The following is a 288358-nucleotide window of genomic DNA, read 5'->3' on the forward strand; positions in this document are numbered from 1 at the left end:
TCTCATCTTTGTTGCAGTTTTAGAAGACCGTGGTTATGATGTGATATTTAGCAAAGGAAAAGCATTCCTGAGACACATAGCCATGAGACAAGTGAAGCAAATCGGGGTTCGTGTGAAGAACATGTATAAGCTAGATGTGTAAGATTCTTTTGCATTAAACACTAAGGTGGAGAAAGTGCAAGGTCGTGGTGTCGGTGAACTTTGCCACAAAATACTTGGCCATTTGCATCATGTTACCTTGAAGATTATGTAACAAATAACCATTGGCCTCCCCAAAGGAGCACTTGAGCAGCAAGATGTATGCAAAGGATGTACCTTGGGGAAGTACACGAAATCCACATTCCATAACCAGGACAACAAAGCGCATGCAGTCTTGGAAAGGATCCACTGTTATGTCTGTGGACCTTTCTCGATAACCTCCACTTCTAGACACAAATATTTTGTTATTTTTATTGATGACTTCTCAAGGAAGTGTTGGATCTTCTTCATGTGAAAGAAAGATGAGACATTCTCCAAGTTCGTAGAATTTAAGGCACTGGCTGAGAAAGAAACTGATAAGAAGGTGAAGGCTCTCAAGAGTGATAATGGAGGTGATTACGTGTTGAATGAATTCAAAAATTTCTATGTGAAAGAAGGAATTCGACAAGAGTTGACATCACCCCACATCCCACAACAGAATGGGGTGGCTGAAAGAAAGAACAGTAACATTGTGGGAGTAGCGAGGGCGATGTTGCATGACCAAGGCCTACCTTTGCATTTGTGGGTTGAGGGATGCAACACAACATTCTATTTGCAGAACTGGAGTCCTCATCGGATTTTGGGCATGATTACATCGGAGTGTTGAAGTTTCTAAGTTTACTTAGTTTAGAAACCCTTCATGCACTTTTTCTGATTTATTCCTACCTACTTGTTATTTTTCTTTAACAAGTTATTTACAAAGTAAATACTGAAAATAAACACCAGTGCATGCTCAACATATTATAGATCAACAACTAAAAGAAACAAGAACAAACACACCACATGACACCATTATTTTTGGACCAATGTCCCCGGAAAACCCAATGCCAGAAAACCGGTGCAATTATCTGAGGGTTTTCTTATTAAGCAATATCAGAGTACAATCTGGGTGCCAAAGCTGGCCTACCCAACAGAGAATTTCCTTAGCTGCTATACCTCACATTTTGAGAGAAATCTTCTGGCTGAAACCTCGGAAAAATCCTTCCGGCAGCTCCTCAACACAAAACTGCTCTGTAACTCCAATGTTTGCCCAATCTAGACTGCGTCAGCCCCTCTCTGTATCACGCTGGCCCTGTGTCAGCTTTCTGGACCTTTGCGTCAAACACGCTGGCCTCTTTGGTGCTTTGTGCAACACTTGGCTGCGTCTGCGTGGCCATGCGTGAGCCCTTGCTAGTTCTGTGTCACTCTCCTTGGCTGCCGTGCTGCTCTCCTGGAACAATCTCTGCCTTCTCTGTTTCTCCGCACTCAATGCCCCTCAGCTGCTCTCCCGATCACTGAATCTACCTCTCTTAGAAAACCCCGCTCTAGAGAATAGAATGACTGATCACTCTGTTTTGTTCTCCAAGTGACCCTCAAGCCTCCTCTTATACTTTTCCTGTTGACATCTCAACGGTCGAGATTAAGTCCCTAATCAACGGCTAAGATTAGATTTGGCTTGATCCATGTCTTTTGGACCATTGTAACACAGATTCATATTAATACACATTAATATTTTATTTTCCCTATGTTTAGACTTAGGGAATCCATTAAAAATAATAATTATTTTAATATCTCATCATCTGTTTAGAATCTGCCCAAACCCTTTCTGGGTATTGGAGATCTCATGTGCCCCAACCTCTCCACCAAATTTTGTGGCTAGAGCACATCCGATGCTACCCCAAATCAACACGGAGGAGGATTTCTCGGGGAGAAAGTCGGATGTGTCGCACTTCAAGATTTTTGGAGCCTCTATTTACTACAATGTCTCCAAAGAATCAAGGAAGAAGTTTGAGCTTACAACAAAGTTGGGGGTATTTGTGGGTTACAGAGAAACTCCCCACAACTACCGTGTGTACTTACCATCCCTCAAAATGACAATTATGTGAAGAGATGTAAAATTTGATGAGAAGAAAGCCATGCAGTGCTCTCTTGAGAGGGAGCTTCAGATCCCAGCAGAAGAGGAGCTTTTAGCTCCAAAGGAGGAGCATTAGGAAGTTGTGGAGTAGCCACAAAGTGAGGAGTAGAGGGTGAAGACATCCACTCAAGCATAACCATCCAAAAAAGACAAAAAAAGAACCAGGGAAGCTGAGAGACTTGTGCAGGATGTAAGAGAGAATGTCGGTGCTCCTTCAAATTTGCACAGGTATAGAAGGTCAGCTGAACTGTTAGGTCCCTATAATACTAGTGTTAGGTCCCTATAATACTAGTGTATTCCCTTATTATTATTGTTGTGCCCATGTCGTCCCCATATTGTTATTATTGTGCCCCATAGAAGCCCACTATTGTTATTGTTGTGCCTTGACATTATTATTGTTATGTCGGCTCTGATTATATTTTGACCCCTTAGACCCCTATATATAGAAGAAGGTCTTGTCATTTGTATCATCCAAGAATTATTCATTTTATGTAATGTGAAGGAGGTTGCCCCCTCGAAGAGGCTATTTTTGAAGTCATTGATCTATCTCTTTCTTCTATTTTGTGAGCTGGTTGCATAACAAATGGACTAATTTTTCATGCTTGAAAAAAAGAAAAGATTTGCTAATATTTTTATTTTATTTTTAAATGATTCACCCATTATTTGTAGGATAAAATTATTTTACCTTAAAAATCAACAAAATTTTATAGAGACTATATAACATAATTAGAAATTTGAATATTCACAATTATATCGCCAAACATTTTACGGTTTACATTTTAGGAAATACTAAGATTTGCCGAGGTTTCTACACTTTAAAAAATATTCCATCTTTAAAATTTCCTTGCATGCTACTTAGAAAACTAGGTAGAGGAAGTACATTAAAATACTCATATCACCATTTCCCTAGTAGAATATAAGTAAACTTGCTTTAGTTGTTTGACTACAATTTATTTAATTTCAACTATTAGGTAGAAGTTAATGAGTGCAAAGTAGTACAACTTACTTACCTTAAATATAAGTACAATATAAATACAAGAGATAGTCTAACGAGTCCTATAAAAGAGATTTATCTAGGCAGTCCACAATTTCTCTCGAATGACCATTTTCATTCAAAATCAGGATTTTTTTTTCTTTGTTACAAAAAATCTAAAACTCGGAACGTTTGAAATGTTTTTTAAAGATGGAAATGAATTTAGCACCCTCAAAAACATCTCAAAGAATTATGAAAAATTTGCCAAAAAAACCAATTTTTTTTAGGGAAATCAACGCCCATTTAAACTACCTCTAAACTTGAGAAATGTAACCTGGATTTCCATTAAATTTCTCAAAATTGTGCCAAAAAACCATTCTTTTTTTTTAGCGAAATCAACACCGATTTAAACTACCCTCTATATATTTTTATGTATTCTATATGTATATTTTTGGGATGTCATCATTCTTTTTTCTTTTTTTTAGCGAAATCAACACCGATTTAAACTACCCTCTATATATTTTTATGTATTCTATATGTATATTTTTGGGATGTCATCTTTTCATGTTAGTGGCTTTTGTTCTTAGAATGTGAAAACTACGGACTGCGCAGCAGCACTTTATGTGAATTGCCATACGAAAGACAGACCTCGTCCCCAAGCAGGAAAAGTTTCTCATTTTGCCAGCGGGCGCGGTGCGCAGGTGGTGGATGATAGATATTGACGGTCGTACATGAAATGGACAGAAGGAAGAGAAGAATCGACTTACTCTTGTCTGAACGCCTGGACGAAGCCCATTCTCAGAGGTTGGCCAATGGCAAGTACGCCTGCCTCATATGCCCAAGTCGCCCGGTTGTGGACACACTGCCCATGCTCACGGTAATTTTTGCTCTGCCCCTTACATCCATCTCCCTCCAGAAATTCGTGGTTAAGATTTCAGAAATTTCTGTGCATGACATAGGTATAATGCTTTAAATACGTAGGTTCTGTTAAATGCATATTTTATTCTGTTCAATTTGTCTTTATGAGATTGAAACATGGCAAACGGGTGCTCTGGTAAATGAATATGAAGTATTGAACTAAAGCTCTACTTATTTTTTAGCAACCCTTTTTCCCGCAAAGTGGCGCTGGATGTTTGTGCGTTTCGATCTCCTATGAAATTTCAGCTGCTTTTGTGAGTGCTATGTTGTGGGTCTGATATTTGCATTGTAAAACAACCAGATGACTTGATGCTTCCCCATATCCGAAAGCAATCTCTTTAGGGACACCAATTCTTTGATTGCCTCTTCTCTTAGCTAGACATTTAGCTTTTGCAGCCCCTCTTTGTATTACTGTGGATTACTGATACAGTACTCTTTTAGTCCCATAGATTTTCTTTTGCAGTCATTTGTTGTACATTAGTAAAATTATCTTATCTTGTCATAGGTACTGCCCCTCCGAACCAGACAAGGCCATAAGTGGCTGCCTTTTTGTATTCCATGAATACTCTGTTGCCAAGCAGGAAGTAGCGACTTGCTGTAAACCTCCTATTATCAACATTGCCAGCCCAAGCTGCATTGCATTATCCTGTGAGTTTTACCAGTTCTTTTGTATTTGTGGTCCCACTGAAGTTGATACCATAGTCTACGTACCCTTTAGATATTGCAGAATCTGCTTCACTACCTGCTAACGCTGTGGACTTGGATCTGCCATAATGCAAATGCAAATATCTGGCCTAATGCTCACCATCCCACGCATAAGATTCCCAATCGCACTGTGTTGTGGTACCTCTAGCATATCTCCTTTTTTATATCTGTTGGAGGGCACTCATCATTAGTAAGTTCGAGATCTACTCCCATGGGAGTAGTCAATGGTTTACATTTCCAAATTTCTTGAATACACCTCTAAGTTACTTTACATTAATATATTATCCATTTTGCTTTGTTTTTAAATATTCGAATTCGAAGTCATCAATATTGAATATATACGTTTTACTCTAATGTATTATCCCTTTAGTTTTATCTTTGAAAAAATGAATGCGAAGTCACCAATATCACCATAGTCAACCATTTCAAATTCAACATACAATTTGTCTATTGCCTGTATGAATAACATGTGTGTAGTGCTAACCAGCATCGAAGTTATTAGAAATACGATTGAACTAAGAAACATGGAGTGTAGGGTTTTGGGATTTTGGTCCCATGGTATAGGGTTTCAAGTTACCTAGGGCCCAAAGTAGGGTATATATGCAAAAATAATTAAATTTTAATTATAATTGTAGAAGAAAAAATGGCAAATCATTCAAATTTTTACAGCCTATATCATATTTATTATGGAAATTTGGAAATAATGAAAACTTGCAACGATGCAAAACATTCAGATCATAAACTTTAAAATGTATAAATAGTAAATACATCAATTCCACTATGAATGGTCAGTAACCATTTTTCTATCATCAAGTGGACTGTGGCAAATCAACAAATTTTACAGATGCACTAATAGTCATCCATGTCTTCTATTGGTTCCTTTGGAGTGAAAGTTGAGCAAACCCCAAAGCCACTGCTTTGACCGAGTTTAGTATTCTTTTGACTAGGCCTTCTAGTACATATTCCTCGTTCTCCTGCAGAACCCCGAAAGGCAACACATCCAAGTGGAAATTTCAAGAATCCCTTGCTTAATGCAAATTCAAAAATTTCATCTCAAACTTGAGATTCCCTGGATCTATTTCACGTGAACTTTTATCCTTAGGGCTGAATCTGAAATATAAATTATGGTGGCATATATTTCATTTCATTCTTTTGCTTAAATTTTTAACATTACCATGAATTGACTCAGGATGTTTGAGAGTGGTTCTGACGTCATTGGATTTCATATGGAGAAAGTAGAAATTTAGACCCCACTCAAAATCCAGCATACTTAACAGTTTTCAAGATTCTAGGATTGGGGGATTGCAATGTTTTCGTTGGATTCTATCATGTATGAGGGTCTGGAACTTTCATTTAATCAAAAGCACCAAGCCCTCTATGTACCTCAAAGTTGGTGGCATTGATTATTGGACTCCACTATCATGACCCTACTAAAAATGTATCTATCACTCAAACAAATTCTTGACTTGACATGTTAAACTTTTTATATCTTATTTTAATGCTTAAAGGGTGATATTGATGATGAAGATCCCAATATATGGAATGATTTTGATGGTATGTAGGTATTTGTTGTAGCATGAATTTTTTGGACTATAGAGGCCATATAGAGCCTATTTGCTGATGTATTTCTGGTTCAAATATGGATTGCAATTGGTACTATATTGGTTATATGCACCCTTGTTGTATATGTCAAAAACTTTGCATATTTGTGTATAATAGTTTGGATTCATATGGTTAATGGCACGACAGTTGGGTACATGCCCCACACACACTATTGAATTTTCCTTAGGCCCTAGATCTAGTCTGAGGCTAATCACGCACACAGACACACTAGGAACCCTCAACTTCTTAGCATTTTGCACAACAAAATCTTAAACAGTGAAATCAATTTAGTACACAGATATATGAGCCCAAAGCTCAATTATTTTATTAATTCGTTAACAAAAGAATCAGGGGGTTCCTATAGAGGGATCATGGCCCTTTATCACTAATACAACTAATATACATAGTATATACTATACAAACTAGGGCTTGCAGTCTGCAACATCAAATCTGCAATCTACCCAATGAGAAATAGACAAGCACAAACACATAACTTACTTGCTGAACTAGCCCATCTAGATCAACCCTTTCTGCACTTGTTGTCCTTGACACCTGGCATGTTTTTTTGCCTCCTTTAGATCAGCTGCTCACAAGTGTATTTGCTGCTCCAAAATACACTGTATATTCATCCCTAATAGATCTGCTTCTCACTGTGATCTTGCCCACCAAATCACTGTATAATCAACTCCATATAAGATCAACAACTCACAGTGAATTAGTCCTCTAATTCACTGTATATCAGTCCTTTAACAATCAACTTAGTCATAGTCATTAGGTCCACCATCATGATTGTACATTAGCCCTTAAATGCGCGTTGTTCATAGCTCCTAAATCTCGACCTTCTTTTCTTTCAGTGATAAGATACACGGTTAGTCCTTCTTGGATCTCTGTCCAAGTCTACTAGACCCACGAAAGCCTTCATCTAGACCATTGCTGCCCTGTTTCCACGTCTGATCTGGTACAACACTTTGTTCAGACCTTAAGCGCTCTAGATCTATCCTTCAACACCCTTGATCTGACCCATGGAACCTCAAATCCGATCCTTTGTTTACTAGATCTAACCCTCGAACGTCCAGATCTGAAGCTTGACACCATTGTCTTAGCAGTGTCAGGCCATACTAGGCCTTAACCACCTTGCAGCATTCTCTAACCCACACCAGGCTACTAATTTGTGCCTTGACCTTCATCTCAAGGCCTCGACCCTCCAAAATTTGCCCTTTACAGGCCTGTGACCAACTGAACTAGCTTGCGACTCTTCTCTCTCGTTTGCGTATAATCTTGAGGAGTATCGACCTCTTTCTAGCTGGGTCTCGAACTTCCATGACCTTGCCTTAGCAAACTTGGGTTGCTTGCATTAACTTTCCACCTTCATTAGCGTTTGCGGCCTCATGAACAGAACTCGATCCATCCTATGGCACGGTTAGCACCATAGGGCTACATCCCTCTTGCACTCGAATATGTTTTATGACCTCACCTTAGGCTCGTTAAATACTTTTCCTTGTGTCAATTGGGAAACCTTCTAGATCTAGGGTTTTAGCCTCTTTGACCCTTATAATATTTAATTATCTCTCTTTTGGGCCTAAACCCATTGCTTGGGTCCAAAACCCCATTTTGGGTAAATTGCCCAAAAAACAACTTATTGCTGGGTTGTCCTCTCTCGGAAATACCTTCTGAGCTACCCAAATCCTAACACTCTCTCTTAGTGAGGAAGGTATTTCCTTCACGCTTCTAGTTCCATGACTTTCCTTGCATGCTCAAGACTGTCATCGAATGAATCATGACTTTCCTTGTGTAGCCATATTTGTCCTTGTATGAGACACGACTTCTTTGGACTAGGCCTAGCTTCGTCTTGCATGATGCATGAATGTCCTCGCATGCAACATGACTTTTCTCATGTGATCCTTGCCTGTCGTTGCAGGATCTACTAATTTCCTTGCACCACCATGAATGATCTGGCATGGTTTGTGACTGTACTTGCATGTGATGAAAACTTCTAGATCTCATTAGAACTGGAGATTTGAACTTCCATAGGGCAGCTGACAATCCTTTGCAGTCTTCCTCTGAGGCTAAACTCCCTTTAAGTCTACACAACCTTCACTGGAACACTATACTTCCTACGCACACTCTTGATCCACATGCCTTCAAATTATCTCTGAAACCATCAGCTCTGATCCCATGTTGAATTTTCCTTATGCCCTAGATCTAGTCTAAGGCTAATCACAACACAAACACACTAGGAACCCTCAACTTCTTAGCACTTTGCACAACGGAAATCTTTAGCAGTGAAACCAATATAGTACATAGAGATATGAGCCCAAAGCTTGATTATTTTATTAATTCATTAACAAAAGAATCATAGGGCTCTTGGACCAAGGATCACGACCCTCGATCACCAGTACAACTAGTATACATAGTATACAAACTAGGGCTTACAGTCTGCAACATCAGATCTGCAAATTGCCTGATGAGAAATAAACAAGAACAAACTGTTAATTTTAGGTATGTTCTATGCTTAGAACAATTTATTTCAAGTTTCACAGTTAGCTCAAAATCTTTTACAGATTAGCAATCACATCAGCATTAAAGTAAATTGCAGATAGAACATAAACATAAATTGCAGAAGACAAGCCAAGACAAGAGGACACAAGATGTGGCACTAGCTAGGGACAAACCCCAATGTGAGGAAACCCTTGATCAATTCTTCTTATATGTTCTTCAATAGTTCAGCAGAGAGAGAGAGAGTACATGTACAACAGAAGTCAACACTTTGACTTATCTAGATAAGAGCATAGATCATCTCTAAGAAGATGATACATGAGATCAGTTGAAGACATGTTGCTTCAACTGATTCTCCAAGGTGACTCTTTCACCTATCATTGTGTTGCATCTTGTCATCATGCTGCACCTCACCGTGTTGCACCATGCTGCACCCATCATCACAATGTTGGACCTCATGACCATGTTGTACACATCATACTGCTGCACCTTATGCTGCACTGTTGTCCCATGTGTCATAACCATGTTGTCATCCAACATGTCTCATGTGCTTGCAGCACCATGCTTGCCGTTGCTATCTGACCATGCTGTCCATGCTTCACCATGCTTGCTGCTGTCCATGTGCCTTTGCTGCCATGTCACAACTGTCCCGTGTATCTATATAGTGATATGTATCTTGCTGTCCTATGCATCTTGGCAACACCATGTAGCCCAGCTGTCCTATAGCCCAACTGTCCCATATATTAGCACTCTTGCACTAGTTGCCTTGTTGTACCATGCATGTTAGCAACACACTGTCACCTTGTTGCCCCATGCATCATAGCTCCACCAAGCTCCTAGTTGTTTCATTTACTAGCACTGCTGTCCACAACACCGCTGTTCCAATGCTGCCCTCACTGCTGCTTATATGGTGACTGGTTAGGGCATCTGGCAGCCCTTACACACCCAACTATCAGTCCACAAATAGCAGCGTATTGCTCCTATTCTCCTTGGCTTGGCCGCTGCCTTTCCTGCTCTTAATCATGACTAGAAACAACCCTAAACTAACCCTTAATAGATCCGTTGTCACCTATAGCAGGTGCTCTTATCACAACCCTCCACGCTGTCCCTTTTGGCTTTGTTTGATTGTGGCTAGGCCCACGCTGTCCCTATAGCCCCTTTACGCTGTCTAGGGCAACCTCCACGCTGTTCCTTTGACCCCTTATATTGTGGCTATGACTCCGCTATCCACACACTTGTTCCTCGGCCTAATCTGCGCAACATTATGCACTTGGAACAACCCTTACTTACCATGCTGTCACCTATAGCAAGCCCTCACTGTGGCCCATAAATTTGACTGCATTAGGGCTGAATTAGATCAGCATTTAGGGCTGGATTAGAACAACATTTAGGGTAGCCTTTAGGTTTGCGTTAGGGCAACCTTTAGCCTTTGTCTAGGGCTGCCTTCCATTTGCGTCTAGGGCAACCTCTTTTCCTTCAACGTCTAGGGCTTCCACTCCTAGATTTCTCTTCCACTAAAACCCAAGACAAGTGGAGAGAAATCAAGATAGAAGTGTGTGTGTGTGTGCCTTGTCAAAGGGGGATCTGTACTAAAGGAAAGGAAGGAATTCACTTTTGATTCCCGCGCCCGCTGCAAAGCTATGACTTATGCCATTCCTTACCGCCTTACGTTCGATGGATGGATTTAGTGACCATTGGATAGAGATGGTGAAAGAGAGAGCTACGTACCGCACAGAACCTCGATGTGAAATGACTCTCAAGTCATCTCCTTTTATACTAAAATGTTGAGCACATGTGGGGTTTATTTGGTTGCTGGCCGACCTTGACGAATTGTCTTATAACACAAATAAATTCATAACTCCATGAATACTTATCGAAATCGGATGATCTTTAGATCAATCCTACACCTCTTGATGAGAGGGATCCGAAAAATATCAGCTGCCATAAATAAGATGACCCACATGGAGTTTGGCCCTAGTTGCCAATTTTAACACTCCCTCTCAACTAGGGAGAACATCCGCTGATCCATCTGCTAGACTGTACTATCTCTGCCATTAGTGCCCTGCACTACTCTGCTGAACCATGAAGAAGAAGAATTGATCGAGAATGTCTCATACCATTCTCTAGTGACCCGAAGTCAGTTCCATATGAAGAGTGTGTATCATACCACTCTTACTGATCCCAGATTAGTTCCAAGAGAGTGAGTCATATCACTCTTACTGACCCGAAGTCAGTTTCATTGTTCCTAGATCAATGGAGGTCATCCTAGCATAGGGACTACGGTAGATACAACGATGCGTCCATCGATAGTACTACTATGGTCCCTAATCCCATTTCCCTGCCCATTGGCCAGATGAGAGGTACTTCCCACGAGTCCTAGATTGCATGGGTAGGATGCCTCGACAGGAGAACCATTCATCCTGTCCCTAAGTCGCCTCGGGGTATCATAGGGGAAAGTTGAGCCATTCACCCTGTACACAGCGCACCATTAGGGGAGGGTGAGTCACCCTATGGTCACTTGTTGCTCCAAGAAGTACCCCAAGCCCCCCGGAGCTCCCAGAGCTCAATGCATGCATCATGCAGGACCCTCATAAGAGGGTCTCTCAATGACTCCAAGTCGTTCGGGAAAGTCACAAATTTGACCTTTCCCCGGGGCTTCGACAGAATGTCTGCGACCTGTACATCAGTCTCAATGCAATGGAGCCTCCTCGCTCATCGACGTACCATATCCCAGATAAGGTAGTATCTGATGTCTATATACTGGAGCAATCATAGAATACAGGATTCTTCAACAATCGAATCCCCCCTGGTTGACACAGGAGATCACAGTGCTATCCATCATGTGTACAAACAGCTCACTGAAGAGCTTCCACAACCAGGCAGCTTCACACGAGATCAGACTCGTAGCTATGTATTCGGTCTCAGCAGTGCTCAAAGCAACCTTCTTCTGCTTCCTGCCCATCCAGGATATTGGAGCAGAACCCAAAGAGAACCAACACTCAGAAGCGTTCTTGAGATCCTCCACATTGCCTGCCCAGTCAACATTCGAATAATCATGCAGCTTCATATTTCCGGCAGTGTATCTCAATCCATGAGGGATTGTGCCTCAAAGATATTTGAGAAGATTCTTGTCACCAATCTAGTGAGGCTCAACCAAAATGTGAGCCCAACATGCGAACTGTAAAGCATGTATCCGGATGGGAAGTTCACCAAGATCATCAATGTGAACTAGTTTATGAAACTCTGAGGCAATTCCCAAATCTGTTCCGGCATTACTACCATATAACTTCTGAAAGTTAAGATCCTCGAGGTATTCACGGGTTTGCAGTTTACCATTCCACATCCGGAATCTAACTCTCTTACTTCTGCAAATGAGAGGGTCTGCACCTGTCATAAATAGGTCGTCCTTAGAAGGTGCCGGTATGAGAAGTCTATCATCCACAACCTTTGAGCAATGGTTTGGATTGGCTTCACTCCTCATGAATCTTAGCTTCATCAGACAGCTGTCAATCCTCTCATACTAAGCCCGGGGTATTTTGCTTCAAGCCATAGAGGGCTTTCTTCCACCTGCACACATGAGATTCCCGATCATGAATCTCAAACCCCTCGGGTTGTTCCAAACCTGTGGACCTGCTACATGAGGGGAATGGTCCCCTTGTAAGATTTTCCTTCGGTACATCTCGGACATGTACCTTCATGCTCTTCTTGAATTCAGGCATCCCTGTCACCATCTGACTCACATTGGGTAGGGCCCCATAATAAGTAGACCTCTAGTGCTATAGATGAGATGTGACAACTGACATGGTCCCCAATGGACCATCTTGCAACTTGATACAAATTTCCAACCCTAAACCCATGAGTAAAAGCATCTTTGCAAATTCTATTTTCAAACACCTACCTTTCCATCAATGAATGCCACCCTGAAACCTTTGACTTCCATTGCCGAAATGGAAACCAGGTTCTTCCTGCGATCAGGTACATAAAAGAGATTTTGTAAATGAATCGAGTTAACCTCATTCAATTGAGGGGTAATATTCCCTACACCTTTTCTGGGATAGGTGGCATCGACTCCAAGTATAATCCCACGATTGTTTCCATCTCTACTAAATTAGAGAGATCACCGTTCTATCCGATGAAGTGCCTTGAAGCATTGGGGTTCCTTGCTTTCTCTGAAGAGTTAGCGATTTCCTTGATGACCTGCATTACCTATCATTCCTTTGATCATTGAAGATGCCCCTGGAACGATTGTTATCATCATCAAGTGATGTGTCTGTGCCATTTGGACACTCCTTCGCATAATGGCCGAACTTATTGCAACCAAGGCATCTGCCTTTCCTTCCACCCTTAGATCCAGACTTCCCAATGAAGTGATCTTTAGGTAGGCCATTAGAAGCTTTTGCTGCGCCATTCTGATAATATTCTTTGCTTCGATTTCACCCTTGGTGAATTTGAAGAAGGATGAGGAGTCCATTGATCCTTTTGTCCTTTCCCAATTGTCTTCGGTGATTTCTATTTCACTCTAGCTTGGGCTTTGTCTTCACCTCAACTTTGATACCATGTTAATTTTAGGTATGTTCTATGCTTAGAGCAATTTATTTCAATTTTCACAGTTAGCTCAATATCTTTTCCAGATCAATCACATCAGCATTAAAGTAAACTGTAGATAGAACATAAACATAAATCACAGAAGGCAAGCCAAGACAAGAGGACACAAGATGTGGCGCTAGCCAGGGACAAACCCCAATGTGGGGAAACCCTTGATCAATTCTTATATGTTCTTCAATAGTTCAGAAGAGAGATAGAGAGAGTACACTTACAACAGAAGTCAACACTTTGACTTATCTAGATAAGAGCATAGATCATCTCTAAGAAGATGATAAGTGAGATCAGTTGAAGTTGCTTCAACTGATTCTCCAAGGTGACTCCTTCACCTATCATTGTGCTGCACCTATCACTGTGTTGCATCTCGTCATCATGTTGCACCTCACCGTGCTGCATCATGCTGCACCCATCATCACAATGCTGGACCTCATGACCATGCTATACACAACATACTGCTGCACCTTATGCTGCACTGCTGTCCCATGTGTCATAACCATGTTGTCATCTAGCATGTCTCATGTGCTTGCAACACCATGCTTGCCACTGCTATCTGACCATGCTTGCCATGCTATCCATGCTTGCCATGCTGTCCATGCTTCACCATGCTTGCCGCTATCCATGCTTCACCATGCTTGCTGCTGTCCATGTGCCTTTGCTGCCATGTCACAACTGTCCCATGTATCTATACAACGATATGTACCTTGCTGTCCTATGCATCTTGGCAGCACCATGTAGCCCAACTGTCCTATAGCCCAGCGGTCCCATATATTAGCACTTTTGTACTAGTTGCCTTGCTGTCCCATGCATGTTAGCAGTTGCTGCCCCATGCATCTTAGCTCCACCAAGCTCCAAGCTGTTTCATTTACTAGCACTGCTGTCCACAACACTGCTGTTCCAATGCTGCCCTCTCTGCTGCTTATATGGTGACTGGTTAGGCCATCTGGCAGCCCTTACACATCTAGCTATCAGTCCACAAATAGCAGCTTATTGCTCCTATTCTCCTCAGCCTGGCTGCTGCCTTCCCTGCTCTTAATCATGACTAGAAACAACCCTAAACTAGCCCTTAATAGATCCGCATTCACCTACAATAGGTGCTCCTATCATAGCCCTCCACACTGTCTCCTTACGCTGTCCCTTTTGGCTTTGTTTGACTGTGGCTAGGGCCACGTTGTCCCTATAGCCCCTTTACGCTATCTAGGGCAGCCTCCACGCTGTTCCCTTGACCCCTTATATTGCTGCTATGACTCTGCTGTCCACACACCTGTTCCTCGGCCTAATCTGCCCAACATTATGCACTTGGAATAACCCTTACTCACCACGCTGTCACCTACATCAAACCCTCATTGTGGCCCATAAACTTGACTGCGTTAGGGCTGAATTAGATCAACGTTTAGGGCTAGATTAGACCAACGTTTAGGGCAGCCTTTAGGTCTGCGTTAGGGCAACCTTTAGTCTTCGTCTAGGGTTGCCTTCCAGCTGCATCTAGGGCAACCTCTTTTCCTTCAATGTCTAAGGCTTCCACTCCTAGATTTCTCTTCCACTAAAACCCAAGACAATTGGAGAGGAATCAAGATAGAAGTGTGTGTGTGTGTGAAATGACTCTCAAGTCATCTCCTTTTATACCAAAACGTTGAGCACATGTGGGGTTTATTTGGTTGCTGGCCGACCTTGATGAATTGTCCTATAACACAAATAAATAAATAAGTCCATGAATACTTATCGGAATCGGATGATATTTAGATCAATCCTACCTCTCGATGAGAGGGATCCAAGAAAAATATCAGCTGCCATAAATAAGATGACCCACATGGAGTTTGGCCCTAGTTGCCAATTTTAACACAAACACATAACTTGTTGAATGTTAAAATTATGATGTTCTATGTTGTAACATTTACTTATTCCAAAACTTCTTTTTGTTGCAATATTAGTTAAGAAATTGTATATAGAACATAAACCAAATGTACAATTGAAGACAACCAAGAACAAGATAGGACAGAGAATTTAGGTCCAATGACCAAGGCAAAACCCAACCAGATTCTTATTCTATTAGATATCAATTGTTCAATAGAGATACAAAGTACAATGAGAGATCAAGAGAATGAGTAAGTTCACCCAAATCTGAACAAGCTGTAGCATGAAGATCAATGGTAGCAGCGATTGATGTAAACACTGAATCAACCTTCAAGCTCTACTCTTACTTTCCAAGTTTCGCTATCTCACAATCTTCTTCAAGTAACTCCAACTCTCTCTCCCAAGTTCAAATCCTTCTTTCACAATGCACAAGTCGTGGGAATGAGATGATATGAGATACATATATAGGAGGAGCAACAAAATCTGGTCTTAAAAGAGCAATACACATGCCTTGAGGAGGAGTTACATATGCCATTTAGGGAGGTACACAGGCCTTTGTAACTCATGCCATTAAGGAGGTACACGTGCCTCTGTAACTCATGCCATTAAGGAGGTGTAAGAGGAATATTTTATGACATGCTTTTATTGTGAGTAAGAGGAATATGCCATGTCTTAATGAGTGTGTAAGAGAGAGAGTAACGTTTGCATTAATGAAAGCATAAGAGAATTTTTTATGACAAGACTTTAATGAGAGAGAAATGTATCCATTAAGAGAGAGAGAGGGAGTTACGATGTGCTACGTGAGACACAATGTACAAAGTGATTAAGTGATGAAGGTAAGGTGACTTGAAATTCCTTTTAATAATAATAATAATGTCATAGTATCACAAGGATAATAATAACAATAATGATAATATTGATGATTAAGTAAAAAATTGGACTTTTAAGATTGATTAATGATAAGTTAAGTGATTTTCCAACATCTATACTTGATTACTAATTGATGCAAGGTGATTTACTATTTTTGGAAAGTCATGCTTGAGATGTTAGACATGACATTCTAATTTTAGAAAGTCACTCCAGAATTGTTTGAAATGAAATTTTATCTAAGGAAATTCATCCCTGAGCTGCCAATTTTCAACATTGAAGTAGCCCATGATGGTTTTGTTCTTTCATTCGGCCAAAACATTTTGTTATGGGTTATATGGTATGGTGGTCTCTTTCTTGATTCCAGCTTCTTTGCAGAAGTCAATGAAATCATTTGAAGTGAACTCTTTTCCGTTGTCAGATCTGAAGATTTTGATTTGCTTTCCAGTTTGTTTTTCTACTAGAGCTTTAAAGTCTTTGAACATGTTAAATGCTTGATTTTTGTTTAAAAAAAAAAATCCGTTTTGCGAGAAAAATCACCCACAAAGATTATATAATACAAGTAGCCACCAAGAGAAGTTACATGCGTAGGTCCACATAAATGAGAATGTACAAGATGAAGTACCTAACTGGTTTTGCTTTTGCTTGAAGGGAATGGTCCCTTTACATGATTTCCACTTGCACACCCTTGGCAAACTCCATCACGATCCAATCTAATCTCCGACATTCTAGAAATGATCTTTCTCACGTGGGGCAATGCTTTATAGTGTAGATGAGCAAACCTTCGGTGCCAAAGTTCACATTGATTTTTATAGAGACCTTCAAACCTCGATCCCAAAGTGAAGGCATCTCTCATGCTAGATCTCATTGGCTAAGTGAGAACTTTTCCATTTATGAAAACAACTTTCATTCCTTTATCTTCTAAAGCAGATATAGATACAATATTCTTTTTCAGACCAGGTACATACAAAACTTCTTTAAGAGAAATAGTTTTACCTTCATCCAGATGAAAAGAAACAAAACTAGATCCCTTTATAGAATATGTAGGGTTTTCTCCAAGTATGATTTCCAGATCCATCTCCCTCTCAACGAGATTTGAGAGAACTTCTTTATAACCAGTAAAGTGCTTTGAAGCACCACTATCAATCAACCAACTATCACAAGGATCTGTAGGAGAGGAACTAGAAAGATCAGAAACAAGAAAGTACTCTAACTGTGCCTCAATTGCATTATTATCATACCTTGGGTTCGTTGAAGCCTTAGAAGAATGACGACTTTCTTTACGAACAACATGAGCTTCTCTACTTCTTCTATAATAAGATCTGAAGTTGTTGCTATGATTGTTGAAGTTGGATCTTGGTGCTCTTCTGTTTTCAGGACAGTCATGGGCATAGTGGCCATGCTTATGGCAGTTGTAGCATTGAACTTTTGATAAGTCCCTGTTCCATTTATAGGAACTATTGGATCTGGGAGTAGGCTTTCTTGAAAAATGATGACCTCTTCTTCCTTTTTGCTTCTTGTCTTGGACAACAAAGGCAGTAGGTTCTCCCTCTTCATGCTTGGGAATTCTTCCTTTGGAAATCATTCTGGCCTCTTCTTGACTGCACTTTCCCAGGAGCTCATCAAATGTGGGAAACTTATCATTGTTGCTGATGGTAGTAATAAAAGTCTCCCAAGTAGGAGAAAGACCTCCAAGTGTAATTAGCATTGACTCTTTATCATATACAATTTCATCAACAATTGACAATTGATCCTTGATTTTTGATATCCTCGTGAAGTATGCTTGAATGCTCTCTCCTTTGTTAATCTTAATATCATTGAGTTGATTCTTCAAAGCAAGGATTTGACTCAAGTTGTTTATCGGATATATTCCGATCAACTTGTCATACATTTTCTTAGATTTCTTCAAGTTTGAGAAATAGGTGATGAGATGGTCTTCAAGAGAATCAAGGATAATCTTTTTAGCCTTGACTTCTCCTTTCTTGTATCTAGCCTTGATAGCAACAATCAAATATTTTGGTGGTTTTGCTACCTCACCTTCAACATATTCCAGTACATCATGTTCCTCAAGAGTAATATCTAATCTTGCCTTCTGTTGAGCCTACCGTCTACACCTATCTACAATTAGTGAGAAAAGCCTTTAACCCCACAAGGTGTGGTTAGTGGAAAGGAAATAAGAGAAGGGGCTGTCACCTATTCCCAACTCTCTCCATTTAAGCTATCTCCTAGGCTAGCTATGGGGGGTGGTCCCTAAAAGAAAACTAAGTTAAAGATGTGAGGTTTCTAGGAGAATGTTAAAGTGAAGTGGATTACCTTTTAAAGATTACAAGCAAATATGATGTGAGCAATATGAAATGAAATAACCATTAACAATCATCAACACATGAGATAAGCATAAGCATATGAAAGACAAGTGCTTTTTAAAGTATTGCTCAAAAATGAAAGATATTTTCTTAATATAAATGAAAATTCTTTCAAATAAAAGCACAAGTAATCCTGAAAGTGAAACAAGAAAATGTTAGCACAATACAATAATCAATACAAGATATAAGGATGCTTTCAAATATATATGATCAATTGCTAAATCAAAACACACCAGGATATCTTGCAAAAGGAAAACAATTAGTATTCTACTTGCAAAAAATAAATAAAATAATGTTTGCCAAAACGAAATATTCCACTCAATAATGACAAGTAAAATGACTAATTGCAAGTAAACCATGAGATGCATTAGAATGAAATGCACCTATACTAGAATTGAATGCAATTATCTTGGTTATTTTTAATCTAAAAAGCCTAATCTAGGTGGGAAGTCTTCCTCTTGAGCTCTTACCAAAGGGTAAAAATTGAGGCACACGTTGGCTCATAAGACTCAGGGGACAGGTATCGTTAATGACACCTCTGTGCCCTCGCCCCCTTTTTGTTATAGGAAAAGTGGGTTTTGAGGGTCTAGAACACATTTTTAACCCCTCAAAGTGTGTCATAGTAGAAAGTTGAGGGTGAGAGGCGCAATTTTTATTACTCATACCCCATACAACTTCTTTAGACATCACTTATTACATTTCATATACAATTTTTATTCCAATTTTTGTCCTGCGAGAAATTTTTAAAAATTAAAAAATGACCCTCTACACCTAACCAAATTCCACAATTTTTTTTGTGTGATCTAGTATTGTAATATACATTGACCCTAGACACTAGGACTCACTGAAGGCCTCACCATCAAGCCGTACTCCGGCTTTGGGGTATATTTGCAGGAAAAACCTCAATTTATTATTAAGTCCTTGCAATTAAATAAATTGAGAAAAACAAATATCTGCACATGCTAAATGATGCAGAAATGAGGTGGAGAATCATGGAGGAGTTAAAGTGAAGTCCCAAGGTGATGTGGACTCCTAAAATATAGAAATCTAGCTATTTTGCTTAAGGATACTCTGCTGGATTGTAGACTCTTTGCAAATTAATACAAAACACTTTGGGGTTACATTTGAGGTGTTCTTCTCCTTGTGTATAGTAGCTTCTTGATATTCTTGCTCTTATATTTCTACTTGCTTCATTATGTTGTTATTTCCATGATGTTTTTTCAAGTTATGTTGATATGCAACTATCTCATATTAGCATAAGGATTATTTACTTGCTCTAGATTGAGAAATGTTTTAGTAGATGTCAAATATATCTCTAGAATTTTCTCTTCATTGCATTTGATTAAGCCCATGTGGATCTAATCTGTTCATGTGAAGTTGTGTAGAAAATTTTTCTTTTATCAAGCTTCAAGCGTGAGGGGAAGTTCTCAAGCGAACCGACTCACTCTTGAAAGTACTCAAGGAGAACTCGCATTTGTCAATTTCCAAAGTCTTATCATTTGTCTTGCAGGGATTTCTTTTGAGTTTTGGTCTCATATCTTTTGCTTCATAATTCAATATTTATTTTTCAAATGTTGTGCTTCGTTTGTTAATATATTGCTATTTTATAGCTAAATCATAGCTAGGCAAATAAGAGAGTTTACTCATACTCTTTAGCTTAGCCTTTGTAGATTATATTGTACACATACATTTGTAATATTATTGAGTAATTTTATAACTAACACTTGGTTTGTATTACAACCCTCTCTAACTTGTTTCTTGTGACAACTTGCGGGATTTATCATCTAAGACTATTAACAAGTTGTGTGTAGGACCTTGGGCTCTCAATACAAGAATAACTTTTCTCTTGGCCATGGGCATTTGAGACTCTCTTTGGGAAGACTGAGTTCCATTTTTGGGGTTGCATTTTTCTTTCTTGGCTGTGGGCTTGAGGAGGCTTAGCCTCTCTCATTTTGGATGCAAATTTCTCTTTTTCTTGAGTCTAATTTTTGTATCTAAAGGGGCCCTTCCAAATTTCAGATTTTAAAGTCTCATTTGCAGCAGTAGCTCATCAAGGAAAAGTCTATGGTCTAAGGTTTCATTGTAAAAGATTTTTCCTTGAGTTTGGAGGAGGCTTTCATGAGCCCTTGCCTCTTGTAATTTAATTAATAAAATTTCTGATTTTTGGGAGTGTGGGTTTTACCCATTGGCATCCCTATCTCTCCACTTTGGGAGAGAACTTGTGGTTGGTTTGATTTGTTGATTCTAGCTTCTCTTCTCACTTACATGCATGCTTCAATTTGCTAATTAACACAACCATGCATCTCACTTAATTTGCTAAAGTTCACTACAATTTGCTTGCCATTTACATTAATTGCTACAAGTCACAAGTTACATTTTATTTCATAGCAATTCATTTTTATGCAAGCATCTCTTTAACTTGATACATTTAGCTTGGGTATTGTCTAAAGTTCACTTATGCTTCATTATTTTGCAACAATTTCACATCTTGAGTTTTGATGCATTGTGTATTTGGGCAATTTCACTTTCCAAAGCAATCATTTATTTTATGTCAAGCTAATCTCTCAAGTTAAAATTTCTTTCTTTTGCAAAGCTATTTTGAGTACAATCTTGAGTTTATTTTTCACAAGCATTGCCATTTATTTTACATGCAAATCAATTGCTCATAAGTTTCAAGTTTGCTTTTGGTGGATCATTAATTTATCATAAGTCAAAGAAAATACTTTCACTTCACAATTTTACATGTTATAAAGCTTATGCAATCTTGTGTTTAAAACATCTCTATCTTAGTACTTGCAAATTTACTTGCATATCATAGTAGGCATATTAACTTAGTTGCACATTTAAAATCAACCTCCAAGCATAAGCTTGGTTGATAGAAATCATAGGAAAAAAGACTTTCTTGGAAAGTTCTTCCATTTGGTACGAAGTAAGGTAAAAGCGTTGTGACCCTGCAATTATGAAGGTGGCTTGTCCCCTTTTAGGAATGAAGGCACACACTGACTCGTAAAACTCAAGGAATGGGTATTGTTAATGACACCATCGTGTCCTCGCCCCCTTTTCAGAAAGAACGTAGGAGCTCCCTTCAGGTAGGAGTCGATAAACAAGTTCAGGGGGTTGGAGCTCCCTTCTAGTAGGCGCTGGAGAACGAGAGAAGGTTGTAGCCTTCTGTAGGTGGGTGCTTGCGTATTGGTTAGAGTTTGCGCCAGTACAAGGTTGTAAGAAGTTTTCCTTTATAATAAAAGAAGAAGATAGAGACGATGACAATGGTGGTTTTCTCCCACATTGAGTTTCTATCTAAAATCTTGGTGTTTATGTGTGTCGATATGTTTCTTGTGTGTTGATGATCTATTAGCTCTTTACTGTTGCTTAATGAATAATGAAGTAATGATGCACTAGTTGAAGATGAGCAATGTAACGACCAAAAGTCGTATATGCAAAGCAAATATTAAAATACTTCGTAGACAAATACATCCATTGTAGGATAGTAAATGTAAATTGTATATTATATAAAAAATTGATGTAGGATGAGTACAAATGAGAATGAGGGTCTTGTATATATAGCCAGGTAAGTACCCTTTCACAAACAGGCATGTCTCTAAGACATGCCTTTTCATTATTAACTAACTAATCATTAGTTAATTTACTTTTATTTATTATTATATTTATATTTATATGATTATTTATTATCTATTTTTATTTATTTTTACATAATTTATGTTCATAACATTGCCTTCTCCTTCAAAAAGCTTTGTCCTCAAAGCTTACTGATGAAGAATCAAATCTCTTCTATTGTTCAGAATATCTTCTTGTTTTGAGTTTTTATTTTTGTTGATGCAAGACGATATGATGTTCTGAGTGATAGACAGAATTGTCGTATTGAAAACGGATCAGACCATCCTAGATTAATCTTCCGGGGAATCTGTTGATCCTTGGAGATGTGTGGTGAATAGTTATCGTATGATCGGATTGAGCTCACTTCAATATTCTTCGAAACATAAGTTTGTTTATGTTCTGTGTGATATGGATTTGTAGATTGATTAAGGTGTCTACTCTTGTGATTCGGATGTAGATAAGGAATTTTTCTTGTTTGAATTTCCTTAAACATTTTTATGGCAGTTTCCTGATTTCCATCAGGCATTGTTGTTGTTGACTTAACTATTGAATCTTTATTTGGTGTCTCCTCTATTTGAATGACAACCTCTGATTACGTTTTTACTTAAATAGGGTTTGGATTTGCCTGAACTATGAGATTAGTGGTATTGATGTTTGTTTCTTTAGTTTGGACTGTTACATCTGAAGATTTTGATGCTTCCTTTGCAACAAGTTCTTTGAACCTATTTGTCAATGATTTCTTTTCGTCCTTAAGTTTTTTAATCTGTTTGAGCAGATTTTGATTATGATTTTTGAGACGTAAGCATTCCTCATTCTCTGAGTCAACTTTATTTTGGCCTTCACGCTTCTCGTCTTTTAAACACTTGATTTGTTCTACTAATGTTTGGTTAAGGTTCTTTAAACATAAATTTTCTTCTTCTTGTTCTAATAAACGCTCCTTGAGTTCCTTCTTTGATGTTTGAGCTTTCTTGACTTGTTCAAGTAGTTTTTCTTGGTGAACTCTGAGGCGCGAAATTTCTTTGTCTTTGCTGCAAATGACTTCTTCAAGCTCTTTTTGTTTCTTTGATATCGTTTTTTTGTTATCTTGAAACATCAAGTCTGAGATATCCTTAAGGTTTTCTAATGAAGATTTTATTGATTTTGATTTACTTGTTATATCTCGAAACATGACCATCTTCCCTTTACAAGGAAACGTCAAAACTTGTTTCTTTAAGTTTAACAAGAATGTACCCAAATCCTCAAACTAGGGTTGACCGAGTATGATGTCAGTGTTTTTATCCGTCCTTACAACATGAAATTGAGATATGTAGTCATAATGACCTATTGTCACTTGTAGTTGTAGATCACTAATTTTATACTTGTTTTGGTCAAAAATATTTTTCTTTACACCAATGCCTAGCTCTGGAATTAATAGTTGATTTTCCAAGTTGATGTTGATATAATTTTTATCATTGCTTGGGTTGATGGCGACATTAACTTCTCTTCCTTGGATATTTCCTTTTAATGTAATTATTCTACGCTCTGTAACTGAAAGACCATTATAGGAAAACCTTTCTTCCTTCATCATTTTAGAATTGAACTCCATCATTTTTTTTTCAATGATTGATCCCATTTGTTTTGTCGTGATGACTTAAGGTATTATATTTAAAGTTCCTTTGGACTTTGTACTTCAAGCCTCCTTTAAAAGTGCCTTTTTAATATATATATATAAATTTTCAAAACTCTTTTAATCCAATTTCCTATTATCCTTAATATTTCAAAACTCTTTTGTATTCTTTTTATATAATTCTACTTACACTTTTGTTTCCTTTTGTACTTTAAAAAGAATATTTAAAGTTTCAATTGGCTTCTTTTAAATGTCTTATTGTCTTTTAAATTTCGTGTAACTCTTTAAACTTTAATTCAATTTCACTTTAACGTAAACTCTTAACTGATATTTTCTCCTTACGTAACCTTTGATAATAATACCCGTTTTGTACTTGTATATATTTTCAATAATTTTATGACTTGAATTTTTCTTTAAATACCCCTTTATAATATAATACTTCTCTTTATAATTGACTTGGTTAATGTTCTCCACGTAAAAAGTAAAACTTACCATTCACATAAAGAAACTTTGTTCCCTTTGTTTTTCTTTTACCTTTTAAATACCATGGGCAATTACCATGGGTTGGTTTCTAAAAGCTCCGTTAACGTTTTCCACATAAAAAGTAAAAATTACCACTCACATAAAGAGATTTTGTATTCCTTTTGTTTTTCTTTTACTTTTAAAATACCATGGGCAATTACCATGGGTTGGTTTCTAAAACCTCTGTTAATGTTTTCCACATAAAAAGTAAAACATACCATTCACATAAAGAGATTTTGTTTTTCTTTTAATTTTAGCATACCATGGGTTTCTAAAACCACGGGCTTGTAAACCACTTAATGAAGAATCAAGATAATATTATTCCTTCTCTTACGTAAGTTTTAAATATATTTGGAAATATTCTCTCTTAACTTTATCATGCACTTTTTATCAATAATGTATAACCTTTTTTATTTATTTATTTTTTTAAATCTTTTTTTTTGTAATCTTTATATGTACTTATTTTATTTTATTTTTTTCTTTTTCTTTTTTTTTTGAATTTGATTTTTTTTCTTTATTTCTTTTTAATCTTTGTTTTTTGACTTTTTATTTTCTCTCCATATATATATTAATTTTATTATTATTATTATTATTGAATGGGCAAATGCTTGATAGCGAAATGCAGAAACTCCAAATTCTTGTAGCGAAACACTTCAACAAAAACAATGTTGATGAATTTGATGATCAAAGACCTGGATCAGAGAACAAGAATCTGTGTAGCGGTTGAGCAACTAGAGGATCAAACAGCTCTGATACCAATGTAACAACCAAAAGTCGTATACACAACGTAAATATTAAAATACTTCGTCGACAAATACATCCATTGTAGAACAGTAAATGTAAATTGTATATTATATAAAAAATTGATGTAGGATGAGTACAAATGAGAATGAGGGTCCTATATATATAACCAGGTAAGTATCCTTTCACAAACAGGCATGTCTCTAAGACATGCCTTTTCATTATTAACTTTCATTATTAACTAATTAATCATTAGGTAATTTACTTTTATTTATTGTTATATTTATATTATTTATTATCTATTTTTATTTATTTTTACATAATATATGTTCATAACAAGCAGTTAATGAAATTAATGATAAATTAGTTATCTGGATGTATGCGGGTTGCTTTAATCATAGTCGCGTACATACGTTAGTTTCCTTAATGACAGTAGATTTACCTTCCCCTAGTATTTTGTTGGTGGTGGTCATTGATGTCAACCCATGGAGTTGACTAGGTTTGACTTTGACCCAAAACACCAGTCATTGATGTCAAATGGTTAATGAACGCTTCTTAGTAATTGTCGGATTAGATCAAGATAATAACTATACTGTTGGATGGTTGAAAACCCAAGTCCTATGGTTTGGGTTCCCTGGACTGAGGATGTACCCCGACTTTGTTGAGGATTTTTGGTAGGTCAAATCATTGAGTTTGGGTTGGAGATCTATGTCATTAGATTTTCCTCGAAAAGATTTTTCTGTTGATATGTGTTACGCCCCGAGAGGCCTCATGGTTTGAGAGATATTCACAATTGAAGTTGGCGACTCGAGTTGGTGGGCTAAAACCCCAAAGGATAGTGTCTTGGCACACATTCATTGGTCAATAATCATTAATATCTAACTTTAGGGTTACTATGAGTAAGTTAGTGAGTGTTAGTGAAAGATTATCCTAAGAAAAGTATTAAATTAGTATCGTTCCTATTTTGAGGGTTAATATTTCTTCTCCACAAGGCTCACAACCTTCCTTATTTAGCACACATGACATAAATTAACCAATCTCTAATGTTTTAATTTATTATGGAGCCCCTTCTAATTTCCGACATTCATTTCAATAGAGCCCCTCTTAGCCCACACATATGCCTATAAGAAGAGACACATTACCTTATCTCAAAACACATCAAAATTCAACAACTCTCTCATTATTTTAGGTCTGAAATTCTCGCTAACCTAAGGAAGCAACAAAGAGATCATTAGAAGGTTTGAGTCTCATTTGAACTTCGACCCTGAGGTAATTAAGTGTGCTGTGCAATTTTGGCTGGTCTTTTCTTAGGAATTTGCTTATGTTTTCTCAAGATTTCATTATATTTAGGGATTTGTTTGCTTTATTTTTGCCTTAAAGTTCTGGGTTAGCTTGGTTTTGTTTTCTTGTAAATGAATAAAAGTCTTCTTTTAGTATTTGGTGATACGTTTGATGCTTTGAATTCGCTCAAGCAAAATGATATTGCAACTCCTCTTCTAGGGCACAAAAATGACAGACCAGAACTAAAATTCATTAAGGCACAAGTCAATAAATCTATCTTTGCACTTTAGGAAATTGACAAAGACCAGAACTAAAGCTCATTAGGGCACAAGTCTTGGCATTAAATTAATTGATAAGTTTTCAGGAGATAGACCGAAATCCCTAAAGATCTGTTCCATGAACAAATTAATAATGTATCTGTGAGAAGAGACCACTGTCTAATTGTACATACTTGTGTAAAGCTAAGCCTTAGCAATTGTTTATTTTACTCGTCTTATGCTAAGATTGTTGGGCAACTTCCTTGATATCAAGGTAAGTCATATTTTTGTATTGTCTGAAATAGTAACGAAGCTTTTAAGTCTGTGTAGTGTCAAGTCTTAGGGGCTAATGTTTAGGGTTGTTGCAGGTCTGTTCTAGGTCCTTTTTAGGGCTGGTTGAGAGCCACATCTAAGTCTACTTAGGGCTCACTGTAAGGTGTATATTAGGGCATAATTGTTTTGTTTCTTGGTCTGCCTATCAATATATGACATGGAATTTCACCTTAAGACAATGACCATAATCTCATTGTGTATAAGTTGAATAAATTCAAGAACTAAAGGTAGTAAACCGATCATTGACTTTGAATTTTACTTTGAGCATCTTGTTGAAAAATCTCTCATTACAATTCTGAACCAAAACTAGTGACATAACTCTTGTGTGATATGATGCCTGGACTCCAACTTGACTTAATATGACAAGGGTAGTTGAATAAGGTTTACTGTATATGGCATAGATGAATAATGACAGGATTCCTGTTGTGAACTATGTTAAGTAATTGGTTCAACTGTAATATATATCGTAGCATTAGTATTGACTTGACAAGTTGTAAACTGTTTGAGCTATGACATGTAACGTGATTGGGTAGCAAGTGACATAGACCTTGACTTGACTTGCCATAACTAGGCAGTGAGACATGGACAACAAGGTAGTAGTGAACAAGTATTCTTTCTCCTTTTGATATGACTATGATTTCTTATACAGAGAGGAGATAAGCTACAGTAAGACCTTGACAATAGTTGCTTGCTTTGACTGTGACTTTAACCTATAATGGACAACAAGTGAAATTGACTAACAATGATTGACTTAGTGAGCATTCTATGATGTTTAAACTTGACTATTTGTGACATGATAAAAATACCTTGACATAACCTTAAGTTGACATCTTAACCTTGACATAATTGCTTGAATAAGACTTAACTTTGACATATGGTTTGGGACAATGAGTTTACATCTAGTTGGCAAGTCTTTGACTATACTTGACCAAGATACTATATAACAATGTTGTAGTACTATTGAAGACATTGAAATAGAGTTCACACCTTAACTTTGGTATGACTGATTGACTTGACCTATAGATTGAAGCACATAGACATGTGACAATATTGATCTAAAATTTGTCTCATAGTATGACGTAGGGATTTGTGCGCAGTGACATAATTGTAATCATGCAAGGCAACAAGTGTTGAAGGCATTTTTCATCCAGTTGTACAACGTATTGAAGTAAGAATGGATAGCAGGGCTTGACCAGCTAAGCAGCGGTGATAGGTAGCTCTCTGGGGACAAAACTTGAGAACATTGATTGCAGGGCACCAGGATGACCTGAGACACCTTGGGTTATGCCATCATTTGATAGCAGTGCCAGATGGTTGCAACATCGTGTGCAACTTGATGATAACAGTGGTTGAGCATTGATGACTATTCATTCGTGAAGTGACATTCAGTGGTAGCCAACAATTATGAAGTGATTTGCAGTGACAATGATTTGCAGTAACAGTAATGAAAATTGTGCAGTGACAGTGATATGCAATGTGTAGTGATAGTGATGTGTAGTTGATAGCTTGATGTGTAGCATCGTGCAACGACCAATTTGTGGGCACAATGATCAACGACTACCAAGATTCGATATCTATTCTACATTTTCCTTACAACTATTCTACATTGATTTAGAGTACAGGGGATCCAGTTTGAAAATTGTGAAACGTGGTCTTCTAGCTCGTCAGGGTGGCAAGGTAGTGCAAGACAGGTGATTGGAGTCACCTTCAAGTTGTGGCTTGAGAACATTTCAGGGTGGTAGGGTGGTGCTAGGGCAAGTTGTGGCTTGCACGGGGCGTTGTGGCGTCCATTTAGTTGTGGCTTATAAACTAACAAGGCAGTGAAGCATCCTTTCCGACAGCTGCTGGTAAATAGTGTATTGGGGCACTCATCAGGTTGTGGCCTAATCTATACGGTGTTGGGGCGTCCTTCTGGTTGCAATAGGATATTAGGGTCTAGTAGCGTTCTACAAGTTGTAGCATGTGAATTAGGGGGTTGACACCTCCCTCAGTTGTAGCTGAAATCTTGATGTAATCAATTTTCTTTTAACAGGGAGAAGACAATTACTAAAGAAGTGTTCGGTGGTTTTTGACTTGGAGGGGGTTTTCCACCTAAAAATCTCTGTGTCCTCTGTTTTATTTTTTTGCATTGTTGTATGGTGATGTCTACTGTTGATTATTGTTTATGATCATCTGAAGAAGAACAATAACAATAACTGAAGATTAACTAATGCTTTGAAAATGATTAAAAAGTGCTAATTGCTAAGAAACACTGATTCACCCCACTCTCAGTGTTTCCAACATATTTTTCCTAACATGTTCTTGAGAATTCCATTTCTAAAGGAATAATACCTTTAGTAAAGATTTTCAATAGATATGATTTGTGCAAGAAAGAACAGGTAGTTGTTCAATCCCAAGAGAAAATAGAAATTAATATTGGATCATAATCAAATTCTCAAATAATTAAGGTTGAAAAGAATACTATCATTGAGGAAAGAAAATAACTCAAGCATTTGTTTCATGAATATAAAGAAGATTTTGCTTGTTCTTATCAAGATTGTGATTCAAGATACTACCCTTTGAAGGGGGATGTTAATCCAATTAGACAAAAACTTTGACATATGAACCCTACACTAGTCTTTCTTGTCCAAAAGGAGTTACATAAGATGTTTGATGCTAATTATCGCTCCTATTAGGCATTCTTCTTGGTTATTTAACCTTGTGGTGGTTCAAGAGAAGACTGGTGATATTATATTGTATTTCAATTTCAGGGATTTCAACCAAGCTTACCTCAAAGATAACTATCCCCTTCCCAACATGGAACTCTGTTACAAGGCCGAAATGTTATCAATGTTAGATGGTTTCTTAGGTTAAAATCAAGGTTTGGTTAAAGAGGAAGATCAATTGAAAGCTACCTTTGCTACCCCATGCAAAACTTACTAATATTTGCGAATGCCTTTTGGTCTTTTGAATGATGGGTCTGCTTTTCAAAGAACTATGGACTTTGCCTTTAAAAATGTGATTGGAAAAATAATTGAAATATACCATGATGACCTGACCATAGTCCCTAAAGAGAGAGATGCCCACATACAACACTTATGGAAGATTTTTGATCGATGTAAGAAATATGGGATGTCACTTAATTCTAAGAAATTTATTTTCGGGCTAGATTAAGGAAAACTATTAGGGCATATTGTATCCAAGGATGGTATTTGTATAGTTCCTGAAAGAATTGAGTCTATCAAAACAAGTCGTCTCGTAAAGGATAAGAAAGCCCTTAGAACTTTCTTTGGTAAGATGAATTTCATATGAAGGTCCATCCCAAATTTTGTCGAAATTGTCAACGCATGTATGCATCATTGAAAAAGGATGTTTCTTTTGTATGGGATGAAAAGAGTAGGAAATCCTTCGAAGACATTAAGGACAAAATTGTAGCCGCACTTGTTCTAGTCGGTCCATATTATTATGAGGATTTCATTATTTACTCTTTTTCTTCTGAAGAAACAATTGTTGTAATCCTTTTGCATAATGATGATGATGACGAAAATGAGAAGCCTACTGCATTCATGAATAGACCCCTTCGAGATGCAAAATTAAAGTACACAATCATGGAAAAACAAGCTCACACTCTTGTAAAATCCATAAGACACTATCATAGTCTACGTTCCTTATCCCATTGTAAAAGATGCATTAACCCAACAAGATTGCTTAGGGATAAGGTGAAAATGAGTTTAAAAAATTCAAGAATATGACTTTGACATTAGACCAAAGAAAATTGTTAAAGGGAGAGGATTGGTAGAAATGTTATGTGGGGGAATGAGACGACCTTTGAGTTAGGGCAAAAGAATCAAATTTGTGCTGTTTTGAGTGAACTAGAAAATGATGATTGGTATCTGGATATCATTTATTATCTAAAGAACTTGTCTACTCCTCATTTAGTTGATCACGAAAGAAGAGCCTTGAGATTGAAAACTATGAAGCTTTGTTTAACTCAAGATTTGCTTGGTTGGAAAAATCCCGATGGAGTTATACTTAGATGTGAATAAAAAAGAAGTTGAAAAGTTGATGCTAGAATTCCATTCATGATATCATGGAGGATATTTTGCAGCACGAACTGCTACACACAAGATCTTGAGGGAAGGATATTATTGGCCTACAATGTTCACTGATACCCATAAACATGTTAGGTCTTGTTAGCCCTCATTTGCCATCACTCGGTTCCTTGAGCACATAATGCTCCATCTATAAAAGGAACCCTTGACTTGGGCCAACCTCTTTGAGCGATAGACTAGCTCATCACTAAAGAGTATTAAATGCTAAATCTCAAAAATCAAGATTGGGCTTCTGAGCTATGTACTCAAATCAAAGCAAATCATATAGAAGTAAAAGGTACACTAGAGGGGTTGAAAAAGCAGGCTAAGGAAAGGGGTAATCATGCCTATATGATTGCTTCCTCCTTACATCTATGCACTCAGGATGTCAGACCACCATTAGTTGGTCACTTGGCTGTGGCAGCTTGTCCTGAAGTCATTCCCACTCTGTTGCCACCATTTTCACATACATCTATGGATTGATGAGCTAACTTGGGACCTATCAATTTCCGTTGGGGTTTGGAAACACCTAATAGGGTTATCCATCTTACCATCCCTAACATAAGGAGGTAACTTGTTTGCTGGACACAATTTAGTTAGATATTTGAAGGTGAGATTTTTGTGAAGTATTATTGTGCCCTCAACATTAAGTATGGTCCACTATGATGCATCTATGGTTATTGTACCTAACGATTGTTGATGTTCGTTTGATCTTGAGAAGGTTTTGTTAGGAGGTTACATCATAGTTGCATAGGCATCTTGAGATGGTTGCCCTACGTTCTAAGCAACATTGTAAAGGCCCTTGTACCCATTCCATAGAGAGTATGACCTTGTTGATGCAACATTGCTTATCCAAAGTAGAGCATTGGGATACTTGATGACCCCACATGATGCTTGACACTCCGAGGTATCCCTAGATGTTGAACGCTGAGCCCATGAAGCTTGGTGTTGGAGATATTGATGATGTGCCCAGTGGACCTAGGATGCCCCAGGCTAGCCTTGACATTATTTGATGCACATCAGTTGTTTCAGAGCTCAGATGATGATGGTCATCCTTGAGATGATAGGGGAGGGCTTGCACATCACATTGTAGCCCCAATGCTTGAGTGAGGGAGTGCCACTTCACCCCTCTTACCCTTTAAAGGGTGACGTCTTGGTATGGAGGCACTTTGGAGGCATGCCCATGATCTAGGAGCTACATCTTGGAGTATGGAGCACTCGTTAGCCAAAATGACACCTATTTGTGGCATTTAGAGCTCATTTGCAGGATGACATCATGCTTGTCCTTGAGATGATAGGGGATGGCTTGCACATCACTTTGGAGCTTCGACGCTTGAGTGAGAGAGTGCCATTTGGAGCATGATGTCTTGGTATGGAGGCATTTTGGAGGCATGCCCATGATCTAGGAGCTACATCTTGGAGTATGGAGCACTCATTAGCCCACATGACACCTATTTGTGGCATTTAGAGCTCATTTGGAGGATGACATCATGCTTGAGGAGGATTTTCTCCCACATGTGTGGGCATTTATGGCATTTTTTTTATGTTTTTGAGCTATGAGGTTGGATTGTAACCTCTCTTGTGGAACACTTCAAGTAAACTTGTCAATAGGGCTTCTTTAGTTGTATTATTGTAAAAATGAGTTGGATAGGTCTCATATAAATAAAGATTCCCCTCATTTCATTTGGTCATCATCACACATTGAATTCTTTTCCTCTCAAAGGGAGTGTGGGCTAGTCTAATTTTCTACTACTATGCGCAAGATGTGATCTTTATTGGTGCAACTTTTTGTGGATGTGATTTTTGCATGGAGACATTGTTTTGGGATTGAAAGAAGTACCTTCTTGTTGAGAGTTTTGTAAGTTTATTATTCTATCATTGATATTTTGCATATTGAATGTTTAAAGTAGGGTTTCTATTATGCCATGACTAAACGCTCAATCATTGCTGAAGTCTTGCTTCATTGTTGCATGTAAGATTGTAGGTAAATTCTTAATATGTAGACCCTATATTTTCTTTCTCCCCTCACAAGAGCAATAGCTAGGGTTTTAAAAGTGGATGCCCTAGGCTTCCCCCCTTAATCTATCAATCTCCTTCCCTTGAATTTTTTCCCCAAACACTCCATTAAACCCTAGTAGGATAAGACACTGATCTTGAGTGTGTTGATCATCCATAAAATCAATTAAAATTTATCTCCTTTCTCTCTCTTAGACAACTAGTGTAGCCGCTAGGGTTTCTATAACAGATTATGCATAAAAGTAAAGTTTGAGTGGGTGTTTGTGGCTCATAATTTAGGAAATGCATCTATAAATTGTTTAAAGCAAAAGCCTAGCATAGTGCATGGTATATTCCTCTGAAATAGGGACGATGTCACGCTCTTTATTGCTGTTTATGCATACCTAACAACCATAGAAATAATTCCCTAGTCTTACTCTAGTCTTTACTAGAAGATCTTGATCCTTTGTTGTTGAGTATCATTTTAAGATCTTTCCTTGGGCTGCTATATGACATTGAATGCCTCAATCATTGCAGATCTTCCATAGTTTTAAAAACTGGTTTAGTCGAACCGAAATCGATCTAACCTACCGTTTAACTCCTTGAGATATCAAATCTTACCAACAAATCTAATTCGTTAATTGGTCAGGACCGCTTGGGTACCAAACCAATTGGTTTTGGTACCAAATCGACTGGTTTGGTACCTAACTGGTCTTTATCGATTGATTTTGTAAAAAACCCTTCGGTTAGGAAGCCAAATGGTTGGGCATGTTGATGTCACTGAAAGGTGGTTCTTAACAAACCATGGTAGGTTCCCTCCTAAATTTGGCCCCAACGCTTATAAAATGATGCCTAAGCTCGTATTTTCCCCACACCTTGGATTTCTAGTGTTTGTGAACATATGAGAGCTTCAACAGTTTCACAACAACATTGAATTTTGGAGCAACAACAAGAAGTTTGGAGTTTCTTTGTCATCTTGGAGCTGTCTTGTGGCGTTGGGGGTGTTGATCCCAATGCAAATCTGGTAGTTGAAGGAAGTGAATCACCAAAACCAAGCATGGCACATGGTGATTTGTGAGGGAAGCAATAGTCATGCAACTCGACGAACTCGTGCTTCTAGTTCTGCTAAGCCTAGTGTTGTTGCTCATGCTATTACTAGTACTGCTATTGAGGTTGGAGAGGAGTTTGAGGAGTCCTCAAACTTTGAGTTACATGATGTTTATGTAGCTCCTCATGATGATCCCATGTGTAGTGGTGGTGATGAGTGATCATGTTGATCAGTGATTTGTAGTAGGCTAATGGCCTAGTAGCTTGAGTTGTAGCATTGTTTTTGGACTCTGAAGGCCACTTAGAGCCTCATTGTAGCATTGTTTTTGGACTCTAGAGGCCATTTAGAGCCTCATTGGTTATGTATTTTGTCAATGATATCATTGATATGTATTGTACTTGGTGCCATTTTGATATATGTGCCTTTACATGGTATATAGATGAGAAGACTTTCCATATTTTGTCTCTAATGGTTGGGAATCATTGTTTGTAATCTTAAAAATAAGATTTTTTCATTAAAATTAATTATTTTATGTATTTTTCCAATTTTGGTTTATTGAATCTAGTTTGATTCGGTTTATTCCAGTTCTGGTTCGATTCATGGTTAGATATGCTGCTGGTTCAAAACCCGGTTCCGATTTTTAAAACTATGATGTCTTCCAAACCCTAACTTATAGCAACCTATTTCTTAGTTTAGGCATACAGAGTTTGAACCCTAGCATAAAACACCTAGGCCATCTTAGGCCTTATCAATACTCTATGCAACAATATACCTTCTGTTCATCACCTTGAACCATAGCATTAGAACATCTTTCTTGGTGATTTAGGGAAGTCTCTCTTATGGTTTAAATCCACTAAAGAGCACGAGAATGGTTGTTGAGGTGACCGTGGCAACCCATTCTTTTATTTCCATAGGGTTTGGCCTTGCCTAGTGAGGCTTTGCATTGGTCCTGCTAGATTTTGCAGCAACATGGCCTAGAGTTTATTGGGGAATTCAAAGATAACTCCAACACTGGATATCACTGGATTTTGAATGCTATCAACTACTTCACGAAATGGATAGAGGCTATACCAACCAAAAAGGCAAATGAGGAACTTGTAATCAATATCCTAGAGGATAGGTTAAGCACAAGATTCAAAACCCTACCCAAATTAATAATAGATAATGCTAAGGATTTTAGTTCAAATGCCCTAGACTACATTTAAATACAAAATCATATTAACACACTCCTCTAATTACTACTCTAAAGGAAATGGATTGGCTAAATCCATCAATAAGAATATTATGAATATTATTAAGAAAATTGTAGGAGAAAATAAGAAGAATTGGGATAGTAAAATCAAATAGTCATTGTGGGTAGATCGTAAAATCAAATAGTCATTGTAGGTAGATCGTACCACTGTTAACTTCCACTAGAAAAAGTCCTTTCGAGTTTAGTATATGGAGTTGAAGCCAAGTTGTCCATCCACCTTCAACTCCCAGTCCTTCAATGCATATAGTAGATCACTAATGAGAAAGATGTGGTACAAGTAAGGATGGATCAACTTATAGAACTAGATGAATCAAGTCGTCTTGCTTATGATCAAGTGGTTAAGAACCAAGAAAGGGTCAAAATGACATTCAGTCATAGAGCAAGAAAAAGTTTGAGGAAGTGTGGTTTTGTTATGGGATAAAAGAAAAGAAATGCCAGGTATGCATAAGAAAATTGATAGTTTTTGGTGTGGACCATATAATATTCAACAAAAGGTAGAAATAAATTCATATAATTTGATTTGTCTTGAGGGGGAACGTCTACCATTACCAGCGAATGGACAACTTTTGAAGAATTACTTCCCATATGATGATTGATTGACCATAGTTAGTTTAGACTAGGTAGGATTGTGTCATGCATCTTGATTTTGCATACTTATTTGTTGTATTTCATTTTGATTTTATTGCATAGTTTAGTTGTTTTTGAAAAATAGTATTTTGACTTTTATATTTTAGTGTTATTATTTTCCAATTCCACGGTGATGTTATCACCCTATTACTATTGTGCTAATAGTTACTTGTAGAATCTAACAAATGTTAGAGTGATGCACGTAACATGTTTGTGAGCACTAGGGATTGTTGGGATTCTCATGCTCTCTTTGTTCAAGCACATGGATTGTGTGCTCTAGGTGAGCACATGTCCTCAAGTTGGAGTCAAATGCTACCCAACCACATGTCTGGGTAACCCTAGGAGAATTTTTTTCTCATATGATGTAGTTTACCAGTCAATAGCCTTGCCATGATCCATAGAGAAGTAACCTTAGATGCCTCTCATCCACTCTTTGGTTAGTGCATTCATTCTTCTAGCTTGCTCATCCAATGAAGGTGGGTTGTCAATTATGAGGTACATTAACCATTTTTGTATTCAAGTGCTTTCATTTAATGTTTAAAGACATTCTAGTATGGATCACAGGTTGAATTGGATGATAGACTGCTATTGGTTGTATACTTGTTCCCTTACTTCACCTTGGTGGTGATCACTTGGCTCTAGCCTAGTGCGACCTTCCTTAGGGTCTTTTTTTCACTGTCTAGGAGGGGCACAAATAGGAGGCTTTGATGATGGTGGAATTCCATGTTATCCATAGTTAACATTTTTCACCATTTCCCTCTTCGTTGTCTTCTCTTTTGATTCGTTGTTGTCAATTGCTTGTGCTGGTTCACTGTTGACCTTGTCCTATGAGAAGAATGGGTTGTAAATACTCGAGGTTGATGTAACTATAAGAAAAGAAGAGCATGAGCCAAAATGTTAATATGCAAAAGAATGACTAGGGATGTAAAGCAAGAAAAAGCCAAAATATAGCTTGAGTTGTACCCACTCTTATATAGCCACTTGTCCCCGAAAGTATCCTTGCATATCATGCCTATCAAAGTAAAAGGAACTCTCTAAAGTGACTTGAAGAAAAGAAAAGGGAAAGTATGGGTGCTTAGAAAAACAAAGGTGAAGAAGGTAATTTAGGCAAGCTAAGCGATCCCTCTATAAAGGCGTTCATGGACAATGGTTTGATATAACATAGCATAAGACTATGGCTCCATTCATGAAGTACACCCTGACCCATAACATCCATCACATACACCTATCTTTTAAAAGGGTCAGCCTAGGAACTGTTCCTCTCCTTAGGGTTGCAAACCTCTGGTACCTAAGCATGGCAACTTGCGTACAAATCATAAGCTAGGAAGACATTTGAAGATGATTCTTTTGTGAAGTACTTTGATGCCTTTAACATTGAATATGGCCCACTCTAATACTATTATGATTATTGCACCCATGATATTGATCTCACTTGATACTCTGAGTATGTGTTAGATATTTGTTCCCAGATAGGACTACCATCCCTTTAGGGATTTTGTGATGCTTCATCACTTTAAAGAGGATGTCTAGTTCATTTGATGATTACATGATACACTTTGATAGAGGACATTGAGCACTTCTTGAGGAGCCTTCACCTTGAGATAACTTGACATAGTTGATGAGACCCTCAACCACCTCCATGACCTTGGACGTCGTCCTTCAGAGCCAAGAGTTTTCCTTGAGAGTAGATGTACCCCAGAGATGGCAAGATGCCCCCAAGCTGGCATTGCACCTACTTGATGGACATTGCCTTGTTTTTGAGGATATTTGATGATGATGATGACATGGGACCCCTTAGTGGGAGATTGTATAGTTTTCACCAAGATGATGTCGTGTCCTAGCATGATGACATCCCATTCTTGATACTTTGGAGGATGACGGGGACATCCTTAGCAATGGCATTGGGTTAAGGAGGCCTTGTTGATGATTAGACATCCATTTGATGAGGACACATGACTTTTGGGATGAGATGCACCCCTTGTAGCCATTTATTGCACTTTTCATGGAGGGACACACCTTTTGAAGGATGACATCACCCTTGGAGGGCATTTAACTCACACGTATGGTTTAATTGAGGCATAATTTTATGTTATATCATTGATTTAGCTATCTTTGGGGGTTAGCTTGTGACCTATCCAACATGTAATCATGATTTATTATTATTTTAGGACTATTAGGCTAATTGTAGGGCGAATTGATTTGGTGGTTACCTTATATAAAATTTAAATGGAGGGAAGTCAATTTCCCTTGGTCATTGTCACATTTGGAGATCAACTCACACTAGCTACTTGTTTATTCTGTCTTGTGTGCTATGGAGCACTAGTGTAACAAACTTCTCTTAGAAGATGTATTATGGATGGTTCTCTCTCCCTTGGATGGTTTTTGGTGATTCTTTGATGATATGTGCTATGTTAATGTAAGTTATATTCTTCCATCTTATTCTTGTTGATGAATGAGGGTTGAATGAAATTTTTACCAAGGTTTTGTTCATGTTTTATGGCTCTAAATCTAAGTTGCACGAAACGGGGAAACGGAAACGAGTTTCCGAAACGGGAAGCGAAACGAAACGCGACCTCCCCAAATTTTGGAAACGGGGAAACGCGAATATATATAATAATATATATATATATATATATATATATATATATATATATATATATTAGGAATTTAAGAAATATGGGAAATCATAAAGCATATATGATACATTCTAATTTATTACATTATGATAAAATTGTCAATTGTCAATGCATAGACTATAAGTATCTAAATTTACATCACATTTACTCATGAATAATCACATAATGAAAATAGAAATATCCAAAATCAGCCACGAGAAATTTCTAAATTTTTGTCTCGTGGTTGATTGGGAGTCTCCTCCTACATAGTCGAATGACCTTAGTGCTCTTGATTAAATACAAGTTTCATACCCTAGTACCCTACATTCTCTTGATTATTGGGAGTCTCCCCTGCATAGAGGGCTTTGTTATCTCGATTAAATACAAGTTCCATACCCTAGTACATGATAAAATCCATTGGAAACATTGAAATCCCCCCAATCCTGAAATCCTAAAAAACAGATAAGTCTGCTGGATTTTGAGTAAGATCTAAAATTCTACTTTCTCCATATGAAATCCAATGACGGCGAAACCACTCTCAAACATCCTGAGTCATTTCATGGTAATGTTAAAAATTTAAGTAAAAGGATGAAAATGAAAAATAAAGGAGAATATCACTTTTACTTTAAGAATTTAACATTACCATGAACTGCATATCAACACTAGGGCAAACAAATGTAAGAGATCTACATTAGAAAGAAAAAAAATTAAAAAACAAATTTTTTTTGGGGGAAACGTGGCCCGTACGGCCTGGAAACGCGTTTCCGGCCGTACGGCCACGTTTCCGTTTCGGGAAACGTGGCCGTACGGCCGGAAACGCGTTTCCAGGCCGTACGGTACGGGGAAACGCGTTTCGTTTCGTTTCCCCTGGAGAAACGCCCCCTAGGGCCACGTTTCCTGCAACTTAGCTCTAAATCTACTTGCACAAGATTTTCATCAAGTTTCTCTATAGGTAACCTAAGTTTATTTGTTGCCCTTGCAATTTCTAAAGAAGATGGAAGGATGCTAGGGTTAAAAAGTTGAGGGACACATGTTTGTTTCCCTCAATTTCTTTGAAACCATATCGATCTCGTTTCTTTCAAATATTTTTGCTCATAGACTCAATTATCCCTGTATTGAGAAAGGCTATCTCGTTTCTTATCTCTTGTGCCAATCCTTCAAAAACCGTAAATATTTTATTCTTTTATTTGTTCTAGGGTAAATTAGGGTTTAGTTGCAACAAAATCATTAATTTTTAGCATTATTTGCCTTGAATATTGTTGTCCTAGGTGTTTGCATAGATTTCACTCTAGAGCAAAGGGAATATTTTCTCGTAGATACCGCCTTAGGATTTGCTAGACTATAGATAGACAGCTTAACCAAATTCCCCTAAGATTTACTTTCATAAAGAGAAGAGACAAAGAAAGGATTAAACCTGATTATCCTCACATATTGATGTAGATTGTTGACTTGATCCAGTAGCTAAAGACTTCCCTCCTCACCTAGAGATCGTGCTCCAACACCTAAAACCTATCTCCTAGACACATTCAAAAGCAAACAAGGACGATCTTTGACTCTAATGGAAGGAAAATTGTTGTACGTAATAAGATCTACTAATCATAACATACAAATTAAATCATGATCTCATACATGACAATATAAGAGAAGGAAACATGTTAGTAATCTATATAAAAGAATAGTAGAACAAATACATTATACCTCAGCAACAAGGAGTTCCTCTCTGATTCCTCGATCTTCCTTCTTCCTTGACTAACACACACTCATTGGTCTCGTCTTTGCATCAGAGAAGGGTCTCCTAATAGCAATCCTCCAACATGACATGCACTATATTAACCCTCTCCTCTCCTTCCACCCTTGAGAGGGTCTGGTTATATAGGCTCTTCCTAGATATGGGAGGATGTATCTGGATGCTTAGGTCCAAAAGAAGTTAGACTTGATGGCATGTGAATTGGGTCTATACAAGTCACATATAAACTTGATGGCATGTGAACCAAGCAATTACATGTCATGCACAAGTTTCTATTAATTTGGCAGCTCAGGGATAAATTCCCTCCTTTGGACAACCGTCCTCATCAAGAAAGACCCCTCCTAGCCCTTGGAAGAATTTAATTTGGTCAAGGAAAAATTTAATTTTTGAAGTGAAACCCACAAGTACACAAAAGTACAAGTTGGCCTGGACAAGTTAATTTGGTCTGGACAAGTTAATTCGACCTCCTAAGATTCATATAAGTAGACCTCATGTCACATCACTTTGGAGCATCATCACATCATCACATCTTCTCTCTCTTCTCTTGATTGGTTCGTACAGGTCTGCAATTGGAGGTCCGAGCTCACATGTGCGAAGGGAAGGAGGCTAGTTCTGATTTCTGCATTGACTTTTCTGTTTGGGATAGTTTGACTAATTGTTGACCAATTTTGACTTGACATTTTGACTAGGTTTGACTTGGAAAAATTTGATTTTTGGATGCTGAATTGATAGGTGAAGGAACCGAACTTTTTTGGGTAGTTTGACTTGGGTTGACCGCAAGCATGTTGACTGAAGTTTGATCACAAACTTTCTCTCTCCTTTGACCGAGCTTTTTGGGACTGTTTTGAATGATCTTTGACCAGCAAGGAAGGCCAAATATTTTGAAGCAATTACATGTCATGCACAAGTTTCTATTAATTTGGAAGCTTAGGGATAAAGCTTCTCTTCCTTGTAGATCGATTTTGTTGAGTGAGTGTGAAAAATAGGTCAAATTTCCTCTTTATATATAGCCCTTTTGTTGGGTCAAGTTGCCCTAATGTAGGTTGACTTGGTGTGGAGGTGACAAATAACGCTTTTGACTCAAAAATAATTCTTTTTACATGATACAAAAGCCCAAGAAGGGTCTAATAAAAATGACAATGACTCTATTGACTCAAGACAAAACCTAGAAGACTTTAATGGAGGCTTTGACCTAGAAAACATTGACCCAAGCATGAAACTCATGCTTTAATAGGTCATTTTCTTTAATAATAAAATTTCTTTTGACAAGAACAATTATGAAGACCGACACTAGTTACATTCTTCAACACCAGCCATTGCATTTTTCTGTATATTTTTTCTATGGGTCAAAACCCAAATTTTCCTGAGATTATTGAATGAAGGAGAATTGTTATGGGTGTACATTTGTTGTTGTGATGTGATTGATTTCTCTATTCTTATTTTTCTGCTGCATATTAATTTATAGAAGTTAAAATATCAGCGATTTCATTTTTCAACAATTTAGAAATATTTGGGGAATAAAATAAATTTCTGAGAATAAATAATTGTCAAGAGAAAATAAATCTGGGCTGGTATTAAAAATTTAGCAAAAAGGTATGAGAAGAACCCTATTTACAACAATGCTTTTGAGAACTTCACTAAAGCATTCTCCGAAAGGGCCAATCAAAATTGGATAAACCTTATGAAAGCCTACTTACCCATCTCTTTTGAATGAATATGATGGCAGAAGAATTTACAAAGAAATTTCAGGACTTGGAATAAAAGGAAAATTTGGGGCACAATCAAGTCAAATGATTCTATATAGCAGAATTTGATGGTCAAGTGTTTGCACCTAGGATGCTTGATGAAGCTATTTGTTGTGTAATATGGTCAAAAGAAAAGCATTCAACATTTACAAAGGGATTCTATATACCCTCAAAAGTGTCAATTTTTCAATACAATTGATACAAGTATATTATTTCTGAACTATGGTAATTACTTGTGAATATATATTATAGTTCTTTTATCTTCATCAAGCAATCACACTTCAGAAATTCAACTAATAACCATGAAAATAAGTAGATATCACAATGTGTGTGTGAGAGAGATGTGAGTGATAAGTGTGTATGTAAAATGAAAAAGTTCAAGTGTATTTTATACCCAAGATACCCAAGAGACCTGTCTCTTAGATTAAATCATGTCTCTTTGTAAATTAAATTCTATTAACTGTACATTTTCATTTTTTACTCATATTTGTTAAAGTGTTGAAAATCACGTAAATAATGGTGGGCAGTAGCTCTTGGTAAGTTTATTTATTTAAATCTTTTTGCCATTCCTTCTTTTTTGCAAATACTTGCTTAAATTATGGCGGGGAGTAATTGATCATAAATATGTTATTTACATGAGTATGAGCTATTTTCAAGGATCTTAATTTTAGGTGGTTTTGTTGATTTCCTTTCTTCTAATTTAAAGTTTAATTTTCTTTTGTGTTTTTACATAGTATTATAAATACATAAAGGATTATGAAGACCAACCATAGCTACATTTTTCAACACTTCTCTTAGCTAGGGAGGTATTCATATTGACTATCCAGATGTTTTCTATATACATGATCTTTCAAAAATAAGAAGGTAAATTTAATCGATAACATCTTTATCTAGGTCAATACCCTTGGCCTACATCAACATCATCATCAATATGTACTACAACCTAGGTTAGCTTTCCTAACCAATGCTACTTACTCAATTGGTCACCATGATCCGATAGGCGCTTCACGTCATGGTACTTTGACTAGTTTAGGGTTGTCATCCCCCATGGTCAAACCTTAGGGAAACCCATGTCCCAAATCCAAAGGCCTCTCTCTAGGCCATGATGTTGAAGAGGTACCAACTCCACGAGTGTCCGAGCCTCAGACACCATTCCTTTCAAGAATGTCTGTCCCTCATGCTATCTCACCAACAATCCAAGTCATGCTCTTGTTGTCACCAACATTTCGAGCCGTACCCTTGTTGTCCATCCACTAATAGTTCGGGCCAAACTCTTGTTGTTACCAGTAGTTCGAGCCATGCTCCTGTTGATGTCACATCAATGCTTCCTCTCACTAATAGAGGAGTTCTCCACTAGTCCAAGCTTGTCTCTGAAGTATACAAACTTTGCCTGAGACAGAGGCTTTGTGAGAATGTCAACCGTCTTCTCATCAATAGAGATATATTGGAGCCTCACTGCTCCCTTTTATACCATATCACGAATGTAGTGGTACTTGATCTCAATATGCTTTGTCTTATCATGAAACACTGGATTGTCTGTTAGCTTCACACAACTTTGATTATCACATAACATCACAATCGGTTCCAACATTTGGTCAAACAATCCAGAGAGTAGCTTTCGAAGCCATACTCCCTCACAGCATGCCAAACAAGTTGCAATATACTCTGCTTTTGTAGTACTGAGTGTGATAGAGGTTTGCTTCTTTCTCATCCAGGATATCATAGCAAAACCCAAACTGAAACATACACCAGATGTACTCTTCCTGTCATCCGCACTCCCTGCCCAGTCAGAGTCTGTATATCCTTACAACTGTATCTCACCATTCAAAGCATATCTCAAACAATAGTCAACAGTACCACACAAATATCTCAATATATGCTTTGTTGCAATCCAATGCTCATGTCTCGGTTCCATTTGGAACTGGCTCAAGGTGTTTACTGCAAAGCAAATATCTGGCCTGGTATTTACCAAATACATCAATATGATCCAATCAACTTCCAGTACATGGACGAATCGCCAGGTTAGACTCATAATCTCTCAGCTTTCTCAGGTTCGTCACCATAGGAGTTGCCATAGACTTACACTCCATCATGCCAAACTTTTGAAGGATCTTGATGACATATTTTCCTTGTCCAAGAAGGATTTCACTAGGGTTTTGCCAAACTTCTAACTTCAAATAGTAATGCATTAAGCCAAGATCCTTCATGTAAAATTCAAAGGCCAACTCCCTTTTACACTGAACAATAAGATGCACTGCACTGGTCAGGTTCAAATCATCAACATATAGTAGCAGTATCACCAACTCACCTTTTACAACCTTGATATAAAGATTTGGATCAACAACACTTTTAGAGAAACCAAGTCTCGTCAAATATCCATCAATTCTAGAATACCAAGCTCTCGAAGCTTGTTTGAGTCCATACAAGGCCTTCTTTAATTTGGCAACTGGTGCAAAGACTTCATCATAGTCTTCTCCCTCTTTCTGGGAGAATCCTCTAGCCACGAATCTTGCCTTGTATTTGTCAATGCTCCCATCTGTTGCATGCTTGATCTTGTAAATCCACTTTGAGGTTACCACAGACTTTCCTTCAGGTCTTGGAACAATTTCCCAAACATCGTTCTTCATAATAGATTGGTATTCCTCCATCATTGCATCCTTCCACACTTGTGAAGTAGTTGCTTCCTCGAAGTTGGAAGGTTCAAGTCAATCAACTTAGTCATTAAAGATGCATAACTAGAATACCTCTTAGGTCTCTTAGATTCCTTGAAGGTGTCTTATGGAGCTGCATGTCCTTCTGCATCTTGCAAAGTAGATTTTAGCCAAGCTGGTTTTTTTATATTTTCGGGAACAACCACAGGATCCAACGGTTCACAAGGTCCTTTTGGCATATCTTCATGATCTTTAGGATGACTAGAGGATGAGGGAGGACTTGTAACCTCTTCTTTAGGAGCCACATACTTCTATTCACCTTCAGTGTCCGAGTTCTCTTCTTTGGATTTCCAATAAGCTGCATCATCAAAAGTCATGTCTCTGCTTACTTCCACCTATCATTTCCTTGGAACATAGATCCTATAGGCTTTTGATGATTCACTGTACCCAACAAATATTCCCTTCTTACGGAAGGCTCTAACTTGTTTCTCTTATCCTTGGGTACATATATGAACACTGGAAAACCAAAGATTCTCATATGATCAACCTGTGGTTTCTGACTTGTGAATGCTTCTTTGGGAGTCTTATCTTCCAGAAGCCTATGAGGACTTCTATTCAGGATGTAGATGACTGTCTTGGTAGCTTCTCCCCACAAGAACATTGGTACATCTTGATCATGTATCATCGCCTTCATGGACTCTTCAATATATCTGTTCTTTCTTTCGGCTACTCCATTTTGTTGAGGATTATAGGGAACTATCAACTCCCTCTTAATCCTAGCTTCCTTACAGAAGGCAATGAGTTCCTTGGAGGTGTATTCTCCTCCATTATCTGATCTCAGGATCTTGATTCTCTTCCTTGTTTGGTTCTCCACTTCAGCTTTGAATTCTTGGAACATTCTGAAAACTTCATCTTTTGACTTCATCAAATAGATCCATGTCTTGCAAGAGAAGTCATCGATAAAGGATACATAGTATAGAGCACCTCCAAGAGATTTCATCGGCATGGGACCACACACATTGGAGTGGACTAGATCCAAAATTTCTTTGGACCTATGTTCATTGCTTGGAAAGGGTTTCTTAACATTCTTTCCAAGAGCACATCCCTTACACACACCTTTATGATCTATCTGCAAATTTGGTACACTTGAAACAATCTGCTTCAAAGCTAGCAAGGCTCTATAATGAAGATGTGCATATCTCCTATGCCATAGCTCACTAGGGTTAATATCATTATGTACTAAAGCTTTGGAAGATTGCCCTAGGAGTCTATACAACCTTCCTTCACGAATCCCAATAACCCTAGCAGAGCTTATACTAGAGCCCTTGTCCCACACAAGGACTTTCCCATCAATGAAGGCCACTCTATCTCCTCTATCTTCTAAACATGAAATTGAAACCAAATTATTTTTCAAACCTGGAACATAGAGTATGTTGCTCAAGTGAATGTTTTCACCTGTTTCCAACTCAACGAATGTTGTCCCAATTCCTTTGATTGCATAGCTGTTGTTGTCTCCAAGCTCTACCTTTTGTGCCAATCTTCTTTCCATCAAACTTGTAATATGATCATGCTCCCCTGTCATATGTCTTGAAGCTCCACTGTCAATCAACCATATATTGTTGTCATCTGCAAGAGATTTTGCAAGTGCGAAATAGTAGAAGTGATCTTTATCTCCTTCAACTTTGGATCTCTTGGATTGCTTGTCAAATTCTGCCGTGGTAGCATGCTGATTTTCTCTCTTCTTCCTATCATTGAACCTTTCAGGACATTGGGCTTTGAAGTGACCAAATTTGTTGCAACAAAAGCACTAAATTTGAGACATATCTTTCTTCCTTTGAGGATTGGGTCTACTATCAAAACCCTTTTTCTTCTTCTAAAAACCAGACTTCTTTCTTCCTCCAACTTTCATGGAATGAGCTACATAGGCTTGAGAATCTTCTTCTTTTGGCTTTCTTTCTCTAGATAGAAGTCTTGATTCTTCCTGAGCACAAGCTGCCCATAGTTCTTCCAAACTTGGAGCTTCCTTTTGGCTGCTTATACCTACTGCAAATGAATCCCATGAACGTGGTAGTCCATTAAGTGCTAAAGTCACAAGTTCTTTATCAGAGACAATTTCATCAATAACTTGTAGTTGATCTCTTAGTTGAGAAACCCTCACAAAGTATGAAGCCACTATATCGTTCTTTGTCATTCTTATATCACGAAGCTCATTTCTCAAGCTCATGACTTGGCCAATATTGTTGACAATATATAACTTATTTAGGGCATCATACATCTTCTTTGAAGTGTCAAGCTTTGAGATGTATGGAATAAGATGGTCCTTGATGGAGTCCACAATAATGCTCATGGCGGTGATGCCATCTTTCTTGTACTCCTTTCCAACTTCATCTATAGTTTCAGTCACTTTTCCTTGCACAATTTCCAAAAGATCTTCTTTTGCAAGAATTGGGTCAATTCTTGTCTTCCAAGCCCTAAAGTTAGTGGCCCCCTCTAACTTGTTATTATTTGATTTCATAGTAGAGGCCATGGATGCAATTTGAATATTTGGGGTTTCTTCAAAGTTATCTCAAGGTAGGCTTTTTCAAGGAGTGATCTCTGTGCTCTTTGCTTTACCAAAGCTTTGATACCATGTTGATTTTTTGTTGAAATTTGGGCAACGTTGGGACGAACTTCCCTTAAGGGAAACCCTAAGCCCCAAGAAAAGCCCATTAAGCCCTAAAGAAATTGTTATAAGAGGATTTGAAAATATATTTAAATATTATTGACAAATTCAAAATAAAAGTTCTCCCTCCAAATCTAAAAGTTGGCCTCACTCAAGGGTTTCATTTGACAAGCTGTGAAGTCTTATAAAAAGAGACACATTATCGAATGAAAAAGGTAGAAGGATGGTCGACTATTCTCTTAGGTTCGGATTGCTTAAAATTTCTGTGAAAGCTCTACCTACTTTTTTAAAGTTCGTTGATATGGTTCGAATACAATCTTTGGAGTATCTTCTGTGGACCGCAATTGTTGTTATCTCACATTTCACCTTGATATATGACATCCCTCTGTTATAAGGCCCAGATATATATATTCCTGTAACATCATTTTGATTTATGGTTTCACTGTAATAAATGGCATCATTTAGCTATCACATCGCATTTCATGGTAATGTTTATCGCATTGCTAAAATATATATTGCATATCTGAAATACCTCACGCATTACTGTAATTCTCTCACACACTGTCATGTCTCATGCATATCTGTAATAGTTCTCTCATACTATACTATGGCACTCACTCTTGCTTTGAGTATGTCAGTTTTATATAGGTTGGTTGGATCTCTTATGTTTGTCATATTCGAAGTCAACAACAATCATATATGGCAGTGTTGATATTTTCCTTTGATATGCAGTTTTCATAACAGTGACTTCGATCCTTATGACATTTGGTTTGGTATTTTCCTAATGCCTGTGATAACATATCATTGTGGCCTTGAAGACAATATTAAATGCATCATATTATAGTAATATGTTGAGCGAGCAATATTGAAGACTTTGTATAGATGCATGATCTCAGTTTGTATGGTTTGTTCCTCTACATGGCTTTGCTTCAGTTATATGGTGTTGATCGATAGTCCTTTGCGATTGGATATGGCTTTTTTGTGTTTGGTATTAATACACAGTTTCTCTGAGATGAAATGTTTGGCTGGCTCCTCTAGGTTTGGTACTTAGTTCCTCAGCACACACACACACACATATTGGCATGGATTTGTATGTAGATTTGTATTGGCAAAATGTATGACATCATTGATGTCCACAACAATGATGACCCTATTGACACTATGACGAGTTATTGCTTAACAATATTGGCATTGGCGTATTAGTATGGCATCACATAATAGTAGTGGTATGGTGGAGCAATATTGGTATTGGCATGGCACCATCTTATGTATATATGCAGAGCCCTTGTCGCTTGTAACCCTGAAGAGAAACTTTAATTCTGATATAGTGATGTTATAGTAACCCTACTTTATATTGATAGTGATTTCAGTATTTGAATCTTGTTCACAAACAAAGTTGTGAACAAGATTGTTTAGGTCTTAGGTAGCTTGATGTGAAGGATTATCTCTCATGATATTGTACTTTGTATCTCAGTGGAACAATTGATGAAATCTAATAGAAGAAGAAAAAATGATTATAGGTTTTTCCCCTTGTGGGGTTTTGCCTTGGTCTCTGACCAAATTCCGGTGTCTCTATTTGTGCATGCTTTTCTTCTAATGTTCCTTTTATTGTTCCGTTGCATTGTTTATGATATTTTTCTTTCTACATAATTGCTAATGATGAGATGATGTTATGATACTGTGGGGTGAATTTAATGTGTAAAAGATGTAATGCAATTATCTAAAGCAAAAAACAATATAGCCCTAAGAAAACATAACATGGTATCAGAGTTGGGCCGAAGAAAAGTCATGGATATCACCCCTGTGAAGACACCATTGATGGAAGCAAGTGAAGATAGTGGAGACCTAAAAAAAATGCTAGGGTTTGAAGGAAACCCTAAGCAACTTGGTTATTAGGGTTTGCTGGATATCATGAAGTTAGGGTTTGGAAGAAACCCTGTAGTGTGAAGGCCTAGATATGATAAAGGCTTGAGTGATACAGTCTTGAAATCCTAGCATGATCAGTTTCTAGCACCTGTGACAGATTCAGCGTAACCCTAGATGGGCTAGTCTCACTATAAGAGATGATTGTTGATGATGTCCTTTGAAAGATGAGTAACTACTAATGACTCTTGGTGGTTGGATCAAGAGGGAGCGGATCATTTCCTTCAACCCTTGTTAAAGATAATTACCTTCTAGATTTATGTTATTTCTTTATGACTGTTTTTTTTTGTTTAGATTTATCGTTTTAATCACTGCTTATCCTTCCCGCGTGAATATTTATTTGCATACTTCTAACTTACTGATGAAGATGTGATAAGCAAATCCTTCTTGAGGATCATCTGGATGCTAATTAGTGTAGGAAAAGCATGATAGTGCAGGAAGAGAAAAGTTGGAGCAAGAACACGAAGCAAGTGGAAAGTATTTTTGGGCATATGCAAGATGACAAAGTATATATGCAAATCGAGTGCTACAAGTTGCTAAGGTATCCTAATATTACAAGTTATGTATAGTATAACATAATTGTCACAGTATCATGTTTCGATTTAGCCACAATGTTGGGTCAGCAAGTTAAGCCCTAAGGTATGACAAGAATATCTCCGTCAGAGATGTCTCGATTCATACAATACTCTTGAGTGATGCATTTGTGAATGAACTTGATCCCTGGTACATGTGATATACTAATGCTCTTTATGGTTTAAATCTCATTGATATTTGGATTTTCTGATTTTGTCTAAAGATGAAGCATAGCAAGAAACATTGACTTTGATATATGGTAACTTGATACTATTGACAATGCTTGTAATGAGTATGGTAACCTTGATGGCAATAGTGGGATTGTAAGATTGATACTCATGATCCACTGGCTATCTTCTTATCGATCTTGATAAGGCTTTAACAAGCTATGATGTGGTAAATTTAATGGATGTCTTGATGTTAGGACTCTGATGGAAATGATTGTATAACATGATAGAGATGTGATATTGAATGGAGGTACACTTTTCAGCTACTCTAATTGTATGACATTAACCCTTGATGAATGATTGATGACATATACGTGTATGACATTAAAGCCAAATTGACTTGTCATGAGAACTTGATATAGTTTGACTTCGTGATCTGATATATGACAAATTTGTATGAACCAAAATGGCTATGTCCTGAAGAAACAATGATCTTGATGATGACTAAAGAAGCTTCCCATTCAGAGGGAGAAACTCCTTGATGATATCCCAACACCTATTATTATTTACAGTGAATGAATAGAAGACCCATGATTTCAAAATGAAATAAGTCTCCTGGACATGGATTGATGAACATCTGGTGTTGTTGAAGGTATGTCTTTGTTGATTGATTTTATATGCTAACAGTTCATTGATGACATGATTGGTTTACCCAAACATATTTAAGATCCACTCCCCGTGTAGAAGTGTAGTAAAGGACCTCCTTGTTAAAGGAAGTATACTGTCAGAAACAAGGCATGCTGGATTACATTGATGGATTATTGTTGCTAGATCTGGTGGATCCCATAACGAGCAAAAAAGTTAGATGGATTCTTGTGTTGCATGCACCCCAAGCCAAATAAAGTTTAGACATATACAGTCGGGACAGAGTCATCCTTATGGGTTGAGATTATGCTGCTATATGAGAGAAGCTTTGGCTTGTGGTTGTTGCCTCTCCGAGTGAAAGGGATAAAGGGTGAATATAGTATTCTTTCCTTTATGACATGTATTTACTCTAACATAATATTTGATTTGATGTCCTGTATGAATAGGAAAACAAAAGACTGCTGCTTTAGAGAACTGCATAAGGCAGTGTGATTGAACTCTTCAGTGTGCGGTTTGAGCCGGTACCGGATATGGGCACTTTGATATGATCTTCAGAGAGAAACTTGGATTGATGGATGAGATCCTCCCAGGTAAGGGTCTCGGCTAATCGAGAACACTGAGCTATGATTTTCCCCCTTGTTTGAGCTCACAGGGAGAGGAATTGACCCCGAGAGCTCCTGGGGTTGGGGTATCTCTAGGCAATAGGATGGTTGTGATTCTTACCTTCCGAGGTAAGTGGATCTCGCCTATTGTCACCATAGGGTTGCATGATCCTTATCACTTATGATAGGACGGGTATTTCCCCCTATCATGATTGACAGACTATACCCTCGTATGCATCCTATCCACAAGCAGTTCTTGTTGGGTTTGCCTCCTTATCTGGCCAATGGGTTGAAATGACTTGAGTAGGTGTGATCCTTGCATAGAAAGTGGATCTCCCTCAAGTATGACTTGAGTAGGTGTGATCCTTGCATAGCAAATGGATCTCCCTCAAGTATAGAGGATGCAGGTGTTCTACCACTTGACTCTTCAGGGTCAACTTAGGAAGATCAACAAACATTGGGATGGTTGTGATCTCTACCCTATATGGCAAGTTTGGTCTCACTTGTTGACTAGACAACATGATGGATGTGATCCTTGCTAGTAGATGGATCTCGCCCAATTGTCACTGAACAATAGGATGGATGTGATCCTTATTGGGAGATGGGTCTTGCCTATTGCCATTGGATAGAGGGTTGTTGCTTGAGCTCCCCTACGATGTTAGATCCCCCCTCTTTAGATTCGAGATTGTTCAAAAGATGGAGATGGGCAAAGATGAGCCAAGACGAAATATGAATTGATGATAATGATGATTCTACTTCAGATGACCATATTGATTATTGAATATAGGGTGGAAGCTGGATGCTCCCATATGATGATGATGTGGGTTGAGTTGGACTCCCCGATTATGATGTGGGTTAAAATGGACTGCCCTATGATTCTTCTTCTTCTTTAGATCGACATTGTTTAGGTGATGACCAAAGGAAATTGAGATGAGATGTGATGAGATGAATGTTTTGTTGATGGAGGTCATGTGAGTTGACCTAGAGATTAGTAGGGTTTGAGAACTGATCTCCCCTACCTTTGACTGTGTATTATTCTTATTCTATGAGATGAGTTGTTATGATGATGCAACTCACTGCCTTCTTATACTGAGACATGTTATCTGAGATGAGTATTATGAAGTTGATGGAAATTCCTCCCTAGATGAGAGGGAGTGTTGAAATTTGGGTAATGTTAGGATGAATTTCCCTTAACGGAAACCCCAAACCCATTAAGCTAAAGAAATTTATATTTGTTAAGAGAAGAATTTTAAATTGGTCAAAAGGAATTATTTGGGCAAATTGTTATACGAGGATTTGAAAATATATATTTCAATATTAATGGTAAATTCAAAATAGAAATTCTCCCTCCAAATCTAAAAGTTGGCCTCATTCAAGGGTTTCATTTGACAACCCGTGAAGTCTTATAAAAGGGGACAAGTTATCGAATGAAAACGTAGAAGGATTGTTGACTATTCTCTGAGGTTTGGATTGGTTAAAATTTCTGCGAAAGCTCGACATACTTTTTTGAAGTTCGTTGATATGCTTTGAATACAATCTTCAGAGTATCTTCTGTGGACTGTAATTGTTGTTGTCTCACATTTCACCTTGATATATTATATCGCTCTGTTATAAGGCCAAAATATATATATATATATATATATATATTCCTGCAACATCATTTTGATTTATGGTTTCACTATAATATATGGCATCATTTGGCTATCACATCACATCTAATGGTAATGGTTATTGCATTGTTAAAATAGCTATCGCATCTCTGAAATACCTCTCGCATTACTGTAAGTCTCTCGCACACTGTCATGGCTCACACATATCTATAATAGTTCTCTCATACTATACTATGGCACTCGCTCTTGCTTTGAGTATGTCAGTTGTATACAGGTTGGTCGGATCTCTTATGTTTGTCATGTCCGAAGTCAACAACAATCATATATGGCAGTCTTGATATTTTTCTTTGATGCACAGTTTTCATAACAGTGACTTTGATCCTTATGACAGTTGATTTGGTATTTTCCGAATGCCCGTGATAGCATATCATTGTGGCCTTGAAGACAATATCAAATACTACAGTAATATGTTGACCGAGGAATATTGAAGGCTTCGTATAAATGTATGATCTCAGTTTGTATGGTTTGTTCCTCTACATGGCTTTGCTTCAGTTATGTATGGTGTTGATCCATAGTCCTTTGTGATTGTATATGGCTTCTCCGTGTTTAGTATTAATAGACAGTTTCTCTAAGATTAGATGTTTGGCTTGCTCCTCTATGTTTGGTACTTAGTTCCTCAACACACACACACACACACACACACATATATATATATATCAATGTTATCAGAACTGAACCAGTGATCAACCGAAAATCCCTGTGGACCGGGAACCCAAAAAAACCGGTTTACCAAAAACACATAAAATATTCATATTTTAAAGAAAAAACATATATATTCATGTGCATCCACATGATTCCAAACCATTTAGACACAAATATGAAAAAGTTCTCATTTATATAGTAAGTAATAGTGCATATAACCAAAATAACACTTAGTGCAAAACATCATTGAACCAAAAACGTTAAAAATATCAAGAAGCAGACTCTAAAAGGCATTTATAGTCCAAAATAATATGATAGTATGATTCTATAAGTATAGTCTACAATACTACAACTGCAGCCTACAAGTGCTAATTGTCAATGTCATCAATGATCAATCATCATTAGAATCATCATCCTAAACATCCTCTTCATCCTCATTTGAAGAATGAGTAGCGTCCAAGTCTGCAATGGGATTGTGGCTTGATTCCCCCAACCCTGAAGCTGCTACTGGTGCTTATGGTATATCTGCCTTTGCAACCTGTGGGGGTGGGTTCAAGTCCAACCAAGAAAGTTCTTCACTGTCAAATGTTGTTGTTTGACTCTCCACAACCCATTTTGATGTTGGATCAAAGTCAACCAAGACAATGTTGCTTGATTCAGGGGTTTTATTAAGCAATTTGTTGCGCTTCTAAGGTTGTACTAAACAAAAACCATGTCATTCAACTGCTTTTTCTCCAAACTGTTTCTCTTCTTAGTGTGTATACGCTCAAACACACTCCAATTCTGCTCACACCCTAAAGCACTACATGTTTGGCTCAATATTGAATTGCAAATTTTTGCAATTGAGGGCATTCACCACCAAATTGTTGCCACCAATAGGCTGCAAAAAGGGTGGAAGGAAAAGAAGTATTAGCAAATGAATTTGAAAGTTGAAACTTGGACTCAACAATTGCAAATTGAAATGAGTAATATAAGAATTTGCAAATTTTGACAGTTCTTACCTGGGGGATTCTTTGCTCTATTTCTTATAGCCATAGAAATTACAAGGGTATCGATACTCTCACTGAAATTCATGAGGTTCTTATGAATCTCATCTGGAGTCTTGGAATCTGGGAGCATGCGCTCAATGCATTTATACAATCCCTCTAATACCCCCCCTTTAACCTCAAAATTTGTAGTGTAATCATTGCAATGCTATCGACTATGCTAGCTTTTGCTTGTGTATGATTTATAGGGGCTATCCTCCAATTATAAGCCACCCTCATGCTATAAACCAAGTTAAGCACAAATCAACTCCTAAACCCTAGCGGTTACCTTAGCCGTTTTGGAGAGAGAAAATTTAAAGGATTTTAATTAGGTTTTAAGGTGATCAACACACTTTTGGACCAACGTCTTATCCTACAAGGAATAATGGAGTCTTTATGGTGCAAAATCCTAAGGAAGGGTAATGGAGGAGTAAGTGGGGATGCTTGAGGGCATCCACTTCTTAAATTCTAGTTATTGTTCTTGTGAGGGGAGAAATTAAGTATAAGGTCTGCACATATAGAGTTTCCTTATAGGCTTTGAAGAAGACAATTTTACATGCAATTATGAAGCAAAATTTCAGCAATGATAAGCATTTAGTCATGGAACAAGTGAAACCCTACTTTAAACATTAAAGCATGCAAAATATCAATGATAAACAATAAACTTAAAATAATCTTCCACAAGAGCACTTCTTTCAATCCCAGGACAATGTCTCCAAGCAAAAGTCACTTCCCATAGCAAGTTGCATCCATAAATATCACATTTTGCCTAATGTAGTGAAAAAGGAGTCAAGTTGCACACTCTTGAGGAGAGGCCAAATTACATTTGTGATGATGAAAAGTTAGAATGAGGGGAGGCTTTATTTATATGAGCCTTCTCCCTCTCATGTTACAATAAATCTACTAATGAAGCCCTATTGACAAGTTTACTTTAAGTGTTCCACAAGAAAGAGGTTACAAGCCAACCTCGTAGTTCAAAAACATAACACAAGTGCCATAAAATCCCATATGTGTGGGAATAAATGCTCCTAAAGTATGACGTAATCCTCCAAATGAGCTTAATAAGTCACAAAAAGTCAAAAGATATGATAAGGGCTATTTAGTGCTCTGTACTCAAAAGTCACTCCATGCCAATATGTCATGTCCAAGGTGCCCTACATCACCCTCAATGGAGGGAGAGGGGTGATGTGGCACTCAATAACTCAAGCGTTGGGGCTCCAAGGTGATGTACAAATCCTCCCTTGTCATTTCAAGGATGGCCATCATCATCTAGACTCTGCAACAAGTGATGCCCATCGAAATGTGTTAAGGCCAGCTTTGGGGCACCCTGGTCCACTGGCAACATCATCAATATCTCCAACATCAAGCTTCATGGGCTCATTGTCTCAGCTTCGGGGGGTCCCACAGGGTATCAAACATCTTGTGGTGTCACCAGATAGCCAAACACTTTGCTCTAAGTAGGAAACTGTAATGTTCCAAACTAGAATAAATAGTGATATGCAAAGCAAAATCGATTTACAACACAAAAAATTTAAACAATCAGCAAATGCTCATAAAAAACTCCAGAAGTGAGAACTAGCTGAGCCATTTTATTGATCATTGGAGCAAGTACAATAGTATGGAGAAATGCATTTGGTCTTGCCTTAATGGCAAGCGTGACAAAACCTAGGTGATAAGACAATGATCACAAATGCTGGAAATGATAGCTCCTCTAATGCTTTGCGCTGCCTAGAAAACTGCACTACTGGCTGGAAAGAAACTGCAAGAAACCCTGTCTTCGATGCTTAGAAAATGTTGCTACTTTAACCCCAAGCTCCTTAACCAAAACCCACAAAAACCCAGAAAGGGTTTGGTTTGAACTTTGAATCCAACTCCCAAAATCGACCTCCAAGAGGCCCTACGCCCTCCAAAACTGCTCAAGAATACGACCCGCAAAGATACAAACAAAATCCTCCTCCAAGGCTCTAGAAAAGTAGAAATATCTTCAACAATTGTTTCCCCCAACTCTCCCTGCAAAGACAAGCCTCAACAACTGAAGCTTCACTTCCCACGTGTGCACAATACTCTGCCTCTATGCTGAACCAGGAAGTGCGAAAGTCACACTAGATGGGAGCTCTCTCCTCCAGCTCCAAGACTCACCAAGATGGCAACCCAACACCTATGCCTCCCTTCCAGAATTTCTCCCGGCCAAACCTCCTCAGAAAGATGCCACAATCACAACTCAACCTCCCTTCACTGCGTCCTCCAGAAATATGCACCACCTGGAGAAGATGGATGCAACTGCTGGAAATCACAACGAAAACCTCCTCCGAAAGACTGAAGATGAACCTCTCTAGGGTGGCACTCGAAGTCCCCTGAAGAAAGGGTGAGCTCTCTGCTTGAAGAACTCTTGCTAAACAATGAGTGACTTGACTAAGTAGCTCGAGCAAACAAAGAGAAATTCGATATGCCAAAGATGATGAAATGAGGAGAGCTGCCTTCCTTATATAGATTCCGTGGAGCACTTTTCCCTCCATCGTGGGTCCCTCACTTAACCATCGATTTCCCCTCCATGCAAATCGAACTAGGGAATGCATATTCTCCTAGTGTGGGTGCCCCCCACGTATAACTTAACCACATCAAAATAACTTATACTAAGTCTAACCTCCTAATAAAATTGAATGGGCCCCGTCACCTCCAAAATTGGTCCCAAAATGTAATAATTAATCTTGTTCCAAATTAATTTAGGAAGGGACATGACAGAAACATTGCATCATCAAAGTCAATCTCTTTGCAATGGATATTATGGCCTTTGTTGCTTTGCTACTTCGCTGAGGAGGTGGGGCAATCACCTCAAGAAGCCATCTACTGATGTGATGAGAACCACCTAAAAAAACCTTCTCAAGATCAAGTGCAAATCAACAATCATTAGGTAACAAAAACCATGGATGTATCATAGTGGACCATACTTAATGTTAGGGGCACAATTAATACTTCACACAAAGATCACCTTCAAATATCTAACTAGACCAAGTCCTGTATAAGTGTTCCCTCCCTTATGTTAGGGATGGCTAGATGGATAACCCTATTAGGTGTTTCCAGCCCCTAAGGGGAAGTGATAGGTCCTAGGTTAACCCATCAATCCATAGGTGCATTTGAAGATGGTGGCAATGGAGTGGGCACAACTTCAAGGCTAGGTGCCATAACCAAGTGATTAGCTAATGGTGGTCCAACATCCTAAGTGTATAGATGTAAGGAGGGAGCAATCGTGGAGTCATGAGTTATCCCTTTCCTTGGCCTGCTTTTTCCACGCCTCTGGTGTAATTTTTACTTCTTTATGATAATGCTTTGATTAGGATGCATAACTTAAGAATTGAAGCTTGCATTTGAGAGATTTAACATTTATTAACCCTTAATGATGAGGGAGTTTATCAATTATCACAGTTGGGACAATACAAGGGTTCCTTTTTATGGATGGAGCATCATGTGCTCTAGGAACTGGGGTGATGGCTAATGAGGGGCGTAGAGCTCATGTTAGGCTTTTGCCCACGCGCTAATTTTGTCCCAACCATCTTCTGCATTTTATCTCTTTATTTCATTGTGGCTTTCTTTTGTTTTTATCTTTCGTTTCATTGGACTAACCTACAGGGAATTTTTTTGGCCCAGACTAAAGGATGAGGATGAGAGGGTGCCAATCCCCATGACCAATGGTCATCGACCCGAAGAATGGATATGGAATAGATGGAAAGATGGAAAGTGGTAAGAATGGAAGATTATGGGCATGCCACTTCAATTAGAGCCTCCCCAGTAGTGTCCTTCCTATAGCCCTAAGTCCTCAGAAGAGGTTCCACTGGACTAGAGTCAAAGACTATCTTGAAGTGAGGGAAGAAAGATAAAATCAAGATCGATCAATCATTCAGATCACCCCTTGATTCATATTAATATGCCCCAAAACATTAAGTAAAAGCACATGATAACAAAATGGTTAAAGTATCTATTGATGGATGACAGACCTTCCTTAAAGAAGGAATGTTGGATGGGAGAAAGAAATCTGACCAAAGCTATATGTCGAGGATCTATGGTATCATGTCATGTGCTGATCAATTGGGCTGTTGGATGGCTGCCTATCCAAGGAGAAAAAATTCTCCAATAGTTTACTCACTTTTTGGTGGGTAACAGGGACCATATTCATGAGATCATGTTTACTCTCCTAATCAACTACCAATGGTCAGGGACTAACGAGGTGCAAACATTGAGCAACACCCAAAAGTATTAAAAAATCAAATGATTCTATTTAGCAGAATTTAATGGTCAAGATTCAAGTTGAAGTCAAAGTGTTTGCACCTAGAACCCTTGATGATGCTTTTTGTTTTGCAAGATGGTCATAAGTTAAGCTTTCAACACTTAAGAAGGGAATCCTATTTACCATCAAAAGGAATAGTCAAGGTGATGGTGCAAAAGGGTTGCAAAATGGAGCACAATCTTGCTATGAATGTGGGTGACCATATTCATGAGATCATGTTTGCTCTGCCAATCAACTATCAATGGTCGGGGATTAGCAAGTTGCGAACATTGAGCAACACTTGAAAGTATCAAACATGCAAATGACTCTATATAACATAATTTAATAATCAAGATTCAGGTTGAAGCAGAGTGTTTGCACCTAGGACCCTTGATGATGCTATTTTTTGTGCAAGATGCATTGATTTTTCTAGTAGAAACATACTTGAACAATTTTTTTCTATGATGACTACTTCCAATGATTTATTAACTCTAGTTCCATATATCATTCAATATCATTAAGAAATTATACATAAGAAAATTTCAACCATTAAACATGAAAGAATAGTAACACAATGCAACAATGAGACAAGAGACACAGAAAGTTAGGCCTGAGGCCAGGGCAGAACCCACAAGGAGAAAACCCATAAATCTTTCCTTATGAGAGAGAGAGTTCAATGTTCATCAATACATCCAGAAATAAGACATCAAGATAACATCTAACTAGAAACAAGAGCTTCCCAAAGGTGCCAAGCCTCTCCTCCTTTCTTTTGAAATTCGGCTTCCTCCTACTCTTTCCTTCGCTAGAACAGAGATAAAACAATAGATCAATCGATGTGTCAAAGGAGGGGGAGAGGTATCATATTAATAGTCTCCAAAAGGGGTCAAATAGATGCCTCAAAGGGGCCTAGCTGACTTGAGGCCGACTTGACATTTGTTGAGTTATTATTTCAAATTTAATTTTTCTTTTTCCTTTTGATGAAAACACTGACCATGGCTACCAAAATTTCCAACGCGCCATCTTAGCCATGGAGGTACTTTTCATTCTCTCTCTCAAGATCAATCTCCTTGACCAATCCATAGGTCTCTCAGCAACAACCCAATGGAGAGATCAGATGTACACGTATCTCTCTCTTTCATGATTAGTCTTCCCGACCAATCTATAGGTTTCTCAACAACTGCCTAAGGGAGAGATCAAATGTACAAGTCTCATCATAAGGAAAGTACATAGCATCAAATACATCCCATCAATCAATATCATTCATGAGGGCAAACTCTTCAACCATAAGCAATGGTTTTTCAGTCAAGCACAGGGTCCATCCCCCCAACCATAAACAAGGTCTCTTGGTCCACGACCCAAGGGAGGAATCCCTATCTTGATATCAATTGCCCCGACTATATAGTCTCTTGGTCCATGACCCAAGGGAGAGAACTCATCCTTCCCGACCAAACTCATTGGCCTCTTAGTCAATGACCCAAGGAAGGGAACTCAAGATCAATCTCCTCGAGCAATCCATAGGTCTCTTAACAACTGCCTAAGAGAGAGATCACAAAATCAATGTCCCTGACCAAACTCATTGGCCTCTCAGTCAACTGACCTAAGGGATCACTTCATGCCTCAGAACCAAGCTCCTCGACCAAACTCACTAGCCTCTTAGTCAACTGACCTAAGGAAGTGACAATCTTCTTGACCATATGGTCTCTTGGCTACAACCCAAGGAAGATTCATGATGCTATACAATCTTAGCTATTTTAGGCTTTTCACATAAGCAAACATCAAAAACCTGCTCAACAACGGAAAAGTATACTATGGTCGAATCCAACAGACAACAACCATCTATTTATTTAGCTTTAATCGTGGCTTCTCATAGAAGCAATCATCAGAATATGCAACAAATAGTTCAACGAGCCAATCGAAGAATCAACTAAGTCAAAGTCAACAATAGAGTCTTGCAACTTCTTCAAATTCATCGTGGAGATGTCCATGGACTCTCAGTCCATTTAGCCAAATCGCAACAAAGATTTCACCAAGCTCATACCATACTATCAATATTACGAAAACAACTCCCTCTAACATTGGGCAAAGTGATCCACAACTCTTGTTAGAAACATGTCATTAGCACATAATAGGTTCATCTTTAACAAAATCAGATCAACATCACTTCTTCAAAACTTCTAGCCATCTTCATCATGGAAGTCACAACTAACTTCTTTTCTTCATAGATCAAAACATGCTTCAATCAGGCTGATCTTGTCTGCGCCCTCTGGGTCCATAGCATATCCAATCATGAATCTTCTTGTCACTTTGTTCTTCCATCAATTGCCACAGCCTTGGTAGTCTTCACAATGTACTTGCAATCCTCACTAGGAGGCCATGGAAGAACAAATACTACCAAACAAGATATAAAAGGACAATAAGAATAACAACAATAATAATTCAAAATAAGAAAGATACAAGATACCTATCTTTGAGAACATGTCAACTCCCTCTTAATCTTATCCTTCTTGCATCCAACCTTCAAAACAATGTCATCATCAAGATGTCATTTCTTCTAGGAGCTAGGGTTTATTCTTTCAAGCAGAAGCAATTAATTCTAAGCCCTAGGCTTTCATCTCGAACCCTTGATAGGGCTATCAATTGTTTAGCTAGGGTTTTGACTCCAAACCCTAATAATGCTTCAAATTTAGTCAAGGTTTACAAATCCACTCATTCTTGCATTTAGCTTCATCATTCTTGTTTTTAGTATCAACATCATGAGTGATCAGTCCTAGGTTTTAGTCCACAAACCCTAGGTATTTCTTGTTCAAACCCTTGTTAGGGTTTGCAAATCCAAAACATTTCAATCTTCTAAACCCTAAATTTTGCAATCTCATCAAATCTCATATCCTCAACAATAATCTGATCAGACTTCAGGCTTTGAAGGAGAGCTTCTACCTCTTATTATTTCTGCCTTGCTTAGCAAATGATGTAACCTTGACATCCTTGCATTTATTTTCATTGTCTATGTTACATGCTCTTTAGATCAATGCCATTAGCAACATCTATTCTTGCAATAAATTCCATTATTCAGATCTAAGGCTTGTACACAAATATCCACTCAAGCTTTTAGTCATTTAGGACTTTATCAAGAGAGGCATTGGTCTTTAAGGCAAGTCACATCTTCAGAAAAAAGTTTTCAGGCCTTGTTCAATACTTGAGATTCCTAAAGCAATGTCCTGGTAGACTTGCAACTTGTTCGTCTCTTAATGATTCTTAATTGAGATACTGAGTCACCCATCACTGTTTGATTGCCCTAAAGGTTAGAAAAACTCAGAGGGTGATTAGACAAAAAGGTACATGACAATGGCTTCCATAATTTGATTGTAAGTGGTTGAACATATTCCGGATTTATGCCATCAGATTTTCGTGGCAAACTTCGTTCTAATACAATAACTTATGACAGAAAGAATTAGATCAATCAGGTCAGCTTCTTTGTAGTGTATGCCATCCTTTTATGTATAGAGAGGTGTCTCCTTCAAGCAGTTTTGGTGTCAGGGTTATACAATAGATAGTCTTGTGTCACAGAGATAAGAGTGCCTCAGACCTTGCTTTGTTCACAGGGCTATTGGAGCCTCAGATCCGCACTGTTTTCCATAGAGAATAAGTGCCCCGGGACTTACATCATTCCACAGTGATTTATGTTTTAGACCTCACATCATTCCACAAGAATTTGCTTCATAATATTTGCATGATTCCACAGATATATAGCCTTAGATTTCATGTCATTCCACAGTTTAATGTGCCTCAGACTTCACACTCCTTCCACAGAGATAAAGTGCCTCAGGTCCGCATAGTTTCCACAGTGAATCAGTGCCTCAGGTCTGCAAATTTTCACAGAGAATGAGTACCTTAGGTCCGCACATTCTTCATAAACTAGGTGTCTCAGAGAGTTCAACGAATGCCACAGATATATGATGCATAAATGATGCCACAGAATTCGTATACATAATAGAGATGATGAGCCCAGATTTCCATTTTCAATGAGCAACAGATTTTCGCTTATCATAGGGGACCATGAGATGACATACCACAGGAAACTCGGATCAATTTGCAGACCTTGATCACAGAGATAACTTTGCTCTGAGGTAACTTGGACCTCACCTCAGAGGGTTAACACAGTATTAAACCTTCCAAAGGAATGAGGGAGCTCGGACCATCATCATTTAAATCTGATCATCAATACAGGTCTTCACCCATATTAATTTCTACTGAGATATTCACAAGGAGGCTCAAACTTTCTTAGAAAAAGGTTTCTTATCATCATATACAGGCACGGATCATCATAAATGCAATTAACATAGTTTCATAGTTATGTATAGCCTCAGCTCAGTTCTCGAAGGTCCTTGGTCCTGGTCACTTTCTTCACTGAGATTCTCGGCCTCATTGACAGATCTATGCGGCCCCACAATAGGGTTACCTCAGTCACAGAGCAGCCTGTTACGCACACTTTCCAGCCTCTGCAATTACTTCGCTGCTTTTTGAGACAACTCGGCCTTAACTTGGCCTTGTATCCAGCCTCAACAAGGTCTCGACCCTCTTCTTAGAACTCTTTATCAACTCGACCAGGTCACAGATTCATCACAGAACTTCGGCCAGCTAGATGAAACACGTCCTTCTCTTCATACTGTTCTTTAACCCCAACTCTGATACCATGTTGATTTTTCTAGTAGAAACGTAATTTTCTTCTACGATAACTACTTCCAATGATTTATTAGCATTAGTTTCATATATCATTCAATATCATTAAGCAGTTATACATAAGAAAATTTCAACCATTAAACATGAAAGAGCAGTACAAAAACACAATGAGACAATGAGACAAGAGACACAGAAAATTAGGCCTGAGGCCAGGGCAAAACCGACAAGCGGAAAACCCAGAAATCTTTACTTATGAGAGAGAGAGTTCAATGTTCATCAATACATCCAGAAATATGACATGAAGATAACATCTAACCAGAAACAAGAGCTTCCCACAAGTGCCAAGCCTCTCCTCCTTTCTTCTGAAATTTGGCCTCCTTCTACTCTTTCCTTCGCTAGAACAGAGATAAAACAATAGATCAATTGATGTGTTAAACGAGGGGGAGAGGTCTCATATTATTAGTCTCCAAAGGGGGTCAAATAGATGCCTCAAATGGGCCTAGCTGACTCGAGGCCGACTTGACATTTGTTGAGTTATTATTTCAAATTAATTTTTCTTTTTCCTTTTGATGAAAATACTGACCATGGCTACCAAAATTTCCAACAAGATGGTCATAAGAAAAGATTTCAACATTTAAGAAGGGAATCCTATTTACCATCAAAATAAATAGTCAAGGTGGTGGTGCAAAAGTGTTGCAGAATGGAGCACGATCCTGCTATAAATGCAGGGGACCATATTCATAAGATCATGTTTGCTTTCCCAAATCAACTATAAATTGTTAGGGACTAGCAAGTTGCAAACATCAAGAACCACCTGAAAGTTTCAAAGAATCTAGGTAGATCAAAAATCAAAACAATTCTGAGGAACAACCAACAAGGCATTATTCCCCAGGCTCAACATGGGTGAGCCTTTGATGTCATGACATGTAATGATTGGGTTGGGGAATTTTGACTCACTGAAAGCATAGAGAGTGATAAAAATTCAGAAGGTACTGATGATGGTTGATCCTGGAAGCACTCTTAATATCTTGGATAAGAGCATCAAACTATTGAGATTCCGACTGAGCACCAGGGTCAACTTTCTATTATTATTCGTGGCCATAAGGTTATTTGTTGTGAAGGGGTTGTACCAAAGGTAGCACTCCTAATTGGCAATGCATTTAATAGGTGTGTGGTGTTTTCTTAGTTTATCAATTTGGTTTTTCTTAGGTCTTTTATTTTTCTCCATTGAAGTGTTTTCTTGGGAATGCAGTGTGCTTCCTGTACTCTGTGGGCAAGCATGGTGCTGCCCCATTTGTATTTGCTTTATTATCTGGAATTAATTGGCATACATTTTATCTGTATTTTCTGCAGAAATTATGTGGAAAGCATTCTGGTTTGTTGTGGGTGCATTGGATGAGCCAAACTAGCTGTGCCTTTCACTGCTGGCATAGATGAAGTATGTTTGAGCACATTCACTCCAAGAGATGCAACAGGTTGGACCAAAAATAGTTGAATGATTGTGTTCTTGCACTACAGTCTTTGGTTCCGCAACAAGCAACTGGAAGAAACTCTTGATGCTATTGAGCTATATGAGGTCGATCTAGTATCAGGTTGGATTTTTGAGATAGAGGAGGTAGCTTTTCCGAGATGAAGACCTTGGTTGGACAGAAAGTTGGATACAAACTCAATAGCATCTTCAGAGGCAAGGGCAGGGTGTTCAGGCTCTTGCTTATGATCTTCAGAGTTTCATGATTCATCATTTATTATTCCTTGCCATGGTATATCATCCATGGCATTTGGACATTGTAAATTTAAAGTTTTGAATTATTTGCTACTCTATAAATTGGAGGCTGGAGAGTTTAAAGTTTAAACTATTTGATGTTTCACTATTTAGTGTTTATGTCTATGAAAGTTGCTGTATATTTCTTTTGATTATTTAATATTGACATAAGCCTATTTCTGTATTGCACAATTTAATTTGATGGCTTTGTCATAAAATGGAAAATCCTTGATTTTAGCTGGTGTTGTGAATATTCTATGTATTTTTTAACATGCCAGGTTATTGCCGAGTTTTGCCAAGTTCTCAAGTTGAATTTCAATTTCACTGTTCAGGTTTGCTGAGTCATTGTCAAGTCCAAGTTGTGTAACTTTGAAATGGTAGAGTATCTATATTTTTGTTCAGAGATGAGACAGAATCCTCTTGCAGTCTCGAAGCATATGATTCATTACAGAAAGAAGATGTTATCCAATTCTGCACAAATAGAAAACATGAAGGTGCTTTTAGGCAAGTTACTGGAAACTAGAACCCCAAAGGGTTAGCTCAATTGGTTGAACCATCTGCCCAAGGCATGTTGCCTGGTCAAGTCCTGTAGAGATCAAAACTGGAAAACAGGAAAACATAAACCGTAAATTTTTGATTTTGTACTTATCTGGACTGCTATCTGATCCGGTGAAGTTGATGATGCTGCAACTGCTTTGCTCCAATTACCCGGGAGACCAATTCCACCCAGCCAGACTGAGCAGAGACTGGCTGCCCAATCCAGTAAGCTTCTCACAGAAGCTCACTGTCCCCCGCGCCCAGAACCTCAGACGGATTAAAGCTCTTCCAATGGCAGACCTCTCTCACTGGCAGACCTCTCTCACTGCTGAATCCTTCCTCCTGGTTTCTAACTCCGTTCTTCCAGCCCCATTTCTCGGTTCAGACCTCTGGTTTTATCTGCGGGCCTGGCGGTGGCCGCCCTCCCACCTGCAGCCACCGCCTTTCCTCCTCCCGACACGCCTTCCATGCAATTAGGCGGCTCTCAGATATTTTCCCCTGCTGTCTTATGACTTTGCTTACGTATCCCATTTGGTTTATGGGCCCCTTATATAAGGGTGTTTGCTTTTCTCTTTTTTTTTTTGATTTTATTTTTTTATCACAAGGTTTGATTTTATAAAGTTCAATATATATATTTTATAAAGTTTAAAATTTATATTTATAAGTTAAATCATATTTATTTTAAACTTTGTTTCATATTTGTTTTAAGGTTTATTATATCTGTTTTTAATATAAAGTTTAAAACTTTATATTAGAGGATTAGTTTATGTGGGTTGTTACATACACTCCCCCTTCAGAAAACTTCGTCCCGAAGTTAGAGTTTTAGGTTTAAGATTTTAATGGTCACGCCTGTCTCTATCCAGGTCCCCAAGCTATTCTAAAATCCTCTTATCCTTCCTAATCTCTTCTGCTCCCATCCTATCCGTCCTCTACTGGAGTATGCCATGGCGTCAGTTTTACTGACCTAACCATTCATAAACTCTAAGGTGACAGCGTCGGTTATACCGATTTGATTCCCAGTAGGCATCCGACAGTCATCATCACACGTCTAGGGGAGCGTGATTCACACAGTCCTCCCATGACTCCAGGATTCGGAGGATAAACGGTGGGCAACACCTCCACCCCTTCTAGTAGAATTAGGGCTAATACCCTATCATAGAATCACTTAGAGCTTTAATTGTTCTAAGGTTCTGTCATCGCGTGGTCATCCCGGTAACTGTCTATTACCTGCAATCATACACTTATCTATGCATTCGTAAAATGTGTATCAGCATATTCAAAATAACTCACGTATTATTCACTTATGAATTCATCTATGATACTACAGTACAACATATTTTGCCATATTCCATGCATGTCTTTTGACCTTCATCTAGAATGCACTCACTTCCTGATTTCTATCCCATTGGTCGTATTGACATGTATAAATAAATCAGATCTATGATATCTTAATTTCTTTCAGAAGTAAAATCATTCAACGATTTCTATTCCATTGGTCATATTCATAGGTATAAATAAATCAGATCTATAATATCTTAATTTCTTTCAGAAGTAAAATCATTCAACGGTTTCTATTCCATTGGTCATATTCATAGGTATAAATAAATCAGATCTATAATATCTTAATTTCTTTCAGAAGTAAAATCATTCAACGGTTTCTTTTGTTTTTTTGTTTTTGTTTTTTTTGTTTTTTGGTTTTTTTTTTTACTTTACTTTACCTTGACAACTATAATTTAGTAAAACGAACCACATATATCGTTTTTGTATCCATGTACCAGCAGAAATTAAACCTATATTATGTCACAAAATGTCACGTTTATCTATAATCATTCAAAAATGTTTCTGAGTCTCTGATTGCAGTGAAGTAAATATATACTAAACATAGTTTAAAATTCTTCAAAATTGACATAGATTAGGGTATCTTTGACATATGTCCTCTGTATTTTCCCAAGTTGCTGATCCAGGACTATACTTGTCCCATTGGACCTTAACTTGGTCCACCAGGCGGTTCCTCAGCTGACGAACTCTACGTTCCAGTATACGTAACAGTTTGACCGTTATGACTCCCTCGTCTGATACGTGCAATTCCTTCCACTGGAGGTTATGAGATAGATCAGCTATATAATGTCTTAATACAGAAACATGAAATACATTATGAATTCTATGCAGGTGGGGTGGCAGGGCAAGACGATAGGCAACAGGTCCCACTCTTTCCATGACTTTAAATGGCCCAATAAATCGGGGTGACAACTTTGTCCCTTTTCCGAATCGAATAGTACTTTTATTTGGTTTGATGTGGATGAAAACCTGATCCCATACATCATACTTCCTATCAATTCTGTGAGCATTAGCATAACTCTTTTGTCTATCCTGGGCTTCCTTTAATCGTTGTCTAATTTGTCTTACCTGTGCTTCCATTTCATGGATTAATTCAGGTCCTATAATCACTCAATCTTCTAACCTGTCCCAACTTAACGGTGTTCTGCAAGGTCGACCGTATAAAGCTTCAAATGGAGGCATTCCAATCGAGCTGTGGTAACTGTTGTTGTATGCGAATTCAACCAAGGGTAAGTACTTTTCCCAGTGTGACTGCTGATCCATCACATACATTCGCAACATGTCTTCAAGAACTTGATTTACTCTTTCAGTTTGAACATCAGTGTCAGGATGGTAAGCAGTGCTTAAATTTAGCTGAGTACCTAAGGCTGTCTGCATGCACGTCCAGAATCTAGAAGTGAATCGCGAATCTCTATCGGATATAATCTTTTTAGGTACTCCATGAAATCTGATAATTTCATTTATGAATACTCGAGCTACGTCAGCAACATCATAAGTATCTCTTACGGGAATGAAATGGGCACTTTTTGTTAATTTATCCACCACTACTAAAATGGCATTGTGTCTTTGAGAAGTAAGAGGTAGTCCAGTGATAAAATCCATAGAAATGGTCTCCCATTTAGACATAGGAATGTCGTGGGGTTGTAAGAGGCCCGCTGGGTGACAATGATCTGCCTTTACTTGCTGACATTCCAAACATTTTGCAACAAATTGAGTGATATCGCGCTTCATACCTGACCAAAAGAAGAGTTTCTTGGTGTCCGCATACATTTTCCCTACTCCAGGGTGAGCACAATATACTGCTCTGTGGGCTTCCCCAAGGATGGTATCTCGAAGATTTTTATCATCAGGAATATACATCCTTCCATGGAATCATAAGATTCCATCGTTTTCTAATTCATAACCCTCAAATTTAGGTTCTTTTGCCCTTTTACCCTCAAGACTGGCTCTCACTTTTAAATACCAGCTGTCTTTTATAAGATGATCCAGTACTCGTTGTCTTAAGTCCACTTTAATGGGTATAAGAGAAAATACCCAAGGTCTCCTGCTTAAAGCATCGGCTACTACATTTTCTTTTCCTTTAATGTATGATATTCCGAAGTCATATTCACTTAGGAATTCACTCCATCGCCTTTGCCTGGCATTTAAGTCTCTTTGGGTGAACAAATATTGTAGACTTTGATGGTCGCTTTTAAGTGTAAAACTTCGTCCCACTAGATAGTGTCTCCAAATCTTTAAAGCTAGCACTACAACGGCTAATTCTAAATTGTGAGTAGCATAGAGTTCTGCATGAGGTTTTAACTTTCTGGAAGCATATGCTATCACTCCCCTATCCTGCATCAACACTGCACCCAGCCCTTGCTTGGATGCATCAGTACATACCGTAAAATCTTTGCCCATATCAGGGACTCTTAGGATTGGTGCACTGGTGAGTAGTCGTTTGAGTTCAGAGAATGCTTTATTACATTCCTCGGTCCATTCATACTTAACACCTTTACGCTGAAGGGTTGTGATTGGCTTTGCGATTTTGGAGAATCCCTCCACAAATCTCCGGTAATAACCGGCTAAACCCATAAAGCTTCGTATTTCATGTGCATTTTTCGGTATTGGCCATTCCATGATCGCTTTTACCTTCTCAGGATCTACTGAAATCCCTTCACCTGATATGATGTGACTCAAATAATGAATCCTTTCCTGAAAGAAGGAACACTTGGATAGTTTTCCATATAACTGACGTTTTCTAAGGCAGGACAATACTATTCGCAAATGATCTTCATGCTCTTTCTCATTCTTGGAATAGATGAGAATATCATCTAAAAGGACTTGCACAAATTGATCAAGATATTCACGGAAAACACTGTTCATAAGATTCATGAACACGGCTGGCGCATTTGTTAATCCAAATGGTACCACAGTAAATTCATAATGTCCAAAACGTGTCCGGAATGCAGTCTTAGAAATATCATTTTCAGAAATCCTTAGCTGATGATATCCTGATCGAAGATCAATTTTTGAAAAGACAGCAGCTCCTTTCATTTGATCGAAAAGATCATCGATTCGAGGCATAGGGTATTGATTCTTTACTGTAGCTCGATTCAAGTCTCGATAATCTATGCATAATCTTAAGGATCCATCTTTCTTCTTCACAAAAATTACAGGAGCGCCCCAAGGTGATGTACTGGGCCGAATATGCCCTATATCGAGTAGTTCCTTCAATTGGATTTGCAATTCCTGAAGTTCTGGAGCTGTCATTCTATAAGGCGTTTTAGAGATCGGTTGGGTACCTGGTTTTAATTCAATAGTGAGATCCAATTCTCTTACCGGGGGTAATCCAGGTAGTTCCTTTGGAAATACATCCGGGAATTCGGCTAACACCGGATATTGTTCTAAGGATGGCCCTTTTTCCTGGCTTACTTCTTGAATTGCATAAGCCTGACAACCTTTTCTTAAACAACACTTCATCTGCATTGCTAAAATGTAGCGTAAAGAAACTTCCCTCTTGATTCCTTGAATTTGGATTACTTCTCCCTCATCATTTATGCCCAGAATCCTTTCCCCATAACAGTCTACCCAAGTTTGGTGAGCTTCTAACCAATCCATACCTATGATAAGATCATACGTTCCTAAGGCTGTGACATAAACTTTCAGTTTAGTCGAACAGACCGCTAGGTCAATTTCGCATTGATCCACACTCAAGCCCACGGTTTGGAGTTCTCCTGAGGCCATTTCCACTTGGTGGAAATCATTTTGTCTACGAGCTGCCAACCCACATTTGTTTAATGCATATGACGAAATGAAACTATCTGTGGCACCTGTATCAAATAAAATTTTGAGTTTTATACCATTGATAATACCTGAAGGCTCCACTATAGTGGATTGATGGGCTGCTTGGTCATGGTTGACTACTGCATGAATTCTATGATTACCTCGATTGGTTGATATTGGCTCCTTTCCAGTCCTATGCAATATATTCGATGAAGCTTCTGGGCAGTCACGCTGAAAATGCGGTCCCCCACATCCCCAACAATTGAGCTGCGCTGATCCTCTTGAATCAAGGTGTGAATTTCTAGAGAACGAGCTTCGTCCTCTCATGTTGATTCCTCTCGCACTTCTTCCTCAACCAACAGTCCCTCGTGATGCCCATGGTCTGGTGTTTGATGGTTCCGCGGCTATAGTGTTTACTGCCATGGGAGCTCTTGTCCCCACATTTGGGGTAAACCTGTTACCGTAAGGTGGCCTTGAGCTACCTCCTCTGAAGAAGTTCCGGGGAGCCTTCCCTGGAAATCCTGATTGTAAAGGCCCTGCTGGCCCCATATCTTTTTGATTCCTAGGTGCTCTTCAGCATAACGACCACATTCAACCGCCTCAGCTATTGATGACGGTTTCCACATGCTTACCAATGCCCTAATGCGAGGGTTTCACCCAAATATGAAGCGTTCCGCTTGACGTTCATCAGAGTCTAAGTAGTGAATGTATTTTACAAGCTCCATAAACCTTATCTCGTACTCTTCCACTGTTTTATTTCCTTGAAATAATGTACGAAAGGGTCTGGCTTGCTGTTGTTGAAAGTATGGAGGTAAATACTTTGCGCGGAACCTTTCCTCAAGTAGTTCCCAAGGAACATTATCCGATGTAAGGTGCAGCTGCTTTTCCAGATTTCCCCACCAAATCAAGGCACTTTCCTTTAGTTGAAACACGACAATTTTTGTTTTTGCTGAAGACGAATATTCTCTTAACCTAAAGCATCGGTTCATTCCTTCCAACCATGCTTTAGCGTGTTCACCAGCTCGACCTCCTGAGAATTCTGGGAGTCTGATTTTCTGAAGCTCCCTAGAAATGTCCTCTTTCGATCTTCCGGGCTCAAAATTCTTTGGTTCCGCTGAATTGGCAGCCAAATGTTGAAATTCCTCTTTGGTTTTAGCCTTAGTTGATCCTTTTAATGTCTCCAATAAGGCTTCCAAAGAGTTCATTATCACAGTTAACTCTGGCGCTCGGGCGATTGATGTTGATGGTGGTGACGATGGGGATGATGATGGCGACGGTGGCGGCCTTAATGGTGGTGATGCTGCCCGATCACGTCGTCGTCGCTCATAAGTCTTTACCATTGTAATGGTTCCTGGACATATCACAAAATTTTATTAAAAATTTGAGGTAGACAGTTGAATTTAACATATAGTTTCTTTTGCAACATCATATTCATAAACGGGTATAGTTTTGCTATTTTTATTCGCTAGGCGGATCTCACTGGTACCAAGGTCAAGGAGGGTGGTCTCGCGACCTCCTTGTCCTAATGCAGGGTATTCTATCCTAATATGAAGAATGCAATAGTGTATGGTCATGAGCTCCTAAGGTAGATCATCGAAAAAATTTATTACTAAATAACATTCACAAATGAAGATGTTAGACGCCTTGTTATAATGAATATCGACAACATACCCGTCACGCCGCAACCTAGTTTTTATTATTTATTATTATTATTATTTTTTTTTTTTTTTAGATTTGACGCTATTGTTAGGTATCCATTGTGGTGAGCAGCATTGGTGTCAAGTCTAAAGTTATCTTGACAACCTTGATGCTCAAGTCAAAATAAGGTTTCTGTCAATCTTAGAAGCAACACTTAATCTAGGATACAATATGTCATATTTACATGTTGATGTTTCAACCTAGTTACTTGTGCATTCTGATTATCGGTTCCTGGTTATGTTGACCATATGAGTAGTTCTTGCAATTGAGGAGATCTCATTCCCCTGAGATTTGGACGCCAATTGTTAGCTGGAGCTACCTGAACTACTTGAAGAGGAGTTCAGTGTTTTGATACTCAAGTAAAACAATTTATCTTTAGTTTAGTTGACTTGTGTTCAACAATGTTACTAGGGCTGGACGTGACTAATCATGCTGACCCCAAAACTAGAACTAGGAAAATACAGGACACAAAAACCAGTCACCAAGAAATATATAAAGCCTTCAAGTTTTGATTAAAATTATGTATATTCAGGTACATCCATTCAAATCCAAACCATTAGATATAAACACAAAAGTTTTTATCATGTATATTCTATGTAGCATTGTAAGGGTGAGTATGACAAAACGACACTGATTGCAATACATTGCTAAACAAAATATAACTACATTGAGGTTCTAAATGGCTTGCAAAGTACAAAAATGGGGTGTGCACTGGTACAAACTGTTAAACATGGCTGGTTTCAATCCAGTTCCAATAACAATGGTCTTCAGTTGGAGTTCAGTTCAGTTGAGTAGTCAACAGTTCACTTTAAATCTGTTCATGCACATACTGTTACTACTTTGGAGAGGAGTGCACTACTTCTAGAACATTTTCCTCAAAGGTTTAAATCATTAAACATAATTCCAAATTTAGTTTATCCATATTTATAAAGATTCTAACACCAAAACATAATTATAAGGGAAGTATGCCTTAGGTGCATCGTGCAATATTTAAGTATAGGGCATATAAATGTCTTACTTTAAGATAGTTTAAAGACAATGACAATATGTTGATTCTTTCATAGGATTTACCCTTGAAATATAATACACTAGAAGCTTTGTTTCAATAAGATTGGTTGTACACTGGGGACTTGATAGTGCTTATGTGTAGCTTCTCTACCTCTTACTTGATAGCACTAGGTCATCATCACCAAAACAATATGTAGTTGCAGTTCTTAGTCTGTCTACAAAAAAATAATGATGGAGAGAAAGATATACATAAGTTTCACATTCATCCATAGTATTTGATTTGATTGAATCTATTTAAAAGAAGACTGACGATCAAGAATGCAGTCATCTTTTATATTCATCACGTGTTAAATTCCACAAAGTTGGCCCTTTCGTTACATCCATAAAACTTGGAATTTTTCATCACAGGTATGGATGTCCCACAATAATTTTGCCCATAGAAATAAATAATGCGATGGTCCACTGCCTTGTAGGTGCCTCTCCAAATTGATTTGCAGGTTATACGTATATCAACATATAAAATATTTTCGCCACAACGTGCGTGGGAACAAACAGATGCCACACATCGTGGGAACCTCCACGCTGCGCTATGATTTCATCCACATGTGAATTTCCAAGTATATATCTGTATATATTTGTATCAGTGCGTAGAAATAAGGGCACCACATCTGGTCTTTAGTGGATAAGAATCATTGTCGGATTTTTAAGTTTGATAGTTTGAGTTTAGGTGGGTAAATCAGTATAGATTGGGATTTGGTTTTTTTCGTGTAATTTTTATTTTTTATTTTTTTAAGAAATGATATCATTTAATTATTCTTTTAAGAAATGATATCATTTAATTATTTTTTAAGAAATGATATCATTTAAATGTTTTGTATGGTTTTAGCGCGATAACCGACATATCAAGCGGCGAAACCTGGTGCGGTTTCAAATCGCGGAGGTGGTGCGGTTTCAATTCCCCACGGCCTCTTCCGCACGCCTCTGAAAGTTTTGTTGTCCTCCGTCGACCCATCCGCCGCAGACTTCTCTACACCATGCTCGGCGCTCTTCAGGCCGACGACATCAAAGCCACCAGGTTGCCTAACAGATAATCCCGACGGCTGCTCATTCCCCGCTTTCAATCTTCCCCACGGTGCACTATTTATAAGCGTATATCGGTCAATTGCCAGGCTACGGAAAAGCCGAAGCATAATTTCATTCCACCATTACGAGGCATCTAAGCAACAATTATCCTCCTATTTTATTTTCTCAGCATGGGAAGCTAACAGAGTAACTGAGCGAACTCTACAACAGCCTCTCGAGTGTTCAAGTTCAGAGGGATTGGCATGCGTTTATTGATGATCATGTAAAAAAAAAAAACCGAAGGTCCATGAAAAACGACTCACACAGACGGACCGACTCTTCCACTTGCACCTTCTTGGGTCTGCGAATGTAAATAAAGTGGATTTCATATTATGTTAAAACCTTGGTTCAAATATCTACGCGCTTTTAGTATTTAAAAGTCTCGGAAATCCTACAGGCCAACGCCCGAACACTGCACTGACAACTTTGACTGACTCCTGCAAAAATTCAGGTACACTAGGTGCGGTAGAAGGTTGAATTAGGACAGATTACATACAGATCCCAACCAGTGCTAGAAACCGAAAATCAGATGAGTAAGTAATTCCGACGCACAACACCATTTGTGATCAGCCAAATTTCCGATTCCTCATTTCTCACCACCGTGTCAGGGCATGAGAAGCCCTTCAATTTTCGAGTCCTTCAAAACAGTAAATTAAACCAGAAGCACTTCGTGGATTGACTAGGAAAATTGATCAACACAAAAAAATTCGAGCGTATCAGACTAAGCCAGTCACAGGAAAGTGGTTAACAAGGAACGAAACTTGCAGGAACACATAAATAACGAGAACCCTGGTTTTTTTTTTTTACTATGCTGCAGAATTTTAACAGAGCATATATATATATATATATATATTTCGGCTGTGTAGGGCCTGTGAGGTCCCAAAGGGTTTGAACGACGGTTCTGATACCATATGTAGAGATCAAAACTGGAAAACAGGAAAACAGAAACCGTAAATTTTTGATTTTGTACTTACCTGGACTGCTATCTGATCCGGTGAAGTTGATGATGCTGCAACTGCTCTGCTCCAATTACCCGGGAGACCAATTCCACCCAGCCAGACTGAGCAGAGACTGGCTGCTCAATCCAGTAAGCTTCTCACAGAAGCTCACTGTCCCCCGCGCCCAGAACCTCAGACGGATTAAAGCTCTTCCAATGGCAGACCTCTCTCACTGCTGAATCCTTCCTCCTGGTTTCTAACTCCGTTCTTCCAGCCCCATTTCTCGGTTCAGACCTCTGGTTTTATCTGCGGGCCTGGCGGTGGCCGCCCTCCCACCTGCAGCCACCGCCTTTCCTCCTCCCGACACACCTTCCATGCAATTAGGCGGCTCTCAGATATTTTCCCCTGCTGTCTTATGACTGCTTACGTATCCCATTTGGTTTATGGGCCCCTTATATAAGGGTGTTTGCTTTTCTCTTTTTTTTTGATTTTATTTTTATCATAAGGTTTGATTTTATAAAGTTCAATATATATATTTTATAAAGTTTAAAATTTATATTTATAAGTTAAATCATATTTATTTTAAACTTTGTTTCATATTTGTTTTAAGGTTTATTATATCTGTTTTTAATATAAAGTTTAAAACTTTATATTAGAGGATTAGTTTAGGTGGGTTGTTACAAGTCCCTTAGGGTTACCAGCTGCTTTTGTGGCTGCTGGTTGAGCCACCCTCCATCTAGATATTTCAGAGTAGGGGGTTTCCTGCAAACCGTAAACTAGATGCCATATTCCCAGTGTGGGGGAACTATTGCCTCTCACTGATGAAAAGATAAACCTGGGAATGTTTTCTAGTTAAACTTAATACTGTTTCTGACAATAGGTGAACAAGGTTATTTTCTCTAAAATTCAGAGGATCTTGTCCCTACTGTTGGAAAACTGATTAGGGCAGCATCTTTAATTTAATGTTTTCCTTACATGACATTTACTTGTGATATTAGGATTTTCTTCTTAATTATGATTATGTTTTCATCATCAAATAAATGCCAAAAAACAAATGTGAACACAAGATATAGGCTCCATGCCAGGGCAAAACCCCACCAAGGGGAAAACCCATCAGAACTTCTCTTCTTATCAATTTTCAAAGGAGACTTCCAAGACCCAACACAAGACCTCTAACTCCCATCAAGATACAAGTCAACCAACCAGCCAATCTTCACTTCTGCAATTTCGTTACTTCTCTACTTCTGCAACTTTGGTCCTGTGGAAACCCTAACAGAATCTTTCCAAACCGCAGACCAGAAAACACAGGGATATGTGAACTTCACTCTTGTCTTTCTTCCATCCCTTGCTAAGCTCGTCTAACTGCCAAATGATATTCGCATGTTTCTCTAAAACCACAGACTGAATTAAGATGATGATGATCTCAAATGAGGTTGATTCTCCTTTATATATAGCCTTCCAAAAAGGGGTCCATTAGCCCTCTCTAGGCTGACATCCACTGGCTGGCTGACTTGATCTTGGGAGTATACCTAGACACTTCTATATCAAAATAAATTTCTCTTTTCTTGATATAAGTGCCCAAATGGGTCTATTTACATAATAGTAATGACCAAGACTCATGACAAAAACCTAAAAGCATACAATGGATGCTTGACCTATTGACCAAATGACATAAGCATGAAACCCTTGGTTTATAAATATTTTTCTTTTACATTTTCTTTCTTCTTTTGATCAATACATAAGAATTACATCATGATATGAGACAAATGACTTTTATGAAGACCAATACTAGTTACATTTCCAACGCCTACTACTGTTTGTAATAGTAAAAAAATAACTATCCTTTACCCCTTATCCCTATAATTATATTTATCATGAATCCTCATCCCTATAATCATATTATCATTAGTGAGGGTTCTCGGATGAGAATTCAATTCTTATTTTTCCTTTTTTTGTTATGAGTTCTTAAGTTCTATTCAATATGCTCTCCTGTTCTATACAGATGCACAACCAAGGAGCACGGCATCAAGCTGCAGCTTTGAAACTAAAGGAAAAAGAAATATCCAAACAGGAAGAGATACAAAAGAGGATAGCTTTGTATGAGCCATCTGTTACTAGCATTGACACTATTAATGTTCCTGTGCATTGCACTAGCTCTTTCACAAGTCCATTACTTGCAAAAACACGAAAGAGCAGTGCAGATGTACTTGCTAATAGCATGAATGCATCAGGTAACACATCAATGCCAAAATTACTTGCTAATAGCATGAATGCATCAGGTAACCTATCAATGCCAAAAAGTGACCAGCCTTTTATTTGTAAAAAGAAGCCTTTCTTCGCTTCACTATATGCCAAAAATGTAAAGGCAGCTGATCAAAAAACGGACTCTCTGGTCCAGCATCTCCAAGTAAGGACAGATGAAAATTCTAATGCAACTGTTAATTTGCAAAGTAATTCTAAAGCAGTCAGTGGTACTGTCAATGAACAGCAACTGGATTTTCAGAAACAGAAACAGAAGGAGCTTAAATTCAGGGAAGCAGGTTGGCGGCGTGATGGTCAAGGAAGCTGGTTCAGAGAAGAAAATGTAGGTTTGAGCTGATCATCTGCATAAACTTTATTTTCTTTCTTGTTAGTTACAACACAAACAAACATAATTTTGTAGTTCCAATTTATTTGTATGAATATTTTTTGGGTGTGATTGATAAAGCCAGCCAGAATAGATAAAAATATAAAAGAGAATTAATTTCTCAAAATTCAGGGTGACATGGATAGTTTATTTGCCTGGAAGACAAAGTTTGGCATTCTTGTAATCTATATAGCGTCAAGTCCCAAAGAGGCAATGGTGATTCCCTAATAAAGGCCAGTATCCTCAAATAGAGGACCTGTTATTGGGAAATCAGTGACATAATCACCATTGAACACCAGCATCATTGGTTTCATATTTAATGGGCTTTGCTGAAGCTTCAGCTCTCATAAATTCACTACTTTTAAATAATGCTAAACTGGTCTACTAAGAGCTGCCAGATTCAACAATGTTGTTGACACAGGACAAAACTAGTGAATTATCCCCATGTTATCAATAAATGAACATAACCAAATAATGGGTATTTGTAAGGTTGTAAAAGAGTTGAGGACCTTTGAACTTGCAAAATGTTAAAACTGTTTTCGTTAGGGTATATGATTCTAGTGTGGAAGTGTATAAAATTGATCATAAATTTCTCTTTTGGGTTGAATTTTTCTTAAATACGTTCAGAGTGGACTTATTTTATCTTGAATTTGGGTGCTCTTGTTCAGAAAACAAAGCAACATGAAGGAAGCATAGAAACAAAAAATAATGAGCTATGTATTTAATTAGTGTCCAGGATGAAATATTGTTTTGGTGATTTTTAGTCACTGTGTTAAGTGATGCTGAGATTTTGGAAAATTGAAAGAAATGAAAATAAATTGGTTTCCTTGCATCATGTTTGCTAAGGTCTCTATAAGCAGAGGAAAACAATTTTGAGAATACTTAACATACAAATCATATAAATTATTTCGTTTGGTTTTCAAGGTATATTTTTGAAAGTCACTAAACAATTGTTAGCCAGTAAAATAATCGTGTAGATCCTATATACCTTGTTAATGTGGCACTAAAAGGACCATTTATTGGAAAACTGGACCTCAACTTATGATACATATTTTTTAGTATCCAGATTCTAATAAATTTTCCTTCTCCAGATATATATAATTATCATTCATTTAGGTGTTAAACCAAACATGACACCTATCATCAGTCCATAACTCTTCTTACACATGCTTGCCTCACTACTTGTATATCTTTAGGACACCATTTTATTACTGTTAAACGAGGGATTGCAAAAATCTTTTGAAGCCACTAGTGAAAATGCATATGGTTTTGTTTGCACATTGTCTAGACTCTATATTTATCTTGATTTACTTTCAGTAGTGCTTGAAATGCATGCCACTTTTTCATCTCCAAACTTCAATTTTGTCACACACATGAGAGGATTGTCACTTTGTAGGAGAAAAGGAAGATTGTGTTAAAATTGTCAACAGTTATGTCCATTAATGTTTAGCACATTTAATCCTCGTTCATAACTGAATCAACCTTGGTTAGTATTTGCTCTTCTAAGCTTTGCCCTTTTCTTCTTTCTCTATCCTGTGATCTGGTAATCCTTTTTCACAAACCCGTGAAATCTCAAAAAACATCATCTCTCAGAATTTCACAATAACAATTTCATAATTCCTGTTGGTATAAGTTGGATCAATAATTCTTACTGTAATTTTTTTCCAAGGAAAAAAGTGCAATATTTTTATTTCAAAGATTGAAATTGTAATATTACATTTGATATTTGTATTATAAGCATGCACAGGAGAAACTGTCAAGATCTAGAACCTATGATCCGTCAAAGGCTTGCAGTGTCAGATCTAATCACTGGTACATCAAATATGCAGAAAGCCTTTACATACTGGTCACATTTCAAAACTTTGAAAACAAATTAACACAGTCGTACTTTGAAAACAAATTAACACAGTCCTACTCCCCGACTCCTGAAGAACAGGTGCCAGATCACTGCATAACAAAAAAATGCAAGGCAGGTGATCTGTTTGAAGTTTGAACATCCTTTCTAAGTTCCTCCATCTTCATTACCCAATCTGTGAGGCTACTCCTGCTTTTCCTAGCTGGTCTGCCACTTATTCAATTCATGGTATACATGTTTAAAAGACACATAAATAAGATGCCTTCTCCATTCATGAACCTGATCCATCTGTTATTGAATGCCCAAATTTTGAAATGGCACTTTACCAGTCATCCAGTCAACAATTAGTTTGGAATGTCTGTAAACCAGCAGTCTGTCCACTGCAATCTTGGGGAGAGCTAAAGGGTTTTCACCTTAATTATTCGAGGACAATAATCTTTCCAATCCTTTCCAGAGTCTCAAACTTTATTTCTAACTTACCTTCCACCTTCTTTGAAGAACATACCTTTGCAAAACTTCCTTTGATGACTTGATCAACTTAATCTTCCAGAAAGGATTTGTCCAAAACTTCCACACTGGTGTCTTTCCTTTGAACAATAGTGATGGATACTTTATCACCTGTTTTTTAATTTTAAGTTTACTGCATTTAACTTTGCCAATTTCTTGCATGATGTTTTTATTTGTCCAAATTCATGTCAGTCAGAGAATTGACACTGAAAATTGATGTTTTCATAATCTAGTAACTGCTGCCACTTAAAAGAGCTGTAATGCATAAAAATTTCTTCCATCAAACCCACAGGCACTCATAAAAAGTTGTTAAGTAGATGAGATAATTTTATTTATGCCTAACAAATGACCACAAAAATAGGTCAATGAGACTAAAGATTAACACCAGTATACTTTATCACCTGTTTTTTAATTTTAAGTTTAGTGCATTTAACTTTGCCATTTTCTTGCATGATGTTATTATTTGTCCAAATTCATGTCAGTCAGAGAACTGACACTGAAGATTGATGTTTTCATAATCTAGTAACTGCTGCCACTTAAAAGAGCTGTAATGCATAAAAATTTCTTCCATCAAACCCACAGACACGCATACAAAGTTGTTATGTAGATAAGATAATTTCATTTGTTCCCAACAAATGACCACAAAAATAGGTCAATGGGACTAAATATTAACACCAGTAATACAAAGCGGGAGTGTTGTAGCATCTCCTAGATCTAATCTAGCAATAGAAAATAAAGAGATCTAAGTTGCACAAAACATGGAAATGTGTATGAGTTTCTGAAACAGGATTGCTTGGACATTTCACCCTGTGGGCCCCCAAACAGGGCAAGTGGGGAAACACTGTATATAAAAAAGACGTAAAATATAGATATATACTTTTTCTTAAAATAACCCATTATCTTGCAAGAAAATATGAATGATACACACAGATGACATTTTAGAAGGAAATCCATGTCTATAGTAACTCTTATAGATGATCGATGATGCAAAATCCTATAGATTGATGGTCTTGACTAATGCCAATCTCATAATGTTATACATGATAGAATGCAGTGGAAACACTGGAATCCTGCCAACCCTGAAATCTTGGAAACTCTCGAGTCTGCTGAATCCTGAGTGTGATATGAAATTCTGCTTTCTGCATCTGAAGTCCAATGAGGTTTTACGGTTTACTCACTCTCAAACATCCTAGAACAATTAATGGTAATGTTAAAAATTTAAGCAGAAGGATAGAAAATGAAAGATAAAGGAGAATATCAACTTTAATAATTTAATATTACCATGGTGACAAACTCCTTAGAGCTCAATCTTCTATCTCTATTTTGTCTTAAAGGGGAATAGGTGCAGATAGGGCAATATTTTACTATGAGTTCCATGTCCCTCATGGGTTCTTGAGTGGGATCACAACTTCCAAAAAAATACTTGAATGTTGTTGGAAATCATTGAAATACCTTGGAAATGTCATCAACTATATCATACAGTGTTTCTAGGTTTGAAAACACCACCGGTTGTATCATATGGTATTTCCAGATTTCAAAACGCTGTACAATATGATCAGGGATGGTGTTTCCAAGGTGTTTCATACCTGTTCTGGTGTTTCTGGGTGTTTGGGGAATTGGGACATTGCTTGGGTAGGCATTTCCTGCACACAGAAAGAGATAAGATCTAACGCAAAAGGTGTTGAGAAATCTAGGTCTTTCAAAGTTAACAATTTCTTTGCTTGATAATTACTTGTGATATACTTTTACTTCTTAACTTATAGTCTTCTCTTTGTTAGCTTATTAATGTGTTCTTCTCATCAAAACAATTACCAATATGCACAATAAAGGCAAGTGACACAGTATGTAGGCTTCTTAGCCAGGGCCAAAACCTCTCACCTCTTGAGAGGAAAACCCAATAAAAATTCTTCTTCTAGATTTTCAATTGATAAGTACCAAGACCATGACACAAACACTTGACTCTAGTATCCTCCCAAGAACCTTGTCACTAACCTTGATGCTCTTTGCTTCTTCCCTTCCTCACCTTTCTTCTTGATCTTGAATTGCTCTCCTCAGCTCCTTCTAGAGAAACTCGGTCTCTATCCTTCTTACTACTCCTTCTCGGCTTTCCCTAGAGAATCTCGGTCTCTAGGTCTTTACTTTGATTTCTTAGAAGAATCCTTCTCTTGCTGCCCCAGAAGAAACTTTGCTGCCCTAACTTCGCACTGCCCAGAAGAAACTTTACTGCACTAACTTCACACTGCCCAGAAGAAACTTTACTGCACTAACTTCGCACTGCCCAGAAGAAACTTCGCTATACCCAGAAGATAGTCTCCCAGAAGAAACTTCGTTATACCCAGAAGATAGTCTCCTAGAAGAAACTTCGCACTTCCCTTTGCTGCTCCTTCTTCGCACTCCTTTTCACCCTTTCTTCGCACTTCTTTCTAGACCGAATTCAGATCGAACTTCTTGCTTCAAATGGAGGCTGAGTTAGGCTATTTATACACCTCTTCACTGGGTCTTGAGGCCGACTTGACAGCTGGAGTTAGGTTGACATCATCTAGAGAGTTCCTTCATCGTTTGTAGGCCGACTTGAAGGGGTTAGGTGACAAGTTCTTGGAGGATACTTTTACATAGACAAGATGACCTTTTACAAAGTGTAACATGACTTCATTTACATGGCAATGACTCTAACATTTTATGAATAGATGACAAATAAATCCTAAAGACTCTCAATGGGAGTCTTGACTCAAAAACAAAATCCCTTTCTCATGAAACCCATGAAGCAAGTCAATATAGTAATTTTCTTATTTACATCTCATTACATAAAATCATAATCACATGTCATTATGAAGACCGAACCTAGTTACACTTTTCACAACTCCCTCTTAACTAGGGAGGTATTCATGACAGTGCTTGGATTTTCTCAATCTGAAGAATCTCTCATAAGAAGAATTCGGATTTGTAACTCATTTGTATAGCATCATATCAACCAGCATTGTTAGATAGAAAGGCCTTGACTAACGACCCTATCTCTCCACAAGATCATAGCATAATGTTGGCGATACCAATGATTTATAGACGTACTCATCATTCTCTCTAGGAACATACCCCACCCGGGTTCACTCAGGCTATGCTCCATAAGGACTATTCTTTTCTTGGACTCCCCAGTCCCACAAAGAATATCGGTCCTCCACGACTACTCTTATTGTTGGATGCCCTATCTCATCCTCAAAGAGCATCGGATGCCAAATGATTACATAATCCTCCATTTTGTTTTCCCAGGTGAAGAACAAAACGACATGTCTATCTCTCCTTTTCAAACCAGGAGGACATATTCCATTAAAGGAATGTACTCATTCCCATCACAGAGGAATGTACCTAAGCTCCTTGCTTAGGAATTTTTCAAATTTCTTCCAAGTAAGAAACTTCTTTTCAGGCTCCCTCTTAACCAGGGACCTATCACAAATCCTCATTTGGAGATGCTGAAACAACCAGCTACTTAAAGAGCTCCTTCCTTCGATGTCATGAATTCCTTTTTCATCAAGGAGTCTTCATCTTTGGGAACTTCTATATAGGGCACAAATCATTCATCACTCTTGTCCATGAGTTAGTCATGTCCTCAACTCATCGAAAAGTGATCCATTAGCTTTTCTATCTAGCTTTGCTTCATGTCATTATGCTTTCATGCAATATTTTTTGGAGGGACATTACATCCTTCTATATGGTCCACTTGGAAGTCATCCATAAATTTCCCTTTGACAGACCTACATAAGCCCATTCAGATGTTAGTTAAAAAAAAAATCAATGAACACTTCAAATCAAAATTACCTTTTTGATGATCTTTCACCATGACATCTTCCTGTAAGTATCATCATCCTACATGCAGATTGACACATCTCCCACAAATATCCGTTTTCAAGGGTCTTCTATCTTTTTTCGACTTCTATCAGAGCCTTCACATCCTTCTGGGAGATATTCTAGTTGAATATTCTTGGACTTTCAATGTTGAAAGCCTTCTACCATCGTTGCATATTATCACAATCTCTTCCTCACTTTTCTCACAATCTTCATTCCCAGGAGCTTCTAATCAGAGTTCCTTGATTGTAGTCAGTTTCCTCATGATTCATATGAGGACATATTATGTTGATTTCTTCTAGTGTGATTTATGCTTTGTTGCAATCCTTCAGAGGACATCCTTTCTTCTCTTGCTCTAATTTCCCAGGATGGAAATGGTGATCCATATTATCTGCAACCATATGACATGACTTTCATAATTATCTATATAAGCATACATACCTCCTCTTCTTTTCGGCCATCTAGACTTCCTGTAGCAGCTTCATTTGAACGAAGGAATTTTTTCCTTCAGAGTTGCTTTCCCGTTATGTTATCATACCATCATCCCTTGAATCCCATGAGTTGGAATTCCTGATGAAACCTTTCTTTCCTTTCTAAATCGATGAATCCTTTGATAAGGATTCCATTAGATAAACTCGAGGATGTTTCATATCCTTACCCGACATATGTTTATTGACTACGATGATCCCAGTCGATGATGACCCTTTGCTTCTTTCTATAAGTATCAATGAGGTTTCCTAAGAGCTTCCTATTCTTTGTAATCAGTAAGATTTGTACTAGACATACTTTTTACTTTCCATGTCACGATCTCTTACTTCTAATGCTTTTATCATGATGCTTCTTTCTAATTTGATGCATCCTATCTTATTTACACTATTCCTACCTATAAATTACAAGTGAAGGGTACTTTCTAATGAAGAAGATCATCTTTATCATCTTTTTGCTTCTTCCTTCTTATGCTTCTTTGTCTTTGGTTCTTTCACTTCATTAGTAGAATAGTCTTCTTCCCTGTCCCTCTTACATTTAGGACAATCTTTTTTATAGTGCCCAAGATTATGACAACCATAACATCTTTCTTTAGCCATGTTCTTCTTTTTCTTCTTTGGAGTACCAAACTTTCCAAATTTTCCTTTTCTTCTTGACACTAATTGTTCCCTTCTATTTGATCTTTTGTCACTTTCATTCTTCATCCTATCTTCCTCTGCCTTGCAGAGAGACCATAATCTGATGAATGGGATAACTTCCTCTTCCCTAGTAGAAATGAGGTTACCTTGTTCATCAGTTAATGCATTTAGAATAACAAAGATTATTTCGTTATCAGATACCATCTCTCCTAGATCCTTCAATTGACCTTTTATTTGAGATGCCTTTGAGAGACATGACGATATCCCTTCATCCTTTGACACCTTCAATTTATGAAGATAAGATCTTTTCCATCGTGCTTCTAGAGAGAAGTTCTCCCAGCTTATCATATATTTCTTTAGATGTCTCCAACTTGGCTACATAGGAAATGAGTGGATCTTTGATAGACTCCTTAAGAATATTTTGAGCCTTGAGATCCCTTTCCATGTATTCAGATAATGCTTGTTCTTCGGATGGCTTGGAGACCTTCCCATGGACATGATCAATGACTTCATTTACTTCGAGGACAATGTCTATCCTTCTTTTCCATACAAGGAAGTTTGGTATCCCAACGAACTTTTGGTCTTCCTTGAACCATGAAGTTATTTTTACTAGATTGTATTATAATAAGAGGTACTTGTGAAGATCAAATATTCAACTTGATGATGAACTTGTTGCTTCTTACTTCAAATGTTTCGGTGAGAGAGGATTGCCTTTTATGAGATCTTTGCTTCAATAGAGAGAGGATTGATTCAATCTCCCTTAGATTTGAAGAGATGCCACTTCCTTTGATGATGTTATGATATCTGAAGTGCTTCTAGGGTTTCAGTCTTTCTTCCTGCTTCCTTCTTTGATCTAGGGTTTGTATGATGTAGATCTTGATCTTCTTGCTTTGATGCCTTTCTTTGAAGATTGATTCTCTTGTGTCTACCTGCTTTTGACTGCCCCTTCTTGTCTTCAACACCTAAGCTCTACCATGTTGAGAAATCTAGGGCTTTCAAAGCTAACAATTTCTTTGCTTGATAATTGCTTGTGATATACTTTTACTTCTTAACTTATAGTCTTCTCTTTGTTAGCTTATTAATGTGTTCTCCTCATCAAGACAATTACCAGTATGCACAATAAAAGACAACTTCGCTATACCCAGAAGATAGTCTATCAGAAGAAACTTCACATTTCCCTTTGCTGATCCCTCTTCGCACTCCTTTTCCCCGTTTCTTCGCACTTCTTTCTAGAATGAATTCAAATCGAACTTCTTGCTTCAAATGGAGGCCGAGTTAGGCTATTTATACACCTCTTCACTGGGTCTTGAGGTTGACTTGACAACTGGAGTTAGGCTGACATCATCTAGAGAGTTCCTTCATCATTTGTAGGCCGACTTGAAGGGGTTAGGTGACAAGTTCTTGGAGGATACTTTTACATAGACAAGATGACCTTTTACAAAGTGTAACATGACTTCATTTACATGACAATGACTCTAACATTTTATGACTAAATGACAGATAAATCCTAAAGACTCTCAATGGGAGTCTTGACTCAAAAACGAAATCCCTTGCTCATGAAACCCATGAAGCAAGTCAATATGATAATTTTCTTATTTACATCTCATTACATAAAATCATAATTGCAGGTAAGGGAGGCCAAAAATTGCAGTCACAATTGTAGGTCCGAAAATGTGATCAAAGAAGTTGCAACTGTTATAAATCAAGTTTGACTTGGGTTGACTTAGTAAAGGACAAGCTGATCAAAGAAAAGGTTGATTTGATCTTGGAGGGGTCTTTGTCACAGGTCATAGATTTTGGAATTCCTCATATGAGCATTCTATAAGAAGAGAAGAATTCTTGTGTGTTTTCCTCTCAAGAGGAGAGGTTTTGGTCTTGGTTAGCAACCTACATTTTGTGTCCTCTTGTCTCGTTTATCTTCATAGTTTGGTAGCTGTTTGATGATAAAAACATAATAATAATCAAGTGAAAGAAGAGGCTAATAACAAGTACATCAAGTTAAGTAAAATAACGTCACAAGCAGTTATCAAAGTAAGAGAAATCCCATAATCTAGCTGCCCCTAGGTTTCTCAACATGGTATCAAAGCTAAGGTGACAACAACAAGAAGAAGAGGCAGCTTGAATATTACTCCATTGAAGAAGGATACATAAGGGCCAAGCATAAGAGGAACATCAAGTCAAATTATCAAGGAGAGCTAAGTGCATCAAGGAAGAGTACCCATCACATCACAAGGATCACATCGTCACAACCTGTGGAAAAAGAAGGCCTCAAAGACCCTACCTCTCAAGGAAAGGAGGTCTTAACACTTTTGAATCATCTTGAAGTCTCCACATTCTACATTTCTACATCTAAAGGAAACAAGAAGAAGCATTGCCATCATCACTAAAGAAATCAAGGTGATCTCTCTCATTAAATAAAGGATCACATCTCCAGCATATTTGAAGAAAGACATCTCTTATCATCTAGAAAAGTAAGTATTGTCATCTTTGAAGAAGGAAGACATCATCAAGGAAGCAATCATCATCAAGAAGGAATCTTCAACATCAAGAAGGCATCAAGTTGAAGATATCATCATCAAAGGAGCATCTTCACTTGACAAGTAAGTATTCTATAATTTTATGTCTCAATCCTCAAATCCAATGACTTCATTCTGCAAGGAGAACAATAAATTGGTTGGGACCTCAAACTACCTTGCATGGAAGAAGAGAATTGATTTAATTCTCATGGAGAATGAAGTTATTGAATATGTTAAGGGCTTAATCACCAAACCATCACAAGAGCAATCTAAAGCTCTATCAAAGTGCATGAAAGGAAAAATAAGGGCTCAAAGGATCCTCATAGAGTCAATCAAATATTCTCTCATCCCTTATGTAGCAAAGTTAAGGACATCTAAAGAGATCTATGACAAATTGGTGGAGTTGTTTTCTGTGAGCATTGCAGGGGAAATTGTATTGTTAAGTATTGAGCTATACAAAATGAAAGTGTCAAGGGAAGAAGGGATAGCTTCATATTTCAGGAAGGCGTCTCAAATTAAAGACCAACTGCAAGAACTTGGAGAAACAATTTCTGATCCAGAGATGACCACCCTAGTACTCAATGCATTATCAGATGAATGGGGGAATTTTGTATTTGGTATCTATGGAAAGAAGGAAACCACTCCATTCAACGATATGTGGTCATTATGCAAGATTGAAGAATCTATATTAAAAGTGAAGAACTATGTTGGATCAACTAAACCAACACAAGCATATGCAACATCAACAAGTAAGAAAGGAAAATTTGGGAAATTTGAGCCTTGAAAGAAGTTTCAAAAGAAAATTGATATGTCTAAGATCCAATGCTTTGAATGTAGTATGGGCATTTCAAAAGGAATTGTCCTAAACTTAAGGACAACAAGAAGAGAAAGGAAAGAAATGAATCCCATGTCACCGAAGAAGTGGAAGAACCAGAAAAGAAGAAGTCAAAGAAGAAAGAAGTGATAGACCTCCACTACTAGAAGTTCTCTCATACATTTTCATGTACATTGAAGGTAGCAAGTAAAAGTAGAAAGCATCACGAGTATGATAGGATGCATGACATCATCATAGAGGCATGAAAGGATAGCTGAAGTAGAAGTCAATATGGTTGAAGCAGTCATCATGATAGAAAGGAAGTAACTCATGGTATCTTCATTGGAAGCATATAAGGATAATCAAAGTAACAAGTTGAATGGTTGGAGAAAGTCATTTAGCAAGATAGAAGGATCATCATACATCATTATCATTAAGGAGCATTTGCAGAATAAGGATCATCAAGTTCCTTGATTGGAATCCTTGCTAGAAGGGTTCATCATTCTTTGAAGAAGCAGGTGTCACATAAATAGTCTACATTTCACATAGTGTGCGATCGACAGTTTAGAAGGATGATGGTACGGTGACAAAGATGTGCAACATGTCAAGTTGGTTGAAGTATTTTCATCTTCAAGCAAGGAAAGGAAGCTATTGGAATGAAGTCTAGATGACCACATGAAGAAAGAGGTATGTATATAGATAGATAGATAGATAAAGTCATGTCATCATATAATTGCGGATCGAATGGTTGAATGCTCTATCTCATGAGCATGATGAAAGAAGAAGAAACTCTTCCATTAAAATGATGCATGAAGGCATATAAACAATGTGCCTTGATTTCTTCTACATAATGACAAGATGAAATCAACATAATATGACCTCGTGAAGAATATGGGGTGGTTAGCAACTATGTTTCCCATAGATGGTCTTGTGAAAGCAATATGTGAAGAAAGGTGAAAGAAGAGTTCGTGAGAAGATACATCTACTAAGATAAGACAACTGATCAACATCTGATAACTAGAAGGATTATCTATGACCTCTCCATGGAGAAAGATATGAAGACCTTGATATGTCGGAAAAAGAAAACCTTGGTAATGAATGCCTTGGAGAGGGATTCGTGCATGTGCAGGATGTTGATATTGCAAGCTGATGTCATGACGAAAGGCCATCATAAAGAGGTAACTTTGATTTGATATTCATTTTGATTTTTGAAAACATCTGGTTGGGTTGAAATAGGGCTACCAGAAGAAGGTTGTAGAAAGTTACCTACAACTAGTACTCATGAAATTGGATGGAAGATCCTGAAAGTAACATGACTTGGAAGAGGTAGCTGTATGAAGAATAGCTAGATGTGGACTAGAATGTTACTCCCCGATGAAGAGAAGGATGACATGACTATTAATTCAACACAATGTTTCGTTGAAGGGAAGTAATGAAGAAGATTACCAATGTCCTACAAAGAAAAAGAAGGCTCCATAATGAAGAAGTTGAAGTTCATGACATGATGCCGAAAGAAGGAGCTCTACAAGCAGCTGATAGTACCATGACCTCCACCGAAGGGAGTTGTTGCTGGTAACAAGTCCCTTGTTAAGAGGGGGCTTGGGCAAGTCCCTTGTTAAGAAGGAGCTTGGGTATATTCCTTTTATAAGAACGAGTAGATCCTCCCTAGTTGAGAGGGACAAATAAACACATCATTCTTGTCTTCATGTTATGAAGAAAGAATGGAGGATTGGGTAAACATCTGAGATGGATTTCGATACTCTTTGAGGATGAGGTAGGGCATCCAATAGGTAAGAGTAGTCGAAGAGGAAATTCCATAAGGATGTGTTAATCCAAGATGGAAATGGTCCTAGAAGGACATATCTTGTGAACATCCGGATGGGGTATGTGCCTTGAGAGACAATGATGAAGGTGTCTATAAATCATTTGTCTCCCCAACATTGTGCTCTAATCTTGTGGAGAGATAAAGTTGTTAGTCAAGGCCTTGCTATATGACAATGCTGGTTGATATGATGAGATGCACTGATATAAGCTGAATAAATAGCTGATGAGATGGCTTACCAATCCGACCCTACCTTGTGTGGATTATGAATACCTCCCTAGTTAAGAGGAGGTGTTGAAATGTGTAACTAGGTTCGGTCCTCATAATGTCTAATGTAATCATGATTTCATGTATTTGATGTTAAGAGAAAAATAATTTTTTATTATTGTTATTTTGTTGCATGGGTTTCATGCTCAAGATCATTTTATTTATAGGTCAAGCACACATTGAGTGCTTCTAGGGATTTGTCATAAAGTCTAGGAATCTAAGAAGTCATTGTTATATATGTAAGACCCCATTGGGAATCTTGTATTATGTAAAAGAAATTTGTTTTCTATTTAGGGTTCTCTATCTATTTTATGTATTATTTTAAAGATATCAGTTGCTCAAGGCCATAGGTTCCTGATCCAAACTACACCAATGGGTAGGAGTCCGAAGAAGACAAAATAGAAGAAAAGTGATTGATCCTGACAAATTTTATTATGACTCTCCAAGGCAAGTCAACCTAGCTGCAACAAGTCGGCCTTCAAACAGAGACAAGTTGGCCTCATGAAAGGGCTATTCGACCACCAAGAGAAGACCATATATTAGGAAGCACACAACCTCATTCAGGACTATCCATTAAGTTCGAAAAAGGAGAAATAGAGTGACGTAGGAGCGAAGAAGAAAAGAATACAAAGAGAAGAAAAGTCGAAGTTTTTGAAGTTGTTTTGGGTTACATAATTCCACACGTGCGAAAATCTGAAGGTACATATTGCAGTCATAAAATCGAAATTTCAGACCTCTAATCAAGCTGAATTCTGGTGTCATAACAGTCTAGTATGCAAGTCGAATTGCCAAGGAAGAAGAACTAATCCCAACGAAGGAGAAAGAAGGAAGAATTCACCATTATTCTCTCACATGTGCCAATCTAGGGTTTCTGCAGTGGAAGCTAAAAATTGTAGGTAAGGGAGGCCGAAAATTGCAGTCACAATTGCAGGTCCGAAACAATGATCAAAGAAGAAGTTGCAGCAGTTATAAATCAAGTTTTTCTTGGGTTGACTTAGTAAAGGACAAGTTGATCAAAGGAAAGGTTGACTTGGTCTTGGAGGGGTCTTTGTCAAGGGTCATAGGTCTTGGAATTTGTCATCTGAACATTCTATAAGAAGAGAATAATTCTTGTGGGTTTTCCTATCAAGAGGAGAGGTTTTTGCCCTGGCTAGCAGCCTACATTTTGTGTCTTCTTGTCTCCTTGATCTTCATAGTTTGGTAGCTGTTTGATGATAAGAACATAATAATAATCAAGTGAAAGAAGAGACTAATAACAGTTACATCAAATTGAGTAAAAGAACATCACAAGCAGTTATCAAAGTAAGAGAATTCCCCTAATCTAGCTGCCCCTAGATTTTTGAACACTTGGCTAGGTCATAAAGGACTTTAACCAGAAAGATGAATGGTCCAAAGGCAATTTCTCTCCTGAGAAGCTAGAAAAACTTGGATGCTAGAAGGACTTGGCTGGGTCATGACCAGAGGAGATTGATACATTTGCCTAAGGAGCCATATAGGACTTTGGCCCAAAGCCTTGGATACTCACTAGCATATGAGGAGTTACATTGCTTACTCTAGGATGGAGTTATCTATAGACATGCATCAACATGACAAGCTCATAAACTTTTCCTAAGGAAGGAGACATTTCAGCCTAAGGAAAATCTGTTACAGCTAAGGAGAATACCTCCCTCGCTAAGAAGGAATTTTGATTTTTGGGTAGCATTGGGAGGTATTCCCACATGCCAAGAGGCCACCTAAATCAACCTAGAAAAATTATGGAAATTAAAATAAAATAAAACTTATTTTTAGGGTTTCATGTAGGCAAAGGAACAAGTCAACCCCACCATGAAAGGGTGTGTCCCTTGGGGTAAATGCACCCATTCGACTTGTATATATACACATGATGTGACACTTCATTTGTCTCACTCACTCATCATCTCTCTTATATAGAAGACACTCGTGGGAGCAAAAAAGGATGAAATGGCTAAAGTTTGGACTTGGTTTTTGGCACAGATTTCTAGACATTTTATTGTAAACCTTGCTAAAGAAGAATTTCTCCTATAAGAAGAGTTGTTGGGTTTTCTCCCAAGTATGGGTTTCCCAAGAAAGAAATGTTCCCTATTGTGCATGGTTATCTCTTTATCATCTTATTTGTTTCCATTGTTTTTGTGGCATTATTGTTGATATTTTCTGTGTATAATTTATTAATGATATCAATGGCATAAGAAGAGTTAATTGAAGATCATTAGAAGTAATTATCAAATCAGAAAATTGGTTTCCATTATGTTTATTGTAGAAAAGTCAACAGAGGGCACAATAATACTTCACATAATGCTTAGCTTCAAATATCTAACTAAATCGAGTCCTATAAAGAAGTTACCTCCTTATGTTAGGGATGGTTAGATGGATAACCCTATTAGGTGTTTCCACCCCCCAAGTAGAAGTGACGGGTGCCAAGTTAGCCCATCAATCCATAGATGTAATCTTAAAATGGAGGCAACGTAGTGTTGAATTTTCTACAAGAATAAATAATAGAAACTGATTTTCTGATCTGATAATTACTTCCTAATGATTTCCAATCAACTTATTTTATGTCACTTAGATCACTGAGCACTTATACACAACAAATCTCGACAATAATGCAGTGAAAACAACAAGATCATAATGAGACAGTCAAGCACAATAGAGAAAACAAATTTACCCTGGGAAAACCCAACCTAGGGAAAAACCCAACAAATTTTCTTCTAAGGAGGAATCGTTCTTCAACAATATTTACAATTCCAAGAATACTCTAGAAATCTGTGCCAAAATCCAAGTTCGAGATACCAATCAAACCTGGTCAAATACCAGCTAGTCATTGCTAGTCAAATCCTCCAAAGAACTAAGAATTCAATGTTGGTCACACTAGTCAAAGATAAAAAATTTAGCTTGAGGTCAAGTTCGAACCTGTGGTTAATGGGCCTTCGGTCAACTGTGGTTGACTGTCCTTCAATTTTGCGGTCAAATTCTGAATTCTCTGCGGTAAAATGCAGACAAATCTTGGTCAATATCAACAAGTCAAAACTCAGTCAAATGCATTCTTCTATGCTTCAGTCAAACTTTAGATTTCCTTCTCTTGACTTCGCACGTGTGGATTAGGAATAGAAGAAATGTGTGATGATTTGAATTAGTTCAAACGAGGAGGTCAACTTGTGTTTTTATATTTGTCAAATGGGTGACTTTTGACCAAAAGTCGCACCCCTTCATGGTGGGGCTGACTTGATCATTTCGAGTCTACTTGAAGCCCAAAAATGCAAATTATAATTTTTCATTTCCATAACTTTCTTTGGTCTATTTGGAAGTCCTTTTGATGTGCGGGAATACCTCTCGATGCTACACAAAAATCAACATGTAGTGGGAAGGACTTCAGGGAAAGTTGCCATAATGAAGTGACTAGCTAATAGTGGTCAGACATCCTGAGTGTATAGATATAGAAAGGGAGCAATCATGGAGGCATGAGTTACCCCTTTCCTCAACTTGTTTTTTCCACCCCTCTAGTCCACCATTTACTTCTTTATGATTTGATTTGATTTGGGTGCATAGTTTAGGAGCCCAAGCTTGCTTTTATACGTTTATCATTTAATACCCCTTAATACAAGGGTTCGCTTTATAGATGGATCATCATGCGCTTGAGGAACCAAGTGATGGCTAATGAGGGGGTAGAGCTCATGGTAAGCTTTTTCCCATGTGTTAATCAATTGTCCCAACCATCTTTTGCATTTTATCGTTTTCTTTCTTTGTGGTTTTCTTATGCTTTTAACTTTTTTTATTTGCATCAACCTCGATGGCAAAGTTTTTTGGCCCAAACTCAAGGATGAGGATGAAAAGGTACCAATCCCCGTGAGCAATGACCACTAGCTCGAAGAATGGAGATGGAATAATGGAAAGGATGGAAAGTGACAAGTATGGAGTGTCATGGACACACTACTTCAATCAAAGCCTCCCTAGTAGTGTCCTTCCTAAAACCCAAAGGCCTCAAAGGAGGTCCCACTAGAGTAGAGTCAAAGGCTAACCTCCTAGGTGAAGTGAAGGAACAAGAATATAATCAAGATCGTTCAATCACCTAGATCAACCCTTGATTCACATTAGTATGCCCGAAACATTTGTTGATTTTGGGTAATATTGGATGTGATAGAGCTCCGAAACTTTGTGGAGGGGCTAGAACACATGAGATCTCCAAGACCCATAAATTGTTTGGAGAAATTCCACCCGGATGAGGAGTTATTAAAATAATTAATATTTTTAATGGGTTCCTAAGTCTAAACTTAGGAAAATAAAAATTTCAATGAATATTAATAAAGATATGGGTGAGAAACTTGTAAGAGACGAGGATCAAGTTTGTTTTAATCTTAGCCATTGATTAGAGACTTAATCTTGGCCGTTGATTCATGAACATGAAAAGTATAAGAGAATACTTGAGAGTCATTTGGAGACACATCGGGCAAATACTCAGTAACCCAAGGGAAATCGATTTTCAAGGAGAAGGACTTCGATTTCAGAGGGAGAGTTGCAAGCTGAAGGAAGAGGAGGGCATCAACAACAGTCAGAGACCGAGGAGGAGGTGATGTAGGGCATTCACGAGACAGTGCAAAGGGAAGAACAGGGAGACAACACCTGTTGTCACTCCCAGAGACGGTCTCGGATTGCTTACAAGACTAGTGCCTGGGCACATCTAGATTTTGTGTCTCGTATGATTCTCAGGAAAATGGAGACATCACACACATATATATATATATATATATATATATATATATATATATATATATATATATATTAAACAGAATGGGTTGGTTCATTCATCTAAAGGAGTAAGCCATGAGTTTCTGGTACTTCTTCACATATACAACTCACAAAAATATGTGCATAAAATAGTGGAGGCCTAGTAGTTCAAGGACCTACAATTTAATAAGCTTTAATAGAGCGATTAGAGAGGATAAGGAGAAGGAGTAACTCATCACATAGAGCTTAAAGCATCAAGAGTTCTACACTTAACACATAGAGCTTGAAACATCAAGAATTTCTACACTTATTTGAGTTTCAGGTAGATATAATGGACAAAAGAGAGACTGGGTGCTATGATTCATGGAGCGCAATTTTAAAGATATAATCTCAATAATCCATATAGGCACATGCATTAACAAGTCAATACAAATGAATCTGCGAGGAAGTTTGAAATATTTCTAGCAACTATGATTACATGAATTCAAAGAAGAAACATTGTTGAAATTTCTAAGTCTGACACGTTAGAAACCCCTACTGCATTATCTGGTTTATTTCTCCTACTTGTTTATTCCATTAACAAGTTATTTATAAATATAAATACTGAAATAAACACAAATGCAGCCTTAACTCATATATAGATCATCAATTGAAATATTGAAACAAACACACAAGGGACACCATTGTTTTTGGACAATCGTCCCTGGAAAAACCCAATGCGGGAAAACTGGTGCAGCAGTTTTGAGGGTTTTATTATTATGCAGATTCTCGAGTACAACTAGGGTGCCAAAAATGGCTCACCCAACAGATATTGTTACACGGTAGTAATACCTGTTCTCGGAGACATATATTCAGCCTCTCAGCTCTAGTCTGCCCCACGAAAATGCTTCCGGCGCTTCCTCTTGGCTCTGCATCAGTTTTGCTAGCTTCACATCAACTCCTGAAGCCTTTGTGTCAGCCTCTTGGCTCTCTGCGTCAGCTCTCTGGCCCTCTGCCTCACCCATGCAGGCCCCACAGCCTCTACGCAGTCCTCAGCTGACTCTGTGTAGCTTCTGCTGCCTCTGCGTCAACCTCTTTGGTCACTACGCTGACCCTCTGGCACTATCTCTGCCTCTCTGCTATGTACTCACTGCCCCTCATTGCAACATATCACTTGTTCGAATTTTTTCAGCAAGCCTTGCTTCAGAAAATCGAACTGACTGATCAGTAGCCTCTACGCAGTCCTCAGCTGACTCTGTGTAGCTTCTGCTGCCTCTGCGTCAACCTCTTTGGTCACTACGCTGACCCTCTGGCACTATCTCTGCCTCTCTGCTATGTACTCACTGCCCCTCATTGCAACATATCACTTGTTCGAATTTTTTCAGCAAGCCTTGCTTCAGAAAATCGAACTGACTGATCAATCTTGGTGTATCTCCAACTGATCCTTAAGCTTCCTCTTATACTTTTCCTGTTGTCTTCAACGACCGAGATTAAGTCCCTAATCAACAACTAAGATTAGATTTGGCTTGATCCATGTCGTTTAGAACTTTCTCACCCAGTTTTATATTGATACCCATTATTATTTTAATTTTGCTAAGTTTAGACTTAGGAACCCCATTAAAAATATTAATTATTTTAATATCTCTCCAACTGGGTGGAATTTCCCTATACCATTTCTGGCTCTTGGAGATCTTATGTGCCTTAGCCTCTCCCCCAATTTTCATGGCTAGAGCACATCCGATGCTACCCCAAATCAACACTCCCTCTCAGTGAGGAATGTGCTCTAGTAATGCTCTACCACTGAACATCACACTGATCCTTCCGCACTGGTACCTGTGCTGATGCTTGGCCTGCTGCCTCACATCATCTGCACTGCTGCTCCCTGTACTGCTGCCCATGACACTGCCACTACCAGTGCTACATTTGTATTGCAGCTCCCTCTCAATATGCTGCATCATGCTGCCCATAACACTGCCAATGCCAACTGCTGCACTGCAACTCAGTTACCGAGAAGTAAGTAACTGATCTACCCAAATTTTGACATCCTTGTCAGTCAGGAAGCCTCCTGATGCTGAAGCTACCTGTGCTTACTTTGCTGCCTCTGCGTTGCTGCAAACACTTCTGTGCCTCTCGCACTGCTGCAACCTCCACTCGGCACTCTAGCATTGCCTTGTCGCTCCATCGCATCTTGCATCTACCCGACATCGTCATCCTTCTACTATCATTAAGGGCTCCCGTAGCTGGATGTGATCCAAGAGTTTGGGTACCTCAAGGATCCTGCCCTTAGTATGTAGTCCTCTTGACTACAACTCGATGTCCCCCCACCTCTTCTCTAGAGGTGCATGAGCACTCATGGCACAGTCGTCACCAGTCTCGATTTCTTTCTCCGCCTTAGCCAGAGTTGCCTTGGAGTCGGAAGCCTCTCCCTTGTTCTTCTTCCTGGGACACTGGGATGCATAATGACCCAGCTCCCCACAATGGAAGCACTTCACCTTGGAGATGTCTTTCTTCTTCTTCTTCCCTTGCTGTCTCGCAGATGCTAGAGCTGCATCCTCCTCCTCCTCTTTCTTGATTCGACTTCCCTTGCCACTACTCCTCGCCTTGGTTAACCGTTTGCTCTCTTCCTGGTGAAGAGCTGCCCACATCTCTTCCTATCCTGGAAGAGTAGCTCTGCCCAAAATGCCTTGGACAAATGTCTCCCACTCCTCGGAGACTGCATTCAGGACGATCCTCACCATGAACTCTTGATTCGGCGTAGCCCCTATGGAAGGAAGTTGGTCATGAATCTCTTGCAATCTAAGGAGGAATAGATCTATCTGCTCCCCCCTCTGCATTTGATACGACCACAACTGATTCTCCAATAGCATCTTCCACTGCACGGAAGTGCTCTGATACAAGGTCGTCAAAGTATCCCACATCTCCTTTGCTGTGTTCTTTTCAGCAATATGTGGTACGACATGATCTTTGACCTCGTCAAGGATTATGCACTTTTCCCTCGCCATTGCATCCTCATACTCCTCATTATCAACTGGGTCGACTGGGCTAGCCACAGTTCTCAAGGCAAAGCCCTTGATGCAATGTTTATCCAGGACTGGTAGGATCCTGGCCTTCCAGATGACAAAGTTGGAAGCCTCGTCCAACCTGTCCTGATTCCTCAATCTGTTCACTGCCATTTTCGCTCCTCTTCTGGACTCCCTTTGAGTTTCGACTTCCCTCCTAGAAATCTCCCTCTAAGTCCTGATTTCCCTATTGGAAATCTTCCCGCCAAATGTCGAACTGCTCCTCTCCAATCCTCTTTGCAACTGCAACTCGGATCTGGATTTCTTGGCTAGAAATCTGTCAAGGTAGCAACTCCCTCTACCTTGGTTCTGTCTCGTTAGGTACTGTTCTGCTTCGACAGAAACAACACCCCACCAGCTTCCCAACCACAATTTGCCCATAGCTCCCTAGGCCTCGACAACTCAAGAAATTGAGCCTTCCAGCTCTGCGCAATGCCGACAAATGCTGAATCGCTCCTCTGGCCAACTGCGTCAATCCTACCTGGCTGTAGGATGACGAGGCTCTTTGTGAGCCTCTTCTGCCTCTCTCTGCCTTGGCGCTGACCCTCTCCTTAGCTCGGAATGATGAAGCAGGCCCTCTGCCTCACTTCCTCTCTACTGCGTTTTGCTTAGGAGCAGCTCAGTCTCTCGGGACAGTTGCTACTGCTGCAAATTTCCAATATTGCTGATGCCTTCAATCCTCCTGTGATCTACAACGTTCTAATGCCATGTTGAAATTTTGAAGTCTAACACGTTAGAAACCCCTACTGCATTATCTGGTTTATTTCTCCTACTTGTTTATTCCATTAACAAGTTATTTATAAATATAAATATTGAAATAAACACAAATGCAACCTTAACTCATATACAGATCATGAACTGAAATACTGTAACAAACACACAAGGGACATTGTTATTTTTGGACAATCATCCCCAGAAAAACCCAATGCGGGAAAACTGGTGCAGCAGTTCTGAGGGTTTTATTATTATGTAAATTCTTGAGTACAACTAGGGTGCCAGAAATGGCTCACCCAACGGAGATTGTTACACGATAGTAATACCTCTTCTCAGAGACAGATACTCAGCCTCTCAGCTCTAGTCTGCCCCACGAAAATCCTTTTGACGCTTCCTCTTGGCTTTGTGTCATCCCTGCTAGCTTCAGATCAGCTCCTGAAGCCTCTCCGTCAGCCTCCTGGCTCTTTGCGTGAGCTCTCTGGCCCTTGGCCTCACCCACGCAGGTCCCTCAACCTTTGCGCAGTCCTCATCTACCTCTGCATAGCTCTAGCTGCCTCTGCGTCAGCCTCTTTGGTCACTGCGCTGACCCTCTGGCACTATCTCTGGCTCTTTGCTATGTACTCATTGTCCTTGCTGCAACATATCATTTGTTCGAATTTTCTCAGCAAGCCCCGCTCCAGAAAATCAAACTCACTGATCAATCTTGGTGTATCTCCAACTGACCCTCAAGCCTCCTCTTATACTTTTCCTGTTGAGTCTTCAACGATCGAGATTAAGTCCCTAATCAACGACTAAGATTATATTTGGCTTGATCCATGTCATTTAGAACATTCTCACCCAGTTTTATATTAATACCCATTAATATTTTAATTTTCTTAAGTTTAGACTTAGGAACCCCATTAAAAATATTAATTATTTTAATATCTCTCCAATTGGGTGGAATTTCCCCAAACCATTTTTGGGTCATGGAGATCTTATGTGCCTGAGCCTTTCCACCAATTTTCATGGCTAGAGCACATCCGATGCTACCACAAATCAACAAGCATGAACATAATGGATTTTAACAGAGGAAGAACACACTGTAGTACTTGAAGGGGGAACACCACCATTTTCTTTATATTCCGAAAGATGTATATCATACAGTGATACATTTTGAAAATAACATGTAGCTTTTTCTTTAGGATTTTCGAACCTTTGTAAAGAGTCACTTGCCTCTATTTATTTGGAGAGGGGAGCGTTTGAACATTCATTACAACAAAATATCTTTGGCTCTCTCTCAGCTGTCAGGTCGACTAGCTGTCTCGGCTAGGGATGGCTCTGTGGCCCAAAAACATTACAAAATATTAATTGCCTCATTTAATGGTGACACATTACAGGGTAATAAAACAAGTCAACAGTCAGATAAGAATGCTAACAAAATATCTTCATGCCCATCCCTGTGATTGCCTTTGCTTCAGGTTGTAGCTTGCCACAGTCTGGCCTCCTGTGTCGCTCAGCTGATTCCCGTCGCTTTTGCCTTTACTGCTTGAATCATTCATCCTTTAAAGCTGGGAGTGGGAAACTATCAGTTTCATGCCGCAGTACAGAGGACCCCTGGGCGGTACTTTGTCTTCCCTCTGTATGGGACACCATGCTGGATAATCAAGTCCTCTCGGGCTTCCAAGTCTTTGTTTACTTCTGTCAGCATCGAACTTGGTTTGGTGTCACAAGGGGCCTTTCTAGGTCGGTCCATGTTGAGTTTGAATGCTCCATCTCCTTTCTTAAATGCCACAGCTGCCAACCCGTCACGCCTTTAAAGATCTGCACTACCTGGTCGCAAAGTTATCACATCGTGACTTTCCATATCTTTACAGGATGGAGCCTTTCGATCCATTTTAGCCCCTTTTGCTTCATGTGACTGGGGGCCATGATCAAGTGCTTAGTTCTCAGGCGCTAGGGCCTTTGGATTGTTCTCCTGGGGTTTTTTTCCTTTGTTACATAGAATCCCGCATATCGGCAGCTTATAACGCTCGCCTTTAGTATCTCCCCTTGACACTTGCGATCGTTGATCCGCGGGATTGGGCCCACCTGGGATATTGCAATCGGAGTATAGGAGAGGGCCTTCCTACCATATTACATAGAGCCTGCCGATTGTCCGGAAGTGAGACTTCAAGAAAGCAGGATGCATAAAATATCGCATCCAGGAGGGGTCTCGCCTATCGCAATCGCAGGTTGGGAGGGACTTCGACAAAGGAGGGACCCTGCTTTGTGCGATCGCTGATCTGCGGGATTGGCCCCTTTAGTGCTTGGCCCTTTTGTTCTTCGACCCTCCATCTGATTGCGGGCCAGCTCACTTATCGAAGCCCCTTTATTGCATGATCGCAATCGAGGGTTTCACTACGGAATGATGCCTTGTCTCGCCGATTGCCGATTTGCGATGGGTGATGTCATCACTGCCACATGTCATCTTGTTAGTGGTGACACGTGTCACTTGGAAATGCCCCCATAGGACCCCTGAAAATGCCAGATCAACATGCCACGTGTCGTCCATACTACCGAGTCATCTCTGTACTACCACATCACGATGCCATCAACTGCTATGTGGATTCATCAGGACCAATGGTATTCCGCCACATGGCCCCCTGGTGGAGAGAGAAAAGGGCTCGCCTGCCCTTGGTTTTTCGTTACAATCCTTTGTTAACTGGTTTTCGGCCCCTCCTGATGACTTTACACTATACTGGGACTTTTCCACTTCGCAATCTTTTAACCCCAGTCCCGTCTAAAATCGCCGATCGTTGATATTAGAGCTCCGATATTGCAGGAAGTCCAACATGCGGGACCTCCAACTGCCAATAAGCTGATAGACTGTGCCTGAGGACCCTCTGATCGTTGATCTGCCTTGCCTTGGACCCACCGATTTGGAATGTGCGATATCAGCGATTTGCCAATCGCAAATTTTGATGTTTTCCCCTGCCGCTGCTTTAGAAAGCCCTGATTACGATTTGCGATGAGCTTGATCCTTAGCCATTTTTTCTTTGTTTTCTGGTGTTCAAAGGGTATCTTCAATCTGCTTTAACTTCTGATCTAGGAGTCCATTTTTGGACTTCCACCAGTGGTTGGAAAGCTTATTCCGAGCACTATCCATTGGAGAGGGTCCGATTTAGCTTTGAGAGCTTCTGTGGCTTGGAAGATGGCTGCAAACTTCTCTATTCTTTGGTACTCTTTGTACAACTGGAACTTTGTTTTCAGAAGGTGACAACATTGGCTCCACCTGGGGACAGTGCCTTGCTAGCAAGGTGCTGAGAACCTGCAAACTGTGAACTTCTCCTTTGGGCATGGAGTCTTTTCTAAACAAACAATAGTTTTGTGAAAGTGGAATTTTCAATAGAAATTGGAAATTTCATATAATAATTACAATACACACACCGGTATTTACAATGAGTGCAAGACAGGTACCTCTAGTTTTGGAAATAGAGTTTGAGGAACTGACCATTTACCAACAGTTCCAATGATTCACCATCCAGATTTTCAAGCAGGTACATGTTATTTCCTCTCTCTTCTGTAATCTTGAAAGGGCTGAACCATAGTGGATCGAATTTTTCGTGTTTGCCTTTTTCTTCTCGTCGGACGTCCCATCGGAGAACTAAATCTCTTGGTTGAAGAGGTCGATCCTTAGCGTTCTTGTCAAACAGGGATTTCATCTTCTGTTTTTAATTTGACAATTTTCCCCCCACTTGTTCTCTGTTTACATGAAGTTCAACCTGCTGATTTATCCTTCGTGTCAAGGCACTTGGCTCTTCCTTAGCGTCTTGTAATAATTTTGCCACTGGCATCGCTAATTGGATTGGGAAGATTGCAACCTTACCATACACTAGTTTGAAAGGCGATTTTCCAGTGGATCGTTTAGGAGTTACTCGGTTGGCCCATAGGGCAAACTTCAGTTGGGAGTCCCAGTTTCTCAGATTCTCGTTGATGGTCTTCTTCATCACCCTCACCACCGTTTTGTTTGAGGATTCTGTTAGCGCTTGAATTTGGCCTCAGGCTGAAAAAGACAAAATCCAAGGCAACATCAAACCACTTAGCCTCATAGCTAGCCCTACGGGGCAGGAGAGGGCTCTCTCCAGGTCTATCTCCGCAAAAGGTCTTCAAAGGGCGGAGATGACCAATAAAGAACACTGATTTTAGGCTAGTAAACTGATTGAGAAGGTTTGATTTCAGATTTTTAGGGTTTTGGTGGAAAACAGGGGGAGAGCAATTTTGGGTGCAGGGATGAGACACAGCTTTTGCAGAGGTCTTTTTGGGGCAAGGTAGGAGATTGTCTTGATGCCTTTGATTTAAGTGAATGGATAGGAATGACCGGTGAGGAGCTAAAGAGAGCAAGAAACCATCGAGAGTTCTCTTTAGACAGAGGAAAACATAGATATTAAGCAAACTTAAAGGCATAGCATATAAATTATGAATTCTACCCTAACACTTCATTTACTTAATGTGCAAAAAAGAGAAATAGGAAATTGATACACATAACAAATCTTACAAGTACATGAGAGAAGCACACCATCAACACAAATAACCACAGGAATTCCAAATAGTGCTGCAAAACCCTGGTCTTTCCTTTGCCAAAATTGCAGAGATACAAAGTGTAATACAATAGAAGCTTATCCCTCCAGAGTCCAACCATGAAAATGACTAAGAAAATACATAATATAGGCAAGCTAACACCTTTCCTTGCCTCTAGGGGTCGAGCTCATCCTTCTAGGAGCTGTTTCAACCAATTCTAAACTGAGCACTAAAATCTAGGCAGTCAAAACAACTTGCCTCTATAAGCTAGGAAACCAATTCATTCATTAAATTTTTGACTTTTTATGAATGAATCTTCTAGAAAAGATAAATAAGTGCCATGACATTATAAAATTACATCAATTACATCAAGGAGGATGAAAGATCACTCCAAAAAGTCAAAACTAGTCAAATCTGCGTTTTGCTGAGCTGTAGGTGAAAATCTGGCAAATTTCCCTGATGCGTAGCGCCCCAATTCTCAACGCGTAGCGCGCCTTTGAGCCATCTTTTGAGGCACTTCCCAGCATCCAAATGAGGCAAAAGTAGGCTTGTTGGAAAGGTCTAGATGTCTACTTTCCAACCCAAGTGGAATTTCTCAATTTGGTGTCCATTTGCCCCTCCAAAATTGCAATCTCCCAAGACTGCTTCCTGTGTGTCCAAAAAGTGGCAGAAAGTCATTTTTTGCATGTTTTTTGACCTTCTGAGGGCTCAAAACCTGATGAAATGTCTTGGCAATTGCTGAGCAAGTGTAATTTGTCATGACAAATCCAAAAATGCTGAGTTTTTGAGAAATGGACTTGCCCATCTTCAGGGTAGCGCGCGGCGCGCTACGCGTTGAGGGCAAAAACCTGCTTTTTGACCCAAAAAAATTCAAAAATGACCAAAATTGCTCCAAATTCTCTGAAATTTGAGCTGAAGGTGTGTCATTTAGTACCATGCTCCTCCAAGGAAACCTCAGCCAAAATATGAAGGGGATCGGGCCTTTTCCTCCGTTTTAGTGCCTTGGCCAATCGTCCTTTGAGCACCTTCATTCTTGCTTTACACACATGCATTCGAGCCCAATAGTGATTCTTCATGTGTCGGAGCATGTCTTTTTCCGTGTTTGCCTTGGCCAGCAACTTTTCCAAATGAGTATTGACCCGGATGAGCATAGCCTCTCGCTCAATGGGTGTCAAATCACCGGGTCTCTTGCGAGCCAAGTTGCGGTCTTCATGGATCCTCCGCAACTCATCAAGAGAGTGTTCATCCTCTAATTGCTTGTTGCGCTGCTCTAAATAAGTAATTGTCCAATTTGCCATCTCCAATTTTTGCTGCAACAAGTCATTTTCAGCCCTTAGTTGCTGGATGATCTCCTTTGACTCTAGGCTAGGAGAAATGATATCAAGGTCAACAACATCTATGCCTGGAACACCTGATGGCCCCTCATCAATCTTGGGCTGCTTGCCTCTCTCTGGTACCTGTGCTGCTGTCGAAAGCGAGGCCCCTTCCACCTGATGTGGAGATAACACTCGCTGTGCTGATGAAGAAGGCGAGACCCCTTCCACCTGATGTGGAGATAATACTCGTCGTGCTGATGCAAATAAGACCCTATGGCCTCTCTGATATGTAACATAAGAAGGAGTGCTGACATGCTCGGGCTCTGGAATATCAAACTGATGTGAAGGCCCTCCCTCATCACGGACAACCTCAGGAGGTGGCTGTGGCACTGTGAACAAGTCACGAGAAATGAAATCCTCCCATGGAATACCCTGTTGTGCCAACTGATGCATGACCACAATCTTGATCAGTGCATAATGATAGATGCTCTTGTGTTGCTGTGCTGGGCTCTTTCTTTGCACCAAGGGCACCATCCTCTCTATATTTCGGCACATGAAGAATGGAATGTTCATCATTCGTACCCGTGTGAAATGCATCAACAAACGGATATGGTACGAATATAAACGTGAAAATCTGCCCTCACAAGTGAAATAGCGAATGATGATCCTCATCAAAGGTGCATACTCGTCTCTTAAGAATCTGAAGGGAAAAACACCAGTTAAGTGCCTCATATATACAGGTTTGATATATGGCTCATAATGAAATCTGTCCAACTGCTGGCGCTTGTTCCACTCTTCTCCAATATTGGGTATCCCTGTTGCTTGAGCAACAATCTCGGGTGACAATGTGAAGTCCACTCCTGCAAGATTCACATGCCCATTGTGCAAATGTAGGACAAACAAGCGAGCCAATTCCTTGTGGTGTTGAATTTGGGAGATTCTCTCACAATATTCATAGCATGATTGATATCGGAAACATGACACTACAAGTGGACAAGCTTGTAGATAAGCCAAAGAGGTGGGCTCCTCCCTGACATGCTGACCACCTTTACCACCCCTGTGATGCCTCCTTGGCACCTCTACCTCTGGTGTTGTTTCACGGTCATCACTTTGCTCATAATCTGTTTCGGTTTCTGACATGGTTTTGGAGGCAAGTGATTGAAAAATAATGCTGACTGTGCACTCAATGAATTGCTGTTTTGACTTGTTTAAATGCTGTTACCAAGGGGACAAACACACATGGGAAATGTTAGGGAAAAGGGAAAATTGAGGGGATTAGGGAAAACAAATGTGAAAGGAAATTTTAGGAAAGGAACACGGAACAATTGCAATCATAATTTGTGGGATTTTAATGGGAAGTAGGGTTTAGAAAATTTACATAGGGTTTTAGGAATTAGTAGGGTTTAGGGATTTTAATGATTTTTAATAGGGAAATTATATGATTTGCATGGAAAAATGTCAAGGAAAATGGTGAGGAAAATATGGGGAAAGAGGAATGGAAAATGGGTAACCTTGGGCAGCAAATATCAATGAAACCCTAGCACATTTGCATTTTTAAAATTTGATACAGCAAGGTAGGGTTTTTACTTCATATTAGCATGGCATTTTTTTGCATGTTCATTGCTCATTCATCTTAGCCAAACCAAAATCACCATGGATTAGAAGCCTACCTGAAAAGATTTTGAGAGAGAAGTAGTTTTGGTGGCTTGCTGGCGATTTCCTGAGCAAGAAACCCAACGCGTAGCGCACCCAGCCTGATGCGTAGCGCGCCTCCAACGCGTAGCGCCTGAGTTATTTAGCACTGGAAAATGCGCACTGATGCGTAGCGCGCCCCCAACGCGTAGCGCGCCTCCTCTGATGCGTAGCGCGCCACTGTAATTGCCCAATTCGCCCAATGAACTTTGAAATCGACTTGACAAGTATTCTCTTGAAGTGTTGAGAGGCAAATGAGTTACCAATGAGGAGGGAGGGGCTTTTATAGGCTCACTTTTGAATTTAATTTGCCCAAAACCCACTTTATAATGTTTTTGAAATGACACTTTTTGAATTAATTGCTGCTGACTTCTGGTTTCCTTTTTCAAAATAGATTGGTTGAAATGATGATTTCTCTTGAAAATTTTTGCAGGGATAGCTTCGGAGATGTCTTGGCAAAGGAGACCAAGGCTGCATGCCAACTTTCGGAGAATTTGAACTTTTTACAAATTTTTACAAAAATGAAATAATGACCTTTGTCTTCAAAAACAGGGTTTTTGAAAACAAGGTAAAAATTAGCTGTACAATGATAAGAGTTATCAAAATGATGCTTTATGACGGACATCCCTCTGGCCTGCTGGTCCTTTATGATATTGCAAGAGAAAGCTTGACTCAACCCTAGACCTAAGACCTTGACATTGAAAACAGGGAAATGACCTTGTGAAGATTTTATTTACTCAGGAAAACATGATCCAGCAGTGCCAAACAAGAGGGGAATAAAAGACATAAGCTTCTCCACCAGGGTTATGGCATGCCTAACGGGATGCAACATGACCACACTGATGAGACACCTAATTATGAAATGCAAAGAGTTTTGATCTCTGGTGGAGGGCTACTAGACCGACTCTAACATACTCAACCAAGCCATTACCTTGAGGATAGTAGGTAGTGGAGTGCCCAATGATGATATTGAATTTCTGGCAGATGCTGATGAATTTGGCAAATTTGAAGACCTGAGCATTGTCAGTGATAATTTTGATGGGACAACCAAAGCGAGATAATATGTTCTCCTCCATAAACTTAATTACCATTGAGTTTGTAGCGTTTCTGGCTGGGATGGCCTCTACCCACTTGGTGAAATAATTTGTGGCCGTTAATATCCACTTGTGTTGGCCACTAGACGGTGGGTTTATTTCTCCTATGAAGTCTAGTCCCCACTGTCTAAAAGGTTCTTCCACATGCACTGGAATTAGGGGGAGAGGAGAAAGTTTTTGCCTCTCAGCAAACATTTGGCACTTCTGGCACGATTTGACCTGGGAATGAACATTTCCAAACAATGTAGGCCAGTAGAATCCTGCCTTGAAGATTTTGTGTGTTGTGGTCTTCGAGCTGTAATGACCTCCACAAACTCCTCCATGAAATTCCTCAATCACTTTATGGGTTGCACCCTCTACCAAACATAACAGCAAAACTCCCACCGGGTCCTTCCAGTAGAGTTGATCATTGGATATGATATACTTTTGTGCTTGCAATCTTAGAGTTCGGTATTTGGATTTATCCAACCCTAGCGAGCACCTTAGGAATAAGAGATAATGGATGATATTCTTATACCAGGGTGATCCCTCGTATTTAGCATAGATCTTCTGCTCGGATGTTTTAATCCCGTTCTGATGAACCTCTGGTCTGCCTTCCTCTGTTATCAAGTTTATCCCTAAAGCTTGGCAATTAGATTTTGATAAAACCTTGGCCAACCCCTGGCCTTTTATGAGCTTAGTAGGCTTGATGTCTAACTCATATTCTTGTATCTTTGCTACCCACCTACCTCTTTTTCCTTCGCTGTCTCCTTGCACCAGGATGTCCTTGACCGCTGTCGTTGGGACAAATGCTGTGATTTCCAATTGTAGCACATACATACGAAATGCCTTCAAAGCCTTGACTAGTGCATAGGCTTGTTTCTCCAAGATGTTATATTTCAGTTCAGCATCCCTCAGGACTTGGCTGAAGAAGGCGATGGGCTGTTCATAACCATCTTTATTCTTCTGTAGCAGAACTGCGGCAATAGTATGTGGAGAAGCAAAAGAAAAGATATAGAAAGGCACTGAATAGTTGGGGCTGACTAATATCGGGGCTTCAGTGAAAGCTTCTTTAATTCTAATGAAAGAATCTTGGGGGGCAAGGCTCCACTTGACTTCATCTTCCTTTTTAAGCATGTCTGTAATACCCTTGACTATTTCTGCATAGTTGGGTGTGAACCTCCTCAAGAAATTTATTCTCCCCAAAAAGGCTTGGACCTCTTTCCTATTTTTGGGTAGAGGAATATGATTGATGGCTTCGATTCGTTTAGGATCGATCTTCCTACGCTACTATGTGTCCTAGTAGCTTCTCCTCACTCAGGCCGAACTGAGATTTCTTGGGATTCAAAGAAAGACCATACCTCCTGCATTTCTCAAAGGTGAGCTTCATGTGGAGGATGTGCTCTTCATCAGTCTTAGAGAAGACTGTGATATCGTCCAAATAAACAACCATGAACTTGTCTTGCTTGCCTACAAAAGCTATATCCGTAGCTCTCTGAAACGTGGCCCCTGCATTAATAAGACCGAAAGGCATGCGAGCATAGATGAATACTCCCCACGGGGTGGCGAAAGCAGTCTTCTTCTAATCATCAAGTTGGACTGCGACTTGGTTGTAACCAGAGAACCCATCCATCATGGACATTCTGACTGAGCCAACCACCTTCTGCAATATATAATCCATCTTAGGCAACAGGTAGTTTTCTTTCAATGATGCATGTTTAGATTCTAAAAATCTACACATAGCCTTATTTCTCCATTCTTTTTCTGGACTAGGACTAAGTTGGCCACCCACTCCAAGTACCTTAAAGGCACTATGATTTTGGCCTGTAGAAGTTTCCTCACTTCTTTTTCAATGGAGGGGAGTAAGAGTGGATTTATCTGCCTGAGTTTCTGCTTGCATGGTTTTATTCCACTCTTTAAAGGAATCTTATGCTGTATGATGTTAGTATCAAATGCTTTTAAATCCTCATAAGACCAGGCAAAAACATCCTTGTAGATTTTGAATAGATTTAAGTACCTTTGTTTATATTGCAAGGGGATTCCTTTTGATAGCTTGACCATCTGGGGTTCATCCTCTGAGCCGATATTGCAATCTTCTACTTGATCGTCCATCTTTGGAGCCATTGGTTTGGAGGTTATGTCATCCTTATTTAAAAGTCTTTCTAGTGGGACTAGTCTGCGAGGAATGGTATTCCCTTTCAGTTGTAGAATTTTGCGTCCAGCCAATGTGTCTTCCCACGAAATGGTTTCTTGATCTGCCTCTTTTTCCTCTTCTTGATCGATGGTTGAGTTAGTGAACTCCCCAATGACTTCTATAAATCGTTTCACCTGCTCGTCGTCCTCGAATACCTGCCAGTGCTTGACATTATCAGGTATAGAGGGTCTGTATCTGACTTCCACCTCATACCTAAGGAGCAGATTTTGAGGGGGCTTGAAACTGCTTGCTGCTACAGCAAGGGAATCAACGATTTTGTTTCCTTCTCTGGGCAGAAATTGGATATTAAAGGCCAGGAAGAAGTTATCAATTAGATCCCTTGGTAAGTCCTCAATCTGGGGCGTTTGGCTTGGCACTGATTTTTGATCTGCCTTACAACCAGCTCAGAGTCTCCATAGACCGTTAGGCATTCAATATTCATATTCTTTGCTGTTTGTAGCTCGAGGAGCAATGCTTCATACTCCGCCACATTGTTGGTTTCCTCAAACTCCAGCTTGAATGAGAGGGGTATCAGGTTGCCCTTCGAAGATACCAACAATACTCCTGCTCCATTTCCTTCTTTGGAATTTGCTCCGTCAAAGTATAATTTCCATACTTTATTTTCATTTGCGTGTTGGTGTTCTAACTGCCTTGTTATGTGTATTGATGTTTCTTTTAAGATGGTCTCATCTTCTTCTAGGAATAGGGAGGGAGGTCGCTTTCTTTTCCATGCACTAGGGAGTTTTTTGAGCCTTTAGCTGGGGTCACAATTTTTACAAATCTGGACTCTCTGTACAACCTCCTTTGTTCGCCTCCAAAAGTGGGGATAGTGGCATAAGTTAGATCTAACTTGATAGAGCCCCCCACCTTGGAACCCCAAGATCTAGATAGGAGCATGCCGAACCGAGGGGGAATATCTGCCACTACTATGTCCATTACCACGCTCTTCACAGGGATCTGAGCCAGGTTTACGACTAGATCTTTTATCATTCCTAACCATTTGACCCTCTTAGTGTCAAAGGAGTATAGGTCCTTGTAGGGCCTTGTGATCTGCAAGCCAAGTTGTTCTATCACGGCTTTTGGCATGAGGTTATGTGAGGCTCTGGAGTCTAACATGCAATTCTGCAATAAGAGGTCATGGATTACCGGGGTCACATAGTAGGGTGCAGTAGAAGGATCTAGTTCTTCCACATGAGGCCCAAAAACAACCATTGGCCTTTCTTCTTGAAGGTTTAAACAATCGTGGGTGGGTGAAGAGGTGGATGGATGCATGAATTGAGAGACTTGAGCTTTATAAGTAGGCTTCTTTAGAAGCTCAATCAAAGGAACATGAATCTTTACCTTTTCAAGCTCCTTCTGAAGATTGAACATAGGTTGGCCTTTTTCTATACCTCCTGGCTCTGCTTCTCCTTCCTTACCACTGGCAGTTTTTAGCAGAATAGGTGCCTTCTTTTCTGTGTGTTCCTCAGAACTATTGCTTTCCTTATTTGAGGAGACTTTAATCTTGGACGAGTCAAGATTCAACTTACCTTTCCCTTTATCTGGTACTAGGGGAATATCTTGGGGAGCAGTTCCCTCTTGTTGTTCTGGTTCCCTCGACCTCTTTCTTGAAGATATTAGATCATACCTTTGGTGTATCTATGCTTGCATGAAATTTTACTGTTGCTTCTCTATCATGACGGGTCTCCTAGTGAGCCATATTTTCATGTTCTTCTTTAGAGAAAGCGGAATACAAGTTTCCCTGCATCTCATGTGTATCCGACGATTGTTCATCCGGATCATCTTCTAAATATAGAGGATGAGGGATCTGATTGAGTTGTCCTTTCTTTCCCTTGGAAGTATCTGCAATGGAGGCCTTCTATACCGTGGGTTATAACTCGGGTTATTGCCTTAGAGACTCTTGTTCTCAAGTTCAAGCTTTCCAACCCTATGTGATAAATTCTTGATGAGTCTATCCAGTTCATCCCACTTCAGATCTAGGGATTCTTTAGCTTGACCAGAGGAGGATGCCTCTTCTTTCCGCCTTTTATTCTCAGTAGGTTCCTGCTTTCCTCTTGACTTCCCTGCCGAGGTGAAATTTGCTTCCACCTCCAGAGCATCGACTTGGAGTTGATCTAAAGTGAGAGACTTCCTTTCTCTTAAGGTAAAACCAAAGTCGGATTCAAAGGCTCCTGAAAAGGCTATGTGAGCAACAATTGGAGGAGGCTTTATCTCACTAGGCAGGTTATTATACTACTTATTGAACCTTTTTATAAATTCTGAAGTGTCCTCTTTCAACTTCTTCCTTATAGCATTAAACTTTGTGAGGAGGTACTCATGATTTCTCTTTTCACCCCATTTTTGTGTGAAAGAGTTTTCAAGTTCCTCCCAGGTAGTGATGGAGGCATTAGGTAGGGCTTTAAACCATTTTTTGGCTTCTCCATCAAGGGATTGTACGAAGAGTCTGGAGACCACATCCAGTCGTTCTACATTTAGATTCTCAGCAAAAGCACAAAAGGTTTCCATGTGTCTTTGTGCAATGTTTTCATCCTCCCCATTTAACCTAGGCAGAAGCTTTAGGTAGTCCTGGGGCGTAGCAATTAGGGGCTGAGGTAAATCAATAGGGGCATATTTATTTAGCAAAAAACCCGGAACAACCATCTGGATTAATGGAGGGGGGTTAAGATTTGCTGGAGGAACTTAGGCCAAAGCCATAGTGGTTGGAGTGGCTACAATGAAAGCAGGATATGTAAGGGTATTAGGAGCAATCCTGAGTAGTGAGTAACGACGGGTTGGGAGTTGGATGAGGAAGCTTCAAACACTGATGAGACGGTAGCACAGGTAGTAGGAGTTTTCTCCTTCCAGACTTTCCTGAAAATTAATTTCTCTGGGTCAGATACAAACGGGGTTTTCTGCTGAGAGGTATCTGAGCAAGTGTGAGGCTTTTTAAAAGCCAGGATGATAAATGATAATGGGGTTTGTGGAGTCGCCAAGGTGACGTGGATGCAATCAGAATGCCTTTGCTCACCTACACAAAGAGTGTTCAACTTGTCGTATCCCAGGGGAAAAATCCTTCAATACGTTCCTCGGCAACGGCGCTAGAAGATGTTGTCGCTCCCAGAGACAGTCTTGGATTGCTTACAAGACCAATCCTTGGGCACATCTAGATTTTGTGTGTCTCGTATGATTCTCAGGAAAATGGAGACATCACACACACACACACACACACATATATTAAACTTAATGGGTTGGTTCATTCATCTAAAGGAGTAAGCCATGAGTTTCTGGTACTTCTTCACATATACAATGCATAGAAATATGTGCATAAAATAGTGGAGGTCGAGTAGTTCAAGGACCTACAATTTAATAAGCTTTGACAGAGCAATGAGAGAGGATAAGGAGGAGTAACTCATGAGTCATCACATACAGCTTAAAGCATAAAGAGTTCTACACTTTACACGTAGAGCTTGAAGCATCAAGAATTTCTACACTTATTTGAGTTACAGGTAGATATAATGGACAAAAGAGAGACTGGGTGCTATGATTCACGGAGCACAATTTTAAAGATATAATCTTAATAATCCATACAGACACATGCATTAACAAGTCAATACAAATGAATCTGCGAGGAAGTTTGAAATATTTCTAGCAGCTATGATTACATGAATTCAGAGAAGAAACATGAACATAATGGATTTTAACAGACGGAGAACACACTGTAGTACTTGAAGGGTTAATCACAACCATTTTCTTTATATTCTGAAAGATGCATATCATACAATCTGAAAATAACATGTAGCTTTTTATTTAGGATTACTAAACCTTTGTAAAGTGTCGCTTCCCTCTATTTATTTGGAGAGGGGAGTGTTTGAACATTCATTACAACAAAATATCTTCGGCCCTCTCTTAGTTATCAGATTGATTAGTTGTTTGGGCCGAGGATGGCTCTGTGACCCAAAAACATTACAAATATTAATTGCCTCATTTAATGGCGGCACATTACAGGGTAATAAAACAAGTCAACAGTAAGATAAGAATGCTAACAAAATATCTTCATGCCCATCCCTGTGATCGCCTTTGCTTCAGGTTGTAGCTTGCCCACGGTCTGGCCTCCTATGTCACTCAGCCGATTCCCGTTGATTTTGCCTTTACTGCTTGAATCATTCATCCTTTAAAGCTGGGAGTGGGCAACTATCAGTTTCATGCTACAGTATAGAAGCAGAGGACCCCTGGGCGGTACTTCGTCTTCCCTTTGTATGGGACACCATGCTGGATAATCAAGTCCTCCCGGGCTTCCAAGTCTTTGTTTACTTCTGTCAGCATCAACCCTGGTTTGGTGTCACAAGCGGCCTTTCTAGGTCGGTCCATGCTGAGTTTGAATGCTCTATCTCCTTTCTTAAATGCCACAACTGCCGACCCATCACGCCTTTAAAGTTTTGCACTACCTGGTCGTGGAGTTATCACATCGGGACTTTCCATTAAGAAGTCTTTATAGGATGGGGCCTTCCGATCCATTTTAGCCCCTTTTGCTTCATGTGACCGGGGTCCATGATCAAGTGCTTAGTGCTTGGGCGTTAGGGCCTTTGGATTGCCCTCCGAGGGTCTTTTTCCTTTGTTACATAGAATCCCGTTTATCGGCAGCTTATAATGCTCACCTTTAGTATCTCCTCCTAACACTTGCGATCGCTGATCTGCGGGATTGGGCCCACCCGGGATATCACAATTAGAGTATAGGAGAGGGCCTTCCTACCATATTACATAGAGCCTGTAGATTGTTCGGACGCGAGACTTCAAGAAAGCAGGATGCATAAAATATCGCATTCGGGAGGGGTCTCGCCTATTGCAATCGCAGGTCGGAAGGGACTTCGGCGGAGGAGGGACCCTGCACTGTGTGATCGCCGATTTGTGGGATTGGCCCCGTTAGTGCTTGGCCCTTGGTTCTTCGGCCCTCCATGTGATCGTGGGCCAGCCCCATTATCGGATCCCCTTTATTGCATGATCCCAATCGGGGGTTTCACTACGAAATGATGCCTCGTCTCGTCGATTGCCGATTTGCGGTGGTTAACGTCATCACTGCCACGTGTCACCTTGTGAGTGGTGACACGTGTCACTCGGAAATGCACCCATAGGACCCCTGAAAATGCAAGATCAACAAGAACGTGTCGTCCGTACTGCCTCGTCATCTCCATATTGCCACGTCATGAGGACGTCAGCTGCTATGTGGATTCATCGAGACCAATGGTATTCCGCCACGTGGCCCCCTGGAGGAGAGAGAAAAGGGCCTGCTTGCCCTTGGTTTTTCGCTGCAATCCTTTGTTAACTGGTTTTCGGCCCCTCTCGATGACTTTACACTATATCAGGACTTTTCCATTTCGTAACCTTTTGACCCCAGTCGCGTCCAAAATGGCCGATCGCTAATATTGCAGGACCTCCGATATTGCGGGAAGTCCGACAAGCGGGACCTCCAAATGCGGATAAGTCGATCGACTGTGTCTGAGGACCCTCCGATCGTCGATCTGCCTTGCTTTGGACCTGCCGATCGTCGATGAGCCGATATGCCGTGGTTTGGATTTGCCGATTTGTTATGGGCGATATCGGCGATTGGCCGATCGTAGATTTCCCTATTTTCCCCTGCCACTGCTTCAGAAAAGCCCTGATTGCGATTTGCGATGAGCTTGACCCTTAGCCATTTTTCTTTGTTTTCTAGCTTTCAAAGGGTATCTTCAATCTGCTCTAACTTCTGATCCAGGAGTCCATTTTTGGACTTCCACCTACCGTTGGAAAGCTTATTCTGAGCACTATCCATTGGAGAGGGTCCGATTTAGCTTTGAGAGTTTCTATGGCTTTTGGAAGATGGATGCAAACTTCTCTGTTCTTTGGTACTCTTTTTACAACTGGAACTCTGTTTTTAGAAGGTGACAACAACACCATTGGAGATGCAGTCCTCATGCAGGTTGACGTAGAGTGACGCAGAAGTGACACAAAAGTGGGTGAAGGGTCTCCAAGGTGTCAGAACTTCTCCAGGAGGAGGAGAAACTTTGTCTCAGGTGTTTTTCTCAGAAGTGTCTCAGTTTTTTGTAGAATGATTCCTTATAAAGCAATTGTTGCTGAAGATTAATAAATAAACCCTCATCTGCTAGACTAGTTTTCCCACATTGGGTTTTTCCGGGGACAATTGTCCAAAAACAACTGTGTTGATGTGATTGATTCTTGTGCTTGTATATCACTGTTATTTTCTCTATGTAATTATGTGATAACTACAGTAGAATTTATTTTAATGTTTACTGAATGGTTTTGTAAATAACTTATTGTGAGAGATAAGTAGGTGAAATAAATCAGTTACTGCAGTAGAATTTCGTGTTAGAAATTTTCACATGGTATCAGAGCAGAGATTGGGCAACAGGATTGAAGAATCTGCTATGAGTCAGGAGCATGATGCTGGGGAATTAACTTAGAGGGATTCACGCAGATTTCCAGAGAAAGAAGAGTGCACGAAGTACATGGATCATGATTATTCTATGTTAGCTTCTAGACTGGAAGAAGAAGTCGCTTGCCTAGCAAGTTCTGCCTCCTCTGAGGTTTGGTATATAGATAGTGGAGCTTCTTGGCATATGATAGGAATACGAGAATGTTTTTCGAATTATCAGGAAGAAAGGATGAATTTCCAGATCACCATGGGAAATAAGGCAAAATGTACCCCCGTAGGAAGAGGTACTATAGTCTTTCAAATAGAAGCAGGGGATTGGCTTCGAGCAACCAATGTGCTGCATGTGCCAGGATTGGGGATGAACTTACTCTCTGTATCTCAACTTCAAAACAAGGGCTATGACGTTTTCTTCATTAAGGAGAAAGTATATGTCAAACACCCGAGTTGGAAAAAGAAGGCCCAGATTGGAATCAGAAGTAACAGGCTGTATAGATTACAACTAGAATCTCCAATGGCACTGATAGGCAACAGTGGGGAAAAAGATTTGAATGAACTATGGCACAGGAGGATGGGACGCTTACACCACGGGGCTCTATGAATTCTCAGGAAGACAGTATCAGGAGTTCCAGAATTAAGTACCGAACGAGATGATGTATGTAAAGGATGCGCACTAGGCCAGTACCCCAAGGCAACGTTTTCCAGAAGCAACAATAGGGCTAAGAGTGTTATGGGATTGATACACTCAGATATCTGCGGACCCATGTCCACAAAAGCTCTTAGTGATGCCGAATTATTTCGTCACCTTCATTGATGACCGTTCTAGAAATATTTGGATCTACTTTCTAAAAAACAAGAATGAGGCTTTTGGTCGATTCAAAGAGTTCAAGGCTCTAGCTGAAAATCTGACAGGAAAGAAGATAAAGATATTGTGCTTAGACAATGGTGGAGAATACATCGACAAGGACTTCACTGATTTTTGCGCAAGGGAAGGCATTAGAAGAGAGTGGACAACCACCTATAGTTCGACGCAGAATAGAGTAGCAGAAACGAAGAACCAGAATATTGTTGAAGCAGCTAGGGCAATGTTGTATGATTAGGGTATGCCCAAGTTTCTATGGGCAGAAGCATGCAACACAACAATATATATCTAGAACAGGACTCCTCATAGGGCATTAGGTAAGATTACTCCGGAGAGTGTTTTCACCGGTAAGAAGCTTGAGGTGAGTCATTTCAGGGTATTTGGGAGTTTGGCATACTGCCATGTACTTGAAGAAAAGAGGAATAATTGAATCAGGTTGCGGAGAAAGGATATCTTGTAGGATATAGCGAAAATGCTAAGGCATATAGAGTTTATCTTCTGAGGAATAGGAAGATCATAATTTGACGGGATGTAAAGTTCATGGAGGACAAAGCTTTCAGAAAATCCGGATAAATACCTTCCGAAGAGCAGTCAAAGGATGATCCATTGGTCCAGCCACTTCGACCCACAGAAACTAGCACTAGTATTTCTCCTAAAGACGAAACTCCAAAGGTGGAGCCTTAGGAAGAGGAGCAGATAGATATACCCACTACCAGTGGTAGAACGAGCCGGGAACTTCAACAGATACTATGAGATGCAGAGGATTTTGTCGGGGCACCCAGGAATGAGAAAATGGAGCGTAGACAGCTGGACAGATACCAAGCTTTGGTGGCTCAGGTTGGAGAACCCTCCAGTTTTCAGGAGGCTGTTTAGCATCAAGTATGGGTAGATTTTATGGTGGAGGAATACAATTCCATAATGGTCAGTGATGTCTGGGAAGTGGTACTTAGGCCTTAGGATAGGTTAGTTGTAGGGTCGAGATGGCTCCACAAAGTCAAATACGCTATAGATGGCAGTGTAGAAAAATACAAAGCCAGGTTTGTGGCTAAGGGGTTTGCTTAGAAGGAAGGGATAGACTACGAAAAAACCTTTGCCCCAGTAGCTAGGTATACTTCTATTAGATCCGTGATATCCCTTGCAGCTTAGATGGGGTGGTAGATTCACCAGATGGATGTCAAGATGACGTTCTTGAACGGGGTGATAGAAGAAGAAGTATACATTGAACAACTAGAGGGTTTTGAGACACATGAGAAGAAATCTCCTGTGTGTAGATTGAAGAAAGCTCTGTATGGGCTTAAACAGACACCTAGAGCATGGTACGGTCAAATTGATGGCTACTTGCAGAGAATGGGATTCGTCAAGAGTGACGCAGATCCTAACCTCTACTATCTAGTTGTAGAGAATGAGCCTCTAATCTTGGTTTTATATGTGGATGAACTCTTTCTGACCGGATCATCTAGGCTCATCAAAGATTGCAAGGAGAACCTAGCCATAGAATTTGACATGAAGGATTTGGGACGAATGCATTATTTCCTGGGGTTGGAAGTTTGGCAGCAGAAGGGTGAAATTTTCCTTGGGCAAGGTAGATACGCTATAGAGATTTTGAAAAGGTTCAGAATGCAGGATTGTAGACCTATGGATACTCCAATGATCACCAATTGGAAGAAGATTGATGCACCCGAAGATAAAGAAGTCGATCCCACCTTGTATAGGCAGCTCGATGTATCTGGTCAATACCGGGCCGGACATTTGTTACGCTGTCAACACCAAGCATGTTCTCAGATATATACGTGGAACAATCGAGCATGGACTAATGTACACCCAAGGCAATGACATCAGGTTGAGTGGGTTCACTGACGCAGATTTTGTTGGAATTTCAGTAGATTGGAAAAGTACCACTGGGTACTGTTTCATCATTGGATTAGGGATGACCTCTTGGTGTAGTAGGAAACAGAAGTCCGTGGCTCTGAGCTCAGCTAAAGCTGAATATATGGCAGCTAGCACAACTTCGTGCGAAGCCATATGGCTTAGGAAATTGCTTGTGAATCTATTGAGGAGAAAGATGGAGGCAACCAGTATTTTGTGTGATAATTAGAGTTGCATCAAGCTCTCTGAGAATCCAGTCTTTCATGATCGGTCGAAGTACATTGATATCATGTTGATTTGGGGTAGCATCAGATGTGCTCTAGCTATGAAAATTGGTGGAAGGGATAAAGCACATGAGATCTCCAAGACCCAGAAATGGTTTGGGCAGATTCTTCCCGGTTTAGGAGATATTAAAATAATTAATATTTTTAATGGAGTTCTTAAGTCTAAACTTAGGAAAAATAAAATATTAATGGGTATTAATATAAAATTGGGTTAGAAGGTTCCAAAAGACATGGATCAAGCCAAATCTAATCTTAGTTGTTGATTAGAGATGTAATCTCGGCTATTGAAGGACCAACAGGACAAGTATTAGAGGAAGCTTCAGGGTCAGTTGGAGAACACACTAGAGTGATCAGTCATTCGATTTTCTAGAGTGGGGTTTGCTAAGAAAAGTCGAATCAGTGATCAGTTTTCCGCGAGGGGCAGTGAGTACTGGACAAAGAGGCAGAGATAGTGCCGAGAGACCAACACATAGGCAGAGAGGCAGACACAGAAGCCAAAGCAAGCCACGCAGAGGCTAGAGGGCCTGCGTCATTCATGCAGAGGGTAGCAGGGTGACGCAGAAGGCCGTAGAGGTTGCGCAGTGCCTTAGAGGGCTGACATAGAGGCCAGGAGGGTTGACGCAGTGCTTCAATTGTGCCGAAGAGGGTTTTGTGGGGCAGATTTTCTGAATATCTGCTTTCGAATAGAGGTATTACTGCCAATTATTTTTCTCTGTCGGGTGAGCCAGTTTGGCACCTAGTTGTACTCAAGGATAGACTGCATCATAATATAACCCTCAAAATTGTTGCACTTGTTTTCCCGCATTGGGTTTTTTCGGGGAGGAGCTGTCCAAAAATAACGTTGTGACTTGTGTGTTTACTATTTCTTTCAGCTGTTGATCTGTAGATGGTTGAGACTGTATTGTGTTTATTTCAATGTTTATATGTTTCAATAACTTGTTTGTAATTAACAAGTAGGAGAAATAAACCAGAAGAATACAAATAAAATTTCTAATGGATAGACTTAGAAATTTCAACATGGTATCAGAGGGTGGTTGTAGATCACAAGAGAGTTGAAGGCACTCGCTGAAGCAAAGCATTTGCAACAGAAACAACTGTCCTGAGTGACAGAAGCTGTTCCTTGCAGAAAGCGAGAGAAGAAGGGTTGACGCAGAGGCACTGTGTCATCAGTTCGGGCCAGAGAGAGGCCAGCGCAGAGGCTAAGGAGGGTAGGAAAAGGCTCACACAGAGTCACGCAGAGACTAGGAGGGTTGACACAGTTGGCTAGGGGAGCATTTCAACCATTGTCGGGATTGCGCAGAGCCTAGAGGCTTAGTCCTTCAGTTGCTGGGGCATAGGAAGCTATGGGTAGATTGCGGGGGGTGAAGCGGGTGGGGTGCTGTGGGAAAAACACTACCTAATGGGGCAAAACCAAGGTAGAGGGAGTCACTACCGAGGTGGACTTCTAGCCAAGGAATTCGGATTAGTGTTGCAGGTGCATAAGAGATTGGAGAGGGGCGACTTGACAGAGAGGGGCGACTCGACGGTTGGCAGACGGATTTCCAGGAGGGAAATCAAGACTCAGAGGGAGTCTAGCAGAGAACTTCCAGACGGGAAGTAGCGACTTAGAGGGAGTCGAAGAGAGAACTAGAGATCGGAGGAGTCGACAGGAGGAGCAGAGAGATGGCCATGAATGGAATGAGGGATCAGGACAGGTTGGACGGGGCGTCCAACTTTGTGGTCTGGAAGGGCAGGATCCTGGCCTTCGCCTGGAGAACAGTGGCTATCCCACTTGACCCAATTGATAATGAGAAGTACCAAGAGGCAATGGCCAAGACGAAATGCATCATCCTTGATGGGGTCAAGGATCATGTGGTCCAACATATTGCCGAGAAAGAGACGACAAAGGAAATGTGGGATGCCTTGAAGACATTGTACCAACATACTTCCGTGTAGAGGATGATGTTACTTGAGAATCAGTTGTGGTCATACCAGATGCAGAATGGGGAACATATAGATCACTTCCTCGAGAGATTGAAGGAGATCCGAGACCAAATGACTTCCATAGGGGCCACGCCAGATTAGGAGTTGATGGTGAGGACCGCTCTAAACATAGTCTCCGAGGATTGGGAGACATTCATCCAGAGCATTCTGGGCAGGGCGAACCTTCTAGATTGGGAAGAATTGTGGGCGAATCTTCGCCAAGAAGAGATCAAACGACTGAGCAAGACGAGAAGTAGTAGCAAAGGAGTTCAAATCAAGAAGGAAGAGGAAGAGGATACAGCTCTGGCATCTGCAGGGAAGTAGGAGAAGAGGAAGAAAGAGGACCTCTCCAAGGTTAAGTGCTTCAACTGTGGGGAATGAGTCATTATGCGAACCAGTGTCCGAGGAAGAAGAACAAGGGAGAGATGTCTGACTCCAAGGCAGCGCCAGCGAAGGCAGAAAATGAGGTAGAGGAGGATGATGATTGTGCCATGAGTGCTTGTGTACCTCTAGAGAAGAGGTAGGGAGATATCGAGCTGTAGTCAGGAAGATTACAGACGATGAGGGGTAGGATCCTTAAGGTACCCAAACTCTTGGATTATACCTTGCTAAGAGAGCCCCGAAGAGAGAGTAGCAGGACTGGTGGATGTCGGTAAAAATGGATGCGGATGAAGCGGCAAAGAGTGCTACAGTGTAGGAGTCCCGGGCAGCGCAGAGCTAGCAGGTTGCAACAGTGTGAGAGGCACAAAGGAGGTTGTAACAGTGTAGGATGGCACAAAGAGGTTTGCAGCGGTGCGAGTGGTAGGGAGTTGTTGCAACAGTGCAGAGGCAGTGGAGGGAGCACGTGATAGTGGCATAGAGAGTTTCAATATCAGGAGTTTTTCGAGCCTGATACAGATGTCAGTAGTTGGGTGGATCAGTTACTTACTTCTTAGTAATTGAGTTGCAGTGCAGTAGCACGATGTAGCATGATGAGAGGGGGTTGCAGTGCAGATGCAGTGTTGGGAGAAAGGACCAATAGTAGCACAGATGCAGAGGGAGCTGCCATACGGATGCAACAGTGGTAGTGGCAGGGCCATGGGCAGCAATACAGGATGCAACAGTGCAGAGGATGTTGGGCAGGGAGGCCTAGCATCAGCACAGGTACCGGTGCCGTATAATCAGAGTGATGCTCAGTGTGGAGTATTACTAGAGCACAATCCTTGCTAAGAGGGAGTGTTGATTTGGGGTAGCATCGGATGTGCTCTAGCCATGAAAATTGGTGGAGAGGCTAAAGCACATGAGATCTCCAAGACCCAGAAATGGTTTGGGCAGATTCTTCCCGGTTTAGGAGATATTAAAATAATTAATATTTTTAATGGAGTTCCTAAGTCTAAACTTAGGAAAAATAAAATATTAATGGGTATTAATATAAAACTGGGTTAGAAGGTTCCAAAAGACATGGATCAAGCCAAATCTAATCTTAGCCGTTGATTAGAGATGTAATCTCAGTCGTTGAAGGACCAACAGGAAAAGTATAAGAGGAGGCTTGAGGGTCAGTTGGAGAACACACCAGAGTGATCAGTCATTCAATTTTCTAGAGCAGGGTTTGCTAAGAAAAGTTGAATCAGTGATCAGTTTGCAACGAGGGGCAATGAGTACTGGACAGAGAGGCAAAGATAGTGCCGAGAGACTAGCATAGAGGCAAAGAGGTAGACTCAAAAGTCAGAGCAGGCCACGCAGAGGCTAACTAAGACAACGCAGAGGCCAAAGGGTTTGCATCATTCACGCAGAGGGCAACAGGAGTGACACAAAATGCCATAGAGGCTACGCAGTGCCTTAAAGGGCTGACACGGAGGGTTTTGAGGCTGACGCAGAGGCTAGGAGGGCTGATGCAGTGCTTCAGTTGTGCCGACGAGGGTTTCGTGGGGCAGATTTTCTGAATATCTGCTTTCGAATAGAGAGGTATTACTACCAATTATTTTTCTCTGTCGAGTGAGCCAATTTGGCACCCAGTTGTACTTAAGGATAGACTACATAATAATATAACCCTCAGAATTGCTGCACTTGTTTTCCTGCATTGGGTTTTTCCGGGGACGAGTTGTCCAAAAATAACGGTGTCACTTGTATGTTTGCTATTTCTTTCAGCTGTTGATTTGTAGATGGTTGAGACTGTATTGTGTTTATTTCGATGTTTATATGTTTAAATAACTTGTTTGTAATTAACAAGTAGGAGAAATAAACCAAAAGAATACAAATAAAATTTCTAACGGATAGACTTAGAAATTCCAACAGATATCAGGTGTCACTTTGTTAGACATTGTGTCCAACGAGGGATAGTACAATTGAGGTACACCCCAACAGGAGAACAGGTGGCAGACATTCTCAGCAAAGCCCTAGGAAGAACAAAGTTTGTTTACTTCAGGGAGAAGATGGGAATGGTGAAGAATCCGTTTCAGTAGAAGAAGTAGATCGTATAAGGAGTTGCAGTGCAATAGTTAGCAGTGGCAGTGCAATGGGCATCATAATGTAGCATATTTAGAGGGAGTTGAAGTACAGATGTAGTAGTGAAAGTTACAGTGTCATGGGCAGTAGTACAGGTTGCAACAACGCAGTGGATGAGGGGAAGTTGGCCGAGCATCAACAACGTAGAGGACCAATGCCATGGATCAGTGTGATGCTTCTGTTGGGAAGTATTGTTAGAGCACATTCCTCGCTAAGAGGGAGTGTTGATTTTGGGTAGCATCGGATGTGCTCTAGCTCCAAAATTTTGTGGAGGGGCTAGAACACATGAGATTTCCAAGATCCAGAAATCGTTTGGAGAAAGTCCACCTGGATGAGGAGTTATTAAAATAATTAATATTTTTAATGGGTTCCTAAGTCTAAACTTAGGAAAATAAAAATATTAATGGGTATTAATAAAGATATGGGTGAGAAGCTTCTAAGAGACGAGGATCAAGTTTGTTTTAATCTTAGTCGTTGATTAGAGACTTAATCTCGACCGTTGATTCATCAATAGGAAAAGTATAAGAGAAGACTTGAGAGTCATTTGGAGACACACTGGGAAAATACTCAGTAACTCGAGGGAAATCGATTCTCAAGGAGGAGGAGTTCGATTTCAGAGGTTGAGTTGTAGGGTGAAGGAAGAGGAGGGCATCAACAACAGTCAGAGATTGAGGAGGAGGTGACGCAAGGCATTTGAGAGACAACGCAGAGGGAAGAGTAGGGAGACAACACCATTGGAGATGCAGTCCTCACGCAGAGTGACACAGGAGTGACGCAAAAGTGGGTGAAGGGTCTCTAGGGTGTCAGAACTTCTCCAGGAGGAGGAGAAAATTTGTCTCAGGTGTTTCTCTCAGAAGTGTCTTAGTTTTCTGTAGAATCATTCATTGTAAAGCAATTGTTGCTGAAGATTAATAAATAAACCCTCATCTGCTGCACTGGTTTTCCTACATCGGGTTTTTCCGGGGACAATTGTCCAAAAACAACTGTGTTGATGTGATTGATTCTTGTGCTTGTATATCACTGTTATTTTCTCTATGTAATTATGTGAAAACTGCAGTAGAATTTATTTTAATGTTTACTGAAGGGTTTTGTAGATAACTTATTGTGAGAGATAAGTAGGTGAAATAAATCAGTTACTGCAGTAGAATTTCGTGTTAGAAATTTTCACAACATTAAGTGAAAGCACATGATTACAAAATGGTTAATGTACCTGTTGATGGATAACCCACATTCCTTCAAGAAGGAATGTTGGATGGGAGAGAGAAATATGATTGGAGCGAGTAGTGGAGGATCTTGGCATCATGTCATGTGTTGATCATATAGGGTTGCTGGCTGTCTAAGGAGGATAAAAATTTTATCCTATGGATTACCCATTTTTGGTGGGTAACATGCACGATTGTTGAAAAGGTGCCTTAATTATGACAGATTAGGCCAATAATATCCTACCCTGAATGAGGCCAATAATATCCTACCCTCAAGGTCTTGTGCGTAGTAGTTTGTGCTGCAAAATGTCCTCCACAATACCCTGAATGGAATTCTAGCATCAACTTTTTAACTTCTTATTTATTCACACATCTAAGTATTACTCCATCAAAATTTTTCCAACCAAGCCCATCTTGAGTTAAATAAAGCTTCATAATTTTCAATCTCAAGGCTCTTTTTTGTGATCAACTAAATGAGAAGTAGACAAGTTCTTTAGATAATTAATAATATCAACATACCATTCATCATTTTCGACTTCTCTCAAAATGATTCTTTTTCCCTAACTCAAAGGCCCTCTCATATCCCTTGCATATCATTATGCTAATCCTTTCCCTTTAACAATTTTCTTTGGTCTAATGTCATGTCATATTCTTGAATCTTTGAGACCCATTTCCCCTCATCCCTAAGTGTTAATTTTTGGTATGTCCTATGCTTAAGAGCGATTTACTTCAATTTCTTTATTAGCCCAATATTAATATCTAGTTTAGAAATCACATTAGCATGATAGTAAAATGCAGTTAGAACATAAATATAAACAGTGGAAGACAAGCCAAGACAAGAGGACACAAGATGTGGCACCAATTAGGGACAAACCCCAATGTGGGGAAACCCTTGATCAATTCTTCTTATATTCTTCAATAGTTCAACAGAGAGAGATAGTACAAATTTACAAATCTGATAATTTATGACAAGAGAAGAAAAGCCCTAACTAGAAAAGTCAACGCTAGTCAAACAGGGCAAAATTCTTTCTCTAAGCAGCTCGATGAAACCCAGTGAACTTCGGCCTCCAACAGCTAACCCAAACAGTCCAAAACAGTCTGAAAAATTTAGTCGAAGTCTGGTCAACTAAAGTCAAACTATAGCCAACAACTAGGGCAGTCAACGCTAGTCAACCAGAGGTCAGATCACCTCAGTTGCAGTGCCTCGATATGCAGCCAACCAAGGAGAAGCTGCCTCACCCAATCACAGTCAAAACAGGTCAACGCAAGTGGTCAATGTGTCCAAACAGTCTCTAGGTAGCTCGGTCAACGCTAGTCAACGTAGTCAACTCCTTCCTTCGCACGTGTGAGAGATGGCTGCCCTAATCTGCATACCCAATCAAGTGAGGAGAGAGATGAGTAAAGATGAGATGATGTCCAAATGAGTTGAGGTCTCCTTTTATATGCAACGTTGAGGATGAGTTGGGGGTTTGAATGCCTGTTTTGCTTGCTGGTCGACCTTGACAATTTGTCAATAATACAAATAATTTCATATCTTCATTTTTACATGTCGGAATCGAATGATCTTTAGATCAATCCTAAACCTCACGGAGAGAGGAATCCAAGAAAAATATTAACTGTCATAAATAAGATGACCCATGTGGAGTTTGGCCCAATGTGGAAAAAGTCTGCAAAAAAACCCGATTTAATCCTAAAAACGCGATTTTTTGAACTAAACGATTTAATCCCCCGACTTTTTGGCGACTTTTTCACAAACGAAAAAATCACGATTTTTTCCTTATACTCCCGATTTAATCGGGAGTCTACCCAAAAAGTCTTCCTCCCTTCCCAGGTCGCGGATAAAGAGGCCGCAAAGGTGAAAAAACTGTAAATTGAAGCTTTCATCCATGCATTTTCAAGTTATTGCATTGTATTGTTTGTCATACTTCTTGCGAGCATAGCAGTCTCATTTGTAATCTGTTAGTTTTGAGGTTAAGATATGTTTTTGTTTTCCAAGGAAAAACAAATCTTTATACTTCATATTTCTAGTTAGAAAGCAAAGTATACATTAGCTAAGCCTCCAGGCTTTTAGTGATCCAAACTCTAACAGCCACTGCCCCTTCAAAAGATTACAAAAGTACCAAAAGGACAGGCATACAACAGTGTTCCATAGAAAGAACCCCACACCATCAAAAACATTGTTACAGTTGTTGAATGCTTCCAGAAGAAACAACAAAGAGGAGGTAATGAAGATCAAATAGCAACAACCTGTCCAAAAAAAAACAAAACCAATGCCTCAAAAAAGAACCCATTTTTCAGACAGGAACAAAGTACCTGTGAAATCTTGTGACAGCAAAGATCCTTCCTACAATGAGAGCACGTTTTGAAAGGGAATCTTCTTTAGTGGTGAATTCCCTGTAAATGTGGGGAAAGGTTATGTATCAGAAGTGGATTTTACCTCCAAGAGTTTTTGAATAATAGATGCCAAGGCTAGGTTAATAATCTGACATCTACTGTTTTCTCAGAAAATAAGCAGCTTGGATTCACCAAGCGTTAATTTTCACATCTACTGTGATACTCACTGTTAATTTTCATTGGACCTACCACCTGACACCTTATTACCCAAGCAGATTACAATCTACTGAATAAATGCATGACTTATTTCTTAATACAATTAACGGAAACAAAAATTAAAAGGGGAAGAGGATCTCAATGACTGATTACTTGATGAATTTTAGATGACTCATGATATAAATTTATTATATTTTTTGTTGATATTTTGACTCTTGAGAGTTGAGACTTGGACAGGACTCAAAATTTAGGAGTTGATTCACTATTTTGATATGTGATGTAGCATTAGATTTCATATACATATTATATATTAGCTTTCTTTACATGTTTATGTGGAAATGCATTTATTTGATGTTGTGGATACTCTACATGTTAAAAAAAATAAAAATAAAAATGAATAATTTTGTGTTTTTTTAATTTTGCCGACTTTTTCAAAAAACTCCCGACTTTGACGAGTTTTTCAACTTTTGGACCCTTGCCGAATTAATCCCGACTTCGATTTTTTCCACATTGGTTTGGCCCTAGTTGCCAATTTTAACACTCCCTCTCAACTAGGTAGAGCTCCATCTGCTAATCCATCTGCCAGTCGGTACTATCTTTGCCATCAATGCATTGCTCTGCTTTGCTGAACTATGAAGAAGAAGTGATTGAGAACGTATCCTACCATTCTCTACTGACCCGAAGTCAGTCCCAACTAAAAGAGAGTGTCTCATACCACTCTTACTGACCCAAAGTCAGTTTCAATATAAATGAGAGTGTCTCATGCCACTCTTACTGACTCGAAGTCAGTTCCAATTGATCCCAGATCAATATCGGTCATCCTAGCATAGGGAGTACGGTAGTACACGATGCGTCCATCTGTAGTACTATGGTCCCTATCCTCATTTCCCTACTCATTGGCCAGATGAGAGGTACTTCCCATGAGTCCCAGACTGCATGGGTAGGATGTCTCAGCGGGGGAAGGATGAACTGTTCATCCTGCCTACATGTCGCCAGGGGTATCACAGGGGAAGGCTGAACCACTCACCCTGTACATAGCAAACCACTAGGGGAAGGCTGAACCACTCACCCTATGGTTTCTCATCGCTCCAATAAGTACCCCAAGCCCCCCCGAGCGCCCAGAGCTCAATGTCCATATCATACAGGACCCTTAAAAGAGGGTCTCTCCACGACTCCAAGTCGTTCTCGGAAGGTTAAGAACTTGACCTTCCCTAAGGGCTTTGTCAGAATATCGACGATCTGCTCATTAGTCCCAATGTGATGGAGCGTAATTGCTCCTCGTTTTACCATATCCTGGATAAAGTGGTACCTGATATCTATGTGCTTGGAGCGATAATGAAATACGAGATTCTCTGATAATCGGATCCCACTCTGGTGGTCGCAGAGGATCACGATGGTACCCAACACATGTCCAAACAACAAACTGAAGAGCTTCTTCATCCAAACAGCTTCACAGGAGGCCATACTCACAGCTATGTATTCGGCCTCAGCAGTGCTCAAGGCAACCGACTTTTGCTTCCTGCTCATCTTGGATATCAAAGCAGAACCCAAAGAGAAACATCACCCAGAAGTGCCCTTGCGATCCACCATACTGTCGACCCAATCAACATACGAATAACCATGCAACCTCACATCTCCGGCAGTGTATCTCAGTCCATGAGTGATTGTGCCCCGAAGATATCTCAGAATATTCTTGGCACCAATCCAATGTATATGATCAGGCTCAACCATATATTGGCTCAATGTATTAACTACAAAATATATATCTAGACGAGAGTTCACTAAGAACATTAGTGCTCCTATGAGTTGACGATACTCGGAAGCATTTCCCAATTCAGGTCCGGCAACACTACCACATAACTTCTTGAAGTTAAGTTCCATCTGGGTAGTCTTAGGCTTGCAGTCTACCATCCCAAATCTTTCCAATAACTTCACAACATACTTTCCTTGAGATAGGAAAATCTCTCTTGGATTTTGCCAGACTTCCAACCTTAGGAAGTAGTGCATCAGTCCTAGGTCCTTCATCTCAAATTCAGAAGCCAACTCCCCTCTTACATTTGTGAATGAGAGGGTTTGCACCTGTCAGAAAGAGGTCGTCCACATAAAGTACCAGTATGAGAGGTTTATCATCTTTGACCTTAAAGTAAAGGTTTGGATCAGCTTCATTTCTAGTGAATCATAGCTGAATCAGATAGCTATCAATCCTCTCATACAAAGCCCGGGGTGCTTACTTCAAGCCATAGAGAGCTTTCTTCAATCTGCATACATGGGATTCCTGGTCATGGATCTCAAACCCCTCGGGTTGTTCCACATAGACTTCCTCTTTAATCAAACCATGCAAAAAAGCGTTCTTGACATCCATCTGATGTAGGTTCCATCCTCGCGAGGAAGCAAGGGCTATGATCGAACGGATGGTGGTGTATCGGGCAACAGGTGCAAATATCTCATCGTAATCTACACCTTCCTTTTGAGAGAAGCCTCAAGCAACAAAGCGAGCCTTGAACATTTCAACACTTCAATAAGCTCCATGCTTGATTTTGTAGAGCCACTTAGAGGTGACAACCGGTTTGTCCTGAGGTCTAGGGACCACATCCCAGACATCATTCTTCATAATAGACTTGTATTCTTTATTCATAGCATTGTTCCATACTTGTTGCTCCATGGCTTCTTCAAATGATGAAGGCTAATTTTGAATGATAGTGCTCATGGCAGTAAAGTATCCTTGATACCTGTTCGGCTTCTTGCTCTCACGGAAAGTCCCTCTTGGTGCAATATGTCTCTCAGCATCTTTGAGATTCTCCCTAAGCCATGAGGGTCTCCTCTTGGAGGAGGAGGGCTCTTGGGGAGGAGGATCAATAGGATCCATAGGTTCATCAACATCAGGCATCGTTTCGTACTCTTTTTCACCCTGTTTTCCAGTGTCAACTTCTTTGTCTGTCCTTGGGATAGGAAGGTTGTTGATCTTGCTGAGGGCCATATCTTTGTCAAAGGTGACATCATGACTTATCTCAACTTCCCTTTGACTAGCCACATAAATTTTATAGCCCTTAGAATTTTCGCTATAGCCCACAAAGATTCCTTCGGGAGTCTTGGAGTCCAATGCTTGATGAGGGCATCGGTTTTGAACATACACGATAGTATTCGCATCTTTGACCCATAGAAACTTCGGAAGCCCTTGATCATGAAGCATGGCACGAACAACTTCCACAATAGTACGATTCTTCCTTTCAGCCACACCATTCTGCTCAAGAGTGTATGGTGTTGTGGTCTCCCTCGTAATGCCACCTTGCATTTTTTGTCTTCCATAGCTGAAATGGACACCAGGTTCTTCTTGAGATCAAGTAGATATAGAACTCCTTGTAAATGAATCGTGTTACCTTGATTCAATTGAAGGTTAACATTCCCTACTCCCTTCACAGGATAGGTGGCATTGTCTCCAAGAATAATCTTCAAGTTTGTCTCCTTCTCTATCAGATTAGAGAGAGCTTCCTTGTATCGAATGAAGTGCCTTGAGGCACCACTATCAATTAGCCAATTCCCCAAAGTGTCCGGAGGAGAGGTAGTGGAGAGGGTCAATATAAGATAGTACTCCTTTTTCTTATTGTTAACAATATTTGATTCTTCATACCTGGAGTTCCATGCTTTCTTGGAGGGCTAACCATTTCCTTGATGTCCCACACTCCTTTTTCCTTTGCCATTCATTTGATTGTTGTTGTTGAAGTTTCCCCTGGAATGATTGTGATCATCATCATGTGATGTGTCCGTTCTATTTGGACACTTCCTTGCATAGTGGCCAAAGTTATTGCAAACAAAGCACCTGCCCTTCATTCCACCCTTAGATCCAGGCTTTCCATTGAAATGACCTTTAGACTCTGCATTGTTTCTCCTTTTTGTATGAGCGAAGAAAGCAGTGGGGTTGCTTCTATTAGAAGGCATTTCTTGCTCCACCATTCTTGTTTCTTCTTGAATGCATCTCGACATCAATTCTTCAAACCCTGGAATTTGATCATTATTGAGAATAGTGGTTCTAAATATATACCACTCGGGTGGGAGTCCTACAAGGGTAGTGATAGTAAGTTCTTTGTCAGGAATGAGCTCTCCAATCAAAAGTAGACCATTCTTGATCTCAATGATACTTAAGAAGTAGGATTGAATATCCTCATCCTTGCCCTTCTTAATATCCTTCAATTTATTTTTGAGAAATAAAATTTGATTTGCATCACTAACCTTGAACATGTTGACCAACCTGTCATAGATCTCCTTGGAGGTGTTCAAATCGGAGATGTAGGCCACCAGACGCTTGTCAATGGAATCTCTGATAATCTTCTTTGCTTTGACTTCAGCCTTATTGTACTTGGTCTTCGCAGCAGCCAGTGCATTTGAAGAAGGCTTAGGGATTTTCCCCTTCACATAATCCAACACTTCTTGTTCTTCCAATGTCATATCAAGATACATCTTCCATCCATGATAGTCAGACTTTTCACGGAGCTTGTCTTCAACTGGGAAGTGGGATGATGAACCCATTGAGCATTTTGTCCTTGTCCAACTTTCTTTGGTAATTACTCTTTCACTCTTGCTTGGGTTTTGTCTTCACCTCACCTATAATACCATGTTAATTTTTGCTATGTTCTATGCTTAACAGTAATTTACTTCAATTTCTTTATTAGCCCAATATCAATATCCAGTTTAGCAATCACATGAGCATGATAGTAAAATGCAGATAGAACATAAGCATAAACAGTAGAAGACAAGCCATGACAAGAGGACACAAGAAGTGGCACCAGCCAGGGACAAACCTCAATGTGAGGAAACCCTTGATTAATTCTTCTTATATTCTTCAATAGTTCAGCAGAGAGAGATAGTACAAATTTACAAATCTGATAATTTATGACAGCAGCAGAAAATTCCTAACTAGTCAACTTCGGCCTCCAACAACAAACCCAAACAGTCCTCAAAATTCAGTCAAAGTCTGGTCAACTGAAGTCGAACTACAACCAACAACTAGGGTAGTCAATGCTGGTCAAACCAGAGGTCAGATCACCTCGGTTTCAGTGTCCAGATCTACGACCATCCAAGGAGAAGTTGCCTCACCCAATCCGCAGTCAAAACAGGGCAATGCAGCCAAACAATGTCCCTACAGCTCGTTAAACGCTGGTCAACGCAGTCAACTCCTTCTTCCTTCGCACGTGTGAGAGATGGCTGCCCTAATCCGCGTACTCAATCAAGTGAAGAGAGAGATATGAGTGAAGATGAGATGATGTCCAAATGAGTTGAGGTCTCCTCTTATATGCAACATTGAGGATGAGTTGGGGTTTGAATCCCTGTTTTGCTTGCTGGCCGACCTTGACAATTTGGCAATAATACAAATAAATTCATATCTTCATTTTTACATGTCGGAATCGGATGATCTTTAGATCAATTCTACACCTCTCGGAGAGAGGAATCCAAGAAAAATATCAGCTGTCATAAATAAGACCCATGTGGAGTTTGGCCCTAGTTGCCAATTTTAACACTAAGCAATCTTGTTGGGTTGACACATCTTTTACAGCGAGATAAAGAACGTAGGCTATGATCTTATTATAATTGACATAGGTTCTAAAGTGTTTTGGGTATTTTACAAGAGCATGATGTTGTTTTTCCATGACTGTGTACCTTGATTTTGCATCTTGAAGAGGTCTACTTATGAATGCAATAGGCTTCTCATTTTCATCATCATCATTTTGCTAAAGGATTACATCGGTTGTTTCTTTAGAAGAAAAAGAGTAAATAATGAAATTGTTAATTTTAGGTATGTTCTATGCTGAGAGCAATTTACTTCGATTTTTCATTTTAGCCCAATGACAATATCCATATTAGCAATCACATCAGCATGATAGTAAAGTGCAGATAGAATATAAACATAAACATCAGAAGACAAGCCAAAACAAGAGGACACAAGATGTGGCGCCACCCAGGGACAAACCCCAATGTGGGGAAACCCTTGATCAAATATTCTTATATTCTTCAATGGTTCACTGTTCAACAGAGAGAGAGATAGTACAAATACATAAATCTGAGATTTTATGACAGTAGTAGAAAACCCTTGACCAGAGAAGTCAATGCTGGTCAAACTAGACAAAATCTTCTTCTGAAGATCATTCATATGACACCAATAGGATGCTCATCAAACTGAGCCGAACATGGTCAACCCTTGACCCAATACAGCTCCCAAAAACACTGTTGACTGCTTGCTGCACTAGCTGGCACTGCTTCAGAATTAGGGCATCAACTATACAGTTCTTCAGAGGCTGAGGGGAGACTCCATCATGGCCATGCGATCCAAGACTGACTTGATATCTAAATGCAGCCCTTAGACAACCCTTGAACAACCTTTGCTGCTAGCTATGGCCTGTGGCCTAGCTCAGCAGCAAGATAGGCATATGGACCTCCAACGAACAACTCACAAGCATCATCAAACTTGGCTAGCTGTCAGTACTTATTTGATCCGCATATGCTATTCAACTTTTCAACTTATGACAACAGCTTCATTACCTGGCCAAAGCATACGATAAACAACTTCTTTATGCTGTCCTTCCAGGCTTATTCATGCAGTGATAAGACCCCTTCTTGCTGTGGTTAAGAGTCTCTCCTTGACTGCATCTAAGGGTTCTCCTTTACTGAAGTTTAAGGCCTCCCTTTTAACTGCGTCTAAGGTCTCTTGACTGCGGATACTACTGCGGCTTAGGGCACTACTTAACAGGTGCTTGAGACCTCCACTTGCTGTAACTGAAACCTCCTTCTTTGACTGCGGCTAGGGCTAGTTAAGCAGCAGCTAGGGCAATGGATAAGACTGCGGATTTAGGCCTTCTGTAGCTGCGGATTAGGGCCTTCATTTAGGGCCTATATTAGCTGTGTATAGAACCTCCTCATAGCTGCGTATTAGGGCCTAGTTGCTGCGGAATAAGATCATTGTTTAGCTGTGAATAAGGGCTCAACAGACTGCTGATTAGGGCACCCTAGGACAGTGTATGAGGGCCTCTTTAACAGTGAATTAGGGCCACCCTTAACTGCGGATAGAGCTCCTTTCTTGACTGCGTAGAGCCTTCTCTTTTGACTGTGCCTTGATCTCGTTTAGAACAGCAGTTAGGGCATCTCCCTTTGGGATTGCGTTTAGAATTCTCCTTAACTGAAAGTAGGGCTTCCTTATGACAATGTTTAGGGATTTTGTGAGCAGCATATAAGTCCTCCTTTGACTGCGTCCTAGTCTCTTTCAGAATGCGGATTAGGGCATGGCATATCCCCTTTAACTATGTCTAGATGATCCTCCCTTGACTGTGACTAGACTGCTGCTAGGGCTTCCTCCTTTTTGATCTGTGGCTAGGGTTAGATCTATTCTTAGGACAATGTATTCTCTTAGAGACTTCTCCTTCCACCAAAACCCAAACAAGTGGAGAGGAAGAGATCACAAGAGATTTGTCTAAAATGACTTGCAAGCCACCTCTATTTATAGTGTAATGTTGAGGATGAGATGGGGTAAATTGGTTGCTGACCGACCTTGACGAATCGTCACATAACACAAATAAATTCATATCTGCATGAATATATGTCGGAATCGGATGTTCTTTAGATCAATCCTACACCTCTCAACGAGAGGAATCCAAGAAAAATATCAGTTGCCATAAATAAGAAGACCCACATGGAGTTTGGCCCTAGTTGCCAATTTTAACACCTTAGAATAATATGGATTGACGAGAACAAGTGCGGCTGCAATTTTGTCCTTAACATCTTTGAAGGATTTCCTACACTTTTCCTCTGGTACAAAAGAAACATCTTTTTTCAATGATGCATTCATGGGCTGACAATTTCAACAAAATTTGGGATGGACCTTCTTTTGAAATTTATCTTACCGAAGAAAGATCCGAGGGCTTTCCTATCCTTCTAGAGAGGAAATGTTTTAATAGACTCAATTCTCTCAGGATCTATACAGTTACCATCCTTGGATACAATATGTCCTAATAGTTTTCCTTGATCTACCACAAAAATAGATTTTACAAAATTAAGTGAGATCCCATATTTCTTAAATCGATAAAAAATATTCCATAAGTGTTGTATGTGCACATCTCTCTCTTTAGAGACTTAGTCATTCATCTTGGAATATTTCAATAATTTTTCCAATCAAATTTCTAAAGGCAAAGTCCATAGCTCTTTGACAAGTAGACCAAGCATTCAAAAGACCAAAAGACATTCTTAAATATTTGTAAGTTCTATAGGATACAAAAGGTAGTTTTCAATTGATCTTCCTCTTTAACCAAAACTTGATTTTAACTTGAGAAACCATCTAACATTAATAACATTCCGATCCTTGTAACAAAGTTTCCATGTTAGGAAGAGGGTAGTTATCTTTGAGGTAAGCTTGGTTCAAATCCCTGATATTGGCACACAATCTAATATCACCAGTCTTCTTTTGAACCACCACAACTTTACATAACCAAGAAAAATGCCTAATAGGAGCGATCATTTTAGCATCAAGCACCTTTTGTAGCTGGATTTGGACAAGAGAGGTTAGTTTGGGGTTTATATGTCGAAGTTTTTGTCCAATTGGATTAACATCCCCCTTCAAAGGGATAGTATGTTGGATCACGATCTTGATAAAAGCAAGCAAAAGATCTTTATATTCATGAAACAAATGCTTGAGTTATTTTCTTTCCTCCAACCTTAATCATTTGAGGGCTTGCTTCTAATCTAATATTAATTTCTATTAGCTCTTGGGATTGAACAATTACATGTTCTTTCTTTCACATATCATATCTATTGAAAATATTTTCTGAAGTATTACCCTTTAGGAGTGGAATTTTCAAGAACATCCCTTGTTTTTAAATCTTCAAAATTTATTTGGTCATTAGAAAATTCCTTTGCATTGTGCATAAAGTGCAGGATTTGATTCATCATCATTAAAGACTTGACAATGTTCTAAGTTATCGGGGATGGTTGGCCTAAAGATTACTTCCATAGTGCATGTTAATTATCTTACCCCATCAACTTGGTTAATTAGTTTCAAGTAGATGCATATCTACTAAATATAAAACATGGTTGATATTTTAACACGTAAAATATAAATAACAACATAAGCAAATTAATTACACCAATCTCATACTCATTCCCACAAGATTTATGCCCTTTGATATCTGATGTTTCATTAACAATGATAATATCAGCGTACAAAGGCTTCCTCTCTTGGATAATGGCCCTCTAAGGAAAAACACAAATACAAGAACTTGGAAATGATCCAGTTGATCAAACCCTTGACCTGTCCTTCAATCTACTGGCTAATTTGAATCCTTCCCTTGCTGCCCCTTGCAATCTTTCTTGAACCCTACACACTTGGATGAAAGTCTTTCTCCACCCAATCAATGAGATCTCACTATCTCATTGTGTCTTCTCCCTTAGCCTAGCCTTCCTTTTATAAATTTGAGTTATTGACCGAATCCACAATCTTAATCTCCAAAGTGATTAATGATTGAGATTAGGTTTCAACATCACTTGAGATCAACAATGGAGATTCATATAATTCACTAATGCAAATAACCTTTGCATTTCACTAGATTAACTCACTTTGTCTTATAAAATTCAATTACTTCAATAATTAAAGTAATTGCTAAGGTTAAAGGTCAATCAGGCAACTTTCACACATCTTGACACTTAGACCCGTGCAAAAGCAACTACCCAATGCGACAAACATCAACACTCTCTCATAGCGAGGATGATACTTCCTAGAGAACCACCTGGAACTGGTTGTCCCTGTGATCTTGGCACATTGTCCCATGCATCATCCTTCACCATGGCTTTCTTCCAAACCTCCTGGTTTACTATCTCTTTGATGACACTACTTATCAGTGCCATGTAGTTTGGAAACTTCTTCGGAGGCTTGCTCTCCCCGAATGTGCTTCTTGGAGCCTGCACATGCTCTTCAACTTCCCTCAATGTTTGCTCAAACAACTTGGGTCTTCTGACAAAAATGGAAGAAGCTAATGACTCCTCTCCACCTGAAGGTGACTTCCTGAACTAGAAGCCTATACTTGTTGTACCTTCAAAGCCTTTTGCTCTTTGTCCTCTATCACTACTGGTGGCAACTCATGAGACTTCCTCAATGCCAAGTCCTCCTCAAACTTAACATCTCTGGTCAAAAATGTCTTTTTGTACACTAATATGAAGATCTTGTAAGCTTTTGAGGTCTTGCCATACTCTACAAATATCTGCTAATGTCCGGAAGGCTGCAACTTTATCCTCTTCTACATAGGAACATGGATGTATATTGGACAACCAAAGATCCTCAAGTGTCCTATCTTTGGCTTCACCCCTGTGAATGCCTCCGTAGGAGTCTTGTCCCCAAATATCCCATGAGGACTCTTGGTTTGCACATATACTGTAGTGTTACATGCCACAACCCAAAGAATCATAGTCAACTACTGATCATCTAGGATAGCCTTGGTAGAACCAATGATGGACCAATTCTCTCTCTCTGTGTAACCCCATTCTACTGAGGGTGGTAAAAGACTGTCATCTCCCTCTTTATCCGTACGTCCCTGTAGAAATATTTGAATTCATTGGAGGTATACTCTCCCCCATTATTTGACCTCAAGACCTTGATATTCTTGTCTACTTGATTTTCCACCTGGGCCTTGAACTCTTAGAATAGACTGAAGACCTCATCCTTGGTCTTCATGAAGAAGATTTAGGTTTTCTTGGAATAGTCATCAATAGACGTGACATAGTATTGTGCTTCTTGTATTGATGCCACCGACATTGGCCCACATACATCTGAATGAATGAGATACAAGATCCCCTTGGATCTACTCTCGCTACTTGGAAAAGATCATGCGATCCCTCTCATTATTCATGTTAGGGAAGAATAGTGCCCATGAGATATGGACTGCTCTGATGAATTTATTTCAGCTTGACAATCAGAATCAGAAAACGCAGTTAAAGGAAAAACAAAAAAACATCGAGATGACTGAGTTAGATATTGTGACATCATATCTCACTAGGATTCAACAAGTTCAAAATGAACTTGGAGTTGTTGAGGTAGCCTTGTTAGATGATGAGCTTGTAAGGATGTCCCTTAGCGAGTTCTAAAAACCTTGGGCTATCTTTGTGACAGGTGTTCTAGCACGATAAAAGCTACCAGATTGGAACAAACTATGGGATGACTTCACCTAGAAGCAGATCTTAGAGAAATTGTTGTTTGGAGGAAAATGGAAAGTGGGGATGAGGAGAGTCTTTTTCTTGCTAGTTGGGCAACGAGGAGCAAAGGTTTGAGTTGTAGGGGCGAGGACTCAACCTCATAGGCTAAGAAGGACTTGACTAAGGTCAAGTGTTTTACCTATCATAAGACGGGACACTATGCTTCATGATGTCTAGAAAGGAAAAAAGGGGGAAAGAGTATGCAACCAACTGTAGATGCGTCGACATAAGTGTTACCGCTCAAACTAGCAGGGGTCCTAGGAGGGGGTCCTATGGAGCAACTACTAGGTCAAGTGGACACAAGATATAGCACCAGCCAAGGACAAACCCCAATGTGGGGAAGCCCTTGATCAATTCTTCTTATATTCTTTAATAGTTCAGCAGAGAGAGATAGTACAAACTTACAAATCTGATAATTTATGACACGAGCAGAAAAGCCCTAACCAGAAAAGTCAACGTTGGTCGCTCCAAGAAGTACCCCAAGCCCCCCGGAGCTCCCAGAGCTCAATGTCTATATCATACAGGACCCTCAAAAGAGGGTCTCTCCACGACTCCAAGTCGTTCTCGGAAGGTTAAGAACTTGACATTCCCCAAGGGCTTTGTCAGAATATCAACGACTTGCTCATCAGTCCCAATATGATGGAGCATTATTGCTCGTCGTTGTACCATATCCCAGATAAAGTGGTACTTGATATCATGTGCTTGGAGCGATCATGAAATACGAGATTCTTTGATAATCGGATCCCACACTGGTTGTCGCAGAGGATCACTGTGGTACCCAAGACATGTCCAAACAAATCACTGAAGAGCTTCCTCAACTAGACAACTTCACAGGAGGCCATACTCGCAACTATGTATTCGGCCTCAGCGGTGCTCAAGGCAATCGACTTCTGCTTCCTGCTCACCCTGGATATCGAAGCAGAATCCAAAGAAAAACAACACCCAGAAGTGCTCTTGCGATCCACCCGACTGTCGGCCCAATCAGCATCCGAATAACCATGCAACCTCACATCTTCGGTAGTGTATCTCAGTCCATGAGTGATTGTGCCCCGAAGATATCTTAGAATATTCTTGGCACCAATCCAATGTATATGATGAGGCTCAACCATATATTGGCTCAACGTATTAACTACAAAACTTATATCCGGACGAGAGTTCACTAAGAACATCAGTGCTCCTATGAGTTGACGATACTCAGAAGCATTTCCCAATTCAGGTTCGGAAACACTGCCACATAACTTCTTGAAGTTAAGTTCCATCGGGGTAGTCTCAGGCTTGCAGTCTACCATCCCAAATATTTCCAATATCTTCACAACATACTTTCCTTGAGATAGGAAAATTTCTCCTAGCTTTTGCCAGACCTCCAACCCTAGGAAGTAGTGCATCAGTCCTAGGTCCTTCATCTCAAATTTAGAAGCCAACTCCCTCTTACATTTGTGAATGAGAGGGTCTGCACCTGCTAGAAAGAGGTCGTCCACATAAAGTACCGCTATGAGAGGTTTATCATCTTCAACCTTAAAGTAAATGTTCGGATCGGCTTCTCTTCTAGTGAATCTCAACTTCATCAGATAGCTATCAATCCTCTCATACCAAGCCCGGGGTGCTTGCTTTAAGCCATAGAGAGCTTTCTTCAATCAACATACATGAGATTCTTGGTCATGGATCTCAAACCCCTTGGGTTGTTCCACATAGACTTCCTCTTTAATCGAACCATGCAAGAAAGCGTTCTTGACATCCATCTGATGTAGGTTCCATCCTTGCGAGGGAGCAAGGGCTATGATCGAGCGGATGGTGGTGTATTGGGCAACAGGTGCAAATATCTCATCGTAATCTACACCTTCCTTTTGAGAGAAGCCTTGAGCAACAAAGCGAGCCTTGAACTTTTCAGCATTTCCATCAGCTCCATGCTTGATTTTGTAGAGCCACTTAGAGGCGACAACCGATTTGTCTTGAGGTCTAGGGACCACATCCTAGACATCATTCTTCATAATAGACTCGTTTTCTTCATTCATAACATCGTTCCATACTTGTTGCTTCACGACTTCTTCAAATGATGAAGGCTCATTTTGAATGATAGTGCTCATGGCGGTCAAGTATCCTTGATACGTGTTCGGCTTCTTACTCTCACGGAAAGTCCCCCTCGGTGCATTATGTATCTCGACATCTTCGAGAGTCTCCCTAAGCCATGAGGGTCTCCTCTTGGAGGAGGGCTCTTGGGGAGGAGGATCAATAGGGTCCATAGGTTCATCAACATCAGGCATCGTCTTGTCCTCTTTTTCACCTTGTTTTCCGGTGTCAACTTCTTTGTCCTTCCTTGGGATAGGAACGTTGTTGATCTTGCTGAGGGTCATATCTTCGTCAAAGGTGACATCATGACTTATCTCAACTTCCCTTTGACCAGCCACATAAATTCTATAGCCCTTAGAATTTTCGCTATAGCCCACAAAGATTCCTTTCTTCCCTGATGCACCCAATTTGCTTCTTTTCTCTTTCGGCACATGAAAATATATGGGACTTCCAAAAATTCTAGAACGAGAGACATCAGGTTTCTTACCAAGTAACATTTCTTCGGGAGTCTTGGAGTCCAATGCTTGATGAGGGCATCGATTTTGAACATACACAACGGTATTCACAGCTTCGGCCCATAGAAACTTCGGAAGCCCTTGATCATGAAGCATGGCATGAACAACTTCCACAATAGTACGATTCTTCCTTTCAGCCACATCATTATTCTTGCTAATCTGAAAAGTTCTTGCCAGAAGCCTCCCATGAACCTGTTTTCCCTGTCACTCACAATGTTGTTAGGGAGCCCATGCAACCTAAAATTCTCCAGAAAGAATAGTTTTGCAACCTATGTAGCTGTGTATCTGGTGGGGATGGCGAAAAAGTGGGCATATTTGGTCAATCTGTTGACCACTATGTAGATGCAGTCCTTCCCCTGCATTGTGAGGAGCCTTGTGATGAAATCCATAGAGATACTTCGGGGATGGGAAGTCGCTGTAGCAATCTTGCAGGGTGGATCAGCTCCCCCTTGTTCCTCTGACATGCCTCACACTCCCGTACGTGCTTCAGCACGTCCCCCTTGAGGCCCTTCCATGTGAATCTCTCCCTGACTGCCATATATGTTTTCTGGAACCCCTGGTGCCTGGATAATGGTGAGTCATGTGCTGCCTGGAGCACCCTCTCTCTCAACTACGAGTTGGGTACTAAGAAAATGTGCCCCTTGTAATAGATGACCTCATCCATCACTCGGTAATGCTCATCTGCATGGGTACCCTCCAATACCTCGCATGCCCTCCTGTCCTTGGAGTACTCCACCAATAGCTGAGCCTTCCAATCATGGCAGATGCTCATGAGGGATAACCCAGCTGGTCTTCGAGATAGAGCATCGGCCACCACATTGTGCTTTCCCCGCACATACTCTATGTCGAAGTCATAGGCCTGCACCTTGCTGACCCATCTCTACTACCTGTCATTGAGGCCCTGCTGTCCCATGAAGTGACGAAAACTTTTGTGATCAGTCTTCACTCGAAACCTGTTGCCCACCAAATACTATCGGAATTTGGCCAATGCATGCATGATGGCGAACATCTCTTTGTCATGTATGGAATATGACAACTCATGTGGTAGGAGCTTCCGACTCTCGAAAGCAATGGGATGCCCCTTCTGTGACAATACAACTCCAACTCCCACCTTGGATGCATCACACTCCATGGTGAAGGGTTGGGAAAAATCCAGAAGTACCAAGACCGGGCAACTGCTCATCACCTCCTTGAGGTGGTCGAAGGCAACCTTTGCTCCATCAGTCCATGCGAAAACCCCTCTCTTGGTCAAATCGGTCAAGGGTGCTACCAATTGTGAGAACCCCTTGAAAAACTTCTTGTAGTAGTGCAAATGCCTGAGAAGCCCCTTAGCGCAGTCACATCTCGGGGTACTGACCAATCTCGGATGGCTCGTATCTTCTCCTCATGGACCTTCACCCCATCATCACCAATGATATGCCCTAGGTAGAGCATCTCTGTTAACCAAAACTTGCACTTGGATAGCTTGGCATAAAATCGCTGTTCCTCCAGATTGCGTAGTACCCCCTCTAAGTGCTGGAGGTGCTCCTCCCATGTACGACTGGAAATTAGAATGTCATCGAAGAAAACTAGCACGAACCTCCTCAACTGTCCCCAGAAGACACGGTTCATGCATGATTGGAAGGTGGCCGGAGCATTGGTCAGCCCAAATGGCATGACCAAGAACTCGAAGTGCCCATAGTGGCATCGAAAAGCTATCTTAGGGATATCCTAATCCCTCACCTTGATTTGGTGGTACCCTGAACGTAGATCGATCTTAGAGAAGTACTTGGCTCCTCTAAGCTCATCCATCAGCTCATCTATACATGGAATGGGGTATCGGTTCTTTAGTGTCTTCCGGTTGAGGGCCCGATAGTCAATGCACATATAGAGGGTTCCATCCTTCTTCTTCACCAGTACTACTGAAGAAGTGAAGGGACTGGAACTTGGCCTAATATGGCCCAATGCTAACAAATCCTGAATGGCACTCTCTATCTCATCCTTATAGGCCTTGGGATGCCTATAAGGGGTGGTGATCACTGCCTGCACACCCGGCTCCAACTCAATAGTGTGCTCAAATCCCTTGTCTAGTGGCTGCCTTGGTGGAATGTCCCCAAACACCACTGCGTATCTGTCTAGCAAAGCCTGTATGTCTGGTGGTGGTGGCTGAGCCTGTCCCCTAGCCTCTGAAATCCTCAACTCAACTGCCCATGCAATGTCCCCATGTCACAGATCTGCCTCCATCTTGTGGGCCAAGACTATCTAAGGTGGATAAGACTGCATGCCCCTTAAAACTATTAGTTTGCCATCCGGCCGAATAAACTTTGTCTCTGGCTTCCTCCAATCTGTCGTGACTCGCCCAAGGGAATACAACCACTGGACACCCATCACCACGTTGGTGTCTAGTACATCGACCACAAAGAAATGGTCCGTCATCGAGTAGTTCCCCATAACTACTGTCAAGGAAGGCACATATCGAGTGCACTGCATGGTACTGTCACTTGGTACTAGGACTGAAAAGCCCTTGAACTTAGCCGTGGTGAGGCCCCTCCTCTGAACCAACTGGGCATCTCTGAAATTGTGGGTATCCCCATTGACAACTAGGACTGATAGTCTCTGACCCTATACATTGCCTCTGATCCTCAGTGTCAAAAATTTGGCAATCCCGTATAAGGAAGCAAAGACTCCCCTGGCTGGGGCAAGGGATGCCCCACCCTATGGAGGTGGTGGTGGTGGCCCTCTATCTGCTAGACTCTCACCATCTGCCACACCACAATCCTGCTCCACCTCGTCCTCTTGGTCATTGTCAGAAGAAACCTCAATATAGTGTGCTCTACCGGCAGTGCACTGATGGCCTGGTGGCCAGTCTCCTTGCATATGAAGCACAACTTCCTCCTCCTGAGGTCCTTTCGTGTCTCGTCATCTCGTTGCCCCCTCCCTTGTGTGGTCCTCTGAGGTAGAGGTCTAGTCTCATGCCCCTTTTGTGGAAAAGGGGTCTGTGCAGGAAAATGTGCTCTAGTCTTGGGGATGGCCCTTTGCAGATCTTTGGTGCACAAAACTGCTTCCTGTAGTGTGGAGTGTCTGCGTGACTTCACAAGTCCATGCAGGGTCTCAAGTAAGCGCTCAATGAAGGTGTACACCCTCCTAGACTCTGATTGATCTGGAACCATCATTGATACTCGCAAAAACTCTGAGATGTACTGCTTCGGGTTCCTTGTTTGGCTTAGTTGGGTTAGCTCTCTTGAATGGGCCTCTGGATCTCTCTAGTCAAAATGCTCCACCACCCTCCTGGTGAAGTCCTCATAAGAAGCCACATTGACATGCCCTAGGGTGGCCAAGCCATGAAACCACCAGTCATGGGCTTCCCCCTCCATGTGCAGCGTGGCCATCTTGATGGTTTCTTGTTTTGTCATCCGGTTGAGTTGGAAGTAGGTGTCCATCTTATCAACCCAAGCCCTAGCCGTGCACTTGGCAATGCCATCGAAAGTAGGGAAGTACATCCTCCTTATGGACCTCTACAGCTCATAGTTCTGGGTTCCCTGTCCTCCATAACCCTTGTTCTTCTTACTCTGCGTGAGCTTGCAGAAATATCTGAAAGAGAGGGCTTCCTTAAAGTCTGCATCCATAGACTACCACTCTCTGAAATAGTCTCCCATCTGAATGGGGTCTTCACCCCTTGCAGGTTCGATTTGTGCCACTGGTACAAAAGAAGGCAGTGTAGCACGAGTTGGCCCACTGGATGATGGGTGTTGCGCTACTGGTGAGGGATGATCGAATGGTTGAGAGGCCCCAGAAGTTTCCCCAAACAAAAACCCTCTAGCAGTGGTCCTCTCTCTGTTCTGCGACTTGATCTATTCCAACATATCTTTCTGACCCTTGGCCAAGTCACTTAGGGCCCTTCGGACGCTGTCGAAGTCATCTCTTCCTTTCTTTTGGGTTCCACCATGTCCTCCTCTTCTACTACTGCTTTCCGTATGTCCTCTGTGTCTGGAGTAATCTCCAGCTCTCTTTCTTTTCTCTGGTACCTCTGCCTTCCATAGGTGATGTTCTGCTGGTCCCCTTCTCTCATAGGAGACAATCCCCACAGCTGAGCCAAGAACTTGGCCCTGATACCACTGTAATGATCCTAAGTAGGAGCACAAGCGATATAAAGCAAATAATATGTGCAACCGAATATAAAAACGAAATACACATTAAACACCCATGGAAATGCTATAAATAAGGAACTCCTGAGCCATTTTATTACTTTTCTGAAGGAAAAATACAATGGATAATAATATGGTGCACCTGGGCTTGTCTCAATGGACAAGCATGACCAAACCTAGGTGAGAAAATGGTTGAATTGAAGGCTGTCCAACTGCTGCACCAATCTGCACTGCGCTGCCCAGAAAACTGTCTTTCTGCTGAAGTTCGAATGGCTGAAAGGTCCACTTCCTATGCCCAAAAAATTATATTCTTTTAACCCCAGACTCCTTGGCCTAAACCCAGGAAAACTCATGAAGGATTTTGGCTGATTTAGACTTCTGAAATTTGACCCCCTTGGATCCCAACTTCAGCTGCAACTGCAAAACTCAGCCTGCTGGAATCTGCCTGTAAATCCTCTTGGAAATGGTGCTAAAGTGCTAGGTTGACCTCTGCTATCAATCCCCTGACTTCCCGAATGGGCTCCTGGCCTATGGCACTTGCTCCTTAGCTCCACGAACTTTGCATTGTCCCCAAGCCCAGTAATTCGAAAAACTGGGAAGCTGACTCTGTTGGCTCCAAAAATCACTAGAAATGCTAGCCTTTTGGTGCTCTCCCAATCCTCTGACTCTCTCGGCAAATGCTTGACCACTAATAGTTCCAAACTCCCCCTGCGTATTCTCCAGCTGGCCATAATACACACTTCCTATTATGGCTGAATGGTAGTGCTGTAACACATTCCCGTAACTCCTGAAATACTTATGGATTTGCCTCTCTAGGGTGGGTACGAAAGGTCCCCTGAATAGAAGTTGAATCTCCCGCTTGAGAGACTCGTGGCTAAACAACTGGTTGACTCAGCAAAGCAAATAGTAAAGTAAGTTTGTTTGCAAGATGTAAGAATGAATCCAAAATGAGAGTTGCTTCCTCCTTATAGCTCCTTGGGCCTCCCTTGCCTCATGTGGGTCCCTCCATCCACCTATTCGTCTTCCCTGCAAGCCATTCGAATGGCCCAGTCTGAATTCTCATGTGGGTGGCCCCCACATTACACTAGTAGCCAAATAAAGTCGAATTGCCTCCTAAGTCCCTAAGTCGAAAATGATGGATTCTCTTCCTTAGCCAAAATTGTGTCATGTGAAAAGGAACATGACACATCGAAAATGCACCCAAGTTAATGATTTTTACAAGAAGTTCAAATGACTTTTTATGACTTTGAAGAACTTAGCCCCCTATCATTGCTGACTTAATGATTCAATCAAGGCTTGGGTGTCGGGTTCAACTGAGAATGCACCCTTTGAACTCTCAACTCGTCCACTTATAACTCCAAAAGACGTTACCAAAAAAAATTGCTCATCACTCCAAATATAAGAAAAATCAACTTATCACTCAATATTATCTATCCCTTGTCACTCCAAAATTATAAAAATCACACCTTATCACTCCAAATTTACAAAAAAATCACACCTTATCACTCCAAATTTACAAAAAAATCACACCTTATTAGTCCAGAAAAAATTAAATAAAATATCAAGAGACCCTATTTCTCCAAAAGAAATAAAACACTACTCTTTCCTTACCCAACTTGACATACACGAGTTTAAACCTCCAAAGCTTTTCTTTTACATAATAGTCTTCAAACTAATAATAAAAAATATTAAAACTGACACTTTCCATTATGTTTCCACTAAAGCCACATACCTCACAATTTGTATAAAATTTATGCAAGTCGCTTTAAAAAGTGAGTGGACGTCACTTGAAAATTCACTTCCATTAAAAGAATGTTTATAAACTCACTTTCGAAAAGTGAATTGAAGTTTCAATTTTAAAAACTTTATGCATCCCAAAAAAAATATAGAGCCATTCATATAAAGATGCAGGTTCAACGATCTCACCTGCATAGTCCACGTAGAGTGCAACGCAGATGGGTTTCATGCTAGCTACACTTGGCTCAACACTTGCATTCTGACTTACAACACATCCACATGTTTGCAATACTTAGAAGCCACACAAAGATCTATGAATGCAACGCTTCATACATTATTTAATGCCTTTAGGCTCGAAAGGACAATGGATTCTCTGATACCAATTGAAGTAATTAATAAAAACAAAATATTAGAAACATGAGACAAAAAATTGGGAGAAAACCTTAATTCGTTAATTTACAAAAATGATACATTATTCACACATTCTCACAATACATGAGGCCTCGTAATATAGAAATGAGGTTCCCATAAAAAATTACCAATTTGGTTAATTGGTTGAACCTCCTCCACAACTTTCTCCACAATATTTCCACGAATGTCTCTTGAGATATCTTAACTGATCTTTTGTAATTTCCATCTGTAACTTATCTCATTATTCTTATCTTTGGTCATATGTAGATTTCTAGAGTAAATCTACTTTGATTATGAATAATTTCATATTTTCTTATGAATTATTCCTTCACACTCCCTTTAATACATACTTAATCAATATTGAATTTGGACTTAATGATTGTTAATATATGTATGATTCTAACAGTGATCTTGTGAGAGAGAGTATATATGTTAATTATAGGTAACAATGGTATGTTCTATGCTAAAGAGCAATTTACTTCAATTATTTATTAGCCCAATATCAATATCCAGTTTAGCAATCACATCAGCGTGATAGTAGAATGCAGATAGAACATAAACATAAACAGTAGAAGACAAGCCAAGACAAGAGGACACAAGATGTGGCACCAACGAGGGACAAACCCCAATGTGGGGAAACCCTTGATCAATTCTTTTATATTCTTCAATAGTTCAGCACAGAGAGAGAGAGAGAGTACAAATTACAAATCTGATAGTTTATGACAACAACAGAAAAGCCCTAATCAGAAAAATCAACGTTGGTCAAGCAGGGCAGAATTCTTCCTGTAAACAACTCGGTCAAGCCCAGTCAACTTTGGCCTCCAACAGCAAGCCCAATCAGCCCAAAACAGTTTGAAAAAGTGCATACAAAAGCCGGTCAATGAAAGTCAAACTGCGGCCAGCCCTAGGGAAGTCAACACTGGTCAAATGAGAGGTCAGATTGCCTCGATTTCAGTGCCCAGATCTGCGGCCTGCTAGGAAGAAGACACCACACCATATTTGTAGTCAAAACATGTCAACGCTAGAGGTCAACGTAGTCAAACAACAATCTTGCAGTTCGGTCAAAGCTGGTCAACGCAGTCATACAATCAAACAGAAAAATGTCCTCCTTCCTTCGCACGTTTGAGAGATAGCTGCCCAGATTTGCATACCCAATCACAAGACGAGAGAGAAAGATGATGAGATGAGATGACGATGAAATGACTTGAGGTCTCCTCCTTTTATATGCAACGTTGAGGATGAGCTGGGGGTTTGAATGTCTGACCGACCTTGACAATTTGTCCATAATATAAATAAATTCATATCTTCATTTGTACATGTCGGAATCGGATGATCTTTAGATCAATCCTACGCATCTCAGAGAGAGGAATCCAAGAAAAATATCAGCTGTCATAAATAAGATGACCCATGTGGAGTTTGGCCTTAGTTGCCAATTTTAATAGTATACCTATCAAGGTCTTGGTAATGTGACAATGTTGGCTATGATGATGCTATCATCATTGATGCTTATCAATTTGGATCCCTTCTTATGAGAATATTTCAACTTGAGATAAACCTCTTGAGTCATTATAAATACCTCCCTAGTTAAGAGGGAGTACTGGAAAAGTAACTAGGTTCGTTCTTCATATTTATTTTTGTCTTTGTAGTTGTATCAATTTGTATCTTATCAAAGAAGGAAAATAAATTGTCATGTCCCCATTTTTATTCTTCTTCATAGTGCAGCCAAGGTGGATTTCCAGGGTAGGAGATGGCCAGGTCAGTGGAGCAGGTTTATGTCATCAGGGGTTCCGATGGAGTTTTGAGGAGTTTTTATGGGATTTGATGGCATTTGCTTGGCATATTCCATCATCCGCACAATTTTCCTTTCATTTCGTTGCATTCCGACAACTTTCAGAAATCAACATTATTATTGGGCATAACTTAATTAATTATGCTTGAGGTGGCATTCCGAGGAGATTAATTGGTGGAACACCTCAGTGTAATAGCTCGTTGGAACCAGAACGGGAAGATCTACAGGATGGGATGGTTAGATGTGAGTTTCAGTGACCTGAGGAGACATGGTGGCCAATTTACCATTTTCCCGCATTAAAAGAATATTTTAATTGAAATAAAAGAGGGAAAAGTGCTCCATGATTAAAATAATAATAAAATAGAAGGTTCTAGAGGAGTCCATCAAATCTATAAAAGAGGAGGAGGAGACCATTGGAGGATATCTTGGATTTGAGATTTTTTCTTGTGGAGAGGTTTGAGAATGTGGTTCTTTACTTCAGCAGTAGCCCCAGGACAGAAACCCTTAGGTGATTCAGTGAGAGTGGGCGAGCACCCATCTCTTCCCTTGGTGGATCCATTCAGGGTTCACAGGTTGCAGTGTATTGTTTTTCAGTTTGTTTTGGGAGGCCCATTGTGGCATTATTGTAGATCTGTTGAGGCCAACTATCTCAGCTATTTTCCAGTATGTAAAACCCCAGTTCTTATATTATAATAAAGCTGAGATTGTTTCTTCTTATCGTATTATCAAATTGCATGCATTTTATATGTTATATTTTACATGGCAATCTTCTGTTTATGAGTAGAAATTTTATGTGAAGGGGTTGTTCCAAATTTTCTTCGTTTGGGACATTACAGTGGTATCAGAGCTGTGCATCCTGCCAACCTTAGGGTTTTTTATTGCAAGATTGATTCTAGCTTGGAATTGCGAGTGATATTCGAGATTGGCCGAAGTAATATTTGTTTGGAGGAATTGGAGCCAAGTTTGTGGATTATAATTCTTCATCAAATTGACAGATCAGATTTATAATCTTTACCTGCAGGTTTAGGGATTCAATTTCTCTACCATTGGAAGGTAGGATTTATGTAGCATTTGCGAGAGTACTATCCACCATTGGGATACAACAGAGATTAAGGGGTCGAGAAATTTAAAATTATTCAAAGTCTCTCTGGTTTGTGGTTTTCCCTATCAGCTGAGTGTAGCACATTCCTTTCTTGCCATCGCATTCACAATTTGCAGGGGCAATTTTATCTCTAGAAACCGCTTCTTCGTAAAACAGAACTCACGTCGTGGAAGGGTGTTGATCCCTAGACGATCTTCTAGAGGTGGTGCAACAACGGTAAGATCAGGTTCGACCGACAGCTAAAACACTACGCACGTGGAAAAAAAAAGAAAGACAAGTGAGTAGGCGTCGCTGCAACCTCACGTGGAAAAATGGGTCACATTCGACAGAAAGCACTCAACTGCAAAGAGTAAGTCGACATAAGGGTCGCTGAATATTCAAACAGTCCACGTATGCACAACAAGAATTTCAAATGTGAAATTCAACTGTTGAGGGTTGAGTTGGTATATTGACTCTAAACGAAGAATAAAAGATCATTGGTTGCCCTGCGCTGTGGAGTCATCGTGGCATGCGAGTCGTACGCTGAGGCCTAAGTGCATGATGCGATTAAATGAGTCGACCTAAGTGGGTCAATTGGGATGTGGTCCGATGACAATTTGTAGATGCTGTGAGATGGTGCGTAAAGATAAGTGTGGACATTGCAAGTCAAAGATTGTTCCCAGGCGTAAATACATTAGCAACTGCAAAATAGATTGTGGATGAAGAACGTTGGCTCTGCACGTTGCACTGAAACAAGTGGTAAGGGTGAGAACGATTGAGGATTAAATTCGTCAATTGGTGCTGGGCATGAGTTTATCCAGCCGTCCAGAGATCATGTTCCTGTATGTAAATTGGGTATGATGGGATCACTGTAGAATTGAAAACAATGTGCTGAGCGATTCTACAGAACAGTCGTGCTTCAAATGGAAGGCGGTGATTGTTGTCGTCGGGAGAAGAATTTTGCCGTCAAACGGCTTGGAGTGAAATTATTTCACGGCGCTGAAATGATTATGCATGTTGGCCAAATCAGTGAAGACTGATACGTGGGTCGATCATTGATTTACTGCGGTCGAGGATAAGACAGGATACATAGAACAAGTAAAGTGTAGATGCATTACGTCGGGATTGAATAAATTCACCAATTAGAGAGGAGAAGGTGCGATTTGGTTTGTTGAGTGAAGATCTGGGTGGTGTATTATCCACTTTGCTGTTGTGCGTGTATTCTGGGCAGTATTAAAACTCACAATTAAGACGACAATGATTTTACATCGAGGTCTATTCTTGGTACCTATAGCAGCTTATTGGTAGAGACCAAATTGGCAATAGTAGAGGGGCCAAATTGTTTTCTCCAGGCAGACCTTGTGGCTGTGCATGTCATTTCCAGGCAGACCCATATTTCTCTTACATCATATGGTCACCTGTAGCTTAATTGGAATCATTGCCATAGCTTCGAAGGGCTTCTAGGAAATACAATGAAGTTGTGCCTGACATATTTATGGGAGGACTGCATAGTTGATTGGAAAAGGGGCAAATCTTTGGTCAAATGGTTGCAACAGACCAAGTGAGGATTGCTTTTCACCTACAAATGCCACCATCATTCACTCGAGCATGGGTTGTAGAGTCACCCTGAGTACCTGTAAGTTGCTCTCTCATTGTTTCTAGGGCTGGTATTTGTGGATTTATGGCTAATATCCAAACTAGATTTAATCTCTCTTCTTTTCCCACTGTGAGTTGAAGTGGCACTCTCTTGTATTGTCATTTGCAGTATATTAATTTCTAGTCCTGATATAGAGTTTGTTGGAGCACACTGCTTATTCATGTGTATACTATGATGTATTGTAAAGGGTTGAATAATTGTTGCTGGGAGTACTGTTGCTAAAACTGAGTGTGTCTTGTCACAAAAAGGGGCTGAATGCTTGATTTCTGAGAGTTGTGTCATGTCTACTACTAGTCAAATGTGAGAGGTTTATGTATTAGAGCAACTATTGAGTCAAGTATTAGTGTATTGTTGTCAAGTATTTTGACGTACTCACTCAGCCAGAACATGGATGAAACCTTTATAAACTCCCCTAATAAACCAGCAAAGAAGGTCTATGCCATTCTTCAAAAAGAACAACCCAATGATTTTCAGAAGAAGCCGGAGATTGGACACAAAATCCTTGCACTTGGATCAGATTTGAAACATATGAGAGTCACATGGAAAGCCCTTTTCAAACTAGATGAATTGGATGCACTTCTTTCTGAAGTGAACCAATTAGAAGGGAAGAAGTTGTTGTGGGCTTTGAAACCCGCCATGCTAGCTTTAATACAACCCAAGTTTTTGGAGCACCCTTGTGAAGGGGTCACACTTCAGGTTTCCTCGTGTCTCAGTAACATCATGAGACTGACCGCCCCTATAACTCCTTACAATGATGATGTTATGAGGAGAGTTTTTAGATTGATGATAGAAACTTTCTGAGACTTGGAAAACAGTGTAGACTCTACCTTTGGGAAGAAGCTTGATATTCTAGGAGGCATGGCCATGACAAGGACTTATGAGATCCTGTTTGATTTGGAGTGACAATTTGATCCTACAGATGTTCCAATGCTTCTTCAACATTAGGAAACATCATCCCGACAGAGTCATAGTACACATGCAGTCCATCTTGTCCTCATGTATGAGAGGCCATGATGCCATTTGTCGGGAGTTGCAGTCCCGATTGTTGTCTGTTTGGAGGAGAGAGCAGTTGGTCTCACTTGCTGCTTATGATCTAGCCAAGAGGTTGGTTGAGTAGAACTTTGGGCTGTTTAGGAGACAATTGACCAGGGAGGAGCAGCTCAAGTTTGGGGGCTCATGCAGTAAGAATGAGATGAGGAGGAAGGGACTTTGCTTCATCTGCAAAGGACCTTGGGGACCTGACCACTCATGCTTGAGTGACACTGAGGAGATGACAACGATAGAGCAGGGAGATATTCGTTATGTTTGTCAGGATGAGTAGATGAGGACTCTTCGCTGGACGAGTCCATGGGTTCATACGATGATACCTTAGAGGAGCACGAGGAGTCATGTGGAGTTGATAACAGTAGCCTAGATATGCATCCATGTGTGGTAGAGGAGTATGTGGAGAAGCTGATGGTTGCCATGTGGGAAAGAGATCAGAGAGTAGATGAGCAGCTGATGACTCAGCATAGAGAGCACATAGAGGAGCATGAGTCATGTCGAGTCACTGACATCAAGCTAGATACATATGATGAATAGTCTGTGGGTCCTAGGAGAGACATTCAGGATAGCGTGTCACCAATGATGAGATAGCATGAGCAGCGTATGATGGAGCGTGAGTCGGTTGAGGAGGATGAGGTGCACAATATGCATGATGAGCCTTCATGGGAGAGCCAGTTGGAGGTTCATATTGAACCCGTGATGTTGGAAGATGAGCAGCCACCCTTGGGGTCAACGATTGATGAGGAGCAGACATATGTACACACAACTGGCGAGGTGACATTATTCGTTGACACTTGTCCTCAGGAGATGCTGGAGTATGATGGGACAGTTTGGCAGGAGATTGGTGGACTGGAGGAGCTTGGAGTTTCCTACCAGGCGACGGGGATAGTAGTGCATCCATTTTTGGGACTACCAATTGATGAGGTGCAAACAGATGTAGTGGCAGCTAGACGAGTTGCAACATTTTGAGGGAACAACCCTCTCCAGGAGTACATAAACAGGGCTTGTAGCAAGGTTTGCCCAATTTTTCCCATTAGAGGGATAGAGGCAGGATTTCTTGGACATGCTTGGATTGTCCAGGTAGAGCATCAACATCTGAGCATGGACCAGTTTCAGCATAGTAGACCTATCCCTTGCATAGGTGTCCATGCGTTGGACTAGCGAGAGATCATGAGCTAGTATCCTTTTGATGGAGTTCCATTTTTAGTCAGGAGCATTGTATTGCAGGAGCCCTCCAAGGTGAGGGATATCACATGCTTTAGTTGGTAGCAGGATGTAGGCTGGCCACTCATCAATATTTCAACACGGCTTCAACATGATGAGATTGACCTTGGTCTATATCAAGGATTAGATTGGAGAGAGGCGATGAGTTGGTACGCGGTAGGCGGAGCAACATTCACATCCAAAGTTATAGCACAACAGAAGCCGTGGAGCCTTGATGCTCCTTCTTGGCGGCATTGGGATCCAGGAGGATTTGCTGATGACAGGTTCAGTCGGAGATTGATCTGGGATCTGGGCATTGAGGAGTCTGTTCATGGTGGGTTGACATAGGAGCAGAGCATCACCCAGTGGTTAGTATGGGATCCTGGCATTGGGTCTTAGTTGCGTCGGACCACTAGATTGGTCCACATATTTGGATTTCTTGAGGGCAAGCAATCTTAGGGAGGACTGTCATGTCTCCATTTTTATTCTTCTTCATAGTGCAGCGAGGGTAGATTTCCAGGGCAGGAGATGGACAGGTCAGTGGAGCAGGTTTATGTCATCAGGGTTTCAATGGAGGTTTGAGGAGTTTTTATGGGATTTGATGGCATTTGCTTGGCATATTCCATCATCCGCATAGTTTGCCTTTTGTTCCGTCGCATTCCGACAACTTTCAAAAATCAACATTATTATTGGGCACAACTTAATTGATTATGCTCGAGGTGGCATTCCGAGGAGATTAATTGGTGGAACACCTTAGTGTAATAGCTCGTTGGAACCGGAACGTTAAGATCTATAGGATGGGATGGTTAGATGTGAGTTTTAGTGACCTGAGGAGACATGGTGGCCAATTTACCCTTTTCCCGCATTAAAAATAATATTTTAATTGAAATAAAAAAGGGAAAAGTGCGCCATGATTAAAATAATAATAAAATAGAAGGTTCTAGAGGAGTCCATCAAATCTATAAAAGAGGAGGAGGAGACCATTGGAGGATATCTTGGATTTGAGATTTCTTCTTGTGGAGAGGTTTGAGAATGTGGTTCTCTACTTCAGCAGTAGCCCCAGGACGAAAACCCTCAGGTGATTCAGTGAGAGTGGGCGAGCACCCATCTCTTCCCTTGGTGGATCCATTCAGGGTTCACAAGTTGCAGTGTATTGTTTTTCAGTTTGTTTTGGGAGGCCCATTGTGGCATTATTGTAGATCTGTTGAGGCCAACTATCATAGCTATTTTTCCAGCATGTAAAACCCCAGTTCTTATATTATAATAAAGTTGAGATCGTTTCTGCTTCTCATATTATCAAATTGCATGCATTTTACATGTTATATTTTACATGGCAATCTTTTGTTTATGAGTAGAAATTTTATGTGAAGGGGTTGTTCCAAATTTTCTTCATTTGGGACATTACATAAATTTATATTATTATTATTTCTTTAGTCAAGCATGTTCATCATGCTTCTAGGATTTATTGAGTCAAAGTCTACTTGGACTCTTTGTAAAGAAAAAGATAGAATTTTTTTGTTAAGCTAGAGAGAGTCAAATGGTCCTCTACAAGGCCAAGTTGGCCTTCTAGATGGTCAAGTTGGCTCACTCAAAAGGACATGTCTGTTTGCATGTAAGAACAACTATTTATAGGCATGAATTCTCCACCAAAACAAAGGCAAGTTCGTGGATCTTCTATGATAGTCTCTGTGGTAGAGCAAGTGATTTGGTAGAGCAAGTGATTTTTCTATGGTAGAAGATGCGAGCTTCCCAAGGCTGAAGACTTGAAGAGAATGCGAGTTTCCTGAGATTAGAAGATTTGAAAAAAATGTGAATTTCTGAGAAGACGTGCGAGCTACTAAGACTGTTTCAGGGATGACATGCGAGATGATAATGGCTATGGTGTGTGTGCTAATGAATGACCTTATTGACTGTGATCTGTGAGTTATAGGAGGACTAAAAAGCCTAAACTACAGAAAGGACAAAGGATCATTGTGGGACAAGGCACCTTGTGACAAATTAGCTATCTTATTGAAGATGAATCATGACAGAGGGAGGGCTGACTTGGAGCACTTGTGGAGGTATTTGTCTTGGTCTTGGTTATTGATATCTCATTTGATCTGATTCTATAAGAAGAGGGTTGTTCGGGTTTTCCCCAATTGTGGGGTTTTGCCTTGGCATGGAGTCGATCATTGTGGGACAAGGCACCTTGTGACAAATTAGCTATTTTATTGAAGATGAATCATGACAGAAGGAGGGTTGACTTGGAGCACTTGAGGTATTTGTCTTGGTCTTGGTTATTGATATCTCATTTGATCTGATTCTATAAGAAGAGGATTGTTCGGGTTTTCCCCAATTGTGGGGTTTTGCCTTTGCATGGAGCCAATATTTTGTGTTTATTGTCTCTTGTGATCTTCATGTTTATATTTTGTTAATTGCTTGATGAAGTAAAGAACAATAAGAATTTAATAAGAAGCCAACAAAGTTCACAAGTAATTATCAAGTAAGGAAAATCATCCTATACCTTGATTTTCCAACATGGTATCAGAGCTAAGGTTGGTAGAAGGAGGCCAGAAGATCATAGGTTGTTGGCATTTTGTGTTGAAATTTCTAAGTATTACCCTTTAGAAATTTTATCTGTATTCTTCTGGTTTATTTGTCCTACTTGTTAATTACAAACAAGTTATTTAAACATATAAACATCGAAATAAACACAATACAGTCTCAACCATCTACAGGTCAACAATTGAAAGAAATAGCAAACACACAAGTGACACCGTTATTTTTGGACGACTCGTCCCCGGGAAAACCCAATGCAGGAAAACCGGTGCAACAATTCTGAGGGTTTATTTTATCATGCAGTCTATCCTTGAGTACAATTGGGTGCCAAACTAGCTCACCCAACAGAGAAAAATAACCGGCAGTAATACCTCTCTATTCGGAAGCAGATATTCAGAAAATCTGCTCCATGACACCCTCTCCAGCACAACTGAAGCACTACGTCAGTCCTCCTGGCTTCTGCGTTAGCCTCAAACCCCTCTATATCAGCTCTCTGAGGCACTGCGCAACCTCTACGACCTTCTGCGTCACTCCTGCTGCACTCTGCGTGGATGATGCAGGCACTCTGGCCTTTGCGCTGTCCCAACTAGCCTTTGCGTGGCCTGCTTTGGCTTCTGTGTCTGCCTCTCTGCCTCTGCGCTGGTCCCTTGGCACTATCTCTGCCTCTCTGTCCACTACTCACTGCCCCTCGCTACAAACTGATCACTGATTCGAGATTACTTAGCAAACCTTGCTCTAGTAAATCAAATAACTAATCACTCTGGTGTCTTCTCCAACTAATCCTCAAGCCTGCTCTTATACTTTTCCTGTTGGTCCTTCAACGGCCGAGATTACATCTCTAATCAACAACTAAGATTAAATTTGGCTTGATCCATGTCTTTTAGAACCTTCTAACCCAGTTTTATATTAATACCCATTAATATTTTATTTTTCTTAAGTTTAGACTTAGGAAGTCCATTAAAAATATTAATTATTTTAATATCTCCTAAACCAGGAAGAATCTGCCCAAACCATTTTTGGGTCTTGGAGATCTCATGTGCTTTAGCCTCTCCACCAATTTTCATGGCTAGAGCACATCCTATGCTACCCCAAATTAACACTCCCTCTTAGCAAGGACTGTGCTCTAGTAATACTCCACACTGAGCATCACTCTAATTATACGGCACCGGTACTTATGCTGATGCTAGGCCTCCCCGCCCAACATCCTCTGCACTGCTACACCCTGTACTGCTGCCCATGGCTCTGCCACTGCTGCATCCGTACGACAACTCCCTCTGCATCCGTGTTGCTACTAGTTGTTTCTCCCAACATTGCATCTGCACTGCAACCCCCTCTCATCATGCTGCATCGTGCTATTGCTAACTGCTACTGCACTGCAACTTAGTTACTAAGAAGTAAGTAACTGATCCACCCAACTACTGACATCCTTGTTAGGCTAGAAACACCCCCGATGCTGCTCCAAGTGCTCCCTCTACTGCTTCTACGCCGTTGCAACAACTCCCTGCCCTCGCACCGCTGCAAACCTCTCTGTGCCATTGTTAAATTATGGTATGTTTTATGCTTAGAGCAATTTACTTCAATTCTTCTTATTAACCCAATGTCAATTCTCAGTATAGCAATCACATTAACATATAAGTAAAATGTTGATAGAACATAAATAAAATTGACAGAAGACAAGCCAAGACAAGAGACACAAGATGTGGCGGCTAGCGAGGGACAAGCCCCAATGCGGGGAAACCCTTTGATCAATTTTTCTATATTCTTCAATAATTTAGCAGAGAGAGAGAGAGAGTACAATATCACAAATCTGTGATTGATAACAGCAACAACATAAATCTAATCAGCAAGGTCAAATCTGGTCAAACAACTCACCAATGACCTTAAGATATCCTAGTAGAACTCGGCCTCCAACAACAAGTATGTGCAGCCCAAAACAGTCAAAGAAAGATGGTCAAATCAGTAATGAATGCGACAACAAACTGCAGCCAGCCCTAATCAGTGAATGCTGTCCCAAATCGTCTCTCCAAAAGTCAATGCAACACCTCGTCTAGCCTAGGAGAGGCTGCCCATGCAAATCTGCAACCAAAGAAGGTAAGATCCTGGTCAAAGGAGGCCTAAAGCACCCCAAACAAGATAATTGTACCTTCCTGCGTCCTCATTGCCCTAGCTGCGTCCTCAAATGATGCCCTAACTGCGTCCTCTTTTCCCACGTGTGAGAGAGTCTTCTTTTTCCTTCGTATACCGAAGAGACAAGGAGAGAGAAGAGATGTGAGGATGAGAGTGAGTGAAATGAGACACACTGTCTCCTTTTATATGCAACGTTGAGGTTAGTTGGGGGTGTGCAACACAAATTAACTCTCTGGCCGACCTTGGCAAATTGTCAAGAAAAACAAGTAGATTCATATCTCCATGAATGCATGTCGGAATCAGATGATCGTTAGATCAATCCTACACCTCTCGACGAGAGGAATCTAAGAAGAATATCAGCTGCTATAAATAAGATGACCAACATGAAGTTTGGCCCTAGTTGCCAATTTTAACACTCCCTCTCAACTAGGGAGAACTCCATCTACTAATCCATCTATCTGTCGATACTATTTCTGCCATCAAATGCACTGCCCTGCACTGCTCGGCTTTGCTCTGCTCTGCTGAACTATGAAGAAGAAGAAATGATCGAGAATGTATCATACCATCCTCTATTGACCCAAAGTCAGTCCCAGATAAAAGAGAGTGCCCTATAGCGCTCTTACTGACCCAAAGTCAGTCCCAATGAAGAGAGTGTGTCATGCCACTCTTACTAATCCCAGATTAGTTGCAAAGGAGAGTAAGTTATATCAGTCTTACTGACCCGAAGTCAGTTTTGATTGATCCCAAATCAATGTCATCCTAGCATAGGGAGTACAGTAGATACACGATGCGTCCATCGGTACTACTATGGTCCCTATCCTCATTTCCCTACTCATTGGCCAGATGAGAGGTACTTCCCATGAGTCCTAGACTGCATGGGTAGGATGTCTCAGTAGGAGAAGGATGAACCACTCATCCTGCCTACATGTCGCCACGGGGTATCACAGGGGAAGGCTGAACCATTCACCTTGTACACAACACACCACTAGGGGAGGGTGAGCCACCCTATGGTCGCTCGTCGCTCCAAGAAGTACCCCAAGTGCCATTAGAGTTCCCAGAGCTCAATGTATACATCATACAGGAACCTCATAAGAGGGTCTCTCAACGACTCCTAGTCATTCTCGGAAAGTCGAGAATTTGACCTTTCCCAAGGGCTTCGTCAGAATGTCGACGACCTGCTCATCTGTCCCAATATGATGGAACCTTATTGCTCCTCGCTATACCATATCTTGGATGAAGTGGTACCTGATATCGATGTGCTTGGAGCAATCATGAAATACGGGATTCTCGGATAAACGAATCCCATTCTGGTTGTCGCAGAGGATCACGTAGTATCCAATGTATGTCCAAATAACTCACTGAAGAGCTTCCTCAACCAGACAGCCTCACAGGAGGCCATACTCGCAGCAGTGTACTCTGCCTAAGTGGTGCTCAAAGCCACTGACTTCTGTTTCCTGCTCATCCAGGATATCGAGGCAGGACCTAAAGAGAAATAGCACCCGAAAGTACTCTTACGGTCCACCACACTACCTGCCCAATCAACACCGGAATATCCATGTAGTCTCACATCTTCGGCAGTGTATCTCAACCCATGAGTGGTTGTGCCCCGAAGATATCTCAGAAGATTCTTGGCACCAATCCAATGTGAGTGATGAGGCTCAACCATATATGGGCTCAACGTGTTGACTGCAAAAGATATATCCGGATGGGAGTTCACCAAGAACATCAATGCTCCAATGAGTTGACGATACACAGAAGCATTTCCCAAAGCAGGTCCGACAACACTACCGCATAACTTTTTGAAGTTAAGCTCCATCGGTGTAGGCACGGGCTTGCAGTCCGCCATACCGAATCTCTCCAATACCTTCACCACGTATCTTCCTTGAGATAGGAAAATCTTTCCTGGCTTCTGCCAGACCTCCAGCCCTAGGAAATAATGCATCAGCCCTAAGTCCTTCATCTCAAATTCGGAAGCCAACTCCCTCTTACATTTGTGAATGAGAGGGTCTGCACCTGTTAGGAAGAGGTTGTCAACATACAACACCAGTATGAGAGCCTTATCATCCTCAACCTTGAAGTAAAGGTTTGGGGCTTCACTCCTATTGAATCCCAGCTTCATCATGTAGCTATCGATCCTCTCATACCAAGCTTGGGGTGCTTGCTTAAGCCCATAGAGAGCTTTCTTCAAACTACATACGTGAGATTCCCAATAATGAATCTCAAACTCCTCGGGTTGTTCCACATAGACTTTCTCCTTAATCGAACCATGCAAGAATGCGGTCTTGACATCCATCTAATGTAGGTTCCATCCTTGTGAAGCAGCAAGGGATTTGATCAAGCGGATGGTGGTGTATCGGGGAACAGGTGCAAATATCTTGTCATAATCTACACCTTCCTTTTGAGAAAAGCCTCGAGCAACAAAGCGAGCCTTATATTTTTCAGCACTCCCATCAGCTCCATGCTTTATTTTGTAAAGCCACTTTGAGGTGACAACTGTTTTGTCCTGGGGTCTAGGGACCACATCCCAGACATCGTTCTTCATGATGGACTCGTATTCCTCATTCATAGCATCTGAAGGCTCATTTTGAATAGTGGTGCTCATAATGGTCAAGTATCCCTGATACCTAGTCAGCGTCTTACTTTCACGGAAAGTCCCTCTGGGTGTAATATGTCCTTCGACATCATCAAGTGCCCCCCTAAGCCACGAGGGCCTCTTCCTAGAAGAGGAAGGCTCTTGCGGAGGGGGATCAATAGGATCCATAGGTTCTTCCACATCGGGTAGTGTCTCATCTTCCTTCTCATCCGGCTTCTAGGTGTCAGCTTCTTTATCTTTCCTTAAAATAGGAAGATTGTCAACCTTGCTAAGAGCCATATCTTCATCAAAGGTGACATCATGACTTATCTCGAATTCCCTTTGACCAGCCACATAGATTCTATAGCCCTTAGAATTTTCGCTATAGCCCACGAAGATTCCCTTCTTCCTAGATGCACCCATTTTGTTTCTTTGCTCTTTCCGCACATGAAAATACACTGGACTTCCAAAAATTCTAAAATGAGAGACATCAGGTTTCTTACCAGTGAATCTCTTCAGGAGTCTTGGAATCCAATGCTTGATGAGGGCATCGATTTTGAACATATACGGCGGTATTTGCAGCTTCGGCCCATAGAAACTTTGGAAGCCTTTGATCATGGAGCATGGAATGAACAACTTCCATAATCGTACGATTCTTCTTTTTTGCCACACCATTCTGCTTAGGAGTGTATGGTGTTGTGGTCCCCCTCTTAGTGTCAGCTTCCTTGCAAAAGTCATGGAACTCATTGGATTCATACTCGTTCACATTATCAGTCCTTAATATCTTGATCCTATTCTTGGTTTGATTCTCGATCAAGGCCATGAAGTGACGGAACTAGGAGAACACTTCATCCTTCTTTCTCAAGAAGTATATCCAAGTCTTGCGAGAATAATCATTTGTAAAAGTGAGATAATATAGATATCCTCCCAAAGAGTTTACAGGTATCATACCATACATGTCAGAGTGAACCAATTGCAAAATGTCAGAGGTCTTGCTATGGCTAAAGGGGAATGGTCCCCTTTTGAGCTTTCCTTTGGCACATCCTGGACATACACCTTCATGCTCTACTTTAAACTCGGGCATCCCTGTCACCATCTGTCTCACATTGGGTAGAGCCTTATAATGAAGGTGGGCAAACCTTCGGTGCCATAGTTCAAATTGAAGAGTTGTGTCACAAGACATGACTCCCAACGAACTTCCTCCAACTTGATATAAAGAGTTAACCCGAAACCCAAGAGTGAAAGCATCTTTAAAATTCTTTTTCCACACACGTACCTTGCCATCGATGAAGGCCACCTTGTAGCCTTTGTCTTCCATTGCTGAAATGGACACCAGGTTCTTCTTGAGATCAGGTACATATAGGACTTCTTGCAAATGAATTGTGTTACCCTGATTTAATTGAAGAGTAACATTCCCTACACCCTTTACGGGGTGGGTGGAATTGTCCCGAAGAATAATCTCCAAGTTTGTCTCCTTCTCTATCAGATTAGAGAGGAGCTTCCTTGTAACCTGTGAAATTCCTAGAGGCACCACTATCAATAAGCCAATTGCCCAACGAGTCCGGAGGAGAGGTAGTAGAGAGGGCCGATATCAGATAATATTCATCTTGCTTATTATTAACAATATTTGATTCATACCTGGAGTTCCTTGCTTTCTTGTAGGGTTGACCACTTCCTTGATTTCCGACATTCCTCTTTCCTTTGCCATTGAACCTGCCATTCCTTTGATTGTGGTTGGAGTTGCCTCGGGAGTGATTTTGATCATCGTCATGTGATGAGTCCTTTCTATTTGGACACTCCCTCGCATAGTGGCCAAATTTATTGCCAACAAAGGATCTTCCCTTCCTTCCACCTTTCGATCCGGTCTTTCCTTTGAAGTGACCTTTAGACCCACAATTATTTCTCCTTTTGGCATGAGAGGAGAAAGCAGTGGGATTGTCTTTGCTTGAAGGAATTTCTTGCTCCACCATCCTTGTCTCTTATTGAATGCATCTTGCCATCAGTTCCTCAAATTGCGGAATTCGATCGTTGTTGAGAAGAGTGGTTCTAAATACATACCATTCAGATGGGAGCCCTCTAAGAGTAGTGATAGTTAATTCTTTGTTAGCAATGACTTCTCCAATCAATAGGAGATCTGTTAAAATTGGAAACTAGGGCCAAACTTCATGTGGGTCACCTTATTCATGGATGATAATATTTTTACTAGATTCCTCTCATCGAGAGGTGTAGGATTGATCTAAAGATCATCTGATTCCGATAAGTATTTATGGAGATATGAATTTATTTTGAAAATGGACTAATTGTCAAAGTCGGCCAGCAACTTATGTAGGCTCAAAAGCTCAATAGACGCATCTATTCATCATCAACATTTGCATATAAATACAAGGAGTATTCTCCTCATTTACACACTTCACTTCTCATCACATCTCTCTCTCTCTTGCGCAAAAAAGAGTCTCTTCTCTCTCCTGCGCAGAAAAGACTCTTCTCTCACACGTGTGGAAGGAAGGACGTAGATTTTAGGGCTGCAACTGCAGATCGGAACTTTGACCAGCATTGACCATCATTCTCTCTCTCTGGACTGCACAGTAGGTGAAACTGACTCTCCTTGGAAGGCCACATTTTTTGGTGAAGGAATCAAGGTGATCCGACCACCGGTTTGACAGATATCGACTGCCCTAGTTTAGGGTTGATCTAGGGTTTGCTGCTGCTGATGTAAATTAGATTTTTGTACTATTTCTCTCTGCTGAATTGTTGAAGATAAAAGAAGATTTGATCAAAGGGTCTCCCCATATTGGGGTTTGTCCCTGGCTAGCCACCACATCTTGTGTCTCTTGTCTTGGCTTGTTTTCTGTTGATCGTTTAATGTTCTATCTGCACTTTACTTAATGTACATGTGATTGTTAATCTATGGATAATAATAAGAAAAATAAGTAAACTGCTCTAAGCATAGAACATACCATAACTTATCATGGTATTGGAGCTGAGGTGAAGACAAAGCCCAAGCAAGAGCAAGAGCAATCACCGAAGAGAAGGTTGGCAAGGCTATCTAAAAGAATTCATGGGGTCCTCATCACACTTCCTTGCTGAAGATAAGTTCCGTGAGAAGTTTGACTACCATAGATGGAAGATGTCTCTCGATCTAACATTAGAAAAACAAGAAGTGCTGGACCATGTGAGAGGCGGAGTTGTTGAGCCTCCATCAAATGCATCTGCTGTTGCTAGGAACAAATGGACCAAGGGAGAAGTCAAAGCAAAGAAGATCATCCAGGACTCTATCGACAAGAGCTTGGTGGCCTATGTTTCTGAGCTGAACACCTCCAAGGAAATCGATGATAAACTAGTGAGTTTATTTAAAGTTAATGATGCAAATCAAGTTCTGTTTCTTAGAAATAAGCTGAAGGAAATTAAGAAGGGCAAAGATGAAAATATGCAAGCATATTTCTTAAGAATCACAGAGATCAAGAACGATCTCCTATCTCTTGGGGAAGTAATTCCTGACAGGGAAATGGCACTCACAACTCTTGGAGGACTACCATCTGAATGGTATATATTCAGGACTACTCTCCTCAACAATAATTTAATTCCTGGATTTTAGGAATTAATGGCAAGATGCATTCAAGAAGAAGCAAGGATGGAAGAACAGGATGTGCCCACACTTAAAGGTCATCCTGCTGCCTTTTCTTCTAATGCTAAAAGAAGAAACAATTCCGAGGCTAAATCCAAAAGAAAGATTGGACCAAAGGGTGGAAAAGTATGATGTTACCATTGCAATAAACCAGGTCATTATGCAAGGGAGTGTCCTGATAAAAGGAACTCACATTGGGATGATGATCAAAATCCCTCTCAAGGCAATCAAAGAAATGGTAGGTCAAATGGCTGAGGTAAAAGGAGTGCTGGAAATCAAGGAAGAGGACAACCATTCAAGAAGGCAAGAAATTCCAGGTATGAATCTAACACTGTTGACAATAAGCAGGATGAATATTATCTACCAATTGCTCTATCTACCTCTGCTCCTTCGGACTCGCTGGGAAATTGGCTTATTGATAGTGGTGCCTCAAGGCACTTCACTGGTTACAAAGAAGTTCTCCATAATCTGATAGAGAAAGAAACCAACCTGGAAATTATCCTTGGAGATAATATGAAATATCCCATGAAAGGTGTAGGCAATCTCTCTCTTAAATTGAATCAAGGTAATACAATCCACCTATAGGATGTATTATATGTACTTGATCTCAAAAAGAACCTGGTGTCCATTTCGGCAATGGAAGACAAAGGCTACAAGGTGGCTTTCAGTGATGGCAAGGTATGTGCATGGAAAAACAATATTAAAGATGCCTTCACTCTTGGGTTTCGAGTTGATTCATTATATCAGGTCAGAGGAAGTCCGCTAGGTGTCATGTCTTGTGACACATCTATTCAATCCGAACTATGGCATCGGAGGTTTGCTCACCTTCATTATAAAGCTCTACCTGATGTAAGAAAAATGGTGACCGGATGCCGGAGTTCAGATTAGAGCAAGAAGGTGTATATCCCGGATGTGCTGAAGGAAAGCTAAAAAGGGGACCATTCCCCTCAAGCCAAAGCAAGACCTCCGATATATTGTAGTTAGTTCACTCAGACATATCTGGTATGATGCTTGTGAACTCCTTGGGAGGATATTCATATTACCTCACTTTTACAGATGACTATTCTCGCAAGACTTGGATATACTTCTTGAAAAAGAAGGATGAAGTGTTCTCCTGGTTTCGACACTTCAAAGCCTTGATCGAGAATCAAACTGAAAAGAAGATCAAGATCTTAAGGACTGATAATGGGACTGAATATGAATCTAATGAGTTTCATGACTTTTGTAAAGAGGCTGGCATTAAGAGGGAGACTACTACACCGTACATTCCTGAACAGAATGGTGTGGTGGAAAGGAAGAACCGTACGATTGTGGAAGCTGTTCGTGCTATGCTCCATGATCGAAGACTTCCAAAGTTTCTATGGGCTGAAGCTGCAAACACCACCGTATATGTACAAAACTGATGCCCCCATCAAGCATTGGGTTCCAAGACTCGCAAAGAAATGTTCACCGGTAAGAAACCTGACGTATCTCATTTTAGAATTTTTGGAAGCCCTGTATATTTTCATGTTTCGAAAGAGAAAGGAACAAATTGGGTGCATCTGGAAAGAAAGGAACCTTCATGGGCTATAGTGAAAATACTAAGGGCTATAGAATCTATTTAGCTGGTCAAAGGGAAGTCGTGATTAGTCATGATGTCACCTTTGACGAAGATATGGCTCTTAGCAAGGTGAACAATCTTCCTACTGTGAGGAGCTCTCAAGAGGCTAACACCAGGGAACCGAAAGAAAAAGATGATGTAACAATGCCCGGTGTGGAAGAACCCATGGATCCTATTGATCCTCCTCCACCTGAGCCTTCCTCTTCTAGAAAGAGCCCTTCATGGCTTAAGGGGACACTTGATGATGCTGAAGGACACACTGCACCCCGAGGCACTTTTTGTGAAAGTAAGAAACCTAACAGGTATCAGGGATACCTGACCATCATGAGCACGGTCATTCAAAATGAACCTTCATCATTCTCAGATGTCGTCAAGCATCAAGTATGGAAGGATGCTATGACCGAAGAATATGAGTGTATTATGAAGAATGATGTTTGGGAAGTGGTTCCCAGACCCCTGGATAAGACAATTGTCACTTCTAAATGGCTTTACAAGATAAAGCATGCAGCTGATGGAAGTACGGAAAAGTATAAGGCTCGTTTTGTCGCTCGTAGCTTCTCCTAGAAGGAAGGTATAGACTATGATGAGCTATTTGCACCTGTTGTCAGATATACCACCATTCGCTCGATCATAGCCCTTGCGGCTTCACAAGGATGCAACCTACATCAGATGGATGTCAAGACTGCGTTCTTGCATGGTTCGATCAAAGAAGAGGTCTACGTGGAGCAACCTGAAGGATTTGAGATTTATGATCGAAAATCTCGTGTGCAGGTTGAAGAAGGCCCTCTATGGGCTAAAGCAAGCACCCTGAGCATGGTATGAGAGGATCGATAGCTACTTGATGAAGTTGGGATTCACTAGGAGTGAAGCCAATACTAACCTTTACTTTAAGGTTGAAGATGACAAACCTCTCATACTGGTGCTGTATGTTGACGACCTCTTTCTAACAGGTGTAGACCCTCTCATTCACAAATGTAAGAGGGAGTTGGCTTCTGAATTTGAAATGAAGGACCTAGGACTAATGCACTATTTCCTAGGACTTGAAGTTGGGCAGAAGCTTGGGGAGATTTTCCTATCTCAAGGAAAATATGTGGTGAAGATATTGGAAAGATTCAGTATGGTGGACTGCAAGCTCGTAACTACCCCGATGGAGCTTGACTTCAAAAAGTTAAGCGGTAGTGCTGCTGGACCTGTTTTACGAAATGCCACCGAGTATCGTCAACTCATCGGAGCATTAATGTTCTTAGTGAACTCCCGTCCAGATATATGCTTTGCAGTGAACACATTGAGTCAACATATGGTTGAACCGCACCACATACATTGGATTGGTGTCAAGAATCTGTTGAGATATCTTTGTGGCACAATTACTTATGGGTTAAGATACACTACCAGAGATGTGAAACTACTTGGATATACTCATGCTGATTGGGTAGATAGTGTGGTGGACCCTAAGAGCACTTCCGGATGCTGTTTCTCCTTGGGATCTGCTTCGATATCTTGGATGAGCAGGGAGCAGAAGTCGGTGGCTTTGAGCACCGTCGAGGCAGAGTATATTGTTGTTAGCATGGCCTCCTGTGAGGTAGTCTGGTTGCGAAAGCTCTTCAGTGAGCTATTTGGATTTACATTGGATACCACCGTGATTCTATGTGACAACTAGAGCGAGATCCGTTTATCAGAAAATCCCGTATTTCATGATCGCTCCAAGCATATCGATATCAGGTACCACTATATTCGAGATATGGTGCAGCGAGGAGCAATAAGGCTCCAACATATCGGTATAGATGAACAGGTCACCGACATTCTGACAAAGCCTCTAGGAAAGGTCAAATTCCTGACTTTGCGAGAATGACTTGGTGTTGTTCTACGACCCTCTGATGAGGGTCAAGTATGATGTACTGAGCTTTGGGAGCTCCAGGGGGGTGCGGGGTACTTCTTGGAGCGACATATGACCACAGGGTGACTCACCATCCCCTGGTGGTGCACTTGGTACAGGGTAAAAGGTTCAACCTTCCCCTATGACACCCAGTGGCAACTATGGAACATGATGATTAGTTCTCTTGTGGGCCTGGATGATGTGTTCTCCATGGCGATGGTGGAACAAGATGATTCGTTCTCCTGTAGGCCAAGATGATTAGTTCTCCGTGGCATCCACTGGACAGGATGATTCACTCTCCTGTGGACAGGATGATTAGTTCTCCTGTCGAGGCATCCTACCCATGTAGTCTGGGACTCATGGGAAGTACCTCTCATCTGATCAATGAGCAGGGAAATGAGGATAGGGACCATAGTAGTACCGATGGACGCATCGTTGTATCTATCGTACTCCTTATGTTAGGATGACCTTCATTGATCTGGGATCAATGATACTGGTCTGGGACCAGTGAGAGTGGTACACACTCTGACACTGACTTCAAGTCAGTGGAGGATGGTATGATACATCCTCGATCATTTCTTCTTCTTCATAATTCGAGCAAAGCAGAGTAATAAGGGTCAAGCCATACAGGACAGTGCATTTGATGGATGGACAACAGTGATAGTCCGACAGATTGTAGATGAAGTTCTCCCTAGTTGAAAGGGAGTGTTAAAATTGGCAACTAGGGCCAAAATTCATGTGGGTCACCTTATTCATGGATGATAATATTTTTACTAGATTCCTCTCGTCGAGAGGTGTAGGATTGATCTAAACATCATCCGATTCCGATAAGTATTTATGGAGATATGAATTTATTTTGATTATGGACTAATTGTCAAAGTTGGCTAGCAACTTATGTACGCTCAGAAGCCCAACAGAGGCATCTATTCATCATCAACATTTGCATATAAATACAAGGAGTATTCTCCTCATTTACACACTTCACTTCTCATCACAGCTCTCTCTCTCCTGTGCAGAAAAGTGTCTCTTCTCTCTCCTGTGCAGAAAAGACTCTTCTCTCACACGTGTGGAAGGAAGGACACAGATTTTAGGGCTGCAACTGCAGATCGGAACTTTGACCAGCGTTGACCATCATTCTCTCTCTCTGGATTGCACAATAGGTGAAATTGACTCTCCTTGGAAGGCTGCATTTTTTGGTGAAGGAATCATGGTGATCCGACCACCGGTTTGATAGATATCGACTGCCCTAGTTTAGGGCTGATCTAGGGTTTTCTGCTGTTGATGTAAATCAGATTTTTGTACTATTTCTCTCTGCTGAATTATTGAAGATAAAAGAAGATTTGATCAAAGGGTTTCCCCATATTGGGGTTTGTCCCTGGCTAGCCGCCACATCTTGTGTCTCTTGTCTTGGCTTGTTTTTTGTCTATCGTTTAATGTTCTATCTGCACTTTATTTAATGTACATGTGATTGCTAATCTGTGGATAATAATAAGAAAAACAAGTAAACTACCCTAAGCATAGAACATACCATAACTTAACAAGATCATTCTTGATCTCAGTGATCCTTAATAAGTAGGATTGAATATCCTTGTCTTTGCCCTTCTTAATATCCTTCAGCTTATTTTTGAGGAACAAAACTTGATTTGCATCACTAACTTTAAACAAGCTTACCAGTCTATCGTAGATCTCCTTGGAGGTGTTCAGCTCGGAAACGTAGGCCACCAGACGCTTGTCAATTGAGTCCCGGATGATCTTCTTTGCTTTGACTTCACCCTTAGTGTACTTGTTCCTTGTAGCAGTGGGTGCATTTGATGGAGGCTTCGTAATTCTGCCTCTCACATAGTCCAACACTTCCTGCTCTTCCAATGTCAGATCAAGAGACATCTTCCATCCGTGATAGTCAGACTTCTCACGGAGCTTGTCTTCGGCGGGGAAGTGTGATGAGGAACCCATGAAGCCTTTTGACTTTTTCCAACTGTTTTTGATGATTGCTCTTGCTCTTGCTTGGGCTTTGTCTTCACCTCAACTCTAATACCATGTTAAATTATGGTATGTTCTATGCTTAGAGCAATTTACTTCAATTCTTCTTATTAGCCCAATGTCAATTCTCAGTATAGCAATCACATTAACATATAAGTAAAATGTTGATAGAACATAAATAAAATCGACAAAAGACAAGCCAAGACAAGAGACACAAGATGTGGCAGCTAGCTAGGGACAAACCCTAATGCAGGGGAACCTTTTGATCAATTCTTCTATATTCTTCAGTAATTCAGCAGAGAGACAAAGATAGTACTATATCACAAATCTGTGATTTATAATAGCAGCAACATAAATCAAATCAGCAAGGTCAAAGCTGGTCAAACAACTCACCAATGACCTTAAGATATCCTAGGAGAACTCGACCTCCAATAGCAAGTATGTGCAGCCCAAAACAGTCAAAGAAAGATGGTCAAATCAGCAATGAATGCTACAACAAACTGCAGCCAGCCCTAACCAGTCAACGCTGTCCCAAATCAACTCTCCAAAATTCAACGCAGCACTTTGTCTAGCCTAGGAGAGGCTGCCCATGCAAAGCTGCAATCAAAGAAGGTAAGACACTGGTCAAAGCAGGCCTAAATCACCCCAAACAAGATGGTTGTACCTTCCTGCGTCCTCGCTGCCCTAGCTGCGTCCTCACAATGATGCCCTAACTGCGTCCTCTTTTCCCACGTGTGAGAGAGTCTTCTTTCTCCTTCGTATACCCAAGAGACAAGGAGAGAGAAGAGATGTGAGGATGAGAGTGAGTGAAATGAGACACAATGTCTCCTCCTTTTATATGCAACGTTGAGGTTAGCTGGGGGTGTGCAACACAACTTAACTTGCTGGCCGACCTTGACAAATTGTCAAGAAATACAAATAAATTCATATCTCCATGAATACATGTCGGAATCGGATGATCATTAGATCAATCCTACACCTCTCGACGAGAGGAATCCAAGAAAAATATCAACTGCCATAAATAAGATGACCCACATGAAGTTTGGCCCTAGTTGCCAATTTTAATAGCTATCCTGCACTGTTGCAACCTCCTCTGTGCGTCTTGCACTGCTGCAGCCTGCTAGCTCTGCCCTGCCCGGGACTCCTACACTATAGCACTCTCCGCCGCTTCATCCACATCCGTTTCTACTGACATCCGCCAGTCCTACTACTCTCTCTCAGGGCTCCCGTAGCAAGGTATAATCCAAGAGGTTGGGTACTTCAAGGATCCTGCCCCTCATCGCCTGTAGTCTTCCTGACTACAGCTCGATGTCTCCCCACCTCTTCTCTAGAGGTACATGAACACTCATGGCACAGTCGTCATCAACGACCATCTCTCTGCTCCTCATTTCGACTCGTCTGAGTCTCTACTTCCCGCTGGAAGTTCTCTCTTCGACTCCCTCTGAGTCGCTACTTCCCGTCTGGAAGTTCTCTGCTAGACTCCCTCTGAGTCTTGATTTTCCTCCTGGAAATCCGCCTGCCAACCATCAAGTCACACCTCTCTGATCTCCTATGCACTTGCAACACTGATCCGGATTCCTTGGCTAGAAATCTGCCTCGGTAGTGACTCCTTCTACCTTGGTTTTGCCCCGTTAGGTACTGTTCTGCCCATAGCACCCCACCAGCGTTACTCCTCGCAATTTGCCCACAGCTTCCTATGTCCCAGCAACTGAAGGACTGAGCCTCTAGGATTTGCACAATCCCGACACTGGCTGAAATGCTCCCCTAGCCAACTGCGTCAACCCACCCGGTCTTTGCGTGGCTCTACGTGTGCCTTTTTCTGCACTCCTCAGTCTTTGCGCTGGCCTCTCTCTGGCTCAGACTGATGACACAGTCTCTCTGCGTCAACCCTTTTTCTGTTGTTTTCTGCAAGGAACAACTTCTGTCACTCGGGATAGCTGTCTCTGTTGCAAATGTTTTGCTTCAGCTCTCCTGTGATCTGCAACCACGCTCTGATACCATGCTGAAATTTCTAAGTATTACCTATTAGAAATTTTATCTGTATTCTTCTGGTTTATTTTTCCAACTTGTTAATTACAAACAAGTTATTTAAACATATAAACATCGAATTAAACACAATACAGTCTCAACCATCTACAGATCAATTGCTGAAAGAAATAGCAAACACACAAGTGACACTGTTACTTTTGGACAACTTGTCCCCGGAAAAACCCAATGCGGGAAAACCGGTGCAGCAATTATGAGGGTTTATTTTATTATGGAGTCTAACCTTGAGTACAACTGGGTGCCAAACTGGCTCACCCGACAGAGAAAAATAACTGGCAATAACTCTCTATTCGGAAGTAGACATTCAGAAAATCTGCCCCACGAAACCCTCTCCAGCACAACTGAAGCATTGTGTCAGCCCTCCTAGCCGCTGCATCAGCCTCAAACCCCTCTGTGTCAGCCCTCTGAGGCACTGCGCAGCCGCTACGACCTTCTGTGTCACTCTTGCTGCCCTTTGCATGGATGATGTAGGCCCTCTGAGGCACTGTGCAGCCTCTACAGCCTTCTGCGTCACTCCTGCTGCCCTCTGCGTGGATGATGCAAGCCCTCTGGCCTCTGTGTTGTCCTAGCTAGCCTCTGCGTGGCCTTCTCTGGCTTTTGCGTCTGCCTCTATGCCTTTGCGCTGGTCTCTCGACACTATCTTTGCCTCTCTGTCCAATACTCACAGCCCCTCGCTGCAAACTGATCACTGATTCGACTTTACTTCGCAAACCCCGCTCTAGTAAATCGAATGACTGATCACTATGGTGTTTTCTCTAACTGATCTTCAAGCCTCCTCTTATACTTTTCTTGTTGGTCCTTCAACGACCGAGATTACATCTCTAATCAACGACTAAGATTAGATTTAGCTTGATCCATGTCTTTTAGAACCTTCTAACCTAGTTTTATATTAATACCCATTAATATTTTATTTTTCCTAAGTTTAGACTTAGGAACTCCATTAAAAATATTAATTATTTTAATATCTCCTAAATCGGGAAGAATCTGCCCAAACCATTTCTGGGTCTTGGAGATCTCATGTGCTTTAGCCTCTCCACCAATTTTTATGGCTAGAGCACATCCGATGCTACCCCAAATCAACATTTTGGAAGGGAAGAAAGGCTACAACTCTCTTTGAGACACTACTACAAGAAGAATCAGAAGTCTTCAAAAGTAACAAATATGATACAAGTTATGAATTAATGCAAGGTCCTGAAGTAAATTTGAGTTCCTTTGAGATGGGTGATACGAGTTTCTAAGCATAATTCAATTGCAAACTCAAAAGTGAGATTCCTAATCTACAAACCTATGAATGTTGCAGTATAGTGCTACCTCCACAATGATATTTGATACAAGTAATACGAGCTCCCAATGGCCTATACTATTCCAAGTCTCTGAAGAAGCTAGAATCTTGAAAAACTAATCCATGATCTGTTCTGTGATACAAGCACATTCCTCTGTTGATCAAGTATAGTTGAGAGTCATCCTTGACAGTGATTTGAAAGACCTGACAGTGAAGACTATAAAAAAATTAGGCACCTGATATACTATATACTACAACAGTGATCTAATCATGATAGTACTCTTGATATGGCAATAATCCTATCCAAAAGTAAAGCATTCTACATTCTCTGTGAAATCATGTGCGTGAATCAAAGGGACAACTTCTCATGTAATTTTCTCAAGAAACAAGAGCATTTTCCATCATAAGGAGACTTCTCAAGGAGCTGCAGACCTCAAAGAGTTCGAGCTAGGAGGAAGAAGGACGGATGATCTTTCTATTCTTATGTTCTGACAGATCGAATTTATGGAGGCCCGTTCATGAGGTTCTGGGCGTGCAATTCTCTGTGGTATCTCTGTGTGTAGGCCATGACAAATTCTGGATCAGTAGAGAGGGTCGAGACCCTGTTTTGTGTTGGTTAGAAGGCCACAAGGTCTGTTATAAGAAAAGCACAAAGGGACATGGCCATAGGGCCAGAAAAGAGGTGACTGCAGGCTTGAAAGTCACTGAGGTAACCCTAGTTTTGGGGCCACAAAGATCTGAAGACTAGGTTTAATACTTTAGTCAAAAGTGTGTCTTGGACTGTTGAGCTTTGGAGACTATGCCGTGTCTCTAAGGAGGTATGATGAGTGGTTTCAAGTTGATGAATTTGATATGGTGGTAGGGTCTGTCCTAAGGGTTTAGGACAGAGCTTTGTATGCCTTGGTTAGGGCTTATTCCTATGCCTAACAGTCAAGCAAATCTGCCCTAGTAAGTTTGTGATATCTTGCTCAAGTGTATGTCCAGTGAAGCGGAACTAGTGCTGGAAGACCTTTGTGAAAAGGTGGATAAACTACGTGATTTGACCTGTGTTTAGGCCGAAGTTTGTCTCAGGTATGGTACTGTGTTTAGGCTGCAGATCTTAGGAGGAAAAGAAGGCCAATGTCTGTGATCAAGTGGACAAGAAGAGCACGAAGAAGGCAGGGTAGAAGTGGACCGTTACAGTGGAAGAAGGGGAATGAAAGGTTTGTTCATAGGTGATGAACAACAGTTTGTTGGTTGCCCTAGTTCAATCACTTACGTGGAGTTTAAGGGGCTGTGTATGGGTTGCAATGTAAGACCTAAGGTCTTAGACTTTGCAGATGTGTGGGCTGAATTGTGATGCCCTAGAGCGGACTATTTGAAGGGTTCAAAGGGATTGTGCGAGGGCTGTTATGTATGCCCTTAGTTCAGTGAAGTCAATAAGGGATTCATTGGAGTGAGGGCAGCTGATAATGTGCCATAGTTAAGTTGCTCAAGAACAGTGCTTAAAATGGGAGGTCGAGACCCTAAGTGAAGAGAGATATGACCACACTGTTTTGAGGGTATCCTGATCTTCAAGTTTGCCATATTCAGACTCAACGAATGCACAATTATAATAGATGGGCAGCAAGGAAGGGCTCGCATAGTGAAGGTTGAAAGGTCTGGTTTTGGACAGTTAGAGAAGTAGCCTATGTACAGTGGTTAGAGGACTGTTAGTGGCTGCTTGGGAAGCCCTAAGTGTTGTGGACAAGTGGCAGACTTGTCACAACAAGTGGGATGTACGTTGATGCCCTAAGGATTGACTTTTGAGAAAGCCCCAAGGAGAGTGACAAGAGCAGTTGACTTGTCACAGAGTCAGGGCAGTTTGGGTAGCTCTAGGAGCAATTTTCTGAAATGACCAAAAGAATGGCAAATGGGTAGATCTGGAGAATGGAAAGCAGTGTAGGAGGTAGTGCTTGGTGCAGTAGGTGAACGACTCAAGTACAGGACCAGGGACTGTTAGGAGGCAGATTTGGAGACCTAGTTCAAGAAGTTGCAAGATGAACAAACTTAGTAATAAGAGGCAGTGTTCCACGCGGTCGCATCCCCCCACCTGGGGGTCGAGTTTCCTAGCTCCCTCGCACTCCGGGGACTTGGGGACGAGAGGAACGTTTCCCCATGCTCCCAAAAAACAGGGTACGTGAGGAAACTTGAAAGGGGTCACTTCCTCCATTTTTGGGGTCATTTCCTCCGATTGGGGTCATTTCCTAGGTGAAAGGGGTCTTGAGGGGTCGTTTCCCTAGAAAAAATTCGCAATTTTATTTTATGAAACAAAAAAATCATAATTTTTAATATTTGTTGACACACCGGGAAGGGTTTACGTTATGTTCATTTCACATTTCATTTTCTCTTTGCTCCTTCGTTGAACTGAACACTGTCGCCATCGCCAAGCAGCCTTCTGTCTACTCCTTCGTTGAATGGAACGCTTCCGCTGATGTATCAGACTTGAATTTTATATTATTCAATATTCAATGTTCATAGTTGGAAGTGGAACATCAATATGGTTTAAAGTTTAAAGTTTAAAACTTTAAACATTTATAATTTTATAATTTATTTTCATTGTGCATTGTTAGTAAGTTAGTAGACTAGTAGTTACACTGTACAGTTACAAAATTACATGTATGATGTATGATTATAATTTATATGATAATGATATCAATGATCATGCTTTTCGTTTTAAATTTGTTTCAGTTATATGATTCCTCGATTTATATTTTATATTTATAAGCTTTTAAGACCCCGACGTCCCCCCACGTTTCCTAAAAATTGGTGGGGAGCTTTTGCATTGGCTGTTCCTGCGTATCCTCGTTCCCTCGCCTCCTCGTCCCCGAAACTTGGTGGAACATTGACAAGAGGGTTGATCGAGGAAGCTACAACAATTGTAGGTAGCTGATGTAAGGGAAGTATGAGTACTTCTAACACAAGTTGAGGCTTGTTGATTCACTCCCTGTTTGAGAGGGAGTGAGCATATATTTCTCCTCTCAAGTTGAGAGGGAGTAAGTTTGGACACTGATTCTCCCTATGTCATGTATCGAGCCAGGACTAACTGCAGCAAGTCTAGTGCATGCATCACAGATAGGGAGAATGATGGATTGATTAATCATGGTTATTCTTGTGTCATGTATTGTGACAGATTAGGATTAATATCCCAAGTCAAGTACATGGACATGGGTAAGGAGAATGGTGGATTGGATAAGCATCTTGGACAAACATTCTTGAGCCATGTACTGTGATAGATTAGGATGGAGATCCTAAGTCAAGTACATGGACTTGGATAAAGAATGGTCCGGTCGACAGACATTTCCTTGAGGGAAATGGTCCAGTGGAGGACATACTTTGGGTATCCTAGGTGGATTACATACTCACCAGTGTGGCATCCCATGGAATGCCTCCCAGCGTTGTGCTCTGATCTTGTGAGAGATAGATTGTACCTATCAAGGCCTTGGTAATGTGACAATGCTGGCTATGATGATGTTATCATCATTGATGCTTGTCAATCTGGATCCCTTCTTATGAGAATATTTCAACTTGAGATAGACATGTTGAATTAGTATGAATACCTCCCTAGTTAAGAGGGAGTGTTTGAAAAGTAACTAGGTTTGGTCTTCATATTTATCTTTGTACTTGTATCAATTTGTATTTTATAAAAGAATGAAAATAAATTTATATTATTATTATTTCTTTAGTCAAACATGTTCTTCATGCCTCTAGGATTTATTGAGTCAAAGTCTACTTGGACTCTTTGTAAAGAAAAAGAAGGAAAATTTTTGTTAAGTCAGAGAGTCTCAAATGGTCCTCCACAAGGCCAAGTCGGCCCTCCAGATGGTCGAGTTGGCTCACTCAAAAGGACATGTCTATTCGCATGTAAGAACAACTATTTATAGGCATGAATTTGTTGAGAAATCTAAGGGCAACAACATAAGGTGTTTTCTCTTGCTTTGATAACTGTTTGTGATGTATTTATACTTCGCTTAGTTAGCTTCTTCTTTCACTCATTATTATTTGTGTTTTTATTTATCAAACAACTACCAAATCATAAAGAACAATAAGACAAAGGACGCAAGATATAGGCGATCAACCAGAGCCAAAACTCTCCAATCTGAGAGGAAAACCCACAAGAATTATTCTTCTTATAGAATCTTCAATTGATGAATTCCAAGACCTAGACCCTTGATACAAAACCCCTCCAAGACCAAGTCAACCTTGTCTCTTTTGCCAAGTCAAATTAACTGCTTCTTTCTTGTCTTCAAATTCAGCCTTGATTGCAACTTTGACCTTTTCTTCTGCAATTTCGGTCTACCTGCAACTTTTGCAATTTTCGGCCCTTGTTTCAGAAACCCTAGCCACCCGTGTGAGGTGATGATGGCAAGTTTAAGTGGTTTCTCTCCTTCAATTATCCTGTACACTTTTGTTTGAGAATTCAGTTAGCAAAAGTACCCTTTTCTTGGGCTATATTTTGGCTCCTTCAAGGTCTAATACACCTTACTACAGAAACCCTAGCTATAATCACACGTGTGAGATGATTGACCCAAAAACAATGCTAGAAGACTTCGATCTTCTTCTCCCTTCTCTTCACTGCTCAAGAGGCTCTCTTCCTTTCCTATTCACACTTCTCTCCTTGTCGTGGATGCTTGATGGATGCTCTCTTGAATGAGGCCGAGTCCTCCTATATATAGGCTCTTCTCCCATTCTAGTAGGCCGACTTGACATCATTCGTAGCCCGACATATCCTCTTGATAGGTTGACTTGCCACTTTTGGAGGCCGATTTGATTGTAGCACATAGACAAGGTCTTGGAGGGTCTTTTTGACTCTATCTTTGACTCAAATAATTTTTCTTACAATATGTAACATGCCCCAAATGGGTCTTCCATACATGACAATGACTTAATGACTTGGAGACTCAATGACATGCCCTAGAAGCTCATAATGGGAGCTTGACCTAAAAATAAATTTCCTTGAGCATGAAACCCATGCCTCAGGAACAACAACAACAAATTTATTTTTCTCATTACATCAAATGCATAAAATCATGATTACATATGTCATTATGAAGACTGAATATAGTTACATATTTCAACAAAATTCTCCACCAAAACAAAAGCAAGTTCGTGGACCTTATGTGATAGTCTGTGTAGTAGAGAAAGTGAGTTTACTATGGTAGAAGGTGCGAGTTTCCCAAGGCTGAAGACTTGAAGAGTATGCAAGTTTCCTGAGATTAGAATATCTGAAAAGGATGCAAATATCTGAGGAGATGTGCAAGCTACTAAGACTGTTTCAGGAATGACATTGCGAGCTGATAATGGTTGTGGTGTGCGAGCTAATGAAGGACCTTAATGACAGTGATCTGCGAGTTAAAGGAGGACTACAAAGAAAGGTTACTTGGGAGCGAGAGCAAAAATGGGGAGTGAGAGCAGGAGAGACATTTTCAGAAGCTCCTGGTTTGGGAGCGATTCTGGGAGCATTTTTATATAATATATATTTTTTATATTTTGATGCATATATGTCAAAAAAAGCATGTAGAATGATGAATCATATATAAAACATAAAAAGCATAGATTGCACCATATAACAACAATCATCTAGAAGTTATAATCTTCATCAACCACGTCCACAAGTTAGTAACATAGTAACATACAACATATTGAGTCTCATGATTCATCAATCTTAAATTTTCAAGCTTTCAAAATTCAATATATAACATATATAATCATTGATCACCAAAGTTGTGCTTGTAAGCTAAGTGTAACTATTACAACAAATAATATCTAACATGAAATGAAATGTTATAAAATGAAACAACTTTCAACTTTCACGAAGCATCATATTCATAATTCATTACTAATGAGTTATAATTGCCAACTTCAAACTTCAAACCTAAATTGTCATATATTGTTTACAAAAAATATCATAATAAATATGAAAGATTCAATAGTTATAAAAACTACTAGAAACTAGAAAATACAAGTAAATCTATTATCTATTGCTAATGCTTGGGCCTCTTGCCGCCACGAGAAATGTTTAATTTTTTAGTCTTGTTGGAAAATCAGGATCTTTGCCATTAATATCACCCTCTAAGCATTAATATCCAGAGGTATCTTTGTCATTACCTCAGGATCTATATAGGGACCTTTGTCATTAATATCACCCTCTAAGCATTAACATAAGATAGAAAAAGCATAGCTTGTCAAGTCAAGATTTTGTTTGAGTGATGCGTACATTTTGAGGAGGGTCATGATAGAGGAGTTCGATAACCAATGTCACTAACATCAAGGTACATAGAGGGATTGGTGCTCTTGATTAAATACGAGTTCCATACCCTAATACATGACAAAATCCAATGGAAACATTGCAACCCCCCCAGTCTTGAAATCCTGAAAAACTGATAAGTCTGTTGGATTTTGATGAAATCTAAAGTTCTACTTTCTCCATATGAAATCCAATGAGGTTGGAACCACTCTCGAACATCCCGAGTCATTTCATGGTAATGTTAAAAATTGAAGTAAATGGATGAAAATGAAGATCAAGGAGAATGCCACTTTTACTTTAAGAATTTAATATTACCATGAATCACATATAAATACTAGGGCCATAGGCTTGATAATTAGGCTGCCCCACTCAAATTATTTGTTTCTTTGAAAAAATTTTCATTTGGAATATTACTGCAATTTTTTTATTGCAAAAAAAACTAAACGCTTCCGAAAAACCAAGGAGTGTTTTTTTGTCGAGAGCGCGCTCCTGACTAGCTCCCGAGTTGCTCCCGCCCGGAGTGCGAATTGGGAGCAGGGGCATGAGGGGGGGTCACTCCCCCGCAACCTTGCTACAAAGCCTAAACTATGGAAAGGACAAAGGATCATTGTGGGACAAGGCACCTTGTGATAGATTAGCTATCTTATTGAAGATGAATCATGATAGAGGGAGGGCTGACTCAGAGCACTTGTGGAGATATTTGTCTCAACCTTGGGTCTTGATATCTCATTTGATCTGATTCTATAAGAAGAGGATTGTTCGGGTTTTCCCCAATTGTGGGGTTTTGCTCCGGTGTGGAGCCTATATTTTGTGTTTATTGTCTCTTGTGATCTTCATGTTTATATTTTGTTAATTACTTGATGAAGTAAAAGAACACAAAGAATTTAATAAGAAGCCAACAAAGTTCACAAGTAATTATCAAGTAAGGAAAATCATCCTATACCTTGATTTTCCAACACAACATCCTTTTCCTGGTTAGAGAATTCTTTATTGTTAGTCTCTTTTATGTCAATGTCCTCTTCCATTGTAGGTGTTGAATATGTTTCAAAAAGCTTTATTGATTTTGCAAGTATTTCTCTCATTTCTAGTAATAATTCTCACCTAGTTTTATGGTCATAATCTTGGGAATATGTTCCCATGATTTCTGGACTTAAAACTTTAATGGATGAATAGTGCAGCGTTAATCGAGAAACAAACTGCTCTAATACCACTATAGCTAACAAACAATGCTTGTTTGTACTTTACAATGTAGAATACACAAATGTGTAGTAAGTAATATATATATATATAAGTTGATAGAATGAATGATGGTACATTGCCTTCATGACAGTGTTGAAGTTTCTAAGTTTACTTAGTTAGAAACCCTCTATGCACTTTATCTGAACACTAGTGCATGCTCAACATATTATAAATCAACAACTAAAGGAAATAGAAACAAACACACCATATGACACCATTATTTTTGGACTAATGTCCTCGGAAAAACCCAATGTGGGAAAACTGGTGCAACTATTTGAGGGTTTTCTTATTAAGCAATATTAGAGTACAATTTGAGTGCCGAAACTGACCTACCCAACAGAGAATTTCCTTGGCAGTAATACCTCTCATTTTTTGACAAATCTACTGGCTGAAACCTCGGATAATCCTTCTGGCAGCTACTCAGCACCAATTTGCCCCAGAAACCCTAGCGTCTGCCCAATCTGGACTGCGTTAGGCTCTCCTAGCCCAGCGTTGGCCCTGCATCAGCCTATCTTGGCCTACGTCAGCCCCAGGAGGCCCCGCGTCAGCTCTCTGAGCCTCTGCGTCAGCTACGCTAGCCTCTCTGGTGCTCTGCGTAGCACTTGGTTGCCTCTGCGTGGCCCTGCATGAGAACTGGCTGCTCCCGTGTCGCTCTCTCTAGCCGCTCTGCTGCTCTCTCGACACTATCTTTGCCTCTTTGTCTCTCTATACTCAATGCCCCTCAGCTGCTCTCTGATCACTGATTCTATCGCTCTTATCAAACCCCGCTCTAGATAAAATGACTGATCACTCTGGTGTGTTCTCCAAGTGACACTCAAGCCTCCTCTTATACCTTTTCTGTTGACATCTCAATGGTCGAGATTAAGACCCTAATCAACAACTAAGATTAGATCTGGCTTGATCCATGTCTTTTCGACTATTCTAACACAGATTCATATTAATACACATTAATATTTTATTTTCCCCAAGTTCAGACTTAGGGACTCCATTAATAAAATTAATTATTTTAATATCTCCTTATCTGTTTAGAATCTACCTAAACCCTTTCTGGGTATTGGAGATCTCATGTGCCCTAACCTCTCCACCAAATTTCGTGGCTAGAGCACATCCGATGCTACCCCAAATCAACACTCTCTCTTATCTAGGACTGTGCTCCAGCAATACTCCTCACTAAGTATTACTCTGATTATCCCGCATCGGTACCTGTGCTGATGCTAGGCTTTCCTGCCTAACATCCTCTGCACTGCTGCATCCTGTACTGCTGCCCATGGTTATGCCATTGCCACTGTTGCATCTGTACGACAACTCCCTGTGCATCTGTGCTGCTGTTGGTCCTTTCTCCCAGCGCTGCATCCGCACTGCACCTCCTCTCATCATGTTGCATCGTGCTGCCCACTGTTGCACTGCAACTCAGTTACTGAGAAGTAAGTAACTGATCTCCCAATCTGACCTCCCTATTGGGCTAGAGACACGCATTGATGCTGAAGCTCCCTTTGCCACTGGCAAGTGCTCCCTCTCTGACCTCTGCGCTGCTGCAACAACTCCCTGCATCTCGCACTGTTGCACACCTCTCTATGCCATCTTGCACTGGTGCAACACTCCTGTGCCTCTCGCACTGCTGCAGCTTGTTAGCCTTGCGCTGTCTTGGGACTCCTGCACTGTAGCTCTCTCTGTCGCTCCATCCGCATCCGTCTCTACCCACATCAACCAGTCCTGCTACTCCTCATCGGGGTTCCTGTAGCAAGGTCTAATCCAAGAGACTGGGTACCTCGAGGATCCTGCCCCTCATCGCTTGTAGTTTTGACTACAGCTCGATGTCTCCCCACTTCCGCTCAAGTGGCGTGTGTGCACTCATGGCATAGTCATCGTCTATCAAAACTTCCTTCTCAGCTTGTGTTGGCGCTGCCTTAGTCTCGGAAGACTCTCCCTTACTTTTCTTCCTTGGACATTGGGTCGCATAATGACCCAGCTCCCCATAGTGGAAGCACTTGATCTTGGAGAGATCTTTCTTCTTCTGCTTCTCTTGCTTTCCCTTAGATGCTAGGGCCACATCTTCCTCCTCCTGCTTGAATTTGATCCCCATGCTGCTGCTACCCGTCTTCGAGTGCCGTCTGATCTCTTCTTGGCGAAGAGCTGCCCACATCTTGTCCTAAGGTGGAAGTGTCCCTCTGCCCAGTATACTCTGGACAAATACTTCGCAGTCTTTTGAGACAGCGTTCAGGGTTGTCCTCACCATTAGCTCCTGATCCGGTGTTGCCCCTATAACAGTCAACTGGTCTTGGATCTCATTCAGTCCTCCGAGGAAGGTGTCAATTGATTGTCCCTTCTTCATCTGATACGACCTCATCTGATTCTCAAGCAGCATTCTTCTCTGCACAAAAGTATGTTGGTACAACTTCTTGAAAACCTCCCACATCTCAAATGCCGTTTCTTTCTTGGCTATATGTGGTACTATATGATCCTTGACCCCGTCAAGGATAATGCTCTTGGCCCTCGCCGTCGCCTCTTCATACTTGTCATTATCACTGGGGTCAACTGGGACAACTATTACCTTCAAGGTGAAGTTCTTGACACGATTCCTGTCAAGCACGGATAAGATTCTGGCCTTCCAGACTGTGAAGTTCGATGCTCCATCTAGTCTATCCTGGTCTCTTACCCCGTGTAGTGCCATGATGCTCCTCTACTTCCCTCCAGGAAGTTCTCTGTTTGACTCCTCTGAGTCTTTACTTCTGTCTGGAAGTTCTCTTATGGACTCCCTCTGAGTCTTGATTTCCCTCCTGGAAATCCTTCTGTTGCTTGTCGAGATGCCCCCTACTCTGATCGTCTTGTGCAACTGCACTGCTGATCCGGGGTCCTCGGCTAAAAACCCTCGGTAACAACTCCTCAGGCCCTGCTCTGTCAGGTATTGTTCTGACTACAGTACCTCACCAGCTCCACTCTGCAATATTCCTGCAACCTTTTAGACCCCAACAACTGCCTATCTATGGACTGCGTCAGCCCTTCTCTGCTTCACGCTGGCCTTGCGTCACCCCGGATGGGTCTGCGTCAGCCCTCTGGCCCTCTACGTCAGCAACGCTGGCCTCTTTGAGGCTCTGCATAGCTCCCAGCTTCCTCTGCGTGGCCTTGGCTGGCTCTGCATCACACTCCTTGGCTTCTGCGTTGCTAGAAACAACTTTTGTCACTGTGGGACAACCATTTTCTACTTCTATTGCTCCGCTCGGCTGATGTCTTTTAGTCCTCCTTTGATTTATAATCACGCTCACCCTCCATGCACTTTATCTGATTTATTCCTACTTATTTGTTATTTTCCTTAACAAGTTATTTACAATGTAAATACTGAAAATAAACAGTAGTGCATGCTCAACATATTACAGATCATCAACTAAAAGAAACAGGAACAAACACACCATATGACACCATTATTTTTGGACTAATGTCCTCGGAAAAACCCAATGTGGGAAAACTGGTGCAACTATTTGAGGGTTTTATTATTAAGCAATATTAGAGTACAATCTGGGTGCCGAAATTGGCCTACCCAACAGAGAATTTCCTTGGCAGTAATACCTCTCAGTTTTTGACAAATCTACTGGCTGAAACCCCGGATAATCCTTCTGGCAGCTATTCAACACCAATTTGCCCCAGAAACCCCAGCGTCTGCCCAATCTGGACTGCGTTAGGCTCTCCTAGCCCAGCGTTGGCCCTACGTCAGCCTATCTTGGCCTACGTCAGCCCCAGGAGGCCCTGCGTCAGCTCTCTGAGCCTCTGCGTCAGCGATGCTGGCCTCTTTGGTGCTCTACGCAGCACTTAGCTGCCTCTACGTGGCCCTGCGTGAGCACTGGCTGCTCCTGCGTCTCTCTCTCTGGTTGCTCCTCTGCTCTCCTGGCATTATCTCTGCCTCTTTGTACTTAATGCCCCTTAGTTGCTCTTCGATCGCTGATTCTATCTCTCTTAGCAAACCCCACTCTAGATAATAGAATGACTGATCACTCTGGTGTGTTCTCCAAGTGACCCTCAAGCCTCCTCTTATACTTTTCTGATTGACATCTCAACGGCCGAGATTAAGTCCCTAATCAACGACTAAGATTAGATCTGGCTTGATCCATGTCTTTTGGACCATTCTAACATAGATTCATATTAATACACATTAATATTTTATTTTCCCTAAGTTTAGACTTAGGGACTCCATTAAAAATATTAAATTTTTTTAATATCTCCTGATCTGTTTAGAATCTGCCCAAACCCTTTCTGGGTATTGGAGATCTCATGTGCCCCAACCTCTCCACCAAATTTCGTGGCTAGAGCACATCCGATGCTACCCCAGATCAATAGATAGTTGCTTATATAGGCATTGACTGGCCACAAAGGTGAATGGTCATGTCATTTGACCCTTTAACCTTTCATAACTAATAATTAATTAATTAATTATTGGATAATTATTTATTTAATTAATATTTTATGAATTATTTTGTTTGTAACATATAGCCTCATCTATAAAGGCTAATTTTGGATTTTTGCATCATTTAATCATTTTGTGAGAGTTCATATAGACTTGGTTTTCCTTCTAAAATGACACTAATGTGTCTCATTCTTTCTTTTCTTGCAAGACAATGTGTTGTTTTTGTAAGTAAGATTCCATTAGATTACTGAGAATTTACATAAAGTACAAACGTGCAGAGTCTTCGACAAATTGTGTCTGGATTGAGCAGATTCAATAAACAAAAAGGCCTGTCTAATGTGGAACTAACCCTGTGTAGAGCCTGGGGATGACCATCTAACCATAGATGGGAAACCAGATGGCCTCCTTGAAGTCATGAAACCAGTTTATAACAACAAAAGACCAAACTGAGAATTACCATTCACAGTGATGCTGTGAATTACCAAAAAGAATCATCCTGACCTTTTTTCAGCCATGGTGGTCTTTCCTACTCAATTAGCGCCCCACCAGTACTGGTGTTTGCATCTTGAAGAGGTTCCTGTTCCTTATACTTATCTTTTGTTGTTGCCCTGCAGCTAGTGGCCCACTCCTTCACATTACTACCCAAGGAACTTGGTTGTTCAAAGGTCTTCTCCACCCTTCGTGTTGGCCACAACTTCTTAGGAATGAGCGATTTTTCCTCTTGAAAAACTGAATCCAGAGGACTCGAAGAAGAAGAGTCCTAGCTAACCAAGGAGTTGGACGATATGGAAGGCGAGGGTGGTGGAGGGAACTGAATACCCAGAGCACCAGCCAGAACGCGCAACGCTAGCGTAGCTTGGACGAGATGAAAATACAAATTAGTGATTTAGCCTTTCACCATGTGCATAACTTCTTCCCGGTTCCACAATTGTCGTCTGAGCAAGTTCCTCAATGCCCAATGACCGTCTTATTTGTTTCTCTCACCTTTGCTACCATTTTAACAATCATTCTCCTAATGTGCTACGGAAGGTCCTTATCAAACCTTTCTCCTCCTAAATTATGCTAGGGAGGAGGAGGTTGACAACCTCTTCCTCACCCTCCTCTCCTAGGATGACCACACTCACGAGCATGGATGTCGGCTTGTATCGTCGTGAGTTTCCCCTTCTGATACCACTGAACCCTCGTTCCTTTCTCAGTAATGCAAATTATAGATAGACCAATCACTTGTGAAATAAAATGAGGCTCCACTTCCCAATTCATTGTTAAGTTCCAATTCATTGTCATCCATTCACCCCAACTCATGTAGTGAATACGGCGTGTGGTGATGGCAGACAGGATGCGCTGGCATCCCCTTGCCATAAATGTGTTAGATCGAGCTATCATGGAGGCCATCAGTACCTCTGATCCCCCCTTGTGCACCCAGATTCGAGTTTGCAAGATAATGTGTTATTAACCTATTTGTAGTATATATATGTGTGTTGTGATGTTTTGGGCCACGTTTCCATTTTTCGGGGGTGACGTTACTAGTTGTACTTGTTTTAGAAACTTATAGACATTTTGACATTTCATCCATGTTAGCTAGAAAACCTGTAACCATTCTCTGTAACATAGGAAGAGCCTTGTAGTGTAGGTGTCCCATCCTCTACCAAAATTTCACTCTGGCTGTCACTCTTATGTATGAGATCCTTCACCAACTATCCTCTCAACAGATGGATATTTTTCTCCCTTCTCCCAATTAGTTACTTCTTGTTGGGATCAGTTCCTTTCGGTCCAACAACCACTTCACCTCTCGTGGAGCTGACTTCTAGTCCTCTATCTGTTGAGAAATCAGTGGTAGTAGTATTAGGGTTTGATTTCTCTTTCTTGATAATTACTTGTGAATTATGTAGGCTTCTTTTATTTCGTTATTATATTACCTTTCATCAAGCAGTTACCAAATTATGTGTGTATGAAGATCACATGAACAAGAGACACAAGATGTAGGCACTCAGCCAGGGCAAAACCATTATCTAGGGGAAAACCCAGTCAAACTTTTTCCTTCAGTAGTTAAGACGAGATAATCCAAGACTCTTCAACCTAGACATAAACTTCCTGAAATCACCAAGTCAACCCTTCCTTCTAGCAACTTCGATCTAAATCTTCGACCCTGCAACAATAGAACTTTGACCTATCCAGCAACAAAACTTCAACCTATGCAGTAGCAGAACTTCGACCTCCCCAGCGGTGGATCTTCGACCCCAACAACAACCCAGTAACTTTGTACGAAAGAGAGAGAGAGATAGCCCAAAACTTCGACTTGTTCTATTTTTGCAATTCTTCCTTCTTCTCCTTGAACTTCGCACCTTTCTTCACTTCCTTCTTGTGTATTGAACTTGTTGAGTTGGTGAGAAAATAGATCGAATTGCACTTGTATATATAGCCTCTTCTGTGGGTCGAATTTTCCTCTTGTAGGTCAACTTCGTTAGGCAAGGGTTGACTTGGTGTGGAGGTAGCAAATTACATATTTGACTCAATAATAATTCTTTTTACATGATTCAAAAGCCCAAGAAGGGTTTCATTAAATGGACAATGACTTTAATGACTCAATATAAAACCTAGAAGTCCTCAATGGGGACTTTGACCTATAAGATGATGATACAAGCGTGAAAACCATGCTTTAATAAGTCATTGTAATAATAATAAATTTTCCTTTTTTATTCTTTAATAAATACATTTCATAATGACTCAATTATAAATATGAAGACCGAACCTAGTTACATTCTTCAACACTATATTCTATGGTCGAAACTGAAAGGAAATTCTTTTTCAAACCCGGTACAAACAACACTTCATTCACCTCCATGACACCACCTGAGTCCATTTGAAACTCAATGCTTCCAATGCCTTCTACTGCATACTTGGAATTATCACCAAGATCTACATGTATATCCCTTGGCCCCTTGGTCATGCTAGTGAAAATGCCTCGAGATCCCGCCATGTGATGAGATGTTCCATTATCCATAAAGCAAACACCTCTCATGACAGTTCCAGGGAGGCATGACACCAAGGCAAAGTTCTTCTCGAACTTTTCGACGATTTTGTCCATCTAAGCAGTAGATGCTGTGGCTGTCTTTCCCTTGGTCTTCTTCCTATTTGGACCTTGACTAGCAACATGCTCGGACTTGTGACACGCAATGCACTTGAATTTGCTCATGTCCTCCTTTTTATTTTGTGAAGGTCCACCTCCACTCTGGTTCTGCTTGGCCTTGCCTTTGCCCTTTCTCGCTTGTGTAGCAAGAGCAAGCTCATCTTTCTCCTCACTACTTCTTCGCTTTCCTCTGGTTAATGGGTTCTCCTAGATCTCCTTCTGGATGAAGTCATCCCATAGCTAACCCCAATCAAGAAGTTGTTGCCTCTCTAGGATTCCATCCACAAAGGTGGTATAATGCTTAACGCAAACCTTTAGAGATAGCTTCATTAGCTCCAAATCAATCACAGTCTCCCCAACAGCTAAAAGCTCATCATGAGCCCGTTGGATCCTTGTGAGGTAAGATGCTATGTTCTTTGATTTGTCCATGTTTATGCTATTTAATTTTCCCTGCAACACCATTTTCTTGTTTTTGTTTGTTCTCTAATAAAGATTGGTTAGGACTACCCACATCTGACGTCTCGTGTCCTTCCTTGATATGTGAGGAATTATATGATTCCTCACACCATCTGAAATTATATGCCTCGCTTTCATATCCTTGAGATTATGCTCGACTGCTAGGTTTGGATCTGAAGGAACTTGAATTTTTGTGTTCACAAGATTCCATAGACCATTAATTTTTAGAATCATGGTAATCCCCTCTTAGGGACCGAAGTTAGTAGTGCCATCCAATTTGTGTTCGTTTTGCATACTACTTAGTGATGCCATCTTCACAAATCGACCTTGGCCACAAAACCCCAACTGCAAAGTTTTAAAAATAATTCTGCTGTTGTAGAAATTCGTTGCTACAAACCCTAGTGATCTTGGATCACTCTCTTAGAGATATCTAGAAAGCTCTGATACCATGTTAAATCTCCTAATGCTAACCCAGATTTATTTTCTCACAATAATTAGTTATCCCCAACAATTTATTTATTTAACCAAATAAATTCTAAATTGCCAAAAAGTAAAATCATTGGTATTTTAATCTCCAGAAATTATATGCGGCAGAAAATAAAAATTAGAAGAGATCAATCACACATTACAACAAATAAATACCCAGAACAATTCTCCATCATTCGTTAATCTAGAAAATCAGGGTTTTCAACCCACGTAGAATTACAAGGAAAAATACATTTATTGGAACCTGTAACTCAACTCCCATTAGATTTATTCCTTGTGTAATATTCTTAATTAGCCATGGCTAATTGGAATATTCGATTTTGTTCAATTTTTGCCTTCTATAGTTATTTGTAAATAAAAAAGTGAGGAAGGGGGACATAACTCACTTTTAGAATAAAAAGTCACTTCCTAGTAGCACAACGTTGTGACTTAAAGGGGAGCCAAGGGGGCCAAAGGGGGACGCAGAAATGGAGCCCACGCAGACACATGGAGGGACTGCGCAGGAGGGAAGAAACACGTGGCAAGAGAGGAATCACGCAGGAGGAGGTGAGCCTTGGGATTGAGAGAGGCAAAGGCTATAAAGGAGAGAGGAGCCCCCTCATTTTGATCATTCTGTTATGAGCATTTGTGATAGTCATTTCGACTTAGAACACGCTTGATGTTTAGCTAGTCTGCAGCACTATTTAGTGCATTGAGTGTCTCCGTTCGGAGATCTCACCCTTAGCCCCGGGGGACTTCGAGTGCCTGCTTGGGCAAGGTATTTCCATTGGCATTTCAGCAGTAGTTTCATTAGCATTTCAGCAGCAGTTTCATCAACGTTTTGGAGGACTGCGCAACACTGAGAGAGGGACACAGTTTCTTTGCAGGAGTTCTGGGTTGAGGGTTTGCAGTAGGATTTGTGCTGAGAGTTAGAGTAGGGGATCAGCGCTTTCATATTGGAGAGTTTTGGCAGGGATTTCAGGCAGATTTCTGGAGGGTTCCATTCCGTGGCAGCGCAGAGCATTGAGGGACTGCGCAGAACCCCAAGGGGGTGATTTTCGGGGGTCGGCCATTTCAGAAAAGTTTTCTGGGCTTTTCTGGGTTTCTTGATTAGGGTCTGATTCCAGAGTTTCAGCCTTTTTTGAGGTGGGGAGCAGCCTCAGATCCTCATTTGATTTCTAGCAGCAGCAGCAACACAACAGTTCTCCAACAACTTGGACGCTATTTTTTCACTTGCCTTGTGCAAGTCGAGGTGCCATCTTCCTGATCACCTCCTGTACTCATTCTATTACTCAGTATAATAAAATGGCTTAGCATTCTCTCTGCATTTCTTGAGTATCTGCTTATAGTTATATTGTTATATGTTGCACCATTGTTATTTGTATCTCTTTGAGCATTCTCGGCTATTATACCACTTGTGTGTTTCTCTTATACTCTTAGACAGAGTCTGGAAAGGCCCAGGTAGCTCTGGATCTCGTCCTCTTTTCAGAGGCGACATATCTGGTAAATGCCCTCCCAGTCCATCTCTGGTTGGAGTTTGCTTGTGTTTGAGGAATATTCCTGATAAGGGATATTACAGTGGTATCAGAGCATAGATCTGGCTCAGCTTGTGGAGCTAGCAATCTATGACACCAGGGGAAAAACCCTACATCTGTTATAGAGGTCGGAGATACAGAGACACTGGGCGTAGGTTGGAGAACACTTATGGAGAGGGAGACTGTGTTCCGGTGGTGGACGCAGAACAGGAGGAGCCTGTGGTGGACGCAGAACAGAAGGAGCCTGTGGTGGACGCAGAGCAGGAGGCTTCGATGGCAGATGATGATGGGAAGAGATTTGTAGATATGCTCCTCAAATCGGTGCAGGATCTGTCGAGGCAGATTGAGGTGATGGGGCAGAGATTCACGGCAGTAGAGGCCAGACAACGTGAGAGCCCACGAGTTTTCCAGGTTGGTGAGGGATCGAGCGCATCCCACCATTTGCCAGAGCAGCGTGATACTGCGCAGCAGGTGGCTTCACATGCCCCTACATGCTCTACTATGCCCACTTTCTTAGGAGCAGACATGGGGGCCGTAGCCTAGCAGGAGGCAGAGCCCGGACATATGGGCGACTATTTTGTAGAGTACCAGGCCTATGGATAGGAGTTCAGGGAGGCCCTCTCATTCAGAAATTTTGTTCAGCTCCATCGGGATAGCAGACCCCGTGACCATCACAGAGGGTACCGGCATTACCATGATGGTGACACCCACCGTGCAGCGAGTAGATTCCACTTGCCTACGTTTGATGGTTCATCAAACAGTTTGGCAAAATCTTGGATGGAGAAGCTGGACATTTATTTCCAGCTTAACCAGATGTCGGAGACAGGGGCCATCAAGGTGGCAACATTGCATTTGGATGGTGAGGCCTAGGATTGGTGGTTTCATGGGATGGTTACACTCGAGCACTCTATAGTGATGTCGTATGCTGAGTTTACCAGGAGATTGATGGAGCGATTTGATCGGAGGGATCCAGAGTAGCATTTTGTTGAGCTGACGAGGCTCAAACAGACAGGGAGCCCAGAGACCTACATTGTAGATTTCTTGAGGGTCTCCGTGATGGTGCCAGACCTATCCACGACACGGAGGGTCTATATGTATGTTGAGGGGTTAGCAGAGCCACTTTGGGGTCTAGTTCGATCCACTAGACCAACCACACTCAAGGACGCTATCAGTAGGACCCGGGACTTATAGGATGTCTTACCCAAGACTCAGACACCTTACCCCTAGAGACAGACTTTCCAGTCTAAGGGGAAGGATGTGAGGGTTCCACCTCCAAAGGGGAATCCAGGACGAGTACAGATTGACGACGATGTCAGGAGGGAGCTGAAGAAGAAGCGGTTGTGCTTCACGTGTCAGGAGCCGTGGGCACTGGGACATAGATGTGCTGCTGGCAAGGCACATTTTATTGAGGTCTTCTCCTAGAGCAGTGGAGAAGAGGATGACGAGGATGATGTGGAGGCAAGAGATAGCCATGCCGTACAGGGACCTTTTCCACCTCCACCGCCAGCAGCAGGTGGTGCATCTTTTGCACCCACCGGAGGGGCCCTTGCAGCCTTGCGAGGAGTTCCCAAGTATCTGACGCTATGCGTACGAGGGACAGTACGTGGCCAGCGAGTATCAGTTTTGGTTGACAGTGGGGCGACCCACAACTTCATCGATGCACAGATGGTTGAGCGGAGAGGTATACAGACAGAGAGCTTCGATGGGTTTTCAGTCTTGGTCCCAGGAGATCAGACCATGACGTGTGCTCGTTATGTTCTAGAGCTTTCAGTGACGATGGGAACTTACACATTGACTGACCACTTTTTCGTGGTCGATATTCCGGATACCAACATTATACTGGGTGTTCAGTGGCTTATCACTCTAGGGAAGGTCACGACGGATTGGAAGACCTTAGAGATGGAGTGGGATGATGAGAAGACAGGGAGGCATGAGAAGATACAGGGACAACACACATATCTGCCTCAGACTGTTTCGGCTCATCAGATGGAGGCAGTCTTCCGGAAGGGAGACATAGAGTGGGCAGTGGAGCTGCGTGCATCAGAGGCAGGGACTACAGGGCAGACGGTACATCCAGAGATACAGTCCATCCTTGATCGGTATGCCATAGTGTTTGGGGAGATTCCACCAGGATAGCCACCGGATTGGGGGTTTGAGCACACCATCGAGCTTGAGCAGGGCATACAGGCAGTGATCACCACCCCCTATAGGCACCCCAAGGCCTATCAGGATGAGATTGAGTGGGCTATCCAGGAGTTGTTGGCTCTTGGGCACATTCGACCGAGCATGAGCCCTTTTGCTTCTTCTGTGGTGTTGGTGAAGAAGAAGGACGGTACATTGAGGATGTGCATTGACTACAGGGCCCTGAACAAGAAGACCCTGAAGAACAGGTACCCCATACTGAGGATCGATGAGTTGATGGACTAGTTGAGAGGAGCACGGTTCTTCTCAAAGATTGATTTGAGATCTGGGTACCATCAGATTCGCGTGAGGGAGTAGGACATTCCCAAGACCGTCTTCAAGTGTCACTATGGGTACTTTGAGTTCTTAGTGATGCCTTTTGGGCTAACCAACGCCCCCGCTACATTTCAGTCCTGCATGAATCACATCTTCCGTAATCACTTGAGGAAGTTTGTGTTGGTATTCTTTGATGATATACTCATTTACAACAGGACTTGGGAGGAGCATCTCCAACACATTGAGACAGTATTGCGTATCTTACAAGAGCAGCAGTTCTATGCCAAACTCTCCAAGTGTGAGTTTGGGTTGACGGAGATGTTGTATCTGGGACACATCATAGGGGTGGATGGAGTGAGAGTCCACGAGGAGAAGATCAGGGCCATCAGAGAATGGCCGGAGCCGAGAAACGTGACAGAACTTCGAGGATTCATTGGCATTTGTACTTACTACCGGAAGTTCGTCAAAGGTTTCTCACAGCTTGCTGCACCCCTGACAGATTTGACGAGGAAGGGGGCATTCAGTTGGTCGGATACAGCGCAGCGAGCCTTTGACAAGCTCAAGGAGGTTATGAGCAGCTGCCCAGTGCTTGCGTTGCCAGATTTTACACAACCATTTGTTTTGGAGTGTGATGCGTCGGGAGAGGGGATCGATGTAGTGTTGATGCAGGGAGGTCACCCTATAGCCTTTGAGAGTCGGAAGCTTCTTTCGCACGAGAGTTTGTATTCTATATACGACAAGGAGATGCTAACCATCATGCATGCATTGGCTAAGTACTGGCAGTATTTGGTGGGTAACAGGTTCAGGGTGAGGACTGATCACAACAGCCTCAAGTTCTTTTTGGAGCAGAAGCAACTACATGAGATGCAACAGAAGTGGATCAGTAAGGTCCAAGCATATGACTTTGACATTGAGTATGTCAAGGGTAAGAGCAATGTGGTAGCAGATGCCCTTTCATGTAGACCAACCATGTTGTCTCTTATGAGCTTGGATACAGACTGGAGGGCTTGACTCTTAGTAGAGTACTCCAAGAATAGGTTTGCATGTGAGGTTCTGGATGGGCAGGTGGCAAATGACAGGTACAGGGTGGTCGATGAGATCATCTATTACAGGGACTGGATCTTCTTGACTAAGGGGTCTCAGCTCAAGAAGAAGATACTCTAGGCATCACATGATTCACCATTGGCAGGACATCAGGGGTTTACCAAAATCTACAGGGCCATTAGAGAGAGGTTCTCATGGAAGGGCCTCAAGGAGGATGTACTCCAGCACATCCGGGAGTGCGATGTTTGCCAGAGGAACAAGGGAGAGATGAGCCATCCTGCGGGTTTATTGCAGCCTCTTCCCTTTCTGGAGGGGAAATGGGAGAGTATTTCGATGGACTTCATCAAAGGGTTGCCCATGGTATAGGGCAAGGATTGTATCTTTGTCGTCGTTGATCGACTGACGAAGTATGCACATTTTTTTGCCATATTTGCACACTATACAACAGCATAGGTAGCCGAGCTGTTCTTCAGAGAGATCTTCAGGCTACATGGTCTTCCTAAGACCATCATCAGTGATAGGGACAGTCGTTTCATGGGCGGGTTTTGGCAGGAGCTTTTCCAGTTGGTGGGGACGGAGTTGACATCGAGTACTAGTTATTACCCACAGACGGATGGGCAGATAGAGATAGTTAACAAGTGGCTGGAGGGCTACTTGTGTAACTATGTCAGTGGGCAGCAGTGAGCATGGCTGAAGTGGCTGCATCTGGGGGAGTACTGCTACAATACTTCACATCACATGTCCATTGGTATGTCACCATTCTATGCCTTGTATGGCTATCATCCTTTATCTTTTGCTGACGTGATGTTTGGTGATAGCAGGGTTCCTAGAGCCAAGATTTGGATCCAAGAGAGTCAGGATATCCTCCGAGCTCTCAAAGATAACATGGCTACAACACAGAACCAGCAGAAGCTGTATGCCGACAGGGGTTGGATGGAGAAACAGTTCGAGGTAGGGGACATGGTCTACCTACGATTACAGCCATACCGACAGCCGTCACTGAAGCAGAAGGGGGTTGAGAAGCTCAAGCCCCGCTTTTATGGGCCATACAGGGTGATACGCAGGATTGGACAGGTTGCATATGAGTTGGAGCTGCCCCAAGGCAGCAAGATTCATAGCGTTTTTCATGTATCATGCCTGAAAAAGGCATTGGGGCAGCAGGTGACAGTGACAGATGAGCTACCACCCATGGATGATGAGGGGCATTTGGTATTGCAACCGGAGGCTATCATTGATACCAGACAGAGGCAGCTGCGGAGCAGGACGGTTCGGGAATTCTTGGTGAGGTGGAAGAATTTGCCAGATGAGGATGCCACTTAGGAGAATGAGAAGAGCTTGTAGCATCCATAATTTTAGTTACTTGAGGACAAGCAACATTTTGTTGGGGGAGACTGTAATATTCCTAATTAGCCATGGCTAATTGGAATATTCGATTTTGTTCAATTTTTGCCTTCTATAGTTATTTGTAAATAAAAAAGTGAGGAAGGTAGACATAACTCACTCTTAGAATAAAAAGTCACTTCCTAGTAGCACAACGTTGTGACTTAAAGGGGAGCCAAGGGGGCCAAAGGGGGACGCAGAAATGGAGCCCACGCAGACACTTGGAGGGACTACGCAGGAGGGAAGAAACATGTGGCAAGAGAGGAATCACGCATGAGGAGGTGAGCCTTGGGATTGAGAGAGGAAAAGGCTATAAAGGAGAGAGGAGCCCCCTCATTTTGATCATTCTGTTATGAGCATTTGTGATAGTCATTTCGACTTAGAGAACGCTGACTGTTTAGCTAGTCTGTAGCACTGTTTAGTGCATTGAGTGTCTTTGTTTGGAGATCTCACCCTTAGCCCCGAGGGACTTCAAGTGCCTGCTTGGGCAAGGTATTTCCCTTGGCATTTTAGCAGTAGTTTCATCAGCATTTTGGAGGACTGCGCAACACTGAGAGAGGGACGCAGTTCCTTTTGCAGGAGTTTTGGGTTGAGGGTTTGCAGTAGGATTTGTGCTGAGAGTTAGAGCAGGGGATCAACCCTTGCATATTGGAGAGTTTTGGCAAGGATTTCAGGCAGATTTCTGGAGGGTTCCATTCAGTGGCAGCGCAGAGCATTGAGGGACTGCGCAGAACCCCAAGGGGGTGATTTTCGGGGGTTGGCCATTTCATAAAAGCTTTTTGGGCTTTTCTGGGTTTCTTGAGTAGGGTCCAATTCCAGAGTTTCAACCTTTTCTAAGGTGGGGAGCAGCCCCAGATCCTCATTTGATTTCTAGTAGCAGCAACAACACAACAATTCTCCAGTAGCTTGGACGCAGTTTAGAGAGGGGCCATTCCGTTGCTATTCTGAGTGTATTTCTTCACTTGCCTTGTGCAAGTCGAGGTGCCATCTTCCTGATCACCCCCTGTACTCATTCTATTACTCAGTATAATAAAATGGCTTAGCATTCTCTCTGCATTTCTTGAGTATTTTCTTATGGTTATATTGTTATATGTTGCACCATTGTTATTTGTATCTCTTTGAGCATTCTCGGCTATTATACCACTTGTGTGTTTCTCCTATACTCTTAGACAGAGTCTGGAAAGGGCCAGGTAGCCTCCGGATCTCGTCCTCTTTTCAGAGGCGACATATCTGGTAAATGCCCTCCCAGTCCATCTCTGGTTGGAGTTTGCTTGTGTTTGAGGAATATTCCTGATAAGGGATATTACACCTTGCAAGGAATTTGGCCTCCTGGAAATCAGCCTCTAAAGCAAATTGGCTTGGAGAATTTCAACCCAACAATTTACTAGCAAATCGACCCTCTGCCTTCCCTGTGAGCTGCCACTGTGCCTTATGCAATTCGGCCTCCCTATCTCTTTCGCAACTCAACCCTACAATCCCCAACAATTCGGCCTCCTAGATATGCCCTGAATACTCTTGTACTCTTCCTTCTTTGCACTTCAGTCTACTGAGCCACTCGCACTAGAGAAAATCGCTTTCTCTTGTTGTGTCTCCTCTCTTATGTCTTCACCTCTTCCTTAGGCTTATTTTTATTATCTTCATTAAACCCAAATCCCTAACCCTAACCTCCCTTCTAGAAGATCTTGGAGATCAATGGTTGAGATAATTTATAAGTCACTTAAATAATTAAATATTTATCCCCAGAAAATGACTTGATAGTCCGCAATAATTAATTGACTTTAATTATTGTACTTTTCCTATGTTAGACTTAGGAAAGAGGACATAAATTACTTACTCCACCAAGCAAGCACCTAAAGAGGCAATAGATCATCTTCCACATGTTAAGACACCAAGCCTATGCGGAAGCCCTTCCGAAGCTACTATAAGCTTCAAAACAATGCAAGTCCACATTCTTCTTTCTTTTGTTCTTCTTGCTTGCTTTTCCACACCTTTGTGTATTCTTCTCTATGCCCAGTAAGAATATCTTCTTCCTTGTTTTATTTAGGAGACTTTATTATGTTGCTTCTACAATCACATAATATGTGCCCATAGTTATTGCACCTAGAACATTCAAGATTGTAATCAAGTGGGGGAGAAAGTGAATTGTAGTTTCTATCAAAAAACCCATGAGAAATTATTATCATTTTTGAATATGCTCTACAATCTATTGCTTTATGACCAAATTATTGCAAGAAAAACAATAACTAAGGAAGAGATTTTGGCACTGAAAGGCCTTCTTGGTCGAATAACTCTTTTAAACTCATTCTTGTTATTTTTGTGAGAAGAATTAGGTTTTTGTTGGTCCTTATTTTCTTTCTTGTTGTTGCTTTCATTGTTGATGGAGCCTTTGAGAATATTAGCATAGCTTTTAGGCTTTTCTTCATTTTCCTTTTATGATGGCTTTGTGATCTTAGTGCTTGCATCTCTCTCGGGGATACTTTGTTTTTCGTCATAACCAAGACTTGTCTTGATGGATGGTGACCTTTGGCAATTGAGAATATTATCGAAGATTTCAACGCTCTTTCAAAATTTCAAGCTTCTATTCAACTGCCCAATTGTTTTCTCTAGTTCTTTTCTTAAGGAAACGATTTCAGCTTCTAGATTCTCCCATGTTCTTCCTTTTCTTTCAACTTGCTTCTCACCACTTCTATCCTTGTTGTCTAATCTAGTTGAGTTTTCAAGATGATAATTGTTTTTTTATTTTCATCAAGATCACGATCCTTCTTTGCATATTCCTGCAGTTGCTTCTGCTGCATTTTATTCTTTCCCTTGAGCCTCTCAATTTCTTCTAAGGCACTAATGAGTTCTGCTTCAAGATTCACTTCCCCATCAATGTCTTCTTCCTAATCTGTTTTTTCTTTTTGATTGTTCTCATTTCTTTTTATCAGTGAATTTATGTCAGCTTAAACAACAACTATCAACATGATTGAAATGTACACGAGGATGGCGCTGATAAATGATTAAGAATAAGTAATAGTTATTGAACATCTGCAATGTTTATTATTTTATTTTCTGGAAGGATTAGGAATGGCTATTGAATATTTGTGATATACAGAACCTTTTGTTAGCTTCTGATGGAAGACAAAATACTATTGGAACAATCCTGCTGCTTTACAGGTTTTAATGTAAATTATGAACATGCTTGAGCCTTTATGTGAAGTATTGATGGTTAGTTCTAACATGGAATTGCTTATGGTAAAGATAAGAAGTGTATCATTGTTTCTTTATGGTACCTAAGGGTTGTTGAGGAGTATATACAAGAAGAGCTTTGTACTTAAGCTGGTTGATAATTATTAAAGAACAGGGATTAATATTATGTGCATCTATATATGTTGTCAGGTTGAGTTTGATTCTGATGAGGACGATCCAAATTTCTCTCTAGGGACCAATGGCAAGTGACAATCATGAGTTCAATGGTGGTAAATATGCTCTAGCTGTGTATGTCATGTTAGAGGTGTATGGCTTTCTAATTTTTCTATCATCAGTTCCAGCAGCAATATTTGCCAGATGTTGTTACAATACGTGCAACAGATTAGCCATGCTGACACAATACATTGGGATGGAGTGAACCGAAGGAAAATGGTTAGAACATTGAATGAATGAACCCAGAAACTAGAGACCATAAGAGATCATAATCCAGTTCAAAATTTCAAATGGATAAATTATTACACATCAAACTGGATTACAGCATTAGAAAACCCACCATTGATATTTGCATTGGTGGATTTTAGTTAAAGGTATAGATGATCAATTTGGATGCACACAAACTAAAGCATCATGAGGAAAGTTGTAGCTCTAGTTATTTTCCCATATTCCTAGAAGTTGAGGAACTCCAGTGTAAAGATTGTTCGTGTACTTTTCTGCTGATTATAGCAGTTTGTCAATTTCTAATTGAATTTTGAATTTAAATAAAATGTCAATGCAGTTCGTTGTTTTATTTAGAATAATTTTCTGGTGATGGGAATAGCTATTATCAAGCTTATAATGTATATTATTATGTCAACAACTTCACTTCATAAAGTTAATACCTTAGTATTATTATTTCAACTGTGTTACTTCTTTTGTTCAGAATGTAGAAAACACAATTTTTTGATGCACCTTTTTCTTGCGTTATTGTTACTGAAAGCCATGCCCATGTATGCCGGTGCTCTATAGAGCTTCATGATGCTATAAAATCCAAACCGTTACTTTTCTACAAGGTAGCCAAATTAAATGAATGATAGTAGATTGTAAAGAATTGGAGACATGATGCTTATTGTTAAAAATTAGTATATCAATTTGGTCTTCGTTAAAAAATATTATATCAATTTGTTCAATTTAAACAATGTTTGGGTGAAAATAGGTATCACGTACATGCATGATAAGTCAAACTCAATGCAAGTCAATAGACATTGTTACTGTCATTTAGCCATGGGATACTCTTTGATTCATGGGCATTCAATGAGTTTTAAGGGTAAGTAGAATGCAAGGAACATATATGAGAGGGAGTCATAATTAAGGAAGTGCATTACTTAAGGGGATCAGGCAGTAGTAATAGGTTGAGAAGTTAAATGCCATCCTTAAGACTCCTTCACCTTGATTTATATATTGATTGGGTAGTCACAATCTGCTGCTCACAGACTTGCTGACTTATCGGATGGATTGGGTCTACGAGTACATGGGCTGTGAAGGATTCAATCACTTTTGCAAGTTTCCAGCCCAACATCTCCCTCTGCCTCAAATCCCTGTTGTCTGTAAGCATATTTACAAAAGTTGTTCAAGTATTCCATAATACAAATTTGTATTGCAATATGCATAATACAAAATCTTACTGGGAAACCTCATATATATTATGATCATTATACTTATCAAAATGTGATAATTCTTTATACATGTTCTTGGTTAGTTGTTGAATAGAATCATGTTGTCTTTCAACAGACCTTTTCATTGGCATCTCTTATATTTATACTCAGATCAAAAGGAGTCTTCGTATTTGACATTAAATGAGGTGGACCTTTTGGACCTTAACCTTAGCTAGTAACAATCCACTCTTCTATCTCTTTTGCTTGATTATTTTGGCCACATAAAAAGAAACATCTTTAACATTGCTTTTTTTTTTTCTCGAGATTAATTTCTTCTTGTTGATTCTTTTGTTATATATTAATCTACTAATTGTGTTGTTGCTCCCTTAGTGGTAAATTGTATTCAACCAATCCTTAGTATTTCAGTGATAACTAAGGTCACGGTATTTTATGAGTTGTTAGTGATATGTCATCATCCTTGGTGCTCTGGATGGCTTACTACTTGCTTCAATGGTCCTTTTCATCCTTTTTCAAGTAGTCTTGTCATGGCATTATTTTCTCCATATACATTCTCTTCTCATGGAAAAACCTCCCTGAAGGCCTTCAAGGCTTCCAAGTCCTTTATAAATATTTCTGAAGTAGTTGCATAATTGTTCCTATTACACAAAGGACATGATAAAGTTATGCATAACATAACTACACTAAAGCCGATGAGGGAACATTAACATTATAGATAAGTCCAATCTGTTGAAGAAACTGTAATTAGGTTCGGCCTTCATAATGACACAAGCCAATGTAAATGATGTAATTTGTATCTAGCAAATTTTTGTATATTTGAATCATGGGTTTCATGATCAAAAAATTTGTTTTAGTAGCTCTCATTATGAGCTCTAGGCTAGGTGATAGGTTGTGTCATTTATGTAAATGTTTACACTTGAAATGTACAAGTATGACTCCAAGATCAAGGTTAGAATCGTGTGGCAAAACTCCTTCAAAGGCAAGATCAAAAGAGCTACGAAATGATCCCTCCAAACGAATGCAAAAGAAATAATATATTTTCGGCATATATATTATAGTTATAATAGATGATCATGTCGGCTTCAAGTCGGCTAAGGAACAGATCATGTCGGCTTGATAAGAAGGCCTCATACACTATAAATAGGCCTCCTCTCATACCAATTTGGATGCACAAACTTGACGTGGGTTCATCTCCTATATCACGAAGTCTATTGGGTCTCATTCTAAGCGAAGAAGTCTGTCCAAGAGAGCGAGGAAACGTAGCCGCAGTAGAAGTCTGTTCATGACTGCAGAGGAGCCTTTCCATAGCCGCAGAAGTCTGTTCCCTCATACGAATATATCAACGAGTCTGCTCTCCCTCACGACATACAAATCCAGATTAGGGCTTGACATTTTGTAACTGTATGGTTGATTTGAAAGGCTGTTCTAGCTGCAAATTCAAGGAGAAGATTTCCATTGAAAAGAGCGAAGGTATCATAGGGCTAGAAGAGCCCTAACACTATTCTCATATATGACTGCGTTCTGAAATCAAAGGGTTCTGCTTTCGCTGTTTTTGAACAGTCAATGTTGTTGCCTTTCGAAGCCTTCTAATCAAACCTAATCATTGATCTATCAATGTATGGAGGATCTACATAAAGTGTGAGGGTAGAACGAGGCTGGAAGAGCCTATCTGAAATTGTTGGTGTGAAGGTGTTGTGCATAATTAGGACTGAGTTGCAGTCCATGAAAACCTCATGATTAAGGCTAACGTGAAGTCTAAAGAATTTGGTTGGATACCTAGAAGAAGGCTACTAGCCTAGCGAAGGGAGGAGAAGAAGGCTACTAGCCTAGCCAAATCATCCATGTGCAGTAGCAGATCTGATCCGTATTGCAGCAAGTGAAGAGAACAACAGTAAGAAGGGATTCTAGCCTTGATCTTGGAGTCACTTGGTCTCAAGGGTCTTGGAAATTTTGTCAAGAGAAGAAACTATAAGAAGAATTAATGTGGGTTTTCCTCTCAGGTTGGGAGAGGTTTTGCCCTGGCTGCTGCCTATATCTTGTGTTACTGTTCTTTTGTTTATTATGCATGGTAGCTGGTTGATGAAATTAATAATCACTAACATATAAAAGTTCATGGTTTTGAATTATTTAAAGCTTGAAATCACTTCACAAGAAGTTATCATAATAGAGAAATCATTAACATCTCAAGCCCTTAGATTTCTCAACATGGTATCGAAGCGAGGTTGGTAGCAGATCAAGGAAGGGCTGATTAAAGAACAGGCAAGGCAGCTTAACTTGAAGGCAAAGCAAGATTCAGAATTCAGATCCACATTTTGAAACTCCAAGATCTATTAAAGTGAGGGATCTATAATCCTCTTACCTCAGTTAAATAACAGATCCTCAAGGATAAGACAAGCAGATCTCAGGTTCCCTAGCAGTCAAGTGTAATCAAGCTTCCTCAAGCTCCTTCAAGGCAACCATCTACAATCAAACTTCAAGGATCACTACATCAAGTAAGTATCTTATTGATTTGAGCAAATCTAATCTTGAAAAGGATGTCTTCTTGCAAGGAAAGCAATAAGTTAGTTGGGGTTGTCAACTTCCTTGCTTAGAAGAAGAGGACTGACCTCACTCTGAAAGAACAAGAAGTTGTTGACTATGTACAAAAGAAAATTGCTGCTCCTTTTGACAGTCAAGAACTAGCCAAGCATAACAAGAGCGAAGTGAGATCTCAAAAAATTCTCATATAATATATCAAGGACTCTCTGATTCCTTATGTAGCCAAACATGAAACAACCAAAGAGATCTATGACAAACTGATAGATTTATTCTCCGTCAGCACCGCAGGAGAAGGGATCTCTCTGAGGAACGAATTATACAAAATGAAGATCAACAAAGAAGAAGGTATAACTTCATATTTCATGAGGGTCTCTGAAATAAGAGATCAATTGCAGGAACACGGAGAAATCATGTCTGATCAAGAGATGACTACGATAGTGCTGAATGCATTACCTGAGGAGTGGGAAAACTTTACAGCAAGCATATGGGCCAAGAAGGAGGCATCCTTACACAATGATCTATGGGCAATATGCAAAGTGGAAGAAGCACGATTAAAGGCCAAGGAAGATATTGTAGTTGGATCCAAAGAGCAAGCATTCACTCCCAGGTTTAAAAGAAAAGGGAAGTTTGGAAAGTTTGAAAGATCTAGCCACCGACAACATCCCAAGAAAGACATGTCAAAGATCCAATGCTTTGAATGTCACGAATATGGACACTATTGAAGAGATTGTCCCAAGCGAAAGAAGAATGGCAAGAGGAAGTATGAAGCAACTCATGTCACTCAAGAAACAAAAGACAATGAAAAGAAGCCAAAGAAGGAGGAGCCTAAGGATCTTTACTATGATTAAAAGATCACCTCCTGTTTTTCTTTCATAGGTCTTAGTTAGCATAGCATGTTGTGAATCATGAACATTCTTATGTGTTGTTTAAATAACTCTTTTAGAGAATAATTGATTATGGATTTGGCAATGTCCATGGATGAACTATTGATGAACTATTTATGAACTATTGATGAATGAGGATATGTTGAATCCTCTCGAAATATTGTTAATGGGTATGATTAATGTACATTGTATTTCTTTATGTAAGGATTCTAGGTAGAAATGAAATTGTTATGTGTAGGAAATTCTAAGATGAGAACATCTTGGTTCTCTGAATATTTGAAGAATTTCTACAAGCAAATATCGTTTGTAAAGAATCCAAGTCAATGGTAGTTATCAACTACAATGTAGGTCAAAGATCCCTCAAGAAGTTTGCTGCAAGAATCACGATATGATTCAAGACAAATGAGGTATGTATATTTTATTTGATATTATAATATCATGTCACATGGTTGCAGGTAGCATGAAAGGTTTAAAGATGAAATCAACATAATATGTCCTCATAATATGGTATGAGGTAGTTGGTGACCATTGAAGAACTATGAGAGTTCCTGGGAATGAAAGGCATGAGGATGAAAGAGATCGTGAGACATGCAACCATGACGAAGGCAGTCAACATCCAAAGGATCAGGAAGACTTGACCAAGAAACCTCCCGGAATGATGTGAAGACTTTGATGGAAGTCTGAAAAGATAAGGACCCTTGACGATAGATATCATCGGGAGATGTGTCAACATGAATGCAGGATGATTGATGCTTACCAGAAGATGTCACTGGAAGAAGGCCATCACCAAAAGGTAATATGTGATTTGTTTTTGGTGTCTGACCTCTTGGAAAAGTCTGGGTATGTGTGTAGGATCAAGGAAAGGGGAGTTGTGAAGGATGTCACAACTACGTACCTTATGATCCAGAGCAATAACTGTCAAAGAAAAATGAAGACATATGAGCTTATGAAGGAAGCCCCAGATGTAAAGCCAAGGAGGATACTTTCCGGGATACGAAGGAATGACATGACGAAGGAAAGTGATGGATGGCTGAGCCCTACATATGAAGGAATTGATGACATCGAAGTCTTAAATCGTCAGTCAACTAGAAGACCCTATAAAGCACTGATGATAGAGTCCCTGAGTAAGAGCAAGCTCTGGGAAGTTCCTATGAGCAAAGGAACTCAAGCAAGTTTCTAAGTAAAGAGAAACTTGGAATTCGTCCCTGATTAAGAGGGAGAGTTAGACACGACATTCTTGTCTTCAGTCTGGAAGAAAGAATGGAGGATTGTGTAATCATTTGGCATTCGACACTCTTTGAGGATGTGGTAGGGCATCCGAGACAAGAGTGGGCAAGAGGATCGATATTCTTGAGGGCTGGGAACCCAAGATGAGAATAGTCCTAGTAGGGCATACTCAGAGAACACCCGGGTGGGTATGACCCTAAGAGAGACAATGATGATGCGTGTCTATCAGTCATTGGTCTCGCCAACATTGTGTGCTCTGATCTAAGTGAGAGATAGAGTTGTTAGTCAAGGCCTTGCTAAATGGAAACAATGTTGGTTGAAATGATGCTATAACAGATGGATTGCAAATCCGATCTTCTTATGAGAATTCTTTTGTGAACTTGAAAATTTGTCCAAGGTCCATGTATGTATGAATACCTACCTAGTTAAGAGGGAGTTTTGAAGAAAGTGTAACTACGTTCGGTCTTCATAATGACACAAGCCAATGTAAATGATGTAATTTGTATCTAGCAATTTTTTTTGTATTTGAGTCATGGGTTTCATGATCAAAATATTTGTTTTAGTAGCTCTCAATATGAGATCTAGGCTAGGTGCTAGGTTGTGTCATTTATGTAAATGTTTACACTTGAAATGTACAAGTATGACTCCAAGATCAAGGTTAGAATCGTGTGGCAAAACTCTTTCAAAGGCAAGATCAAAAGAGCTACAAAATGATCCCTCCAAACGAATGCAAAAGAAATAATATATTTTCGGCACATATATTACAGTTATAATAGATGATCATGTCGGCTAAGGAACAAATCATGTCAACTTGATAAGAAGGCCTCATACACTATAAATAGGCCTCCTCTCATACCAATTCGGATGCACAAACTTGACGTGGGTTCATCTCCTATATCATGAAGTTTATTGGGTATCAATCTAAGCGAAGAAGTCTGTCCAAGAGAGCGAGGAAACATAGCCGCAGTAGAAGTCTATTCATGACCACAGAGGAGCCTTTCCATAGCCGCAGAAGTCTGTTACCTCATCCGAATATGTCAACGAGTTTGCTCTCCTTCACGACATACAGATCCGGATTAGGGCTTGACATTTCGTAACTGTATGGTTGATTTGAAAGGCTGTTCTAGCCGCAAATTCAAGGAGAAGATTGCCATTGAAAAGAGCGAAGGTATCATAGGGCTGGAAGAGCCCTAACACTATTCTCATATGTGATTGCATTCTGAAATTAAAGGGTTTTGCTTTTTCTGTTTTTTAACAGTCAATGTTGTTGCCTTTCGAAGCCTTATAATCAAGCCTAATCATCGATCTATCAATGTATGGAGGATATGCATAAAGTGCGAGGGTAGAACGTGGCTGGAAGAGCCTATCTGAAATTGTTGGTGTGAAGGTGCTGTGCATAATTAGGATTGAGTTGCAGTCCACGAAAACCTCATGATTAAGGCTAACGTGAAGTCTAAAGAATTCGGTTGGATACCTAGAAGAAGGCTACTAGCCTAGTGAAGGAAGGAGAAGAAGGCTAATAGCTTAGCCAGATCATCCATGTGCGGTAGCATATTTGATTTATATTGCAGCAAGTGAAGAGAACAACAGTAAGAAGGGATTCTAGCCTTGATCTTGGAGTCACTTGGTCTCAAGGGTCTTTGTATTGGTCTTGGAAATTTTGTCAAGAGAAGAAACTATAAGAAGAATTACCGTGGGTTTTCCTCTCAGGTTGGGAGAGGTTTTCCCTAGATGCTGCCTATATCTTGTGTTACTGTTCTTTTGTTTATTATGCATGGTAGTTGGTTGATGAAATTAATAATCACTAACATATAAAAGTTCATGGTTTTGAATTATTTAAAGCTTGAAATCACTTCACAAGCAATTATCATAATAGAGAAATCATTAACATCTCAAGCCCTTAGATTTTTCAACACAATCATCCAAGGACAAACCCTAGAAGAACTTGAGGATACCACCTGTTGTCAACTTTAGGATGGTTCTCCTCCAACACAAGGGGGGAATTCCCCAATAAGACTACAAACCCGTCCTTGCAAAGCTTGATATAAAAATCACTTGTGGATTGAAGATGCTTTTAGATTTAGGTAATAAAGTGATGGTGGACTTACCAATATTAGTGTCAATCCATAGCTGATGTTGTGAAGATCAAAGAGCAAACATGCTTGAGTGTGGTAAAGAATACCTAATTAGGGCATGCATTAATACACTACAATTAGTCCAAAACAAATTTTGGATCATGCAAGTATTGCAATATGTAACTAAGTTCGGTCTTCATATATGCATTTGAGATTTACTTATCAAAAGAATGAAGAAATTATTATTATTATGATGAATTATTAAAGAATGGGTTTCATTTTGAGTCAACATGTTTTAGGTCAAAGTCCCCATTGAGGACTTCTAGGATTTATTCTAAGTCATTAGAGTCATTGTACATTAAAATAGACCTTTCTTGCGCTTTCGAAGCATGTAAAAAGAATTATTTTTGAGTCAAAAATGAATTTATTCTCCTCCACACCAAGTCCGCCTCAAGAAGATCAAGTCGGCCTCAAGAAGGGTAATTTGACCTCACTGGAAGGCTATATATACAAGGCGATTCAAATCCATTTGGAGCAATTCACTCTCTCACACATAGTTCGATATCCTGAAGCTGGAAGCTGGGTAGTGCGAAATTGAAAGAGAGTAGAAGGAAGCTGGAAAGGAGTGCAAATTTTTGGAGGAAGATAGAAGACAGCAAGATCAAAATTTTGGGTCATCTCCCTCTCTCTTCTGAGGTGTACCAAGGAAGATCGAAGTTTTTCAAGTCTAGTCGAAGCTGTTGCTGCTGTTGCTACTAAATGTTGATGTTGTCAGGTTGAAGTTGCTTTTGAAGGGTTATCATCTGCAAGAAGGATTTGAGGGCTGACTTGGTGTGGAGGAAGTCTTTGTTTAGGTCAAGAGTCTTGGATTATCTTGAGAAACTATTGAAGGAAGAATTGTTGACTGGGTTTTCCCCTAGATAGGGGTTTTTCACTCGTTGTCAGCATACATCTGTTGTCCTTGTGCTATTGTTTTTGTAATTGCTTTATGAACTAAAAGATAAAATAACATAAAGATAAAATAATCACAAGTAATTATCTATATAAGAAAATATTTCTACCTTTGTAATTTTCTAACATGGTATCAGAGCTAAGGTGAAGAAGGAAAAAGGAAGTTTTGAGTATCTATTGAAAGAAGTCAAAAGGATTGATCAAGGGATCATAGAAGGAGCTCTTATAAGAGAAGAAGCTCACTATCTTCAAGGACAATGCCTAACACAATAAAGAGTGAGAACAAATTAGAAGGATCATCAAACTACAGGTGTTGGAAGGAGAGAATTGACCTCATTCTTGAAAAGAGCAAGGTCTTAGATTTGGTCAAAGGAAAAGTGAAGAGACCTATAGAAGAATCCAGTGATGCAGATAAGGTGAAGTATTGAGAGTCAGAAATATTGGCTATGACACTAGTGGTATAAAGCATAGAGGACAATCTTGTCCCATACATTTCCAATATAGACCATGCTCAAGAAACGTATGAAGCTTTGTCAAATTGTTCACTATCAAAAACATTGGTTAAGTAGCAAGTTTGAAGAATGAGTTAAGACTACAAAAATGACAAAGGATGATACTATGGCTTCCTTCTTTGTAAGGATATCTAGAATTAGAGATAAACTTCAAGCCATATATGAAATTGTACCGGAAAAGGAGCTAGTAATCACTGCATTATTGCGATTACCAACTACTTGGAGTTCTTTTGCTTCAGGTCTCAACAATTGGAAAGAAACTCCTACCTTCGAGCAATTATGGAATGCTTACACCCAAGAAGAAATGAGAATCTCATTAGTATCCAACAATGAAGGAGAAAGGGTTTCAAATGCATACTCCGCTTCTCACAAGAAATGAAACTCCAAGAAGTCAAGAGGCCCAAGAAGGAAGGTCGACATTTCCAAGATAAAATGCTACCAATGTCACAAAGTGGGTCATGATAGAAGTGATTGTCCTGACAATCCAAAGAACAAGAAAAGAAGTAGAGACCAAGCCAATGTTGTTGAAGAAGGATCTCCAAAGAAGAATAAGCTCGAAGAACTGGATATAAGGGACTTACACTAATAATTCTTTTGATCTAAGCTTTAGTTATTTTATTTTTGATTTCTTAGTATTTGTAGGTTTAACATATTTTGGAAAAACATTTTTTTATTTGTTCATAAGGTTATAGGTATCCCTCATGCTTGGAGGATCCCTTAGCAACCTCCAATGATAAGTATCTTATTACCTTTTTTCATTTTTAGTCTTCCTTACCTATCTAGTTTTGCTTGCATTAAATACTAATCACATTTCTATTCATATTTTCCTTGTTTAGGAAAAATTTGCTGAAGACTCAAGGAAGAAGGCCTCACAAGACAAAGCATTGGAATTACAAGGTTTGTTAAGAAACAAGAGGTATGTTTTGAACTACAAGTTTTTGCTCTCTTTATATTCATTCTTGATAAACTATTGCTAACATCATTGTGTCTAGCTTTCTTGAATCTTAAAGATTCTTGATTGGGTGATTGATCATCAGATAAATCTACCCTCTTCATATCTTTGATTAATCTTGTGGGACCCTAGAAAGGTTCACTGTGAAAACCCTAACTTAAGGGCATGTTGATGATTATGTGTGGAACCCTAGCCTACTTAGGGTTATTGTTGAAGTCTAAAGAAAATGTCTGATGCTTTGATGATGTCATGTTTGGGGTTTTGGTATGGGTATGGAAACCCTAACTTGTTAGGGTTGAATGGTAATGTCTAAAATCCTAAATCTTTGAAGTATTGGTAATTTAGGGTTTACTATGTTTTGTATTGAAACCTTAGATCATTAGGGTTTGGTGTGTTGTATAAGTAAGACCCTTCTAATGTCCTAGAAATGAAGTCCTTGGCATGTGTGTGTTTGTTTGATCAAATTCTAGTCCGATCAAGTTTGTTATATGTCTAACTTTTATTTGACATTTGTGTCCTTGGGTTTGACTAACACATGATATGATATGTCTGTGTATGATGATAAAGTCCTAGATATATGTTGACCTAATTGTTGATGGCCCTGAGTCCTCGGGTTTGGAACTAAGCCCTAGTCAAAGTTTGATTCTCTAGGTTGATAGTATTTATGAATTCTAGGGTTTTGTAACTAAACCTTAGTAGAAGTTTAAATCTCCGATATATGATGACAGTATGATAATCTGGGATTGATGAAAAATTGTATTGTGGTTATTGAGAATTAGTAAAATCTAGGGTTTTACAACAAACCCTAGTGGAAGCTAGTCATGTTACTTTGAATTGAGTTGTGATTGGTTTTGATTGTTAAAAGCTTATGTATGAAATCTAGGGTTTCACAGTAAATCCTAGTAGGAAGCCTAACACATGAAGTCTAAAGTTGTTAGATACATTATAGATCTATATTTGTTTGAATTACTTATAGGGTTTGCAATATGATGTAGTCGGGTGTGTCATACCTCTGGAAGAAACACAGAAACCCTAGATGTAATGAAGGTTGTTATGAAATGCTCAAAGTCTTGATGATATAGTCTAGGGTTTATGACAAAAATGCTAGCAAGAAGTTGAAGAGTATGTGTCTCTTGTTTGTAACTAAGTTCGAGCATTTGATGTCGAAATATGAATGCTTCCATTATATGATTCTGATATGGTTAGCTTCATGCTTCTATAGACTTGGTTGTACTTTCTCTCTAAGTTGTGCAGGTACATAATCTTTAAGATGGTGAAGATGCTTGTAAAGCAAAGTTGATATGATAAGCATGATGAAGAAAGTTATGTGAATAATGATGGTTATGATAACTTTGATAAGAAGGATAGAAGCCATAAAATATTCTCTGATGTTGTAGAAAAGAAGTTGAGCCCCCTAAGTTAAGAAGGAGCCTGAATGAAAGAAACCCCCCTAAGTTAAGAAGGAGCTTGAATGAAAGAAATCTCCCTAAGTTAAGAGGGAGCTTGGATGAAAGGAATCTCCCTAGTTGAGAGGGAGGTCATATCATAATCATGATAGACACCTTGAAAGAAGAAAATTGGAGAATGTATTTTGAGGGGCTGTCGAAAGAAGGAAATCAAGATTTGGTTGTAGAATATGTTGCTGCATGAAAAGTAGGAAAGGAAAATGTAGGATTGAGGAATCTTCTGTCAAGATTCGTTTGAAAGTCCTACTGTGATAAATTGAGAAGCAACATCTATTTGTCTGGAAGACCCCGAAGGTTTGTGTTTACTTATGTACATTTAAAAGTTTGTTACTGATTGGGGTTGTGTTTGTACAAGTAAATCTCTCTAAGGTTTGATAGCATGTAGGTTACACGAGAGAGATTTGTTACCGATCTGTTTGATCGGGGAGGATTTGTTACTGATTGGAATAATCGAGAGTGTTGAGGCTTTGTGTGTAAAACACATTCCCTGGGTAGACATTTGGCCGACACTTTGTGTTGATTTCTAATTCCCCGAAGTAGGGAGGGTGGTGTTGGTCATGGAGCTTTGACCTCAGATACACACCTAGATCCCTGGGTTGATGGTTAACAAGTAAGCTTGATGGTACTTAGAGAGGCTGAAAGCTTTATTCCATCTTAGTCCCACTAGGATAAATTGTCCTGGTCAGGAATCTAGTCCATGGAATTACAATGCCTAAACTGTTGAGAGACCTTGGATAGATTTCCCTAATCAGGAATCTAGTCCATGGCATTGCGGTGCCTAAATTCTTCATGGTTCACGTGTTCTGAGATCTTCCTTGTACTTGCACTTATGAATACCTCCCTAGTTAATAGGGAGTGTTGAAACATGTAACTAGGTTAATTCTCATAAATGTACTTGAGATGTACTTATCAAAAGAATGAAGAAAATATTCTTATTCTTATTCTTATTATGACTTATTAAAGCATGGGTTTCATGCTTGGGTCATCATGCTTTAGGTCAAATCTCCCATTGAGGACGTTTAGGATTTATTCTGAGTCATTAGAGTCATTGTACATTAAAAGAGACCCTTCTTGGGCTTTCAAATCATGTAAAAAGAATTATTTTTGAGTCAATAATGAATTAAATCTCCTCCACACCAAGTCGGCCTCAAGAAGATCAAGTTAGCCTCAAGAAGGGTAATTCGAACTCACTGGAAGGCTATATATGCAAGGCAGTGCGAGTTCATTTAGGGCAGTTCACTCTCTCACACATAGTTCGATATCCTAAAGTTGGAAGCTGGGTAGTGCGAAGTTGAAAAAGAGTTGGAAGGAAGCTGTAAAGGAGTGTGAGTTTTTGGAGGAAGATATAAGGCACCAAGATCGAAATTTTGGGCCATCTCTCTCTCTCTTCTAAGGTGTACGAAGAGAGATTGAAGTTTTTCAAGTTTAGTTGACGCTGTCGCTGTCGCTGCCACTGAATGTTGATGCTGCTAGGTCGAAGTTTCTTTTGAAGGGTTATTATCTGCAAGAAGGATTGAGGGCTGACTTGGTGTGGAGGAATTCTTTGTCTAGGTCAAGAGTCTTGGATTATCTCGAGAAACTATTGAAGGGAGAATTGTTGACTGGGTTTCCCCCTAGATAGGGGTTTTGCACTAGCTGTCCGCCTACATATGTTGTCCTTGTGCTATTGTTTTGGTAATTACTTGATGAACTAAAAGATAAAAGAATCACAAGTAATTATCTATATAAGAAAATCTTTCTGCCTTTCTGATTTTCTAACAACAAGAACAAGTGAGGCTCCTTATGTAAGGCGCACCATCACAACCATGAGGGCCCTTATGTAAGATGCACCATCACAACCATGAGATTACTGCCAGGTATTTACTATTAACATGCAAAATGCACCATCACAACCATGAGATTACTGCCAAGTAATAATATGCAACCATGAACAATAGATTAGGTATGACAACCTTCTAATTAAATGATCAACCAATATCATATTATATTTTCAAATATAATTCTACCATGAGATCAATGCGTCCTAATGTACCACACTTAATCCTCTTTCTTAGTTACAAGTTACAACATACTTCAGTGATTGAATGAACAACTATAACCATAAATTTCTAGAAACAAATTTCCTCAATTACCCAAGGTTGCATCAAGAGTTAGGGAAGATTTTACCTCAACCTTATTGTCATCTTATTGGAGCAATAATGCCCTCCTACAAAGATTATTTCAGCAACACAATACAATGACACTCTTGCAAAATCGTAGTTATCCATGACAGAGAAATGAAGAAACCTTGTGTTGAACTAGACCGTTAACTTCTTCCTCCCACATGATCTTCAACTAAGTTTGGAGGGGAGATCCCATTCATCTAACCATGCTTTTAAAATTGAGAGCTCTCTCCCTCATATAGAACTTATCCTCAACATTTTACAATAAATTATTATTGAGTAATGAACCTTCTAGAAACTATAATATTAAAATACAAAGTCTTCTAGAATTCTCATTCAATCTACTTGCTCCTAATGTAGGGTGAAAAGATGCACAAAATAGGACTTGAATTATGAATAGTTCCTTTCTTCCATATGTCTCCTCTCCATGGTGGATGTTCCCTTAAATCATGGTGTTTGACCTTGTCCATAGCATTTATGTGTCACATGACTCCTTCCTAGCTTGGATATTCTCCATAAAGGACCTTCTAGTAGCTTCTTTTCCCTAAAATAAAAATAATACTTAATCAAATTATGGAGCACTCGAAATAAGCAACAATCAATCATAAAATCATGTAGCTGCCATGTGTCTTCTCCTTAGCTCTGGTGTTATTCACATAAAGGGGTTTTACCCTTTGATCCTTATTCTTTATCATAAAACAAGCTTTGAATATGCCCTAGAAAAGCTCCTAATACCCCTCAAGAAGATGGGTATTCCTTCTCTGATGGGCTTTCTGTCCATTGTGCAAGGTTTCTAGATAACATATTTCAATCTCATGAGGGGCATTCTTTTAGAAATCTCTTGATTTCCTTGTGGATGATGCCCAAAGCCCATGAAATGATAAATCTTGCGTCAACATATGTGGATATGCTTTGTACAATGTGAGATGACCCCAAGTGGTAAGAAATGCCTCCAAATATGTGGCTTTTTCCTTGATAACAATGAAGACACCCAAAGGCAGCTTCCAATGGAGAATATGCATGAACATTTGCAAAGAAGTGCCCTCAAATGTAAATCACCACAACAAGCCTCTAAATATGCGAGCTCAATCACGATCTATGCCCTAGAAGAAGTATACAACATGTAGAAGAAAAAATGATCACCTAAACACCCATCACCATCTCTCTCACATAAGATAAACCAATGAAGGCTTGAACTAATAACTCTAACAAAACTCACACCTCTCCAGTACAATGTTGTTGGATATAATGCCTTTGAAAATGCAAAATGCACTTGCATTTTCAAGTGGTAACAAAATCTATGCATGCTGGGAAAATTTTATCTATTGCAGTAATTAGAAATTATTCTCTTAACTTTAAATTTACTTATGCAATTTTTTTTCTACGACAAACAATGAATAAAATCACAACTGCAACTTTAACCACAAAAAATACCGCGGAAAACAAAATACTGGAAATTGAGAAATTCTAACACACACACAATAAAAATGACATGGTTATTCTTAGATAATTGTCCCAGGAAAAACGCAACTTGGAAAAACCCAACTTGGAAAAACCGGAGTAGCAGATGGGGGTTTTGTTGTTATTCTTCAACAACAAATCTAAGTACAATAATTTGGATGCCAAAATGTCAATCTAGTATGAGAGAATCACTGGTAAAATTATTTTGAGGATTTTCCCTCACCCCACGGCTGATTCTAGCTCTTGAGACTGACCCCTCAACAATTTGTACTTCCTTCTACGTCAACCTTTGTGCAATGCTTGCGCAAGCCTTGTTGTTGTTGCCTCTGGAAACTTCTAAAGTCTACAACTCTGCTTCTCTCTAGCTCTGTAACTGATTCACTGGTCCTCCTGATCAAAATTCCAGCTACCAACGACTGAATCCACTGCTCCTCCAGCTAGATCGAATTACTCTGCCGCTGCTGCCTGCGTAGTCCTTGTGTAGTCCCTCTGGGAAAACTCGCACTCCTTCAATCTGACCCTTCTGACACCACCACAATACCACTTTACTCCTCTGCCACCTGCTACTCGATCTCTGGCTTGACTCTTCCTGCGGAATTACTCTACTATTGGAAAATCAATCTGCCTAGATCAATGAGTGTCTACACTGGTAGATTCTCCAAGTGCCCATCGACTTCCTCTTACTCCACTGTTGGAGCACCAACTATTGGACATTAGATAAGCCTACGCTCCTCGTGTGTTTCGTGACATGGACTAACCGCCTCTCATGGGTCCTTATCTTTGGCGATGTGATCGTTGACTAACACCTGTGGGTTTTGGTTTATCGTCAATCGTGATTCCCAACAAGTGGTATCAGAGTGTAGGTCACGAGTTTGATACACACCCGACTTGCGTTGGGGGGGCGAGATTGTTGGACATTAGATAAACCAATGTTCCCCGTGTGTTTCATGACATGGACTAACTGCGTCTCGTGGATCCTTATCTCCGGCGATGCGATCATTGACTAACACCTGCGAGTTTTGGTTTAACGAAAATCGTGATTCCCAACACCAACGACCAAGATTAAAACTTAATCAATGGCTAGGATCATCTTGGAGTCTATCCGTGTGAGTTTCTAGATGATTAGCACCTTGAATTAATTTATTATGATTAATTAACCATATTCCCTAAGTTTAGACTTAGGAAATATTTAAAAACTGGTTAATAATCTAACTAAGTCATCTTTAGGAGGAATTTCTATAAACAATTTCTGGGTTTTGGAGATCTCATGTATTCTAGCCTCTCCACCAAATTTTGTAGATATCACACATTTGATGCTACAAGAACTAGCAGTCCCTCTTAGCGAGGATTGTGTTCTCTCTAGTGTTGCACATCCTGTCACAACACCCTGTCTCTGTATCAACTCCTGTCACGTTGTTGATGTATAGCTGTTGTTGCCCACCAACTACTATGCAAATATGATGTTGCATCTGTGCTGCGGCTAACACTGCCTTTGAAATGCAACTACCTCTCATCTATTGTTGCTGCAATTTCAACTACTACAACTGAGAAGCATCCAAATAATCTGCCCCTGCTACTAAAATAGGTTCTCCACCATACACACCCATTCTCTGAAATAGACGAACTTAGCTCTCCTTAGAGATTTTGTGAGTGTATATGCAACTTGCTCATCTATGGCAACATACTATAGCTGGACAGCACCACGCTGTACACAATCTCTGATGAATTAACATCGAATATCTATATGTTTCGACCTGTCATGAAACACTGGATTCTTAGAGAGCTTGATGCAACTTTGATTATCAAAGTAGACATTGGTCGCTTCCATCCTTTGCTTGAAAAAACTTACTAGCAGCTTCCGAAGCCATATAACTTCACACGTAGTTGTGCTTCTGCAGAGCTCAGTGCTACTGACTTCTGCTTCCTGCAACACCACGAAACCATCCCTGATCCAACGCTGAAGCAATTCCTAGAGGTACTTTTCCTGTCTACTAAACTGTTTGCCGAATCTGCATCTGTGAACCCACATAGTATGATGTCATCCCCTCGGGTTTATCTCAATCCATATTCGACTGTGCCACACATATACCTCAAAATATGCCTCATTGTTTCCCAATGTACCTTCTTCGACTCTACCATAAACTGATTGAGGGTATTGACTGTAAAGAAAATATCTAGCCTAGTGTTGACCATATACATGAGAGATCCAATAAGCTATCTATACAAGGTGGGGTCAAAATCCTTGTCATCTAATGCATCTATCTTCTTCCAGTTGGTGATCATGGGTGTAGACATGGGTCTACAATCTTGCATTCTGAACCTTTTCAGAATATTTGTCTTCCTTACCCAAGGAAGATATCCCCATCCTTCTGCTGCACTTCCAATCTTAGGAAATAATGCATCAACCCCAAATCCTTCATATCAAACTCTGTTGCCAGGTTCCTCTTGCAGTCCTTTATGAGCCCTGATGATCCTGTCAGGAAGAGATCATCTGCATACAATACTAGTATATGTGACTCACCCTCTACCATCAAATAGTAAAGGTTGTGATCTGTGTCACTCTTGACGAATCCCACCTATTGCAAGTCGCTATCAATCCGACCATACCACGCCCTGGGAGCCTGATTGAGTCCGTATAGAGGTTTCTTCAGTCTGCACACATGAGTGTGCCTCTCATGAGTTTCAAAACCCTCTGGCTATTCTATGTACACCTCTTCCTCTATCACCCCATTCAAGAATGCTATCTTGATGTCCATCTGGTGAATCTACCATCCCATCTGAGCTGATAAGGATATAACTAACTAGATAGAAGTTTATCTGGAAACTGCGGCGAAGGTCTCCTCATAATCTATCCCTTCTTTCTGTGCATACCTCTTTTGGCACGAACCTAGCCTTGTACTTTTGCACACTGCAATCTACAACATACTTGATATTGTAGATTCATCTAGAACCTACAACTGACATATCTTCAGGCCTTGGCACCACTCCCAAACATCATTCGTCATGATAGAGCTATACTCTTCTACCATGGCATCTACCCACACCTGATGTTGTGCGACCTCCTGAAAGTTGGAAGGTTCTGCAACCTGAGTCACTAATGCTTGGTACCTTTCAGGATGTATGTGTTGTCTCTTGTTCGTCTTAGAAGTTCCAATAAACTCCTTTGCATCTCTCAATGTCTGACGAACCTCTCTGCTGGCTCTACCACTAGCGGTTGGAGGTTCAACCAACCCCTCCTCATCTCGCCTCTGCTGCTCTGTCTGCTGTGAACTCCCCAGATATCCTACCCTTGAGGATATACTAGTACTAGTCACTGTACTCGATCCTTGTGACTATCCTACTGCTGGTCCCACTGGCTCCCCTTGTCGCTGGACCAATTCTACCATGGCATCTACCCACACCTGATGTTGTGTGACCTCTTGAAAGCTGGAAGGTTCTGCAACCTGAGCCACTAATGCTTGGTACCTATCAGGATGTCTGCACTGTCTCTTGTTTGTCCTAGAAGTTCCAATAAACTCCTTTGCAACTCTCAATGTCTGAAGAACATCTGCTGGCTCGACCACTAGTGGTGGGAGGTTCAACCAACTCCTCCTCATCCCACCTCCGCTGCTCTGTCTGCTGTGAACTCCCCAGATCTCCTGCCCCTGAGGATATACTGGTACTAGTCACTGTACTCAATCCTTGTGATTGTCCTACTGATGGTCCCACTGGTTTCCCTTGTCACTCGACCAAAGGAGCTTCTGTTGACTGATTCTGATCACTTGCAGACATCTCATGAGATCCCCTGAAAGCTCGGTATTCCATGAACTTCACGTCTCGTCTCACCACAATCTTCTTACTACTAGATATGTAGGTCTTGTATGCCTTTGAGGTTTCTCTATACCCAACAAGAAACCCCTTCTCTGCAATCTGATCCAATTTGGTACGCTTTTCATCTAGCATGTGGTAATAAGAAACGTTGCCAAAAATCTTGAAGTGACTAACTTCTGGCTTCTTCCCTATGAAGACCCCTTCTAGCATTTTATTTCTCAATGCTCTATGATGAGTCATGTTCTGAATATACATTGTTGTGTTACATGCCTCTACCCATAAAAACTTGGGAAAATCTTGGTCATACAACATAGCTTTTGCAACGCCAACTCTGGTTCTGTTTTTCTATTCTTCTACCCCATTCTGTTGTGGATTATATGGAGCTGTCCATTCTCTTCTGATGCCTTCCCTCACACAAAAATATGTGAAGTATTTATCAACATATTCTCCACCATTATCTGAGCGAAATACCTTGATTTTCTTCCCTATCGCATTCTCCACGAGAGCCTTAAACTCTTTGAAATGATTGAAGACCTCATCTTTGGTCTTCAAGAAGTAGATCTAGGTTTTCCTGGAATGGTCATCAATAAAGGTGACAAAGTATTTGACACCACTGAGAGCTCTAATGGGCATCAGGCCACAAATATTTGAATGTGTATGTCCTAACACGCCATTTTCTCTGTTGTCACTTCTTGGGAATGCTTCCTTAGCATACTTCCCAAGTACGCATCCTCTACACACATCATCATGTTCTGTGCTAAGTTCTGAAACCCCTATTACTGTTTCCTTGAGCATCTTGAGCACCCCATGGTGTAGATGTCCCATTCTTCTATGTCATAACTCATTCAGATCCTTCCCACTGCTACTATCATTGCCTATTAGTGCCATTGGAGAGTTGAGCTACAACCTGTACAATCTGTTTCTTCAAACTCCAATCTGTCTTACCTTCTTCCAGCTTAAGTGTTTGACAAAATCTTTCTTCCTTACAAAGTGTATATCATATCTCTTATCTTGTAACTGGGACACTGAAATCAGGTTCATACCCAATCCTAGCACATGTAATACATATGTAGCGCTGGTGCTTGCTCTTGACTCCCTCTGAAAATTGATGGTACCTCTCCCTACTAGAGTACACTTTGTTCTGTTTCCCATCGTAATCTGGAAGTCCATCTGCTCCTCATTGTAGCTAGAGAAATATTCTCTAACCCCTGTCATATGAGTTGATGCTCCACTATCTATATACTAGACACCTTGTGAAGCTGATCTTGACAAGAAAACAATTTTGTCTTCCAACTTGGAAGACAAATATGAAGCCTCCTGAATGTCAATTCCGTCCATGGTCATACTGAAGAATTTACAGTTTGTTATTCCTCTTTCCACCCGATGCTGATTCTACAACTCCAAACTGTTGCAAAACCCTCTGCGTCCAACCATAAGTATGCTCAGTGAAAATCCGCGCTGCCGCTGCTCCCTTTGAACAACGAAATTCCTTTTACTAAGCTTCCCGTCTGATCACTTATGCTTTGATACCATGTGAAAATTTCATCTATTGTAGTAACTATAAATTATTCTCCTAACTATAAATTTAATTATGCAATTTATTTGTTATGACAAACAATGAATAAAATCGCAATTGCAACTTTGATTATAAAAAATAATGTGGAAAACAAAATACTGGAAACTGAGAAATTCTAGCACACACAAAATAAAAATGACACCGTTATTTTTGGACAATTTTCCTCGGAGAAACCCAACTTGGGAAAACCAGCGCAACAAATGAGGGTTTTATTATTATTCTTCAACAACAAATCTGAGTACAATAATTTGGATGCCAAACTGTCAATCCAATTTGAGAGAATCATTGACAAAATTACTCTGAGGATTTTTCCTCACCCCACAACTCATTCTAGCTCTCGAGACTGACCCCTCATCAATTCATAGTGCCTTCTGCATCAACCTCTGCGCAGTGCTTGCGTAGGCCTTGCTGTTGTGCCTCTGGAAACTTCTAAAATCTACAACTTTGCTTCTTTATCGCTTTGGAATTGATTCACTAGTCCTCCTGATCAAAATACCGACCACCAACTGCTCAATCGACTGCTCCTCTAGCTAGATCAAACTGCTCTATTGCTGTTGCCTGGGCAGTCCTTGTGCAATCCCTTTGGGAAAATTCGCACTCCCTCAACTTGACTCTTCTGACACCATCGAAATACTGCGTTACTTCTCTACAACTTGCTACACGATTGTTGGCTCGAATATCCCTGCTGAATTACTCTGCTACTGAAAAACCAATCTGCCTAGATCACTAAGTGTCTGCACTGGTACATTCTGCAAGTGCTTATCAACTTTCTCTTCTAATCCAATGTTGGAGCACTAACGATCAAGATTAAAACTTAATCAATGGCTAGGATCATCTTGGAGTCGATCTGTGTGAATTTGTAGATGATTCACACATTGGCTTAATTAATTCTGATTAATTAACCATATTCCCTAAGTTTAAACTTAGGAAATATTTAAAAACTGGTTAATAACCTAATTAAGCCATCTCTAGGAAGAATTTCCAGAAACGATTTCTGGCTTTTGGAGATATCATGTATTCTAGCATCTCCACCAAATTTCATAGCCAGAACACATCTGATGCTACAGAAACTAACACATTCCATGTTGTAAAACTATGTCATTCCTACACAAATAGAGGGAAATTTCATCATTGGATGAATGACCACTTAATTGCTTGGATCCTTCTTATTCACCCAATTCCATAGTAGCTTCTTATTGGACCTATTTAGTTTCAAGCATTTGTCATTTATATCTAAGATTTTCATATTTGATGGGTGTATTCCATTATATGTGGAGTTAGAACTTAGGTTAGATACAATTTGTTAATGAGCTATTTAATGTATCCAATTGTGATTGAAACCCATGGTCACCTAGTTTTTGTCATTGTCAATGTCAATGCCAATCTTTGTTGGTGATTCTTGGCTTATGAAAATATTGTTTTCTAGGTAGATGTGTCTGACCCTTCAGAAATGCACTATTTATCCATTAACAATCACCACTACCTTACTTCCTCTTCGTTCAACACCTTATCAATCGCCTCTCACTTTTTCCAAAAATGGCAAGGAAAGTGGCCCAATATTGTAGTTACATCCTAGAGTTTGTTAATTACATGCTTAGTAAAAGAATCTTATTAACAATCACATCTAGTGACACAACTGAGGAAAGTGATTGGTAGGAAGTGGTGGTGGTTGGGATCATGGTTATATAAAGAACTGTATGAGCACCTGAGAGAGTCATACAAAAAAGTTAGAGAATGACACGACTATCACATTTGGAGGATGGGGTTGTTTTAACTTTGCTTCATCTTTGCAAGAAGAGTTTTGATAGAAGGTAATGATGGAGGAGAGAAGGGATTGAGTGCTAGAGGTAATCAATAGTTGTACCATATAGATTGCTTGTCAATTTATTTGCTTATATTGACGACATTAAATTATTGAACCAAGAGTTTTTAAACTTAGATATGAAATCACAAGAAATGCAAGATTAAATCCTATCTTAAACTATCCTATCCTATGCTGACAACTACTAAAAATTCATGCAAACTTTCAAATTCAATTGCTGGAAATTAACATAGTATTATTTATCATTGGCTTATATGAAACTAGTGCTATAAATGCTCTGAGTTACAACCTTTCATACAAAAATGTTCAGGTAACATTGGACAATGTAAACTTTGAAACATGAACTATAAACTCAAAATGGGAACTCTAGCAAAAAAACAAAAGCAAAAAAAATACGAAAAATAGTGTTAAAAACGAAGAGTGTTGATGCTGGAATAACACTTTCTTCTTCTTCTTCTTCTTTTTGTATGGTAAATTTTCTTCATGTGCTGATGAAATAAAGCATTTTATTTTTTATTTTTTATTTTTTATTCAAGATACATTTTCAACATTTTGAAATAATGGCTTAAAAGATTTTATCATGACTAAAAAAACATTAAAATTTCAAAAGAATAATGAAAATATAAATTTAAAAATAAAAACAAAAATAAAAACAATGAAAAAAAGGTTAAAAAAAATAGCAAAACATAAATAAAAGTATATATTAAAAACAAAACATAAAATTAAAAAAAGACACAAAAAATTAACAAAAAAAAAAATCATTCATAAAAATGTTAAAAAAGAGAAACAAAATTAACCTATAAAAGATAAGAATTAAAAAACTAGTGAGTGTTATAAATGCTTTGAGTTACAATCTTTCATACCAAAATGTTCAATTAACATTGACCAATGTAAACTTTGAAACGAGAACTATAAATTCAAAATGAGAACTCTAGCAAAAAAAAAAAAAAAAAAAAACCATGAAAAACAATGTAAAAAACGAAAATTGTTGACGTTGGAATAACATTATTATTATTATTTTTATTATTTTTAAGGGTAAATTTTCAACATGTTTTAAAAATGATAGTGAACCAATTTTTTGTGCAAAAAACACCTTGAAAACGAAAAATGTTGATACCAGAACAACACCCCTTTTTTTTAGGGTAAATTTTCAACGTGTTGATGAAATGCGGTCTGTTTTTTTTAGGATAAATTTTCAACATTTTAAAATAATGACAAAAATGATTTTATCATGACTCCGAAAAACATTAAAATTTGAAAAGAATAATGAAAACATAAATTTAACAATAAAAACAAAAATTAAAACAATGAAAAAGCAAAAAAAAATAACAAAACGTAAATAAAACTATATATTAGAAACAAAACATAAACTTAAAAAAAGACCAAAAAATCAAACATAAAAAAGACAAAAAAACTTCTTTCATAAAAATGTTAAAAAAGAAAAACAAAATTACCCTATAAAAGATAAGAATTAAAATACTAAAAAAAATATAAGAAATAAATAATAATAACACAAACATATTTTAAAAATAAAAATAAATAATGTACAATTTTTTTTAATAAAATATTGAAAAAAAAAAAACAAATTTAAAAAAATATAAAATTAAGTAAATGAAATAGGTTTTCTTTTAAAAACAATTAACAAAAAACTAAAAAAAAAAATGAAAACAAACTAGATTTAAAAAGAGAAAACTAGAAAATTAATAAAAGAAAAACCAAAAAAATTAAAATGTTTTAAATAATTTTAAAACAAAATTAAAAAACAAACAACAAAAATTAAAAAACTACTAAAATTAAATTGAAAACATTTAAAAAAAAACACAAAAAATTATAATAAACCTAAGAAAACAAAAAAAACTCAAAAAAAAAAAAAATTCAAACTTACAAAAAAATAAAATTACGCTCCTACGGGCCGTCGGGCGGTTGAGGGCCGATTCTAAGAATTGGCCCTCAGTTGCCCGCAGTCTGTGGGAGCGCGACCTTGGGCGACGGAGCTGCATGGGCCGTCGAGGGGTCCTCAATGGCTGAACGGCCCATGGGGGCACACATATTTTTCTTTTCTTTTTTCTTAAATTTTAATGGTTTTTTTGTTTTAAATTTGAGTTTTTTTTAGTTTTATTATAATTTTTTATGTTTTTTTTAAATGTTTTTAATTTAATTTTAGTGGTTTTTAAATTTTTGTTTCTCTGTTTTTTAATTTTGTTTTTAAATTATTTAAAAAGTGTTTTTTTGTTAGTTTTTTTTTTTTTAGTTAGTTAGTTAGTTAGTTTATATATATATATATATATATATATATATATAGGTTTTTTTAAGTAACCAACATTTAAAAAAAGAGAAATAAGACAACTAGAAAATTTGTTAAGTAATTATGATTTAAAAAACAATTGGACATAAAAAAATTCAAAGTGTTAAAAAATGTAACATTTAAAAAAAATATCCACACTTAATACATTAGAAAATTTAAAGTATCAAAAATAAGCTCTCTACAAAAATTGGTTGATGCTGCGTTAATGCATTTCAAAATCAGCATGAAAATCACTAACATTTAAAAACAAATCTTTATATTTGATACATAAGAAAATTTAAAGTGTTAAAAATATGCTTCGAAAAAAAAAAGTGTATTTTGCATCACCACTTTTCAAAATCGATTGACTTTTTGCTACTTCAACAAAATGGATAATCACATCAATTCCCGTTTCAAAGTTTACATTGTTATTGTAGGAGTAACTTACTAGTGTCTTGATCCATTAGTGATATTCCGTAGTGGATCAAAATCAAACACTCTTTTGCAATTGAAATCTTTCTCAAAATAATGCAACGAATGAAAGCAAGCAAGGCAAAGTAATTTGGAAATGAGGCACAAGAAATTAAAAACTAAAAGATCTACTTAGAAAGGTCTCTAAATGTTTGAAATAAACACGCAAGCAAGCTAATCTATAGACTACACTCCGAAAATATGTTGATCACTAGTTGGAATTTACAAGAGTGCTTTCCAAGCAACAATTATAGTCTTTCACATTAAGTGTTCCTATAATGCACTAAAAATAAATTATGTTCTCCTATATCCAATGTCTCATTTATGTCGGTGATTATATATAAGAACAAAGCATAACTGAAACAAAATCCTAAACTAAAAATCAAGGAATTAATTTATATTAAGAGGATAAAAAATTAGGCAACACTTACCAGCTGAGGGGCCTTTCTCATTTGGTCAATGTGCCTGGAGGACAATCAAATAAAGTCACAACCAATGTACAATATCTTCAACAATCAACCAACTTCTTCTATTAAAGATCATAACTCAAGTCATAGAATAATATAGCTTATCTCTTTGATTCTCTAATACAACATGACAATTTAACTACATTCTCCCTTATCACTAATTGCCCTTGCTGCATTTATACAAAGAGCAGGGTGAACTAACTTCCCTAATCTTGGAATTGGCTAGAACTTATAAAACAACCATTTGCTCAATTTGAAAGAATATGAATCAAGGAAATATTTTTTGAATCAATTGCATACTAATCTCCAACCATAAGCCAACTTAATTTGCTAGTCTGGGCATCGCATTTTTTTTTTTTCAAATCTAGGCACACAACATAAAATTTGGACAAATCTTGGTTAAAGAACTATCCATATCTCTCAATTCATACCTTATTTTGGAAAACTGTTCTTAACGAACTCAATTTGGGGCATCCTGCCAAAAACAAACGTTCTGGATTTTCAAGATTGGCCTTTTTCTGCACATAAATTACGTTCAAAGATTTTTGTGTGGTAATTGCTGCGAATTTTGACCATAACCTTTAACCACAAGCTGGAGGTTGCCATATTGGACCTGGGTGCGGTTTGATGAACACCATACAATCTCATATCGGTCCTCTTCAAAACTCATGTGGTAAATCTTCGTTTGAGAGGGCTATGTATGCTAGATGGCCAAGAAATGATCCCAAGATCATATTTCCAGATACAGTGTATAACTTTGCAGACTACAAACAGCTCTGGTGGGAATTTCTCAACCTCGACGACAAGATCGAAACCTACTACACCAGACTCAGGTTCAGTGCCATCGGTCATTTTCAAGGATATCAGCAATGTAAGTGGTTTAGAGACTGGTGGACTGATTATGGAATAAATAGAACTGCCATGGACCCTATAGAACATGAAAAATATTGCAAAAATCTTTGCAAACCATGTATTGAGCAATGTAGTACAGACTGTAATCACCCTGTTTATAACACTGTTAAACAAATGACTAAAGGTGAATGGTCAACTTACAAGTCCTCCCCATATAATAATTCCCTTGAAGAATATATGAGAGAACACATGGAATGGCTTGTATTAACCAAAGTCCAGTACCAGATTGTGCTTGGGAAGCCCATGATTGTCCGCAGGATTTACACAAAAGCCTGGGACACAATGCAGTATAAAAGGGATAGATTCCCTGACCTTACTATTTTTTGATGTAAATAATACGGACCAGTCACAAGGGCTTAATTGTGACCAAATTTCCCATGGGCTTTTCTGTACCAAAGTATCCACAATGTAAATAAAATATAATTTTCTCGTGGGCTTTTACGAAAAAGCATCCACTTTGTTTTGTCAGCATGAATAATTTTCTCATGGGATTTGAAAGAAAGCATCCACTTTGTTATCTTCCGTAGGATTTGCTTTTCCGAACAGAATCTACTATCAGATTTGCCCTGGCGTTACCCGAAAGCAACTATTCCTTTCCTTAGATGGGAATCTTTGTGCGGACGTCGCCTTAGCACTATCCGAAAAGTAATGATTCTATCCACCGTTTACGGATGGCCTACAGTAATGTTTGTCCCCTCTCATTCCTATATAATGAGGGTAAGGCTCATTGATGAGGCATTCGAGTTTAGATTGAGTCTAGAGTTTTGTGTGTTTGAGTCAAGTGCCTCTCTTGCTCTGCATCTGCGGACATTTTGTCTGATCTGCTTGCATCACGAGAAGAAATTAAGTCCTTAGGTGATTTGGGAGCTTGCGCATTAGTGTGCTCAGCACTGGTGAGAACCTAAAGTGGCTGAATCATATAGAGAGTCGACCAGTCTGTATATGTGTTGAAGTCTAATTCTGAGGCAGAGTCTATCCTTCGCCAGGTAGCCTCTGGTATTGCTTGTTCCATGCGAATAGCATAAAGCCTGATAAATGTGAAGATAGTCAATCTCTATAAGGAAATCTATCTGTAAGAATTTTTCTGTAAACAAATTCATATCCATTCTGAAATAAAATGAGTACACCATTCTGTATCTAAATACATCGTCTGCACATTAATATTGTCTGTTGTGGTAGTAGTTGTCTTTGTGCCTTCATCCGAAGTTCGCAGGAAGTTCGCCAAAGGAACGAAGGGACGCCAAGGCCATTGTTAGGTGAGGAAGCCATTGTTGAGGCCATAAGAGTGTGAAAGCTCTCAGTAGGTTCACCAGGAGTCAATTGTCAAAGTCATACGAAGAGACGCAGCAAGTAGCAAGATCGTGACAGGAGCCCCTGCTTAAAATTGGTATCAGAGCCAGTAATGTCTGGTTCTTGAGGTTGGTATTCAAAAACTAAAATACTCATTTAAGAATGGAATCTTTCAGAAAGTTTGTTTCCTTCCGAGAACTTGAAGAGAGAGATTCACAGGCTGAGGAAAACCCATTAAGGGAAATGTTTGCTAGTAGCTCCAGTAGAGTTTTAAATTCTGCTGAACTTTCTTATGAAGAATCCCAACCATCAGCCCGATGGGAACTGCCCCAGATAGCTCCCTCAGAAGTGTATAGTGACCTTTCTGCTTTTCATTTGATTGCAACCACTAGAATAAGCATTAAAGAGTCTGTAAGCCAGATCCAGGAGAATTCAGATAATATACAGACTATATCTCTGTTAAAACCCAAAGAACTACAGGCAGAGGCAAAGAGGCTAAAGACAAATTATTTGCATTTAGGATGTATCCGAGTAGGGATTAATTCCTTAACCCATAAAGGCTTAAATACTTTTGTGCTTGCTACTGTAAGAGAGGAACTAAACTAAACAACTCGTCATTAATAAAATCAACTTAAAATCCATTTAATCTATTAAAGACACATGAATCAATAAGAATAAACTATTTTTACCTATAAATGCTTGGAATAAGGGTTTTTGTTAGTTCATTAATACCAGATCAAATCTATTTTATCTCAACGATTTACACAAAAACAAGAAAAATATTTTGTCCAAATAATTTTTTTTGGAACTATTGTAAAATAAATACCATGGTATTTTAACTTGTGAAAATTAATTTGCAACAGAAATAACAAGAGAAATCAGTCATAAAACAACAGAGAAATGACTGAGAACAATCCTCCACTTTTATATGGATAAGGAAAATTAGGGTTAGACCCTCAGGGAATTTCACATAGAACTTTATCAGTTGTAGCAAAACATGTAAGTCAATTTGCTGTAGGAAATTGATTAGCCTATTGTAGGAAGAATTGGCTTATGAAATCCCTCATAAATTCGGCTTCTCTTTGTGATAAATTCGACCTATTTACCCCTATTGTACAACCCTGTTCTAGCATTGTGCAACACCCTTTTTCACCCCCTAACTCGGCCTCCTCAAGCCTGTACGACTTGCACATGTGTGGGCTCAACTAGCTACTAAATCGACCTATCTTCAACAAATAACTCAACTTAATAGTGTCTTGATCCTTCAATGATATTGTGTAGTGGATCAAAATTAAACACTCTTCTGAGTTGCTCAACCATTCTTTCTTCATCCTATATTATAGTAGTCTTCAAGGCCTTAGAAATTTTTTTTTGGCCACCTCTTCAAGTCTCAGTTTCCTCTCTTCTTCCTCCTTTCTAGCAATCTCTTGGGTTCTCTCCCCTTCAATTATCCTTTTCACATAACAAGTTCCCACTCCTTTGGTCCATTGATGTGGTGGACCCTGATTCTTTAATGGAAGTAGAAGCTAGCTCCTGTGCATTGTGTTGATCCAATGCATCAAATATAAATTTCCATCCACAAAGACCTGTGTTTTAAGCATATAGAGCCATCTTTGGCTCTTGTTTTCTTCTCCACACCTTTATGGCATTTTCTGTGTCTAGTAGGAAGATCTTCTTCCTTGATTTTCTTAGGAGAACCATATCGTGCTACTTCTACAATCATGTGTTATATGTCCAACATTGTGACATTTATAGCATTATGTATTGTACTTTAATAATGGAGCGAATGAATTATGATTTCTATTGTTGTAGTACTTGAATAATGGAGCGAATGAATTATGATTTCTATTGTTGTAGCCATTAAGACCTCTAATTTGATTTCCTACAAACTTGTTTTTGGAATTCTAATAAGGTCCTCTATTACTTACACAATCACTCTTGGCATAGGCTCTACAATCCCTTGCTTTATGTCCAAAGTTTGTACATGAAAAACAATGACCAAGAAATATAGATTGATACTTCGCTGAGTAGGATTCCCTTAATGAAGTAGTTCTTCTGAAGTTATTCTACTTTGGAGGATTTGATTCTTTACTGACCTTTGTCTCTTATTACATTGTTTCTTGAGTTATGTATGGACCCTTTGAGAGCATCAACATAGCTTCTTGGTGAAGTAGCTCTTCCAACCTCATCCCCATTTCTTTCCTTGCATCCACTATGGTTGGGAATTTGAAGAATATCAACATGGCCTTCAAGATTTTCTGGAATCTCGCCCACATAACCAAGACTTGTTTTTTTGTATGGTGATCTTTAATTGCTAGGAATATTATCCAACATTTGAGAACTTTTAAAGTTCTTTTTGAGCTTGTCTATCTCATTCCTTAATGAGACATTCTTTGCTTCAATATTTTCACAAGCCTCAATATTTGCAACTATTCTTTAAGCTTTGTATTTTCTCTTCTCAGCGTCACAAATTATGCATCTTCTTTGTATGAAATCTCGCCCACATAACCAAGACTTGTTTTTTCGTATGGTGATCTTTAATTGCTAGGAATATTATCCAACATTTCAGAACTTTTAAAGTTCTTTTTGAGCTTGTCTATCTCATTCCTTAATGAGACATTCTTTGCTTCAATATTTTCACAAGCCTCAATATTTGCAACTATTCTTTAAGCCTTGTATTTTCTCTTCTCAGCGTCACAAATTATGCTTCAACATCAATGGTGCAACCTTCTTCTACATCGAATAGTCTCTTTTGATTTCCTTCTTTTTTTTTACAAATTTATGTATTCATGGATATGGAGGAGACTTATTTCGAGAGTTTGGAGTCACAATTTCTTGATTTTTCCATTTGTATTTTTGAGGTATACCTTCCAGCTATTAGGCTGTGTCTGAAGGAACTTTACATAATACAAATTTTTGGAAATATTGAGAGGGGGGGAATTGGTGTTTCACTAAATTAATCTTGAAATTGAATTCACATCACATAATCAATCATTTACAATGTATGAACACAAAGATCAAAAGTGCCATTCAAAGGGAGTGCAAGTTTTGTTGAAAGTGAGAGGGAAGGAAAATAGATGCTTGTTAGAAAAAAGGATAAAAATTGAAGAAGAAACACTTGTAAACAATCTTCAATTCATTGTAACCATTTGTGAGAACACCAATCCTATGTTAGCACCAACTTACAAAAATTGCAAGCTCCAACATGTTAAGAAGACGAGGACACCAATTCTTAGTAATCACCAAATTACAACTTTCATAGGCACCAACATATAGGAGATTTTAGTCCTCCAGTTGAGCTCCAACTCAGCGAATTAGTAGGAATCAACCTCCAAGAGACTCCAATCTTCTTTGAGCACCAACTCAACAATTTGTGGGCACCAACCTACTCCTTCAATTTGTTCCTTGGACCTATCAACACCAATTCTCATATTCACTCTACCATGCCACCCTTAGGTTTGCACATTCAAGCCTGACCACAACCGCTTGTCCTTCTTCTTTATCTTGTTTCCTAATCACCTTGTTCTTTTGCCCTAGTCACCTTGAAATCTTCATTTCAGGTTCCAACTTCTTCTAGAATTTCCTTAACAACTTCGAAAATTAACATAATTGAGTTAACAACTCCCTTAACACAACTGTGCAACCTTAAACAAACCTCCACCTCTTAAGAAATTCGGTCCTAATTTTGGGTTTAAAAATAACTCTGCAAAAGATGAATATGGATCAACCACCTTTTACACTACACAATAAAATCGACCTTCTACAATACTAGAATTTGGAATCCAAAAATAGGCTTGAAAACAACCTTCAACAAAGCTTGACCATCTTCAAAATTGGATTAGAACTTGCCCTCAAAAGTGTGCAACAAAAGGGCCTCCAACCAGGCTAAGACTCGACCTTTAAACTAGGCATGAACTTAGGTTTCAAATAGACTTGAAATTTGGCCTAAAACCTCCAGTACTCTATCCTTAAAACAAACCTCAAAAAACCAGAAACTCTTCCCAAAGACAATGCCAAAAACCCTTCAAAAGATGTGCCAAAACCCTTCCCCATAGAACTGCTTCAACTCGGGTTCACTTCACTTCTTCTTGTTTCATGAGGTATGAACTTCATAATTTCTACTTCACTCTCGTAAAAAAAAATTGAAATTATTGAGTCGAGTGATTAGAAATTCTCTTTGTCATGCCTATTTATAGTTCATTTGGACACTAGGGTAGGGATGACTTGTCCACTAGCTGGGCTGACTAGTGCAATTGGCATAATGTATAGTGAATATTAAAAAAATAATTTCTCCTCAACCGCGAGGCATGCCATATATAGTTGGAAAGGTATCAAAATAAGCTTTCCAATCATATATATTATGATACCATTTGAGCTAGGTAATTAGAGTAAAAGTTCCTTCAGAATTAGGGTATCCAAATGGGGCCAACTTGTAATTTGATTGGGTCATCTTGAAAAAATATTTCATATCTCCTCATTCCTATAGAATTAGAAGGAGAACCATATACCGTTGGAAAGGTCTCGGAATATTCTATTTGAATATGTAATCTCATCTTTAATTTGGACAACCTTTGACATCAATAAAAACCATTTTAAACACATGTATAGATTGTTCTCCCCCTCCCTATGACTCAACTCGCACTAGTATCAACCCCTTTCAACTTGACAACTACTTCACCTCCTGTGAAATCGACCTCTAGTCCTTTCTTCTAACTCGATGAAGCTGAAAGGAGATTATTCTCCAACCTTAGTACAAACATCACCTCCACCTCCATGATACTCCATGAGTCCATTTGAAACTGTATCTCGTCAATGCCCTCTACTGCATGCCTAGTGTTGTCAGCAAGATCCACATGTAGATATTTGGGGTCCTTGGACACACTATTAAATATCTCTTGAGATCTCATCATGCGATGGGATGCTCCATTATCCAAAAATCACACCCATCTCATAACGGTGCTAGAAAGGCATGACACCAAGGCAAAGTTCTTCTTGAACTTCTTGGCCAATTCATCCATTTGTGTTGTGCCTACCATAGGTGTCTTTCCTTTTCCCTTCTTCCTGTTTGAACATTGTCTGACATAATGGATAAAATTGTGACATGTAAAGCACATAAATTTGCTCCTAAGTTACCAGAAACGTCTGGAGAAATTTCCTGAAACACCGTTCCTTGTTTCGCAAAAGGTAAATTCCAATGCTACGGGAGAGACAATATAGGAGAGGGTATGTCATAGGTGTGGAAGTATTTTAATGGATTCCTAGGAGATAAAAATCACCGCATCTATGTCATCATCGAAAACAATGTTGAATAGAACTATCAACTCAACAACTTAGACGTGCCAAACGAATTATCGGAGCCATGGGGGTAATGGCCATTAGTTTATCACATCTCAAAAGGTCTATATCATTCATCCCCCAAGCATAGGAAACCAACCAGCATAGAAAATGGATTATTTCATCGTGTGATGAAGGCTTAATATAATTCATCACTTACCTCCCGATTTCTAAAATTGATTTTGAAAGGACTTGAGACACTAAAAAGCAAAGTGACAGAAACGCTTATGGACCTCATAACCTCATAATTGGTAATGTCTACTCTCTTTTTAACAAGACAATTGCAAGGTTGAAGTTTTGAAGTATATTTTTAAGGTTTCATTAAATTATACAACAATTGAAATATTCGTTAGCAGAGTTGGTGGCAAGATTCCATTGTGTGGAACCATAATAGGATTGTGGAACACATAATTTTGAATACATCACAAATATTCTTTATTGATCTATAGATATTTTTAGAATCCTTTAGGTAAGTTAAAATATATTTTATAGACCTACGGTTCATGCCCTCACGCCACTCGCTTTTGTTTCAGACCTTTCAAGTACATGGATTCGACACTCGAAAAATGTGTGCCATGTAATCACCTTAAACATTTAACTTGCAACATTTTCATCCCATTTCTTTATTAAAAGGCTTGTCCCACTTTTATGGAATTATTTCATGTTAGGTTATTTGTAAACATAACTAGTAAATGATACAAATTGCTTAGGTGTTCTAACATGTAATATTCAGTAACATGATTTTTCTTTTTGGTGATATTGTGATATTTTACTCTTTTTGATGTTTTTTAAATGTCAATGTTGAATTATGATGACAATTTTTATGTTTAATTGATGGTGATACAATGTTTCTATTGAATTCATGATGATGATTATGTATTTTTATATTTAAAATCTAGATTCTAAAGATTAAAAGATGAATGGTAATATGGAATTTTTATTTTGTCATGTGTGTGTGTGTGTGTGTGTTGTTTCCTTGATGTATCATATCCAAATTTTTTGAAAATTTTCCATATATGTTTCAAACCCCTTATCCGTATCCATTTCCGTATTTGTTTTAGTGCAACTTAACTTTGCTCGTGTCCTCCTTTTTTCCTTGTGAAGATCCTCCTCCACCCTGGTTTTGCTTGGCCTTCCCCTTGCCCTTCTTAGTTCACACAACAAGAGCAATTTCCTCATTCCCACCTCCACTCCTACACTTTCCCCCAATTATTGGACTCTCCTAGATTTCTTTTTGGATGAAGTCATCCACAATCGTCTCCAATCAAGAAGTCGTTGTCTATCAAGGATACCCACAAAGGTGGTCCATTACTTAGTGCAACCCTTTAGAGCTACCTTCACTAGCTCTGAATCACTCACAACACTTCCCACAATTGATAGCTCATCATGATCCTGTTGGATCCTAGTGAGATATGAGGTCATGGTCTCTGATATATTCATATGAATGTCATTCATCTTCTCTCTTAACCTCATTTTCCTGTTCCCATTTTTACTCTAGTATAGACTAGTCAAGGCCATCCACATCTTGTGTGTTGTAGCCTTCCCTGTTATGTTTGTATCGACGTTTTGAACCAACTTATGTGGTTCATCATCAAGATTAGATGAGTGACTAAGTCAGAGATTAATGGGGTAATAAATAGAGGAGAGGGTTGGGATGGTAATGCATGGAGCCGACAAGTTTGATTTATTTAGTTTAATTAATTGATTTTATTATTAAATTTTTATTTTTATTAATGATTATTAGGCTTTTGATAATTGTATGTTTAGTTGTTGATTAAAAGATTAAAATTAAATGTAGTGGCATAATATTATTAATGATTCTACATATGGAACACCACCCTTCTGATATTCCATAGCTTTCAACCATGTTTTTCTCCCATCCATAAAGACATCCACTCATTCTATTCCATGTCCTTCTCCAAATAATGCATAACCATGTATAATAACCTTCTTTCCCCATTGAGCTAAAGAGACATCTTCAAGAGAGAAAATAGCGCAATTAACTATAATATCCATCAGTGGATATTGTGATGGAAATTTAATATTACCTAGTGAACAATAGGATGGAACACTTTATAATCCTTTTGCATGAAGAAAACCTGAAATTCATTTGCATTTACTTCTATTTAATCTAACCATTTAACTGAGCATGCACCACTTGTGACTGGAACAACAACTCAAAGGGGGTAGTCATGGTTCCTGCTCAACACCTCACCAGTAATTTCATATGTAATAAAAAATCAACTTCATGACTCATGGTTTCCAACAAAGGTATTGAAGCTTTGAATGGTCCTCCATTATCTTCCCCACAATTATACACACTGGTAAATTCAACATGGCTACATCCAACCTTTGTGACTACAATATATTTAGGTACTTCTACAAGTTTAGCCAACTAAAAGCTTTGCTCCTCCCCAAACACAACATTTCCTAGTGTGCCTACATCCCATCCAAAACCTTTCATTGGATTTTTCTTGCTCAATTTTGTCCTTCAGTTACCTACGCACTACAATGTTGCCACAATTGTGTATTTCGGAAGCATCCTTATGTCATTCATAAAAAAATCTAAATTCTTTTGCACTAACCCACCAATTGTCACAAAATACCTTTCTGGATTATCTAGGACAGGGATGGCTCCATGATTATGATTATAAAACATGTCCATAGAGGTCACATATGCATCGATTAAGGCACTTCATGGAGTTTCTGCATCAAAGGGTTCATTGGAATTGGCTTTAAGTAAAGGATTACAAGGTGATTCATTATCATATGTTCTCGGACCTTGGAGAGTTGGCATGTTTGCCTTCCTTCTTAATTGGATTCTTTTTAAACATATGCTTGTCAGACTAGTCCCCAACAAAGCTAATTAGGGAGAGATCTTGTTTAAAATTTTCAGATGGGCTCTTTATTCTCGATAATCTTATGGAAAAACTTGGACTCACAAGATTGGTACTTCAGAAGACAAAGGTGCATTATCAAATAGAACATTCATAGGCATTGAAAGGCCAAATCAAGAATTAGCAGATGACACTACAAGTTGTTCATGTGCATGAGAAGGTTCCATAATTGATGGGGAAATTGGGCTTTTAGAGAGATTTTTGGCATCATTGTTACCATAAACAAAAATATTTTCATCAAGTTGTTCAGAGTGATCACTCTTTGAACAAGGGGTATTTTCTCCATATTCTACATGTGTATCTCTATGTGAAGTGTTTGGAGGATTAAAGACTAGTGGTTTAAGGTAATTATTTCTTGGAAACACTAGGGTGTAGGGGGGGGTGGGGGTTTGAATTAATGTTTCTTAGAAATTAACACTTTTTAATATTTTTTCAGAGCATTAGTTAAACTTCAGTTATTATTATTGTTCTTATTCAGAGAATCATAAACAATAATCCACATTAGACAACACCATACAATAATGCAGAAAGATAACAGAGTGGACACAAAGATTTTTAGGTGGAAAACCTCCTCCGGGTCAAAAACCACCGAATGCTTCTTAGTAATTATATTCTTCTCTCTTTAAAAGATAAATTAATTACATCAAGGTTTCAGCTACAACTGAAGGAGGCGTCAACCCCCTAATTCAAAGGACATAACTTGTAGGATGCTACTAGACCCTAATATCCCGTTGCAACTAGAAGGATGCCCCAATGCCCTGTAGATCAGGCCACAACCTGATGAGTACCTCAACACTCTGTTTACCAGCTGCTTTCAAAGAGGATGCTTCACTTCCTTGTTAGCTTATCAACCACAACTGAATGGACACCACAACGCCCTATGCAAGGCACAACTTTCCCTAGCACTACCCTGCCACCCTAAAGTGTTCTCAGGACACAACCTGAAGATGACTCCAATCACCCATAAGAGTTGGTAGACATGTTTCATAATTTTCACACTGGATCCCTTGTACTCTAAATTGATGTAGAATAGTTATAAGAAAGATGTAGAATAAATGTAAAATCCTGATAGCCAATGATCACATGTTCCCAAAAATTGATCACTGCATAATGCTAAACATCAAGCTATCACTATACAACTTCACATCACTGTCACTACACACTTCGCATGAATGAATAGTCATCAATGCACAACCACTGTCATCATCGTATTAGGCTGCACTCGAAGGTACAACCATCTGGTACTACTATCAAATAATGAAACAAACCAAGGTGCCTCAGGTCATCTCGATCACCTGCAATCAATGCTTACAAACTCTGTCCCTAGAGACATACCAAAATATAAGTAAACACTGTTATTTGACTAGTCAAGCCCTATTATCCATTCTTATTCAATATGTTGTACAACTAGATGATATTAGCTTCAAGACCTGTTGCCCTACAAGATTACAATTCACTATGCACAAATCCTAGGTTATACAAGAGAAACCCTAGGTTATTATTTCAATACCAACTCTAAATCATTATTGTCATAAGTCCATAAGTCAATTCAATTGATCAAAGTGAAAGGTGTCAACTCAAACATTGTCATCAATAGGATTACAACATTGTCATACCAATTAGATGGCTTGTCAAAAGTATAGTTAAGACACTTGAAGTACATGTAGTCACAACCAGGTCAATAGATCATGTAGGAATCAAGTCAACACAAGGTCAATGTTTATTGTGTCCCTTGATGCCATGTCACACATAATCACATCATTTTTTAACGCGTGCCTTTAGATGCAAATCTTAATAGGTTATCAAAACAATTGTCACAGTAATGGATGTTAAGTGTCATGTTATTGGTCAAGTTCATCACTTGCCTAGCTGTTGTGTTCAAGTCACTACAACTTCTCATCCACAATTAATTCTAGTGTAAAGATAATAGATAATTTGGTCAAGCTATATGCCCAACGAACCTACAAAGACACACAAGCGAATCCAAAACCAAAAACAAAATTGCAACATAAAAGAGACTTGAATTCAATCCTAAAATAGAATCGAAAATCAAGACTTAATATTGCACTCCAACTTCAACTGAATTCCCTGCATTTGATGCCCTAACCACGGGGCCAAAAATGAAGGATGGAAGGCTTGAGAATAGTAAATAAATTTTTACAAGGCCCGCAACCTTGCCCTAATAGAGTTGCTACAAGGTTGAATTTGCCAAACAATACCCAATCAAGACAAAACAAAAAGGTTACTTACCTCCTGCAATTTCACTACCCTAAAAGAGGATCAAACTTCAAACTTCCTCAAGAAAATAACTTCGCTGATCTACCATATAAAAGTCGAGTGATTTCATAGCTTAGGCATGGAAATATTTGTTGAGATGTTATGTTTTGGATGTTAGGAGGAGTCTCTTTTTATAGTGTGTGGTAAGGCTAATTAGGGGCTTCATTTGGTAGGACTTTTAGAATATTTAGGAACTCTTTAACTCTTAATAGGATTAATTTTAATTTAGTATTTATTATCTGCTAGTTTGTTTGAATTCTAAGAAACTTGTACACTAATCGTCTTTGGTGTGTTTTGTAGGAAACACAAGGGTGCATGAAGTCAATGATTGATTTATTGTCTTTGGTTATTGAAGTTATGTAACTTATACGTGGTGATATTATGGTGATAAAAAATATCATATATTGAAAACCATAGGAGGAGGTGTTATATCATTACCCCTTGGGGTTTTAGCCTAGAAATTGAGATCACCAACTTCAAACTCATCTTTCTCTCAAACCAGGTGGACTTATGTGGTGTTCCACATACCACCAGAAAGATCTAGATGAGGAAAATCCAATGACATGGATCTCCAAGTCAAACTCAATATTTTGACACTTCAAAAAACCTCGACAAAGACGAGGTACATCCTTACTTTAGGGAACCCAAACCATAGCACTTGGGTTTTCAACCATCCAACAGTGGAGTTGTCAACTTGATGTAATCTGACAATTATTAAGAAGCGTTCATTAACCATTTGACATCAATGATTGGTGTTTTTAGTCAAAGTCAAACCCAATCAACTCCATGGGTTGACATCAATGACAACGCCATCTAATAACATTTTTCAATGCCCTTGACATAGCTTCATCAAAATCAACAACCCACATCATCTCCCACATACAAAGTGCATCATTGAATGACAATTCTTGGCAAAAGAGGACAAACAACATATGAAATGCAAAGAGAATACTTTTTGCACCAATATGAACGAAATGATTGAATAACTGGATGTCAATCAATCGTAATATTCTTTCCAGGGCTTCTAATTGTTTCACTATACCAACAAGACCTTCCATATGGAAATTCGGTCATATTGTTCAAAGAATACTATCAAAGCACCAAAATGCATTCACATCGTCCTAAAAAAGAACAATGAATGGAGATAACAAATCAATCATGCCTTGGAAATAACCAATAGTGGGATCCAACCAAGCATATACAACAAGGATATCCAACATCTAAGCCATGTTTTTTTTTGCATCTCCATAGAATTGAAGATGTCTATTTGTAATTAAAACATCCACAACAATCCTATGAAGTGTCTAGAGACAATATGCTACTCTCTCTTCATTAACATTGAACCCAAGTGTTACCACTTGATTAATTAAATTCAAGTCACCTAGTTTTGGAGCATATGATATCTTCATCCTTCCAAAATTTTCAGGATGATGCTTCAACCCATTGATTCATATCATTTGCTCTTGCACCAAATATTTTACCCAAAGTAAATTTCTCCTTTTTACAATAATTTATGTCTTTCAAATAGTCAATGTGATTCTTGGCGCATGTAGGGGTGATCCAGAGTTTAGGAATTAGCCAAAAAAACCCACTAGGCATCAACATATTCAACACCCGCGAGAAGGTGAGGTCTCACTTGAGGCATCATGATGGAACTGAAAGAACCTTTGAAGGTTTTGCAAAAAATGGGGAGACAAAGACGATTCAACTTAGACTATTTCCTTTGACCACCAAGATTCAAAATACAATGCATATATAACCAATTATGCAGTAAAAATACTCATATTCATCGCAATGTGAGTATACTTAGTCAAAGAACTTCAGAGAAACACACATTACACACTAAAGCCGAGTAATACATTTCAACGTTATTCATTAGTATTTAGTACACAAACATAGACACATATAACAATATTTTAGAGAAACCATCCAATTTAGTTTTTATTCATTATAGCAAGATCTTCATTACACAAGAATGTGTAGATCCTTCATCTTCTACTCTTTTTGATACATGCATCTCTATTTCTCATAAATCTCTCATCCGCTCTTACAATTACAATTACAAATCATACTTTCTATAAGAAGAATAACAACATTCCTTCTTAACAGTCATAACAACTTCTATAATAGCTTATCAATAACAACAATAACTACCCTACTACAACTTAACTGACTGAAACCTCTTAAACAAATTTCTACTAACATCATGGATCTCTGGATAACAAACAAAGATCAACTACTAACTTTGTCAGGAGGATCTAACAACAATTCAACAGGTTGTAAGTAACTGCTTGGAAGTTGTCTTTTGTTGTTTACATCACAACCTTCTTGTCTCCATCACACATCTATGTGGTATCCCTACTTATCATTGTGCTATGCATGATGTTCATCATTCTTTGCAGTGCACAATATCCAGCGTGGTTGATACAAGAGCATCAATACCTCCTTAGTCAAAATTTGAATATTCAAACCTCTAGAAGGTAGACGTGGCCATAAGGACGATATTTCCTCAGATTATTTGAGTTATTTGTTTTGATATCCTGGTTTCCAGGGATTGTGAAAGATTTCAAGGATCAAATTGAATCCTTTCAATGATCTGATCCTCATTATGTTTATCGTTATAAATTGTAAGCCTTTGGCCATTATAAAGAGAGAGTTATACAATGTAGAATGGGTTAAGGATATTGTTAATTTTCCACTATGCTATGTTGTTACAATCACTTTAGCCCAATCTTATCTTCAATTAGCATCACTTTCAAGTCAATTTAACCTTTCTAGTAACAAGTAGCAATTGTAGATAGAATAGTAAATGCAATGACAGTAGAAGACATTCAAGAGAAATAAGAGACACAAGGATTTAGTCAAAGACCACGCGAAAACCCACAACGGGGAAAACCATTTCAAACTCTTCTTCTTTAATCGATTGTCATAAAAATTTTAGAAAAGAATGTAAAATGTTCTAATTCACCAATTAATAGTCAAATTCAATCCTTTGAATATCCAACAAAGTCAACCAACCAATATCCAAATGATGAGCCAATAGTTAAATCTGTCCCAAGTCAAATCTAGTCAAATTCAATGACAATCAACAACAACAAATGATGCCCTAACCAGTCTCAAGTCAACAATCAAACAACTTGCAAGGGCGCTTAGTCAAAGGTTAAAATATTCAGCCTTCTAAGCTGGTCAAACCTCAGCCAAAACAACCCTAAAATACATGGTGAAACCTAGTTAATGGAGAGAGAAAGTTTGTGGTCAAGGTTTATGGTCAGTGATAGTCAAACAATCCAAAAAACCATGGTCTTTGTGCCAAAGAAAGAGGCCTCCAAGAAAAAATGCAAGTCAGAAGTCAAACCAAGTCAAAGTGCTCCCAAATGCCAAAAGTCAAAGTACTAGTCAAAGTGTTGGTCAAAGACAATTTTTGGCCCTATGAAATTTTCTCCCTCTCCTCTTTGCATGTGTGGATGAAGATCTGTAATTTTCAGATTGTACGAACATCCAAGAAGAAGAAGAAGATGTGTGATGTGATGCTCCAAATGCGGTTGACATGACTTGTATTTATAGGCATTGGACGAGACCTAATTTTTCCTTTAGGTCGACCTGTACTTTTGTGTCATATTGGGTTTTCACATCAAAAGTATATTTTTCCTTAACCAAATTAAATTCTTCCAAGGGAAATTTTAGGCTTCTTTAGATGAGGAAGACTATTCAATAGAGGTAATTTATCCCTGAGCTGCCAAATTAACACTCCCTCTCAGCTAGGGAGAAATTTCCTACTGTAGTATGGTCTATCTCGAATGTCTCAATATCACAAGTCAAATGTTGTCTTTGTTCATCTCGGCTCATCTCTACTCATCTATGCTTAAACACTCTTGAATCTAAAAGAAGAAGAATTTGACATTATATCGGAGCTCAAGCTACCACCCTCTGTCCAAGGATGACAGGTAGGATATGACTTACCATCAAAAGTAAGGATCACAACTATCTTATCGTCAAGACAATAGGTAGGATACGATTTACCGTGAGGTAAGGATCACAACTATCCTATTGTTCACTAATATTCCCAAATTGACTCTTAAGAGTCAATCGTAGAACACTTGCATCCTCTCAGTTGGGCAGGATACTACTTACCATAAATGGTAAGGATCACAGTTATCCCAAGTCACCTCTCAACCCATTAGCCAGATGGGGAGGAACAATCCCAACAAGCCTAGCTTGTGGGTAGGATTCCAACTGGGGTATATTTTGTCAAGTCCCAAAGATGAGAATAGGCAAGATGCTACTTAGCATGTGGTAAGGATCTTGGCTATCCTATTGCTAGACAATAGGAAAGATACTACTTACTGTGAGGTAATGATCACAACTATCCTATTTTCTAGAGTTCCTTCAACCCTAAGAGGTCTATGGCTCAATTCCTCACACCGGAAGCTCAAAAAAGGGTCGCATCCATTAGTCCAAGCTGATCTCTAAAGACCAAGAACTTCCCTTTCAGCAAAGCCTTAATGAGTATGTCTATTATCTACTCATCAATTGATATATGATGGAGTCTCACTATTCCTCTCTACACCATTTCTCGTATATAATGATACTTGATCTCAATATGCTTGGAATTGTCATGAAATATGGGATTTTTCTACCAATCAGATCCCACTCTTGTTGTCGCAATATATCATGGTCGTATTCGGAACCTTCTCAAACAACTCTCCAAAGAGCTTTCTCAACTAAACTACCTCACAACTAGCCATGCTAGCAACAATGTACTCTACCTTTGTTATGCTTAAAGCTACAGACTTCTATTTCCTGCTCATCCAAGATATCATCACAGAACCCAAGCTAAAGCAACACCTTGATGTTCTCTCTTCTAGCCCAATCAACATAAATGTATCCATGCAGTCTCACATCTCCGGTATCATATCTCAGACCAAGATTGATCGTCCCATGCATTATCTTAGAACGTGCTTGGCAACAACCTAGTGTACATGAAGGGTCTTAGTCATGAATTGACTCAAAGTGTTGACTGAAAACCATATATTTGGACAGGTGTTCACAAGGAACATCAATGCCCCAATCAATTTTCGGTATTAAGATGGATTCACCAAATCAGGTCCAACAACATCTTTGCTTAACTTATTGAAGTTCATCTCCATCGGTGTGGCCATGGACCTGCATTCTACCATTCCAAATCTTTCTAAGAACTTCATGACATATTTTCCTTGGGAGAGGAAAATCTCACCAGGTGGTTGCCACACCTCTAATCCCGAGAAGTAATGCATCAAACCAATATCTTTCATCTCAAACTCGGAGGCCAAATCCCTCTTGCATTCAAGCATCAAAGGCTCACTACTTGTCAATAATAGATCATCAAGATATAAAACCAAAATCAAAGGCATACCCTGGACCACTTTGAAGTAGAGGTTCAAATAGCCACTTCTTCTCATGAATCCAAGCTTCACCAAGTAACTATCAATGTGGACATACCGGGCTCTAGGGGCTTTCTTCAAATAATATATAGATTTCTTCAACCTACATACATGAGTCTTCTTATCCTTCACTTCAAATCCCTAAGGATGCACAACATACTTCTTCATTTAGTATGACACGAATAAATGCAGTCTTCATATTCATATGGTGAAATTTCCATCCTTGACTAGCAACAAGGGAAACAATCGATTGAATAGTAGTGTATCAGGAAATTGGTGCAAAAATGTCATCATAGTCTTCTCCCTCTTTATGGGAAAACCCTTAAGCCATGAAATTTTCTTTATATTTCTCAATGCTTCCATAAGCTTCATGCTTGATCTTGTATAACCACTTCGAAGTTACAACAAACTTTCCTTTAGGTCTTGGAACAACATCCCATACATTATTCTTCAAAATCGATTCATACTCTTCGGCCATGTCGTCCTTCCAAACCTATTCTTTCACAACTTCTTCAAAAGTGGGAGGCTCAGCCTGTATGATGGAGCTCATAACTACAAAGTATCCCTGGTACTGACATGGTTTCTTGTTTTCTCTAAAGGTCGCTTTGGCAGGAACATGTCTATCAGCATCTTGCAATGTATCATAAAACCACAGTGGTCTCTTCCTAGTAGGGGGGTCACATGGAGGAGAATCCAAGGGGTCCATAGGCTCCATGGTATCATCATCAACATATTTCTCTAGCTCGACCATAGATGGGCCATCAAGTAAGTCCATGTCATCATCTTTCTTCTCAGGAGGAGGTAGAGGAAGGTCCCTTGCTTTTCCAAGGGAAACATCTTCTTCGAAAGTTACATCCATGCTAAAATAAATATTCCTTTGACCAAATATATATATTCTAAATGCTTTAGAGTTTTCACAATATCCGCCATACGTACCTTTCTTTCTAGTGGCTTCCAACTTGTTCCTTTTTTCCTTTGACACATGAAAATATACAAGGAAATCAAATATCCTGAGGTGTCTAATGTTGGGCTTGACACTTGTGAATACTTCTTCAGGAGTGTTTATTGAAAATGCAACAAGAAAGTATCAATTTTGATTTTTGCCTTAATCAAATTGAGGAAATTCGAAATTCCACATTAGCAGACAACTTGGAGGAGTTAATTGAGGTGACATGGCTCTTGTCACTCAATTAAAAACAATCAATTCGAGTTAATGAGTTGAAGTTCAATTTACTTGAGTTGATTCCAAAAAAATAGGAGTCTAGATCAATTAATTCGAGTTAGGGGCATGAAGTCCACTTGTGTGCAGTGATTCAAAAATTTTAGGATCCTAGGTTGAGTTAATTTCAGTTGTAGCAATTTAATTAAGTTAAATTGAGTTATGGTAAGTTAAACTAGTTCTAACTATTGGAGGAACTAGTGGAAGGTCAAGTTGTGGAAGTGGAACTTCAACCACACTCAATGATCATCCAAATAACTAATCAATCAACCTAAATTAGCTCATGCATGCAGAGAATTCAAGTTACCTAGTTGAGATGGAGATTTCAATGCATTGTATTATCAGTTGTAGACTATTCCGAAGTGTACAGATGGTGCGTGCAGTCAGAGGAAGGACCTAAAGGAATTGTGAAATCCAAATGAGGGAACTTCCTAATTAATAGGGCCCTAATTCCTCAAGGAACGATGCAAGGAATTAGAAGCTTGGAGGGCTTGAAAATTGGCTAAGTGTTGGCCAGAGTCACTCATCCAGGAAAAGTGATAGACTATACACTTACAAGGTGTGCTCAAGCTTCAACAAGCATATGTATTTCATCTCTATTCTCTAATTAATGCAATATAGATAGTAAGTGGTTTTGAGCAGTTTCTTTCCCCTAGATAAATCTTTGTGCATGTGTGATGTTTCCTTTTGCATGTCTATGATTTGTGTTATATATGTTGAATTAACTTACGCAGATTAGTAGTGTAGCTTCAAGTCTTGCAAATTAGTAATTTTCATGAGAAATTTTGAATCTATGCATTAATTTATACAGTCTTGTTATTAAATCTTGATGAGAAACCTTGTTTTGTATATAGATCAGTGTATTTATAACTTATTCCTAGAGAAACTTCGACAACTTTTGATCATGCAACATAGCTAGGAAGCTTCCATGATGTACTTGTTCTTTCTTTCAACCACACCATTCTTCTTGGGATTATAAGGTATGATAGTTTCCTTCTTGATTCCATCTTATTTGCAAAAGTCAATGAACTCATTTGACATATATTATCCACCATTGTCATACTTGAAGAATTTGATCTTCTTCCCTGTTTTATTTTATATCAATGCCTTGAAGTCCTTGAACATATCAAAAGCCTCATCCTTGTGCTTCAAGTAGAATATCCATGTCTTCCTGGAGAAGTCATCAATAAAGATTATGTAGTATAGATGTCCAATGATAGAGTGCACATGCATAGGTCCACATAGGTTAGAATGAATGAGTTGAAGAATTTCACTAGTATTGTTCTTGTTGGAGGGGAATGGTCCCCTTATCTTCTTTCCCCTAGCACATCCCGAACATATTGCCTCGTGACTAGCTTGAACATCAAGCATCCCAGAGACTAACTTCTTCAATTTCGGTAGGGCTTCATAATGTAGATGTTCCAACCTTCGGTACCATAACTCACTTTGATGATTGATGTCATGGAAAATTTCTAGGAGAGGACTTCCATTGAATCTATAGAGTCCTTCAAATCTAGGTCCCAAGGTAAAAGCATCCCTCATGTGGGATTCGATAGGCTAGGTGAGGAATTTTCCACTTATGAAGGCTACTCTCACCCCTTTGTCTTCCAAGGCAGATATAGATACCAAGTTCTTATTTAGTTCCAGAACATACATAACATCATGAATAAGAACGAATTCACCGAAGTCCAAATGAAATTTGACATAACCAAAACCCTTCACGAGATGAATGGAGTTGTCTTCGAGGATGATTTTAAAATTTATCTCCCTATAAACCAGGTTTGAGAGGACTTCCCAATATCCATAGAAATTTCTAGAAGCCCTGCTATCTACTAACCAGCTATCATATGAGTCCAGACGAGAAGAACTAGAAAGAGCAGAAATAAGAATATATTCATATTGACTAGAATTGCATTAGTTTCATGCATGGATTTCCTTGACCTCTTTTTAGGGTGATGGCATTCTTCATTATAAGATGGAGCATCTCTTCTTCTTCTATCATCCCTTCCTATTCAATCATCTGTTCTTATTCTATTATTGAACATGTTCTTGTTGAAGTCATGTTGGATCTTAGAGCATTCCTCTTTTCTAGGTATTCTCCAGCATGGTGACCATGCTTGTGACAATTACAACACTCAAATTTTGATAATTCCCTTTTGAATATCCTATTGGACTCCTTGGAATCAGAAGAAGTCCTTCTTAAACTAGATGGTCTTCCTCTTCCTTTTCTCTTCTTATCTTGAGCAACAAATGTAGAGGGCTTTCATTCTTCATGTTTTTGAATCCTCTCTTTGGCAATCCTCTTGGTTTCTTGAGTGAATTTAACAACAAACTCATCAAATGTTAGTAGAACATTATTGTTACTTATAGTATTAATGAAGGTTTCCCAAATAAGAGGAATACCTTGAAGAGTCACCACCATCAACTCCCTATCAAATATTTGTTCAGCAACATATTGCAATTGATCCCTTAGGTGTGTCACCTTCATGATATACGATTGCACAAATTCCCATTTTTTCATCTTCATCTCTTTGAGTTGATTTTTCAAAGAGAGGATACAATTCAAGTTGTTGACCTCATCCATCAAAACCAATTTATCATAGATATCCTTAGATTTCTTCAAGATTCCAACATAAACAAGTAAATGATCTTAAAAACCATCAATGAGATTTTTCTTGGCTTTGAGCTCACCTTTCTTGTACTTAGATTTGGAAATAGAAGGAGTATTTTCCGAAGGTATAGGAACATTTCCCTCCACATATTCCAAGACATCATTTTCATCCAATATCACTTCCAACCTAATCTTCCAAGAAACAAAGTTTGACGAGTCTCCCAACTTCTCAGAATCCTTGAAGTAAGAGGTAGACATATTGACCAAGTCAAATAGGCTCTAGCTTCTTCCAAAGATGTTTTCTCTTGTCTTTTGTCTCCTTGGGCTTGCCTTCACCTTAGCTTTGATACCATGTTAATTTTCCATTGTTTTATGTTGTTACAATCACTTTAGCCCAATCTTATCTTCAATTAACAATCATTTTCAAATCAATTTAATCTTTCCAGTAATAAATATAAATTGTAGGTAGAACAATAAATGCAATGATAATAAAATACAATCAAGAGCAATAAGAGACACAAGGATTTGGTCAAAGACCAAGTAGAAACCCACAATGAGGAAAACCATTTCAAATTCTTCTTCTTATTATATTGTCATAAAATGTTCAGCAAAGAGAGTACAATGATCCAATTCACTAATCAAGATTCAAAGTCAATCCTTTGACTATCCAACAAAGTCAACTAACCAATATCCAAATGATGAGATAATAGTCAAATCTATCCTAAGCTAAATATGGTCAATTTCAAATGGTAGTCAACAACAATAAATGATGCCCTAACCAATCTCAAGTCAACGATCAAACAACCTCCAAGAGAGCTCGGTTAAAGGTCAAAATATTCGACCTTCCAAGTTGGTTAAACCTTAGTCAAAACAACCCCAAAATAAATGGTCAAAATTGGTCAACGGAGAGAGAAATTGTATGGTTAAGATTTGTAGTCAACTACAGTCAAACAACCCAAAAACCTCGGTCATTGTGCCAAAGAATGCAACCTCCAAGAACAAATCCAAATCAAATGTCAAACCAGGTCAAAGTGCTCCCAAATGTTGAAAGTCAACGCTGGTCAAAGTGTTGGTCAAAGACATATTTCAACCCTTTGAAATTTTCTCTCTCCTCTTCACACGTGTGGATGAAGACCTACAATTTTCAAATTGTACGAACCTCCAAGAAGAAGAATAATATGCGTGATGTGATGCTCCAAATGAGGTTGACATGACTTGTATTTATAAGCATTGGAGTAGACCTAATTTGTCCTTTAGGCCGACCTGTACTTTTGTGTCAGTGGGTTCTCACATTAAAAATGTATTTTTCCTTAACCAAATTAAATTCTTCTAAGGGAAATTTGAGGTTTCTCTAGATGATGAAGACTGTCTAATAGAGGGAATTTGTCCCTAAGCTGCCAAATTAACAAAGATGGCCAAGGCCTAAGCACCCTTAGTGCATAATCAAATTCAATTTATTGATATTAATATAGTGGTGTGATTTTTGAGTTATTCGTGCTCTATGTAAATCCTGTTAATTATATGACTTTGTGTGTATGAATTCATGAATACAATTTCGGGTGTGTATGAGAGGCCGTGAGTAAGTGTTGCAGATCTGAATCATAGTATGAAGCATGCGTTCAAACAAGGGGATGATCCAATGTTGATCACAATATCTATCAATAGTGATCCACTAACCAGTCAGGGACCCACTTCCATTGAAATTTGTTCAACACCAGCCGATCATGGCCTTCAATTGGACCTTCTTAGTTTTGAATGTTTGTAGAGTTGGTTGGCTCGATCCCCGACTAGCCCACAGTGAATTCGATCTAACCTTGATTGTTTCTTTAAGTTGAGATGACTTCTAGTTGGGACCCAACCTCCAACCAAGGGTGGACTCCTTCAAGCAAATTTGAAGTTGGGTTAGTTAGACCTAGTTTAGTTTGGTTGAACACCCGACCTTATGCGTTGTTTATTTGAGGATTCAAAGGAGTGCTAGCGCCATTGTTACATATTAGGAAAAAGGAGCCATGTTCATGGGCATATAACCCATAAGCTCATGAGATTTGAGCCATCTGGAGGTTGATATGTATAGACCCAAATTTTGGTCTGCGTCAGGTGGTATTAGAGTAGTGAAATATTTCCTTTAAGAGAACAACTTCCAACTGTGGTTGGGTAGAAGTTGTTGTGGAAATTCCACAGTTGCAGTTGTGGGTATAATTTTGAGAGAAGTGAGGAGAATGCAATAGCTAGAGAAGTAGAGGAAGCTCAAGAGGTTCCAGTGGAGGTGAATCTATGATGCCAAAATACCAAACCAGAGGAGAGAGCTCAGGGAGGTGTTAGTGGAAGCTTGGTTGTAGCTCACTGCTGAGTTAGATTAGAAGCTCAATGATACATGATGAGAAATAAGACTGAAGTGAGGTGAACGAGATGTAACAATGAAGCATATGAATAGGAGGTCATAAATTTTTCTACCCCATTAGTCTGATGCAGGAGCATCGATCCCTCATAAGTCAAAATTTGAATATTAAAACTTATAAAAGGTGGACGTGGCCATAAGGATTACAATCTACATTGTATCACTCTCTCTTTATAATGCATGAAGGATTACAATTTATAATGATAAACATAATAAGGAGATGGCCAAAGCCTAAGTGCCCTTAGTGTGTAATCGAATTCAATTTTATTGAGATTAATATAATGTTGTGATTTTTGAGTTATTCGTGCTCCATGTAGATCCTGTTAAATATATGACCCTGTGTGTATGAATTCATGAATATAATTCTGAGTGTAAGACAGACCGCAAGTAAGTGTTACAGATCTAAATGATGGGTATGAAGCCTAAGTTCGAGCAAGGGCATGATCCACCATTGGTCACAAGATGTATCAATGGTGATCCATTAACTAATTAGGAACCCATTTCCATTGGAATTCGTGCAACACGGTTAATCTCGACCTTCAATCATACCTTCTTAGTTTTGAATGTTTGTATAGCTAGTCGACCCGATCCCTAACTATCCCATGAAGAAGTTAACCCAAACTTAGTCGATTATTTCTTTAACTTGAATCGAGTTCTAGTCGGGACTCGACCCCTAACAAAGGGTGGACTTTGTCAAGAAAATTCGAAATTGGGTTAGTCAACCCAACCCAATCGATGCGGTCAACCCTAGTTTAGTTGAGTTGAGCGCCAAACCTTGTGCATTGTTTTATTTGGTGATTTGGAGGAGTGTTAGCTCCATTACTGTGACCCAGGCATAAGGAGCCACGCTCATGGGCCCATAACCCATAGGCTTATGATATTTGAGCCATCAAAAGGTCGATATATGTAGACCCTAGATCTAGTCTACATCAATGATATTCCCATACTTATCCAAAATTCCAAAACTTTGCAGAACTTTTCCTTTGGTTAACCTCTACTCTAACAATGATTCTTCCCTTTTGATTCTAATTTGAAGTAATGGCTTGGTGAAATTGCTTCAGATCCCATAATTTCTAATCTCTTACTCCCTTAAAATGTAGTGCCCCGCTCTAGTTGACTGATAGTGATATGAGATTAACATTTATTTAGCCCTAAGGCCCACACTTTATTAATTGAGGACCTCAGGTTGAGGATTTGGACACATGATTCTATTATTATTGGTTGTGATATTAGTGGTTGTGATATTTATGTATGATCTCCATTGATATTATGATGAAGATAACATTAATGGTTATGCATGTTCTCTATTGATATTATGATGATTGTGGCATAAATGGTTATGTTTGTTATCTATTTGATGTTATGATGTTGATAGCTTTGATGGATATGTATGCTTCCATTGATGTTATGATGATGATAGCCATGATGGATGTGTCCCCTATGTTACCTACTTGCATTAGTTCTGGTTCACAATGAACAATGATGTGAATGACCAGGTGATGGTAATGATGTTATTATGACAATGACTAACAATGAGAAACCTTGTTACTGATTATTATTGAGTATGGCAGGAAACCACCAGAGGCACTCGCACATGACGAGTTGATGACACCTGGTTTGATGAAAATTTATATTACTTTATCTTTGAAATCCTAAGTCAATTTTGAAACATGTTATATATGTTTATCTATATTCTCATGATATGTAAATGGTTGCAGGCACAGATTAGTTGCTTGGCCAAATGACTCACATATGGGTGATGGGGTTGTACAAGTGGATGGAACTACATGGGAGGGGTGGGACAGTGTCCCTGATCTCACCCACTAGCACTCCCGCCATGACTTGGGCTGGAAAGGTTGAAACACCTTCGCCTTGAAGATCACGATGTCATGAGGGCAGGTCCCAAAGTTGGGTCGCTCATGAGGATTTTACCGAGGGGCGCACATCAAGGCGGATTCCTTGATCCCCGACACCATTAGTCTCACTATAGCAGGCAACATAAGAGATGATAGTGGTCTATGTCATTGCACCTATACTTTCCCCTCATAGTCACTGAATGCTTGAAGGGCAAGTGGTGTGGCACCCTTGGAACTTCAAGGGAATTTCTTGAAGGGCACGACCAACTTGGCACCCTTGGCATCACAAATAAACTAATAGGCATGGCACCCTTGGAACTTCAAGTGAAGTTCTTGAAGGGCACGACCAAACTTGGCACCCTTGGAATCATTAAAAATAAATTAATTGATAAATATAATCAAGAAATGAAAACTAGGTAAATTTACATCAAGGGTAAATGCTGTTAGAAACCGAGGTAATTAAATAAATAAATAAAAAAACTTGCGTTAAGAGGATCATAGGAAGAAATAAAATAGGTTACCTTAAAAACTCTACCCTTCCCATGTTGGAAAATACTAGGTAGATTATGTAGTTCAATTAGGTAAAAAGGGAAAGAGGGACATAATTGTAAGGATAAAGATTAATCCTAAAATAGTTAAACCTAATTAAGACAAGAGGATGGTGAATTAAAATAAGATTAATAAATTAAACTTTAGAGAAATGTAGAGAACCCCCATGTGACAACAACCAACATAAGAATATCCATCTAAGAGATAACTTGAGTTAAATTAGGGAGTAGATAGGGGATCAAATCTTGACTCATTAATTGACTTTAGTAATGAACACAAATTAAGGAGTAAAAAGGGGGATCAAGAGGCAAGTAGGAGAAGAAATAGGAATATTGTTGAGGTGAGGAAAATATTAGTTTTAAATTAAAATTTAAGTAAATAATTTTGGAGACCCTTGATGAGAGAGTGACACATGGGTGGGTGAATAATCAAACTATTGAATTATAAAAAAATAATTAATTATGCATGACATGCCAAGTGTCACCTATGAGGACTCCTATAAAAGAAGGGGCAAGCCATGGGAGAATGAGCTTTTTTTTGGGAACCCTATTGTTGGATGGATGAGACTATGTCAGAGCAGTGATTACGAAACTATAGTGAGTTTGGTGAGGTAGAGGATTTTAGAGAGGGGACTCTTGAGCCAAGGAGTGCTCTCCTCTACCAGCTATTGCATTCCTCCATTGTACAACCCCATTGCAGCTCGGGGGTCCACGGGGAAGAAGAGTACCCAAGGAGTAGGCTGGGAGGTTAACCGGTGGGTCATCGCATTCGGATCAAGTACGTCGTCATTCACTCTTGGAGGTGACCGACAACAAGGGAAGACAAGTAACGACAAATCAAGTGGAGTCTCGTCTTCTGGTGAACGGTACATATGTGTTGCAATATTATTTTGTATGATTTCTTTATGGCCTTAGTTAAATATATGTAAATTTTATGATATGTTCAGTGAAATGAAATTTAGGAATGTGTTAGATAGTGCTGAATAAATTTGAATTCCCAATGTTTTTCTCTTCTAGTTGTATTTTTATTGTGATTTAATATATATATATATATATATATATATATATATATGGAACTCCCTACACTTGGTATCAGAGCACATGTTGAACCCTTGAGACCTATGGACCCATGCATCCATGACTAGTTTTGTTAAATATCTACTACATTCTACTTAGTTCAGTTCGAGTTAGTTGCCACATGAGGATGGGTTCCCAAGAAGACTTTGCTTACATCTCAGGATTATTACATAGAAACATCAGACATCGAATTGATTGTGCCAAAGTAGAGGAGTTTCTCCAGTGATTGAAGCTGATTTCTCTCATTGCTAGACATGATCATCACTATTTGATATGACCAATCCCAATCACATTTCTAGTCGTGAATATTTTATTTGTTAGGAAGAAGTCCCTAATTTCCTTGGGCGTGATCCTCACTAGGATTTGTGGCGTGTTCTTTTTTTTCCAAATTTTGGTAGTTCGGAGGAACCCATAGCAAAATATTCCCAAAAGGGGTTGTGTACCTTCAGTATTGAGGACGTGAAGCTTCCCTTCTTCAGGGATCGAACCCGTTTGATAACCAGATTTGTGCATTATAACTAGAAGATTGGAAATTCCCTTGGAAGGTTAAAATTATGAGATCATACAAAGTACAAGTTTCTCAAACAGAATTCATCCCTATACTAATTAGTCACCTAAAGCTGCATATAGTCTTTGATTAGAGAGATTTAAGGTGGCCGTATTCCTAAGCTGAGTGCAGCAAATTGATATGCAAAACTAAAGATTTCCCTTAGACCGAGTTTATATTCTTGGCAATTAAGGAGGGCATAAATTCATAAAATTTGAATTTATTAGCCATGGAGGTTAAATATCATTAGACTCCAACACTGTAAATTTTCTTTTCAGAAAGGAAGCTGAACTTCTTGGTCGCCAAATTGTGCTTGCATTTCAGATTAATTTATGAGACTGCAGTGCTAAGAACATGGTTTATTTCAGAGGCCAAACTTATTATTTATGCCTAGGATTAGAAGAGTATCTTTAGTTTGTTTGAGGTCGAATTATTGATCACTAAGAAGGTCAAATTATTTAAGGTTTTGCATCTATTTGTTCAATCTCTCCAAGGTCCGAAGTTCACATTCATAATTTCCAGTGAGGAGGATGATTGCTCATTTGGTGTCTAAAGGGTGTTATTTAAGAGGGTCGAATCAATATAAGAGGAGGCTGAAAGTTATATGGTTCAAGTGCTTTATTTTCCAGTTCCAAATGGATCATTGAACAAAATCACTTAAGTTTAGAAGGCCACATTTCATCAAAGAATAAAGCCATCTGTTATATATTTATCATCATCTCTAGTTCTGTAATTTTAACCTTAGATCAAGTTCACTTCTATCATAGTCCTAGTAAAAGAATCAATTAAAGGGAGTGTCACAACATCTTGCCTACTAAAGTGGCTGAATTGTTCATGTGTGTCCAAGAGACTTTTCAAATCATCTAGCCTGATTTTCATATCAACTTGGAGCATATTCTAGGTGTCTTCCTTCTAGTTGCCTTGTAAATTTTGAAATTTGTTCTCCAATAAAGATAAAACATTGCCTGAAATATTCTCTTTCAAGTTTGTTTACAAATAGTTTGAAAAAAGCTCTTTGTTGTCCATTGAAAGTGAATTTCCAGAACTTGCACACTAACTGTTTGAAAAAAGGTGTCAAAGAAAAATTCAAATATTTTGGAAACATTTGCTTGAAGTTGTTCGAATTAATTCTATCAATTTCTTGAAGTGATGATTAGAATTGAAGTAGGCTTTTCAGTAGCTTGAAACCCGATTATTGATCACCAGAATGTCTAATTATTTCAAGATCAGACTTCTCCTAAAGATACTATACCCGCGTGTCATCTTTGATGAGATATAATCTCTACTAAAAGATAAACCAAGCTGGGTTTGGTCCATATGTACGCTGCTGGTAAAAGTGACACAGAAAAATCAAGGCCAACCAGTGAAATTCCCTATTGGTCATGAGAAAGAGTTGTTCGAGCAAAAAGTTAAACTGATTCCTTTGCAAATAAGAGTGAGTTCCAGGTACAAGAGAAGGGTCAAAATATTCCTCCAACGGGCCTAACTCCTTTGCTGTTTGCCACAAAATTATTTGATACGAGCTTATTTAGCGTAAAAAGGGCACGTTATTTTCTTTAATTTATTCAGCCAACCAATGGTTCACAGAGGAAGAGACAAAGATCCAAACACTCACCCAAAGGCCTGAACTCATTAGATGTTTGCAAATATTGTTTAATACGAACATACTCAGAGTAGTATAGTGAATGAACATTTTATGTTTGGTTTATTTAATGATGCACATAATGATTATTGGCATTAGAAAAAAATATCCAAACATTATTGCAATAGCTTTAGCTCATTACTTGTTTGCATAAATATTTCAATAAGATCATATGCAGTGCAGTGCAAAATGATGAAGGTATTTTTGGTTTAACTTATACACCCATATTATACTTAATGGTTCAAGAAACAAAGATCAAAAGATTTCCCCTGAAATGCTTCATCTCATTCATTGTTTGTATAATTATTTGAATACTATCATATGCAATGTAGATCTGTCATGGTATTGTTTGTTTAATTTATTGATCCAGATAATGGTTCAAACGTTTAATTTATTCAGAGATGGAATTTGACGGGAAATTTGCTAGTCACGAGGTGATTTGTCTGTTAAATATAATAATAATAATAATAATTAATTAATTATTATTATTATTATTATTATTATTATTATTATTATTGTTAAAATAAAGAAACTAGGTATTAGAAATGAAATTAGGTATTAGAATTGCCTGAAATTGATAGGTGATCCAGATTTCAAATTCCTACCCTGAATTTATTATTCAAACGTTCATCCAAAGTTCGTTATTAGCAAGTGGGACATATTACGTGAATATTCAATTGGAAGAATATTATTTCCTCCCGATCCAAAACTGACCATATATTAACCGGAGCTGGAGAGTGGCTTTTCTTGTAAAGTTTACATATCAATTGTTTGTGCAAGATTGCCAAAGGAAAACTTGGAAAAATTGCATAGTTGGCTTGGGAAAATCTTGTACACACAAACTCGTAAGAAAGTGTCAAATAAAAACCATAAATTCTATTTTTCCATCTGGTACATTACAGTGCCGAAGAAACGAGTTGTAGCAATCATTGAAGGTCGGATTACCATCCAACTCTTAGATTTTAGGATATCTCTACAACCTTCTTACAGATCTGCTATGTGGGTAGTTTGAAATTGATTGTCTTACAAATTCCTTGCATAGAATCCCCTATAGGTTAATTGTGGGTATCTTCTTTGTTAAATCCTAACAGAGAAGACCAAGTAGAATTTTCTTGCAGGATATATTTGCATACACTTTGAAATTGCGAAATAGAGAAGCATGCTGAGCGGGTGAATTGTCGAAAAAAATAAATTTCTCCAACTGTGAATTCTTTTTAATATTTAATCTCTGTGTAGAGACTCGGTACATGAGTTTTTCCATTATATTTTGGAGAATATATAGACCGTTTTATAGGCTAGATAAGTTTAGAGTAAAATGAGCAAAACAACATAGAAATAACCTATTTGGGTTTGCCTGGAGTTGGATTGAATTACTCTGGGAATGTGACAAAAATTTGGTTTTGCATTTTTCATTTTATATATTTAGTATTTTGGTTATTCGTCTATTTCTCCATTAGACATACAGACATAGAACTTACATTTTCTTAGTTAAATAAAGCAACAATTTGTTTCGTGAAGAAATATGAGGAGTTTTCTCATTTAAACCAATTTAAATGACGAATTAGTCAAGGCAATGAATACTCCTTTCCCTAAATCAAACAGTCAAACTCCTTTGTCTTTTTTATTTGGTGTTTGGCTTTCTATAATCCTTTTTTTTTGGTTTGTCAAAATGTTTGAGTTTTTGTTGTTGAGATTTTAAATATTTTAGAGATTACATGAGAGACAACGTGTGCACCTATAGTCTAAGATGAAAATTTAATTTCATCTTATTTTGAATTTTTTATTTCTGGACTGAAATGTTGTTTAATATTTGGGGAAAAATAAATTGGTTAATTCTCAACATGTGGCTTTTCAAGCATGGATATAGAATATGTGGGTTGTTTTGGATGCTGCTTTCTACCGATGTGAATAGAGCCTTTGGAGGACACTGATTTAAATTTTTAGCATCTGATAAAATAATCAAATCTATCGTTAAAATTTTGTGAATGTGACTTTTCAGGATTGGATATAAATTTTTGGGTTGTTTGGAATTTGGATGTTGTATATTAGCATAAATAGAGAGTTATTGGAGGAGACTGATTTAAGATTAGAAAAGTTGTGGTGTTTTGATTTTGGTGTTGATGGACAACCAGAGCTACTAATTTTACCAGCCCTTCTCACATCCCATTGAAGGGATTGTTGGAGAGGTCCATCTCATCTTGTTTGCCCAATAGACATTGGAGTTAGGTGTGCAGCAAGCCTTAGTGAATGAAGATATACGCCAGTTAATCTTGATTGAAGCACATCGCACAGTATACATGGCACACCCTAGTGTTAAGAAGATGAGTGCAGACCTAAAACCACTCTTCTTTTGGAAAGGGATGAAGAATGACATCGTAAACTTGGTAGCAAGATGCTTAGAGTGCCAATGAGTAAAATTTGAACACAGACATCCAGTAGGATTATTGCAACCCCATGAGATACCAAAAATCAAAATGGGAAGTTATATCAATGGACTTCATCATGGGACTACCAATGACCTCAAGAAGACATGATTCCAATTATAGTGGTGGACACGTTGACCAAGAGCGCCCATTTTATACCAGTTAAGACTACATATAAGGAACCAGAAATAGCCAGAGTTTTTATTGATGAGATTAGGAGATTGCATGGAGTGCCTAGGAAGATCATATTTGATAGGGGAGCGGTGTTTATAAGAAGGTTTTGGACCAGTTACCAAGAAGCTTTGGGAACCTAATAGAAATTCAGCATTGCTTGTCACCTTGAGACAGACGGGCAGACAGAGAGGACTAATCAAATCCTCGAAGAAATGCTTCAGATGTATGTGATGGACCAACAAAAGAGATGAGAGGATTTTTTACCCCTCGTGGAATTTGCTTACCATAATAGTTATCATAGTTCCATCAAGATGATGGTATTTGAGTTCTTATACGGAATACCTTGTAGAACACCTCTCAGTTGGGACCGACTAGAGGACCGAGTATTAATAGCACTCGAAGTGGTGCAAGAGATGGAAGAACAAATGGCTATGATTAGGAGGAGGCTAAAAGAAGCACAAGATCGACAAAAGAGCTATGTTGATTCTCATCAGGTAGACCGAAGTTATAAAGTGGGAGATAGGGTGTCCTGAGAGTAAGGCCCCCCCGCCCCCAAAAAAAAAAAAAAAGAAGAAGCTCTATAAGATTTGGAAAGGGAGAAAAATTGTCTCCACGGTTTGTGGGACCTTTTGAAATCTTAGAAAGGAAAGGGCCAGTGGCATATAGGCTTGTCTTAACTCCATCTTTAGGGCACACGCATGATGTGTTTCATATTTATGTTTTGCATCATTATATTTCAGATCCTTCGCATGTTATTGACTTTGGTCATTTGCAGGTTTCGGTCGAGGGAAACAGTGATGGCCGAACCAATTCGCATACTGGACCAACGAAATTTGCAGATTAGATGATGGTTAGTGGACCAAGTTAAGGTCCAGTGGGACAATTATAGTCTTAGTTCAGCTACTTTGGAGGACGCCGAGGATATGTGTCACCATTTTCCTTACCTATTCCAAGGACTTCGAGACAAAGTCTATTATTAACAGGGGGTGTATGTAGTGCCCCGCTCTAGTTGACTGATGGTGATATGAGATTATTAACATTTATTTAGCCCTAAGGCCCACACTTTATTAATTGAGGACCTCAGGTTGAGGATTTGGACACATGACTCTATTATTATTGGTTGTGATATTAGTGGTTGTGATGTTTATGTATGATCTCCATTGATATTATGATGAAGATAGCATTAATGGTTATGCATGTTCTCTATTGATATTATGATGATTGTGGCATAAATGGTTATGTTTGTTATCTATTTGATGTTATGATGTTGATAGTTTTGATGGATATGTATGCTTCCATTGATGTTATGATGATGATAGCCATGACGGATGTGTCCCCTATGTTACATACTTGCATTAGTTCTGGTTCACAATGAACAATGATGTGAATGACCAGGTGATGGTAATTATGCTATTAGGACAATGACTAACAATGAGAAACCATGTTACTGATTATTATTGAGTATGGCAGGAAACCACCAGAGGCACTCGCACATGACAAGTTGACGACACATGGTTTGATGAAAATTTATATTACTTTATCTTTGAAATTCTAAGTCGATTTTGAAACATGTTATATATGTTTATCTATATTCTGATGATATGTAAATGGTTGTAGGCACAGATTAGTTTCTTGCCCAAATGACTCACATATGGGTGATGGGGTTGTATAAGTGGATGGAACTACATGGGAGGGGTGGGACAGTGTCCCTAATCTCACCCACTAGCACTCCCGCCGTGACTTGGGCTAGAAAGGTTGAAACACCTTCACCTTGAATATCACAATGTCATGAGGGCAGGTCCCAAAGTTGGGTCGCTAATGAGGATTTTACCGGGGGGGGCGCATCAAGGCGGCTTCCTTGATCCCCGACACCATTAGTCTCACTATAGCAGGCAACATAAGAGATGATAGTGGTCTATGTCATTGCACCTATACTTTCCCCTCGTAGTCACTGAATGCTTGAAGGGCAAGTGGTGTGGCACCCTTGGAACTTCAAGGGAATTTCTTGAAGGGCACGACCAACTTGGCACCCTTGGCATCATAAATAAACTATTAGGCGTGGAACCCTTGGAACTTCAAGGGAAGTTCTTGAAGGGCATGACCAAACTTGGCACCCTTGGAATCATTAATATAAATTAATTGATAAATATAATCAAGAAATGGAAACTAGGTAAATTTACATCAAGGGTAAATGATGTTAGAAACCGAGGTAATTAAATAAATAAATAAAAAAACTTGCATTAAGAGGATCATAGGAAGAAATAAAATAGGTTACCTTAAAAACTCTACCCTTCCCATGTTGGAAAATATTAGGTAGATTGTGTAGTTTAATTAGGTAAAAAGGGAAACAGTGACATAATTGTAAGGATAAAGATTAATCCTAAAATAGTTAAACCTAATTAAGAGAAGAGGATGGTGAATTAAAATAAGATTAATAAATTAAATTTTAGAGAAATGTAGAGAACCCCCATGTGGCAACAACCAACTTAAGAATATCCATCTAAGAGATAGTTTGAGTTAAATTAGGGAGTAGATAGGGGATCAAATCTTGACTCATTAATTGACTTTAGTAATGAACACAAATTAAGGAGTAAAAAGGGGGATCAAAAGGCAACTAGGAGAAGAAATAGGAATATTGTTGAGGTGAGGAAAATATTAGTTTTAAATTATAATTTAAGTAAATAATTTTGGAGACCCTTGATGAGAGAGTGACACATGGGTGGGTGAATAATCAAACTATTGAATTGTAAAAAAATAATTAATTATGCATGACATGCCAAGTGTCACCTATGAGGACTCCTATAAAAGAAGTGGCAAGCCATGGGAGAAGGAGCGTTTTTTTGGGAACCCTATTGTTGGATGGATGAGACTATGTCAGAGCAGTGATTATGAAACTATAGTGAGTTTGGTGAGGTAGAGGATTTTAGATAGGGGACTCTTGAGCCAAGGAGTGCTCTCCTCTACCAACTATTGCATTCCTCCATTGTACAACCCCATTGCAGCTCGGGGGTCCGTGGGGAAGAAGAGTACCCAAGGAGTAGGCTGGGAGGTTAACCATTGGGTCATCACATTCGGATCAAGTACGTCGTCATTCACTCTTGGAGGTGATCGACAATAAGGGAAGACAAGTAACAGAAAATCAAGTGGAGTCTTGTCTTCTGGTGAACGGTACATATGTGTTACAATATTATTTTGTATGATTTATTTATGGCCTTAGTTAAATATATGTAAATTTTATGATATGTTCAGTGAAATGAAATTCAGGAATGTGTTAGACAGTGCTAAATAAATTTGAATTCCCAATGTTTTTCTCTTCTGGTTGTATTTTTATTGTGATTTATATTATATATATATATATATATATATATATATATATATATATAGATAGATAGAACTGGTCCCTACATAACAAAGGTTTGATATGGGTAGATAGGGAAAATCAATATTTTTTTCCCATCAAATGTCTCATCATATTCTATTTCACATTTTGAACCCATGCCACTATTTATACCATATGAAGAATTCAACAATGTATAATTTGGATTTTCCCTAGAACTTTCAAAGTCTATTGAATCCATAGAGCTCTATATAACATTCTCAGAAGAATTTGATGCTTCAATCCTTCCATTTTTTCACACACAACGAGATGATTCAAGCTTAGACCTTGCATCTTGAGTAATGCACTCAACACCCAATTTTTCTTCTTGCTTGAAACTATCCTTAGACACCATTACTTTAGACCCAACAATGTAAGCACAAGAACCAATACCAGTGTTAGAGTGCATCATTTGACATTGGAAAATCAATTCTTTATATCGCTTCCTTTGGGATATCATTAACTATTATTGCTTCTCTACAGTGTTTCTTAATGCATAACAACCAAGAAAATATTCTTATAATTCTGCCCTTATAGTTTCATCCATGCCCCCAAAAACAATTTTCTTGAGAACCTTCTAGAACCCCTCAGGCATGCCCTCGCTATCAAAAGCTAGTCAAAGTCTGAGAGTAGATGGAGTTATTCAAATATAGGACCGAAATCACTCCATGAAGCATTTGGTGATAAACTCTTTGCAACATTTGAACTAGAACCTTAAGAACTACAATGATGTCCAATCCTTTTCCAATAGGATTGAAAGGATAACGAGAAGAAATCCTCTAGAGAGGCCATGGGAGCATTTTCTTCTTCTTTATCTAAAACTTGAACTTCAACGTGGGCCTTATCAACCTCGCCATCCAAGCCTTATAATTTTGAAATGCCTCTAGAGGAATCAAGTTCCACAATTCTTGAACTAGAAACTTCCTCATGGAATTCGAGAGATGAGGAGCTTGGGATATAATAATGGAACGATCATGGTTGTAGAATGGATAGGAAATAGTTAATGATAGGCATGGTATAACATAATTATGCATGGTGAAATAAATCAAGTAGGAATAATGGTAAACTAACAAGCATACAAGAAGTTTCATATTAATAAATCAAAAGAATTAAAAGTGTTCTTGCCTCAAAATTTGTTTAGTTGCTAATAATCATTGATATTATTTTTGGATCTTAGCACATTGAGGATATGAATACCATCATACTCAGAGTTATGAAGATGTGTCGTCAGTTTTTTTTTTGTGAATGGTGGAGCTTTAAGACCAATAAAAGGTACATCTAGTGCATCTGATACCACAAGAGGCTTTTGGACATCTGAGAGAGAGCTAAAACTAATGAAAGATGATCCGAAATTGTTGAAGAAAAGAGGAAGGAATGAATTGTGTTGATTGAATTAAATGTTGCTAAAGAAGACTTCTACATTCTTTATTTGAAAGGAACAAAATGCACTACGAATAATCTAAAGATACTGGAGAAGGAATTGTGGTGGTTGCCACTAAATATTATACTAGCAAACTAGTGCTTTATTAGAATAATATACAAATGTGCTACTACAAGAAACTTTAAAGCAAGAAAATGAGCTATTACAAGTTGTTGCTGATATCATAAACCATGTTGTTTTCGCATATAACCCCTATTGGTACAATTCAATCTATGTGAATGGATTTAGTTGAAGATGAACATAGAAACAAATCATCAGATTACCGACCATTGATGACAATCGTTAACCAATGTGAGACAACTCACTAATAATGTAAATGAGTTTCAAGGTACAAGAGTGCACTCTAATAGGTATGAATAATTGTGATAAAATCAGGGCACCCGTTAGATTTGGCAATCAAGAGACATTGAGGTATTCCCTTTTTCCAGTGACGAAATCTTCCATTGATGTATGCAAACTCCAAGATGTTAGCATAGTTCTAGGCTAAGTCATGAGTAGGTTTTGAATTTTTTTTATTTTTTTTAGGATTAATTTTGTAAATTTCAAAAAAAATTAAAAACGCTACCAGAATTTCCGATAGCGCCCCTTTTTTCCGTTCAGATAGTCTCCCCTGTTTTTCGGACAATCTTTCAATTTTTTATGCTATTTCTTGTTTTTTTAAATTTTCCCGTTTTTAAAAAATAAATTCAAAAAAAAAAACGTTTATGATTTCCCACGTGTCATGTTAGCGGAATATCAAATCCAAATCATGAGATTTCGTGATTGGATAGGTCATGAACTCTAAGTCCAGTCAAGTAGTAGTCATTAATCATTTTGGTTGATCATGTTTGCTAGGTGTCAGCCATAGCCATATCCAACTGTTTTCTACCCCACTCATCTTAAATAACTCAGGTTTCCCAAAGCCTATACGTGTCTGTAGTGTCAGTTTCAGCCAGATATCTAAATTCCGATGGTCGTTCCTTCCGTTCCGCAAATTCCGGCAGCGTCTGAATTAATGCAGGAAAATTGCCAGATCTGCAAGATTCACGTACAACCACCTATAGCAGATCAGCTGGACTCCCCAAGGCAACTCGACTTCATCATTACAACAACATGTTGTCTACATGACATGAAATCTTGTGTAATCAGGAAGGATTAAATGCATAGGAGATTGAACCATGGCTTCATATCAAATATTCGAAAGTGAAAGAAAAGTCACCATTTCAAATTTTTGAAGAGAAACTAAGGAGACATTGTTGAAGGAGTTAGAGAACATATCCCAGATTTTCAGGCAGCCTAACTCAAGATAGTTGCAACAGCTGTTGGGTAAGGATTCAAACACTTTGACACCTATTCTTCATAATCAGCAAGCAGATACTCTATGGCACCAAAGTCTAAGAAAGGTGGAAAGCTCAAGAGAATTGAACCCCAAGGAGCTGAGTTAGTCGATGCTAATCCGAAGGTAAGAAGGTTGTTCATTCAGGCAGGCTGGTATCCATTCTGCACAAGGTTAGGAGACTCACATCAAGGAGTAGCCTGTGAATTTTCTCAGACTTTCAATGGACACGAAGCTGTCATTTTTGGTTTTCAATTGCAGGTTTCAGAATAATCTATTTCACAAGATTTTAACCTTCCCCAGGAAGGAGAAAAGTGGTTCAAAGGACAGCTTATCACAGGAGGAGATCTTAATGCTTTCATCAAAGATGAATACCAAAATCCCAACTGGGACAAAGGAATTCCTAGTAGTTATCTGAAGAAAGAATGGGAAGAAAGAGTTAATCTAGTTAAGATCTTCCTCACTTGTGAGAGAAGATATACAATAGTTTTTATGTACCATATGAAGTTTTTGTTTCATTTTGCAGGTATGAGGGCTCTTAACTTGCCTTATTTTATATTGAAGAGCCTAACCAAAATGGCAGCAAGGATTCAAAAAAATCAAGAAGCATTGGAGTATAGCCTGTATCATCAAGCAATTATCAAGGTTCTGGTTGAAGAAGAGGAACCAAACTTGGGACCATTTCTTGTTTTACAGAGCAGGCCAACTTGCACCAAAAACCCAAGAAATTGATAAGCCTTCTTCAACACAGGTTTAGACAAAGAGAACAGCCTACATAGTTGCAGACTGAGGATCCTTCAATTGCAAAAATTAGAAGATCCTTCAAGAAACAAAGAGACAAAGCTCCCATGGACCAGCCATCAAAGTCTTCCAAAAGAAACAAGATCCAAAAAGAAGCAAAAAAGAGAGAGGCCATCATCAAAGAAGACACAACAAAAATCACAAGGTCTAAATCTGCTAGAATTAAAACCAACTTGGATAAGCTTGCAGAGGCTGCAACTCACATAGGATGAAAGGGTATTTTGAAGCATTTTTGTTGAAATTTTGAAGTGGAAACATTATCCTACCGAAAGTTTCGAAGTGTTTCCAGTTTTTTCGCCATTACAGGTATTACCGGAATTTTTGGTAGCACCTGTCACAACAGAAATATACAGCTGTCAGCAGCAAACCTCCGAGCCAGTTTTGGAAGATAACAACTCATAACGATAGGGATAAGAAAGATGATGGATATGAGACAATTATGAGGTTGTTGAAGGTTATGTTTAATGAAGACATATGGTCATTCAATAGGCAAGACCATAAAGAGAAAATTCAACAGCAAAAGGGGCAACCAGTCAGTTTTCCAGCAACAAGGTGTCATTCTTCCTATTCTTCTCATCTACACATGTACTTTCTGTTTTAATTCAATAGGAGATGATCTTAATTTCTAAAAGACACTCATGTAACAAGAATATAGTGGAACCACCAATTTAGGAGAGTTGGAGTTGGTGCCTCTCTCCCTATATATACCTTTTGTAAATATCACTTCAGGGTTGGATTTTGGTTCACCTGAAGACTCAACTTAATAAAATAGCTTTTTCTACACTTCATGCTGGAGGATTCTATGATTCAAGTCATATCTAATGTGTGGTTTGTCTATCTCCTGTTTTCAACTTTCTGAATTATAAATTTGCAGTAGCTAGTATAGTATGAGTGAGAATCATTAAGAGGATCTAATGATGACTTATCTACTGTCCAATTTTCTGTGAATTATAATATGTGTTCAAGTAGAACTTGCTAGTGAAGGTTTCACAAAGGATTTGTGAGATACTTTATACCTGTTTTTACTTCCTAATTGTTGTTTTCCTTGTCAAGACTGTTTTAATCTTTTAAATGGTAAATTACAATAGCTAGTATAGTATGAGTGAGAATCATTAAGAGGATCTAATGATGACTTATCTACTATCCAGTTTGCTGTAAATCATAATATCAGTTTAAGTAGAAATTATTAGTGAAGGTTTCACAAAGGATTTGTGAAATACTTTATACTTTTTCCTACTTTCTATCTGTTATTCTCCTTATCAAAAAACAGAGTTTTCTATAAGGCTTTATGTAGTTGAGGTGACTATCTTAAGATACTCAGTTTTCTTAGGATAAGTATCAACTACTTGTTCTCCTTCCTCTGCTCCCCTATACTACTCACTTAACCATACAATTTATGCTTGCCACAGCTTGCCAAATGCACAAAAGTTAAAGAGGAACACAATCATTTCAAAACTCCTTCAGAAGCCATCCCACCACTCAAAAAAACCCTTGTAAATTTTGAAATGAAATCATGATGTGTAAGGCTTACTCCTTTTGCAGTCTAGAAGTAACTCCTTGTGCTAACACAAGGAACTCAAAAGAATCTTCGATATTGGTTCCAAATAAGGTGTTGAAGAAAATGGGACAAGATCTATTGGAAAGTAGGCCTTAAGGAATCCCACATCAACCAACTCTAGAATAGAACCAAAAAATTATTTTGAAGAACAATAATAAAAGATTGGAACTAACATCAACTTATATAACTTATTGTGAACTTTTCTTGCTAGTTGCTTAATCAAAGGCCATGTTCAGCTGCGTCAATAAATTAATTTTCACAACAAGACTTATTTTTCTCTTTACTATTTGATTTACTTATTTATTACAATACCCTACCCCACTTGAAGAAAGGAATCCTTTTCTCAAGTGTAAGAGTATTTCCAGTGAACCCATGTGCATAAAAATACTACAAATGTACTCATATTCATGTTTGAAAAATATGCTTTAATGTATACCAGAACACAAGGAACTAGCTACTTTGATTAATATAATGGTAGGAGTTGTTGAAGGAGAGAGTGGTTCTCTAGCCTAATGGTTGTCTGGAACCAAATTTTAATATAACTGTGATGACCTTGGTTTGCTTGCTCATTTAGACCACTTTGTATGTCCTCTTCTGCCATGCCATTCAAATATTCTATTATCGGATGATTTATCCCTTGGATACATAAAATATCTAATGATAGGTATGTTAGGGACTCCTCAATCTCACGTTCTAATGGATACTCTCCGTAAAATGAGGTCCATGATTCTTTCATCTCCTTTCGATATTTTTCTAGATGATTTTCATGAAGTTTTTCCCCTTCTATTGCTTCCTAGAGTGTAGGTATGCCCTTGATGGATGCTCTTGAGAGGCAGAGACACCATTTGCTACTAGAATTTGAGAAATTTCTTGGAGTAACATTTTTCTTGACTCAATAGGTTCTTGAACATTCTTGAATACTGCCTTACTAGTTGCTAATCCATGTCTCACACATGGATTAGTGTATGGGGGGTTCTTATAGCACCCAAAATATATGAAGTAAAATTCAAATGCAAGACTAAATGTGACACCACACTTGCATAAAGGAAACACACTTTGCAAAAAAGAAACAACAAGGCTTCAGAATAACCCCATTACAATGGATGCACAAGTTCTTCCCTCTCACCTTACCATTTTCTCCTCCCCAAATTGTGTAATTTAGATCAATCATAAAGCAACATACTTTTTAAAGCAACCCTACCTAGGCTACCCCTTTTGCACCTATCCATCAACAACACCAAAAATATTGTTCAATTTAATTTCTTAAACTGACAACATTAAATAACCGAGAGTTTGTAACCTTACAAATGCAAGCACAAGAAATGGAAGATCAAAGCCTATCTTAAACTATCCTATCCTATGCTAGCAACTATTGAAAAATCATGTGAACTTTCAAATTCAACTGCTAGAAATTAACACCGTAGAATTCGTCATTAGGTTATAGGACAACTAGTGCTATAAAGGTTTTGAGCTACAATCTTTCATACAAAGATGTTCATGTAACTTTATAGGATTATTTTACTAGCGTCTTCATCCTTCAATGATATTCCATAGTGGATTAAACTAAAACACTCTTTTGCAATTGAAATCCTTCTCAAAATAATGAAAGGAATGAAAGCAAGCAAGGAAAATTAATTTGAAAATGAGACACAACACGTTACAAACTCAAATATATACTCATATATTTCTTTAAATGTTTGAAATAAACAAACAATAATAAGTAAGCTAATATATAGGCTACATCACAGAAATATGTTGATCATTGGGTTGGAGTTTACAAGAGTTCTTTCCAAGCACCGATTACAATATTTCACCATCAAGTGTTCCTACAATACACTATAAAGCAATTATGCTATCCAATCTTCAATCTCTCATTTTTTTTAGTGATTGTATATAATACCACAACAAGACTAGAATAAAATCCTAAACTAAAAATCAAATAAATAAATTAAAACTATATTAAGAGAAAAGTAAATGATGCAATGCTTACCATATGAAGGGCCCTTCTCATTTGATTAGCGTGATTGTAGGAAAATTAAAGAAAGTCACAACCAATGTAAAATAACCCAACAATCAACCAAATTCATTTATTAAAGTTCAAACCTCTGGTTATATAATAATAGACCTCAACTCTTTGAATCTCTCATACAACCTCACAATCTAGCTACATTTCCCCTTATCACTAATTTCCTTTGCACCATTTATACAAAGAGAAGGTTGAACTAATTTTCCTAATATTGAAATTGGGAAAAACTTACAAAACAACCATTTTCTTAATCTGAAAGCATGTGAATCAAGAAAATATATTGATAATCAATTACATACTAATCTCCAACCATAAGCCAATTTAATTTGCTATTATGGGTGTTATATTTGATTGTTTTCCAATTTGGGTGCAACATAAAATTTGGGCACATATCAATTAAATAACCAACAATAACTCTCAAACCATCCCTTATTTTGGAAAACAACCCACATTTTACTCAATTTGGAGCATCATGCAAAAAATCCATGTTCCAGATTTTTAAGATTCACTTTAAGTTTGCCCAAAAATCGTGTTCAAAGATTGCTTTCTAGAAATTGTTGTGAATTCTGACCATAACCTTTAATTAGGAGCTAGAGGCTTCCACATTCAACTTGGGTGTGATCTGATGAACACTAGATGATCTCAGATTGGTCCTCTTCAAACTCATGTGGCCAATCTTCGTTTGAGAGGGCGTATATATGTCAATCAATGAGCTAATTTACTGGAAGTACATTAATGGTAGAGGAATTGAACTAAACAATCCATCATCAATAAAATCAACTCAAAATAATTTTAATCTATTAAATATATATGATTAAATAAAAATAAGCAACGTTTACCTCTATATGCTTAACAAAGGGGTTTTAGCTTCAAACATGTCCAAATGTATGATAAAATGGGCAATATCTCGTTATAAAGGTAGGATGTAAGTGGTAAAAGGCTAATTGAATCATTTAAAAAGGTGATAAAATGGGAGGCCAACGTGGACATGATCCATACATGTATGGATATGATTCGTACATGTACATAATCAATGGTCAATTAGCCAAAACTTGTGCTAAATCATGTTGCTAATAGACAAAGGATTTTACATTTCAATGGGTAAGAGGATATTGTAGGTTGAGGGCTACAAGAATCCTTAGATTTGATAATGTGTATCAATGTTGAAGCCACTCAAGGGAGCATCTTCCCATGAATTACATTCCTTTGAATTCAATTAAGACTAAGGGAAAATTTTGAGTTATGGTTTATAACTTTAATGCTAAATTTTCTAGTGTTGAGAAGGTTCCTCTATTTCTGTTGTAGAAGACAATGTGGGTAGCTTTGGTGGAAAGTTTTTGTGATTAACCAAAATGAAAATTGATAGACCATGGTAAGCTTGATTCCTATGGATGAACATATTTGTTTGGAACGAGTGCCTAAGTAGACAGAGGGCTTAAGACTTGTAGTGCCAAATGTAGATACAATTGTGGTTCCAATGGGGATGGACTTGGTGATGCAAGAAGTGAAGCTAAATTATAATGCAAAGGTAGATCAACCTCAATTGGAGGTTATTCTAAAGAAGACCATAATCCCCTCTCAACCCAATGTAAAAAATGTTGTTCTTCCCTCTACATACCCCAATGATTTCAACTTCTTCCTTATTGACAATAGGTGGATATTTTGAGGGGCATATGCATTTGGAGACAAATATTTCTTTATGCCACATGTGGAATGAAAAGGGTTTTAGTTTTTTTTTTTCTTTTGAATTGAGAGGCCAATGGTATTTCCTTGAACTCTTGTTGAGGCTTGGGTTTGAAATATGTATGCCTTTTGTTTAACTTGGATGCTACAGCTTGATAGATGTTACAGTATGGTACCTGGAACATTGTTAGGTGCCTTGTTTATGTTTGGTCATGAAGAGTGGATTTTAATCCCAAAGATTGTGGTTAGGATAATAGTTTGCTTTAGGTATAATTCCCAACCCTTCTGGAGGTGGACTTGAAATGGAAGCTTCCCCAAGATATTTTAGTATGTACTATTGATGGAGTAAAACAGTTAAAAGTTTATTATATGAATTGGTCAAATGCCTACTTTTCTATCCAAGATCGGGATCATTTGATTCAAGATTTGTAGACCTGAGCTTGAGCACTTTATAAGTGTGACATCAACTTCTTAGGGTGTAGGGGTTGGTGATTCCTCTATGAATTTGAAGCTACATGTTGGTGGCTCTTCAAGGGGTTTAGGTGCTAGAGGAGGTGGTTACTCAGGTAGTGGTACATGTTTAGGAGTAAAAGGCACTATGGTAGGTGTCTTAGTGATCAAGACCCTGGTGGTTCAAGTGCATGTGTAGGAAGTCCGCCCATTGCTTATGTTAGTGTTTCCCAATCTTTTGGTTGGGTAGTTCAGCTATTGGTTCCTAGTACTTCCTTGGTGATAAGGTAGCCTAGCAGACCTTGTTGGTTATGTGTTATATTCATTCCACGACTAGGTACATATCCTGTTACGTTGTGCTGGGAGTAGTTATTAAATTATGGTGTAGATTTGCAACTGCTCATGAATTTTTAATAAAAATCAAAAGACACCAACCTACTCTACTACTCTGCGGAAGTTAATTCACAATTTAGAACAAAATTCTTAGACGTGCAATAAGAAATAACACACATGCACACAATAGTTTTCCTAGGGAAAGAAATATGTTAAAAGCCCCAATGCCTACTTGCATTAATATGATGAATAAAGATGTATTACAATTTCTTTTCTCAACAGAGCACAACCTGCAAGTGAATAAACTATCTCCTTCTCACTAAGAATCTCTGACCCAAAAATAGTCAATTTCTTTCTCAACTTGAGCCCCTATTTCCTTGCACAATTCCTGAAAAATTAGGCCCCTATTATTTAGGAATTTATCCAAAATGGAATGTGCAATTCCCAAGGTTGATCATATGACTGCATGCAACACGTGTACACTCAAGACTAGTCTACAACTGATGTTACACTACCTTGGAATCTCCACGACAGCTAGGGAACTTAGATTCTCTGCATGCACTAGCTATTTTGGGTTGATTGTGTTAGCGCTTGAAATTTCACCTCAGGCTGAGAAAGGCAAACTCCAAGGCAACATCAAACCACTTAGCCTCGTAGCTAGCCCTACGGGGCAGGAGAGGGCTCTCTCCGGTATATCTCGGCAAAGATCTTCAAAGGGCGGAGATAACCAATAAAGAACATTGATTTTAGGCTAGTAAACTGATAAAAGGTTTGATTTGAGATTTTTAGGATTTTGGTGGAAAATCGGGGAAAGGCAATTTTGGGTGCGGGGATTGGACACAGTTTTCGCAGGGGGCTCTTTGGGGCAAGATAGGAGACTGTATTGATGCCTTTGAAAGAGTTGGATGGATGAGAATGACTGGTGAGGAGCTAAGGAGAGAAATAAATCACCTTGAATTCTCCTTAAAGAGATGAAAACATTGATATTAAGCAAACTTAAAAGCAGAGCATGGCAATCATGAATTCTACTTTAACACTTCATTTGCCTAATTTGCAGAAGGAAAAGTAAGAAGATGATTCACATAACAAACTTACAAGTACAAAGAGAAAACACACCATCAATACATGTAACCACAGGAATCCCAAAAAGGACTGCAAAACCCTGGTCTTTCTTCCTTTGCCAAAATTGCAGAGATACAATGAGTAATACAATAGAAACTTTCTCCCTCAAGAGTCCAACCATGAAAATGACCAAGAAAGTACATAATATAGGCAATCTAACATCTTTCCTTGCCTCTAGGGGTCGAGCTCACTATCCTAGGAGCTGTTTCAACCAATTCTAAACTGAGCACTGAAAACTAGGCATTCAAAACAACTTGCCTCTATAAGCTAGGAAACCAATTCATTCATTAAATTTTTGCCTATCTCATGAATGAATCTTCTAGAAGAGATAAATGAGTGTCAAAATATCATAAAATTACATCATTTACAACAAGGAGGATCAAAATCCACTCCAAAAAGTCAAATCCAGTCAAAACTGCATTTTGCTGAGCTGTAGGTGCATTTCTGTGAAAATTGCCCAACGCGTAGCGCCCTGATTCTGAACGCGTAGCGCGCCTTTGGAGCAATTTTTGAGGCACTTCCAGGTGTCCAAATGAGGCAAAAGTGGGCTTGTTGGAAAGTTCTGGATGTCTAATTTCCAACCCAAGTGGAATTTCTGAATTTGGTGTCCATTTGCCCCTCCAAAATTTCAATCTCCCAAGACTGCTTCCTGTGTGTCAAAAAAGTGGCAGAAAGTCATTTTTTGCTTGTTTTTTGACCTTCTGGAGGCTCAAAACTTGGTGAAATTTCTTGGCAATTGCTGAGCAAGTGTATTTTTGCATGACAAATCCAAAAATGCTGAGTTTTCCTGAAATGGAGTTGCCCATCTTAAGGGTCGCGCGCGGCGCGCTACGCGTTGGTGAAGAAAACCTGTTTTTAGCCCAAAAAATTCACAAGTGACCAAAAATGCTCAAAATTTTCTGAAATTTGTGCTGGAGTTGAGTCATTTAGCATCATGCTCCTTCAAGGAAGCCTCAGCCAAGATGTGGAGGGGATCGGGCCTTTTTCTTCGTTTTAGTGCTTTGGCCAACCGTCCTTGGAGCACCTTCATTCTCACCTTGCATACGTGCATTCGGGCCCAATAGTGGTTCTTCATGTTCCGGAGCAGGTCCTTATCTTTGTTAGCCTTGGCCAGCAACCTCTCCAAATGAGCATTGACCTGGAGAAGCATAGCCTCTCGCTCAATGGGTACCAAATCACCGGGTCTCTTACGAGCCAAGTTGCGGTCTTCATGGATCCTCCGCAACTCATCGAGAGTGTGCTCATCTTCTAATTGCTTGTTGCGCTGCTCTAAATATGTGATTGTCCATTGTGCCATCTCTAATTTTTCTTGCAACAAGCAATTTTCAGTCTCCTTTTGCTGAATGATCTTGTGAAGCTCCGTGCTAGGAGAACGGGTGTCAAGATCAATGATGTCGATATCTGGATCACCTGACAATCCCTCCTCAATCATGGGCTGCTCACCCCTCTCTGACACCTGTGCTGCTGTCGGAAACGAGGCCCCTTCCACCTGATGTGGAGATAACACTCGCGGTGCTGATGAAGATGGCGAGACCCCTTCCACCTGGTGTGGAGAAAATACTCGCCGAGCTGCTGCAAATAAGGCCCTGTGGCCTCTCTGATATGTGACCAATGGAGGGGAGCTGACATGTCTGGGCTCAGGGATGTCATACTGCTGTGATGGTCCTCCCTCCTCATGAACAACCTCAGGGAGTGGTGGTGCTGTGAAGAAATCTCGAGAGATGAAATCCTCCCATGGGATACCCTGCTGGGCCAACTGATGTATGACCACAAGCTTGATCAAACCATAATGATAGATGCTCCTGTGTTGCTATGTTGGGCTCTTTCTCTGCATCAAGGGCACCATCCTCTCAATATTCCGGCACATGAAAAATGGTATGTTCATCATCCGTACCCGTGTGAAATGCATCAACAAGCGGATATGGTACGAATACAAACGTGAAAATCTACCCTCACAGGTGAAATAGCGAATGATGAGCCTCATCAAGGGAGCATACTCATCCTTCAAAAATCTGAAAGGAAATACACCAGTCATGTGCCTCATGTATACAGGTTTAATGTAGGGCTCATACTGAAATCTGTCCAACAGCTGGCGCTTATTCCACTCTTCTCCAACATTGGGTATCCCTGTTGCTTGAGCAACAATCTCAGGTGATAATGTAAAATCCACCCCTGAAAGATTCACATGCCCGTCATGCAAATGCAAAACAAACAAGCGGACCAATTCCCTATGGTGCTGAATTTGAGAAATCCTCTCGCAAAATTCATAACATGATTGATGGCGGAAACATGTGACTGCAAGTGGACAAGCCTGTAAATAGGTCAAAGAGGTTGGCTCCTCTCTCACATGGTGACCACCCTTACCACCCCTGTGAGGCCTCCTTGGCACCTCAACCCCCGGTGTTGACTCACGGTCATCACTTTGCTCATAGTCGGTTTCGGTTTCTGACATGGTTTCAAGAGCAAAGTGGCTGAAATGTACTGCTGCTTCTGCTCAAAAACCTGTTGTTTTAACTGTTGAAATGTTGCTTCAAGGGGACAAATAACACAAGGGAGATGTTAGGGAAGGGAGACTTTTGAGGGAACTGAGGGAAAATATAAGTAAAAGGGGATTTAGGGAAGGAATCATGACATATACAACATCATACAATTATAATTTGCAGGGGTTTTATGGGAAGTAGGGTTTAGGGTTATGTTATTGAATTTTAGGGATAGGGGTAGGGTTTTAGGGCTTTTGGTATTTTTGTTAGGGAGATTAGGTGAAAATGACAAGGGAGATGGTAATGGGATGTGGGGAAAAAATGGGGGTGAAAAGGGATGACCTTGAGCAGCAAAAGCAAAACCCTAGCCTTACTTGCACTTTGACATTTGTAAGCAAAATATACATGAACTTCTCATTTCAAAATGATGACATTTAAATGCTCATTCAAACTTTAGCAAGCAATATACTTTGATGTTTGGAGGCCTACTTGCAACCTTGAAGAGATTTGGGGTCGATTTGAGGTTTGAAGGCAATTTTTCTGTGTGTAAACCCCAACGCGTAGCGCGCGGGTCCTGACGCGTAGCGCGCGCCCAACGTGTAGCGCCTGTGTCTTTTTCCCACTGCGATGACTGCCCCGACACGTAGCGCCTGCCCAACGCGTAGCGCGCAGGTCCTGATGCGTAGCGCGCGGGCTCTCACAGCAATTTCGCCCAGTTTTTTCACTAAGTCGCCTTTCACACTTGCTCTTGGAGTCTTGGAGGCAAATAATGATAAAATGAAGGGAGGGGGGCTTTTATAAACTTGATTTGAATTAATTTCCCCTCAAACCCACTTTCTAATGTTTATAACATGACACTTTTCAAAATTTAAATGCTGGTGACTTATGGTTTCCTTTTTGTCCTGAAATTGGTTGAAATGATGCTTTTTCTTGAAAAATTTTTGCAGGGATAGCTTCTGAGGAGTCTTGGAAAAGGAGACTAGGGCTTTATGCCAACTTCTGGAGAATTTGAATTTTTACAAATTTTTACAAAAAATGAGAAAATGACCTTGCCTTCAAAAACAGGGTTTTTGAACTCAAGGTAAAAATTAGTTGTACAATATGAAATCATTTGAAGTGATGCTTTGCTGGACATCCCTCTGGCCTGCTGGGCATTTATTGACCTCACAAGACATGACCTCAAAAGACAAAATTGGACTAAACCCTAGACCTAGGACCTTGATTTCAAGACAAGACCAATGACCCTGTAAGGAATTTATTGACTGAAACAAACTTGATCCAGCAATGCCAAGAGGGGAATAAATGACACAAGCCCCTCCATCAGGGTTATGGCATGCCTAATGGAATGCAATAAGATGACACTGATGAGACACCTACTTATGCAAATGCAAAGAGCTTTGATCGCTGATGGAGGGCTACTAGACCGACTCTAATAGATTGATCAGTTAACTGGACGATCACTAAGTTTGAAATAAGTCCCATTGCACAACTGACCTTCCACTAGTTCCTCCAATAGTTGGAACTAGTTTAACTGAAAACAAATTGAGATAGCTTACTTTGATTGCTACAAATTAGCAATCACACATGCTTAACTGAAATCTAACTCCTCCAACTCGAATTTAGTGAGTAAACTGGGTGACACAAACCATGTCAAACAAGTTAACTACATCCAAGTTGTCTGCTGATGTGGAAATTCAAAATTTCTCAATTTAATCAAGGCAAACTAAAATTGAGAATTTCATACTACATTTTTCAATACTTCCTCTCAACAAGAAATGGATTATCAACACCTCGAACTTCCCTCTTGAAAAATCCTTTGTCAAAATGTCAACATCTTGTTCTTCTGTCGGAATATAGTATAGCAACATTATTTGACTCTACACACAGTCTCGTAAATGGTGATACCAAATATGTATATGCTTGGATCAATCATGAAATACAAGATTCTCAGAGAGCTTAATGAAACTCTGATTATCACAATAGATCACAGTTGGATCCATCATCTGACCAAATAGTCCAACAAGTATCTTTCTCATCTAGATCACCTCACATGCTGCTTGACTTGTAGCCATGTATTATGCTTCTTCCGAGCTGAGTGCCACAAATCTTTGCTTCCCGTTGCACTAGGAAATAATTGTGGAACCAACATCAAAAATTCCACCTGATGTATGCTTTTGGTCTAATGGACTCCCCGCCCAATTTGAATCTATAAAGCCACACAACTTCACTCCCTCTATCCGTCTATACCGTAGTCCAAACTCGGTAGTGCCTCTGAGGTATCGTAAAACATGCTTAGCTTCCTTCCAAAATAGTTTGGTTGGCCTAACCATAGCTTGGTTCAGCTGGTTCACTGCATAGCACATATCTGGTCGTGTGTTTACAAGATACATGAGTGAACCCACTAGCTGCTGATAAATGGTAGCATACACTTCTTCACTTGAAGTGGCATCCTCCTTCCTCCAGTTGGCCACTAGAGGTGTCTCCATGGATTTACAACTCTCTTTGTGGAATCTATGTAGTATCTCATTTGCATACTTTCCTTGAGACACAAATAGTTCACCATCACCTTGCCATACTTCCAACCCGAGGAAGTAGTGCATGAGACCCATGTCAGATGTGATTAGGTTCTCATCACTAGTTAAAATCAAATCATCAACATATAAGACAATAATAATAAATTTACCTTCTACCAATATGATAGAGGTTTGCATCCGCTTCACTTTTGGTGAAGCCCAAACAAGCGAGATAACCGTCGATCCTGGTGTACCAAGCACGAGGTGCTTGTTTGAGATTGTACAATGCTCGCTTGAGTCTTCACACATGAGACTCTCGATCAAAATTCTCAAAACCTTATAGTTTCTCAATGTACACCTCCTCCTTAATAACCCCATTGAGAAATGATGTTTTTACATCCATATGGTGGATCGTCACCCCATCTATGTGGCCAATGCAACAATTGATCTAATGGATGAGTACCTTGCTACAGGAGAAAATGTCTCCTCATAGTCAGTTCCCTCAACTTGAGAGTACCCCTTGGCCACAAATTTTGCCTTATACTTATCTATGCTTCCATCTGTTGCCGCCTTCACCTTGAAGATCCATCTCGAACCCACTACTAATTTATCTGCTAGTCTTAGGACCACTTCCCAAACACTGTTATTCACAATGTATTCATATTCCTCCACCATTGCATCAACCCATATAAGTTTCTCTACTACTTCCTTGAAAGACGATGGATCAATCTCTACAACATCAATCATTAGAGCCATGTAGCCATTGTACCATTCATGTTATGTAACCAGCTCACAAAATAGAAGAAAGAGATAGATCAATGACTTCAAAAGTAGCCTCTTCGAGGGGGAAACCTCCTTTACATTACATAAAATGAACAATTCTTGGATGATAAAAATGACAAGACGTCCTTTCTATATATAGGAGTCTAAGGGGTCACAATATAATCAGAGTTAACATAACAATAATAATCTATGGGCACAACAATAACAATAGTGGGCTTATATGGAGCACAATAATAACAATATGGGGACAACATGGGCACAACAATAACAATAAGGGGTACAATGACAATAATAATAAGGGAATACACTAGTATTATAGGGAACTAACACCATCTGTGAAATTTAGCCCCTAAAATTTTCTATGGTAACATGTTGTCTACTCGAAAGCTCATTCCAACATGTTCTAATCTACTCAACTTAGCCAAGTTCGGTGTAAAGTTCAATTTAACCTCATGTTGTAGAGGATTCTTTTCCACATGTCAATCAATTATTTTTTTCTACCTATGCCATTATAGATGTTGAGCTAGGCAAGCTAGTCTACTTCTTACTCCTTAGTCCCCAAGTCATCCACATTGAAGCATTTCTAGATGAACATCCTAGATTTTCTAATAGAAAACTGCAAAACCATGTGCATGGGTCCATTACTCATTACCCCACAATGCATCACAAAAGGAGCACACTTCCAATTTTGCATAGTTGAACAGAGAACCTTTTCAAGAATATGGTTTATAGCCCATGCTAAGTTGAAGTAGTTTAACCTCTTGCTTAGGGGGGAGATTTATTTGTATATATGTTAATTTGTTTTATTTTATTTATTTATTTATTCAGTGGAATGATTTCTAAATTAGAGGTATGATGTCAATTCCTCCTCATTTTATTGTATGTATGTAAATGATGCATATATGTTACCCATGTTTGTTACAATACTCATTCTATTTAGTGTAGCAAAATAATCTAAACAATAATGAAGATTATGCGTTTTTTATTATCATTTGTCTTGGGTAAGGGTTTCTATTAGTGTAGGATCATAGTTATGAAATTGTTATGAATTATATATATATATATATATATATATATATCGAAGGAAAATAATAAATTCATAAATATTAATAGTTAATAAATTAATAAATTAAATTGTCATTAATTATGAAAGGGCACATATGTCAAAAGACATGTCCTTAGTCCTTGTGGCCAATCAACACCTATAAAGGCGAACGACCCAAAGACTTGTAAATCATTATCTGAATATTAAATAATAAAATATATATTATGCACATAAATGTGTCTGCAATTGGTCAATTCTAGTAAACAAGGTTTATTTGTTCCAGTGGTATCAGAGCATCGAATCCTTTCGCTTGTGCTTGTTTCACCCATCTATCACCAAACTTCCCACCCTTTGATTCACTACTCCATCGTAGTCCAGTCTGATCTTGCCCGCCTCATGTCGCGTTCATACACTATCGATGTCGATTGTTTTGTTCCCGCCCGCTTCATGTCATCAATTGTTCTGCTGACTCTCGACCATTGCCTCCCGTTGTCCAGTGCTACCACATCCTCGTGTCATTTGTGTCATGTTGTGGGTGTCGTTTGACTATGTCAATATTTAATTCTTATAGTAGTCAACATGTCGTCCAATGCTCGTTCCGATCCGCTATACATGGGCCCGCCAAAAAAATTGCACCATTTCGAACCGTTGCATGACCCTGCCCGACCTTCGGTTGACGTTGCTTCAATGTTTATTAATTATAAAGTTAATAGCTATACATCATAACTATAAAAATATAATATAGTTTATAATCATAAGTTATAAGGTAATATAATTATATAAATTATTTTAATATATATATATATATATATATATATATATATATATATATATATATATATATTCGGGTCTACTAAGAAAAAGAAGAACAAAATGGGGAGTAGTAATGACGATGCGAATTCAAGAAAATTTTAGGAAGAACTCGATAGAATGTTTCAGCACCTTGACAATGTCGAAAATAAGTAGGACGAATTCAGAAAAGGCCAAGATATGATAATTAGTACTCAAGACCAAATGGCAAATAATATGAAGAAAATAGAGAACATGATGAGCCAGTTAATGGGAGGAATCAATCCATCTTTTAATCCCTTAATCACTCAAGAATCGCCACAAAGTCCCAAGACCCCAGAAGGTGAAGTTTTTTACGAGTCATGAATTTTCTTCGATGCATGAAGTACCACAAATACCGCATATACAGTTCCAAGGAAGTTAGTACTATACAAAGTTTCCCGAAAGAGACTACAAAAAAATTAAAAGGGAATTACCTAAGTACGATGGTAAGGACCACAGAGGCGCCATTGTGTGGGTAAATAAAATGGATGTCATTTTCAGGGAAAACCCACCAATAGGAGAACAAGAGAAGGTCATGACCGCATCCAACAACCTGGAAGTTCCTATGGTGGTTCAACAAATATGAGGATCGTTTATTCAATTGGAAAAAAATTGTGGAAGCCCTGCTCAAAAGGTTCCATGACGAAGAAGAAGATGATGTTTACGAAAATTTCTTTCACCTTAAACAAAAAGGATTTGTAAGAGAATACACCCATGAGTGGGAAGTATTAGCTATTAAACAAACGGGTTCTCCGATGAAGAACTGCTAAAATGTATAGATGTGGGCTTAAAGAGTATATTTGAGAAGAATTAAAACTATATAAACCTAAATCCATTGAAGAAGCTAGATATGAAGCAATAATTATTAAATGAAAGTACAAATTCCATAAAACACCATATGTCAATAATGAAAAATCAAGCAACTACTCAAAAGGAAAGTCAAGTAAGTTTTCTTTAGAAAACATTGGTAAGTGCATTCCACCACTGATGCACGAAGGAGGAAAACAACAATCAAATTTCAAAAGAAAAAGAGATGGAAAATGTTGGACATGTGGAGATAAATATTCTCCAGGACACAGATGCACTACAAAAAACTTTACAACTTCGAAGCAGAGAAAGAAGAGGAATCTTAAGATAGTAACTTCGACGAGGAAACCAATGAAGGAAACAAGACTCCTAATCCAGATCCAGAAGAAGAAAATATGCCAAGAATTTCTCTGGCAGCTATCAGAGGGATAGCTCAACCATAAAGTATGTCGTTAAATGTGATGTTTGTCAAAGAAATAAAATTGAAAATATTCCAACTCCTAGTTGACTACACCAATTACAGATTCCAAAACAAAATTGGGAGGAAATCTCAATGGGTTTCATTGAAGGACTACCTATGTCCGATGGTAAGGACAAGATATTTTTCGTAGTAGATAGACTCACCAAATATGCCCACTTCATGAAAATTAGAAAAATTGACACAACCAAGCAAATTGCGGAAGTGTTTTGTAAAAAAATTTACAAACTACATGGTTTTCCCAAGATTATTGTCAGTGATAGAGATGCAAAATTTAAAGGCAACTTTTGGAAAGATTTTTTCCACCAAGCAAGAATATCTCTCAACATGAGTTCGGCTTATCATCCCCAGAGATATGGTCAAACTGAAGTTGTAAATAAATGTTTGGAAACATATCTCCATTGTTTCCTCACCGACAAACAAAACAAATTGTCTCAGTGGCTACACCTAGCAGAATGGTGGTATAAGCCACCTATCATACTTCAACTAAAATGACTCCCTTCCAAACCCTATATGGATATGAACCACCTAGGTGGAAGGATTTTTCTCTACACAATTCTAAGGTTCAAGCAGTAAAGAACCACATAGAAGAAAACCAAAGAATTATTAACTCGTTAAAAGAAAATTTAACAATGGCACACAATAGAATGAAGCAACAAGCTGGCCAATACCGAATAGAAAGAGATTTCGAAGAAGAAAATTGGGTTTTCTTCATACTTCAATCCTATAAGAAGTTAGCATTAAAACAACAAGGAAAAAATAATTTATCTCCTAAGTATTATGGACCATACCAAATAATAATAAAAGATAAGTAGTGTGGCTTATGGATTGAATCTACCAGACAATAGTTGAATCCACAACACATTTCATGTATCAAGTCTCAAAAAAGTACTGGGTCAAAATCAAGCAGAGATACCTGAGACTAACGAAGAAGGAAGGATCATATTAGAACCTAAAGGCATACTTGCTACCAAAGAGAAATTAATACGATCCAAGGCTATTAAAGAATATCTTATGAAATGGAAGAGACTACCAGAAGAAGATTCATCATGGGAGACAAAACGGTTTTTTCAACAACACCCAACATTGCCTATGATTTGAGGACAAAATTTTAAGGGAGAGACAATGTTATGAATAAAATATTCATAAATATTAATAGTTAATAAATTAATTAAATTAAATTTCCATTAATTATGAAAGGGAACATGTGTCAAAAGACATGTCCTTAGTCCTTGTGGCCAATCAACACCTATAAAGGCAAATAGCCCAAGGACTTGTAAATCATCATCTGAATATTGAATAACAAAATATATATTATGCACATAAATGTGTCTGCAATTGGTAAATTCAGTGAACAAGGTTTATTTGTTCCAAAAAGCATATAATGTGGATGTGAACTTAGAAGTTGGTGTTTAAGAAATTCATGGCTATTGTGCATTTATCTCAAGATATGTAATATCCCTCTTAGTGCCAAGGAAGATAGTAGTTCACAACATATTGAAAACATATTTGTTTGAAGTTGCATGCTATATAAATTTCCCTAAAGGCATCTTGGGGAAGGTAAAATCACCTAAATTTTCTCCAAAGAAGCATTGGAGAAGATAAGTGCATGTACAAACTTTTCCAATGTTTTTAATTTCAAGCCGAAGTTGTGAATTGAAAAAGATCAAAAATCATTTCAATTGTTAAAGTTGGAATTTGCTACAATAAGGGGAGAGGTTAACTATCTCTCAAATTTTGCTTGAATCTATGCTTTTTGTAACCAAATGACTTCAACATCTTATGCACTTGTCAATATCCCATAACCCAAGAATGGACACAAGCTTCATATCCTCACAACAAGGAGATATCTTTCACTTCTCAAGGAATAGCCCATCATAATGTTAATGAGAGAGTTTATTCTCCTCCTCAATTATATAAATTCTCAATCTACCCTTACTAATTGGGACAAATAAAATAAAATAGAGATGTGCATTATGCATTGATACCTTTCCCATGCTCCTAAAGGAGAATCAATTTCTAATCTAATTAACACCCAAGTAGAGATGGGAGAAGACTCCAAATAAACGAATGTGGAATCTCTTGCCTCTCTTATGTAATGAAGGTCACATCATGAAATTTCATGACTCTCAAACACTTATGTGACAAAATTTTGGTGAAAAGAGCATGAAATACATTCCAAGAGTTATATGTTTTTTGTTTGCAAGAAGTGAGAAATTTAAGCTTTAGTTTCAATAATGCTTTTCAATTCCATTTGGTTGAATTAAACTACATAATTCCCTAGAAATGGGGTGTTGTAGTCATAGTTTACCCCCTAGCGAGTTCCTTATGTTACAAACTAGGGTACTAACTCTTCTGAGCAACTAGTGTGGACTTTACTTAAGATGGATGACCATGTGTTCGGGTTGGGAAACTTATTTGCATACAATGATACAAATGAGACAACCCTACTTTGGATATAAAATGTAAATAACCATCCAAGGCCTTTTAGTTGATCTACAAAGATTTTAACATAGTTGATGTAGTAGAAGATAAATTAGGTTTCTATTATTCAAACTCTGTAACATAGAAAATAAATTATAGGTAAATTATAGGGTGTTCCTTGGTTTCTATGACCCTAACAAAGTCAATTGAAACAAATATTTGAAGCTCTCTTACATGGTTCAATTTCAAGAAGGGAAACTAGCAAGCCATCAAGTGGATTGATATAGACATGCTTTTCAAATACAATATTTTCTATTTTGAGTGCTTAGGGTCTCTACTTTTGCGAGTTTTAACTAGAGCCACTCTTTCAAAACAACGGGGATCCATTACTATATATTATGAGTGGTTGGAAGAATGTGTAGGTCTAAATCTTGATGCATTATAAATACCTCTCATCTCGAAAACCAATTATTTCACTTTTACATTAGAAATATGTGGAATAATGTCCCTTGCCTTGTGCGAAAGACAAGTGGATTATGTGATGGGAGGATGCAACCACCATAATCAAGTCTTTTCTCAAGGAATTTTAACAACAAATTGTTCTATTAAAAGAAAATGTAACTGAATAGTTAAGGAAAATATAGAATACGGAAGCCAATTTCTCTAGTCCTACCTATTTTACAAGGATCTTCCTGTGCAACTCAACTCCAATACCATGTAAAAGTCATTAATATTATAAGTTCCAAGAGACCCCAATTGAAATTTAGGCTTCATTAGTGAAATAGGGATCACAAAATATTTATTTAAGGCCTTTGCTTCCAAGGAAGCAATGGAACAATTATGCTCTTGAAAGATTGGATGGGAACTTATCCAATAAACAATTATTGACAAACTATTTGTTGATAATCAAAATATTGAGTTTTTCAATGAAAATTTGTCAATTTGGTGAAATTAGGGCACTATTATAACCCCCACCATAGTCCAAGTCCCTTTATTAACATGTTCTTTATTTTGTTCATGCTTGTGTTTGTAGTAGTGCTTGCAAAATCTTATTAGGGTTAGGTCTAAGCCCTCAGTGACATAGGTAGAAAAGACAGTCGTTAATCGCAACCTCATAGGTGAAGGAATGATGTTGGCATGGTTTAATTTTTTGATACATCTCATGTTAAGTAGTTGTCACTTGTTCATGTTTAATGGAAGCATTTTGATTAAAAAACAGATGATGCAGTCCCTTAAAAGATAACTTATGTGTAAATGTGATTTTGTGATTTTTTGTTGATATTGGATGGGATGAGATAGCTCTATCTAATATGATCGATGATAATTGATGGGAACCTAACAAGTTTCCATGTGAGTTCTATAGGGCCATATGGGACTTTGTTAAGCTCAATCTAGTGTAGGTCTATAGATAAGTAGTTAAGAAACAAGCATTAGGTATCATGTTGGATACGGTAGTCATAAAATTTGTTCCTAATGTTGGCTAATTCATTTTGATTACAAATCAAAGCTACATTAACCTCTTAACTATATTATAAAAAATTATAGCTAAGGCGTTTTCTTGTAGACATAATTACATTCTCCCAAAAATCATCTATTTAAGAACAAGGGATATATTTCCTCAAAGGATGTTTCTTTTTGATATCATAAAATCGTGATCTAGGAAGGCATGGAATGGTCCAAGTGTTTATTCATTGTCATGAATGGGACAAGTGTTTATTCCTTACAATTGAGCAAGAATGATATTTGAATGAGAATGTAATGGTGGAGTGCCTCAACATTTTCTACATATATCAAGGTCTAGAATTCAAAGGGCCAAGACCTTATGTCACAAGTCAAGTGTTAAAGAAATTCATGTTGGTTGGAATCTAAAGGTTGGTCCTCGATTCAACTAAGGGAACTCTTTAGATTGCTAGGAATTCCCTTTATGATTTATGATTCCCTTGAGGTGTTCTACGACATGATTAAGTAAATCATGCATAAGAGAATTAAAAAATGCATAACCAAGCCTATGTCATTGGCAACCTACTTTCAAATATACCCCAAATTTGTTATGGCCTTTGGACCAGTGTGAGGGATCACTCGTATAAGTAAATAACATGTTGCATTGTAACTAGGTGCATGTGAGGTATCAATGAGAAATAGTATATATAAGGTATTTGTATATCCATTCACACACACAATTATATATGAGTGTTTGATATCATTACCACTTTAGGTTACTTTGGGGCTATTGACCTATGTAATAAGAGTTGTATGGAAACTCATCATCATTGTTTTACTTTAGGACTCATTATTTCCATTCATAGTTGGCATTTTCAATATTTCTCTGGTAATTATTAGCAACTTGGAGCATATCATTAGTGATTCTTGTCATATGTGTTTATTGTTCCTCTTCAAGTTGTTTGACTCCATTTCCAAATGCCTACAAGCAGTTGGCTAAGTCACACAAATGATTTTTATGGGCAATTTTTAATGCCATAATGGTTTTCTTAGTGTTAAATGAACTTTGTGTAACACTCTAACTGATGCAGGAGCATCAAAAACATGATTATTGGTAACCTAAAGAAAACACAAGAGGATGATTGATTATGATGCAAGGGGGATAAAATGTATATGTATAAAGACTCATGATGGAAGAATGATTGATGAACCATGTATGAGAAAAGGTTTCCTAGAAAACCAATGGATATAACCGTTAGTGACTCATTTATTCCAGTGGATGGTGACTTTTTTATATGGAATTAAACTCATGTTTATGTTTGTAGGTAGAGGTGAAGAATGTAGAAGACTAAAGATGAAAACTAAAAAGTAGCAAAGGCAAAGAACCTAGAAGATTGAGAAGGGGCCATTTTAAGTAAACATTGTTCATTAAGGGGGAACATGAAGGAAGAATTCCTACTTGTAGTGTTTAATGAATAATTGCAGTAAAGTAAATTAATTGTAGAAGTCTATGTAAGAATGAGAGATGGAAAGAAACAAGAGAAGTTAGAGATTCATGGAGATAGTTATGGAGATAGTGTGGGGATAGTTATGGAGATATTGTGGAGATGGTTATGGAAATGGTTTGAACCAAATCTTCAATTATGAAATGGTTGTTATGGACACATATGGTTATATAAGGGATCAATTAAACACAAAATAAAAACACACATGAATGTTTTTATTATAAAATTTCCCCTTCATGAGCTTTCTTCATAGATGGTCTCATTGTCCCTTTCTTCAAAATTATGTGTTTTGAATAGTGAATTTGGTGTCATCATATTTTACGTTATCACTAAGGGATTAGGAGTATGGGAACTCTTAATAACCACACTTAGGCTCATCACTTGTGTGCTAAATAAATATGTGTAGCATTAAAGGGTTGGGAATACTAGAAGTTGTTATAAACAACTACATTATGCATGATGTATTTTTGTGGAAAAAATCCATGCTAATGGTTTATTCTACAAGACCTTATTCGTACCCTAATTAAGGGGAAAATAAAAGGAACTTATTTAGCTTAAATAACTTAAAAGTGTGGGAGGCCATCAAAATGTTCTTAAGATGAAAAACAAAAAACCTTAATGAAGTCATCTCATTGAACCAACACTTCTTTTCGTGATCCCCTTTTTCCAAAACCCCTTAACTACTAACCACAACACTTTATTAGTTAAGGGGTTGGGGGTTAAATCTATTGATGCATGTGCATAGGTCGAGCACAAGATGTGAAGATTTGTACAAGAGCTTACCAATGTGACGGGATGGTCACATGGTAATGTTGGAGAAAAAAATTGTTAAGAAATTATGAATATTTAATTTAGGAGTGATTATTGATTTTTTAGAAATAAGTTGGAGAAGTTATTCTTTTGTTGTAAATATAGTTTTCAGTTTTCCCTTATTTTTTGAAGAAGGGAAATCGATTTATTTTCATTACCCATGTTGTAAAAGTCAGTTTCTTTCAGAGAACAATAAAGAACGAGTACTTGGAAGCTCCTAAAGGGAAGAGAAAAAGAGGAACTCATTGTTTC

General features: G+C 39.2%; 1 protein-coding gene and 1 pseudogene across 2 annotated transcripts; one reads left to right on the top strand and one right to left on the bottom strand.

Annotated features, from left to right (window-relative positions):
* Window positions 1-3632: 3632 nt before the first annotated feature.
* LOC149263109 (uncharacterized) lies at window positions 3633-200438 on the top strand. 2 transcript variants are annotated; one of them, XM_089425761.1, is made up of 4 exons: window positions 3843-3981; window positions 64814-65220; window positions 77631-78212; window positions 200143-200438. In XM_089425761.1, the coding sequence occupies exons 2-4, from the start codon at window positions 65191-65193 to the stop codon at window positions 200200-200202; spliced, it is 672 nt and encodes a 223-aa protein (XP_089281887.1). In that variant the 5' UTR covers window positions 3843-3981; window positions 64814-65190; the 3' UTR covers window positions 200203-200438. The 2 variants fall into 2 exon arrangements, with proteins under 2 accessions (XP_089281882.1, XP_089281887.1); XM_089425756.1 differs by lacking the exon at window positions 64814-65220 and having other exon boundaries at window positions 3633-3981.
* A 35146-nt stretch (window positions 200439-235584) lies between these two features.
* Window positions 235585-236593, bottom strand: LOC149263110 (sulfite oxidase pseudogene; annotated as a pseudogene).
* Between the last annotated feature and the right edge of the window lie 51765 nt (window positions 236594-288358).

This window comes from Pinus tabuliformis, chromosome 6, assembly GCF_031772625.1.
Source record: "Pinus tabuliformis cultivar Carrire ecotype Pingquan chromosome 6, CPIR1, whole genome shotgun sequence".
Taxonomy (NCBI): Eukaryota; Viridiplantae; Streptophyta; class Pinopsida; order Pinales; family Pinaceae; genus Pinus; species Pinus tabuliformis.

Bases quoted from the DNA above. Each gene is read 5' to 3' on its own strand.
- LOC149263109 (XM_089425756.1), top strand. From the start codon at position 3,841: ATGGACAGAAGGAAGAGAAGAATCGACTTACTCTTGTCTGAACGCCTG. The intron at 3,982-77,630 runs GTAATTTTTGCT...TGTTCTATACAG, and splicing joins ACACACTGCCCATGCTCACG to ATGCACAACCAAGGAGCACG. The intron at 78,213-200,142 runs GTAGGTTTGAGC...ATATGTTGTCAG, and splicing joins GCTGGTTCAGAGAAGAAAAT to GTTGAGTTTGATTCTGATGA.